This window comes from Glycine max, chromosome 6, assembly GCF_000004515.6.
Source record: "Glycine max cultivar Williams 82 chromosome 6, Glycine_max_v4.0, whole genome shotgun sequence".
Taxonomy (NCBI): Eukaryota; Viridiplantae; Streptophyta; class Magnoliopsida; order Fabales; family Fabaceae; genus Glycine; species Glycine max.
Window position 1 is genome coordinate 4,403,841 of NC_038242.2, and position 227,495 is coordinate 4,631,335.

The 227,495-nt window shown below is 32.8% G+C and overlaps 27 protein-coding genes, 2 long non-coding RNA genes and 3 pseudogenes across 40 annotated transcripts; 13 read left to right on the forward strand and 19 right to left on the reverse strand.

The window, feature by feature from the left end:
• Positions 1-2,388: 2,388 nt before the first annotated feature.
• On the reverse strand, positions 2,389-8,912 carry LOC100819869 (uncharacterized). Of its 3 annotated transcripts, none has more exons than XM_014777288.3 (3): positions 4,966-8,912; positions 3,522-4,832; positions 2,389-2,611 (listed from the first exon to the last, which is right to left on the reverse strand). In XM_014777288.3, exons 2-3 carry the CDS (start codon positions 4,637-4,639, stop codon positions 2,563-2,565), a joined length of 1,167 nt encoding a protein of 388 aa, XP_014632774.1. In that variant the 5' UTR covers positions 4,640-4,832; positions 4,966-8,912; the 3' UTR covers positions 2,389-2,562. The 3 variants fall into 3 exon arrangements, with proteins under 3 accessions (XP_014632774.1, XP_003526088.1, XP_014632773.1); XM_003526040.5 differs by having other exon boundaries at positions 3,522-4,879; XM_014777287.3 differs by having other exon boundaries at positions 3,522-8,912.
• A 5,524-nt stretch (positions 8,913-14,436) lies between these two features.
• Positions 14,437-16,296, forward strand: LOC106799201 (uncharacterized). Its single transcript, XR_001388983.3, has 2 exons — positions 14,437-14,771; positions 14,849-16,296. It is a non-coding gene; the product is annotated as an uncharacterized lncRNA (long non-coding RNA).
• Positions 16,297-20,021: 3,725 nt separating this feature from the next.
• LOC100777105 (F-box only protein 13) lies at positions 20,022-22,241 on the reverse strand. The gene is made up of 2 exons (XM_006581257.4): positions 21,938-22,241; positions 20,022-21,393 (listed from the first exon to the last, which is right to left on the reverse strand). The coding sequence occupies exon 2, from the start codon at positions 21,380-21,382 to the stop codon at positions 20,141-20,143; it is 1,242 nt and encodes a 413-aa protein (XP_006581320.1). The 5' UTR covers positions 21,383-21,393; positions 21,938-22,241; the 3' UTR covers positions 20,022-20,140.
• Positions 22,242-25,699: 3,458 nt separating this feature from the next.
• On the reverse strand, positions 25,700-31,400 carry LOC100817913 (ubiquitin carboxyl-terminal hydrolase 18). The gene is made up of 11 exons (XM_003527720.5): positions 30,811-31,400; positions 30,387-30,600; positions 29,944-30,032; positions 29,773-29,858; positions 29,527-29,689; positions 29,263-29,386; positions 28,624-28,781; positions 27,940-28,024; positions 27,465-27,677; positions 27,288-27,349; positions 25,700-26,637 (listed from the first exon to the last, which is right to left on the reverse strand). The coding sequence occupies exons 1-11, from the start codon at positions 31,038-31,040 to the stop codon at positions 25,857-25,859; spliced, it is 2,205 nt and encodes a 734-aa protein (XP_003527768.1). The 5' UTR covers positions 31,041-31,400; the 3' UTR covers positions 25,700-25,856.
• Positions 31,401-42,674: 11,274 nt separating this feature from the next.
• LOC100818453 (histidine kinase 5-like) lies at positions 42,675-50,142 on the forward strand. Its single transcript, XM_041016286.1, has 14 exons — positions 42,675-43,574; positions 43,748-43,810; positions 44,007-44,228; positions 44,418-44,511; positions 44,606-44,812; positions 44,999-45,129; positions 47,440-47,489; positions 47,669-47,751; positions 47,941-48,033; positions 48,182-48,285; positions 48,359-48,734; positions 48,786-49,141; positions 49,244-49,411; positions 50,035-50,142. The coding sequence occupies exons 1-14, from the start codon at positions 42,852-42,854 to the stop codon at positions 50,140-50,142; spliced, it is 2,778 nt and encodes a 925-aa protein (XP_040872220.1). The 5' UTR covers positions 42,675-42,851.
• A 1,508-nt stretch (positions 50,143-51,650) lies between these two features.
• LOC102664166 (ankyrin repeat-containing protein BDA1-like) lies at positions 51,651-55,827 on the reverse strand (annotated as a pseudogene).
• Positions 55,828-55,922: 95 nt separating this feature from the next.
• Positions 55,923-61,722, reverse strand: LOC100785124 (uncharacterized protein At1g32220, chloroplastic). 2 transcript variants are annotated; one of them, XM_041016287.1, is made up of 10 exons: positions 61,456-61,722; positions 60,970-61,063; positions 60,800-60,888; positions 60,603-60,661; positions 60,446-60,501; positions 59,805-59,865; positions 57,553-57,632; positions 57,111-57,153; positions 56,739-56,800; positions 55,923-56,258 (listed from the first exon to the last, which is right to left on the reverse strand). In XM_041016287.1, exons 1-10 carry the CDS (start codon positions 61,509-61,511, stop codon positions 56,082-56,084), a joined length of 777 nt encoding a protein of 258 aa, XP_040872221.1. In that variant the 5' UTR covers positions 61,512-61,722; the 3' UTR covers positions 55,923-56,081. The 2 variants fall into 2 exon arrangements, with proteins under 2 accessions (XP_040872221.1, XP_014632777.2); XM_014777291.3 differs by having other exon boundaries at positions 60,603-60,656; positions 60,798-60,888; positions 61,456-61,718.
• Positions 61,723-63,773: 2,051 nt separating this feature from the next.
• LOC102663913 (ankyrin repeat-containing protein BDA1) lies at positions 63,774-66,466 on the reverse strand. The gene is made up of 2 exons (XM_014777289.3): positions 65,100-66,466; positions 63,774-64,699 (listed from the first exon to the last, which is right to left on the reverse strand). The coding sequence occupies exons 1-2, from the start codon at positions 65,694-65,696 to the stop codon at positions 64,277-64,279; spliced, it is 1,020 nt and encodes a 339-aa protein (XP_014632775.1). The 5' UTR covers positions 65,697-66,466; the 3' UTR covers positions 63,774-64,276.
• A 146-nt stretch (positions 66,467-66,612) lies between these two features.
• LOC106794097 (uncharacterized protein At1g32220, chloroplastic) lies at positions 66,613-72,245 on the reverse strand. The gene is made up of 10 exons (XM_014777290.3): positions 71,887-72,245; positions 71,367-71,493; positions 71,197-71,285; positions 70,989-71,044; positions 70,835-70,890; positions 70,509-70,569; positions 68,230-68,309; positions 67,788-67,830; positions 67,416-67,477; positions 66,613-66,932 (listed from the first exon to the last, which is right to left on the reverse strand). Exons 1-10 carry the CDS (start codon positions 71,940-71,942, stop codon positions 66,771-66,773), a joined length of 792 nt encoding a protein of 263 aa, XP_014632776.1. The 5' UTR covers positions 71,943-72,245; the 3' UTR covers positions 66,613-66,770.
• A 13,042-nt stretch (positions 72,246-85,287) lies between these two features.
• Positions 85,288-86,079, forward strand: LOC100500572 (uncharacterized). The gene has a single exon (NM_001249337.2). It carries the CDS (start codon positions 85,369-85,371, stop codon positions 85,864-85,866), a length of 498 nt encoding a protein of 165 aa, NP_001236266.1. The 5' UTR covers positions 85,288-85,368; the 3' UTR covers positions 85,867-86,079.
• Positions 86,080-93,307: 7,228 nt separating this feature from the next.
• LOC100804201 (zinc finger protein CONSTANS-LIKE 4) lies at positions 93,308-94,822 on the forward strand. The gene is made up of 2 exons (XM_003526065.5): positions 93,308-94,208; positions 94,324-94,822. The coding sequence occupies exons 1-2, from the start codon at positions 93,579-93,581 to the stop codon at positions 94,624-94,626; spliced, it is 933 nt and encodes a 310-aa protein (XP_003526113.1). The 5' UTR covers positions 93,308-93,578; the 3' UTR covers positions 94,627-94,822.
• Positions 94,823-99,760: 4,938 nt separating this feature from the next.
• On the reverse strand, positions 99,761-104,452 carry LOC100807396 (probable protein phosphatase 2C 59-like). Of its 4 annotated transcripts, none has more exons than XM_006580972.4 (9): positions 104,081-104,452; positions 103,642-103,880; positions 102,992-103,119; positions 102,249-102,347; positions 101,985-102,143; positions 101,314-101,400; positions 101,115-101,206; positions 100,537-100,611; positions 99,761-100,327 (listed from the first exon to the last, which is right to left on the reverse strand). In XM_006580972.4, the coding sequence occupies exons 2-9, from the start codon at positions 103,722-103,724 to the stop codon at positions 100,106-100,108; spliced, it is 945 nt and encodes a 314-aa protein (XP_006581035.1). In that variant the 5' UTR covers positions 103,725-103,880; positions 104,081-104,452; the 3' UTR covers positions 99,761-100,105.
• Positions 104,453-106,524: 2,072 nt separating this feature from the next.
• On the reverse strand, positions 106,525-119,195 carry LOC100776761 (uncharacterized protein slr1919). Its single transcript, XM_006581260.4, has 14 exons — positions 118,852-119,195; positions 118,610-118,700; positions 118,266-118,512; positions 117,507-117,548; positions 116,839-116,910; positions 116,577-116,712; positions 116,267-116,424; positions 115,989-116,073; positions 115,349-115,512; positions 114,968-115,129; positions 108,813-108,962; positions 108,070-108,330; positions 107,084-107,359; positions 106,525-106,807 (listed from the first exon to the last, which is right to left on the reverse strand). Exons 1-14 carry the CDS (start codon positions 118,910-118,912, stop codon positions 106,577-106,579), a joined length of 2,136 nt encoding a protein of 711 aa, XP_006581323.1. The 5' UTR covers positions 118,913-119,195; the 3' UTR covers positions 106,525-106,576.
• Positions 119,196-120,680: 1,485 nt separating this feature from the next.
• On the forward strand, positions 120,681-121,432 carry LOC100810606 (uncharacterized). Its single transcript, XR_414584.3, has 2 exons — positions 120,681-120,950; positions 121,033-121,432. It is a non-coding gene; the product is annotated as an uncharacterized lncRNA (long non-coding RNA).
• A 5,554-nt stretch (positions 121,433-126,986) lies between these two features.
• LOC100813296 (protein ENHANCED DISEASE RESISTANCE 2-like) lies at positions 126,987-128,514 on the forward strand. The gene has a single exon (XM_003526073.5). The coding sequence runs from the start codon at positions 127,251-127,253 to the stop codon at positions 128,118-128,120; it is 870 nt and encodes a 289-aa protein (XP_003526121.1). The 5' UTR covers positions 126,987-127,250; the 3' UTR covers positions 128,121-128,514.
• A 3,240-nt stretch (positions 128,515-131,754) lies between these two features.
• LOC102664900 (peroxidase 18) lies at positions 131,755-134,022 on the reverse strand. Its single transcript, XM_006581261.4, has 4 exons — positions 133,737-134,022; positions 133,214-133,393; positions 132,948-133,113; positions 131,755-132,341 (listed from the first exon to the last, which is right to left on the reverse strand). Exons 1-4 carry the CDS (start codon positions 133,953-133,955, stop codon positions 131,926-131,928), a joined length of 981 nt encoding a protein of 326 aa, XP_006581324.1. The 5' UTR covers positions 133,956-134,022; the 3' UTR covers positions 131,755-131,925.
• Positions 134,023-138,876: 4,854 nt separating this feature from the next.
• Positions 138,877-142,123, reverse strand: LOC100777301 (lariat debranching enzyme-like; annotated as a pseudogene).
• Positions 142,124-143,157: 1,034 nt separating this feature from the next.
• Positions 143,158-146,379, forward strand: LOC100818625 (protein TIC 55, chloroplastic). Its single transcript, XM_003526076.5, has 3 exons — positions 143,158-144,122; positions 144,982-145,084; positions 145,189-146,379. The coding sequence occupies exons 1-3, from the start codon at positions 143,722-143,724 to the stop codon at positions 146,305-146,307; spliced, it is 1,623 nt and encodes a 540-aa protein (XP_003526124.1). The 5' UTR covers positions 143,158-143,721; the 3' UTR covers positions 146,308-146,379.
• A 744-nt stretch (positions 146,380-147,123) lies between these two features.
• On the reverse strand, positions 147,124-150,430 carry LOC100820231 (chaperone protein DnaJ). The gene is made up of 4 exons (XM_014777294.2): positions 150,335-150,430; positions 148,865-149,082; positions 147,585-147,734; positions 147,124-147,469 (listed from the first exon to the last, which is right to left on the reverse strand). The coding sequence occupies exons 2-4, from the start codon at positions 149,057-149,059 to the stop codon at positions 147,395-147,397; spliced, it is 420 nt and encodes a 139-aa protein (XP_014632780.1). The 5' UTR covers positions 149,060-149,082; positions 150,335-150,430; the 3' UTR covers positions 147,124-147,394.
• On the forward strand, positions 149,119-149,800 carry LOC100779765 (probable steroid-binding protein 3). The gene has a single exon (XM_003526083.5). The coding sequence runs from the start codon at positions 149,376-149,378 to the stop codon at positions 149,709-149,711; it is 336 nt and encodes a 111-aa protein (XP_003526131.1). The 5' UTR covers positions 149,119-149,375; the 3' UTR covers positions 149,712-149,800.
• Positions 150,431-155,248: 4,818 nt separating the features above from the next.
• On the forward strand, positions 155,249-160,912 carry LOC102665707 (L10-interacting MYB domain-containing protein-like; annotated as a pseudogene). Its single transcript, NR_163666.1, has 7 exons — positions 155,249-155,601; positions 156,666-157,003; positions 157,099-157,246; positions 158,228-158,568; positions 158,645-158,795; positions 159,355-159,698; positions 159,932-160,912. The product of NR_163666.1 is annotated as a L10-interacting MYB domain-containing protein-like (transcript).
• Positions 160,913-161,279: 367 nt separating this feature from the next.
• Positions 161,280-163,862, reverse strand: LOC100500313 (enhancer of rudimentary homolog). 2 transcript variants are annotated; one of them, XM_041016288.1, is made up of 4 exons: positions 163,557-163,862; positions 163,186-163,279; positions 162,060-162,180; positions 161,280-161,626 (listed from the first exon to the last, which is right to left on the reverse strand). In XM_041016288.1, exons 1-4 carry the CDS (start codon positions 163,557-163,559, stop codon positions 161,503-161,505), a joined length of 342 nt encoding a protein of 113 aa, XP_040872222.1. In that variant the 5' UTR covers positions 163,560-163,862; the 3' UTR covers positions 161,280-161,502. The 2 variants fall into 2 exon arrangements, with proteins under 2 accessions (XP_040872222.1, XP_003526136.2); XM_003526088.5 differs by having other exon boundaries at positions 161,280-161,593; positions 163,557-163,850.
• Positions 163,863-168,123: 4,261 nt separating this feature from the next.
• Positions 168,124-174,213, forward strand: LOC100787778 (probable protein phosphatase 2C 60). 2 transcript variants are annotated; one of them, XM_041015994.1, is made up of 11 exons: positions 168,124-168,298; positions 170,103-170,221; positions 170,347-170,410; positions 170,771-170,879; positions 171,439-171,592; positions 171,749-171,874; positions 172,165-172,288; positions 172,668-172,744; positions 172,890-172,942; positions 173,406-173,460; positions 173,838-174,213. In XM_041015994.1, exons 2-11 carry the CDS (start codon positions 170,105-170,107, stop codon positions 173,994-173,996), a joined length of 1,038 nt encoding a protein of 345 aa, XP_040871928.1. In that variant the 5' UTR covers positions 168,124-168,298; positions 170,103-170,104; the 3' UTR covers positions 173,997-174,213. The 2 variants fall into 2 exon arrangements, with proteins under 2 accessions (XP_040871928.1, NP_001356242.1); NM_001369313.1 differs by having other exon boundaries at positions 168,138-168,298; positions 170,099-170,221.
• Positions 174,214-175,252: 1,039 nt separating this feature from the next.
• On the reverse strand, positions 175,253-180,180 carry LOC100778358 (pentatricopeptide repeat-containing protein At4g31850, chloroplastic). The gene is made up of 3 exons (XM_003527725.5): positions 176,176-180,180; positions 175,571-175,759; positions 175,253-175,470 (listed from the first exon to the last, which is right to left on the reverse strand). Exon 1 carries the CDS (start codon positions 179,579-179,581, stop codon positions 176,240-176,242), a length of 3,342 nt encoding a protein of 1,113 aa, XP_003527773.1. The 5' UTR covers positions 179,582-180,180; the 3' UTR covers positions 175,253-175,470; positions 175,571-175,759; positions 176,176-176,239.
• A 1,684-nt stretch (positions 180,181-181,864) lies between these two features.
• Positions 181,865-187,691, forward strand: LOC100795174 (nuclear nucleic acid-binding protein C1D). The gene is made up of 6 exons (XM_003526099.5): positions 181,865-182,190; positions 182,286-182,341; positions 182,412-182,466; positions 182,908-182,988; positions 183,285-183,538; positions 187,439-187,691. Exons 1-5 carry the CDS (start codon positions 181,986-181,988, stop codon positions 183,521-183,523), a joined length of 636 nt encoding a protein of 211 aa, XP_003526147.1. The 5' UTR covers positions 181,865-181,985; the 3' UTR covers positions 183,524-183,538; positions 187,439-187,691.
• A 1,463-nt stretch (positions 187,692-189,154) lies between these two features.
• Positions 189,155-190,294, reverse strand: LOC100527928 (ENODL1-like domain-containing protein). Its single transcript, NM_001248835.2, has 2 exons — positions 190,043-190,294; positions 189,155-189,758 (listed from the first exon to the last, which is right to left on the reverse strand). Exons 1-2 carry the CDS (start codon positions 190,215-190,217, stop codon positions 189,406-189,408), a joined length of 528 nt encoding a protein of 175 aa, NP_001235764.2. The 5' UTR covers positions 190,218-190,294; the 3' UTR covers positions 189,155-189,405.
• Positions 190,295-192,226: 1,932 nt separating this feature from the next.
• On the reverse strand, positions 192,227-196,461 carry LOC100804029 (transmembrane 9 superfamily member 8). Its single transcript, XM_003526110.5, has 7 exons — positions 196,047-196,461; positions 194,928-195,092; positions 194,536-194,645; positions 194,333-194,438; positions 194,139-194,251; positions 193,838-193,991; positions 192,227-193,556 (listed from the first exon to the last, which is right to left on the reverse strand). The coding sequence occupies exons 1-7, from the start codon at positions 196,152-196,154 to the stop codon at positions 192,399-192,401; spliced, it is 1,914 nt and encodes a 637-aa protein (XP_003526158.1). The 5' UTR covers positions 196,155-196,461; the 3' UTR covers positions 192,227-192,398.
• A 3,428-nt stretch (positions 196,462-199,889) lies between these two features.
• Positions 199,890-204,582, forward strand: LOC100812575 (BTB/POZ domain-containing protein NPY1). Of its 2 annotated transcripts, none has more exons than XM_003526120.5 (4): positions 199,890-200,076; positions 201,662-201,731; positions 202,017-203,195; positions 203,824-204,582. In XM_003526120.5, the coding sequence occupies exons 1-4, from the start codon at positions 200,015-200,017 to the stop codon at positions 204,346-204,348; spliced, it is 1,836 nt and encodes a 611-aa protein (XP_003526168.1). In that variant the 5' UTR covers positions 199,890-200,014; the 3' UTR covers positions 204,349-204,582. The 2 variants fall into 2 exon arrangements, with proteins under 2 accessions (XP_003526168.1, XP_014632783.1); XM_014777297.3 differs by lacking the exon at positions 199,890-200,076 and adding an exon at positions 201,141-201,415.
• Positions 204,583-205,215: 633 nt separating this feature from the next.
• Positions 205,216-208,918, forward strand: LOC100778897 (phospholipase D Z). Its single transcript, XM_003527726.5, has 7 exons — positions 205,216-205,554; positions 205,819-206,023; positions 206,239-206,440; positions 206,683-206,876; positions 207,376-207,529; positions 207,906-208,070; positions 208,373-208,918. The coding sequence occupies exons 1-7, from the start codon at positions 205,374-205,376 to the stop codon at positions 208,832-208,834; spliced, it is 1,563 nt and encodes a 520-aa protein (XP_003527774.1). The 5' UTR covers positions 205,216-205,373; the 3' UTR covers positions 208,835-208,918.
• A 1,230-nt stretch (positions 208,919-210,148) lies between these two features.
• Positions 210,149-215,694, reverse strand: LOC100779425 (DNA-directed RNA polymerases IV and V subunit 2). Its single transcript, XM_003527727.5, has 7 exons — positions 214,976-215,694; positions 214,669-214,881; positions 213,479-214,362; positions 213,001-213,301; positions 211,496-212,452; positions 211,055-211,326; positions 210,149-210,778 (listed from the first exon to the last, which is right to left on the reverse strand). The coding sequence occupies exons 1-7, from the start codon at positions 215,462-215,464 to the stop codon at positions 210,277-210,279; spliced, it is 3,618 nt and encodes a 1,205-aa protein (XP_003527775.1). The 5' UTR covers positions 215,465-215,694; the 3' UTR covers positions 210,149-210,276.
• Positions 215,695-217,770: 2,076 nt separating this feature from the next.
• Positions 217,771-220,031, reverse strand: LOC100779968 (chorismate mutase 2). Its single transcript, XM_014777298.2, has 5 exons — positions 219,639-220,031; positions 219,112-219,198; positions 218,887-219,030; positions 218,598-218,690; positions 217,771-218,097 (listed from the first exon to the last, which is right to left on the reverse strand). Exons 1-5 carry the CDS (start codon positions 219,903-219,905, stop codon positions 217,867-217,869), a joined length of 822 nt encoding a protein of 273 aa, XP_014632784.2. The 5' UTR covers positions 219,906-220,031; the 3' UTR covers positions 217,771-217,866.
• Positions 220,032-222,555: 2,524 nt separating this feature from the next.
• On the reverse strand, positions 222,556-225,384 carry LOC102667044 (protein POLAR LOCALIZATION DURING ASYMMETRIC DIVISION AND REDISTRIBUTION). 2 transcript variants are annotated; one of them, XM_041016289.1, is made up of 3 exons: positions 224,860-225,384; positions 223,783-224,240; positions 222,556-223,222 (listed from the first exon to the last, which is right to left on the reverse strand). In XM_041016289.1, the coding sequence occupies exons 1-3, from the start codon at positions 225,176-225,178 to the stop codon at positions 222,884-222,886; spliced, it is 1,116 nt and encodes a 371-aa protein (XP_040872223.1). In that variant the 5' UTR covers positions 225,179-225,384; the 3' UTR covers positions 222,556-222,883. The 2 variants fall into 2 exon arrangements, with proteins under 2 accessions (XP_040872223.1, XP_006581329.1); XM_006581266.4 differs by having other exon boundaries at positions 223,783-224,243; positions 224,860-225,378.
• Between the last annotated feature and the right edge of the window lie 2,111 nt (positions 225,385-227,495).

Here is a 227,495-nt window from a genome sequence, read left to right on the forward strand (position 1 = left end):
TTAACCGTTCAAGAAGAGACTTTTTTAGTGATATAAATGAATGTTTGGACCTTCACCAATTCAACTCTCCGATCGCTATCCCAAATTGACCCAAATCAATTAATATTATCAATTACAAATCAGACTCCTTTTGTGGCATTGATATTATAAAAAAAATTCTGAGAATAGATAATAAGTGATTTCAAGATAATAAAGCCAAAATTCAGAGTTAAAAGAATAAGATAGAACTTCAATAGAAATATCTCATTGTATTGATTGATGTGATAAAATATGCAAATAGGAGTGTTTACATATTCTATTTATAAAACTCATTGAGAGCTTGTTAACAGCTGATAAACATTTCTAACAATCTAATTGTTTAATTAATAAATTTCAACTAATACAACTAACAGCTGGCCAGACCAATGAGACGGTTATTGCCAAGAGACCCCTTAGTACAGTGGGGCAAGTTGCTCTAGATGCCATTATTATCATAACCATAAGTGAGGTTATTAATTAATGCTAAACTAAGCCTTCATGGATTCTATACGGAAACATAAAAAGCTTAGGAAATGTCAAGGACAGACCTGGTGACGAAGTTCTTCAATGTGTGGGGGGCTTAACTGATGTCATGAGCAATGTTCTTGTTGAACTAAAAACGATGGAACAACTTCATTCTCTTGCAAGATGTTGATGGAACGATCAAAATCACTGCCCTCCGGTCCGTAATATATACAGAAAACATTGTGCTGTTGTGCTTACTAATAGTAATGACATGATATTTCTTATTGCTCAGTTGCAATTTGATGGGAAGGTTACATAGGAACCTTAAGTCACACTTAGTTTGAGTGTTTAGAAAATATTTTCAAAATCAAGTCACGTTTTTAACTTTTTTTAAAGAAGTGAAAATGCGATGGTATCTTAAAATATTTTTTTGATACATATTTTTTAAATCTTAGAAATTTAAAAATAAAAAATATTTTAAAAAAATAAACACTCAAATGAAGCATAAACTAAACTAGTGTGTATATGCATGAACTCAAGAACAGCATCGCACTTGCCGTTCTGTTGTCTACTATCTCGAATTATGCTTATAAATAAACAAACGATCGATCCCTTATTAGTTTGAAAATTGAATGAAATTATGGCTTTCTTTTTAGTTTTTAATTTCTTGATTTATTTGAAGGTCATCATCTTTTGTTTAAATTCCCGGACCTGGATTTCATAAGAATTTAAAAGGGAGATATTGACTTTAAAGAATAAAGGGAAGAATTATAACAATTTTGATTAAAAAATTATTGGTTAAAATTGTGATTAAATATAAACATTTCATTTCGTTCCAATCCATTCTGTCGCATTATGTCCTGATCCATCCTACTCTATTCTCTACCATCAATCCAAAAAAATGTCCGAAGTCACTGTTGTTTCTTTTAAAGGGGTACAAAATTAGCTTCATGTGATTTTCACACAATTTAAACTTCATACTTTATGAGTGCATCAATTCAACAATGACATATACCAACAATGACGAACATCACTTCTAATCACTAAGAAAAACAAAATTACATTTCAACCAGAAATCATAATTCGATTATTTTAACACTGTTGTTTTTCCTAAAGCCTATGTTTCCAATTAGTTTCATTTGATTTTTACATGATTTGGACTTCTTATTTCATATCAGATAAGTACAGCATTTCTTCGTTTTTAGAAGCAATTATGATAAGTCATGGGAAGGTGGAGTTGAAAATATCACATTCTCATGTTTATCACAAGTTTTATAAAAATATTTTCATGAATTGTTGATTTTCAAAAATATGAAATACACATGCTTCTGTTATTTCTTATGTCCATGCTAAGAGGTGACTATTTGCATTCAAATGGGAATATAAGTTATTTTCCTGCTAATATATCTCACCCTTTTTTTAGTATTAATAATTAATAATGACTACAAAATATTAATATCATATTATTATTGTACATTTATATTTACCAAAAATAAATGGAGCTGTTGGGTTTAAGAAACTTGTTAAATGACTTAAAACTTAAATTTTCAAGTTTCAACCATATGAACCGAGGTCATAAATTCCTTTGAATTAGCCTGTTTTTCCACAGCATTTGTCTCGGTTGCTCTTGCCTTTAGCTTTTCCTTTTTGTTATTTTCTTTACTTCCTTTTGGTTTGCTTTTGAAGATGGAGCGGAGTGGTCCTCGGGTAATAAAGCAAGTCCTACAATGACTAAAGAGATCTACCATGTCCACCGTTGTTTTCTTTTTTACTTTTTCTTCACTCGTAATTCAAAGAGAATTACAAATTGAATATTGTTCAATGTCGCAACATACATTGTGATAACAGGAGCAATGGGAGCAAAAATGTTCATCACTCATTGATGGGTTCTTGCCTCTACTGATATTTTGCAAGCCCTTATTTATTTATCCAAAAATAAATAAAGCAGTGAAATGGGGAGGGGGGTACTAAAATGATTACAATGATAGTGCCCGATAATCCCAATTACCGAAAGAAATATAAAAATGAGAGCAACATAGGAATTCACTTAAAGAAAACAATCTATCCTTGTAGTTGTTGTCACGCTAACCAATCGTCATCCATACTGTCAATATCTCCAATATCCATGCTGTTTGTAGCATTGTCAAGAAGAAGAAAAAAACGAGAAAAAGAAAATAGATTAGGCAGCATATATAGATTGAAAAGTCCAAAACCAAAAAAGTAAGCATTATTTGGATGTACGCCGCCACATTAACTATACTATTAGTCTATTACATGGTCCATGACATGCATCAAGAATCCACTGGACCAAGCCTCACAAATTGACTGTTCCACTAGGCCTACAAGAAGCCCAGGAAGAAGGAAACATATACAATAAACAGCATTCATATGACCAAGAACAAATCATACACCAACACAGACAGAAGATTGCCTTTTAAGGGGTACAATTATAAACCATTTGAAGGTTTCACATAGGGTTTTCAACCCACCCACCCCCAAGCTACCCGAGTTTGGCTAAAATGCGAAAAGAAAGAACTGTCTAAAAAAATCAATAGAGACTGAACAAAAAGAAAACTACTTGAATCTAAATCGTGCTCCATAACCAAGTTTAGCAAGTTCAACTTGAAACCGGAAACCGGCCAGGATAATTACTATTCAATTGCATTCCAATTGAACTCAATTTACAGATCAGCCTGAGCTGACTGGATCACATCACACTCCAAGTTTCACTAGGACTTGGGATACTGAATGACTCCGTAAGATCCAAAAGAAGAAAAGGCACAATAAACTTATATACAAAATTATCCCACCAAGAATTAAAATAACAGTAACGTAGATCTTCTAATTCTGTAGGAGGAGAAAAGATTGAATCTTTGTGTGTAAAAAAAGGTGAAACCTAATTAAATCTCCCCCGTTAAAAAAACACTCAAACAAACTGCAGACTGCCCTGTTCCTTTTCCTTAATAAGAGGTACAAACAAAAAGTACTTCATAAACAAAATTCATTTTCAAAAATTAGGAAACTTAAGTTCAACTTACCAAGGCAAGGAAGACTCTTGAAAATAATCCACCGAGCACTGCTCTAAGCAGCTCTCGTTCGCATTCAACCAAGCTGGAAACTCCAGAAGCTGGTCAAAATTATTGTATGCAACATCTACAGTGTTGGCTTCATGTGCCCTATGTTCCATGTTTTTCAAGTACTTGAACCAACAAGCTGATTTGACCAAATTCATGGTGTCATTCCATTCCATTTGATATTGCTCTCCTAATGATCTCATCTCTGCCATACCCTCATCGTCCATGGCTGTGTGTAAGCCTCCAGTGACCTGGGTTGCAGCATTGGATTCAATAGTATCCACCAATGAAGAAAACCCCTCTCCCTGTGATATTCCAACGGAAGGAAGTTCCTGTGGAGGAGAAGATGAGGTTGCAGATGAGTAAGAGGATGATGATGATGAGTTATTGAGGTGAAGGGTAGCATCTAAGTTGTTGAAATCTTGTAAATTGAGATTCAATCCTAAAGTCTGATTTGGAAGCACGAAATTGGGGTTTTCAGCCATAAGGGGTGGTGGAGTAATTGGGGAAGCAGCAGGCCAGGTGTAAGAATTTGGAACCAAAGGAGGAGGTTGGGATAAATCATCCATGTCCATGTAACTTGAAAATTTGGTTGTGCATGCTGGGTAAATTCTGGGATTTCTCCTAGACTTAAATTTTCCATCTTGGTCAAAACTTGGGAACTGGGATGGCTGGAGAGATACTGATGGCCTTTGCTGCTGTTCTTGGGCTTGTTGCTGCTTCTGTTCACTTGCTTCTTTCATTGCTGCTCTGTGAAATTTCAAGGCGGTGACAATCTCCCTCCGAGCCTCTGCCATATTCAAAAGCCTTTCCTGATAAGGCCTACTGGTGTGGAGTCTCCTTCTAACTTGTTTTTTTTGTTGTTGGGGTTGTGAGGACTGTTGTGCCTGACGAGTATCTGCGACTTTGCCATGTTTTGTTGAATTTTGACCATGGGAAACGCCACCGTTCACAACACAATTTTGGTATTTTGGGTTCATGAAGTCTTTTGTTCTAGAGGTGGTTAGTTGTTTCACTAGACCACGGATGCAAGCACCAGAGAGAGGAGGTTCTTCAAGCTTACTGAGCCTATCTAATTCCATTCCTTTTTTTCGCTTCTTACTTTAAATAGGATCGACCTCATCTATGTGTGGCTAGGTATCAACTTCCCTCTAAAAAGATTTCAGAAAGGTGATAAGTTGGTGGAATCAAATGGGTCTTCTCCTACAATTCTGAGGGACAAACAAAGTACACAATGCAGAGCCAGATAGTGATCAGAAGGAAGTCCTGGTCCTCCTGGATGGCCTCATGAGCGTTATAAATAGTTGGGGACAGCCTAGGGCCTTTAAAATATTTTGGACTTTAGTCTACAAAGAAATATTGGACTTTTCCTTGTTTTGGAAAACTACGTTTGTTACCAATTTATTACCTGCTTTAAATGAATTCGTCTGAGTGTTGGTCTCACCATGCCATATCTTCAATAGTAACACTAACTTGCTTCACTTTCGTGAATACCTACATAGCTTTTTTCTTCTACACCACAAGGTCTTTCTAATAGCTTTCTATAGCATATCAGCATAACAAATTGAGTTTTCACATTCCACTGGAAGATTTGTTAGAAAAATTGTATAGTACAAAGAAAATTTACAGCACGAGAAATATAAACAGAGAAATAACAACCATTTCCACAGAATATAACAATGTATGAGAACAAATAAAGGCTCTTAAAAATGTAAGCCTTCCTTTTAACGAGATGCACAAAAGAATAACATGAACATAATATTACCGTAGTTTTTAGCTTCATTATTCTCTCAGAAACTATTGAAAAATATCATGAAAAACTATCAAAATAGAAAGACACTAATATTTTCTAAAATCTTAAAATAAAACAAAACAATGTAAAAATGGAGATTCCTTATGTAACTTTTATTTTGAAAATATATACATAGGGGTGTCTCAAATAAAAATCCTTTTTATGGTTAAAAAAGAAAATTATAAGTTTGAGTCATATATCCATACATAAATGGTCAAAGTTAAAAGTTGGTAGTCATCTAACCACTTAAAAAAGTCATCCGTATTTTTCTTTTAATCTCTATCATTCAAATATTATCTAACAGTCTATATTTGTATTTCTCATTTCTCATAATAAGATTTCTCATTCGTTGCATTCCTCCTTGTGTGTTTAAGCAGGACCAAGTTAAATATTAATTACTAATTACATAAGGTAATGATATCCTTTAAAAAAAACACAAGTAATGGAGAAACCTTCCCCAAAATATATGAGAACCTATTTTTGAAAGAGCCTTGCACAAAAATCATGAGTTAGAAGCAATAAGTGTGTTACATTTGTGAATCAACAATGTGTTGATGATAGTAATCTTATGGAGCACCATTGTCCAAACGAAAGCTTTGACTATATTCGCTTCACATTTCCAAATATAATTTCAAGAAAGAACATCTCTTAATTTGGAAAATGTGTATGAAACAGAAAAAAAAAAAAACACTAAAACATGAATCAAGGCTCCAAACTCTTAGTGATTCACGGGATGATGAGTTAATATTGTAAAAGGAAAAATGATTTTAATTCATTTCTCTCGATATATTGTCTTATGGAGAAGGTTTGATTGGTTTTAGTCCCTATCTTTCAATTCATAAAGAAAGTGAAACTTTTAAGAAAGCTCAAACTTTTTGTGTAAATTTTTTTTGAGGAAAATAAATATATTTTTAATAGACCAACTCTTTTAAATGCTTATGTTAGTAAGTAAAACTCTTTTCAAGCACAATTTACTTTGTACTAAAATTTAGCATATTTGAAATAATAAGAATGGTAGGGTTTAGATCTGCTACTATAAAATATGCAATATTAGTATAGTAAACGAACGATTTATTGACAACACAAATTTCCTAATACAAACCTTAGCATGCCAAATTCAGCTTCCTTGCAGTTCTACATTATTGAACAAAATACTGCACATTTTTACTGCAGAAAAGACAAATTCAATGTGGATAGTTGCATGCTATGTAACTCTGTGGCCAATAGATCCTTTATAGCATCAAATATTAAAGATCAACCCTATAAAAAGCTTAAATGGTTAGGTGAAGAATCATGAATAAATTTATGATTTATATCTAACATATGGTATTTGTCGTATGAAATAGAAATATCATGCATTCATACCGAAAAGAAAATTATATACATGAACTAGCATGGAACAAGTTGGATTTGTGAATTATTCTTGCAAGTTATAGGCATGAATTATTCAATGTGACAACGTGTATCCTAAAAAACATGCCAAGGAATGAGAGAGATCTCCATCACAGCACAAGTGAACATAAGATCACATTCAATCCATAAAAACTTTAAGATATTAGATTTGTGGGTCCTTATTTATAAGTTGATCAACTTGCTCATTTCTACTCAACACTGGACTTTTTCTCAACACTTGTCACTTCAATAATTTGTCCCTTAAATGAGTCTCTTCTACATGATATGTTCTACCTCAAGGGAAAGTTTCATAAACACAAGAGAGGTCTCCATCAACAAGCCACAAGCAAGCCACACAAGTGAAGTTGACTTTACATCAAACCCAAAACCTTAAGACATTAGGTTTGTGAATCTCTCTCACTTAGAAGTTTTCAACTTGTCCATTTTTATCTGATGTGAAACTTCTTTACTAAAACTTCTCATCCAAGAATCTATCCCTTAAGTGAGTGTCTCTTCCACATGATTGTTCCTTCCTAAGGAAAAGTTTCATAAACACAAGGGACATCTCCATCAACAAACCACAAGAAAACCACACTAATAAATTTGACACCACAACTAACCCAAAATCTTAAGACATTAAATTTATAATCTCTCTCTCACTCTCACTTACAAGTCTCTCAGCATGCCTATTTATACCTAATATGAAACTTCTTCGGTCACACTTGTCATTCCAAAAAAATATCGACTCTCATAATCAAACGAAACAATCCTACCAAATATCTTTTTAAACCAATTTAACTTTAGTAAGAATCATTATAGACATAATAAAATTTATCATCGATCTAATTATTGTGACATTCCCATCTATATTAATATAAGTTTAAAAAAATAAATGAAAAATATAAAATACAGTTAGGAGTAATCAAATTATTGTGTCCGATACCGATAGATGTTCAACGCATACGGTTACTGTCTTAAAGCTACCGTTTTTCATAAAAAGTGAAATGGAAGAGGATAGGCAAAGGCAGAGGGAGTACTTATGGCGTTGAACAATTATTGATATTTTGGTACCTTGTCTGCAACTGCAAGTATTATGGGACCAAACTTCTAAAACGTCAGCAAGAGCCTAAGCAGAACAAGTGAAGAATCTTCATAATACTGTTACAACTTTGCCTTATATTTTCTACATATTGCATGCCAGGAGAGAAAGTCCAAATTTTCTGTTTAAACAAGTTGAATAGCATCTGTTTATTCAGGGAACAGAGTACTTGGACAAACGCATAGTTTATTAAAGACAAAAACACTCCATCCCCATTTCCCTCCTCCTTTCAACTGTATCTATGTGTACTCTTCTAGCTAACGTCAGCCTTCTCCTAGTAAGAATTTTCAGTTTCATTATTTTACCTAAAAATGGCAGTGGCTTCTACATTTTTTCATTATATCATTTGGCTAGTCAAAACGGATGTGAACAATCACTTTAAATGATAAAATAAATAACTTTAATTTTTGAAGAAAAAATTCAACTGTAAAATAGTAAATATTATGTGTAATACATACATAACAAATCATGCAAGTGTTAGATCTGTTAATTTTTTTTCTCTCAAACAATATTTAATCCTTACTCACTTTCAAGGAGGTAAATCCTACCAGAAAAAACCTAGGTAAGGAGAAATTATTAGATTTCCTCTCCATATACATGATCGAGTTTTTCAATCTACACAATGAGTTAATAAAATCTAATTATGTGTGATGCACTTGTCTGAGACTATGATACTAATCATGGTTATCAAACTCTCGAATTAACTCACTAACTCTTATGAGTTTACGATCTCACCTATCCTATGTGAGTTGACTCAAGTGTAAACTCTCTTTTTGGCAGACTCTGGATAAACTTGATAAACCCTAAGTAAACTCGATAAACTCTCAAGTTTACCATCGAATCAACGAGTCATCAAATCAAAAAAATTAGACTAAAATATAATACATTTTGGATTGTTTTATGTCTGTCTAGTGTTTAATATACCTTTCATTAGTGTGTTGTTCCCGAATAAAAAAAAATTCACTTTTAATAACATCAAACTTTTATTCTCTAATAACATCAAATCCTAAACCAGAATGATCTACCACTACTATAACATCTGCAACTTATTATCTAGTAGTGATGCATTATTAAATTTAATTATTTAAGTATTGTGAAACTTATGACTTATTATTTTGTTTTATTATATTGCTGAAATGCTTAATTGATATATTATTTATAGATATTTTGATATGAAGTAAACTTTTATGAATTTATGAGTTGAGTCCACGAGTCAGGTGTATAAAATTCTCACAAATCTACTTAATTTCTGCTGGGTAAAAGTTATAGCTTGTTACAAAGGACTATAATTTATTTCTTATAAATAGGAAAGAAGCTAATAGTAGATAAGCCTAAGCACCCGAACACATTTATCAAATTGGGATACTAGATTTTTAAACATTCTTATTCGAGTCCAGCACCGTGTAACTGAACTTTATGCTACACTAGACACTAGACCACACTCCCGTATTAATAGTTAAAACCCGTAATTGGTACAGAGAGGAGACATGCACCTGAGAGACTAGTTGAAAATTCTAATAATGCAATGCAACTTCTTAACTCCATCACAAGGAGGGGGCATGACATTTCACATAAAGACAATCATACAATACAATACAAGTTGCAACAACTTCAACGGCGCCATACATGATACATACATCCCACAAGATAACCTTCATATATAAATAATATTAATAATAACTTGCTGATGTAGGAAATTGTTATTAGGCAAAAATAAAAATTACCAATCCTAACACTCGCTTTATTAGAATAAAAAAGAGAAAGGGATAAGAGAAACAGGCCTGTTGTTGCGGTTTGGATAACAGCGAAAAATGGATGGCTGTGGGTGCGTGCGTTCTTCTTTTTTTTTTTTTTTTTTTTTGCAGTTGTGATCAGAGATAAAACCAAAGAAAGGAAAGGAAAGGCAAGTAGGCAAGTTCAGCCAATCCCAGCACACGACGCAGGTGCAGAGCAGATAGATAGATAAAAAAGCCTTTTTCACGAATCATACGCTCCCACTTTCCTTGCCTTCGATTCCATTCACATTTAATTTCACCTTCAGCCACCACACCACTCCCCTGTATTCCCGCTATTTCCCCCTTCGCCCCGACTCTTCTCTATTCTCATTTTTATTTGTTGCCCATAAAAACAGAACAAGCACTTACTTGTCAAGGCCCGTTTGGTGTTTCACATAAATCAATCTTTCAAGTGTTTTTTTTACACAAATATTTTTTTGTATAACAAGATATAGTAATAGTTTCTAATACTCTGATTTGACACCTTATTAATCTCTTTTTATTAGGTCGGCCTATTTGAAAATAAAGTGGTATGTCATTTGCGTTTACATATTAACTTGAGATTGAATCTCAAACATTAATTTAGAAACCCAAATGTTGAATCATGTGCCAATAACTTTTGATTTTACATAAAATATTATTAATCGATGAAAATTTAATAATTTTTTTAATGTTTTACTCTTTATAAAAAAAAATCATTGATTTTTATTCCTCATAAAATTTAAATTATTTTTTATCCATATCACACTCATTATTAGTTTATCGATTTTACTGTTTAATAGAAGGTCAAGTTATCATCTTAGGTAACTCCCACTAATTTTTATACTACAATGTCATCATGTAATACTTTATTTATTTATCTTAAAAAAAGTAAAGACCAAAAATAGTTATTTCAATTTTCAGATAAATTAATATATATATATATATATATATATATATATATATATATATATATATATTAATTATGTACTAAAATCAAAATTTGTTCATTTTATCTATACCAATAATAAAGGAAATATCTCTCATTTGGTATCTACATTTAATTAGATAATTTTACTGTTAAACTTTTTTAAGAAAATCTAACCTACATTCATTTTTCACTACTTCTATATTGTTGTTACTTTTTTTATTTTGTCACTCTTTTTTATTAGTTGTATTTAAATTTTTTATTTTTTATTTAAAAAATTAGAAGTCTCTTCTCCTGATAGATACTAAAGTCAATAATTTTAAATTTTTGGAGATACGAAAAAATAAAAAAATATATTTATAAGATCAAAATCAAAACATGTTCATTTTATAGGAATTAAAAATATATTATAAATGGATAAACAACTTATGAATTATGCATTTATTCATTAACAATGTAGTTTTTATATTTTTTAGACGATCAATGTAGTCTATACCAATAAAAGGGCAAATTAGTCTAATTGTTTTTTTAAGCTAGGTATGTTGTGAACTAATTTATCACAATATTTTCATATTTTTAAGTTTATTTTTTGAAAATGTTTTTATCGGAAATATATTTTACTTGAAATATGAATATTTTTTTTCAAAATGTTTTGTTTAAATCATAAAATAATTTTTTTAAAAAAATATAGAGAAAAACATTAATAACGTTATTTTTATTTGATTGAAGAAAAATGAAAAAAATAAAAAAAATTAATTTCAAATTCAATTTCATTTTTTATTTTCTTTCTATTATTCCAAACGCAGTTTTAATCCTTATTGTGTGTCTAATTTTGAAAACCACTTTCTTCTTCTTCTACTAGTTGCTATATTTTTCATTTGATGAAATTAAGTTCCAACTTCTAATGGCATATTAGTTTATTTATGTAGTTTTTAAATTTGAGAACCAGATAAAAAAGGACCAAATTTATGTAATTTTATCTCTGAAGCAATTAATGTGATATTTTTTGTGTACAAATTGCTACCTATGTAAGTAACTATTCTGAGAAAAAAATATATTTGAATATCTCAAATGTTATTCTACTTAGTGAGAATTTAAAGAAAAATGAAAAATATAGGTGTGATAAATATTTTAATATGATAGAAAGAGTGAATTAAAAAAATAAAAATAATAATAATATATTTAAATTAATGAAGGGTCCAAATATAATTCTTCTTATTCTTAACAGTTCTCAATAATCATAAAACAATTCCAAAACTCATTTTAAGTTCATAAAATTTGCACAATACAAAAAATACTATTAAAGTTCATTAATCTTAATTGTAGGGTTTAGAAATAAAAGTTAAATGAACAATTTCATCATGTCAACAGATATATTTCAAGAACATATTTAATACATTAATTTAATCTCTTATTTTACTTAAGAAATTTATTTTAGCTAAAATCATCGTTTTAACCTAAATTTATTTTAAAAAATTAGAAAACCCTATTTATAGTTTCTAATAATAAAAACCTTATTTAAAAACTTAAATTTTTATTATTTTATTTGTTTAATCTGTTCATTTTGTTTCTTTGTTTTTAAAATATTTAATTAGATCAGTTATTTTTTAAAATGAGTTTAATTGAATTAGACTAAAATTTATTTTAAATAAAATTAAGTTAAACCCATTTTAAAAGGTAAGATATATAATTAAAAATTCTGAAAATAAAATTATCTAGTTAAAAATTAAAAAATACAAAATTGAATCTAAGTGAAAAAAAGTAATTTAATATATTTTATAATTATGTTATTGTATTGAAGAAATATAAGGGCGCTGGCTGAATGAGGGTGCGTCCGGTGGGACCAAGTGCAGGTGGTGACAGAATTGATGTGACCGCTCAAATCCAAACCAAATCGCTAATTATCCTTTTCTTTTTATTTATTTTACTGAAAGTGATGCCACTGATTAATGCCACGTTGCCTCCGCCTCCAGACTCCAATCGGATTCAAGTTGCCACGTGGGAACGTCAGGAAAGGACTCACCAGAGGCCATGTCTTGAAGTCTCGTGTAAACACAATCATTCAACTATCACATATATTAAATTGATGCACAATTAAAATATTATTATTAAAGTTTATTATTTTTTAGTTCTTAAACTTATTAAAAAAAATTGTTTTTAGTTTTGAATTTTTTTTATCTGCTTTTAATCTTTTTGTTATTTTTTTCCCTCATTTTTAATTCCTTTCATTTTTTTTATCTTTAGTTTTTGTTCATTAAAATAATTAAAACTAACTATGAAAAAAACCTAACGACTAAGAATAAGAATGGAAAAAAAATTGGGGCCTAAAAGTATAAATAAAAAGTTTAAAGACTAAAAACATAAATTCAAAAAGGTTTAGGGACTAGAAAGATAATTTATCCTTATTATTATTAGTAGCAAAAACACATACTTGGACAAAAATTTACTTTTAGTTTAGGAGATTTATATACATTATATTTAATAATCAAAATACCAAAAAATTAATTTAATCAATGAAAACTTACCTTAATTATGATGATTCTTGAGTGAAAAAAATATGTTGAAGTATCAAATTGTAGTTGATATCTATTCAACATTAACTAAAGACAATGTTAAAATAAAATATATAAGTGAGGACTAATACTTATCTTAGAAGTCTATTTTGTAAGATTAAGTTAGGCTCCAAAACCATATTATAAAATGATATCATAGCTCATCTTGGATCCCATTGATAGAACTCATGTGTTTGTCACATTACAAGCGATTGTGATATGTAATTGTGGGCAAAGTGAAACATGATCACATCTTATATTGACAGAAGCTAATGTCGAAATAAAGTTCACCAACCTACATTCATAACTTAGGTTGATTGATTTTCATGAAATGAGAAATAAAGGAAGGGGAGGAAGGAAGGTGAAGAAAATAAAGGGAAAAGAAAAATAGATTTTTAAAATTTGCAAAAACCCGCATAATAAAAGAAGATTTACATATATATGACATGTTATATGAAAGAAATGAATCTTATATGAGAGTGAGAGAATTAAATCTGAATTATATAATTAAACATGAACGGTCAAGATTTAATATAATGTGATAACTTGAAAATTAAATCTTGATCCTTTATGGTATGATTATACGATTTGAATTTAATCATCTTACTCTCGTATAAGATATTTGATCTAATAAGGTATGTTCCTCTCTCTCTATCTCTCTCTCTCTATATATATAATAATTATTCTAAAATTGTTCCATCATCATTTATTTTTATAAGATCTAACGAATAAGATTGATGACTTATTATAATCATTATTAAATTTTAAAAACATGAATGACGATGATGAAAAATAACTTTAAAAGAATTAGTTACTTTGGTGTAATTTGATTTTTTTTTCTATAGATATAGTTTTTAAACAATTGTTTACAATATTTCTCTTCAGAAAATTACAACTTTTTAATTTAATGAATAATATTACATGGGCTAATTTCCTCCACTAAATTTCACTTTTCAGCAAGGCATCAAGCTCCATAAATTTGATACAAACAATAGAGACTTAACAGGGGGGAAATAACGTTAAAAAAAAAGGTTAATATAATGGGAGGGCAAAAATGAAAGGTCCCTTGAACTTGAGCTCTCATAAATAAAAAAGTGGTCTCCACTTGGGTTGGAGAAGGAGTAAATATACCAATTACTATAATTAATGGTGGTGTGAGTGATAGCTAGCAAAGATTAAATAATAGTCATTTATGAATTGGAATGCAGAGGCTCACACCATTTGTCTCCCTCAATTAACCGCCCAAATTGTTGGGTCACTTTCAACTATAAGCAGGCATGGCGGTGGGACCACTTAATTATGTGTTTTGTTTTAATCTGCAGCCACCTTTCCTTCTTCCAGCAGTATCCTCCTGCCGTGCAATGCCATTTGCTTTCATAATGATAATAAAAGGGAGTGGAGTCTCAATAGAGGAATGGTGTGAGAACAAGGTTCATTGACATTGATAGAGAGGTGTGACTGTGAGCTACGTACTAAGTTGAAACTCCCTTTTCATATTCTTAGGCCATGGTTTTCAAATTAAATGGCAAGTTGCAACCGATCAAACTCTAGAAAAAACCATCTTTATGTGAAATACAAACATTAAAGGTAACTTTTGCATTCTTGATAGCTATTGATTTGATTTTTGATACCCCATCCTCTCCACATAAGGATATATATATGATCGATAACAACATAGCAGCCGACTTTTTTTCGCGGTATGTATTCTGTTTCTGTGTTATGGTTCTATGTACCAACAAACAAACTAATGCGTAGTTGATCATTTACGTCACAGTTATATTCTGGAGGCAAAAAGGTGGATAATCTGTGAAAGGAAAATATTTTTTTCGACAATAAAAATAAACAACAAAATATTGTCTCTATTACCAAGTGGATGACAAGTGAGGTACGATTCAGTTACCATCATATTGGTTTTTGACTAAACTGTCACTTATAGATCGTTAGATATCACAATAATTGATTGTCATATGTTATATACGGTAGTATGTTACTTAGGTACGAGTATTAACTTTAACAAATGTTTTTTACAACAATACTGAGTTGATAGATAAATTGTACTTTTAGGAACTTTTTCAAAACTGTTTTTTAAATATTTTCAAAAACTCGAATGACAATGAATTATATTTTTAGGAATCAAAGTAGTGATTGTTTATCTTCTTATAAATATGCATTTTTCTTCCTCTTATATTCTATCAAATGAAACATGAGAAAAAAAAAACTTATACTTTTCTTCCTTTTTTTCACTTTCCCCACGTCAAACAACTAGAAAATTATTTCATTTTCTGCTCTTTTTATTTACTTTATATCTTTATTTCTTTCTGTTTTTCTTGATCAACCAAACATAGTGTTAAAGTTTAGAAATTTATTAAAAACTTTTATGTTGAAATGAGTACTCTTTTATTATATAGTTATCATCTCTAATTAATCCCCAAATCATTAGTGAGGAATTTATGGTTTTGAATAGATAATAATAAGTTGCTGTTAAAAAAATGTCAACTTCAATTTTTAACGTTGATTTTCAGCATCTAAAAATAATATTTTTTATTGAAAAGAAAAAGTATTTATATTTTTAAATATTTTTTTATTATCATATTATTGATATAATTAATATGTACTGATTTTGTCCATAGAAAGAACTGTGTGATGACCTAAAGTAAAGTTTTCTTAACAATTATACTTTCTTTTTTTTCATTCATAAGTTTAAACTGGAAACTCAATTTGTTTAAAGATGAATTATAGGGTGGGAAAGTTCATCAAACCCCACCATGAGAAACATATATGAAACTTTTACAATTAAGGACTAAGACAAGTGAAGAGCACCATGAAGACAAATGCGCTGAAATATTTATTAAAAATAAAAAATTCCCTTTAGTCTTCCCTTGGAAGTTCCAAGTCCCAACTCACCGGCCACCTCTCTGGATCGCCTTCTGCATCGACTTCGCCACCGCATTGACGGCCGCATCTGATCTGATCCATCCTTCACACCATGTAGTGCGTCACTGTCGACGCCGTAAGTATAGTGCTTTTAGGGTTGCCTTGCCTTGCCGTCGCACTAGTACTGTTCCGAGATGGAGAGCAGCGAAAATTTACAGCTTCATCCAAATGGTTCTGTTCTCCAATGGTGTAGACAAATTTATTGTTGTTTTTATTTTAATTAAAATTACAATTCTGTGCAGAACAAATAAGTGCCTTGATTGAGAGGAAAATAAAAATGTTTGTTTTCGACAGAGTAGAGTGATTGGGATCGGAGATGAAGGGGTTGAGGAAGGGGAAGAGGAAAAGCGTCTTTTCCTTCTTCTTCTTCTTCTTCTTCTTTTATAGATATTTCAGTGTATGCATTCCCATCGTAGTTTTATGTGTATTCACTTATCTAACGTCCCATATATGTGTTTGCCGTGGTGGGGGATTTGATGACCTTTCCAACCCTAGAATCCGTCTTGTTTAAAGAAATCAAATAGAGTTCCATTCAAATCAATTATATATTCATATAGTTTCAGATATTTAATAAAATGGTTAAACACATAATTTAGTCCTTATGCATATTGTGAATTCTGAATTTGATTACGAAAAAACTCAGTCAATTGATCCCTAAATGAGCAAATGCCATTTAGGCATTTTTAAACTAATCTTATGTTATATTTTCTTAATTTCATCCTTATAAATATAACACATTCTTAATTTGATTCTTACTTTTTATACATATGTAACACATTCTTAATTTTCATGGAAATAAAATTAAGAATGTACTAAATGTATAAAGGACTAATTTAAAAATATGCTACATGTATAAAAATGAAATGAAAAATACATAACTAGCGTCATGATTGGTACATATTAGAATGTTTATTTTGGTAAACTGGTAGAATATTTATTTTGGATAATTTTTATTGTGACTGACAAATTATGACTTATAATCAATATTATCGTTATTATTATGTTTATTTTAAATTATATTTGTCAATATATATTTTTTAAATGATTATTATAATGTTATGTTTATAACGATAAAAAATGACAAAAAATTATCCTAAAATTATATTTTACTCTTAAATGAAACAAAATTTTGAGTCTAACAAATTAGTCTAATAGAAACATATTGATATTTAGATAAAAAAAAATTAATGACATTTTCGTCTAATAATGATAACTTATTGACATTTTGATCCATCAGAACATAATGACATTTAGATCCGAAATAAATTATTGATATTTTTCTCCAATAAAAAATGATATCTTATTGACATTTATGTCAAAAAATGACATATTAGTGACATTTTCATCCAATCTAATCAACATAACCACGTTGTCAATTATTTCAGTGATAAATTCACCCCTTTGTGTCATATATGCTATTTTATTAACGGTGATGAATGAAAGTTAATAGTTAGATATATTTGTCACACTTCATATATTTTCAGAGATTAAATTTTATATTTTTATATTTCAAGAATACATTTATTATTAAATTACACATTTAGAAACCAAAATAACTATTTATTCTAATTAATATAGTAACCTAGTAAATAGTCACTCACTAAATCTATTAAAAACCTATAAGTGTATGGAGGACATGATGAATTGGCTAGAATCGAGCAGATTGATGGGTTGTCTCGTGACGAGGTTGCTGCTTTGTTGGGAGATGAATCAGCTAGCAAGGAAGACAAGGTGGTGGGTCTAGTTTGTTGTTGCTGTTAGATGGGTGCTTAATTGCATACTAGTATTGCTCATCATGTTTTTTATCTAGTTAATTGATTAATGATATTTAGTTATTGTTTGCTTTATCAATATTCGTCCCTAGCTAGCTAAGCTTTGCTGATTTAGAATGATATGGATTTGCACAAGATTATGTTATGTTCTGAGACACCATTTATATTATGGATATATAAGGTTAAATGTTTGATAGTATTAAAAAATACTAGTAAGATTTAATCGGAGTAAAAAAATAAACTAGAATAAATTTGTTCTTTCCTTGATTTTCTATTGTTTTAAATAAGGGAAAATTTCCCAAATTTCAAATTTCAGCACATCTTTTTAAAATTTTTCTATTAATCCGCACAATGAGGATTGTATTGCACTGTTGATTGACCCGCTGACCTCACTAATTTTCTTTTCCCATCTTTAGTTAACTTATAAAAACAGGAAATTAATTTAAATAACTAAATTATATGTTTAAATAACCTTGTTACCTTTATTAAACGTGTTTTTAAATATCTTAAAAATATTTTAGATTAAATTTAAAAACTTAAATTTAATTATTTTCCTAAATCATCGGTTTTCTACATTGGTTTTGTACTGGTTTTCACTGATTGGTTTTAAGATGTTGTAATCTAAGACTACGGCACTAGGGAAAAGATTACAACCGCTCATTTAAACCCACACATAGCAGCATAAAAAAAATATGCACACAATCGTTTGACAACAATGGGCAATTGAAAGGTTCCTTCCCTCGTCCTCCTATTCTTTTATATCGTTTTGTTGTTACCAGTAACGTTTGCTAGCTCTTGGAATTTTTTTTAAAATATTCTTTGAATATTTGAATGTCTTAAATTTCTTGCCCAACTAGTTCTCCAAGTTTTGTAAAGTAGAATTTGGACAAAATCTAAACGCTTGAATTGAAGAATTGTGAATTTTAACAGGATATAAGTTCTGGTATAGGATATGCCTTATCCCTACTGGAAATAGAATAGTTATTTAGATTTAGCTTTGAGAGCTTAAGACCAAATTATCTAACTTAGTTGAATTATTATAAATCTTTGATATCGTGTTTCCAGTAAATAAAAAAATTTCAATCATTGGCGAAACTGTGGGTTTTAGCGTTTTAGGCCCATTGGGTTTAAAATGAAAGCCTGCCTGCTAAGTTTCACAAAATGCTGCAAATATTAATATTAGAGAAATACTATTCCCACTACCAATAGTATTATTGGCACTACCAATATTGGTGAAATTCCTCTTTTACCCCCTCACAAAATTCTCACCCCCTCCCCTTCCCGTTGTCACCCTTGCCTTCCCACCCCCATCCAAAACCAAGTCTCGATGCCCCACCTCGCTCTGCCATCGAGTCTCAAGCAGCGTCGCCGTCGGCGCGCTTCTACCATCACCACCGCAACCCAAACACCATAACCCAGATCCGTGTGCGACCTCAACCCCTGATGCCCTCTGCACGTGCAATGTGGACGAGGGTAAGGGATGAAAAACTATCCAATTTGGGTGCTGTTACAAATACAATTATTACGACTTTAGCACCACCAAATGTTTATTTAAGTTTAAAGTAAATTTTAAGATTTTTAAATTAAGTAATTCATTAAGATTATTATGATTTTACAAAATAATTTATTAAATTATCTTCATCAATTTTTATTTAAAATTTTTTCAACAGGTAAAAGATTAATGAAAAAGAAGAAAAAAATTAATTAAAAACAAAAGCAATGCGGCGCACTGTATGGTAACAATACTATCAAGATAATGAAAAAGACAATAACACATACTGGTGAAAACTGGATTCCGGCCAACATTGTTTAGCAGAGACAGTGGAAATGATTTGGGTCGGGTGTGAAATTGTGAATGGCATAACTTCTTCCTATATAGTCGTAAATTGTTGAAGCACATTGAATGGTATCATTTAATATTTTTTCTCTCTTAAAATCCTACGACCTCTCCTTAACACAGGTAATCTATTGTTTTTTCCCTACGGATTTAGTCAACGTATGAAATTTGGTTCCGTCTGGTTGCAACTACACTTTTCTTTATCATTTTGAATCAACTCTTAAAATTCCAAACAATATATGCTACATATAGAGATCTAGCTGTTTTCCCATGTGAAGAAAAGCAGGTACCCCGTCAACTTCATTCACTCACATATGCTTCAAATCAGAGGTAAAGCCAAGAGAAATGAAAAGAATCATCAACATGGCAATGCTGTTAAGACATCACTGAAAACAATATACACCTAAATAATCAATGAAAATAAATATCTCAGTTAGCAATAACTATACAACCGACAGGAAAATTTGTCCTAAGGGAACGGAAAAGGGATGGTAATATCATCAAAGTCAAGGCCATTTTGTTGTCACACTGAAGCCTCTATCCGAGGCTCAAATGAAAAGGCAGACATAAAGTCTATGACTTGTCCATTTATGCAACAATTTGGCAATTCAACCCACTTGTTGGTCTCCAAATCACACATAACATAAGTGCATAGCTCAGTGGAGTTCAAGCATATGAAGATTTGGTTACCAGCACCAACACAGTTAATATCTGCTTTCTTCCCATACCACTCATGAGAATTTGCTGCAGGCATTGCTGCAATCTGATGCCACCCTCTATTAGCCTCATCATATTTCCACACCCTAAGGGTTGTGGTTTCCAAGAATTCTGATAGCAAAACAACTAGCATCTCCCCATTGCACTCCACAACATCAATGGAATACTCATTGTAAACAGGCAACAACCTGGGGTACTCAGAGAAGCACTTGCATGTCAAATTGCAAGCTACTACATTCCCTGAGTAACTAAGAAAATACACAATCTCTTGATCATTTTTATTAGTAATAACAGATGAAAATTGCTTGGAGGGGCTTCTCTGCATGTTGCTTGCCACAACAATTCCAGCCTTGCTGAGGAAGTACACAACATTGTCATCAGTGGAATCATATTCCATGGAATTGTCTTCAGTCTTTCTCCTCAATGCAGTCTCACCCTCCCAACAGTTAGAACCTGAATTGTACACTTTAAACAAGAGATTTGGAAGTTCACCAAAGACTAGCACAATTTTGAAGGAGATTTGGTCTTTGGAACTTGTGCTCATCACGATGGCATCGAGTGGTTGGTTTTGTGAGGCAAGTTGCAGTGGAGGGAGTTCTCTACAAGATCCAGTCACAGGGTTGGTTACAATGAAGTTTCCTGATGATTTACGGTAGCAAATCAAGCCCCCGGAAGCCGCAACTGGCATGCAATCTTGGTTAGATTCTTCTTGCAGAAGAGAGGGGTGATTTAGTCTCTTCCAAGTGCTTTCAGCAGAGTCAAAGATAACAGATTGGTTAAGGTTGGGAGCAACCATTAAAAACCAAGGTTCCCTTGAGGGAATGTGAGAGCAGGCAAGCTTGAAACTGGCAGAAGCAGCTACTGATTTCCATCTTTTGCACACAGAATTGAGGCGAAAGAATGTGGAAGTTTGGAGCCATGAAAGTATCCTTTCAAAGAGATCTTCATTAAGGTCATCCAGAGAAAAGGTGTTGAAGAGTACATGATCTCCATTTTCTGGTGATTTTCTCTTCAAGCTTACACTTACACGCTGATCATTACATTCCATTGATGAACAATCTGTGGAGAAACAACAAAGAAATAAGATGTTACCAAGCAATCAACTTTTCCATTTCCAAATCCTATATAGTAGTACTAAATCACTAATCTCAGAAGCCAAAAAAAGGGAATGAAGATTTCCAAATTGAACCATATATTAAAAAAAAAAAAAGTGGCCTTGAATTAGTTTAATAATCTAAAAGGAATCTGCTAGGCCAAAAAACAGGAACATCAGGAATTCAGGACCCTTTTGCTCCCCAACCTCCCCCACTCTAGCGACAGTAATTCAACATAACAATTGTTCAGCTTTGCTACCAAAAATTGTAACACTGCCGAGTTAGGAAACAGTTACATAAATGTATCAGCCAGTTAAAAAAGACCTTTTAAGCATGAAAACACCCCTTCAATCGGTATAATAGTAATACCCTCCTTCACACTGTCGTTTGAACTTAAAACAAAAAAGGCAATCATGGACCTTCACACCGGAACTAGAAGTAAATGACAGTCAATAGGACACAAACATACTGAAAGGATGAGCATAAGCAAGCAAGAAAGAGAAGGGTACCTTATATTGTAGAACTGAAAGTGGAGGTTTTGTATTGTAGAGAGTACTGTGGATGGGAAAACAACAGAGTGACGAAACGAAAGTGTTGCAGAATCAAGAGATAGAGATGGGGTTGGATTGGATTGATATTAATATGGGAGATGGGGGAATTGAAAAGGCTGAAACAGAAACAGTAGGAAGTAAGGTAGGAAGCTTCGTTCGTTGGAGTTGGATGGTTGACACTTAACACCGTTAGATGTGGATTGGATGACACACCACACCCATTCACACACAGGTCTCCTCAGCGTCAAATCTAATCTCTTGTGTTCTATGTACACACGTGTACATATAATATCAAATCCTTGACAAAATTTAGACGCATTTCTTCTGTATTTTAAACTTAGAATTTAAGTTTTTCTTTGGAAACTTGTGCAGTAAATTTACACCATTTTCAATCTAAAGAGTATTATTAGATGTTAAAAGTTCATTATCAATCATCACATTAATATCATCTAATAAATCATATTATTAGTCTATCTTTTATAAAAACAAAAATGTCACAATTAACTTGTAAATTTAACATCTTCAATTCACCTTTTGATTAAGTATTTATTATATAAATTATTAAAGTAAAACTCTATTCTCAATTAGAGAATAAAACCAAAAAAACATATCATCTTAAGATTTGTTTTTCTATGGTCATAAATATTTCATAAGTACTATTGATGTAATTTTTCGGTTAGAGTTAGAATTTCACTTTAATATAACTCACATAATTCTTTAAGGAATTAAAATGAGAAATTTTATTAAATTATAAAAAATGTATTTTTATACATTCTAATAATAATTTTTTGAATCAGTGTCCTAAATCAAATCATAAGTAGTTATTTCTTTTAATATTTCCTATAAGTATGGTATTATGTTATATGGATCTCAATATCAATAAAACATTTGGGAAGGGAAGTCGTTGACTCTACTCTCCAAGGAATCTAATTAGGCCTTGGATTCGGGGGGGTTGGAAAATGGAAACAGTGAGTAGAGTGCAAACATGGCATGACAGAGACATAAGAAAAAAACAAACAAAAAACTGGTGGCTACAGAGAGAAAGAGGGTCAGGCAATGCCTAAAAGAAAGAGAAAGGATGAGTGAGTAAGTGAAAATTGTCAAAGGAGGGTGGTGGGTTTTGTTTTGTCTGTGTGATTGGTTTTTCATTTTTCGGCTCCCAAAGCAAAAAAGAAAGTGGCGAGCGACCCTCTAACTATATTTCCGGCTCCTCCTCGTTAAGCGAATCTTTGTCTTCTTTTGCCTCTCATCGGACGGACCTGCAAGTCAATGCTCTTTCTCCTATGTAACCAGTTTCGATTATATTACATTAAATTCAAATTAGAGGATTCGAAATACTATAATAAAAGCCGTTAATTGGGATCTTTTTCTTTCTCTTTTGCACCTCGTGTGCTCACACGCCCAAAGCCTGCAATGCACTTGTCTCGATTCCTCACATGATGTATCCTCATTTGTCTATGGCCCCTTTCTTTTTTCACCCCAATCAACATTCAAATAAAAAAAATAATAAAGTTTTAATGAATCTAGAGTAACATTATAAAAATAAGTCTAGTTAGCAGTAGTTTTTGAGTTTAATGATATGCTATCGTTAATCTGCTTTATAAGATAATTTTATTAAAGTCAACAAATTTATTATAAATGATTTTTAATTAAAAAATAATGTAAAATCATTTATATTATTTCTTTGGATTTTATTTTGTAATTTTAAAATATTACTGTTGTGTAAAAAAGCTTTAACTTTTTTATATTATGTTGATAAATTGAAACAAAAGCCTTCTCACAATCGGAAACATGTTTCAGTTATTAGTCCCTTTCAATATCTTACAGAATTTATGTTCTTTGTCTTTTTCGAAGTAAACTGAAATAATAGTACAGTGTCTTTATCTTCTGTTTTATTTTGCAAATTATCTTTTGATGTAACCAGAAAGATAAACTTGTATATATAGACTTTTTTTATGCATAACTTTTATAGAAATTAGTCAGGTATTTGTCATTTTCATCCAGAAGAACGGGTAATAATCCATAAATGTCAAATATTTTATTAATTAATTCATGTATTTTTATATACTTCAAACATATATTATAAAATGAAACAGGGTTATATAAATTATATTAACTATTTATTTTTATAAAACATCATCAGTATTTTTTTTATAAAATTTGTTTTTTGTGAAACTGGGTTAATACAGATAATACGGATAATCCATACAGTGGACTTATAATAAGAAGAGTTCAGGAGCTTTTAGCAAAAAGGAAATTGCAGTTCCCCACAGTCTTAAAAAGAAATATTTACCTTAAATTTATTTTAAATTTAAGATGGACAAAATTTGTAGATATGGTTTTTCTCTCTCTGTAATTCTCAATATAATAATTAACAAGGGGGTAGATGTTATGTGGAAGGGAGGAAATTTTGTAACTGTTATACCAAATTCTATAGAATAACATTTCTGGAAGCACTCTTTATAGTAGCTGGATCCAAGGCAGAATTGGAGAGATGGTGGGTTATATATATGGTGTGCTGTTATATGGTCAGTGTGAAAACATGGAAACTCATGCATTTTCAAAGAAGGGGTATTCGATAGAAAAACTGTGATGCAAGAGATTGCCTTTGTGTCTTGGTTTTGGCTGAAAAGTAAGACACAATCATTTCAGTATTCTTATGCCCAGTGGATGGTCAACACGGGATCATGCTTGTTCGGTTCATGTTTTGGCTGATAATATCAAAGATTATAGGATGCATAATAATTTGGTGCAGCTTGTGGATGGAAAACTCGAGCTGGATGGTAAACTCGAGTCACACCTTTTAATCGCAGCTTTTGGGTGCACAATTCGTTCGTGTTTTGGTCTTGGTTTTTGGAGGACATATAGTAATATATTTTGTTTAGCTAGATTCTGGGGCATATTTTATTTTATACAGAAGGCTTACATTTTATAGTTTTGCATATGTTATTGGTTAGGAAAGTATACGAAATGGGTTAGAGGATTTAAGGGTATTGTTTTATGTTTGGGAGTTGTATGTAAAGGATGATGATGTTGTAAGGTTGGGTGCCTCTTTACCCTACATCATCTTTCTTAATGAATTTTCTTTTGTTGTTAAAAAAATTAACCGGAAGTTTTAAACCTTTGTAATAGATTTTTAATTTTAAAACTTTTAAAATATAATCATATATGTTGAACAAATTTCTAAACTCGTTACTAGGACTGTTTAAAACCTCCTATCTTTTAGTAATATAGAACCCTAAAATTGATAATAAATAATGAAGTCTTTTAGTAATGAAGAACCCTAACTTTTGGGTTAACAAAGGGTGAGTCATTATTTTTTAATATATAATATTATCATTATTTAACACATGTTTATATTTTTTAAAAAATTAAAATTGACTCATGATCATTGTTTCCCTTCACATTAAAACTCAAATGGTTCATCTATCAAAAAATAACATTTGTATAATTAAAAAATACAATTTAAATGCGCCTCAAGTCCAAAAAGCATAATTCACTTTTAAAATTAACAACTAATATATTCCGACAATCATTACCAATTGCCATATTTTGGGGGAGGTAGCATGGCGTGCGAAAAATTAGATTGGGATCCCAAATTGCAAATAGAGGTTAAAGAGAAACTAATAAATACTAACAAACTAAGGATAATTTTTTAAAGGGAAAACACTAAGAAAATTTTGATGAGTTGAGAGAAATCAGGAGTAAGAAGCTATATTCTTACTTGATAAAATTAGATAATCCACGTAGAAATGTCACGATAAGATCCAAGGTTCCAGCAAATAACGAAACCCCAGACAAATTTCCCACCTCACCGCTTTCTTTCGGATGATGGGATAATCAAATTGATATGAACAAATGACAAAAACAGCTGCACCTAAATTATTAACTTATTCGCTGATATTTCCACTTTCTTAACTCCATTTCCTTTGTCAACTTCAGAATTTTCAGAAGCCAATCTCTCCTTCAATTGATGCATTTTAGCTGAGGGTGTTTCAGTGGAAAAAGATCCATCACCATCTTCCACTGGGACATCATCATATTTATTTGCACTGCCATATCCATTGCTATAATTTGCAAAGCCATTTGATGTTAACTTGCATTTAGTCACATCTTTATGGCCTGAATCTTCCCTTGTATTTTGATAATCCACTGAAACAGAAGAATCCTTATCAAAGCAAGAAAAGCCATTTGGCAAATGTGGACAAGGACTGGACTTAGCCATATCATTATCATTATCATCTTGCTCTTCCATGCAGACTGAAATCTCTTCTAAAACAGATGAGCATGTATTTGATCCATCCGAATCTATATCCCCCAAATCTTTGACAGCTTCAGAATCATGCATATGAGATGTTTCAAAACCATTACAGAAAGACTCACTAGCAACATCAATAATGTCCACATCCTTAGACTGCTCTCTTTTAATTTCAGAGTTCATTTCAGTCACGCTTTCACAGCAAGAAACCTTCAACTCTGGACTACTGTCAGATGGAAAAGCCTCATATCCTCTACTGTAACTGTAAGTCTCGCTTTTCATATCTGAGAGGCATTCAGCTTGTTCAGTCCAGCCAGGCTGCACCTTTGATTTGATTGTTTGAACTTCTGCTGTCTCTGACAATTCAATACTTTGAAGTCCTGATGGTCGAGCATTAACCCTGTCCAGGAGCCAATGAGGTAACATGGGCGTTACACTCCATTAGAGAGTATTTGGCACAAACTATTGTGCACAAAAGCCAAATGTATTTGCCCTTGCTTTGACTATTGGAACCGTTCTTTATCAAACCTCAGACAAAGATGGTATAAATAATCTGACAAGGCATAGAGCTATGGAACTACTTTAAACAAGCTTCCAAGATTGAAGACAAAAATCATGTAACTTGTAAGCAAAGAAAATGTCCAATCTAGTAAAACTAAACTCATATGGGAATGCAAAAGTATACACACAATCTCAAATCATGTAAGCAAAGTAGTTAAAGCAGAATACATCACCAAAGCGGAGCGGACAGGTTTCCCATGTGAAATGCAAAACAAGCAATAAGCCTAAGACAGATTGCACTGAAAAATTAAGCCTAATACTAACCAAAAGAGAACTTAATTAAACCTAAAATGCTAAATGTCAAACAAAATAAACATCCAAAACAGATATTATTATATTGAAAGAAAATTTAAATGACAGAAATCAGGTTAGCCTAAGTTCAAAGGGTATCTCATCATTTAGGCACCCCATGAAAGATAGGAGAGCACATATATTTTGGAATAATAATGTCTGAGTGACTACCTATTTAACTCATGATTACAAGAATACCTGCTATACAACAACATGTATGCACCCTGGGAAAGCACCTCTTCTAATTCCACACTCGAGACCTGAGAAATATAATTCAACCCAAATAAGGATACTTAAACTTCAAGAACACCACAGAGACTTAAGTAAACAAAAAGGAAAGGGTTCAAAGCTACATGGAGACACAATGAGACTTACCTTCCAATCATCAATTCTATACCAGTTTCCACATAAATCTTTGATGAAGCATATGTAATGGCCAAAAAATGAAGCATTCAGCATATCAATATGTACTACAACAGCATATAGCTTATAAATATCAGATCCATCTCCAGCTTCACTCATGTAAGGGCTAAGATCTAAAGTCTCAGGGAAAGTTACTCTCTTGTTAAGTTTTCCAAACCTCCCACTCTGCATGTTCACAATGCCCCAGAAAAAGCATGAGAAAAGTTGACAAATTCAAAAACCATTCAAGCGTTTACAAGTACTAGTAGGAAAAAAATAACGTAATCATAAAGTATGGTGCATAGTTATGGTAAACTAACACCCATACAATTTACATGAGGCACATTAAGACAAGGGAAGTTACAACAAATCATACGAACTGATATTTATATTACTTAAAACATCTCTCAACAACTTGGCAAGATCATCTAGATCAAATTACTCAGACCTGAAATCTTTTCAACGCAATTGTGAGAATATTTGGAGCTCGTTTCACTGTGAGACGTTTCCATGCCTTCACATAACCCTTGCACCTGCAAACAGCATAACTTGGTTAAGAGAGAACCTGCCTGACTCAAAAGCACATTATCAAATGCAAATGTTTGAATTCTATATTCATGACATAGCAACTTTTTACCATACAAGTTCCCTATATAAATCCCTTCCCAAATTTAGTGCCTTGGTCACATAATACACACACCAAAATGAAGATAGATAAATAACTAAGACACATTTAAATAGGAAATAAATTGACTAAGAATTCTGGTATAACCTGGACAAAAGCAGCTGTTAAATTAATTTTTTAAGTATTTTTCAGTTAAAAAACACTAAGGTTAAATAAAGAAGTATCTGTTAGGCTACACATTTGTTCTGTCATTTATTGATTGATTTACAATCAACTAGAGCATAATCTCAGCAGACCAAAAACTAATCTCTAGCCTAATAGTTGATAATTGGTAATTCCAGTTTAATGAGCACAAATATGGATGATTGACTATATATTCTAACATTCATGTTAGTATTATAATTTACATGTTAATATTCTAACAACGATCAATTCCAGAGCAGTGTTTCTGTATAATATTAATAATTAATTTACAATATTTATACATATTTTTCCAAGCAAACTTACCCATCACATTTATACATATTATCCCCATGAAGCCACTCCTTGGCAGTAAATTGGTCTAGACATTCCTCCAAGGAAGCAGCATCTCCATGAATTTCAACGTTCAAGTCCATCATATTTTCATATTGATTTGAATTCTTTTCACATTCGGTGCAAATCACCTGTTTTTTTTTGAGAAGGAAAAAGAAGAACATGACAGATGGCAGTATGTTGCTATAATAATTGCCAATTGAGCAATGAGCTAAAAATTATCTTTTAAATTTGATAAAGGATGAGAAAAAGTGAATCTCTTGGACAATTTGTATGAGATGGACCAAACAAAGATAATAGAAAAAAGGTAAAAAGACAGCCTTCATTGGAAGAGCACAGTATGATTTAACTTACAGATACTGTATTTTCCATCCTGACTAAAGAAAGAGTTTTAAACCATTATTCTTAGGGACTCTTAGGATGGACTAACTTCTTCAGTTCATGAGATTGGAAGAGTAAACACATAAAGCATCATCTATTCATTTCATGCTAAGTTGCCAACAGTACCATTTTGTCACTATGTTTCATTATTATGTACAAAATGCCACAGACTAAAAAGGCGTCCATACTCAAACCAGAAAACTTCAATTTTAGTCTGATTAGTCATCTAACCTCAGATTGAAGGTGGCCACCAAAAATGTGTTGGATAAGGGTTGTTTCCTGATGCTTAGGAGGGACAACTTTTTCTCCACCAAATTCATCAAGGCAAACAGATTGCATAGCATCAATGGCAAACCTGCAACAGCATTAAAATATTGGAGGGGGAAGAAACCTTTAGTGTCATACCAAATTAAATATAAGATAGACACATTCCAAATAGTCAATGCAAATTTCACTATAGAAAGTCAGATAACATTGCTTCAACAACAAATAAACCTTATGAACTCATGAGCATCCTCTTGTCTTCCATAACCCAGTGTGCCACTGATGTTGGGCAAACGAGAGAGAATATTCATTGGAGAAAATGCCTGAGAACTTAGCCTTACTTTTTCAACATGGGTTTCAAATTCACACAGAAAGCACCAATCGCTATGGCAGCCTGAAAAGGCACATCTAACCAAGGTAAGTACAAGGAATAGCCAAGATCCAGCAAGAATTAAAAGGTCTAATTTGTGACATTACATTCTCCGTGATGACCCTTCTCCAATAGAAAGGCAATAAGTGGCCTTGTGAATGAGAGACATTGGAGAACCACATTCGCAAAGCAGCTGCACAAGTTTGCAATGTAAGTTAAATTTCACCCGAACCCTCTCATTGCAATCTATCAATGGTAGCATGCAATAAAAGGCAAACCTGTTTCCACAATTTTTGAGCCCACAAGGAGGAAATCCTGGCTTGTCCCAGTTAAACAATTTGACAAATTCATCATACGGATAAATAACCTGGAAAACCAAAAACGAATTATTTGGGCACAAAGGGAACTAAAATATATAAAGATTCAACTTGGTAGGGAATGTATCATGTAATTTTACCAATATAAAAAAAGGAGAGAAAAACTTCGGCCTTGTTTGTTTACTGTTTTAAATAACAGTTTTCTATTTTCTAAAATATAACTACAATCAGTCATCTCCTAACTAAGGCACTTAAAAGAAATCAGAAGAGGATGAGAAAACATCTCCCAATTGTTTCTGTATTTTGGATTATAAAATACTTGATTAGGAAAAAAAAAAATCACTACTTACAAATTTTTGAATGAAAAAATAATTTTTTTTAGTAGTAATCAAACAGGGTCTTACAGTTTTAGGCTGCTTGATAGTCCTGGATGTTCCGCGACCGCATTCAGGAATGAGGGCAATTGAAGATGTACTTGTATTCACAGCAGCAGAAGCTTTGAAAACACGATTAGTTACTTCAGTTTGATCCAAATTCATCACACTGGCGCTGCCCTGAAACTCCTTGCATCTCATCTTATGCTCGGATTTCCAGTGCGCCTGCTGACATGCTTGTGAACTGAAAAATAAAAATCAACCAAAAGTAAATTCTCCTTTCAATTCCCTTCAGCTCAAAGAAACACAAACACACTGAACAAAAAAACAACAGCATCAAATAATAATAATAATAATAAAAAGACAATATAAACCAAACCAGTCAACCCAATCGGTCAACCTCGAATAAAAAACCCGACAACAAACAAAAAGCAAATGAAACAAACATACGAACCAGTATCGAACGGATTTGCATCGCGAACATTTCTTGTTGGCGGGGTTGCGACAAACGGCGCAGAGAGAATGGTCGGTGAGAGGGCCAGGCATAGCGTGGAAAGTGGCTTCAATCTCGAAGTACTTGGAGGCGGTGTTCTTGAGCAGCGCGTGCAGTCCAATCGCCAAGACGAACGCGGAGAATACGAATTGGAGGAGCCATTTGAGATCCCACACTCCCAAGACAAGCATCTACGATGTTCCTTGCCGCGCTGATTCCACGCCTTTTCATTTTCATCTCATCTCATCTCTGCAGATTAGGGTTTTCAGCTTCTTCCTCCCTTCTTGTTAGTGTTAGTGTTGTGTGTATCAGTATTATTGTTCAGATTCTTTCTTCTTGTTTAGTTCCGAAACAGAACAAGTGGGGATTGAGTTGTTTTTTCGATATAAATAAGGTTGGATTGGGCTTTTTGTTTCTTTAAGTTTTCTTGGTCTTTTTATGTCGTTGTGAGTGACGTGCTTTGCGGTTTTCTGTTTTGTTTTGCCGGCTCTTTCAATCTTTCTTTTTTATTTCCCCTTTCTCCAAACACAAAATATTCGTTGCTTTCTGTTTAGATACTCGTTTTAAAGGATACTCCACGTTTTAACATAAGCTTTCAATCTTCAATTGTAGCTTTTGCGTACGCCGTTTAGCTTCTTAAGCTGATAATCTGTGTTAGGAATGTGTTTCCAAACACACTGTTGTAATGTTGGTTGCAATATACTGTATTTTACTCGTTAACATTTATCGTTGTAGAGGAGAAAAATTCTTATTTTAAATATTTAATATAATTATATATCTAAAATTTAACTCAAGAGATAAGCTAAAATAATCTCAATTTATCCGTTAGTTTGATTTAATTCAAACACTTGATGCTTATGATAATTATTTTAAATATTACATTTAAAATAAAATTTAATTATTCCACGATATAAGGTATCAAAAATAAACTTTTAAAAAAATAATCCATAAAAAACTACTGTATTAAGATTATAATTTAGTACATTTTGTAAAATATTATTAAATATGTTATTTTGTTAAATTTTGATATCCAAATATGTTCGAGGTGTTTTTATTTTGTTTAAATGACATAAATATCATATTGGAGACAATCATACTCGATAAATTGAATAAGATTAATATAATTATATATTTAAATATTTGATATAATTATATTTTCAGAATTTGAACCTGATACAATATTTCTTATTCGGCTCAAATAACTTTACACCACTTCATCTATGCATTTGGTAGCTGAGGTGTTTTAAACTCACGTCCCCTCTAATATTTAAATAAAATAGTTTCCTAACACATCCACTCAAGCACATATGAAAGAGGCGAAGTAAATTGTGTGTGCGTGGGTATGTGTATGGACTTATTCTAATGTGAAAATCGAAATACAGTAGCAAATATAAAATTTTGAATAATTAAAATTGAAAAATAACATATTATGAGAATAACAATTAAATAAAATATGAGAAAAATATTTTCTTAAGAATAAGTAATAGTACTATTCAAAAATAAATTTTTAAAACTAGTAAATAAATATGAAAAACAAAAGAAAAAAAATTGTACTCCTTGAAGATAACGGAGGTGGGAGGAAAGGAAGATATTCCAAGTTCCTACCCTAAAGATTTGGCGTATGGAATCGCTACACGTGAGTTTCCCACGTTCGCTTGTGATTATGAATTCATCATCCACACGCCTCTTCAAATCCTCGTGTCATATGTGTATATTGTTTATGTTGTCGTGGTAGCCTTTTCATAATTTTTTGGGCCTGAAGTTCTGTCTGTAACTAATCAATTAAACTGATTCGGAATATCACATTTTTTTTTTTGAAAAAATTATGTATTTTAGAATAATTTAAAATCACTGATGATTTTGAATCACTAAAAAATATGATTTTTTATAATTTATATTAAATGACGAAGTTGAATTCATTTAAAAAATTAAAAAATAAATTTAAATATAAAGAAATTAAAATAATTAATTGAATTAAAAATTAAATTAGAAGACTAAAAAATTAATTTTAGAAAAAGAGAATGATTGTAAATGAATACAAAGAGCAACTCGTTACTTGCTTTCAAGCTAAAAAAGTGACTGTATCATGTTTTCAATTTTCATTTATATATGTGAATGAAAAGAAGAGGAGGGATCAAATTTAATAAAATATCATATAATTAAAAATTACTGAATGATATAATAGTTGATTAAAATTATATTGGTGTAATTTGATTTTTTATTTTAAATATATATAGATAATTTTTAATTTTAAGTGATCATGTAACTATAAATTAATTTTTTATCTTAATCATTATTTTTTTTTGTAAAAAAAAAAGAGGGATCATTATTAACTTTTCATAGAAAAATTTACCATATTTAACATTTAGTAACAGCATTGCCTCTAGCTTTCAATAGTACTGCATGCATTTCAATAAATTTTAACTAATAAAAATAATATTAAATTGTGTTTGAAAATATGGTAATCGCAGGTGAATTGAATCGGACAAACCGATTGAATTTAATTTAGATTTGATTGGATTTGTTGAACTTTTAAACAAATGCAACCTAAAACAATTCAACCAAACTCAAGACCGATTAGATCTTTAATTTTCGTTTGCAAAATAATATTTATGAAAAATAAAATAACATTTAAGAAAGATTAAGTTCATATTATACATATATTTATATTTTTTCATTTTTAAAATATTAAAAATATAATAAAATGAACTAAAATATTTTGTCAATAGTTACACCAACGCCTGTTTGTGACTTGTGTGAGATAAACTAATTGATGTATTTAAAGACAGCATTTGTAGATGCATTAGAGAAGATATAATTCGGTGAGTTTGTAAAAGAAATAGAAGACAAGCATTTCAAAATAGTATTTTAGCTGATTTTTCAATCCATAATAATTAATAAGGTGGATGCTGAGGATGACATAGAAATTTATCTAAGCTTCAAATGGCAGGTATGGTTTTGAAAATTCCAACAAGCTGTTATCTTATGGGTGGACAGAAATAAAAAAAAAAATTAATAAGACAAACTATACTCTCCAACTACTTAGATATATAATTACTACCTAAATCTCGGATAGATTAGTTGTGATGATATCTACTTATTATTGAGAGAGGAAACAATCCAATGCCTAGGAGTGTTTATGAGGCAAGCAGTGCTTGTTTTTTATCCGGTCTAAATATTTGATTGAATTAGATTCACACTCGCCTCAAATAGATTTGAACCAAGATATTTTTGTAAATGAAATTAGACATTTTGTCAATTATTTTGCTTCAAATTTAAAATGAATGTTAATAATTAGCAATTTTAACATGGGGATATAAAATACTATTACGAAAGGTATTTACCAGCTTTTATAGGTTTCAATAATTTATTAGATTAAAATTCACAGCGTTAATGGCTTACTTTGAAGTATTGAATCTAACCATACAAGTAATGAAAAAAAATTATTCAGCGAAAAAAAAGAAGAGCAAAGGTAAGGAATAATGAAAAATTATTGGCGGCCTATTGTATATTTTGTGATAAAATGACGTAAGAGGATTATTTTTAATAATTTTTTCCTTAAAGTGGTATATTTGTAAAGAAATTCTTGAGGGCTTGTTTTTAAAAATGTCTCATCAGTGTCAATGACGAAATACCTTATTTTAACATGTGGAGTGTACATGTATTTCGCTAGTACCATTAGCAAAACATACTCCCTCCTATTTCCATGCATGCATGCCATGCATGCACCATGGTGCCCCCTTCCCTTTTTCCTTTCCAAGTATTTATTTTTTCCACCGTGCATGCATGCCCCTTTCATCTCCACCATGGGTGCTCCCTGGTTTTTAGCTTTTTTTAAATATAAATTTTGTATAATTAGTTTCATCATTTATAATAAATAAGATAATTTATGTGAGAATTAAATTCTTGATTAAATGTTTTATCTCATTAATTAACATAATAATTTTATATTAAATATAAACATCAATTTTGGAAATCAAGTTTCACTTTTAATTAAAAAGCAACACAAGAAAACACGATGTAGCAAGAAAGATATTTTTATGTATCTATGAATTACTTTTAATAATAATAATAAGTCACCAAACTAGTAAAAAATGCACATTCATAACATAAGCAAGCTAGCCTACAACCCGTAACAAATAAAAAAGAATAAAAATGTCAATTCTCCAGTTTTTATTTAATGAATGACTTTACTTTTTATATTACCTAGTTAAACACACCTACCTAATATGTTATCTATGATTTAACTGTTAAATTCAATTATATTTTATTTTAAACATAATTAATATCTAAAATAATTATGACAAATTAAACACAAATTAGTTAAACACACCTACCTAATATACTATCTATAATTTTTTATTAACAAATAACATTAATTTATTTTTACACTAGAAATAACTAAGAAAAATTAAACACACCTACCTAATATATTATCTATGATATAACATTAATTTATTTTTACACTAAAAATAACTACGAAAAATTAAACACACTTACCTAATATACTTAAATTCGAGACGAAAATATTTACATACAATATTGTTTAGAATAAACCTACTAATGCTTAGAATTTATAATCAAACACAAGTCTCATCTGTTGAATTCAGTTATATTTTATTTTAAACAGAATTAGTAACTAATATAACTATTCAATTATAAAATAATTATTAAACAAATTATTGTTGAGTAACAATAATATCAAAATTTAACTTATATTACCTGATTGAAGTCTTGGTCACCAGCGGTTTGAAGCTAGAAAATGTAGAACCCTTGAAGAGCTTTTCACCACCAAATACATTTTTTAAGTCTGTCTGTGTATCTTATTTATGTTGAATTGCACACTCATATAAAGGGGAGGGCACAGGCTACAGGCTGGAGACGAAATTTAAATTTTCCTCCACCCTCCCACGTTCAAAAGAAGTAAAGGACACTTATTGCATCTGAAAAGCTTCTGCAAAGGTTTTGAAAAGAAAAAACAATCGTGTTGTGCTTCAATTGTGCCCCTGCATGCAAAAAAGCAACTGTGCCGTGCTATGCTTCGACTGTGTCTCGCTAGTGGGACTGGCGGCACCCACATGACGCGTCTCGCCAGGGGTACTGGCAGCATCAACGCGTCTCGCCAGTCATGTTGGCGGCATCCACGTCCACATGGCGCGTCTCGCCAGTGGTGTTGGCGGCACTCACATGGCAACGCTGATGCATGTGCATGCATGCATGACATGCATGAATAAGGATGGCGCCCATGTGTTTCGCCAATGGGACTGGCGAAATCCACTGCACACGACGTGACAAGTTCGCTGATGGCAATGGCGAAATACATATGTCGTCGATGGAAATGACGAAATAACGTGTTTCGCCATTCCTGTTGGCGATAAACGTTTGCAAAACAGACCCCCCCCCCCCCCCCCCCGATGTGATCTTGACTAGGAGTGGATCGCTTGATACAGATTGCAGAGTTTTTGGATGATGCCACTTCCGGAGAGGGAAGATAAGTCAGGGTAGACGCCACTTCCGGTGAAGGAAGATAAGTCAGGGTAGACGTCACGAGTATTACCTTGATAAGTCTGAGATTGGTTCAACAAGGAACCCAGAGAGAAACTCTCACCAAATTTTATGAAAATGCTAAAAGTTTTCTTTATTGAAAACAAAAACCAATACTTATAGTGTATCTGAACAAAAAGATAAAAATAGAAATGAGACTTCTAAACAGTTTGGGCCAAAATTATAATAAATAAAAATTATAACATATTTGGTATGGGCCTTTAACAACAATTAATAGTCTTGGTAGTGCCTTTGTCTCTGGGCCTTTATCCTTATCCACTTAGACCTTTAGCCTGTATTTGGCCAGTTTCAGGATTCTCATCACCCCCATGAAATTGTTTGGAAACAGACCCCTTTGGGGAATATGTTTCTAAAAACAACCCTATAAGATCATTTTGCCACATTTTGTGAAGCAAAACCATATTCGGGAATTGCTTTGCACAATCATTAAATTAATGGTGCACTCATCACATTTTTCTAAAATTATCCCTGACAAATTTATGGATCCGTAATACGTATAGACCCATTATAGATTCACAATCCATATAGACCCATATAGATTTTTTTTTAATTTTAAAAAAATGTTTTACAAATTAATGAATCATGCAGGATTCAAACTTGTGATTTTAAGGTTATTAATACAACACTCTAACCAATTGACCTGCCAATTATTTATAAAATAATTAATCTCGCTATATATAACACTAAAATTTCTAATGTATGTTTAATGCACATATAAATTTATATAATAAATTTTGTAACAATTAATTCTAGTGCATTAACTTCTAATGTATATTTAATGCATATGTAAATTTACATAATAAATTTTCGTGACAATTAATTTTGGTACATTAAATATATTAGAAAAAAATTAATTGTCACAAAATTTATTATGTAAATTTACATGTACGTTAAATATACATTAGAAGTTTTAGTATTATATATAGCGATATTAATTATTGTATAACATAACTGACTTATTAACTCAGTTGGTTAGAGTGTTGTATTGATAACGTAAACATACAGATTGTCACAAAAATTATTATATAAGTTTACATGTGCATTAATTATAAATTAGAAATTTTAGTGTTATATATAGCGACATTAATTATTTTATAATATAATTGACCTATTAACTTAATTGATTAGAGCATCGTGTTAATAACTTGAAAGTCACAAGTTTTAAATCTTGCATGGATCATTAATTTTAAATTAATTCATAAAACATTTTTTTAATTAAAAAAAATCCATATGGGCATTGCCAATATGGATTGCGAATCCATAATGGGTCCATACGGATTATGGATCCGTAAATTTTCCGGGGTAATTTTGGAGAAACAGAAAAAGCGCTGGGTGCATCAGCAATTGCTGGGTTAGCAAAGCAATTCCCCTGATATTATTGGACTTCTTGGCCCAGATATTTCGGCATAAACAGAATGCACCTAAGGACCGCAAAAAGGATTCGGGAACTACTATCCTCACTTCGTGTTTTTTCTCTCTCCACCTCCTTTTTTGTTTAGTTTATGCAGTTTTAAAAAATAATGCTGATAGAAATGTAATTTTGATAATTAAAATACACAATGAAATTACGTTTCCATTGTGTTGAAACGAAATATAAAACAAAAAATATGATTATGTTGATTAAAATACACAACATGATCACGTTTCCATTGTGTATTGAATTTGCACCTTTTAACAAAAACGGAAATGCATTTTTGTTGATCAAAATAAATTAATTATATGCATATGAGTTAGTGAGTGTTGTTTCATATGAAGTAAAACAGTTACAATAAGAAATTTAAAATTAAAATGAATCAAAAAATTTATATATATATAAATTAAAATAAACTTGTATATCTTAACCATTAGTTTAGGGTCAAATTACTTTCCCTCGCGCAGGCCAGCTAGTGCGCCTGATTCCCAAAACAAAGTGAATTGGATTATTATTAAATCCAAATTGTTTTCACGTGTATGGACAATCTTTAGCTCCAAGTTGCTGTTATACGTGTATGGTATATATTGTGCCTTTTTAAGCATAGGACGAATAGAATTCACTGAGAATGATATTGGCATTATTTCCTATGTTTTGACAACGATAGACACAAGCCTGATAAATTATTTGCGTTTTCGTGCACAAAGGGAAAGTTGACTAGTTTATGCATGAAAAACCGGAATGGTGTTTTCCACTACGTATATGATATATCCATTAATTAGTTTCTTCTGCACCAAATTCTTCGTATTAAGTTGTTATGCATAGTTGAGCCCCTCCATCGGTACCAGATAGCTAACCATGACCACCTACACGCTCCTATTGCAAATAAACAGTTAATTAATTGAATTTGATTTAAAATATAGTTGAACTCCCTTATATATTTGAAAAGATTATACTTACATCCCCTTAAATCTTACACTTATATCCCTTACTGAAAAAACAAAAATAATGGTAAAAAAAGTGAGTGTTTGTGTAATTACACAAAACACTTTAGGATTCATTGGATTCGTCCAGATTATGGAGATTATGGTACTGTATATGACAAAAAGAATAATATTAGACAAAGACATAAGTTACAAGATAATTCTTTTATCTTATATATTGTTTAACAAATAATGGTAACACAAGTAAAATAATATAAAATTTATTAAAATATTTTTTTAATATTTTATCTTAATACATTTTGTATCAAAATCAATGTGTTTATCGAAATAAAAGTGAGAGAGAGAAATTTGAATTAAAAAATCTAGTGCTTTCTTTTTTAAATGATTATATAAGTTAGTTAATATTTTGTCAGTTATTAAATAGATAAAAATGGGAGATAAATGTCTTTTTTTAATATTTTTTTTATCTAAAACAATTCTAGTAAGAATGGGGTGCAATTCTAGTAATTCGGATGAAATTGATAAAAATAAGACACAAACTCTATCATAAAGTGATGTAAGCAGTATGGTTTAGATTTTGAATATCACTTTTAAGAGCAAATTGTATTGATTTTAGAATACGAGGCCACAGCTATGTGTATATTTTGATTTTGTCTGTAAACTGTTTTAGCCACAAATGCTTCCAAAGTTTGCACGATGGATGTAGGTTTTGTTCCCGGAATTTCTGGATTATGCCTGGTCAGTTTAGCAGTACTTTGGCCCCATATATTCCTTCATATTATCATTTGCCTGTCTCTATGACATTATCTAACACCCATTGGCCACATTCTAAACAAAAAATGAACAAATTGTTATTAAACTAGTGTTAATAAAGTGTTTGATTTGCAATAAATTCAATTGTTAATGGCAAAATTAAGAAAAGCCCGTTTCCACCTTTTTTTTATTTTAACTTTGAACTTAATAGGGATGACTAAAAAAATGTTTTATTTTTCATAATATGCGAAACACAAATAGTCATTCGGTTTACAGATTCATTTAATAATAAAATAAATTTATCATTTCATTTTCTTATTTAAATATTCTATAATAAAAATTATACTAGTATTCTATGATTTTATAGAGGGTCTTATTAAAAACATTAGTTAACAAATTAATAATATTTGTTATTAACAATACATTAAAATTTAATAAAAATATCTTTTTAATATTTTTTTAATTGTGTCTCGTTGAGACATTGGTTAACATTTTCTATTTATAAATTATATCCTATACACATGTTACTAGTTTTTTTGTTTTGACAAATGGAACCTAAGTCCCCAAGCAAGAAATTCTATTAAACAAAATTCCAGCAGAGTCGGCTAACAAGCATAAAGATTAAAAAATTTGGCAAAAATTCAAAAATTCTTAGAGTCAACACTAATGTTTAAGTTGTGCTTGGCTAGGGCATTTGTCACTTGGTTTGCTTTGTGATAAACATCAAAAAGTAAATGCTTGTTCTTGAGAAGCATACCCATCTAAAGTTACAGCAAAATTAGCACCCATGATAATCTCATTGGTATGATGACTAAGACACTGCTTCTTATGGTCATGTTTGAGCATTGTTTGGACAAAATTAGCACCCTTGGGGTCTTTTTTTTCTTAAAAAAAACAATTTATTACGAAGATTGCTTTTGTTTTCTTCCATTAGAATTCAGGCCAAGGTGGATATTATTAGAGTTGGTGACTCAAATTCTTGACTTGACCTGTAATGGTTGCAATGAGACCAATTTGGTGAAGAAATATTTTGAGGCATGGATGTTTACCGGTTTATGCTTTTGGTCTGGTTTTACATGTATGATAATATAATAATGACAATAATTATCTTAGTAGTTAGTTTTTATTTTTATGGTATTGATATGAAATAGTTTTCATTAAAATTGAAAACTGTCTTTATTATCATTTGTTGGTATGAATTAACTACAACTTATGTAGTTGTCAACTTGTGTCAGTATAGTAAACGAAACACTATAAAATACAAATTACTATATATTTTTCTTGTATCAATTTTCAATGTAATGAATTTTTCCTCCTCTACCTATAATTTTTTCACTAAAACTTTCTCACGTTAAATGTGCTCATCATTCTTTCTTTATCTCTCTTACACATCATGGAAAGGAAAGAAAGAAAAAAATTATGAAACCTATACTTTTCACCAACAAGAAATTGAATAAATAATCTATTTGATCTCTCAAATATTATCCTTTTTCCTAAGTAGTTTTAAATTAGAGTTTAATAATCAGTTCGTATGAAAATAATTTTACATTATCATTTAATCATAAATTATTGTTGATATATTTTAAAAAATAATTATCATAAAATTTAACAAACTTACTATAAATGATAATTATGATTAAATAATAATATAAATTATTTTAAATTATTAGTTTATAACCTATTTGATCTTTAAATTAATAAAATTGTATAGATAATTCTTCAAACATTAAATATTTATTAATTTAATTTCTATATTGATAATTTTATTATTTATTTTTCACTGATCTAAAAGATTTTTACACACGCTAGAAATTGAATATAAATTATTCCGTCCAAAAGGTCAATTTTAACTCAAATGAATACAACGAGATTTTGAGGGTTTCATACTTTTATTGTTCAAAATCTGATTTAAAATATTTAAATAATTAGAGGGCTTGAGAAATGTAACACGCATATGTATATACTTTAAATGGACAAAAACAATTCTAGTGACAGGCAAAGCGTTCAAAATAGTGAGTAAGATTCATAAAATTTTGTAATTCTCAATATTTTTAATTACTTCCTTCGATTCATATTAAGGTATGATTAACAAATTTGTTAAAATGAAAAATAGTTAATTTAATTGAAAATATTAAATTTGTCCTCAACTATTATTTTAAACTATTCTAAAAAAACTTTAAAAACATTAAAGAATTATGATTTTTTAACTGTCACATTATTTTAGAACTGACTCTAATTTAAAATATTTTTGAAAAAAAAATAATTAATAAAGGAAAAATTATGTTTAACCTTATAAAAAAATCAAGATATACATTTAATTTAAAACTTATTATATGGATATGAGGCAGAAATCCGCAATTGACATTTGGTGTAAGGTTTAATGAGAACGATCTATATTTAACGAGAGAACTGTACTCTGAAATTTTCTTAAATATGAGGCAGAATTAATAAAGAGTTTGAGGTCATGAAAAAAGTGTATCCAACATGTGAGTTGTTTCTGTAAAACCATAACGCGTGGGTCCACGCGCCGCAGCAGCATCACTCACATCACTTGGGAAAGGGCGGGGAACAGCAACGGCTTCGTCAGGATTTTAAAAAACTCCGTGTTGTGTCCCCATAGACATCCATTTTTTTGGGGAAAAAGAACAACAACATCATAAAATATTCTACTAGTATATGGTTGTTTAATTAACTAACACCTGAGATGAGACTTTGTTTTTTTTTTTTACATAGGAAAGAAAACTCTCTCCACCTTGTTAACATAACATAACATTGTTGCCTCACAAGACAGGAAATAAACACAACCACAGTTAAGAAAGCCAAAAATTTCTCCATCATTTTGCACATACCTCTCTGGGATTCCTTTTTTTATTAAAGATTGTTCCTTTGTACCTCACATATTTATAAACACATGCTGCCCTCTCCAACCTCCATATGCTAACTGCTTCTCTATATACAATAGAGAGTTTCTTCCAATTCCAAACTGAATTGAATTTCTGTAAATTAAAATCAATCTATGCACCACAGTTTTTGGAGAAGTTAGAAGAAAGAACTTCTATATAAGTTAAGCATATAATTTGATTTTAACTTACAAGAGAAGCTCAATTCAATTTAGCTTATGAGAGAAACTCAAGTCATTTTATCTTCTTTTCTTCTGTAATTAAGTGGTTATGAAGAAATTTATTCAACCAGGACTTCAGTATCAAACTTATGTGAGACAGATCTTCTCCTAACATATTGCAGTGCTTGGGCTTCCATCCGAGTGTGCTGTTTGGTGTCTCTTATGATGCAAAAGGCCAAAGAGATATTGAACTTGCAATAGTACTTTCATGCTCGGCGAGATGGAGAATGATTCTATAGAGGACATGGACATTGAAGCCCTTCCTTCAATGTGGCCTCAAGATATTGGAACCGAGGTTGGGAAGCAGTTTAATATAGAAAAGGCTGGAAGGGACCAAGACATGTTAGAGGAGGTTACAATCATAGAGGAGCCAACTATAGTTGATTTCAAGCGTCTCATCGAGCTTACAGATTTTACAGAAAAGGGCTCTTCTCAGTTGGCATATCTAATGAAGCAATGGGAGTACAAACAGGCCAATGTCGTGCGTCTTCTCAGAGAAGAACTTGACAACCTAAGCAAGCAAAGGCAGGATGCTGAGCTCAGGAAGTTGGAGATATTGGAAGAGCATCGATTCGAGGAAGAACAATATGGGGGAGATAAGCGTCCAGTTTCTATATTGGATGAAGTTTATGATGGTATATGGCAAGATATACCTTGCAGGAAAAGTGATGTTGTGGTTCAAAACAAGAGGAGTGAGATTGATGTTGAGTATGACACTGTCATGTACTGGAAACAGCGAGCGTTGCATTCAGAGAAGCAGCTGGAGGCAAGTATCCAAAGAGAAGAGATACTTGAAGAAAAGTTGCATGAAAGAATAGCAAACATTGAAAGGCAGTCCTCTCCTGTGGAAGAACTCTCCCAGATCCTGAAGAGAGCAGATAATTTCTTGCATTTTATACTCCAAAATGCACCTGTTGTTATTGGCCATCAGGTATATGATTGCGAGTATATTGAGTTTTTCTTATGGAATAATCTTAGCATATTTTATACGACTTGAATTTGATTAAGAGATTTTGAGTGCTCTTTTGAGTAGAGTAACAAGCATGAAGTTACTGCTTGCCATACTGAGGGCTCTTTTAATCCGCTTGATATTTTTTCTTCCAGGACAAAGAGTTGCGCTATTGCTTTATCTATAATCATTTTCCAAGTTTACACGAGGAGGTAATGATTGCTGTTGAAACTCTGGTTGCAAAGTTATATGGTTAACGTTGCATCAATTTGTTTTGTTCTAATTGTTTTCTATCAAAAACTGCTGAAAACTCAGAAGAAGCTTGTTTCCTCTCTTTTAGTTGTTTTGCAAGGGATTTTTAAGCATGCTGAAATATCTTAGCTCTTTTTAACTTACTCATCTTTTTCAGGATACATAGGAAAAACCGATGTTGAAATATTCACGGGAGCTGGTGTTAAGGAAGCTCAAGAATTTAAGAGAGAAGTTTTGGAAAAAGGACTACCTGCAAAAAGGGAAATCACTTTTGAGACAGAACTATTTGGGTCAAAGACATTTTTGATATATGTAGAGCCTGTGTTTAGCAAAGCAGGGGAGACAATTGGAATAAATTACATGGGAATGGATATAACAGATCAGGTAAATGTTGTTGTCGTTGTTGTTGTCTTTTTTTTTTGAATCAGTTTAACTTGCATTCTTTTTTTAAACCGAGTCAAATGGCATGTAATCGATGTAGCTAATCTCACCTAGTAGGTAAGGCTTTGTTGTTGTAGTAATTGCATTCTTGTTCTTATATAGAGAATATTTATATTTCTTAATAAAATGCAGGTGAGAAAAAGAGAAAGGATGGCAAAGATTCGGGAAGAGATTGCTGTTCAGAAAGCCAAGGAAACAGAACTGAATAAAACCATTCACATTACAGGTTTAATCATTCAGTAAAATCTCATTTATCAAATTTACTTCAATTTGTTCTTACTACAAGACAACTTATTATGTTCCCCTCCTCCTTTTAATAGAGGAGACTATGCGAGCAAAACAAATGTTGGCAACAATGTCTCATGAGATAAGATCTCCATTGTCTGGGGTTGTTAGCATGGCTGAAATTCTTTCTAACACAAAACTCGATTGGGAGCAAAGACAACTCCTGGATGTCATGCTATCTTCGGGAGATTTGGTTCTTCAAATTATAAATGACATACTTGATCTTTCCAAGGTCGAGTCAGGTTGCAAATCTATCCTTGTGAATTATATAAAGACTAATTTTAATTATTTGGAGAGCAACTTGGAAGTTGCTTATGATTAAGACAAAAAAGTTGCTACACATCCTCCAAAATCCTGTTTTTAAGTTTCATTTTAGGTGCTGATATTTTAAGTTTCTACACATCCTCCAAAATCCTGTTTTTATGTAGGAGTGATGAAATTGGAAGCTACAAAATTCCGGCCAAGAGAGGTAGTCAAGCATGTACTCCAGACCGCTGTGGTTTCATTGCAGAAAATATTAACCTTAGAAGGACATGTAGCAGATGATGTACCTATTGAGGTGGGGACTCGGTAATGGTTGCATTCTATGCTGTCACATATATAGAATTATTAATTGTCCTTAAATTTGTTGGTTAAATTTGAAAATCGAGATAATACTTGGATAAATCTGAAGTCGTGTATAACACTTTCAGATTGAATCAAATTTCGGGGTTCAACCAAAATTGTCCAATCGGATAAAATCAGAAGATTATAACTCAAGAGTTTTGTTTTGGTCTTGTATGTTTTGTCACATCGTTATGCTTTCTGAACCAGAATGATTATTTATAATCAAAGAACAGGTGGTTTTTGGCGGTTGATGGAAGTTTTTTTATTTTAAAAACTGCCGTTGATGGAAGTTTTAGTAACTTCCATGTAACTTCCAACCGTTGATGGAAGTTTTAGTAACTTCCATGTAACTTCCAACCTTTGCCTAAACCGAACATCTCGTTATTACATTAAAACAAGCGTGCACTCTTATTTTAACATAATAAAGAGATCAATTACACTAAAATGTCCAACAAACCTCCCCCATTTTAGTGTAATTACCGATCAAATCACCAAAGTCATAACATACCACAAACTACTGCATAGATGAAATATCGTGACGATTGAATTTCATCTTAGCAAATTATACGTTTCAAATATTCGAATATCAGGGTGTCACTAAGGATTGAACCCTTTCTATTCATAATGAATACATGAAGATAATCTGCACAATAGTTTATAACATTACTCTTGCTCGACACTAGTTTTACTAGCCTGTGTCCCTATCCTTCATAAGCATATCAAAGCCAAGTCCCAGCTTCTTGAAGCGGCTAAACTTCATGCTTATATAGGTAGTCCTTTTCTTTTTTTTTTTTTGCACCTGCAAATGCAATTTTTCAAAAGAACCATTAAGAAGTTATACTTCAACCTCCTTAACTTGCAGAACCGAACACATTCCTTTTGGGATACTTTCGATGATGTGTTCCAATCTCTACATGTTAAGCTTTCCACATTGAATTCAGCACCTAATGTCATATTAGATGGGAATTGGGTATCTTAACATAAGAGATTTCAGATGGACTTTAATCCTAATCCCACAGCCGACCTTTTCACGAGATCTCTACTTAACCCTTTGGTTAAATGATCGGCCAAATTATGCTGAGTTCTCACAGCCCTACATCCCCAAATTTTGAGATAACTCAAATTTGGTGTCTTTTTGTGCCAAAGTTCATATGGCGTAACCTTATTCCTTTTGTTAGGAATTCGGTTCAACAAGTAACAGACTGCCAACATAGCCTCACCCCAAAATCCTTCACTTGAACCTGAATAGGATAACATGAAATTCACCATTTCTTTCAAGGTTCTATTCTTCCTTTCGGCTACACCATTCTGTTGTGGTGCATAGGGAGTTGTAGTTTGATGTATTATTCCAGTAGATTGAAAATAAACTGGATCATAATACTCACCTCCCCGTTCAGAATGTGTCCACGACAAATGTAGTCGTCGTTCTCCCATTTCGAACGCTTCCTTGTTTGATCCAGAGTTTCGTCTTCCATATACACCGGCATCGGTGTACTCAGCACATACACCACATTCAATGTTGTCAAGAGAAAGTGCATCTTCTTCTGCCATCTTCTGAAATCCTGCCCTTCAAACTTGTCCAACTTCGCAAATTTGCTTGTCATCTTCGAACTATCGTTCGTCATCTCGAAATATTTGATTCAATCTTTTGTTGGTTAAATTTGAAAATCGAGATAATACTTGGATAAATCTGAAGTCGTGTATAACACTTTCAGATTGAATCAAATTTCGGGGTTCAACCAAAATTGTCCAATCGGATAAAATCAGAAGATTATAACTCAAGAGTTTTGTTTTGGTCTTGTATGTTTTGTCACATCGTTATGCTTTCTGAACCAGAATGATTATTTATAATCAAAGAACAGGTGGTTTTTGGCGGTTGATGGAAGTTTTTTTATTTTAAAAACTGCCGTTGATGGAAGTTTTAGTAACTTCCATGTAACTTCCAACCGTTGATGGAAGTTTTAGTAACTTCCATGTAACTTCCAACCTTTGCCTAAACCGAACATCTCGTTATTACATTAAAACAAGCGTGCACTCTTATTTTAACATAATAAAGAGATCAATTACACTAAAATGTCCAACAAAATGCTGGACTATTTCAACATAACTATTGTCACATATTTAGCATATTTACCTATCGAGGTGTATGAGTAGCAATGTAGCATAAAGATGTGTCACTCGAGACCATAACTTAATACAAAGCATGATTTCATCTGATTTGTGCTAACTGTTTGCACCTCATTTGCTTCTTGCATAATTGCAGGTCATTGGTGATGTTTTAAGGATGCGGCAAATTCTCACAAATTTAATTAGGTACTAAGCTTCACGTGATTAATTGGGTAGTCTTATTTCCAATTAGTTTGTCACGTAAATGATCCAAATTTTCATTTCCATTTATTCTTTTGATGCAAATAAAGTATAATAGGAAAAGAAAAAATCTATCATGAAAGTAGTTCTGTTGCTCTACATTCATTATTGCTAATATTTTGCAGCAATGCCATCAAGTTTACCCATGAAGGCAGAGTTGGAATAAACCTTTACGTTGTGTCAAAGCCTAATTTTGCAAAAGCAGAAGACATCCAAATGATGACTCCAAACCAATCAACTATGTCAGTGAATGGTGTAAAAGAAGAACAACATCTCTCAAAACCTCAAAGTGGCAATGATGGAAATCTTCTTGATGGTTGTCAAAAACATGACGACCATCCCAGTCAAAACCATGCATTCAATGACGAATGTGGATCTCCGGCCAAAAGTGAATGCTCAATGAATGGAGACACTGAGGAGCAACCTTATTCAGCTGAAACAACGGTGTGGATACGTTGTGATGTATATGACACAGGCATAGGAATACCAGGTATATTATACTATATGGTGAACCTCATCTTTTATTCATCACGAACCCTGATGTTTTAGAAATCTATTTTGCATTCACTAGTGTGATTTTTCTTACAGAAAAAAAGTACTCATCAGATGAATATTTTTTCCATGTTGTAGTGCGACAGAAGATGCTATACCAACCTTATTTAAAAGGTACATGCAAGTCAGTGCAGACCACACTCGAAAGTATGGTGGCACAGGGCTAGGACTAGCAATATGCAAACAACTGGTAAATTGAAAATCACATTTCATTTGTTTTCTTAACTAACTAAATTGCTAATGTTTCTTTGCACTTGGAATAGGTTGAGTTGATGGGGGGTCAACTAACAGTTTCTAGCAAAGAACACTATGGTTCTACTTTCACTTTCATTCTTCCATACAAGGTTTCAATCGCTTGTGATCATTCTGATGATCCGGATGAGCTTTCTGATTTGGAGAATAATGATGTCGCATCTGATGATACAATAGAGAGTTTCTTCCAATACCAACCACACACTTTGGGCTCTCTTTTCTCTTCTAATGGATCTAGCAGGACACAGAAGTTATTAACACACAAAATTGGCTACACCAGCTCACATAAACTTGGTGGATTTTCTGAGAGTTTATATTCAAAAGGGACATGTTCAGTTGATGATGCATCTTCTGTGGTTGATGCTCCGGAGACGTCTGAATTGGCTAGTTCATCTGGTCACAGCCTAGAAACAAAGAACAAAAGTTTGGTTAGAAGAGATAAACAGCATCAAGATAAGGCTCGTGCTTGGTCCTTTAATGGTTATGCAGATTCCTCTGAAGTTACTGTGTCAAACGGAGAAATGGCTGGAGCAACAAAGTCAAGTGAACCCCAACAAACATGTCAGGGTCAAGGGAAGGCAAACACAACTACTCAATGTGTTACAAGCAGCAGCACATCAGAAGTAACCAAATCCACAATAAAGCCTAAGATCCTTCTTGTTGAAGATAACAAGATTAATGTCATGGTGACACAGTCCATGATGAAGCAATTAGGCCATAGCATAGATGTTGTGAACAATGGAGTGGAAGCAGTACGTGCAGTTCAGCGCCACACTTATGACCTGATTCTGATGGTAATTTCTAGGGATCTCAGAATGCTATCTTGTAGCAATTTTGCCATACAAATCTGAGCTTGGTATAAGTTCTACTAATCATTTGGTACTTGCACTTCACAGGATGTCTGCATGCCAGTTATGGATGGTCTTCAGGAAACAAAACTGATTCGGACTTTTGAGGAAACAGGCAATTGTGATGCTGCAAGAAGTTCGGGAATTGAGGAAAGTCTACCAGATCCAGATTATGAATGTTATGTACCATTTACAAAGCGGGTCCCCATTGTTGCGGTAAGTACTTACTACTTTGTCTCCTGTAATTCCTTCAAGTGTGACTACTCTTTATCTAGACTATAACCCTGAACATGCACGTTAACTTCTATAAGTATATCAGCAAAAGGATGAGTAGCAACACATTTCTAACATACTCTTTTCTGTTGTTTCAAATTTATTGTAAACTACAAAATCATGAATTTGGCTCGTTAAATAAGAAAAGTAACCCACAAAATTATGATTTCCTATAGATTTCAGCCAATGATAAAAAGTATGTTCAAAAGAGTGTATTAGAGATTGTGTTCTTACTTGTTATTAGTATTTCTCATGTCAGCAAATAACTTTCATGTGTAAGTTGTATATTCAATTAATTATACAGGTATTATTAGACTATTACAAAAATATTTCCATCCTTAATAGTTTCTTCAGAAGCCTTGATTTTCCTGCTTGTTCAATTTTGCTAATAAGTTCCTATGGACTAATTCAAATTCTGCTAGTTACCAAATAGTTGCTTTTGGTCAAAACTAATGCTAAACAATCTTTTGGCTGGTTTCAATTTAATATTGGAATAAATTTCCTCTTCTACAAAAGTAATTTTGAGAAGTAAATGATAATTGTCTTCATATCTCATCTTAATGCAGATGACAGCAAATGCTTTGTCAGAGAGTGCTGAAGAGTGTTTTGCAAATGGTAATGGACTCATTTGTGTCAAAACCTGTGACTTTCCAAAAACTGAAAGAATGTATTGAACAATACCTTGTAAATTTCAGCTAGTGTATAAAAGACATATAAAATAAAAGCCTAGGAAAGTTTTGTAATGAATGCATGATGTTCTCCAACTTTGTTATTGCCTACCTTAGGTTGTATAGATCTACAATATTTTTTTCATCTCCTCAAATTTTTCAGTATATATTTATGAAGGGAGTGCAGGAATCTCCTCTAATAATTAATAACTAGTACCTAGGATTATATATAATGATTAGTTATTTGTATACTAATTACTAATCTCAGAGTGATACACTAAATTTAATTAGGAGACATTTTTAAAAGTTTCTAAAATGTTATTTCAACAACCTATTATATAAATCCACAAGTTAAAAATGACACCTATTTGGTTAATTAAGTGTATATATAAGAAGATTTAATCTTTTTTACGAATATTTTTAACTTATTATAATGAAACTTATCAAATTAATTGCAACAAACTTATTAATGATTAGTACTTACCATATAAGCTAAGTTCTTAAATACTTAATTATTTGTTCACACAAATTAAAACATTCATAGTATAAAAATAATATAGTTGATTCCAACTATTTTGAGTTTGAATTTTGAAATATAACTATGTTCAATAGTTGAAGATTATCATCTATAATAATTTTATTTAACTTGAGCATGATTTACTTCTATAAAAGATATATGTTTTTTTATTTTTATAATATACGTTTTAAAAAAATTATATCAAATTAAAGTAATATTTTCCTTTTTATAGTTATTAATTCAATGAAGTTTTTAATTTATCTCATTTTTTTATAACTGATAACTTAAATTTATTTAATCGACATTTATAATTTAATTTTAAATATTTATATTTTCTGATAAGTAAATATTTATAATTTTTAAATATTTAAATGTCTTTCGTCCGTCTCATCACCTCATTTAATTATGATTTTTAATTTAGCTCTTAATTTTTTTAATTTTCAAATTATATATAATTATTACCTTTTTATTGAAAATATAAATATATATGAAAATAAACATTTTCTTGTTTCATTATTTTAAAAATCAATGCAAAATGTAATAATAAGACATGTGTATTAACAACAATGCAACCGGTTAGATTATTCAAAATCATTTTATAATATCACAGTTAAACGTCCTAGTCTCTCATTTCTTTTATTTGTATGACAAGATGAGAATTATCCTATAGATGCCATATTCATGGTGGTTTAAAATGTAAATCATAGTATTCATTCATTCTTATGTAAAATGAGAATGAAAAATTAAAAATATTCTTTCTCGAAATATGGACAAATGAAAGTTGATTTCTAAAGTAATAGACTAATAGTCAATTGCAATAAATAATTATAATTATTATATACAAATTAAAGACAAGTGTTTCTTATCATAATCTAAGTTGACTCTCCCCACTACGGTCGTCACACATATTATTGTTAATTAATATCAATATTCAATAGCATCCCCGAACTTGTATCAATGCGTGTTAGAACAGTAACAACATTTAATTACGTCATTATTACCATCTATTTTCTCTGGAAAACTTCAACGCGTCTTTTTGTCTATGACCGTACATTTTAAGTTTTTTGGCTAACCTAATGTATATCGAACTTCCCCAACAGTAGAAGACGATAAATATGCATGGCATAACCACAGTGGCAGTGTTTAACCTGAGGCTGGGTGATATAACCATCATCGAGAACACGTAGCACCCAGAAAAGATAGAAAGTGGGAAAGTAACTATAAGGCGGATGCGCCCTCGTGGCATTAGCAAACATATCATCAAAATTGATAGATAAAAGGACCATGTATTGAAGGACCAAAACCAGAAGAACGTTTGCATTTTCATCACCACTTTCCCTACAATTTCTGGCGTTGCATAATCCCTCTGAAGCAATGATGCCCTAGTTTTCTTTGAGGTTGTGACACTACTAGCCTCACCTTGGTAAACTCCACCGGGGGGCTAAGTGCTGCTTCGTACGTGCTCGTTACGAAGAGAATAGCACCCATCAACAAAGCATTGCGTGTATCGTTTGATATTCGCTTTCTGAGGCGAGTAACATAGATTTCTATTCGCTCATTGAATGTGATTTTTGCTCTTAGCTCTTCTTCTAGGAGTGGAACATTGGCTAGTGAAAACTGTGACACCCTCTACCCCTCACATATATACTAACAAAGGAATAAACATTCAAATATTAATTAAAAGTATTTTTTAAAAAAAAATTTAAATACAAGCCTTTCAAAGGGATAAAAGTCTCACATTCACTTTCTTCTACATCATATAATAAAGTCATCTCGATTCAAACAAGACCGTCTAAGACTTCATACAATTAATATAAAATCTATATCCTAATGTCACATCCTATTAGAGCATTGTGTTCCCGTGTCCTCTAGCATGAGGTTCTTCATAATCATCCACCTATTCATCTGCTCCCCCGAACACAAGTTCAAGATCATCACAGGATCCAAACACAACAACACACAGGGAGTGAGTTATCACATTCCTAGCTAATAGAAAAACAAGACAATTAAATATACATATTATATAAATGAGATACCACTTGCTTAAACATAGCTCACATAATTTCATCACTTTGTCATTCAAAACTCACTTTTCAATCATCAATCACATTACACAAGAATCTCACACTCCGATCAAGATATAATAACACCTCAATTTCATAATAAACAATTAACAAGCATATGCAACAGTTATGCTAAGACTCAATCCTATATGCAATGTGGTACCATGTTAGTGAAAAACCACCCTGGGGCGCTTAGGAGTACATAACAAGACACACCACACAATGAGTTTGTCAGGTCACTCTCACTAAGTAAGATCAGAGGAAGACCAGTTAGGGTCACGATGTTTTGCGAGAGTGCTTCAACCATATGGGATCAACATAGGCTTAAAGGAGTACTCAAATCCAGTGACCCCAAGGCCTACACTCCGAAGAGTCCGTCAGGGCCTCTCCCTCCTGATTCGGGTCCAACCCCTAAAATAATTTTGCATACAGACACTGCTCATGAATTATACAATACCCACAATCTTACACTCGTGTTTTAAACACGTTCAACACAATTGCGCTACGATTTAACACTGGTTCCTAAATAGGAAACCTACATTTTCTCTTTAACACTGCGCATCAACGTTTTTCTCAAGATAACACTGGTCAGGTTATTGTACAATTCATAGCTTACAACACAAGTAATTTCACATCAAGTGTTAACTACACACTTATCCACAACTAAAATTCATTCACAATTTCACATCTCGTAGTATTACAATCCACCATCACATGTTTACACGTATCTCACAAATTAACACATGTTCAACTTTACACTTATACTCAATCTTAATAACAATATTATAATCTCAAAGCAACATGTTATTCCATAATTCATCACATATTCCATTTATAAACACTGATCATGAATTACACAATACCACGACCTCACACTCATGTTTCAAACACGTTTAACACATTGCGCTACAATTTAACACTGGTTCCTAACTAGGAACCTACACTTTCTCTTTAACACTGCGCATAAACACTGGTTGGGTTATTGTATAATTCATAGCTCACAATATAATTAATGTAACATCAAGTGTTAAACACATCCACTTATTCAAAATCGAATATCATGCCCACACTTTAACATCTCATAACATCACATCAACCATCTCATAACATTCCTAATGATATTCATAAGGTACAACATACACATGTTCATCAAATTTAACTATAATATTTTCAAACTCCAACACTGAATAATTTTTGGAATCATACTATAACAACTCTAAAATATTATTTACATAAATTATTAATATAAATAAATATATAACTACTTCTATATATATAAACTAGTATACATCATATTGAATCAAATTTCAAAGTAAGCTTTCAATGCACAAATTCTAAATAATTATATGAACACTTTGGTCAATTTCAATTATGATATTAATTTTAAATTATATATAAAAAACTAAAAAACAAGAAAAAGAGAAAATACAAAATCAATATCTCACTCTAAATTTCTCCTTACTTTATTTCATTAATTTATGTTAATTAGAAAAATGCTTGATTTATAGAGTTCACGCTCAACACAATATCATATCAATTTCATAACAATTGATTTGTCAAACATATATAATTCACAATTAAAACTATACGGATAGAATAAAAAATGACGGAAACACCCCACAACCCATTCCAATTGATACTCTAAGGATCCATATACATATTCTCACTAATCCCCAATTGTGAATAACTCATCCCTTACCTCTAAACGGACTCACGTGTCTTCAGCCAGCGATAGCAGCATCTCTAGCGATTCCTGAGATTTCTTCATTCTTTTCCTCTAACTGTTTCGATAGAGTTCCCAAACGTCAGAGAGACAGAAAAGGGATTAAAGCCTCCACTTGTACTGTCTTGGTGCGATTTCTTTTTCTCTCTCCGTGAATATTATCTCGCAAATCCCAACGGTGAAGGTGTGTCTAACTAAATCGCGAACCACATATCAAAATTTCATGAAAATTAACAAAACCGAGATCGTAGTTTTACTGAGACCGTATTTATTTTTATTATTTTATAAAAAGAAAATTTTAAAAAAATAATAAAATATTTTTTTTTTTTTTTTTTTTTTTTTTTTTTTTTTTTTATTTTATAAAAAAGAAACTATTTTATTCTCGATCAAATGAATAATAAAATACCTTTTTTATTTTCTCTCAAACCATTATTTTATTATAACTATTTTTCTTTATTTATTTACTTATAAAACATCATTATTCTCTAAAATTTTATTTACGAAAAATAAAATGGAATGTTACAAAAACCCACGTAAAAGCTCCTCATCTAACTAACTCATCTCTTATCAATGCACTGTGAGCCTGAGTTTGATTGATCTCCACTATGTCCAACGCAGCATATCAAAAGCACCATATTGAAATTAACCTATGATTTTTTTTTGGTTCATATTAACCCATGATTAAATAAACTAACCTAGAAATTATTAATCCAAGTGGAACTATGTTACGTCTCTTTAAATAAAATTTTAATTTGAGTCTTTTAAATAGAAAAAATATGATTAAAAAAAAAATCCTACTAAACAGTCAGATTCTCCAACGTAGATTAATTATCAGTAAAATCGGTGACATTTGACACCAATGTCATAATGAAAAAAAAATCTAAAACTTATAAAAAGGGTCATTAAAGCTAATTTTGTAAACCCAAATTAAATAAGCTCAGGTCTTTTAAAAAGATTCTTTTTTTCTTTGAAGTAAAATATAAGAATCGAAAGATATGCCTCATGACTGTGGGAAGCCTTTGAGAACTGAAAGATGGAGAGCGGTGTTGCCTACTTCATCTTGCCAATTTAAAACCCTTTTTCCCGGTCCTCAGCAAGTCTTTGGCAATTTCTCTGAAGCCATCCAACCAAGACCTCCAAGGCCTTAAACTGATCATATTTCACAGCAATGTGCAACGCAGTCTCACTTCGGACGGTCACATCTTCAATGGAACCAGGGCAAGCCGACAAGAACTTAGCCACAAGATCAGTTCTCCCAGTTTGAGTAGCAATATGCACTGTTGTGTTCATAATGCGGGTCTTCCAAAGACTGTTACTTGTAGTACAGTGCCCTAATTATGCCCCAATTCTAAACTAAGGTTACTCAATGGAGTAGTTGAATCAATGGACTCGGGGCTAAAAAAAAACTAACAAATTAACAACTAATAAAAAAAATTCTTGATGTATTGTGAAATTAAAAAAATTGGTAAGGTAGATCTATGGCTTACATGCACGCACGCACTTTCAGATTTTATTCTTTCAAGGATTTGGTATGGAGAAATATTCTCAGTTTAACAATAATAGTAAAACACGGATATTCAGAAGCAAATCGCCCCAAATTAGATTTACCCAGAAAACAAAAGAAAGATAATTCTAGTTTGATTTATTCTGACAGTAAACGTCGTATTCCATAGGCATCAATGATCCCCGGGGGAAATACAGGATCAGTAGCAGTAGCAGCTGTAACAGCAACTTTTGCCACCGCAGTAACACTGACAGGAGGTGTCAACGGAGGCCCAACAAGTGGGATATGGTTCGATTGTTTAGCAACTCGGAGAACCTACAACACTCAAGTGAATTACAGTAAAAAAAACATAGGAAACGACAAATTTGGGGCGATTTTTAAGCTGATATTAAGGACAAATATTTAGACATTCAAACAAAAAACTAATAAAAGTAAAATGAGCTATGCCATGAATGTATACCGCAAACAAACAAATACTCAAGAAAAGTCAGAACTTTGATTGCCGGGAAGAGAAATTCAAACTTCAATTTCAGGACACTTGCACCCAAAACCAATCAATCAACAGGTAAACAGTTTAGACAACCATAATTGAACAGGAAAATCCCTAATCCCCTCTATAAACTAATAATAAAAATGAAGAATGAAAAGATGGGAAAACATTACAGATACATATACTGGGCTCAGTCAGGTTATATACAAAAACTAATGTCAATTCATCAAAGGAGCTAAGTTATTTGCAAATCTGGATGGAAAAAACTAATGTCAACGTCATATTAGAGAGTCACATCAAATTACCATTTCCAATGGAACTGCAGCAATTCGAGTCTCATAAATTAATCCTGGCCTCAGAATTACTCCTGAAAAAGGTATGTGATAGTCCAATCATGTATGAGCATAATACTCCATAATTCCAAGAATGAGTTACTTCACTTTTTTTCTCCTTGTTAGATGGAAAACTTAACTTTCTTCATCCCTTGTACTATGGAAACATCTTTGCAATAGCTAGTAAAGAGAGATTAAAAAACAAGCGAAATGAACAGTATCACCTATTATCAACTAGGATAGCAAACACATTACAAGCCAAAAGATAAAATTTACCAACTTCTAAAACTAGCCTAGATTTAATTCAGACCTCCTAGGAATCAATGTAAGAGACTGAATATGTACCTCCAAATGGAAATCTGTTCAGAAGCTCTGTTTCAGCAGCTCTCTGCATCAATTAAGCCACTATATAAAAATTTCACGAGATTATAATAGAAAATATTTCAGTGTCAACTTTACAATTTTTTCTTTCATAGAAGTAGAAGCATGTATACATGATAAAGATTGCAGCTCAAAGAGAGAGAATTCAGAACATCACAAAGACAATAACTGATGACTGAAGAAGTTAATTATAACTATTAGCAGTGAGAAGAAGAAAACTGGCCAATCACATATTGAATACTGTAAATTTTAAATGATTAACAAGTCAAAACTATTGAAGAGTGAATGTACCCACAAGATGTTAAAAATTGATGATACTCCTCCATCACATATTTCCTGGCAAAGTTCATCAACTACTGATTCATTCCTCAAAATACCCTCATGATAAAAGAGTTGGACATATTACCTTTCCTATATTATAGCCCTGCAGTAAGTCATTTACTACACCACATTCAGCAGCAGAGATATAGACAAATCTTTTAACACCTGTGGGACCAAGGACAAATCATCCAACAATAAGTGCCAAAGAACTCTACAGGAGGAAACAATAACAAATACATCGCTGGACAACAAAATCAATTCCAGTTTTTTTATTTTTTTTTTTAAATCTTGTAAACTGATCAACAGAAAATAGTTTCCAATATATCAACTCACTGGCTAAATATCACCCCCAATAATTTAGAATAGGAGACAAAATAAATTCATGTTAGAATTCATTCAACCAAAACACCAGTTTCGGTCAATAGACTCGTTCCATTTTCCACAAAAAATAAATATATAGACATATTGGCAAAGGAAAAGCATAACAGAGACAAGACAACTGCCCTATTAGGTCTACAATTACATGAAATGAAGCAACATTCTATACACCTATCATGTCCCAAATTGGAAAACTATGCCAAAAAACATACAAGAATAGCATCTGAATATTGCACTATTTCTTTGCCAGAGAGACAGAAATTTATAACTGAAAAGCTCATACACATGATAATAAGTGCTAGAGGCTTCACAGAACAGAAAGCTTATAATTATGTTAAACTAATGGGACAACAATTTCTAGCATATTATCCTATTTCAATGCCTTGTATGGCTTGACAACAGTCTTCCTCATTTGACAAGTTAAAATTGACAAGTTAAAACCAAGTATAGCAAGTCCATAAACATATAAAAACTAAACCTGAAGTTGTGGCCTGAATTGCTACACCAACTCTTTCTTATAATAAGGTGGACAATTGTGACAGGCTGACAGCAACCTAAGAAAACTTCTTTTCCCCCACTGACAGTACCATCCATCCTTTTCCCATCATTCCTCTTAGCCACTGTTAGTTTATTTCTTATAATTTGTAGTAACTTTTGATTAAAGTTTTTAAAACCAGACCAGACCGACCAGTTCAACCGGTCCAGAGACTCTAAAAAACCGGAACATCTCTAAACCGGTATAGAAAACTAGGGTTGAACCGGTCTTTTTAAGATAAATACAAATACATTCCTAAATATTTCACATAAGTATCAAATATTTTCTCAATTATTATTATTTTTTATCTTATGAAACATATAATTTAATCATTTATACTAATTTATAATTTTTTAGATCCTAAATTTTTAATTATATATTACTTGATTACTTCAAATATTATATAATATTGAAAAATATAAAACCGGTTCAACCACAGTTTAACTACAGTCGAACCATCGAACCTTAAACCAATGCCTTCACCAGTTCAATCACTGGTTCAGTTTTAAAAACATTGCTTTTAATAGATTAATTGTCCTGTGTCAATCATTAGACAACAGGAGATATATTTTAGTTTAGGACAGCATTGACTCCTTTCATTACTTTTTCTCGGGGGTTCTCAAAATTATCCAGATAGAAGATTTGTGCTGTATTTGTACTTCTATGGCTATAACTACCTCATGACTGTATCTGGACAGGGGTGGCTAGAAATCTATCAGGGGAAAAACAGACTTGTTGCTCTGCAAGCTCTTACACTGCAATACTGACACAGATAAGGATATATTGAGCTGATATATTGACTCAGGTAAATAATAATCCCAAAAAATTAACAAGTTTTCAGTATGAGTTTACAATTTTGGCACTTCCATTTGAAAATTTTTGGGAGTATAGAATGCTTTTGGTAAGAAAATGTTTTCTCAAAGACAACTGTATGAATCTGTATCTGTGATTCCCCTAAAGTGGATTGAACAGTTAACCCCTGTCGCCTATACGTTTGTGGAAGACTAAATTATATTAATGCTGCATATAACAGTCTCCTAGACTGGTATTAGTGGAGAACTTGTGAATTCCAACACCATCAAGTATCAAGATGTTGTGATTTCAACAAGCCTAACATTAGCATGGAAATTTGTATTTTTTTTAATCTTTAAAAGGGATTATATATTTCAGTCAAAATTAAGCTGTCAGTCAATTGAACAATTTTTTTTCCAAATTTTTGTTAAGCCTAGTCTTATCATTTGATCTATTCAACAAATCCCACTTAGTGGAATAAGGCTCAGTTGCAGTTGTTATAAGCTCAAAAAGAAAGATTAGTATGGGCATTGCCCTGGCTACTCTAAGCAGTAGAACTAAAAAATAATGATGGTGACATTTGAAAAATTGGATTCAAAAGAATATGGATGAAATGTGAATTCCTCAATTACCTTGATCTGAAGCTGCTCTAATAGCTTTGATGTTGGAGCCAAAACCACCCATAAATGAGATCTTATAAAAGAAACACAAGTTAGCACCACAGGCATATCATCACAAGGGAACAAATATTTACATATAAAATTCTGTATCCTAAGCGACAAAATTCAGACACATTAGGTTAGTTAGTGCCATGCATGCAGCATGCTTACTAAAAATCTATAATACTTTCAACCCAAATTATCTCACAGTATCACAAACACTCACTTCCTTTTTCCCTTTCAATCTGTTAGCATCAAGACTATAAAACCAAACTAAATAATCATTCTCATCAACATTCTCTAAATTCACCAGTGATAGAGGCTAGGCTCGAACCACCTTTACCTAGCTGACCCCAAGATGGGACATAAAATTGTGAGATATATTGCCACAGAAAACTGATAAAAGAATGGACCCTCACCAAACAAGTTCTTTAAAATCTAAAGCAACATCTTGTAACTGCAAAAGAAACATAATAAAAAAAGAAGAAAGTAAAACCAACTTTGCTTTGGGCTTTCTCTTAGCTGCAAAATATTAACCGGGCATTTAACAAACTAAAGGGAAACTAGCAACTAAATTTTTACCAGGCAATATAACAAGAGAAGGGGAAACTTACAACAGCAGTGGCCCCATTCAGATGTTTTCTCAATGTAGCAGTTGAAAAGAGATTCCCTAATTTTTAGAAGACAGTTTAGATATATTAGACAATTATAATATCCTAGAAAGATTTAGTCTACAAGAAAATGCCAAAAAGAAAAAAAAAAAAGGCAGACCTTGATACCAAGCAAAATTCCTAGCCCAGGAATCATGCAGGGATGACCTACCATCATCCCTGTGAATGACAACGCAGATACATTACAAGAAGAAAAGTGTTAAATAATAAATATGAAAAGCAGGTAACAATGAAGTGTTTCCAATACATAAAGCATGATAGACAGAAAGTTGCACAAATACCAAAAAAAAAAAAAACCTGCTAGGACTCCCAGCAGACATGCCACGTTCTAGGGCTTCTCTAAAAAAGTGTGATCCAACAAACCAATCGCCTCCAAACAGAACAACCTTTAATAACATTCAACACAAGTTATAGGTTAGAAAACGCATATACAAAATGTTTCACATACGGTTATGTTGGTAGAAGACCTTTTCCGTTGGGGGTGGAGGCACATTAACTGCTTCTTCAACTTTAAAGCAGACATTTGGAAAGAAGAGATCTCTCCCGCGGATTGACACTGCACTGCAACATAAGAAAAAGAAAAAAGAGAAAACAGGATGCAATGACTTAATGAGTAATCTACAAATCATGAAGACAATCAACATAAAATTCAAATCACATTTGTACTGAACTTGACAGTGAGTTCCATAAATAAATAATTAAATATTAAACTCATGACACACTTAATTTGCACCGGCTATCCTCCACATAGCATATTATGCGCAACACTGTAGTTACCAAAAATCAAAAAATATATATATAAAAAGTCATAATATGAGTATATGAATATAAAATCAACATATTTAACAACAAGCACACGTCGAATTGAGCATAGAACAAAAAACTACACGCTAACGGAACATAACGGTTAAAAAGGAAAAAAGGGAATAAAAGTGAAAAGACAGAAAGCATACTTGATCCTGGAAATGGAAGGCGTGGAATGGATCAAGCGCGAAAGCACTGTCCTCATTTTCTTTACGAGACGAAGCTTGTAGGGTTAGGAACGGCGGAAAAGGAAAGATAGAGAGAGTCAAGTCACTGGAAAGTGGCTTTATTCTAGAAGCCGCGTGACATGAGCCTTCGCATTCGCCCAGAACACAGGACCAAACTTGGAATGGGCACCAGGCGCAACCAAGTAAGCCCAATTCTGTTCAAACATTCTAGTTCCGGGTGTTGCTAGGAGCACTTCTGCTGGGGCACCCAAACATAGTGAAAAAATAAAAATCTCAGTTAAATATTATTTTAAAATTAAATAGTTTATGCATGATAATGTAAAAATATTTCTACTTTCATTTAATTATAAACTTCTATAAGTATATCAGCAAAAGGATGAGTAGCAACACATTTCTAACATACTCTTTTCTGTTGTTTCAAATTTATTGTAAACTACAAAATCATGAATTTGGCTCGTTAAATAAGAAAAGTAACCCACAAAATTATGATTTCCTATAAATTTCAGCTAATGATAAAAAGTATGTTCAAAAGAGTGTATTAGAGATTGTGTTCTTACTTGTTATTAGTATTTCTCATGTCAGCAAATAACTTTCATGTGTAAGTTGTATATTCAATTAATTATACAGGTATTATTAGACTATTACAAAAATATTTCCATCCTTAATAGTTTCTTCAGAAGCCTTGATTTTCCTGCTTGTTCAATTTTGCTAATAAGTTCCTGTGTACTAATTCAAATTCTGCTAGTTACCAAATAGTTGCTTTTGGTCAAAACTAATGCTAAACCATCTTTTGGCTGATTTCAATTTAATATTGGAATAAATTTCCTCGAAAATGCTTTGTCAGAGAGTGCTGAAGAGTGTTTTGCAAATGGTATGGACTCATTTGTGTCAAAACCTGTGACTTTCCAAAAACTGAAAGAATGTATTGAACAATACCTTGTAAATTTCAGCTAGTGTATAAAAGAACATATAAAATAAAAGCCTAGGAAAGTTTTGTAATGAATGCATGATGTTCTCCAACTTTGTTATTCCCTACCTTAGGTTGTATAGATTTACAATATTTTTTTCATCTCCTCAAAATTTTCAGTATATATTTATGAAGGGAGTGCAGGAATCTCCTCTAATAATTAATAACTAGTACCTAGGATTATATATAATGATTAGTTATTTGTATACTAATTACTAATATCAGAGTGATACACAAAATTTAATTAGGAGACATTTTTAAAAGTTTCTACAATGTTATTTCAACAACCTATTATATAAATTCACAAGTTAAAAATGACACCTATTTGGTTAATTAAGTGTATATATAAGAAGATGTAATCTTTTTTACGAATATTTTTAACTTATTATAATGAAACTTATCAAATTAATTGCAACAAACATATTAATGATTAGTACTTACCATATAAGTTAAGTTCTTAAATACTTAATTATTTGTTCACACAAATTAAAACATTCATAGCATAAAAATAATATAGTTAATTCCAACTATTTTGAGTTTAAATTTTGAAATATAACTATGTTCAATTGTTGAAGATTATCATCTATAATAATCTTATTCAATTTGAGCATGATTTACTTCTATAAAAGATATATGTTTTTCATTTTTATAATACACGTTTTAAAAAAATTATATCAAATTAAAGTAATATTTTCCTTTTTATAGTTATCAATTCAATGAAGTTTTTAATTTATCTCATTTTTTTATAACTGATAACTTAAATTTATTTAATCGACATTTATAATTTAATTTTAAATATTTATATTTTCTGATAAGTAAATATTTATAATTTTTAAATATTTAAATGTCTTTCGTCTCATCACCTCATTTAATTATGATTTTTAATTTAGCTCTTAATTTTTTTAATTTTCAAATTATATATAATTATTACCTTTTTTATTGAAAATATAAATATATATGAAAATAAACATTTTCTTGTTTCATTATTTTAAAAATCAATGCAAAATGTAATAATAAGACGTGTATATTAACAACAATGCAACCGGTTAGATTATTCAAAATCATTTTATAATATCAGAGTTAAACGTCCTAGTCTCTCATTTATTTTATTTGTATGGCAAGATGAGAATTATCCTATAGATGCCATATTCATGGTGGTTTAAAATGTAAATCATAATATTCATTCATTCTTATGTAAAATGAGAATGAAAAATTAAAATTATTCTTTCTCGAAATATGGACAAATGAAAGTTGATTTCTAAAGTAATAGACTAATAGTCAATTGCAATAAATAATTATAATTATTATATACAAATTAAAGACAAGTGTTTCTTATCATAATCTAAGCTGACTCTCCCCACTACGGTCGTCGCACATATTATTGTTAATTAATATCAATATACAATAGCATCCCCGAACTTGAATCAATGCGTGTTAGAACAACAACAACATTTAATTACGTCATTATTACCATCTATTTCCTCTGGAAAACTTCAACGCGTCTTTTTGTCTATAACCGTACATTTTAAGTTTTTTGGCTAACCTAATGTATATCGAACTTCCCCAACTGTAGAAGACGATAAATATGCATGGCATAACCGCAGTGGCAGTGTTTAACTTGAGGCTGGGTGATATAACCATCTTGGAGAACACGTAGCACCCAAAAAAGATAGAAAGTGAGAAAGTAACTATAAGGCTGATGCGCCCTCGTGGCATTAACAAACATATCATCAAAATTGATAGATAAAAGGACCATGCATTGAAGGACCAAAACCAGAAGAACGTTTGCATTTTCATCACCACTTTCCCTACAATTTATGGTGTTGCATAATCCCTCTGATGCAATGATGCCCTAGTTTTCTTTGAGGTTGTGACACTACTAGCCTCACCTTGGTAAACTCCACCGGGGGGGCTAAGTGCTTCTTCGTACGTGCTCGTTACGAAGAGAATAGCAATCACCAACAAAGCATTGCGTGTATCGTTTGATATTCGCTTTCTGAGACGAGTAACATAGATTGGTATTCGCTCATTGAATGTGATTTTTGCTCTTAGCTCTTCTTCTAGGAGTGGAACATTGGCTAGTGAAAACCCACGTAAAGCTCCTCCTCTAACCAACTCATTTCTGATCAATGCACAGTGAGCCTGAGTTTGATTGATCTCCACTATGTCCAACGCTGTTGAGTCCTCAAAGTTCTTGACTTTTTTGTCTATGTTGCGGTCTATCAACAACCTAACTGCCTGTACAAAGCATATCAAAAGCACCATATTGAAATTAACCTATGATTTTTTTTTGGTTCATATTAAACCATGATTAAATAAACTAACCTAGAAATTGTTAATCCAAGTGGAACTAGGTTTCGTCTCTTTAAATAAAATTTTAAATTTGAGTCTTTTGAATAGAAAAAATATGATTAAAAAGAAAAATCCTACTAAACAGTCAGATTCTCCAACGGAGATAATTATCAGTAAAACCGGTGGTATTTGACACCAATGTCATAATGAAAAAAATAATCTAAAGCTTATAAAAAGGGTCATTAAAGCTAATTTTGTAAATCCAAATTAAATAAGCTCAGGTCTTTTGAAAACATTCTTTTTTTCTTTGAAGTAAAATATAAGAATCGAAAGATATGCCTCATGCCTGTGGGAAGCCTTTGAGAACTGAAAGATGGAGAGCGGTGTTGCCTGCTTCATCTTGCCAATTTAAAACCCTTTTTTCCCGGTCCTCAGCAAGTCTTTGGCAATTTCTCTGAAGCCATCCAACCAAGACCTCCAAGGCCTTAAACTGATCATATTTCACAGCAATGTGTAACGCAGTCTCACTTCGGACGGTCACATCTTCAATGGAACCAGGGCAAGCCGACAAGAACTTAGCCACAAGATCAGTTCTCCCAGTTTGAGTAGCAATATGCAAAGGAGTGAGACCTTCCCTCCCTTTGACTCTAACAAGGTCCTTGTTGATGTTCACAAAGCGACACACCATTCTGTAATGCTTGTTCTGCAAGGCAAGGTGCATGGGGCTAAGGCCACATTGATTCAGCTTCCATACAGATGAAGGCTTGAGTCTCATGATCTCAGTGGCGAAACTTGCATGCCCAGCTGCGGCTGCAACATGCAAAGGAGTATCAACAAATGGCATGAAATCTGTGTGCTCCAACACATATGGTTGCATCTGAATTAGTTTGTAGAGCAGGTCTATGTCACCGACTTTCGCAGCAGAAATTAATGAGTCAATCATGATGATAATTTAAGTGTAAAAGAAGGAAAAAGAGAGGATTGTTACGTATACAGGGAAAAGCTAGTGTTTTAATGGTCCTGTTATAGCAATTTGCGGCCTCCTTGGACCATATATGGTCAACATGTACACCAACCACATGATAGTTGTTTCTTGCTTTCGTACATAATTAATTACTTATTTACTCAGCGTGTTTCTAGAATTGTTTCTTTCTACTTTCAAGGTTATCAACTTACAATTCTTTACTATTTCCTTTCATTTTCCCGTACCTTAGTCAGCTGTGAAAGGGTGAATCTTTCTTCTTCTTCGCTTCCGATGATATACAAGGAAATTGGTTGTTAAACTGACCTTTTTTGTTTTTGTGGTAGTCAGAGTATCAACTAAAAATTGATGTATATTGTTCAATTTTCTAATAAATCAAAGTCAACATCAACTACTACTTAACTTAATTTTATTTTGTTAAAGTCCTTTACTTTGCTCCAGTCCAGCCATATGCACTGTTGTGTTCATATTGCGGGTCTTCCAAAGACTGTTACTTGTAGTACAGTGCCCTAATTATGCCCCAATTCTAAACTAAGGTTAAGTTTTTGGATGGAAAGAGTGAGATTAAGTCTTGATCATTTACTGATAGACTTGTTGAATCGATAGTTGACAGGAAGAGTTCTATTTGGAATTTGTCCAGTCTTGCTTTATATTTGTTCTTACTTTCAGGGTCCATGCTCTTCCAGTCAGATTTTATGAATTAGGAAACGCGGATCAATTTACTAATCAACTCCCAATCACTTTACCAAATGTAGTCTACCTTACTCAATGAAGTAGTTGAATCAATGGACTCGGGCTAAAAAAAACTAACAAATTAACAACTAATAAAAAAAATTCTTGATGTATTGTGAAATTAAAAAAATTGGAAAGGTAGATCTATGGCTACATGCACGCACGCACTTTCAGATTTTATTCTTTCAAGGATTTGGTATGGAGAAATATTCTCAGTTTAACAATAATAGTAAAACACGGATATTCAGAAGCAAATCGCCTCAAATTAGATTTACCCAGAAAACAAAAGAAAGATAATTCTAGTTAGATATATTCTGACAGTAAACGTTGTATTCCATAGGCATCAATGATCCCCGGGGGAAATACAGGATCAGTAGCAGTAGCAGCTGTAACAGCAACTTTTGCCACCGCAGTAACATTGACAGGAGCTGTCGTCATCAGAGGCCCAACAAGTGGTGGGAGAACCTACAACACTCAAGTGAATAACAGTAAAAAAAAACATAGGAAACGACAAATTTGGGGCGATTTTTAAGCTGATATTCAGGACAAATATTTAGACATTCAAACCAAAAACTAATAAAAGTAAAAAGAGCTATGCCATGAACGTATACCGCAAACAAACAAATACTCAAGAAAAGTCAGAACTTTGAGTGCCGGGAAGAGAAATTCAAACTTCAATTTCAGGACACTTGCACCCAAAACCAATCAATCAACTGGTAAACAGTTTAGACAACCATAATTGAACAGGAAAAACCCCTAATCCCCTCTATAAACTAATAATAAATATGAAGAATGAAAAGATGGGGAAAACATTACAGATACATATATTGGGCTTAGTCAGGTTATATACAAAAACTAATGTCAACTCATCAAAGGAGCTAAGTTATTTGCTAATCTGGATGGAAAAAACTAAAGTCAACGTCATATTAGAGAGTCACATCAAATTACCATTTCCAATGGAGATCCAACTCTTCGAGTCCCATAAAAAAATCCTGGCCTCAGAATTACTCCTGAAAAAGGTATGTGATAGTCCAATCATGTATGAGCATAATACTCCATAATTCCAAGAATGAGTTACTTCACTTTTTTTCTCCTTGTTAGATGGAAAACTTAACTTTCTTCATCCCTTGTACTATGGAAACATCTTTGCAATAGCTAGTAAAGAGAGATTAAAAAACAAGCGAAATGAACAGTGTCACCTATTATCAACTAGGATAGCAAACACATTACAAGCCAAAAGATAAAATTTACCAACTTCTAAAACTAGTCTAGATTTAATTCAGACCTCCTAGGAATCAATGTAAGAGACTGAATATGTACCTCCAAATGGAAATCTGTTCAGAAGCTCTGTTTCAGCAGCTCTCTGCATCAATTAAGCCACTATATAAAAATTTCACGAGATTATAATAGAAAATATTTCAGTGTCAACTTTACAATTTTTTCTTTCATAGAAGTAGAAGCATGTATACATGATAAAGATTGCAGCCCAAAGAGAGAGAATTCAGAACATCACAAAGACAATAACTGATGACTGAAGAAGTTAATTATAACTATTAGCAGTGACAAGAAGAAAACTGGCCAATCACATATTGAATACTGTAAATTTTAAATGATTAACAAGTCAAAACTATTGAAGAGTGAATGTACCCACAAGATGTTAAAAATTGATGATACTCCTCCATCACATATTTCCTGGCAAAGTTCATCAACTACTGATTCATTCCTCAAAATACCCTCACGATAAAAGAGTTGGACATATTACCTTTCCTATATTATAGCCCTGCAGTAAGTCATTTACTACACCAAAGTCAGCAGTAGAGATATAGACAAATCTTTTAACACCTGTGGGACCAAGGACAAATCATCCAACAATAAGTGCCAAAGAACTCTACAGGAGGAAACAATAACTAATACATCGCTGGACAACAAAATCAATTCCAAATTTTTTAAAAAAAAAAATCTTGTAAACTGATGAACAGAAAATAGTTTCCAATAAATCAACTCACTGGCTAAATATCACCCCCAATAATTTAGAATAGGAGACAAAATAAATTCATGTTAGAATTCATTCAACCAAAACACCAGTTTCTGTCATTAGACTCGTTCCATTTTCCACAACAAATAAATATATAGACATATTGGCAAAGGAAAAACATAACAGAGACAAGACAACTGCCCTATTAGGTCTACAATTACATGAAATGAAGCAACATTCTATACACCTATCATGTCCCAAATTGGAAAACTATGCCAAAAAACATACAAGAATAGTATCTGAATATTGCACTATTTCTTTGCCAGAGAGACAGAAATTTATAACTGAAAAGCTCATACACATGATAATAAGTGCTAGAGGCTTCACAGAACAGAAAGCTTATAATTATGTTATACTGATGGGACAACAATTTCTAGCATATTATCCTATTTCAATGCCTTGTATGGCTTGACAACAGTCTTCCTCATTTGACAAGTTAAAACCAAGTATAGCAATTCCTGGATTAAGTATCAAGTCCATAAACATATAAAAACTAAACCTGAAGTTGTGGCCCGAATTGCTACACCAACTCTTTCTTATAATAAGGTGGACAATTGTGACAGGCTGACAGCAGCCTAAGAAAACTTCTTTTCCCCCACTGACAGTACCATCCATCCTTTTCCCATCATTCCTCATAGCCACTGTTAGTTTATTTCTTATAATTTGTAGTAACTTTTAATCAAAGTTTTTAAAACCAGACCAGACCGACCGGTTCAACCGGTCCAGAGACTCTAAAAAACCGGAACATCTCTGAACCGGTATAGAAAACTAGGGTTGAACCGGTCTTTTTAAATTGTTTTTTTGTTTTTTTATTATTTTATCTAAAATATTTTAAGATAAATAAAAATACATTCTTAAATATTTTCTCAATTATTATTATTTTTTATCTTATGAAACATATAATTTAATCATTTATACTAATTTATAATTTTTTAGATCCTAAGTTTTTAATTAAATATTACTTGATTACTTAAAATATTATATAATATTGAAAAATATAAAACCGGTTCAACCACAGTTTAACTACAGTCGAACCATCGAACCTTAAACCAATGCCTTCACCAGTTCAATCACTGGTTCAGTTTTAAAAACATTGCTTTTAATAGATTAATAGTCCTGTGTCAATCATTAGACAACAGGAGATATGTTTTAGTTTAGGACAGCATTGACTCCTTTCATTACTTTTTCTCGGGGGTTCTCAAAATTATCCAGATAGAAGATTTGTGCTGTATTTGTACTTCTATGTCTATAACTACCTCATGACTGTATCTGGACAGGGGTGGCTAGAAATCTATCAGAGGGAAAACAGACTTGTTGCTGCTCCTGCAAGCTCTTGCACTGCAATACTGACACAGGTAAGGATATATTGAGCTGATATATTGACTCAGGTAAATAATAATCCCAAAAAATTAACAAGTTTTCAGTATGAGTTTACAATTTTGGCACTTCCATTTGAAATTTTTTGGGAGTATAATATTTTTGGTAAGAAAATGTTTTCTCAAAGACAACTGTATGAATCTGTATCTGTGATTCCCCTAAAGTGGATTAAACAGTTAACCCCTGTCGCCTATACGTTTGTGGAAGACTAAATTATTTTAATGCTGCATATAACAGTCTCCTAGACTCGTATTAGTGGAGAACTTGTGAATTGCAACACCATCAACTATCAAGATATTGTGATTTCAACAAGCCTAACATTAGCATGGAAATTTGTATTTTTTTTAATCTTTAAAAGGGATTATATATTTAAGTCAAAATTAAGCTGTCTGTCAATTGAACAATTTTTTTTTCCAAATTTTTGTTAAGCCTAGTCTTATCATTTGATCTATTCAACAAATCCCACTTAGTGGAATAAGGCTCAGTTGCAGTTGTTATAAGCTCAAAAAGAAAGATTAGTATGGGCATTGCCCTGGCTACTCTAAGCAGTAGAACTAAAAAATAATGATGGTGACATTTGAAAAATTGGATTCAAAAGAATATGGATGAAATGTGAATTCCTCAATTACCTTGATCTGAAGCTGCTCTAATAGCTTTGATGTTGGAGCCAAAACCACCCATAAATGAGATCTTATAAAAGAAACACAAGTTAGCACCACAGGCATATCATCACAAGGGAACAAATATTTACATATAAAATTCTGTATCCTAAGCGACAAAATCTAAAGCAACATCTTGTAACTGCAAAAGAAACATAATAAAAAAAAGAAGTAAAACCAACTTGGCTTTGGGCTTTCTCTTAGCTGCAAAATATTAACCGGGCATTTAACAAACTAAAGGGAAACTTGCAACTAAATTTTTACCAGGCAATATAAGAAGAGAAGGGGAAACTTACAACAGCAGTGGCCCCATTCAGAGCTTCTGTCAATGAATCAGTTGAAAAGAGATTCCCTAATTTTTAGAAGACAGTTTAGATATATTAGACAATTATAATATCCTAGAAAGATTTAGTCTACAAGAAAATGCCAAAAAGAAAAAAAAAGGCAGACCTTTATACCAATAAAAATTCCTAGCCCAGGAATCATGCAGGGATGACCTACCAGACCTGGGAGAAAAACACAGTGAATGACAACGCAGATACATTACAAGAAGAAAAGTGTTAAATAATAAATATGAAAAGCAGGTAACAATGAAGTGTTTCCAATACATAAAGCATGATAGACAGAAAGTTGCACAAATACCAAAAAAAAAAAAAACCTGGTAGGACACCCAGCAGACTCGCCACGATCTAGGGCTTCTCTAAAAATGTGTTTTGCAACAAACCGATTGCCTCCAAACACAACCAACTTTAATAACATTCAACACAAGTTATAAGTTAGAAAACGCATATACAAAATGCTTCACATACGGTTATGTTGGTAGAAGACCTTTTCCGTTGGGGGTGGAGGCCCATTTTCTTCAAATGTAAAGAAGAGATGTGGAGCCACATTTACAGTCTCTGCTTCTTCAACTTTAAAGAAGAGATTTCTCCCGCTGATTGACACTACCGTGGCACTGCAACATAAGAAAAAGAAAAAAGAGAAAACACGATGCAATGACCTAATGAGTAATCTACAAATCATGAAGACAATCAACATAAAATTCAAATCACATTTGTACTGAACTTGACACAGTGAGTTCCATAAATAAATAATTAAATATTAAACTCATGACACACTTAATTTGCACCGGCTATCCTCCACATAGCATATTATGCGCAACACTGTAGTTACCAAAAATCAAAAAATATATATATAAAAAGTCATAATATGTGTATATGAATATAAAATCAATATATTTAACAACAAGCACACGTCGAATCGAGCATAGAACGAAAAACGACACGCTAACGGAACATAACGGTTAAAAAGGAAAAAGGGAATAAAAGTGAAAAGACAGAAAGCATACTTGAGCCTGGAAATGGAAGGCGTGGAATGGATCAAGCGCGAAAGCACTGTCCTCATTTTCTCTGTTGAGCTTTGGAATTTTCTTTACGAGACGAAGCTTGTAGGGTTAGGAACGGCGGAAAAGGATAGAGAGAGAGAGTCAAGTCACTGTCCTCATTTGATAGTTCAATTGATTTTTCTCTGTTGAGCTTTGGAATTTTCTTTACGAGACGAAGCTTGTAGAGTTAGGAACGGCGAAAAAGGAAAGAGAGAGAGCGAGAGGCGAAAGCGTACACGTGGCACCTCTTCACGCTGACACCTCTTCCCCTATGTGGCTCTATTCCAACCTCAACCTCCCTCACTGCCCGGTAATAATAACTTACTTTATTCTAAAAGCCGCGTGACTTGAGCCTTCGCCCTTAGCCTAGAACACAGGACCAAACTTGGAATGGGCACCAGGCCCAACCAAGTAAGCCCAATTCTCTTCAAACATTCTCGTTCCCCGCCAACCTTTTATTAAGCAATTATTAAATTAAACTGTTTTGAATCATAAAAAAAAAATTAAAAGCTATTTTAAAATTAGCTTATTAATATATATATATATATATATATTATAACTAATACAAATATTATTTTAAAATTAAATAATTTATGCATGATAATGTAAAAAGATTTATACTTTCATTTAATCATAAACTATCATTCTTAATATTATATTTTATAATAATTATATTATAAGTCATATCAATTGATAATTTTAATTATTTGAAATTTTTCTTAAATCAGAATTTATATAGAATATTCACGACGAAGCCACAAATAAAGCGTAAAAGAATTAAATGTTGACCCCCTCTCCAAAGGCTAATAAGCTTATCGTGTTGATAAGTCTAATTATATGGTTCAAAATTTACAATAAGGTTCCAAGAGATTCATAGATCCTTATTTACATGCAGCATTGTTTATGGGAAGACGATGTCAGAAGAAAATTCACTCTGATAACTTGCAGATTTGCACATCTATATATATTCTAAACTTGATGCTTATGTCAAGTTGACGCCTATAGAAATTCCTAATTAATACATGTTCTTATCAAGTTCTTCACTCGTACAATTTGTCAAATGAGTGGTGGGACATCTGAAAAAGAACTAGATGATAAAGTAGTATCAGTGTGTTTATGGTGAAATGAATGTAACTTACCAGTTCCTCTTTCCTGTCCTTTGTCTTATAATGACCATGATTATCGAGCTGGTAACCGCCTCAATACCGTATACATACGATACAAAGTGGAATTTAGAGACTACATTGAGCGCATGAGATGCCAAAATAAAGTTGTTACAAGTTGGAAATTAAACGCGCATGATTGAAGAAAAGGAGAAGTTAAAGAGGACTATGTAAGTAGCAAAAAAATTAGATGCTGTGAAAAAAGCTTAGGACAGCTGACTCGTGATAGCAATAGCTCAGCGTGCATTGTGTCCAATATATACACGTATGTGTGTATATAACTCAAAGAAAAAAAAGTCTCAAGTTTAACGGTTTTAACTTTTTACATATGCATGAAGTATTGTGGAGTGATAATCATTTACTAGATAAAAGAGATTTTTTTTATCCATAAAAAAATATCATAAATTTATAATAATTCACATATTTTAATTAATTAATTAAGTCGAACCTCCTTAACAGATAATAAAAAATTTGAAGAAAAAGAAAAGGATCAAAAGTTAACTATAAATTTGTTGCAGCTAGCCGTTGTTTCAGTCATCCCCTGGTATTTAATATAAATAGTAATTCAATAAAAAAAATGCATGGACGAACCTCAATTTGAAGTGCTAGTTCCCTTTATCCATAACTATGGCTATATCAAAAATAATAACATGGGTGTTGTAAGTTGGTTCATTAACAACCATTAGTTAGTTCTCTTAGACTTTATCAACTTAGTATTTTTCTGTTTTCTATTATAGCATGTAACAGTTAATTAGTTGTAAGTTGGTTAGATTAGTTAGACTTGAAATAGTGCTTTTATTTCTTCTTCTTGTATAGCTTAGATCAAGAGAGTTTTTTCTGTAACTAGAGAGTTTTTGTAATCAGATAAAAACTGCAAATATTGAATAAGAATGGCTGCTGTGAGCACACAGTGCAGTTTTTTTTATTCATTTTCTTTTCTACATTTTGCTCATTCTTGTTCATACAAGAAACTCATTCTTTTGTGAATTAAAATCTGATCTTGGCACAACAAATTGGTGCGGTGAGCGTGGAGCGTTTTTTGAGTTCGATTCAAGAAATGGGCTCGACCAAGTATGAGGTTGAAAAATTCACAGGGCAAAATGATTTTAGGTTATGGCGATTGAAGATGAGAGCTCTTCTTGTTTAGCAGGGCCTGGTGGAAGCACTTGATGGAGAAGCCAAACTTGAAAAGATGATGGCTGATGGGGATAAGAAAGCACTACTGCAGAAGGCACACAGTGCAATTATTTTCAGTCTCGGAGACAAGGTGCTGAGGCAAATCTCTAAGGAAACAACTGCTGCTGGGGTTTGGTCAAAGCTTGAAGGTTTGTACATGACCAAATCTTTAGTTAATCGTCTTTACGTAAAGCAGTCTTTGTATTCGTTTAAAATGCATGAAGATAAATCAGTAGGAGAACAATTGGATTTGTTTAATAAACTGATTCTTGATCTTGAAAATATCGATGTCACTATTGATGATGAGGATCAAGCCTTGTTATTGTTGTGCTCTTTGCTTAAGAGTTACTCTCATTTCAAAGAGACTTTATTGTTTGGAAGAGACTCTGTTTCTCTTGATGAAGTGCAAGTTGCTCTGAATTCAAAGGAATTGAATGAAAGAAAGGAAAAGAAGTCTTCTATAAGTGGTGAAGGGCTGACAGCAAGAGACAAGACCTTCAAGAAAGATAGTAAATTTGATAAGAAGAAGCAAAAGCCAGAAAATCATAAGAATGGTGAAGGAAACATGTTCAAAATCAAATGTTATCACTGTAAAAAGGAGGGTCATACAAGGAAAGTTTGTCCTGAAAGGCAGAAAAATTGTAGCAGTAACAATAGGAAGAAGGACTCAGGAAATGCTGCAATTGTTCAAGATGATTCAGGGTGTTCATGGCATATGACACCAAACAGATCATGGTTTGAACAATTTTCTTATCAAGCAGATGGGTTAGTACTCCTTGGAGATAACAAGCCTTGCAAAATTGAAGGAATTGGATCTATAAGGTTCAAGTTTCATGATGGGGCTGAAAGAATTCTCACAGAAGTCAGATATGTACCTAAGTTGAAAATAAATTTAATTTCTCTTGGTGAATTTGATAAACGAGGGTATGTGTTCAAGGGTGAAAAAGGAATACTGGATGTAGTTAAAGACTCCATGGTTGTTATGAGAGGAATTATGGAGAATGGCCTCTATTTTGTAGATGGTGAAGTTGTAACTGGCTCTACAGCCATTGCAACCGGAAGAGTTTTTATCAAAAACTGAGTTATGACACATGAGGTTGGGCCATGTAAGTGAGAAGGGGTTGATTGAATTGGCAAAATAGGAGCTGCTATGTGGGGACAGAATGGAAAGATTAAAGTTATGTGAACATTGTGTCTATGGCAAAGCCTGCAGAGCCAAATTCAATGCTGGACAACAGAGAACAAAAGGTACTCTTGATTATGTTCATGCTGATCTTTGGGGTTCAACCAAGACTCCGTCTCATTCTAGAGCAAGGTATTTCTTGAGCATTGTGGATGACTACTCAAGGAAGTTGTGGATCTACATTCAGAAAACAAAAGATGAGGCTTTTGATAACTTCAAAAGCTGGAAAACACTTGTGGAAAACCAAACAGGCAGAAAGATCAAGAGGCTTCATACTGACAATGGTCTTGAGTTCTGCTCTGAACCTTTCAATGATTTCTGCAAAGAGAATGGCATTGCAAGGCACAGGACAGTTGCGGGCACTCCTCAACAAAATGGTTTAGCTGAAAGATTCAACGTGACCATTTTGGAAAGAGTAAGATGTATGTTGCTGAGTGCAGGATTACCGAAGATTTTTTGGGCTAAAGCAGCAATGACTGATGTATATCTCATCAACAAGTGTCCTTCAACAGCTCTAAATTTTAAAACCCCTGAGGAGATTTGGTCTGGCCATCCACCGAGTCTAAAATAGCTAAAGGTATTTGGCTGTGTTGCTTATGCTCACATCAAGCAAGACAAATTGGAACCTAGAGCTGTCAAGTGCATTTTCCTAGGATATCCTGAGGGAGTGAAAGGGTATAAGCTGTGGTGTTTGGAGGCTAGTTTTAAGAGGTGTTTGGTGAGTCGTGATGTTCTTTTCAATGAAGCTGAAATGACCTACAAGACCAAGCCCAACATGGTTCAGTCCAGCACTGATCAGAGTAAGGAAACTGATTCTAAAAAATTAAATTTTGAGGTGGAGACTGAGGATAAACATGCTGAGACACAAGCTGTTAATTGGCCTCTTGATGAAGAAAAATCTGAAGAAGAGGAACAAGAAAAAGCTGACTATGTGATGGCTCGAGATAGAATCAGAAGGGAAATCAAACAACCTAAGAGGTATGGATATGCTGATCTAATAGCATTTGCTCTGGTAGCTGCTAGTGAGGTTTTGGAGGAAGATCCAAAAACTGTTAAAGTTGTCTTAGCTAGTAAGGAGAAAGAAAAATGGCTAAGTGCCATGAATGAAGAGATTAAGTCTCTCCATGACAATCATACATGGGAATTGATTAAAAAACCACCTGGTTCTAGAGTGGTCAACTGCAAATGGATCTTCAAGAAAAAAGAAGGCATCCAAGGAGTTGAACCAAACAGATTTAAAGCTAGACTTGTTGCTCGGGGATTCACTCAAAAGGAAGGAATTGACTTCAATGAAGTTTTTTCTCCTGTAGTGAAACACAGGTCAATCAGAATTCTTATGGCTATGGTGGCAGAATTTGATTTTGTGCTAGAACAAATGGATGTGAAGACAACATTTTTGTATGGAAAGCTTGATGAGGTGATATTGATGAAACAACCCGAGGGGTTTGAAGTCAAAGGTAAAGAGGATTAAACAAATCCCTGTATGGTCTAAAGCAGTCCCCCAGGCAGTGGAATAGGAGATTTGATGAATTTATGGCTCACATACAGTTTCATAGATGTCACTATGATAACTGTGTTTATTTCAAATTTCCTTCTAAAGCTGAGTTTGTGATATTGCTATTATATGTTGATGATATTTTGATAGCAAGTAACAGCAAGAGTGAGGTTGAAAAATTGAAATATGAGTTGAGCAGGGAATTTGAAATGAAGGATTTGGGAGCAGCCAAGAGAATATTGGAAATAGAAATCAAACGAAACAGAAAAAGGAAATTGTTGTATTTGTCCCAGGAGTTATATCTCAGAAAAGTTCTTGAAAGGTTTAGAATGTCAAATTCTAAACCTGTAACTACTCTTATGTCACAGCAGTTTAAGCTCAGTACAAGTCAAGCACCTAAGACACATGATGATATAATTTACATGGAAGGTATTTCATATGCTAATGTTGTAGGGTCACTGATGTATGCTACGGTATGTACTCACCCTGACATAGCTCATGCAGTGAGCTTAGTAAGTAGGTTCATGGAAAATCCAAGTAAAGCACATTGGCAAGCCCTGAAATGGATACTCAGATATATCAGAGGATCACTTGGAAGAGTTTTGGTTTATGGTGGAGCTAGGAATAGCAGATGAACAGTTGCTATTGAAGGTTTTGTAGATTCTGATTATGCTAGCTGTTTAGATTCAAGGAAATCCCTCACAGGATTTGTGTTCACTGCTTTTGGCACTGCAATTAGTTGGAAAGCTAACCTTCAAAAGGTAGTGGCTTTATCAACCACTGAAGTTGAGTATATTACTCTTACAGAAGCTGTGAAAGAATCTATGTGGCTTGAAGGCATTGCAAAGGAGCTGAAGATACAAAATGAAGTGATCACAGTACACTGTGACAGCCAAAGTGTCATTGATTTATCCAGAAATTTTGTGCATCATGAGAGGACAAAGCACATTGATATTAAGCTCCATTTTGTCAGAGAAGTTATTGGTCAAGGATCAGTTATAGTCAAGAAGATTTCAACTGATCACAATCCTTCTGATATGATCACAAAGACTCTTCCAAGTAGCAAGTTTTTTCATTGTTTGGACTTAATTCAGCTGAAGGGTGATTAAATCCTGTTTCTGCAACAGTCACTGTTTTTGTTAATGTTTTGTTATTGAATTAAGGTGGAGAATTGTTGTAAGTTGGTTCGTTAACAACCATTAGTTAGTTCTCTTAGACTTTATCAACTTAGTATTTTTCTGTTTTCTGTTATAGCATGTAACAGTTAATTAGTTGTAAGTTGGTTGGGTTAGTTAGGCTTGAAATAGTGCTTCTATTTCTTCTTCTTGTATAGCCTAGATCAAGAGAGGTTTTTCTGTAACTAGAGAGTTTTTGTAATCAAAGAAAAATTACAGATATTGAATAAGAGTGGCTTCTGTGAGCACATAGTGCAATTTTTTTTAATTCATTTTCTTTTCTGCATTTTGCTCATTCTTGTTCATATAAGAAACTCATTCTTTTGTGAATTAAAATCTGATCTTAACACAACAATGGGATATATTAATTAGTGAAGATGTACGTCACACATCCACCCAAGTTGGGGATCTACTAGTATTCCCTTACTTTTGCAATCTTGCAACAGAAAATTCCTACAACAGATCTGAGTAATTATAATTAGATAGCTTTTGACGCTAACTCCGGATTAAAACATAAGATATCTCATCAAAACACTAGTGCTATATCCACTTTTGATGCCGGTATTAAAAATACAATGTTCTAAATATCTAAGTCTAATTAATTATCTCATAAGAATACTGTCATTATTAAATGAGGTCACCATAGTTATTAGATTACTACTGATCACGATCTGTTAATGATTGAGGTTGTGAATAGAAACGAAGATACTGACGTTTATGCCACTAGAGATAAACAAACAGTTTTGGTTCAATTAATATTACAAGCTAAAGGAATGTTTTCAGAAGGTTCATCTGATCTTATCTCTGTATCTGTCAATCTGTCATCATGCATATTGTTGGTTACAAAAAGAAAATGGCACAACTAATTAGGGAACTAATAACCATATATGAATGGTTACAATAAAAGATAAGTTTCTATAAATTAGAATTCTTTAGAAATGCTAGATGAGTTATTATTTCTAACTTTCTATACACTGATCAGTTTAACTATCTTCTATTTTACTTTTATCTATTTTATTTTCATTACATTATTTGTCAAAAATATCAATTTCTTTGTTTATCTCTGTGTTAGATAAAGAATGACCGAGATCATAAATAAATGATGACCCAAAATTATCTAAAATTTTTTTTGTAGGTTTAGTTTTTCCCATACTAGATAATGTGAAATAATACATGGCCGAATTCCCTTTCATATCACGATTATTGTTTGGAAATGAAGAAAAAAAATTCTTGTGAGGTTCATGCATTTTTTCTTCTCTTCAAATCAGGAAGAAAAGGAGAGAGAGGTGTATTGTTAAATTTAAAACTTAAAAGACAAAATTATCATTATTTTTATATGCCATCTTTAGTTTCATCTCAGTAATTAAAATCAGCATCTTGATAAGTGATGTTTTATATTGTTTGCCCAACTTTTATAGAAAAAAAAAATCAATACATATATTATTGTATCAAAATTTTGTGCTTGTTCTTTAAGTCAACAACAAAGCCAACATACATGCATGTATTAATTACTTGTAGTTGCATGCATGTTCCGCAAACATTTACAAGGTTGAAGAAGACGTATACCTCCTACCTAACTGATGCTACATGAAATGTGGTGCAGGGCTGCACGCGGCCACCAAGACATGTTTTGGTTTTGGGTTATCTTTGAGATTATTTTTTTAAAAAAAAAAATTTGTCTAAGGTCCATAAAAGAATAATCATTTATTTAAATCTAATTTTATGTAAGTTATTTTTAAAAAAATACTTATTTTAAACTTCAAAATAAGATAATTTTTGTACATGCATATGTCCTATAAGCAAATAAGGACATTGAGGCTGTTACGATACGTCCTTTGCATTCGTACGTTTGTTGTTGAGTTAGAGGAGGATGATGAAAGTGTGGGACAGATTAGATTATGCACTCACACACACACACACATATATATATATATATGTATCTGTGTGTGGGGATATGCATCCCGGCCATTAGACATCAACGGCTTGCACTTGCTCACGGGTAATCTGCTCTTTGTTAAAAAAAACCTTCAATCAGTTTCTTTCTGTCTTTTTTCTTCCCCATTTACAACATATATATAATGATTATATTAGTATTTTTTTTAATCAAGGGTGTCGTTTATTAAAAAATCAAAAATTAATCTCTCAAAGCACTAATCTATTTATAAATACCTCTTTCATATTTATGAACAGACTTAAAAATTATACCATTGATTAGAGATATTTATTGAAGTGTTATATTGTGACAAGTGATCGTGAATTAAAAAAAACTTAATAAATTACACATTTAATAAAATAATCTTAAAGTAAAATATATAAGTGAATAACAATCTAAACTTTAAACATTAGTTTTATAAGATTAAATTAAAGTTAAAATTCACATTCTAAAATTCATAACATCACTTTGTTAATTATTAATTACGACCATTGAAGAATATTTCTCCATGGTGCCACCAAGGCACAATTTAGATAGTTGAACGGGATGAAGGAAAATAGCTACAAGTAGACATGCTCACATCACAAATAAGAATATGCTAATTTCTATTCTCAGATCTAAGTTGGGCAAAGACAAAAATGCACACAAAATTCAAAACCCTCCTTAATTAGCCCGTTTAATTTGACTCACGATGTGACCCTGAAGATACCGTTAACCAAAATGAATTTACTTACATGTCCAATATCACGCCATCGCAACTGGACGAGAGTGAATGTGACTTCATTTTATCTATGCCGTGTCTAAGTACAAAGAATAGTGGGACTTCATATACACAGCCTAGACAAGAAGATTAAAGTTTCGCACTTATATCCTATGTATGGAGTTATATAAAGTAACAAACTATTTATTTGATATTTTTGTCTCGTGATCTTTTATAGCCAAAAGGATATACCTAGCAAAAAATATTCAGACAAAAGAAAAGAAAAAATTGACAAATATGAAATTTAGTCTAAACAAAGACAAATACAAGGGCTTACAGACATGATGGCTGATTGTTCAATGAGTGCATTAGTGCACAATTTGGGTCCATGGCACCACTATGATATTATCTCTAACCCATGATTGCAATTAGGACTACAGCACCTGACGCATTTACAAATATTCCCACTAATAATAGAGACATACAAAATTAAACCGCAGCGGGCACAAAATTGTGATGGCCTTTTTTTCAGTTCCTAATTTTATATGGGTTTTTTACTTTTAATTCCTTAAAAATAGTTTTATCAGTTTTGGTCCCCCATAAATTTATTGGTTCTGTTTTAATTTTTGTTGCTAACTTGAACCATTAAATGATAATGTAGGCATGTAACGTGACATGCCACAAAAACCACTGTTGTTGAATCACGTGATATATTTTTTTCCAGGCTTTAAAATTGCCAAAGTTTTGTTTTTAATTTCCGTTTTAATTCCTAAAAAATATTTCACAATTTTTAGCCGTTAAAAAAATCTGACCATCTTTTAAGTTTAATGGTCTAAATCAATGGCAGAGACTAAAAAGCACAAGATTTGTTTTTTGAGGAAATAACTTAAAAGACGTAATTGTGTGTTGGAAGAAAATAATTTAATTTTTATCTGGGCTTAATTTATTTTGATAATGAGATATTGATTTTATTTTATTTTTATCTTCTTAACATTAAACTTGAGCCTCCCTTTTATGGAGAGCATGGGAAGAACTAAATCTGCCTCATTCGGAGTATTGCGGTGTTGTGATTGACTTCAACAACCAATGACCAACTGAATTCACGAGTGAAGAGTGAGAGCCGCTCCATGGGAAAGCTTTTGAACTAGTCAGTCACAGCTTTGTACGATGGCGATATTTGACTTAATTTAAAATCAAATTAAGGGGAGGAGAAATTCTTTCAAAAGAAATATGAAAATGGGGAATATAAATAATATTTTATCTTTATTGTAGGGCATTATTATGTTAACCGAATGAGGCCGTCTACATGAAATTTAATTTCTTTCTTTCCTCTACGTGAAACTTTGTCATGATCGAGCCAGATATACAAAACTTTTTCTTCTATTTAAACAAACATTTAAACTGGCGAACCAACTTATGACAGTTAGAAAAAATGAATGTAAGGACTAAGGAAAAACTTTGATGCATAAAGACGCAAATGCATCTGCATTGTTGCAACTGTTGCATATTTGACTTGGATATATTCTCGTGCATCTGTCTCATCAGGCATACCCGAGCGATCGCATATCAAAAACCAATGGGGATTTTGCAATGGAGCAATGTGCTATGTAGAGTGTCGAACCATGCATCAATTCGGTGTTAATACATCACATGGATGGGATAATTCATACGAATATACTCCTCATGTACATTCGTATGTGCACATGGGGTGTAAAAAAATGGGTTCAGATCAAATCAAAATTAAACTAATTTTTATTCATATTAATTTAAGAAGAAAAGAAACATAAAGATTTTATAAATCAATTCGGTTAATTAAATTATTTTTACAAGATTAACCGGATTTTGTTTGAATATTTTTTATTTATTTGAAAAAATAATTTAGAAATCAGTTTGAAATTGATTCGGCTTTTAAAATTAATTTAAAATTAATTAAAAAATAATTTGATTCTAAATTGATTTTCAAATCAATTTAATTATTAAAATATAAGATCAAACTGATTAAAACAATTTAAAATTAATTTTACTCGATTTTTTTCCGAATTAAGTTTTACACATTCCTGCACACGCACAAAAGGACATCACAACCAATTGCACCTAGTCCTAAATTTCATCGTTACACCGAAACAAAGAGTGAATAATCAATAGTAACATGGGTGCTTTCCTGTGCTCAACAGTTAGAGCAGTGGTGATAATTGATAAAGACCCCTAAATTCATCATACAAAAAGATCAAATCAGAAATGCAAAATGATGAAACTAAAGGAAAACCGCAGCAGCTTTGTTTCCACTTTGCCCACATTGCTTATTCTCTTTTATCCCTCGTTGATGAGTGTGGCTACTTTCATTATACCAACATCTCATCATACAGCACATAGTGCGCTTTCACTGTGGCCTTAGATGGGAACCCAAAAGCCAAAAAAACCCCACAATGGAGGGTGGCTCTCCTCAAATGGATAAGAGTTTTTTTTTTTTTTTTACCTTCTATTTTTATCTTAGATAAAACTTGAAAAATATTACATCATCCCGCTTGAGATATGCCATTCTAGATGCATTATTTGTGGTCTAGTGGAGGAGATTAAATACTACCACAGTATCTATAAAGCAATATCATCAATTACTGTAGCTAATTATTCTTTTTAAACCCCACAATTTTAAAAATTAAAAAAGTGCAAATCGTACTCTCCAAATGACATCATGCGGCTCCATCTAGCACAAACATGTGTTGTAATGCATGTTCTCCCTCCTCTCTCTCTCTCTCTGCATAGATAATTCTAAGTTACAGTAACTAATAGAGCTTCAACAGAAATAGAATGTTCATCATATGTTAAATACGGTACCGGACAATTTTTTTTTCCAATTAATTAATGAGTTCATTCATAGTCGTAACTCGTTAACTATCAAACGCCTAGTTCATTCATATTCTGAGTTTGAATTATGAATATACACTTGTGTTAAACAAAGAGTTTTACCGTATATAATAATTATACCTGATTTGATTAGGATTATTTTCAATGATATATGTAGTGTAAAAGAAATACCTGTAACTCATTAACACATAAGTTATTAACTAATTAATACTCGAAAATGAAATTCTTTTTCTTCCACCTCTCATTTCGTACAGGTTATATATTATTCAATTATTACTATGTATGACCTTTACTGTCATGAGAAAACAACGACATTGATTCTGTGAGCAGAAAGTCTACGACGACAATCAACAGAGGACCATCCTAATTTTATATTGTAGCTTATAATATAGGAACCGAAGTCGACAATTTGAATGGTTCGGTTGAAGGGTTTAGTTAGTTTTCCATCAAAGTGAACAAGTTAAAATATGCAAAGTAATCGATTTAAGTTAATGATAGATTACGGTAAGCATGGTATTTACATTATGACAACGATCAATAGGTGAAGGAATCGATTGGCCTAATGGAACGAAGGTGTCAAAGTGAGTCATTTGAATTAGCATGTCTTAAGGAGGAAAAAGCAAACTCAACCAGGCTCATTCTTTTGAGGGAAAAAAAGTTTTCTAAAATGAACCTTAAATTTAATTGAAATTAAGTTTTCTTAAAAAAAATAAGATTTCATCATAAGAACTTGCACAATTTAAAGTCAATAATAAATACTAAAATGAACCTTCACATTTAATTGAAAAGTAGTATCAAAATCATCAAAAAATTATACCAGTACTTGAGTTTTCTTTCCATTGTCCTTCCGTTCTCAATTGTTGGGGGACGAAAGAATCAGTCCCGACATAGGGGCTGTAGTATTTTGTTTTTTTGTTATTCATAAAAATTAAACACATGAATTTACAATACTCATATTCTATTTAATTAATTAAATTAGACTCTCTTGATGTTCATAATAGCATTTAAGTATAAATTCTACGCAAAGCAGAAAAAAATCTCATGAACAAAACCATGTCTAATACAGACAAATTATTACATGATCGAATGATCCCTCATGGCATACTATTTTTTAGTAGGTTAAATTAGTTTTTTAATCGTTTAGTTTATTTTTTAGATTTAATATTTTTAATTTAGTTCTATAATTTTTTAAATATATTCAATTTTATCATTCTATCTAAATTATAAGAAATAATATTTTGTCACGATTCAAAATAATCACCAAGTAATATTAAATCACCATAAAATATATATTTTGAAAAAAGAGTTTACATATAAGTTAATTCGTATGCACTATATTTAATGGGTTTACATAATACCAAATTATTATTATGTTTATTTATGATTTCAATTAATTTTTATATAATCATATAATTGAAATTTTCAATTTGTAAGAAGAGTTTTTCTTATAAAAAAAATGAATAAAAAGAGAGTTAATAACACGATGTATTAGATAGAAATTGGTCAATACCATAAAGAGTACTAAAGGGGCACCCTAGCACAGTACCACCTTACCCTGCAAGTTATATGTTGCAACAACAAAACAGGGCCAAGTCCGTGACACAAAACTTTAATTTCTCTTCATTTCCATCTTCCCCGCTTTATAAATACCCCGCCAACCCACTTCTTCCCTTACAAGCTAAACCTTATTTCTCTCTACCCCCAACACCAAAAAACTCACACAAACACACTGTTCAACTTTCTAACCTAAAACAAAATGAGAACCATCCCCACAACAACCTCAACTACAATAGCACCCACAGCCACCACGTCATCATTAACAACAAGTCCTTCTCAGCACTCCTCCACATGGCACTCTCCGGTTCCGTACCTGTTTGGAGGACTGGCTGCGATGCTCGGTCTCATAGCCTTTGCGCTTTTGATCTTAGCCTGCTCCTACTGGAAACTTTCTGGTCAGTTACAGAACGAGGAAAACGCCGAAAGGGACTTGGAAAGTGTTGTTGGTGGTGAGAAACAGGGTGACTCTGCAAACAAGGAATCAGTTACGGTGTACGAGGAGAAGATTCTCGTCATTATGGCCGGAGATGAGAAACCCACATTCTTGGCCACCCCGAAAGCCTCCTCCTTTGTCCCTCATGGTGTCCCCAACCATTTTGAGGAAAACCTCGAAAACCATGTGACTTCTGAGAAATCAGAGAAAAACCATGTTCAACAACCTACGTCTCCGCAACAACAGAGCCAGCCACGACAATAAGATGTCATTTGGTTTGTAATTCTATGATTCTATATCGTAGGATAGATTTGAGAAACAGGGGAGCATCTTTCTCTGTTTCCAAGCATTACCTTTCCCTCTTCTTTCTTCTTCTTTTCCTTGGTTTTCGATCTTGTTGGTTTGTATTCTATTGGTGTTCGGAAATTGTAAATTTAAACGAGATGAATTAGAACTGAGATGAGGGGATTGCGTTTCAATCCAAGGGAAGCCAGATTTTGCAGAGTCTTATATGGCAGTCACTGCTACATTTTTTTTTTTCGTTAATGCATCAGGCTGCGAATGGATCCCACAATTACAATGTTGTTTCCAATCCTACAGTTCATTTCAAAACTTTGCAGGATATGTGTAGTTTCCCATCGCACAGTTACAATGTTTAGGTTATTTTATATTTTTATAAAATAAAATATTATATTAAAAATTACATTTTTATTTGTTATAAATAATTAATTAATTATTTTCTATATATAACTCATTTATTTCTTTTTACTCTCTCTTATATTCATCCAAACAAGTAGAGAGTAATTTCTCCACTTCATTCCTTCTCATTTTTATTTATCTAAACATTTTTTTCTCTCATTTTTATTTATTTTCTCACTATTTCTTTCTTAATAGACACAGAACAGTAAGGAACTTACAACCATCAAGATGATAACATGTGTTCTGAGATATAAGAAGAAAAAAACAAATTTTATTAACCTTAAATATAATTTTTTTAATTAATTTTATCTTAATTAATATTATTATCTTTAAAATATTATTTATTTAATTGAGGTATTAGTTTCAATAATTTTTTCTTATTCTTGATATCAAATTCCAATGAAAAAAATAAGTTAGAAAAAATACATTTTAATTAAAATTGGTATAATTAAATGTGATTAATTAATTTTTTTAATTAATGTGTTTTTTTTCTTATACTTAAGATAAGAGAGAGTATAATGTAGTAAGAAAGGAAAAAGGAAAAATAAAAATATTAATAAAGTGTATGAATATATATAAAAAAGTGTGAACATAAGTTTATATCTTTTAAATGAGTGCTCGGATGAATTTGGCAAAATTGATTTTGAAATTATATAATTTTATAATTTGTTTAAATTTTTATTATAAAAGTAAATTATGAGAAAATTTTAGTTTTTTTTACATGATGCAAAAGCTAATAAAATTAGTTTAACTTAAAATTAATTCCAAATAATCTTATCCAACATAAAAAAATATATGAAAATATATTTAAAATCAATTTTAAACTTAAAATTAATTTTTTAACATGAAACCAGAGACTGAAGCAGCATTTAGATACAATACAACTATATATTATTGCATGTTGGAGTTCACATTATATAAACCGAAGATTATATACATTTATTTTGAAACATTTTACAAAAATGACACTATTTTTGTCACGGCACCTCACAGTAATTAAGTCACATGTTCAATTGGTCATATTACAATTTTTTTTTTTAAAAAAAAAATCTGCGTAGATAACGTTGGTTTACGTGGTGACTTCTTTTTAAAATATCAAACTAATCCTTTTCTCTTAAAAAAATTAAGCTAAATAAATGAAATATAGACATAAATAAATATTTTTATATATTATTTTTATGCTATTTTTTGTATTATTTACTTATGGTACTATTTCAAAAATTCAAAAAATAAATAAAAGACAAATTTAAATAAAAAATAAAATACATAAATAAGTCTTTGAGATAAAAACAATAAGTGAATAAAAAAACAGATGAATAACTTGGACCCAAACGGCAAAGTAACCCACGATTAAATTTTGCTAGCTTTGATCAAAGTTCGAACCCCAAAATGCAACATTTGAGAAAAAAAATAGTTTTGTATAATTAGCATGTAATGTTATCGTAATTACAAGCGATTATATATGATAAAAAAATTACTTTTATAATAATAATAATTATTATATAATCATATTAACGATGATGTATAATTTATCGACAAATTACCTTAGTATATAAAAATTAAATTCTAGAAATATTTGTTCTTTCATTTTTGCTTTTGTCATCACAGGGACTGTTATCTGTAACCACCTGGCAAGAAATATAAACGTATGTATATTCATTAATTATCATGATAAGATTGAATGAAGTTATGCTGAAAAGAGATTTTAGCCCTTTGAGGGGAAAATAAACTTATTCAACCTTATATAAGAAGTGTAAATATATGCCTTCTATCCACCTTTCATTTCACTTTTAATAGGATAAGTAAAAGTTGTCCAATAAATATATAAGTTATATCTTAAAGACTTTTTAATAATGTACCTTTCTAAAGATAAATGGAAAAAGAAAGAAATACTGCAACAGACCAAGCTTCTAATCCGTGGCTTTGGCTAGCCTTTTCGACAACTTTTTTTTTTCAATTTCCCATTATTGCCTAATACTAGACCTCTTCTTTGGGCTGTGTCTATGCGTGCAGGAAGAAAACAAGGATTAATTATAAAGATGGGATATATGGAGAATATAAACTGCTATAGGAATATGCTAGCTGGAGCATTGCACTTACTCTGGTAATATATATGCTGTTGCCTTAATATAATAATATGACTATATGAAATGAAGGTAGGCGACATAAATGGCCATGGAATTAATAAAAGTATAGAGTATACTGTGGACATGACTTATAAACAACGGAAACCACGTTTTTATGCTTGAATTGTACCATGGTCACTAACAATATTACTGAATAGATTCGATACTACTGTCATTTGTCTCAAACAAAAGGCACGAGTACACTCGGCTGCTAAATTCCACCTAACCAGGCTATTCGTATTTTATAGGATTAGGGCATATAAAATTGTTTGCACTCTTGTTTATTATTTTTCGAAAACAAAATAGTTTAAATCAGTTTACCCTTATTATAATAATTATACATGTATAATGCTTACATTGCAAAATTGTTACTTGGTGATGCATTCATGTCGTATAGCATTTTGGTTAGGATAAATTACATGTTTCCACTTCGTATGGTTTGAATTATAGTTAACTTCAATGTTTTTCTTTCCTTTGGAATTTGTCACGTTTTGGGTTCTTGTTTTGGTTTTAGGAGATTCGTGTGCTTTAGAGCAATAAGTATGTCTTAAAAATCAAAGGGAGCTTGGATGCAAGGAATTAAAATAAAGTAACTAAAAAATAATTTTTTGTGACAAGACAAGAAGGTTTACGATCAGCCTTTAAATTCTCAGCTGCTCGTGAATCAATATGCAATGCTTCTTTATACAAGATAGCAAAGATTATATAGTGAATTTCCTGTTATCCGTAAATCATTTTGTAACTTGTCCAAATATTAGACAACAAAATTATAGACAGTCCATAAAACAAAGTTTATCTGTGAAATGTCTCTTGTGGCAATTTTTGTCATTTTTTATGTTTTTATTTTGTTGGGATCTAAACTTACATTAGCCGGTATTGTTTACATAAGACTTTTATGTAGTGTCTAGGGAGATTGAACCTTATAGGGGTGACAACTCATTGGGATTAAGGACAATTCTTCTCTTTTTCTTCTTCCTCCTATATTTGGATGTTTTTGTCTTATCTCTTTGGTTTTGTTTTCTATATGCTTTAATGTTTTCTTTAGTTTTAAAGATTGGTGGCTTAACCCTTGATTAGATAATGGATGTTTAATTGAATAATATTGGTGTTCTACTGAGTTATCATATTCATTCTCTCTTTGTCGATTTTCTTTATGTGATGCAATTGACAATCAATTTTCATAATCTTGGATGCTTAAGAAAAAACAAAACAATAAACCTAATCGTTGGAATTATGTGAAAGAAACTTTGGCTTTAAATCATGAAAATATGTTAATCCTTTAGAGATAATGAATTGACAAATAATGTAATGATCTAATTGAACATGACTACCATAAAAATAAGGATCAAATCAATTAAATGCATCTTTATATCTTGAAAGGAAATGGAAGTTATCTTGAATTTTTTATATTCAAAGTGAACTAGTTAGAGAACTTATGTACAAAAAATAATCTATTAGGAAATCATTGTGTGAATCCCAATTCATGAAATTACCTTTTTTATTTTCTTTTTACCAATATTCTTGCATTTTTGTTTGTTATTGTTGACGGTGGGAAAAGAAGAAAACAATAAAAATGGCACCACTGTTGGAAATCGCTTTTGACGACGTCGCACAACAAAGACCAGCAGGCAGCAGTTGTGATCACCTGTGGAGTGTCTAGCTATTATAAAAATATACAGCCTAGATTAATCTGAAGGGTATAAAAAATGGTGCACCATAGACCATATTAGGCAATGGTGCACCCTAGAAGCCGTCAGAAAACTACAAGTGGGAAGAAAATGATACTTAAGTTTGGGTCGAGTCGATCCCATTGGGTTGAGAGTATACGATATATGGATTGCAAAGTAAGTGTTGTTAAGTGCACCCAATATTATCCTGAAAAGACAAAAATACCCTTTACGGATCAAGTTGATCCATAAATTAATTTTTAAGACTTACGGATCAACTTGATCCGTAAGTCTTTTACGAATCAAGTTGATCCGTAAGTTGATTTTTAAGACTTACGGATCAAGTTGATCCGTAAGTTTTTGACAAATCAAGTTGATCCATAAGTATTTGTAAGGAAAGAAATTAACAGGATAATTTTACTATTTTTAAAGAATACTGGGTGCACCAGCAATAATGCTGGGTGCACCTATCAACACTCTTGCAAAGTTCAAAGAAAATGGAGCAAACAAAAAATGAGGCCCATATGACTTTCGGTCACTATCAGCTTTAGTCCAAACTCGAGCCTTGTTAGAATTTCAACTAGTTTATTAAACTAGTTGAGATTCTAGTTGACAAAAATAAAAAATAAAAAATCATGAGCCTATAGTTTACTTTCCCGAATTTTCTGGACATTGTCTAAAAATGAAGGAGACCAAAAGTTCTGAAACAGCTTTCATTAAGCCCATCTCCAGGCTTTATAATTCTTAAGTTTTGTTTTAAGTTTGTATTATAAAAAATAAATAAAAGGCTATGGGTAAGTTTAGGGGAAAAATAACTTTTGTGCGAAGTTTTTATATTTTTTTATCTTTTGAAGAAATATTTCTTGTTCTATTTTTCTTAAATTATTTTTTTTTGAAAAATCCATTATTTTCTTTGAAAGGTTAACAGAATATATATAATTTGAAAATTGAGTAAAATACTGATTTTTTTACAAGCAAATATATGAGATAAATGAGTCTAATACATCATATATATAAAGTATTTTTTTGCATGTGTGCTGTTTATGTTTCATTTTGACATCCCCCACCCCTTCAAATTTTATTTAGCTAGCAATTATTCCAAACATTATAATTGTATTTTTTAATTTAAATAAAAATATAATAATTCAAATTTAAGAGGAAATGGCAAATATTGAAAAAAAAACTGAAAAAGTAATTTACATTTTAAATGACCAATAAATAAATTTTAAAAGATGAAAATAGAAGTAATCAAAATTGAGATATGAAAATTCAAAATTTTAATATTATAAATTTCAACAAAAAAAAATTGAAAATAAATAAATAATTTGTACGTCTTTGTAAATATCAAACAAGAGGAAAATAATAATAAAGTCTTGTAAAAAGAAAAAAGATGCAATAAGATGTTTTAATAATCAAGAATGAAACGATAATATAAAAGTTGATCATTAATGATAACATGTAAACATAATTTAATTCATATTTCATAATATTTTACTAAATTATTAAAAATATTCTTACCAGTACAACTATTAACTTTATAACACCAAAGAAATAAAATGTTGCTTTTGTGATTCATGATATAAGGATAATTATGTAAACACTTCAATATCATTATATCACATATACTCTCTATTTAATACGTGTTATTTTCTTTATATCTTTTATGTTATTGTATTATATTATCTACTATGATCTCTCTTTCTCTTCTTTTATGACAAGTAACATAATGGTGTCCATACATCATTTTTCCTGATAAAATCATAATTTTGATATAAAAAGAATTATTCAACGTTTGATTTAAAAAAATGATCGAGGGACAGTACAAAATAAAGAATGATGAACTCAACAAATAACCAAAAACTTATAACTCATTAAATTCGGTACAATTTTTTGTCCAGTATCTAACAAAAGTAAAAATACAATCTTATCTCTATTTTTTGACTTCGCCATGGATCTCTTAGACCGCTTCTCCCTCTCCATTCTCGTCGTTACCAACAACCACCTTTCTTCACCGACGTCTTTCGTTACCATGTCCTTCTCCAGTTCCTCTCTTGGTCTGACCTCCCCACCCCCCCTCCTCGGCAAGCTCTTCACCGCACTCCTTCGAACCATCGACCGCACCACCAACAACTTTGGCTCTGTGAACCTCACTTGTAACTCCCAATTCGACATCATCTCGACCGCTTCCCCACACTATACCGCCCTTCCAACGCCATCATCCTCTCCTTCATAAAGAAGTGCAACGACGTCCAAAAACCACTGAGCGCCACCGAGCTGTGACTAATCACACTGAACTTTCTTCTTGCCTACAGGGACACGTCGTTGGTGGTACTAAGCTGGTTCTTCTGGCTCGTCATGAACCACCCCGCCATGGAAGAGAAGATCCTCATGGAGCTAATGGTAGTGCTTACTTCCACTTGCGGTAGTGTTGGACAGAGGAGGCAGTGAACTTCGAAGAAACAGAAAAACTTGTTTGCTTAAAAGTAGCGTTAGTCAAAATGATGCGTGATAATAAATTTTATGTTAAATAATAAAATAATTTAAAAAGTTTCAAAATCTTGTTTGGTATCTTTTTCTAATACAAATCAAACATTGTACAATATAAAAGTTATTATAGTAAAATTTACATTATATTGTCCTTTCTATAAGCACATCAAGCAAGATAAACATAAAATTATTTATATTGTGAATCGATCACTAAAGTATAATACAAAATAATATTATGAGATTCAGCTACTTATTGAGTGTTGTTGTGTCTTTTTTTTTTTTTTTTACAAATCAAATGTGTCCTTAGTTTTGATTTTATAGGTGGGAAAAGTAAACCGTTTTTTAAACATACCGTGAAAGGTGACGCAAAATCAATGCACAGTACCAAAACCATTTTCTTTTTTAGTAGATACCCCATCAAATCGAAGGGAGCATTTGTACATTCGTAATCGTAATCGTAATAATAGACGAGGGATACTCCTACGCCGATCGTGGCATCTCACAGTTAGTCCGTATATACGAAAATAAATGGTATATTTAATTTGTTGTAGGCCGAAATAAATACTCCAAAAATGTTTATAGAAAAAAAAAAAAGTAAGAGGGAATAATAATTTTTACAATAATATAAAGATGCCAAAAAGCTGTGAAGGAGGTGGCACGATAAGTGTGTCAGCCCCAGCCACAGGACATAAAGTGGGGTCCACGTTGACAAGGACGATGCGTGGAAGGCGATGGAATATGGCATGGGCACCGCACGGTCGAAAGTCCAAACCCAAAAAGGCTCCATTACTGCCCCTTGGCCTTCTTGGAGTTGGATTGTATTCGGCTAAGCCTCATCCACGTGCCACTCTTCCATTAGTTCCTCTTCAGATCTCCCTTGCCCCACTAGATAGACTTGGACTCACTCCACTCGACATGTTTCACATAATCACGCTTCTTTCTTTCATCACACCCCATTCTCCCAAACTAACAAACAAATCCCAGGGAGCCACCAACCATGGCTTCCAAGCTCTGCGACTCATGCAAATCAGCCACTGCTACCTTGTACTGCCGCCCCGACGCGGCCTTCCTCTGCGGCGCCTGTGACTCTAAGGTTCATGCCGCCAACAAGCTCGCATCGCGCCACCCGCGCGTCGTGCTCTGCGAGGTGTGCGAGCAGGCGCCCGCGCATGTGACCTGTAAAGCCGACGCCGCCGCGCTCTGCCTTGCCTGCGATCGCGATATCCACTCCGCCAACCCCCTCGCCAGCCGCCACGAGCGCATCCCCGTCACGCCGTTCTTCGAGTCCGTACATTCAGTCAAGGCCTCCTCGCCGATCAACTTCCACCACCGCTTCTTCTCCGACGCCGACGCTGATGCTGACGTCAGCACCGAGGAGGCCGAGGCCGCGTCATGGCTGCTACCTAATCCAAAGACAGATCTAAATTCGTCTCAGTACTTGTTCTCCGAAACCGAACCGGTTCCTTACATAGATCTGGATTACGCGGCCATGGATCCGAAGACGGAGCAGAAAAGTTCCGCCACCGCCGACGGCGTCGTTCCGGTGCAGAGCAACTTCGAGCCGTTCACCTACGGTTACAAGTACAACACTACTCTCTCACAGTCACAGTCTCATATGAGCCAGAGTGTAAGTCTAATAAGAAGATCTCTCACTGTTGTTTACTTGCTTACGTTTTTATTTTTAAGGAATCGGCTTAACCTAAATTTGCTTGTTGGATTTTATTTATTTTTTATTTTTTCAGGTATCTTCTCCGTCGTCGATGGAAGTTGGAGTTGTGCCGGACGGGAACACGATGTCGGAGATATCGAACTGCAGCTACAGCAAAGTGGCACCGGTGACGGTGACGGCGCAGTTCTCGGCGGCGGATAGGGAGGCTAGAGTGTTGAGGTACAGGGAGAAGAGGAAGAACCGAAAGTTCGAGAAGACCATTCGTTACGCATCGAGAAAAGCGTATGCCGAAACGAGGCCAAGAATCAAAGGAAGGTTCGCGAAACGCACTGATGCGGACCCTCTGGCTGGATACGGCGTCGTTCCGTCGTGTTGATGATTATCATATATATCATATATGAATATGAATGCTTACTTTTTTGTTTTCTTATGTTTGCTTTTGCTGCTGTATATATGGACTACGCCTTCTTTTGTTTGAATTATGCAATGTAAAGTTGCAAAAAACTCTTGCTGTGTATCGATTTTGTAGTTTGTTGATTGTTTTTGGATGAATTTTGACAGCTTTTTGTTAACATGAGGGAACCATGATGGTAATTAGCACTTCGATTTCGTGTTCGGCTATGACTGCCGTGCATATTTGACGTATCAGAAACTGGAATGCTATTGGTACTTAACGTGTGATTAAGAATTTTTTAATCATAAATTATATTTTAATCTTATCTTTGATCTTTTTAAAAAGTTATTTTTATAGTGTCTCCGTGTTGGGTTGTCTTTCAAGTGACTAAATGCAGACGAGTGTGTTTTCGAGAATGATATCATCTCGTAAAGTTTTTTTTAATAATATTTTATAAGTTTAGACTATTTAAATACGTAGGTTTTGGTCACCAAAAAATAAATACGTGAGTAATATTTTATGATATCATTATGTAAATAATTTTTTAAGCTACTTTTTACCTAACAAATTCTAAAATTATATTAAAAATCACATGTTACGCTATATTAGGGTTCTTTTTTAATCTGGCCGCTATATTGTATGCTTATTTATCCTTTAGTGAATCATTCAATTGTCAACAGAAAACAATAAATTCTTAACTTTCTTTGACGAAATTTCTTATTTTGCCCTAATATGTTCTTCACAAGTGTTCTTGAAAGCTATATTACCTACGGTCATTTTTATAGGAATCTTATAAGAAAAATGTTTTTCATATTATTTTAATAAGAGTTTTTCTAAATTATCTATTGTATTTTTTCTTTAAGAAAATAATCTTTTAAGTATAAATGTATTAATTAATTAAATAAAAAGAAATTAAGAGAACACCATTAATTAAAAATCTTTTTTTTTTGTAAAATGATTAAAAAGGTTCTTGAGGTAGCATTTGTGTGTTCCACTTCTTATCTAATGAGTTTTTTTATATATACTTTTGTAATAAAGAGTATAAAAAAATATGTTAGAAAATATATGCACTTTTCTTTGCACTTATACTAACTATTGCTCTTAAAAGTAAAGAAATATACAATTTTTACTGAATGACATGATATATTTTTCATTTACAAAATTATTTCTAATTCTCTAACCACTGTTCTGATTAAATTTATTAAGGAAGAAGATAAAAGATAATTTCTGTATAAAATCAAAATGAAAAGTTAAGTATTAATTGATAATTATCTTCTCACAAGTCCATCTAATTTTACTATAATTAATGTAATTTTAACAGCTTAATGTTTCACCGGTTCAACTTTTTTTTAAAGCTTACAGGATCACTCTTGTTTCTTTATTAAGCTATATCTTTTTTATCAGGTCTAACATTTTTTTTTCAAGTTATACTTGATAACTGATTAATTTGAACTTGTTTATTGGTGTACATAGATGTCCTTCATGTTTGAGAACATACCCCAAGGAGTTATGAGACCCAAAAAATCTCATCAAGTTCTATTATGTGTTATATCTAACATTATAGTGGCTATCAAGCTTATTTATGTTATGTGTCCTCTAATAATTATAAAGATATATCTGATGAGAGATTTTATTTTAAATTCTTAATCATTTTTTTGTGTGGATCATGTGGTATTACATTATTTTTTTAAATCTCTTAATTTTTTTATTCCAATAATATATCTTATTTTGAGATTTTAAATTATTTTTTTAGATCTCACAAGAGACTCACCTTTTATATTTATAAATTATTTCAAAATAATGAAAAAATTAATTTTATATCTTTTAATTTTAAAAAAATAAAATTATAACAGGTTTCGGTTATGTAGTGAGATTTTATTGTGCATGATACAGCTCACTATATTTTATGGTGCACAACCGCTACATTTTTAAAGTGAAGATCTTTAAAGTTATTCTACAAGAAACAAATCTCCAACATGCAAATCTCAAGGGAATTTCCACTACCTGAATCTTGAAAAAACAAATCTTCACCTTAAGATCCCTCACTAAGACCCTGATAGGAGATGCCCTAACCAAGTAACCATTTGATTGTTGTTTTGATTCACAGTCCCCACATTTCCGATTTCCAACAACAGAAAGTAAACAGACTCACTTATTCTCCTCACTTACTCACAGACACTCTTTTGGATGCACCATCACCAAATTTTAACAACACACACATACGTATTAATGAACACGTCACTGTTTTTGCCTCACTAAGTAACACATGCAGTAGTACCATTTTGTCCTCTCTTGCTCTCAATCACTCACGCGCACCCACACGTTTCAGCACTCAAAATTTGGCACCCATAATATAAGAAACTTTTTCCATTCTTGTTCTTCCTGTCCTTCAACAAAACACACACGCACACTATCGTGACTTCATTGTCTCATTTACACCAACAACCACCTCATGTTGCACCAAGGGCTAGGTCCCTCTGCCACACCACCAACAAAGGTGGCTCCAAGTAGAAAAACTCCTCAAGAAGAATGCCCAAAGAAAAGAAAGATAAAGACAAGAGTTTCATAATTTGCAACAAATGCAAAAAGCCTGGACACTTCAAATCTGAATTTCCAAAACTTGAGAAAGGCCACAATAAGAAATACTTTAAGACCAAAGAAAACATGGGTCTTATGAGTACCTGCGAAAATTTGGACGACACCTTGTCTGATGAAAATGGTGAAGAAGCCAACATATGGCAGATACAACTTTTGATGAATCTGAATCAAATCAGGAAGGTGAGGTAAATTTCGATGACCCAGAGGTTCTTAGAAAATCGAAAGGAGAGGAGGAGAAAAGCTACAAGAATTTGCAACTTCCGACGGCTAATTGCATTGATGCAGGCCTATGTTTGATAATTGAATCGCTTCGCTGGGATCATATATTCACATTTCAAAGATAAAAGGTTTCTATGAGACAGAGTAACTACTTAATTTTCAAACTGATAAGGAGATAGCACGATTATCTACCGGTGACTTGAACAAAAATTTATCAATTTGAAAAGGATGGGTAGCATGACATCCACAGTTTAATCTAGGATCCTGATTGCTGCAGTAGGAAATTTAACACATTTACTTAGTCAACTAATTATGACAGTTGGATCAACATCTTGTAAATCAAATTTAAGATACATATAAAATTCAAACATCCAACTATATAAGCTACGCAAAGGCTTTTGCTTCCTACACCCTAAATGGACAAAAATACCCCTCGCCTTGCCCCTCCCTACAGGGATGAGATTGTTGGCAATGTTAAGCACCCTGAGGTGGTGGAGTCGGCCGAGATAGATCTAGAGAAGTGTTTTTCTCATAAGGTCGATGAATTGATGCAGAGAAATGGTGGGATCTCGCTGAACATTCCCTTCCAATCGACAATTGACAATGATGAGGCTCGAGAAATGCGTGAGCTTGAAGATCGCCAACCAAGGTTAGCGTTGGCGACATGATATTTTTGAAAATTATATTCTGGAATATGGATACGTACTCTTTAGGAATGGCCATTACGTAATAGGGGTGCCTCGGCAGGGGTATTTTTTAGTTGGAGTCTTTTTGGAGGTGCAGGAAACAAAAATAGAGAAACAGAAAGTAAAGGCCCTACACAAAGCATACTTATGGGCTATGAAAATAAAAGCCCATTTTTCATGTGGACCCGCTCAATCCGCTAACTTTGCGATCAACGCATATTGGGCCTAGTCAAATTCGGTTGACCCGCATATTCACCTCTACTTGAGCAAAATATAAACGAAGAAAAACTAAAGTTATTAAATGGTGAAAAGTGGATACAACTGTACAATAAATTAATAATAGTTTGGATGAAAAAAAACAAATCCAATGGAACAAACGAGACTACGAGAGTCAACAAAGTAATTAATAACTTAGCAAACTAGCTAATCAATTTTAATGAAGTTAATTAACCACGTATAATAATTGACAATCAATATGTATAGCATACAAATTTGGCCAATTGTGTATGAAATTTGAAGTTTCGAATTGAAATGGGTCCTTAGATTTGTTATAAAAAAATTTAAAAGTTCTTTTAGAATTGGAATCACAATTCTAATTTCAAATTTCCTAAAATTGCAATATAACCAAAAATAACATTTTCTAATCTCTACCCTTTAAATCACAACTTCTTACCTCACTATATATGACCATTTTTAAAAAAAATGATCCATTTTGTCTAAATGTCATTTATTTGGAACGGGAATAAAAACAAATTTTATTTATTTTTCATTTGAGTTGTTTATTAAATGTTTATGCCAAACAAAATTATTTAGAAGTATGGTTTACGTAAGCACACTCATTTTAATAGGTAACTAAGTATTCAAAATGCTAAAAAGAAAAAGATTGGATAATTGTTACGCATTTTAAATGGTACGTATACGCGTTCTTAATTTTTTTCCAACAAAAAAATGTTTTGAAAATTAGTCAGGAATACTCGCGGATTGTATCCTAGTATTAATATAAAAAGTCAACGATATAAATAAATGAATTTAGATAATAATATTAATAATTTATGCTTACTACCTAGCTTATTAAGTTGACTTCAAATTTATAATGTTTTTTCAGCTATTCATAAAGTAATATGAAAATCATGATCTAATAATATTCACTTTCTTGGCTAGTACATCACTTGAAAAGCAAGGCATGAATACATGATACATTTTATATAGTATACATGCAAGTTGGCAAGCCAATTTATTCCTATCACAATTGCAAGTATTAGACCAAAAAAGATAGAAAATTAATGTATATACTTGTAATTGTAATAGGAATAAATTGGTTTAATACATATATGTTCACCTTTCTTTTCCCTTCCCCAACACAAAGAAGAACATTTTTCTCTTATTTTTTTTCTTGTTTGTTGAATTTTATTTTCGTTTGCATTAGTGTAATTTCTGATTCTCCCCGTCGTTGACTTGTTTTGTAAGTTAGTACGTCTTTGCTATCATAATCATTATAATTTTTTTTTCATGACTACATTACAAATCGTATATAATATTTTTCACGACCATCCAAATTCTAAAGTTGGTTTAAACATCACAAGCGGATAAACACAATTACACAATGCTACAAGTGGGGAAAAATAATCAGTGTTCCTTATTTTATATATAATATATATTACACTTAATACAAGCCACAATTCACAATAGACAAATAGTATTGGAGTAACTAACCCTAAGGAAATAAATTAAATGGACTAATAAAAGAACCATGTTTACATGCAGCATGTGCAATGAGAACTCTGGCCACACTCCTTACACATATTTCCTAGCTACCAAATTAACGAATAGCTTTTTTATGTAAGAGGACCACAAATTCTTGCATGATGTAGTACAACACAACTACTAAGATTGCTTATCACGGAACCAAACTATAAACCGATTTTTTACCAAGTCTCAGCATCTTTTGGATCCACAACTCACCTATCACACAAACCTTCTACTGAAGGATTCCTACTGGCAGAGCTACTATTATGAGGAGGAGCTACTACCTCTTTGTCTTTGGATCCACCTTGGTTCATCAAGAAACGAACGACAACACATGTGATATTGTCAGCACTACCTCTCTGATATGCTTCTTGCATCAGCCTCTTTGCTGCCTCCTCAGCATCCTCAATTGATTTAATCATAGCAACAGCTTCCTGAAGAAAGTTAAAAACTTAGGTGATGAGTAGGAAAAAATAAGACTTCTTAGCATTTGACTCTATTTGTTTGGTAACCTAAGTATTTTACAGATATATGAGTTTTGGTTTTGGTTTATCTTTTTTGCTCCATTTTCCTCTTACTTTTAGTGACTATGAGATGAGGATGCATTTTAGTCATCAATGAGAAGAAATGAACATCAGTGCACCTCATTTGTGACAACATCCCATAGCCCGTCACTGGCCAGAATAAGAAACTCAAGGGAGCTGTCAATTTTTTCTTCCTGCAAAATGACAAACATGCAACTTAAACATACAAAAAGAAAGAGAAAAGACAAATAAGATTTAAGGGCACATCACATCAATAAGAGTAGAGAAGAAATTGTCTTTTCTCTTATTTGTTATAGTACACATTGATCATGCGCGCCTTTGTGATTTTTTGCGCACATTGGTCTATCAGTGTTTGAAAATGCTACAACCTATGTCAGTGAAACAGTATGATGAGGCAATGACTGCTCATATTACAGAAAATTGAAAGGTTCCAGAAACAGTGACAATCACAAACTCACTGTAGGAAGCTCAGTCTATATTGTCTACAATATTCATTTCTTAAGTAAAATATGCCTTTGGCTCACTTTTAATCAACATTTAAATATAAATCAGATTGCTTAATATCATCTTGTAAGCACAAATGTGAACCGTGCACCCTATATGAGCACAGGTTGAGATGAATCCATAACTATATAACATATTCAAGAATGGATGTAACTAACCATTGTAGACATACCTGAATTTCTGGATCAGCAACAACATACTGCTTCAGGAGTCTATCACCAAACGCACGAGAAACAGCAAGAACACCTCCAACTCTCCAAGTTCCTGTATATGCGATGTTATCAATAGTGATAAGCATTATATATATATTTTTTGAATTAAGTAAATAAAACTAAAGCTGACTATATGTTAATGATGAGTGATGACATTACCAGCCCACATAACAAAGCCTCCTGCTTCTTCAATCCTTTGCCTCTCATCAGTTTGGTCAGGCTTGTGATCTCGAGAAACAGCAATGGCTAGAGGAAACCACAATTGGAAGAATAATATTCAGCAAATATTCAACATAGAAAGGTTAAAACAACTATCTCACAGTAGATGCACAAGAACATGCCATACATGCATACATGCATGCCATTTTTATACTAGCATTAATTACACACTTAAAAACAAATGAATTCCCTTCATATTTTATCAATAATAAATGATATTGAGATAGCCATTTACCAAAGACTCAAAAGGATAGACAAGAATTCTCAATAGCGGTTTAAAAAAAAAGGCTTAATTGCACCTTTGGTCCCCAAGTATCACCAATTTTAATCTCTAGATTTTATTTGTGCCAATTTTAATCTCTTAGAAACTGAAATTGCACAATGTCAATAGCCTAAAAAATTCATATTATATAAGCTCATTCACACATATAAACTATGACTGTATAATAATATGTATAATTATAAGTCACAGTTAATTGAATTGTAAATTATACAATAAAAACTGTCAATAGTCAAATTAAACAACAACACAGTTAATAATTAACTACACATGTCTAAAGATAAATAGATAGATGTATACATGCATGTGTGTATAAAGCTAACACCCTTACCATTACCACCCCTGCATATAACAGCTCTGGAATCCCCAACATTTGCAACAAGCAAGCGGTCACCAACTAAAATAGCAGTGGAAGCAGTTGATCCAGCATCTCTATTATGGCTATTTTCTGATTTCAGCAACTCAGAATCGGTATGATTATATGCATCAGCTGTGGAAAGAAAAATTTGGCAGGAAAAAAGTTATTCTTTGGATTTAGCAAATTGGAGAACATCAGATATAAGGACCTGGAACTGACAGGTAGGAGACAACATACTTATTGCTGATTTGGTGTCAGAAATGAATTTTGGGTGACTGATTAAATTACTAAACAGGTTTTTCTTGACATACTCAGCAGCACGAGCACCACCATGACCTGGAAAGAGTTATAAATAAGAAACTTGCAATTACTTCTATTTATCAAGCATAGGTTTAACCAATAGGAAATAATTCCTATTAAGAATAATTTTTTATGGGGAAAAATATCTGATGGCAAACAAAAAATTACTCTTTGCTTATAATTGTTCACATAGAGGAATATATGAAGGTTCTAAAATCACAAACGAGAATACTACAAAGAGAAATTTGGGTTCAAGAGGAGGTTGAAGAATCTGGAAATTACACCCGAAGGATTGTATATCATAAACCTTCAAAGAGATTTCCTTCATGGTGTGCAGAAAATAACACTACAGCCAAACAGACTAATCAAACAGTCCAAACAATCAGATTAACATGGAGTCAAAGGTGAGATGAAACCTCAACTGTAAACAAATCTAAAAGTTCCTCTTCATGTATTTATTTATATTTGAGAAAACAGAAGAACAAAAGCTGGTAAGACTGAAAATGCAGAACAAAAATGCACAAACTAGCAATGTATTGTATAATATAAGTGCACAGGTACACAAGCATCTATATATTAACAGAAGAACACATAGCATGAGTTCTACGTACAATATTTTGGCATATTTTCCAATCAGTGTACAACCAGGAGATGAAGAAGAGAGGAAGATAAAAATATACCATCAAAAACTCCGAAAAGGCCAACGACTTCACCATCAACACCATCAATTCTTGTCTCATAAAAATCTTCCATTGAAGATCTCTTGCCAGGAGAGCTAGCATACCCATAGCTGAATTTTCTATTGTGACTATAAATACAATTCAAAACAAACTGTGTCACAATCATCTCATGCAGCTTCATTGTTTAGTTTTTTTCTTTCTTTTTTTTTTTAAAGGAAATGCCAGAGAAATGGGGTGGGGGTGGGAAGTACCATCGTATTTTTCTAATCAATTAATGAATCAGATCAGTAATATATAAATCCTACACAGCTCATATGATAACACTTATAAAATGGGAAAAAAATCAAGCAGAGACATGCATACTGAGACATATGTCCCAGTTGTGACACAGATATGATAACACGAGAAAAAAATCATAATGTCTAGTCTAGGCCATACTAGTTTAACAAAGGTCTAGTAAAAGAATTTTGTTGTGCAACGAAAACATCACAATTCCAACACGAGTTTCATGAATCACAAATACAAAATCTATATGAATACAAGAATAAAAAATAACAGAATTATGAATATGAAAATGAACACTACGACCACCAAGTCTGAATAAAACTAACCAATACCAATAAATAATGGAAATGTGAGAAAGGATTTACCTTAGCCCCCCACCACTCGCAATTGCATCACCTGCAGCATGAACCTCGCTTGAAGATGACAAAACTGAATTGAGATAACCCATCTTAAAACTACAATATCCTGGGTACCCAGATACTATTTCTTTGACCAAAATGAACAAACAACACCACTATTGCGTATTCTTTTTTGCCAACGCTTCCAACTGATCATAACCTTAGTTGTTGGGTCATTCAAAAATCACAAAGTTCCAAGTTTTAACCTGCATAAATACAGAACACCCCAAGAAAGTTTATTAATTTCACGAGACTAAAGCAGAATTTGCACAAAAAGACATAAACTTTGTACATAAATATTGCTATTGATAATACAGCTAAAGGCATAAAGATGCTGAATCCATGGTTGAACAAGATTGGAATTCGGGAAGAATTATATTACAAAAAAGAGAGAGAGAGAAAGAACCTACGAAAGGGAAGAGAAGAGAAATGCCATGACAAAGAGGAAGAGAGAGAGAGAGAGGGTATTGTATTCTGTTTGATTTTAGTTCAAGAAACTCACATACACGGTTGGTTTGTGCAACAATTTTAGATTTTAGATGTGTAACTATAATAATAATGTCATAGTCTTCACAAATTGATTGCATATTTTACTTTGAATATTGGGTCAACAAGAATTAACGAGAGAATGAAAAGTCAATTAGAAAAAAGGGGAAATTATTTATTAATTATTATTTACATTTTGAGTGATTCCTTGGAAGATCAAAGGTTGTTTTGTTTGGTGATTGCATGAAATGAATGATTGATTGTTTGTACTAAGATTAGCGTTGCATACGCGTGGCCGAAGGATGAGCGAAGCTTTCGGTGGGACCTAGTCAGATGCTAAAAAAAACACTGTTTTCTTTCATCATGCACTCTACTCGTCCATGTTCTGACACGTGTCACCTATGTGCCATGCATGCACAACCAAACACATCTCTTGGCCTTGTTCCTTGGGCAGGGCGTTAAGTCCATTATTAATTTGGTGAGATGGATCGAAATTTTGCTTAATTTGTCAGCCTGTCAGGTCAAAGACGGGACGGATTGGCTTGTTAGTATGCAATATTAGTTATTTTTTATAAATAATAATTATATTAATATATGAGACTATTATAATTTTTTAAAAAAAAGATAAGAAGAGTTTTTAATTTGATTTATGTTTAATTATTTTGTATTGTTTAAAACTAGCTTTAAAGTTTGACTTTCTGTTGTAATTTAGTTACTTCATAGAGTTATTATTACTTATTATTACTTTGTGTGATTTAAAATTTTAAAATTAGTTTATTATTTTAAATATTTTATATTGTCAATTATTTTTTAAAAGGGCGAACCGATATGATAAACCTATTAAGTCTAAGTGGATCTGTTTTTTTATCCTTATTTTAGGTTGAGTTATTTTTTCTTTTCTCTCTAATAAAAGCATAAAAACTAAGGTTTTCTAAAAATCAAACTAAAACATTTCAAACCACCAAATTGATCTTCAAACTAAAAGATTAAAAAAAATCGATTAAATAAAAAATAAAAATATTTTTTATTATAATTTAATTTAAATTTCAGTTCTTATTGTAAGAAATAAAAATTAAACCATACCAAATCACATATTATAATTTTTTTATCCAAATATAAAATCGCATTATCATAAATCATATCTCAATTTTGTTGATGATAGTATGTCAATTCATATATATTAGACATTTTTTAATTAATTTAAATTATAAAATAACGAATAAAAGTAATGTATTTTTTTATAAGAAGTTTATAATTTAGTTGTCATGATGTTTGATCGTTTGTAACTATTTTTATAATTACGTAAATTTTATTATTTTTAATTTTTTATTTCTCAATTAATAATTAAATTTTACCTTCTTTCAATTTATTTCATTAGTTGTCAAATTACAAATAATTTTAAAAATTAACAAACGGTTAGATCAATTCAAACTAAAATGTAAAACGTTGATTTGCTTTAATTTGAATTTGATATTATATTTAAATTCAACCACTTTATTTTTATGTTTGATTTAAATTTTTTTCCCCAAAGATTTAATCAAATGGTACTGTGAACACCTCTAGAAATAATTTTAATTTTTTTTCTCATGTTTGTTTAGGCAATTGAATTCTTGAAAAAAAAAAGGGGATTTCCAATCCTCCACGTATGCTTGTCTAGTTTAACCCTTTTTATTGGACACTTTTTTATATTACATTACAGGGTCAATCAAACCGATAAACTAATGAAAGATACTATTATGTCAAATTCTTCATTGTTATTAATATGAAGTATTTGTTTTCCAGCAAAAAAAAATACAATTTTTTTGTTACATTATTGTATGTCCTAAACTGTATTTTATTTACATTAACATACATTTCACATTAAGAATATATAATCAATTTAACTCATTTATCAATTATCAATTGAACTATGACTTACTATTATTTATCTCAAAATCTATAATGAAATTTTTATGCTAATTCATAATTTTATCCAGCTTTTTTTATATTATTCTATAACAAAATAGATCATATCATATAATAGTAAAAGAAATAATTACTATCAATTAAATCACAATTCATCCCCGATCGCTTTGTTTCGCAAAAACAATCTCATTTTTTATATGAAAATTATAAACAATTTATTAATGCGTCATTTTTACAGTAATTGATCATATAATTTAAATAAATGTGGTAATCGTGGCGTAGCGATTCAAAATAACCAAATTGCCGCAATTTCCCCACTTTGTTCAATAAAAAAAATGCATTGGGCAAAAAACGTCAACAACGCAAAATTACATCAAAATTTCTTCATGAACCTTTGAAAAAGTCTGAAAGATGTAAAATTCGAGATGTAAAAAATGGAATCTTCATGATAAGAATATGTAGAGGAAACCATTAACCCATATCTAATTCACTAGTGTCAACGGCTATATTTCTACCTCAATTTCAATTTGTGAAGAAGTCTCGACAAATAGAGCCAAGAAGCTACCTGTAATTTGTGACTAGAATGCAAAGCTAAAGCTGATATAATGTCTAAAGCAAATTTATGAACCTCGGGCTTCACTGCCATCCGAATAAGCATTGCTGTCCACTCCCCTGGAGCCAACTTCACCACTTCACAAAAGTATTCAAAGCCTTTTCCAATTCTACCAAGGATAGCACGCTCCTGCAACGTACATGAATATCAAAAACTCAAGACAGAACAATAATCTATTTTTAGTTATTCGGTACAGAATTCATGCGAAAACTACATATTAACACAGCACTACTCAAATTCAAATACTACACGTGCATTTTACTTAATTTCTGTTATTAAATGAAAATAGATGATGGGTTTTGTTGTCCAACTAAATGTGTGAAGGATGCAAACCTCCATGGAAAGTGTACTTATTCACTAGAGATGTGCATACGCATATAGAGTATTTTTAACAAAAGAAAATACCTCAAATAGTAATGTCCTCTGGCCTTGAGGATTCTCATTTAATGCGCAATCAATCACTTCATCTTGCAGAAACACATCAGCTGCTTCTACTATATCCCGAAGAAGGAAAAGACGCACTCTAAGACCCTTGTCTGATAATATGAATAAAAAAAGATCTTCAGTGGAATCAACAACTGCATGCATGTCAAATAATTTCCAAACAGAAGAACTTGAAAACTTTTCAGAACTAGGGTCGTCTCCAGTTATCTCAGAAGCTTGTTCAGATATTGCTGCTACCTGAAACAAGAATGACATCCATATCCATATTACACACAGTCCAAAGTTGTATAATTATTTTATCCACAAGAGTATTCAAATTTGAGGGCAGAAATGAATAGGATCTGCATTTGCATTTCTAAAAAGAAATACTTGAAAGGAGTACGCATTTGAATTCTAATAATGCACATTTACTTCTAAGGAGAAACATAATTCCATCCATCAATTAATAGAGAAATGCTAGCAACTTACATATTTCTATTATTGGATGAAACACAAATGGCATGAGCTAAATGATGTGTCTACTCCCTATTTAGTAAGTTCCACTCCCAGTTTAATGGGTTCCACTTGTATTTCACCCATTAATCCATTAAAATAAAGAGGGTATTGGAAAGAGTGTGATGGAGTGTGTTGCTAGTTGCTACTTGCTAGCATTTCTCAAACTAATAGTGTAATTATCCCTAGGCAGAACCTGTGAATCGATTCATAGGGACATAGGGTTCCAAACTTTCAAGAGCAAATACACAAATAAAGTAGTCTATAAAGTTATATCAAAATGTTAAATAGCAATTCTGTTTAATTGGAGAAGTTACAATCCAAATGATGCAGTTACCATCTGGTAACCAACCTTGTGAATAACTTGTCAGCTTATTTCAAGCAATACTGGAATGAACATATTCCCATCACAATTATATTGTATGGCCGAGTAGGAAAGCCAAGATAGATCATACCAGGCGTTCTAGCCGGTTCCACCTTATGGATCCATTGTTACGAATGAGAAGTTCCCTCAGAATTCTTCTCATATCAGGGCTTGGGTCTGCTATAAGTCTCCCAATGACAAAAGGATATGCACTCTGAATGACTTTAAAATCAGGATCCAGAGCTTTAGCTGTGCCTTCTAGTGATCCCAATGCTCTTATCACAAGAGCATAGTCTGGCGGAAGGGAGAAGTTAAATTCATACATGACATCATATAGTTGGTTCATAATTCCCTGAAATCCAAAGCAAGATTGAACTTTGAGATACAAAGTGCCATTATACCCAGTAATTGTGCTTCAGATAGTTATAAAAAGCATATACCTTGTTGTAGAAGACATTAGCAGAAAATGGATCCATGAAATATTAACTTAAAAAATAACTTGAAGCTTTGAAGCCCAACACCAAACAAAAAAACTAGAATAAAACAAGCCAGAAAAAGGATGAAATGAGGATAAGAAACTTAATCCCAAAGATTTATCCTTGATTAGGCATTCCCATCTGACAACAAGCACCAAAACGGTGCATAAATTGTGTATGCCAGTGTTTCCCTCTGCAGTCACCCCCTCCCTCTAATTGACATATTTGAAATTGCTCAAAACTCTGCTTTGGGATACTAAGGCTGTTGACCAAAATATATTTTCAACACCAGTTACAGCTATTATACAGCAAAAATTGATCCCTAGAAGTTAGAAGCAGTATAAAATGCAAAACAAACCTGAAAATCTTGAGATTCAGTGGTCCGATCAGCAAATGATGCTTGCAGCGCATCAGAAACTGAATGTGTGTCAATCCCTTCAGGAATAAATCCCAAAGAAAGATAGTCATTTGCCAAGCTCAGAGAATCACGATTAACAAAGTGCACAATCTGAAAGAGAGAAAAACTTAGTACTAGACAAAGGAAATTATGTATCTACACCAGAAAGTGTAATATAATGAAGAGGAGAAACTTTAAAAGAAAAAAAAAATTATACAGACAATTCATGTACAGGAACATTTCATCCAAGAGAAGCAGATATAACAGATGTCTGAATCCAATGAATGAAAGAATTTCTTATATTTCAGGATATCATATATATTAGCATCATAAAAAACGTTCCCACTAAATATGCAATGCATAATAACTACATGAATACCTTAGATTCAGAAAAGCATGACTCTAGAGTTAAGTCAGATCTAATGAGAGATCATGAGTAAGTGATTTGCAAATAAAAAAAAACTTCGTACCCCATTGTCCAGAGGCTCTTCGCTATGCGAAGGTATGGGAGAGGGATATTGTACGCAGCCTTACCCTTGCATATGCAAAGAGGCTGTTTCCGGATTCGAACCCATGACCAACAAGTCACCAAGGCACAACTTTACCGCTGCACCAGGGCTCGCCCTCAAGTGATTTGCAAATAAAAGCAGTCAAAATCTAACACACCCTTTTGAGTTTTGACTCTTATCCAGCAATAAAACAAATAGGAAGCTCATTCACCAAGTTGGCATAAAGCATGCATATTAGATGTAAACCCTATAAGTGTAATACATCTTATGACGAGAAAGAAATAAAATAATGTGAGTCAAGCGCCAATTATTTCATTGATGGGCCGTTGACCCACGTATATGAGAGAGGAAGCGAACATAAAAAAAATCGGCTCAACAGAAGCAAAGGCCTGTTGGTGCATGAGAGAAGAGGAAAAAAATGCACAAGATTGGAAAATTGATGAAAGGGAGTGGAGGATGTTAGTATAGAGCAATAAAAGAAGAGAAAGAAATAAAGGGAAGAAAGAAAAAGACACACAGTTTAACGTGGTTCAGCACACAATGTATGTGCCTACGTCCACGGCTACACTAGGAGAACTTTTTATTACTTGCACATAAAAGCTTACAAGGTGTCTCTATATATAACACTAGTGAGACACAAGTTTTTACAAACCAAGCGATGTGGGACTAAGCCCACACAAGTTTTACAGACCAAGCGATGTGGGACAAAGGAACTAAGACCACAAACTCTAACAATTCTCCCACTTGGGGTCTAAGTTCCAAACTCTAGCAGCTCCTTGTAAGCAACGAGTTCATCGACTCTTTACCTAGTGTAGCGCCTTCATCTTCAATTATCCTTGAAGGCCAACTGAGGCAATGCAAAGCCTCAGTTTGTCAGTTGTAACAGCTTTAGTCAACATATCTGCTGGATTCTCTGATCCTAAGATCTTCAATAAAGATAAGTCTCCATCATTTATCAACTCCCTGATAAAATGGTATCTTAATTGAATATGCTTGCATCTAGAATGGAAGACTGGATTCTTAGCAAGACTTATAGCACTTTGACTGTCACTAAACATAGGAGCATCATCTTGTTCTTTCCCCAATTCATTGAGAAAATTCTTTAGCCAAATCATCTCCTTAGCTGCTTCTGAGATAGCTATGTACTCGGCTTCCGTGGTTGAGAGAGCAACTCTATCTTGAAGTTTAGACTTCCAACTCACAGCAATACCTCCCAAGGTAAAAATGTAGCCTGTGGTGCTCTTCTTGGTATCAAAATCTCCTCCCAAGTCTGCATCTGAAAATCCCTGTAAAGTGAGATTGCCTTTTCTGAAGCACAAACACATCTCTGAAGTACCCTTCAAATATCTGAGTATCCACTTTACTCCTTCCCAATGCTCCTTTGCTGGATTTGATAGGAACCTACTGACAACTCCCACTGCATGTGCTATGTCAGGTCTGGTACACACCATAGCATACATCAAACTCCCAACTGCTGATGCATATGGTACTCTTGACATGTAACATTTTTCTTCATCTGTCTGCAAAGATTGCTTCTTTGAAAACTTCAAATGAGATCCCAAAGGGGTATTCCTGGTCTTAGAATCTCCAAGGTAAAACCTGTCAAGCAACTTGTGTATATATTTCTCCTGAGACAGCTTCAAAATTCCTTCTGATATGTTTCTGAGAATTCTCATACCAAGGATTTGTTTAGCTGGACCAAGATCCTTCATTTCAAAGTTTTCTGCCAACTGCTGCTTCAACCTGTTAATTTCTGCCATACTAGATCCTGCAATCAACATGTCATCAACATACACAACAAGGATAACATAACTATTAGTATATTTTTTAACATAGCAGCAATGGTCCATGTCACATCTTTTGAATCCTGAGTTGCTCATAAACTCATTAAACTTCTTGTACCACTGCCTCGGTGCTTGTTTCAAGCCATACAAACTTTTGTGAAGCTTGCATACAAGATTCTCCTTGCCTGGCACTTCAAAACCTTCTGGTTGGGTCATATAGATGTCTTCCTCTAAATCCCCATGCAAGAATGCAGTTTTAACATCTAACTGCTCCAAGTGAAGATTCTCTGCAGCTACTATGCTCAGAATAACTCTGATGGTAGTCATCTTTACAACTGGAGAGAAGATCTCTGTGAAATCAATTCCTTGTTTCTGCTGAAACCCTTTCACCACAAGTCTCGCCTTGTATCTTCTTCTACCGTCAGATTCTTCCTTTAGCCTATAGACCCACCTATTCTGTAATGCCTTCTTTCCTTCTGGCAATTTAGTTAAAGACCACGTCTTATTCTTCTGAAGGGATGTCATCTCATCTTTCATCGCTAGCTCCCACTCAATAGTGTCATTCCCCTGTGTAGCCTCATTGAAACATTCTGGCTCACCAGCATCAGTTAACAACAAATAATGCAATGAAGGGGAATACCTATCTGGTGGTACTGAAATTCTGCTAGATTTTCTTGGAGGAGTTGATGGTTCTGGTTCTGACTCAACCTCTACGCCTGTACTCTGGTTTCTGTTGGCTACATCACTTTCTGAGATTTCTTCAAGTGTTGCTTTCTCAGAAATTTCTGACAGTTTACCTGCACATGTAGATTCTGCAGAAAATTTGTCCTTATAAAATAAGTTCTCATTAAAAGTAACAATTTTGCTTCTGATAACTTTCTTGGTTTGGTCATCCCAAAACCTGTAGCCATACATGTCAGATCCATAACCAATAAAATAACACTTCCTTGCCTTCGGATCCAATTTATCTCTACTATTAGAGTCTGTCAGTATATATGAAACACAACCAAAAATTCTCAAATGTGAAAGTTTTACCTCATTTCCAGACCATACTTCTTCAGACAACTGATAATTCAAAGGAACTGATGGTCCTCTATTGATGAGATATGCTGCTGTGTTTATTGCTTCTGCCCAGAATGCTTTAGGCAAGCCAGATTGGATCCGCATACACCTTGCTCTCTCATTCAAGGTTCTATTCATCCTTTCTGCAACACCGTTTTGCTCAGGTGTTCCTGGTATTGTCTTGATCATTCTGATCCCATGTTCTGAACAGAAGTCTTTAAACTCCTGACTATCATACTCCCCACCATTGTCAGATTTCAGACTTCTAACCTTTAGACCTGTCTGATTTTCAACTTCTGTCTTCCACCTTTTAAACACAGAAAACACATCAGATTTATTTTTAAGAAAATAAACCCATACCTTTCTGGTAGAGTCGTCGATAAAGGTGACATAATAGCATGAGTTTCCAACAGATTTCACTGGGGCTGGCCCCCAAACATCTGTGTGCACCAATTCTAGCTTTTCAGCTTTCAGAGTCTTCCCTGTCCTTGAGAAACTGACCTTTTTCTGCTTTCCAAGGATACAATGTTCACAAGCACCAACATCAACATGCTTGAGGCTTGATAGCTTACCCTTTGCCGCCATAAGCTTCATTCTTTTTTCACTCATATGTCCAAGTCTTTGATGCCACATGGTTGAATTATTGACAGCGTCAGTAACTACTACCATATCCTCATCTGCAATCATGTAAAGAGATCCTCGCTTCTTTCCACGAGCCACAATGAGATTGCCTTTTATTACCTTCCAAGCTCCATCTCCAAAAGTGGTGTGATGTCCCTCATCATCCAACTGCCCTATAGATATTAAATTTCTCTTTAAGGCAGGAATATGTCTGACATTGTGCAATGTCCATAGGGATCCACTGGAGGTCTTGATGTTGATATCACCTCTTCCGACAATGTCAAGAGATTTTCCATCTGCAAGGTAAACTTTTCCAAATCTTCCAGAAACATAGTTAGACAATAAATCTTTAGAGGGAGTAGTGTGGAACGACGCACCTGAGTCCATGATCCATGAATCAACAGGACTATCCAAACTTCAAATTAATGCATCATCAAGTTCATCAGTTGCTGCATTTGCAGATTCATCATCATCGCACTTCTTGTTTTTGTGCGACTTGTTCTTCTTTGGTGCCTTGCACTGATTGCTAAAGTGACCTCTCTTGTCACAATTCCAACAAGTACCGTCACTTTGAAATTTTCTCTGACCTTTCCCTCTTGACTTTGATCTGCCTCGACCATTCTGACCCTTCTGGGTAGTCCTTCCCCTGCCTTTAGTGTTCAATGCTGAATTGGAAACATGACTGGAAGATTCTCCTGAATCTCTCTTGCGAACATCTTCGCTCAAGATCAAGTCACGGATGTCACTAAGCTTTAATGTGTTCTCCCTTGTAGAACTACTAACTGCAGTAACAGTTGCAGCCCAACTATCCGGTAGTGATGACAATAGAATCAATGCCTTCACCTCATCCTCAAATTTAATCTGCACAGATTCCAATTGGGCAAGAATAGTATTAAACTCATTAATATGATCAGTTACAGAGATACCTTCTCCCATCTTGAGGTTGAACAACCGGCGCATCAAGTATACTTTGTTGGCTGCTGACGGCTTCTCGTACATATCTGATAATGCCTTCATTAAGCCTGCAGTAGTCTTCTCGTTCACGATGTTGAACGCGACGTTCTTGGCTAATGTCAATCTGATCACGCCAAGAACCTGTCGATCTAGCAAGTTCCATTCTTCTTGCTTCATGTCTTCTGGCTTAACCCCTGATAAGGGCTGATACAGCTTCTTCTGATATAGATAATCCTCTATCTGCATCTTCCAAAAGCTGAAATCTCTGCCATCGAACTTCTCGATCTTCACCTTCCCCTCTTCTAATGCCATTGCTCCCACTGCCTCCTCTAAACTGAGAAGACTCCCACTAATTCCTTTAAACTAAGGAAATCCCGTGGAGTAACCAAAAGCTCTTGATACCAGTTGTTAGTATAGAGCAATAAAAGAAGAGAAAGAAATAAAGGGAAGAAAGAAAAAGACACACAGTTTAACGTGGTTCAGCACACAATGTATGTGCCTACGTCCACGGCTACACTAGGAGAACTTTTTATTACTTGCACATAGAAGCTTACAAGGTGTCTCTATATATAACACTAGTGAGACACAAGTTTTTACAAACCAAGCGATGTGGGACTAAGCCCACACAAGTTTTACAGACCAAGCGATGTGGGACAAAGGAACTAAGACCACAAACTCTAACAGAGGAATCAGTTGGGAGAGGGAAATGCACAACGGATGGGACAGCAGCTGCCAAGAGGAGACTGGGGGGAGAGAATTGGAGAATGATAAGTGTAATGACTAGGAAAATCATATATGGAAGGGGGTGGAACATGAGGGGGTATCTGAGAATTGAGGTAGTGAAGGTGGTCTTGGACAGGGGAGGAGCGAGTACTATTGTGTAGTGTCCATCTTTTTCTTCCAGCTTTTTTCTAGTTTTCTCTTCTGATGTTTTCTCTGTTTTGGCTGTCATTTTTCTGGTTTATCCGAGTATCTTCTCTTTTGGGACATGTAAGGAGCTGAGCTTCATTCCTTTTGCTGAATATTATCCAGAATTTAGTTTCTGTCTGTTAAACATCTTTAATGTAATTTGAGCTTTTCAAACATATTTTTGGAATTAAGGCATTGCCATAAAATGTAGTGGAAATTATAACTAATCAATTTAAGTTACATCCATAAAAATGAGTAATATCTAAGCATTTCTCACCATTTGAATAAGCCCAATCCGGTAATGCCTTGGAATATCCCCCATCATTCCAAAGTCAAAATATGCAAGAGATCCATCATTTATTGCAACAAGGTTTCCTGGATGAGGATCGGCATGGAAATAACCAACCTCAAGCATTTGCCTCAAAGAGCAGTATAATCCCTACAAAGCCATAAGAAAGAGGCAAGGGGCATCAATTGACAGTGCTTAGCATCTCAAGTAATCATGCACTTACTATGCAGACAAAAGATAACATAAATGAGCATATAATACTATTACAAAAACATGAAAGCATACTAAGACACACAATGGCATAAAAGAGATATATCATACACATAAACAGTCGAAGCTTGTGACCAACAGAACTTGTGTACTTTATACCTGGTCAATGAGTTCCCTTCTGTTCAAAGAAGCTTTATTCAAACCTGCTTCATCTGTAAGCTTAATTCCATCTATCCACTCCATAGTTAGCACAGTGGAGCATGTATAATCCCAATATATTTTTGGAGCTTTGACGGAATTTGTTCTTTTTTGTTTAACCCCACCTGCATATTTGTTGCTCTATTCATTACCACCTCTTGAAAAGAGTCACCAATTTAAATTGCATGCTAAAAAACTAAGCATTATTTAACCAATTTAACAGACAAAAGTTTACAAGTTAAGACATTACACACTGCCCTCTCATTTGAGGAACAATTATCAGCTCTGAACAAAAGTGAAATTTTATAATTCCAGGGGAAATGCCTTAAGTGACAACATACAATTGTTAAAAATAATGCTTGAATGAAGGACATGTGTACTTACAACACTTAAATATGTGTACTGCTGTGATGTGTAAGAACACATAGTATTCATCATATGTCTCTCATTTTCTCTCTTTTAACATCATCAGATCAAAGCATTGAGCATTATCTAAAATTTGAATTCGGGATTAACAATCATGGTTGAATTATGGACATGCCAAAATTATATCATCAAAGAAAATAGCAACTAATGTTTTTGGTCCAGATGTTGAACTTACTTGTAGACCAACAGTAAAGAGAAGCAAAGCGCTCAGCATTCTTTCCCTCTAGGACATAATCAATTTCATCAAACATGTGCCTGACCTGTTGCATAAATCTACAATGACTAACACATAAAGCAATTGTAATGTAAACTCAAAACTGAAATATAACAGTCCCTAATAGTCAGCTAGTATAATGGTCATACACAAGTAAAATACTATATTTCTGAAAATGTTGGGTTAAATATATGTCACAAAGCAGACAAGATCTCTGCTCTCTGTATCAAGGAACTTACCATTTCATTTACTGCCACCAAAAGATCTTTTCGAGCCTTGGCAAACCGCTTTAATTGGCCCCCAATCATATTGAATAACAAAGCATCCAGGGTCAATGAAAGTGACATACCAGGCCTCTGTACTTTTACAGCTACAAGCTCTCCAGAATGCAGGTGAGCTGCAACACTTGAGGCAAAAAAAGTAAACACTTCAATCTTCCTCAAACATGTAAATATTATTCTAAAATTCCAAATTTAAGAACAAGGAACCAAGTGAAAGTGAAATATTCAAATCAGAATAAAACTTAAGCTATTACTGTTGGCAACTCACCTTTATATACCTGCCCTAAGGATGCTGCTGCAATAGGTGCTGGGCTGATGTCCTTAAAAATTTCATTAATAGGAACACCCAAATGGTTCTCAATAGATTTGATTGCAACATCAGTAGGAAACGGAGGTATTTGATCCTAGCATGGATAACAATATTATAAGGCTTTATCAATACAATTTGACAGGAGACAAGAGCATAGCAATAGTCAGTAGATGCACCTGCAGTATTTGATTACATAGTATAATGGAAGACGTCACTGTACCTGTAACTTGGCGAGTTCTTGGCAATATACTGTTGGTAATATGTCGGGCCGGGTGCTCAATGCCTGCCCAAGCTGTAAACATGAATGGATTAAGTCAAATATAAGAACTGTACTGATGATATATTTAATATATGTTATATTAATTATTGCTCCAACTAGTATACATAAGGTCATAATGACGATGCTGGAAACGAAAAAAAGAGAGAGAAAGAAAAAAAAAACTTCTTATCTATATTTAAGTGCTTTCACGAAAGAAAAGATGAAACCTTCAAAAGTAAAAAAATAAAAAATCTAACAACATAAAACACAAGTTACCTAGAGTAAGAGCATGAGAATTGGAAGCACGACTATTGCATTTCTATGGTAAAGGCAAAAGTGAATATAGGAAACAATAAATCTCCAATTAAAACAAATAATGGGCAAAATAAAAATTATGATCCAGGAAACGTATCAAAAGCCCTTGAAACAGTCATCAAGCTATTTCGCAACAGAAACCATAAAAAAAAATATTTTAAAGTAAGAGCAGAAGTTTGAATGACTGTATGAGAAACAAAAAATAATGCTAACATAACGTGCATATCTTAAACTAACCTCTGCATAAAGCATATATAGTATAAAGAGAGTAACAAAGCGAAACCAATAGGAAATAACCTGTGAGAAAAACTTGCCTTAATGTAGAAAGGACCCAAGCGTATTAGAATTTCACGAAACTGCAAAAAATTGCATAGATATCATTGTTCATTCAAGCAGTTTTCCCTAACAATTATAACAAAACGAATCCACATTTTCTACTGCCGGAAGAACTGTTTAATGGAAGAAATATAAGTGTTTTGGTATTTCTTATGATGCTCAAATACACAGTTCATGTTTGAAAGAACTTTACAAACAAAATGAGTAAAAATACTTCTTTTATATTGCCAATCCCTTCATCAGAATGAAATTACACATGGCTACAATTTTCATTTAAAAAATTGCAACAACGGTCAAATTGATACTTTGTTTTCAATGAAATCCATCAGGCATCAAAGGAACAAAAGGTCAGACAGTTAACGGTAAAGCAAAAATCTTTAATCTCAAAATGACCCACTATCTAAACATTAAATTATCAAAGGCTTAAATATGTTTTTGGTCCCTATAAATTGCACCTTTTCAATTTGAGTCCTTTAAGACTTCAATTTTTCATTTTTAGTCCCTGTAAGTTCAGGCTTACCCGGACCAAAATTGAAAAAACCCTTCAACGCTCCTTCCCAACCACCAAACCAACCTTATAGCTCCTGAAATTTTATCTTCAGTGATTAACTCTTTATCAAATAAATGATAAATTAAACGGATTAACCTAACACCCCAAACCAAAAAGTAATGCGTGTTCACTCCCTAAGTTATCTGCAAAAGAATATGAAAAGCATTGACAAAAGATAATATGTTACCTTAACTGCTCGTTTTTCCGTGTCTTGAACGAACAATTGCCATATCATTAGCCTTAACACATGAAATGAAATAATTGTTGCCCTGTACAAAGCCAAAAAGGGGCCAAATCCGTAGATAGCATTGAAACTCTTAGAGCTATAAGTTCCAAGAGCATGCCCGAATTTACTTTCCAGTGATTCCCTCCTCATCCTCGCATACTCAGCAGAGGGCGTTTCGCCATGCACGCTGGTGAAACCAGTTGAATACCTGCACCACCAGCATCCACGAAGAACAAAAAATTGAATATCATAAAACATGAAAAGGACCAAATTTCGATTTCATATTAATCGGATCATCAACTCACGAATTACGGTGCCATAAGCAAGACGAGGAACGGTAATCCAGCGGCACGCATTTTCGTAAGATGACTTCAGTGAAACTCTCGCGATGTAAATCTGCAAGAAGAAGAAGAAGAAGAAAAACTCTAACTACAATAATAGTAACAATAACCCAACTGCCATTCAATTCTAAAGTAAAATCGAATAGAAAACAAGCAATAGAAATGGGAAATTTTCTAGGGTGTGGAGTGATCAGGGGAAACAGTACGTGTGGACTTAAGAATGGCAGCGCGATGAAGGTAGAGAGCGGCGAAGGCATTCCTCGTCATTGATATGTAGGGCAGGCAAGTTCAGTGGAAAGCATGGGAAAACGGTGAACACCAAATGTTTGAGGAAATGCATAGTAGCTGCGACCAATAAGTCATGGGTTTGATTGGATGAGTAGCAGCGGTGAGTATGTGTGTGTGACTTTGTTGCGAAGCTGAATGCAGAGGAAGGAAAGTGCCACGTCTGGTGTAAGGACGCAAGGCACTTGACAGTTGGCACCGAATTTGGAGAACGCGAACCGCCCTCTCGGGTTTGGGCAGTTTGTTCGTTTTCAGGGCCCTAATGCCAAATTCATCCCTCAGTTACTTTATGCAAAAGTGTCTGTTGAATAAATTCCTTCTTTACACTTTAGTTCATGTTATTTGTTTATTTTTACTATATGACTAGTTCATATACTTTTTATTAAATAATACCATCCTAAGTTTTTACAATATTATTTAATTATATATTGTTATTTATAATAAATTTATTGAATTTTATAATAAAAATTGTGTTCAAAATCATTTTTCTGAATAAAATTTGTATACCGACCATGTATGTAGTACTGTTGAACTCTTTTTGTTCTAAAAAAAGTATTTTTCATATAATTTTTGGGAAAAAAATAGTATTAAAATTTAAGATAGAAAAGGTTCTAAATTTATAAGAAAAAAAGTTTGAAACTTGAATAAAGAAAATAATGATTTGCAATTGCAATTCTTTAGCAGAAATAGTGTTAATAATGTATTTTTTCATATTCTTTTTTCAATACATTTATTGAAAAAATTGCGGTTTCACTAGTTTGGAATTAAATACAATTGATAAAAAAAATGAAATTCATATATTTAGTTATAGTTATATTTTTCATTTTCATAACATGTATGTGTCTCTAATTCAGTCATAAAAGTTAACTGAGTAAAGATTGTTTCCAATATACTCGATAATCTTAACTATAAGGAAAAAAATAATTATGACACGCTACTAAGAAATCTAATTAGTTTTCTTAAAAATAATTATGATTACATCAATTTTAATAAAAAAAATTCAACTTATTCTTTATTAAAACTTAGTATATCATGAATAATAAAAAGTCATTAAAATTTGAAACTAACAACTCAATTAAATGAAAAATATTTTAAAAATAGTAACATTAAATAAAGTAAAATTAACTAAAAATTTATTATATTTGAGACCTAGAAAAAAAAAACATATTTTTTTCATATTTAAGACCAAAGAAAATATATATCTTATGTTGACATTATCTCTATATAATGTAAAATTAGATTTTTTTCTATTATATTCACTCTAAGATCAACACTTAAATTATGTGTGGATAATATGATGAGTCATTTACTGAATCTAAAATAATTTATAATATTATCTTAAATTTCTTCATAAAATCATTAGCTTAAATTAAATTATCCAATAAATATATAAGTTATATTTTATGAGTTATATTTTATGAGCTGAGACAAATGATATGACACTTTTTAATATCTCCCCTCCAAAAGAATAGGTGAGCAGACTAAATTAGACGTTTTATCAAAATAGATTATAACCTACTAAAAAATAAATAAATATATAATAAATTAAAAATTAGACCAAAATTATTTTCTAAGATAAATGAAACAAATTTATCTATTTTGAAATTGAGAAAAATTACGAATTTGAAAAAATAACCTGAAAAAATTTGTAAATAAGTCTTACTTTTTAAATAATAATTATTATTTTACTTTATTATATTCTAAAATGTGCCGTACCTATGTAAAATCAAATCCCTAATTATTAGTATATCCTTGTACTTCCAAGGGGAACTCATCTGATTATGTTTGTTGGCTGGCAAGCGGATTTCCGTGATTGGAAAAGAAGAGAATGGGAAAACACTATTTGGTGCAAACTGTGTTTTTTTAAAGTAAAAACGAAACCCTCACTGTTTCGCTTCGTTGCGTTTTGCAATTTCAGTGCGGAATGGCGCGCGAACAACACACGCCGACACGTCCATGGATCCAGGATGCAGTGCCTTTGTTAGTGGTTCTTCTAATAGCAGCTCATGTCCTCGCCATGGTGACTTTTTTCTCAATTTCAAACAACAAAAATCCCCTTATCTCTATCTCTAATCACTCTATGTTCATTCGATTCACTGCAGATATATTGGATTTATAGACTAGCCATCCAGAAACAGGTGCAGCATAGGACGAAGGCTCATTGAATAAGAAGAAGGTTCGTGATTGGCGAACCCTAATTTACTTCCTACGAAATACAATGTCCTCAATCTTGGTTTTATAGGCGCTGTTCGATAATCATTGACATTTTGAATTAGTGGAAATGGACTAAATTCATACCGCAGCATCTTAGTGTTAATTTACACTTGTTTATATTGTTGCCATTTTAATTTATGGTGCCTTTTAGTTGTAGAGCATGCTTTTTAGCACATTTATTCTAAAATTTTCCTCGCACGCTTCCTGTGTGATGTATTATACCTCTGCCTTCTGATTTCTCATAAACAACTAAATTAATAAAAACTAGTATTTAAGTTTAGTCTTGAAGAAGATTTGTTTGGATACTTTTTTTTTTAAGTTTGCATGAATGTGTGTATTGTATTCAAGTAATTATCTGGTTCCTGAATCAGCCGCTGGTTGTATTGTTTTTTCGATACAAAGCTTGCGTGATAGAATGGGAGTTCCCAGACTATAGGCAGGGTATAGTTATACTATTACTCGATTAGATGATATGAACAAGTTTGAAATGGGATTCAATGTTGTTTACAAGAGTTGCAACTATAGTTCAGTGTGACTCAAGTATGTTTTAGGCCTTTTGGGTATGCAAAACATTTCTCTGATAAAAGAGGAAAAAATTATTGGAGAGATTAACGAAAGAGTGAGTACATTTGTTGAGGATGGGCATTATCGATCTTTCTCTTGTCAAAGTACTGAAGGTTCCTTATTTGCTTTATTCCCTGCAATTTGTGTGCACCCTGAACTTTAAGCATGCGATTTTTGCAAGTGTTTCAATTCCAGTACCGTTAGAGGTTGTACGCCTATATGTGTGATTCCAAAGTAATGGTTTCTATTTTGATTTGATCTGGTCTGTCTCAAGTGACTGAAGTGAGGATGAGCACTTTAGTTCCATAGAGTGCACTATTTTTCAATGTTCTCAACTGAACCGGTTTTAATAAAAAATAACAATATTTTAATATAATATCTTAGTAATATTGAAAAAAATAGCATAATATGCATAAATTGATAATAATAAAAAGTAAACTTTAAAAGTGTTATAAGTTATAATATTTAAAAAAAAAAAAACAAAACAATGTCATTTTGATTTTTTTAAAAAGGTTGTAAGCGAAATCAATTAACTCATCATGTTTCATCGTTTTCAATCGATTCAACAATTTTAAATTGGTTTAAGAATGTGCTGATTTTTAAGAAGTGTTTGATTGGATACATGATTGATTTCTGATTCCCTGATTTTTAAGAAGTGTTTGATTGGATACATGATTGGTTTTCGATTCACTCCACATGGTTTTCAAAACAGTGCTATTTTTGAAGTGAGGCACTAGCACCAGCAGTTTATTTAAATAAAAAAAATTCTAAAGTGCACATCTTCACTTTAGAGGAACCAAAATCCTCAAAGGAAGTAATCAACGTTGAACACGGTCAAGCTGCAACTTAGCTGAGGATTTATTAGAGAAATGTATCCTCAAAATAACTAGGCGATTAACTTGCCCTCAATCTACAGTAAAGCGTTTAAATTTTTCAAGGAAAGGAACCTACTTTTGAAAGGAAGACAAAATCAAAACGCAACTAGTTCTAGTAAAAGGACCTGTTATTGGATTTGTTATTGCCCAACATCAACATGCACAGGTTGCATATCTTCTCCCTTTCAGTCCCAGTTATCGCCTGAAGATTCGCTTTGAATTATTGTGTATAACCAATAACAAATGACTAAAAATTATTAAGCTGTACAAGATTATCACGCTATCACTTAAAACCAAGATTAACGATAAATATAAAAAAGTAAGAGTTTGGAAATGTTAAATAATAAAATAAAAAATTATATTTGTAGATAATAAATTTATATATATATATATATATATATATATATATAAACATATTTAAGTCTTAAAAAATACTTCTTTTATTTCTATTTATAAGACTCAAATACTTAATTCATTAATATTAAGAAAAATAATTAATTTAACTTATATTAATAAATTTGTTTTTATATTTATATATATTTTTAAAACAATAATTGTTATTAATATTTTTTTCTTCTAATTGTTTGTGTGTCAATACAATATTTATCTTATTTTAATTAGAAATATTTTTTATTTAAAAATAATTAATGTAAAGAATATTATAAAAAAAAAGAAAAATATTATTTTAAATTTAAATGTTAAAAATAAAAATGAAGGGAGCAGAGTAAATATAAGTTATGATGAATGATGTTGCATGAAAAAGAAACAAAAAGAAGCATGGACAAATAAAGTTTCCGAAATGACGTGATGCTTAGCTGGTTGGTTTGTCCATGGAAGATGGGATGGGGGAGTCAGGGGTGGATGGCGGTGCGAATGAAGTGCCAATGAGTGTCACGTGGTCTGATCAACGGTTGGGCTTATGTACTCTCGTCCTTTCTCTTCATACCTGTCGCTATCTTAGTCATTCACACACACAATCAAAACCCTCCCATACAATTTAAATTACTTTGTTATCCATGGACTTGTCATCAAACTATGGCAACAACCCCACGCCAAAACAAGGGATATCAAAAATTTAATTAAGAGAATTTTTTTTTTCTCCCTTTATTCTCCTTTCATTTCCTCCTAAAAATTGAATCAAATAACAAAAGTGAAAAAAAAATCTCTTTCCTCTTTTTCATTTTCCTCCAACTAAACATTGTGTAAAAGACTATTATTCCATCCATACCTTTTTATTGTCGAATTTTTAGATTTTTTTAAAGAATAAAATAACAAACTCTACAACTACTTTGTTAGGATCAGTTTTTTCCTTGTATTTTTTAGTTTTTACGTATAAACTTTTAAAAATAAATAAAAAGGAAGGGAGTTAGTATTTTAAAATGGAAGGAGTGATTTTTTTACAAAATACACTGTAACAAACTGACCTATGCTGTAATGAATGCCCCAATTAACTAAGATATCATAAAGCTTTTATTATTAAGTTATTATTAAAGGCACAAAGTCAAATTTATTTGTGTAAAAAAAGTCAAACTTATCAAAGATCAAAGTTTTTTTAGGTTGAACTTGTTAGTTTGATGAGTATTTTTATTTTTTATTTTATTTTACGAAGAGGATCTAATTTAATTAATTGAATAATATATTGAATATTATAAATATCTTAATAGTGTATTTAATTCCTATGGATAATATATATATATATATATATATAATTTTTTAGCAAATTATATTAAATAAACATTAAAATATTTATATTTTAGCCACATTTCAAAATATTAATATATTTTTCACTAAGTGGAGATACAATGACAAGTAAGAAAATTTCAATTAATCATTCAATTGTAATGTCATTAATTAACTATTGGAATTTGGAAAAAAATCAAATTTATAACTTAAATGTATAAAAAAATGTCTTGCTGATAAAAAAATGGTATCAAAACAATTATTATAGAGAAAAAAGAAGAAGCAATACTGAATTGCTGAATGTTAGTAAAATATATGCATGAACAATCTCAAAATCGCTACATGTGGCTTTTCGCATTTCACCCGTCGATACCGTTGACTTCCACGACTGAAAGAACCGATGAACCTGGTGCATGAATGAGAATCGAACTGCTCTATCGTTGGTTAAGTTACAGTAGCTTGGAACAAGTGTTTTTTTTTTATAAAAAAATAGTTATTTTTATTCTGAGTAAAGCATTGACAAATTCAAATGTTAAATTGTAAAGGTGAAAAAATGTAACAAATTTATCTATTTGTTACTTCAACTTCAATTCATTGCCGTTGATAAAAAAGTCTATATGACATATATACAGATAAATTTGTCGGCACTCTATACGTGAATTAAAAATGATTATTTATATAAAATATAATTTAATCTTTATTTTCTTTCTTTTTTAATCAAACATAACATTACACTAAATACTTTGAAAGATAAGAAAATTTCCATGACACAAATGCGACAATGATGATTTGGAAATTTTATGCAAAACTAGTCATGCATGTGGACATTCAAGTGTCAAAAATTTTTTTGGTCATGTGATGTTAGGGCTCATAATTCATTTTCTCTATTTTAGTCAACCCAGTATTTCTAAAATAGGTTCTTTTATCAATTTGTGCATTCATCCAAGTCTATTTTGGGTGTTCGGAAAAACTTTCACAGCATCAAATTAATAATGTTTTGTGGAGTAATATTTTTTTAGGGAAATAATGGAGTAATTTTTTTAGAAAGGACGTCAAGTGGATTATAACTTCAATAACCTGATGAGTGATTTAATTAAAAATGTTTGATAAAATTAATTTATAATTGATTCATAATTATGTGTAGGATTTAGTTAATAAAATGGAGAATTTTGTTTTTTATAAATCAAATTGATAGAATAAAAATCATGCAAATATTCAAATTAGGTCATATAATTTTAGAAAAAAATATAGAATAATTTACCAAATAATTTCAAAGTTTATATGATTAAAAGAAATTAACCTTGAGAAATAATATAGTGATATAATTGATGAGTTAATTGTGATATGTGTCGTGTTTATATAAAAGCATAAAAGTAGATAGAGTTTCCTTAGACAACAAACAAAAAGATAAGAAAATTTTTAAATTAAAATAAAAGAGTAACATGAAATTTCAAATAAAATAATAAATATAAAATTGAAAAAAAGAAAAAAAGTTATAACTTACAAGCTAATTTATTTTTCCCAAGTAATTTATGAAAAATAAGTTAATAAAATATGTTTGTGTACCAGATAAGTTTATTTTAATAAAAGAAGCTTATAAGCTAATGAAACGAATTTATAAAGTCCTCTAAGGCTTTACCAAACATATCATTAATTAGATTTGTTAAAAAAATCCAAAACCATAAAAAAAGGAATTTGTACTTTTATTGTTTTCCTAAAAAAATTGATCATCACAGAAAGGAAATATTGAGATTTATGGATAGAAATTAAATTAAAGATTTTTTCTTTAAAATTCTAAATATTGAAATTTCATTATGAATATATAATACATGTTGCATACTCTCATAGAAAGTAAAACGAATGCATAAATAATTAATAATATTAAAACTCTTCTAAAAATATTAATACATGTCACACACTCTCATAATAATTAATAATATTAATACATGTCACACACTCTCATAATAATTAACAATATTAATATCATTATCATGTTGAAATAATTAATTATTTTGATTATAATTATTTTATTTATGTTTAGTACTAGTCAAAATTCAAAACATCAACGGAACACAAATATCTTTAATGAAAAATGAAAAAATATTAAAATAACTTTTTTTAAACTAAATATATCAAAATAACATAAAAAATCAAAATATTTTTTTAAAACTTAATGTATTAAAATTAAAAAATACTAAAACATAATGACAAAATGTAAAGTGACATTTAATCTATGTAAAACATATATTGAAAATCACTCAATATATACCAAAAAATGAAAATCCACTTTGATCAAGTAAATACATCCAAGGAATGTAATTTTTTTTGGATAAAATTGTAATTTTGGTCTCTCAATTTAGGATTAAGGGATCAAAATTACGTGATTGGATAAAATAAGAGTGTAAAATTTATAAATAATTGTAAAGGAAGACCAAAATTAAAATTGGAGACAAAATGGGGATAAAAAATACAATTTTATCAAAAATTTTATAGAAGAAATAAGAAGAAGAAGGAAACAAGTCCTTCTTTTCAGGTTTAGGATTTTAAATCTAACAATTAAGAATCTATTAACAGGAAATCTTTAATAAAAATATTTAAGAATAATATATTTTAAAATAAAAATATGGCAAGAATATTATATTTATGATAATTTTGATTGTGCATGATATGAATTTCTTTTCAGAAGTTGAAAACGTCACTTATATAAAGAGTGGTGAATGATATAGTCTGATGGATATCAACGTGTGAGGGGGAGAGAGAGAGAGAGTAAAAAGGAAAAAAGCATCGCGTTTGGTCCGTGTGGTCTTTCTGGTAGATTCGACGAAACGCGAGGCTATTTCGGTATTTCCCAATTTCCTATCTCCTTAATCCTCAAACACCAAACAACAAACAAATGGAGCAAGCAACACTAGCATTGTGTTCTGCTCACTGAAACTAAAACCAAAATCACAATCCCCAAAGCAAAAACCCAAATCCCAAATGAGATTATGACAACAACACATGAGCGCGTGCATCCAATCCCAAACCTAGCTATGTCTCCCACCACTTCCTCCTCCACCGCCCACTGGACCTCCGACGCCATACACGGCGGATCCCTCCGCCGCGTCGACCTCGACTCCGGCACCAACGGCTGGGCCTCTCCTCCCGGCGACCTTTTCCTCCTCCGCTCTTCCAATTACTTCACAAAACGCCAAAAATCCCCCGCCGGCGACTACCTCCTCTCCCCGGCCGGCATGGACTGGCTGAAATCCCAATCCAAGCTCGAGAACGTGCTCTCCCGGGCCGACAACCGCGTGGGCCAGGCCCTTCGCCAGGCCCAAGCACAAGGAAAATCCCTGAAAAGCTTCATCTTCGCAGTCAACCTCCAAGTCCCTGGAAAAGAACACCACAGCGCGGTCTTCTACTTTTCAACCGACGAACCCATCCCCTCCGGTTCGCTCCTCTCCCGGTTCATCGAGGGCGACGACGCCTTTCGGAACCAGCGGTTCAAGCTCGTGAACCGGATCGTGAAGGGTCCATGGATAGTTAAAAAAGCGGTGGGGAATTACAGCGCGTGCTTATTGGGGAAGGCGCTGACGTGTAACTATCACAGGGGAAGGAACTACTTCGAGATTGACGTGGACATTGGGAGCAGCGCCATCGCCAACGCTATCCTGCGCCTCGCGCTGGGCTATGTCACCAGCGTCACCATCGATATGGGGTTTCTTGTGGAGGCGCAAGACGAGGAGGAGCTGCCGGAGAGGCTCGTCGGAGCGGTTAGGGTTTGCCAGATGGAGATGTCCGCCGCCACAGTCGTCGATGCACCCAACGCGCCGCGCGGTAACAAGGTCAATCACCTTAGTGGTAACGACGAGTAACAAATTAAAATAACAATGTATTTTTTTGTTGTTTTTTTATTATATAAAAATTAGTATTTATATTATTTAATTTGATTTCACCAACTGCTTGGTCCTCGTTCTGGGTGTAATTGTAGGCTCTTTTTCCGGGGTATAATAAATATTCACCTCAAATTAGTATGTTTATGTGTTTAGTTTTTCTTAACCAATGCATAACGGCGAAAAAGGTTGTTGCATTGTGATTGTGCACGTTGGTGTTTATGGCATTTATTTTAGAGGGATAGGTTTGGTCGGTGAATCTTTTGGGTTGGATGTGAATGGAGCCGCACATGGTCTGGAAAAGTTGCATTAAAGGGCAACACTTTCTTGCTTGCTTGCAAGACTTGAAATCAAAACCGCAATGCATGTTGTTGGACATTCTCTAGTTGACAAATTGCTGGCAAGATACACTCTTTTTTAATACATTTTTGTTTTATTGGTTAAGGTTTAGGATAAATAAGTGTGAGACTCTTATAAAAATTGCTCTCAAAACAAGAAAATTTCAAATTAAGTTTTTGAATGTGTAAAAAAGAAGATAAATTAGTTTTAGAAATAATTTAATATAAAATTGATTCCTAAATTTTATAATTTAATGTTAAATTAATTTTTAAAAAATATAATTTATTATCAAATTATTTCTTAACATTATAACTTAATAATAACTTGATCTTAAAAATTTATTGATAAAATTAATTTGTCATATTTTTTCATATTTAAAGACTAAATTTAGGTTTTTTATTTTTTAGGAACCAATTTATCATCACTTCATATTTTTAAAACAAATTTCATTATTTATTCTAAATTATGTTAAAAATTACTACTAGTAATATTTTGTGAGACTAGTACACTATCTTATTGATGGACCAAAAAAAGATTAATATCTTACATAATACAGTACTATTTTTTTTATATAAAAAGAAATGTGCAATGGAGTGTGACTAGACCGGCTTTTTTACACAAAAGAGATATTTTTTTTATATTTTTCATATGGGTTGATTTTGAATTAATTAGATTTTTTAGTTAGAAGTGATGACACTTGTTACAACTTTAATTTCTTTTTTTATTAACTAAACTCCTAAAATTTTAATCTCATTATGTAGAGTAGTAATTAACCTTCTTGATATCTAAATTTTAAATAAAACAATATTTAAAAATATAATATATTTTAAATAATAAAAAATTATATTAAATAAAATTAATAACAAGTAAATTAAATAAAATTAATAACAAGTAAATTAAACAAATAATTTTTTTTACAATTTAAAAAAATTTGAAAACAAAATAAAATAAAAAATTACTGTAATTTTTTTTAAAACTTTTACTAAAAAAATAGTACAACTTTGAAGTCATAATACTAAGAAAGAAAAAAAAAAGCTTAAAAGTCGTAAAAGAAAAAAAAGAATTACAACTTTGAAGTTGTAAAAAAAAATTATACTAAAATCATAAAATTATTTACTATTGAAAAAAAGTAAAATTGTATAACTTTAAACTCAGAAGTAATAATTACGACTTACCCCGTCCGGTAAGTAATTCAAACCGACTCCATAAGAAAAATACTGAAAAAGATATCCCTTCTGAGTAAAAAAAAAACCGACTAGACCAGCTAATAAATAGTATCAAAATTTGATTGAAGAAAATTGTGGTTCTGTATTGATCAATAGAAATACAATGGAGCGGGCGATTTGGTTTTATTATGATTCCTGATTCCTCCAAAGTCCAAATTATTGATAAAACAAAGGTTGTTAATTTTGAGAATGGTACAGCAAATAGAACGTACCTTTTGCGTCGTGTTAAGATACTTGTATTCTATTGGGCGATAACATTGAGAGATGCTACGGTGATTACTATTTTATTCTACCTCCACTGTCTTCTTGTTCAGAATATAGCTTTATTATTACAGCTTTTGGTTTTTAATCTGAAGTGAATGAAAAGCCGGATGTGAAATTCGGTCACAGAATATTAATTAATATAAAAATCTGTTAAGAAGCTTGGTTTCGTTTGGTTATAGTAGCTTTAATCAGGATTATCTTCCGTGTGCCTTTCATTCATTTTTGTTGTTGTTGTATTTTTCCTATTTAATAATGTCTACGCCTATGATCAAGATCAATAATGACTGTTTGTGTCTTTATCTTCCGTTTTTCAGTGTCCAAGATGTTTTTATTTTATTTTTTTGTCACTGTCCAAAATGTTTTCAAATAAGCTCTTCTGTGAATCAGGCGAATCCCTTGCCGTTGACATGGTTCAAAGGACCTTAGGCAGAAAAGGTTGTAGAAAATGAAGAGCACAAGATTAAAAAAGAAAAATAAAATAGTACGAGTTTAACTTATTTTGGGGGAAAAAAATTTCGGTTCATTATAGAAAAATATTTCTTTTTCCAACGTAGGTTGAAATCAACATGTTGTTAGAGTATAAGTTCATTTTCTCGTAACTTTTTATAGCTAGCAAGCTATATCCAAGAGTGATACCTGGTTGCGTAACACATGGTTAGACTCAGCCAATCTGATTTTTCTGAAACTCCCAAACAGCTATTCAATTACACTTTTTCTTCTTAGGGGGGAAAAACTAGAGTAACGCTTATTTCTCCCGAATAAATTCTCCTATATTTTTCAATTACTTTAGGAAAAATTAAATAAAAATAGCAACAGAATATATTCTTGTAAACTAGAAACCAATCAATACTGTATCTTCTTAATTGCCTCAGGTTCAGGACTTTGGGTTAAATATCTTCTACAGTATGTTCTAACTATATTTCACATTTGTTAATGTTTTTGGTGCATAATTGTCTTACAAACAAATAATTTTTTTTATCATCACTTGTTACATATTTTGCCGGCGAACGGGTATTACAATATATGATGGAAAAGCGATGTGTACAATGAAATGATGCTAATAATTCACTCACTCATTCCTGACATCAATCACTTTTTCAGTTTCAATTTCCATTCTTCTTGCTGGACTGCTCTATTTGTTACTGCTTCAACTCACAAGCTCTCTCTTTTTATTTTTCAAATATTATTTTTGAACCCCTAATTCTACTTTTCGTTTCAGTATTTATAGCCATTTATTTGTGTGAAGTGGGTTCAAGTAGCCTAATTCTTTTCAATTAGATTTTGTCTGATGGGATCAAAGGCGGCAATTTGGTTTTTCTTCAATTGAGAATTCTGATTAAAATAAAAGATAGACAAAATTGAGTGTTTACAAGCTTCTATAGGAGACGCTGCCTCTGTTAATAATTTATGCCAGCTACCCTAATGGTTGGTTACTTAGACTATAAATAACATTGTTATAACAGTGTATCTTCATCTCCGAATCCTCATTTTTCTCCTAGAATTGATGCAAGAAGGATAGTTAAGAAAGATAAAAAGAGCACCGAAATATTTTTGTGTAAATCTAGCGTATTTTGACTGCACTAAAACTTTTTGACTTAATGCATCCAAGTTGAACATACTATGTTTCCACAATAATTTCTCCCAACTACAAAAGGCGAGATGCTTTCCACCTTTGTATATTGCACCATGCTGTAGTGAAGGGGAACTCGTTGTAACCTTTTCCTCCGATTATAATGTTACATGATTAATTCAATTAGGATTCAACTGTCTGAAATCCTCTTTAAAAGAAAGTTAATAAAATATAATAAGTATGTCATAACATGTTAATTTTAGTCAAACTAGACAGTTTCTGAAAAACAGAATCAGAGGACACAAAGAATGGAGAAAGAAGTAGAACACGACAAATAAAATCATTTAGAAACATTATTGTTACTTAGGATGACACCATATTTTTTTCCTTATGCATTAGTCGATGCACAAGAAATTCGAATTTCACCCTTATCACCAGTTTTTACTCCAACACTAGTGAGCTTCAAGAAAGACTGATCCCAATTTTCAAAAAAAAGCTCTTGATCATTTGCAAAATCCACCACTAACTTCCTTGTGCTATCATTGCTTATCAAAACAGAATCTGATTGGAATAGCCCTTTGTGGGCCAGAAGATTTTGGTAGTACATGTTGTCAAAGGCCATAGATGTTTCAGGATCATTGTTCACTGTTACAGATGGTTGGACACCTGCTGGACACTGTTTTATTAGCTCATTAGCATAGTCACTGTTAAGGGTTTTGTCAATGAGCCTAAGCTTTCCCTTTGAATCTTCTTGAAAACGATCCCTGAATGAGCTGCAATGTGCTGTCCCTATGGTATGAGCTCCTGAAAAGCTTAAAAAATACTAAATAAGTATGTACTAGCATGATATCAAAGCAAACAGTGTGAAAGGTTAACATGTGTAATGGTTGACAATAAATTACATTATCAGATACTAATTTCAAACACCTTGGTTTGAATATATCCAAAATTTAGAAAAGATAAACAGTCCAAAAATGTTTATAGAACACCAAATGCTCAAAGCTCTAGTAAATTGTGGAATGTGAATAGTATAGATCTCAACTCATAGTATTAGGAGGCTAAAAATCAAAGGAAAGGTGATTGTTAAAATAAGCAAACCAAACACTAATAAAGCAAATTACATTTACACCTCGTGAGATTGCACACCATAATCCTACCTTTTTAACTCTCATGGTAACTGATCTCCTTAATTGTTAGAAATACATTACAATCATATTCTTTGATATCCAATAAGCACATTATTACACTATGTACTATTGTAAAGGGGTTACTGTAAAGGTTAAAAAGACATAGGTATTGTGCACGATCTCAAGAAATTACAGGCGTGTCAGTGTAATTTGCTTTAGATAAAACCATTCTCTTGAAAGTTACATGTAACAACTATTTGTGCTTTGGACACAGAATATGCACCTGAAAGGATGACAAGATCAAGTAAGGACAGTCCTTTAGAAGCAAAGAGTTTAACCATCTCATCCATTGAAAAACTGGTGTCCACAATGTTAGGTCTGACATTTGAAGCAACTGAAACCATCCCGTCTCTCCTACCTGTAGGAATCATAGTCCTTGGTCCACCAGCCTGTTCTCACGTGCCCTTCAGTTAATAACCGTACCAAAAGAGATGTCATGTCTATATATACCATTGAACAATATCAGCCATGCATTGAGGTAGAACTTACTATTTCAACAGCATCTCTAGCGGCTAGAGCTATTATGTCTGCACAAGAAACAGTTCCAGGGCAGAATTTCTCAAGGATCCTTTTTGCTGAATCTATAACTGTAAATCCTCCAACAGACCTATTTCCTGGATCACTTTGTTCTGTATTGTTCCCTTGTAGCATCAAAGAAGCATCACATCCCTGCATATAATAAAGTGATCCATTTCATCAAGGAAATAATTCACTGCAAGCTACAAAGAATTGTAAATACATGCAAACTCACTGTAAGCAACAATTGCAAATGCATGCAACCTCTTTGGTCATCTTCACTTCAATCACATTTGAATTTTCCATTACACAATTGGTTTTGTATTTGTTGAATGTTTAATTGGGAGACAAGTTACTTAGGAAAAGGTTATAATAAAACAAAGTAAACAGAAAATGTGATCTCCAAAAAAGGGGTGCATTATAATATATTGGTAGCTAAATTAAGTACATTACAAGCAGAAGAAAAGCACATTTCATGAAGAAGTTGAACGCTAACCTCCACAAAGCAATCATGGAAAACCAAGCGAAGAAGCTTTCCAGGAATAGTAGGATCAGTAGAAGAGGATGAGCTGACTATGTTTCTTATGATAGACTCTGCTGATGGACATGAAGCTGCATAGAAGTTGAAAGAGAGGCTACCCTTTACAAGGGAAACAAAAGAAAACATAACAAGAGAACAAACTGTTATGGAAAGAGTTCCTGTTCTTGTCTCCATAGAACCAAACTTTTTTAGTGGTTTTGGGACAGTGTTTTCAGTGTGTTGAGTCTTCCACTTGATAATGATACATACATATCATAAAAGGAGTAGAAGTAACCAGGAAAACGTACATATTTAAAACTACATTAATGTGGTTGGGTGAAGTCAGTAGGTAGATAGAGGGTTTGGTTATGCACTTCCCCATTACCAATTACTAGATGACTTCTCTCACCAGGCATTTAAAGTTGCTTCCAGGTAACTCTTATTCAGTTATAGGAACAAGTGTTGTGCTTCTGTACCGGGTTACTAATTAAAGGTGCTAAAATTAGTGAAATGCTAAAGAATTGATTTGGTGCTCTCATTAGTCATTACCCCCGATCAACTTTAAAGTCATTTTGTATTTGATTAAACGCTTTGTCAACTACATGAATAAAAAAGCTCCTGATGGATCAATGAAAAATAAATAAAAAATCAGATTAGGCATGCTATTATTTACAGAACTTTGTCGTATCCTTCACTTTTCCTTCTTACCTCGTGTTCTAAGTTTTACTAGAAAAGGAGGCTAGAAATACATTTTTTTTATTGATTAGAATTTATTAAAAATAAAAAATCAGGAAAAGGTTTAATATGATATGAGCCTAAAATATTGTAATTGTTCATAAATTTCATTTAATAAAAAGTAATATCTTCAAAAGAATTTGTCAGCGAGTGTTTCTAAAATTTCTCATAACCAGAATGTTGATAGTGCGCTCACACTCTTACGTTTATCTGGAGTGTATTGTTAAATAATTTCTCGGTTTTAATTTATCCATCTGTCTTTTGACAGTAGTTATTTGTTTTAAAATACCTTTTATTAAAAAAAATGCTAACAAATAATTTCTAAGTAATCATTAAAATTTAAGAATGAAAGTTTTTTAAAGAAAATGTTACCATAGTATTTGTTAATATATCACTGAAATGATTTAATTATTTTACAATTATACTCGAATTATTTGAATGATGATGTTTTGGTTGAAGAAAAACCATATTATTCCGATAATTAGTTTAGTGTAAGTAGTATGTGTTAGTTCTACGTCCATGATCTATCAAAAGCAGGGTTAGTTATGGTTTTTCTTAAGATGTTTATCACCTTTGTAGACGTGTAATCTGAAACGAAGAGAGTACTTATTTACTGTGAACGTGTGGCGTGTATGCTGCATCACGATTTATGTTCATGTGTGCCACATTTATGGCTGTAGTTACTAAGACACGGCACAGCAGAGCAAGCAAAATAAATTAAAACCATTAGAAGGGAGAGAGTGACGTTAAACGGCTAAATTGAGTGGAAAACCTGGGCAAACCCATTTTAAACACAGATAAATAATTATTACTACTTTTTTTACAGACTATCTATTATTTTTATTATTGTACAACCATTCATCATAATAGTGACTATACCTTGTCATATTTTCAATATAGCCTATCCTATTCTCATTTAACTTTTCCCAGAGAATAACTTAAAGTGGGATGGAAGTTGAGTTTTAACGTCATTTGATTGGCAGTCAGCTATTTTGATTGGAGACCTAGCGACCAAAAGATATGGATGATGATTGAATAAATATGGATATCCGCATCTAATTCCTAACAAGTTGAACTTTTCGTTTCATTTGTATTTATGTGTTTTTTTTTCATCTCACTTTTCATTTGCACCTCCTCAATTCAAATTAAATAAAAATATGGAGACAAAATTTTAGAAATATACTTATACTTTTATAAAAGTTAGGAGATATATTTGCATCTCCTCAATTCAGAATATATAAAAATACGGAGATAAAGTACAAAATTCTAAATATATAATTATACTTTGATATTCAATGTCGATCCGTCACCCCTACACTTTCCAAATACTACTAGGTGAGGTGAGAACATTCTGCACTAATTAACCGCAAGAACTTGTTTGGATAAACTTCTCTTTAAATACTTATAGGAGAAAAAAATAAGAAAAAAATGAAATAAGTTTTTTCATTATCTAACAATTAATTAAATTGTAGATGTTCTTTCATCTTTTAGAAAAATTATATGAGAGAATTTCTACAAATTAACTAATAGAAAACTCATTTTAATTTAAGGAGAATCTCCTCTCATTCAAATTAGCTAATAATGACATGCAGGTGGCACAATCGTTCGCCACCTTTTCTTTTGTGTGTGGGCGGCATGAACTGAGATTAGAGACATCAGATATTTGATGATGGAGATTGGAAATCTACAACTCTAATTGCTATGAACTTTTCTTTTTTATTTTAAAAAAATGGTTAGTTGATATACATGAAACTTAACTACAACATTAGAGGGTAAGAAAATCCAAAATCTAGGGAATGCCCATCATGAGTCACTCGTTTGTAAGCACTAGGCATAAAATGTTAGCTGCAGATCATTACCAATTCAGTATGTTAATTTGCAACAACGATTCACAAATTTGAAGTCTCAGTTTCAACGTTATCAACTTTTGGGAGCTCTTCATCATCATCCTCAGCCACATCATCAATGGGAATGTCCTCGCTAACATAAGCAGTGCCTAGAAATATATACGAAATAGTGCTGCAAGTCATCATAATGAAAAAGATCAAATATATACTGACAATACGAGAGTAATGCTATTAACAAAAAATTTGCAATCACAATTGCAAACCAGTTAAAACGTTTTTAGCCATGTGTATGGTTATTGGTTGCCAACAGTGTAGTTAAGCAAGCTATATATTCTACATAAATAAAATGAGCATTGAAAAGTAAATAAATCTTTCAAAGGACCCGGTTTAGGCAAATTAGCAAGATAAGTCATCCAACTTGTGTTGATAGAAGCCTATGAATGAAGGAAGCCAGGGGAAAGATGTTAGGCAGAGCATAAAGACCGGCTTCGAGGGCCAGGACCTCCAGAAGTATAAGGAAGAAGGGAATTCAAGAGTAAAAGACAATATATTTTTCCATGCTTGATTGATTATTTACATAGATATTTATAGCATTTTCTTGATAACAGAATTATACCATTTTGCCTACAGGAATATTCTACTAATAGAATTTGTTATGCTTGTCTGTCCTAGGGAGACAAACATCAACCAAGCCAGATCGTGCTGATGCTGCTTTCTAATTGTCTAAACTGCCCTTAAGCGTAATCCTTCATATATGATGGCCTTGTGACTTTCCTTTTGGACTTTTCTGCTTTCTGCACCCTTAGTTCCTCACTGGTTGCTGTTATGCCTTCTGTTTCTGGTGCTATGTCCTTGACTTTTGGTATCCTATCAAAAGACATACTAAGAAGCCGTCCTTAAGTTGACAGGAGAAATAAATGTCACAACGGAGGTGAGCAAGCAATACCAAAAAACTTCCCCTTTGGCATTGATTCGCTCTTTAATAAAAGCACTACAAAGGGCGACATCAGTTAAGGACAGCACTAAGCTAAGACAGACCAATTAACATAGGGGCCCAGCCCATAGCTATGGGCTTTAATTCCACATGTATCTTTTATTTCTGTTTTGTTATAATTATTATCATTAAAAAAAACAAAAGTGCAAGCTGGGACACAGTGTAGCGATATTAGCTTATATTAGTAGATCAAGGACTGTGATTATAATAAGAAAAGCTGCCAGCCCACTAGGGTCTTCTCCACAAGAATACTAAAATAATCTCCAAACCTCCAATTTATTCAGAGCAAAGTTAGATATCAAATTTTCACTATAGGCATGACATACTTCTATCTTATCAAGATACTGTAATTTCATAACACCACAACATCAAGAGATAGCTCAAATTAAAAGAAGAAATCAACTATGAGAGAGAGAGCAATTTGAAGGATGAAGTGATAAAAAATGTTGACCACGAAGTTCACTCGTATGCCAAAATGATTTAATGTTTGTTAACTCGTTGACAAGTGTACCAAATCGTCACAAGTAATAAAGTTCTCGGAAGTCCGAGTGTCGAATCCACATGGACTTTGTTTGTTTGTACTTATATTAATGCAAACCCAATTTAAAAGCAAGAGATAAGAATTTAAAATAAAAGATAAAGAAAGATAGAAGATTAGGTAAAGAAAAGATAAGATATTTAAAGATTAAATTAGAAGATAAAAGAAAAGATAAGATATTTAAAGATAAAATTAGAAGATAAAAGATTGAAAGATCAAAATAGAAGATAAAATATTTAAATTGAGATATGATAAAGATAAGAATAACTACTTCTAAGAAAACCCAATAGTAAAATAAGGAATAACTACTTCTAAGAAAAGCCAACAATAAAATAAGGAATAAAATTTATATATTAAAATTGCTAAAACCTAACAAGTCTAATCAGCCTAGATATATGGATTCAGGATTTGTCTGTTATCAATACCAGTGAACTAATTTTGCCCCACATCTATTCATCTACTTGCCCCTGATGCCTCATGATGACAAACCTACCTTAATTACCTATCTTCCAAATACCCTTTGCGAAGACTTAATAACTAAGATGCATTAAGATTACATTCTAGATGTTTGCTAAAGCATGGACATTGGGTCAATGTGAGCCCTATGATTTCTTTCTTTTATTGTTCTATTAAGCGTTACCCTCTCCTGAGTGGCTTAACCCTTAAAACCGATTCACGCATTCATTCCTTATCCCTAATTAGGCTTTACCTTCTCACGAGTGAACTAAAGACTAACAGAAAATAAAGTCCGAGATGCAGAATAAATAAGAAAGAAAAGCAGATAAAAGAACCTAGAAGGAAAACCCTCTAAATGATAACCCGATAATTTCTTCCTTTTAGTGTTCTATTAAGCGTTACCCTCTCCCGAGTGGACTAACCCTTAAAACAGATTCAAGTATTCATTCCTTACCCCTAATTAGGCTTTACCCTCTCCCGAGTGGACTAAACCCTAACAGAAAATAAGGTCCGAGATACAGGATGAAAAAGAAAGAACAATAAATAAAAGAACCTGGAAGGAACTCCTCTTTTTATTGATAACTCTTGAAATGCTTCATACATCATTGACTTTTTAGGTCTGTCAGGCCCTAGCTAGGGGGTTTAGCCACTCATAGTCATGAGTCGTGAGGGTTTACAATGAGAAGGGGGTGAAAGAAAGGAAGTAAATGAAACCCCTAGGAGAGGGGGTTCTGTGGCGGTATTTCTGTCCCTTGGACTGGCTCTCTATTTATAACTGCTGAAGTGGGCTTTGGACCTTCGTAGGCGCGCTTAGCGCGTGTACTTCCTGGCCCGCTTAGCCCGTGACGCGCGCTGAGCGCGCGTATTGGGCTGAGGCTTCAAATTTTCTTCTTTTCTTCAATTTTTCTGCCCTTTTTGCTTGTTACACCTCCAATTTTTATATCTGCAACCAAAAATTCAATTTAATTAATTTTCTAACTTTTAATCACAAATAACTGCTAAATAATTAATTTCAGGCCAATATTTGACTAATTTTCTACTATCAAAATACAATTATTTAGCAGTTATCAATGTCCCCAAAGTATTCTCCAGATTTCTCCCCAACCTGTTCCATTTTATGTAAAAAATGGACTGGCTTTCCATCTATGACCATTAAAAGGGCTAAACTTAACCTTTTTAAATTGAAGGAGAAGGATAAGGTGACAAGTCCTTTGCTTCAGGATTCCTATCAAGAAGATATGGAAGTTCCAGAAGCCGCAAAAAAGATTCTGTCTGAGGATTTTGAGGATTCACTGCAAAAAAATAGGAGATGAAAATTAAATAATTAACGCTTATAGAATTACGTTTTAAACTAGGACATGACAGCATGGGCATTGCACAATGAAATCATGGCTAACATCATTATATGAGAACTGTCTTCTATTTTTTTTTCTTTCCTACAAGCTAAAACTATACTATTAGAAAGGTCAGAAAAATCAATTAGTAAAAGGGGTAGACGTTCCCATCATAGAAGCGACTTTAAATTGTGACTAATTTAGGATTTAGGAAGTGATTGACAATTTGACATTCAATTGAAAGGAATATTTTATTGTTTGAAATAGGGTGCATTTACTGTATTACTACAACACAAAATACAAAAATCAAACTTTTTTAATTGACATATGTACAAGTTATGGGAAAACACAATAATCAACACTGCCTAATCATAACATGCATATAAGATGTACATGCATGGGAGCTCACACAAAGTACACAGAAGATTAGACAGCTACAAATTAGCCCAAAGACTTATGTGATCATGATTAGAATATCTTTATCCAGAGAACAAGCTGGACAAATTTTAATTAGTGATTTACAATGTATACTTTGTAATGGAAAACAAAAGAAATAGAAATACCAGCAAAAGCACCACCAAAATTGGATCATGAAGGGTCATAACATGGAGCTGATCTAACAAATTCAAAAGGTTTGCACCCCCTCTCTTGTAGCCTGCTTCTAACCCATTCAAGACAATCTTCCATCTCAAGATTTATCCCTCTGTCAGCAAGTGCATATAGCATTATTATTATTATTTGAAGGGGAAGAGGAAAGGGAAGGACAAAAAAGATTTTATTTGACAACTCAAATCCTAAATGTTAATTAAGGTGCTTTCACATGCATATACACACCTGAAGTCTGCACCTTTGTAAGTCAAAGGGAATATATGGTTGAACTTCCGTGTTATTGCTAACCATTCTTCATCGCACTGAATCTCATAAGGTCCTGCATCTGATTCAATTTCCACAATCTAAAGGCACAGAACATGCCATGATTGTAATCACTAACTCAAACAACTATCATGAGGATTAACCCTGAAAATTAGAGTGCAATGCCTATACCTGTAAGAAATCACACCCAGCAATACATTTATCCAGTACAAGAAATTTTGTCAGTGGACCTCCTTCCCCATGTTGAACAAGAGTAGCAAATTTGCAGTGTAAGTGAGCTGAAAACCAATAATGTGGTTTCAATTTTTCTAGAAGTTCAGCAGCAGGTTTACTACCTAGTCTTTTTTCCTCTATCTGGCAAAAATATATCAGGTACAGAAATAAGAAACTGTGTTGTGATATAAAGTGTAATTAAAAACCAATATCTATATGACTGCTCTAGAAATGATTATGATGGCTTCACATTTCCCTCAAACAAAAAAAAGCAAATTAACATCCAGCATACACAACACACAGAATGATTATCACAAAAACCTTGCAATTTCAATAACTTAAAAATTATAACTATAACAAATCTCACCTCTTGCAAAAAATAAGGCTTGCGTCAAACAAGCTCCCTCCAATCCCCATGATCAGTGATTCTCACGGGCCAATCATGCGAAAGAAAAACATCAATTAGCTCCTTGACTTGCATCAGTTTGCGAACATCATATTCGCAAACATGATACACAGACTTAATGGTATTATGATCATAGGGAGGCCTCTCAAAGTGTCCTACATCAAACAAAAACCCCATTCAGATTCAACAAAATTCAGAAACCCACGATTCACAAACAAAAAAAACAACCTAATTTATAGTCGAAAGATTTATAAATCCCAGAGAGGCCACCAATTCGAAAATTCCCAAACCTCACCACCCCAGCAGCTCTCAAGATGTATATATTAGGAGCAGCCCATCCTCCATAGTACCTACAACAAACACATAATCAAACACTTATCAAAACCCTAAATCACATTGCAACGGCCAATGTTTTTTTTAAAAAAAAAACAGTCTGCAACAGTAATTTTGGCTGCATAAGCCGCATTTGTCCATAATTTCCCACAATATAAATAAACGCAGCGAAACCTCAACCTAGACCCAAAATCCTAAACCCTAAATATTTTAAAAGCATGGAAAGAGTTATCAGAGTGTGAACTGACAGTTCCCAGAGATAATTGGAAGCTTCGTGGTTGCCGCCAATGAAGATGGTGGGTAGGGGGCGACCTCGGCGCCGGAACAGTACTTCCAGAAGGAGTTCGTGGAGCGGAATTTGAGAGGGACGTTCAAGCTCTTCAAGTCATGCTCGTTCCTCACGGCTTGGAAATCGCCTCAGCAGAGGAGGAGGTCGATTTTCGTGTTTTCGAATTTCTCCAACTGTTGAAGGGTTCTGTACACATTGTCCAGGTCACCGTGCATGCACCTTTCCACCACTATCTTCATCCTCCTCGCCCCGTTTGATGATCGGAAACCCAGTCAAAACCCTAATCACAACTTCGCTGGACAGCCATACCCGCCATTGGTTTTTCTAATTTCAGTTATTTCGTACTTCCTCTCTTTTTTTTCAAATTTCAAATATAAGAAAAAAAATCATATAAAATGAATTAATCGCATTTACTAATTTTAATTAAAAAAATATTTTTTAATTTATTCTTTATTTAAATTTGGTTTTTATTTTTATGTGCAACACTTGGTATTTGTTAGAAATAAAAAATAGTTATTAAAATTAAAACATCAATTAAATAAAATATATTTTAGAGATAATAACATTAAATAAGATAAATTAGTTGAAATTTTTATATACTATTTTAGATAAGAAAAATGTATTTTTTTTATATCTGAGACAAAGGTAGTATTTCTTAAATAATTATTTAGTATGAGTTTTATTTATATTCTAAGTCAATGTAAATTTTAAACAAATTTCGTTTTATCAAGTTATATTTTTTTTCATTTTTTTCAGAAATAATCATAAGTATTACGTGATAAATAAGGTATTAAATGTTTATATACAAATTAAGTTTAATTTTTATATATTATTAGTATAAAAATATTATATTAAGCAAGAAATAATCATCAAAAAATTATAATTGATAGAGTTTTTTAAATAATTATTACTTCTTCCGATCTTATTTAGAAGACTTAATTACCTAATTGATTAAAAAATAATTAATAGTAATGAATATGTCCTAAGAACTACCGTATAACCCTGTACAAAAAAAAAAAAGAATTGCCACTTAACATTAACTCGTGCCAAAGATTTTTTTTTAGAGGAATATTTGATATGATATAATAGATAAAATATTTTTAAACTACGGTTAGCAATTCTTGCCATTTATTTATTTATTTATTCTTTAAAAAGAAGAAGTTTGAAGGTCAAAACGTGTAAGTCATGTGTGTTGGCAGTGTTTAACCTAACTTTCTTCCAATTTTGTTTTCTTCTAAGAAAAAGAAGTTGAACCAATCTTAGTATGTACAGGTATGAATATCTTTCTCTTCGTCCAAGCAGATCTGAAGTATTTGCCTTATTGGGTCGAATGCCTTCTGCCTTGGGTTATTAACCCACTCTTAGTCTTGAAATGGGTTCTTTACAAGAAAGAATCACTTCTACCAAAGAGAAGAGGGATCTATAACTTCTATTCAAGCAGTTTATGTTGCAATTTTCTATGATATTTGAATATATATTGTCTTTACCTTAATACATGTAAAGGTGTATTACGATTTACGACCACTTCTTAAATATTGAATAATTATAATTTTTTTATTTTTTACAAAATGAAGATCAAATTTAAATTTTCGCATACTAGCCAAATTCCATCATTAGGTGAATCCTAAACATGTACTAGTAATTAATAATATTTAAACAATAAAAAATTTGTAATCAATAAATATTTAAGGAATATCTCATTTTACGAATCTACATAGTTGATGAGTTTTTCGAATAATAAATGAAATCAATGTTACAGATCTCATCCACAGTATTTATCATTTTAATTACATGTCCATAAATAGTGAGTACAGTAATATTGACCATTATTATATGGCCAGGAACGACACACGAAACGTGCAAGTCTCTCTTGTCCTCTGTTTCTTGCTCGTTTTAGTTTGTGTTTGTGCTACCTTCTTCGCTCTTCACTTTTGTTGTCTAACATGGCGTTGGTGAATCCGTTTCTGTCTCCCCCTCGAACTCCCCTCTCTCTGCGAGTTTCAGCTCCGCCAAACCAAGCACTACTACGTTGGACTCTCTGCTCCCAATATTCATTCAAACCATCATCACTAAGATCGAAGCACGCCATGTGTGGCGCCACTGCCGACATCAAGGCTGCACCTTTAGCTGATGGAGAAGCAGATCACGCGGTTCTTGTGGGCCCCGCCAGCGAGGACGAGAGAAAAGGAGACTATGACTGGACACAGGAATGGTACCCTTTGTATCTCACTCTGAATGTGCCCGAAGATGCACCTTTGGGTCTTAGAGTGTTTGATAAACAGCTCGTCTTGTTCAAAGATGGCAATGGCCAGTTTCGCTGTTACGAAGATCGCTGCCCCCACAGGTCACTCACTGCTTATCATTCTAGTTGAGGGTCGAGTTTTTTATTTTATTATTTTTTTATCGGCATACGTTAATTGTTAGTTTTTATTAGAAGAAGGATCAAATTCGCCACCTTTCTCTCATTCTCTTCTTTCTTAACCACCCAACCAATCTTCTAGTTACATCTCCTCAGTTTGTTTATTTTCATTGTGTCATCTTTGATCACACCGGGAATTCATCATGCAATTTGTGGACAGTACTTAGATACAGTTACTTATGTGTTTTTGGAGATCAGAGTTAGAGTTTTGCTTCGATAAATAACCATTAAATTTGACGACATTACTCGGATGTAGTTACATATGTGTGTTTAAAGTTGTTCAATCAGAATTAGAATTTTACTTCAATCGTGCAAATTTTTATTAAGCGGATTATTGAAGTGAAATTCCAATTCCAATGGAGGACTGTACCAAAGTACCTAAAGAAACTGATTTAAGTGTTCTCTTTTGACTAAATGCAAATAGCATAATTACGTGCTTAGCTTTTCTCAATTAGTGAATTTTGTAGCTTCACTGGTTGATGTTTGTCATGTTTGTCACGGTAAAACATACACGAAGTTTCTCAAGTGCTTTTATTGTTGTTCTCTAATAAGAATTAGTTATTTTTTATTATGTAAAATATCAAAGTGAAACTTAAATTGTAATTAGAGAAAAAATATCAAAAACACACTTACAGTACTGTATTGTAGTCTAAGTTTTATGCTTTCAGTGATTGCAAATAGCATAATAAAGCTAGGTGCGTAGCTTTTCTCAATATTGTTGCTTGACTGGTTGATGGTTGTCATGTTTATCAAGTGCTGGACCTTATCCTTTTGTACAATTCAGGTTAGCAAAATTATCCGAGGGGCAGTTGATTGATGGAAGGCTTGAGTGTTTGTACCATGGATGGCAATTTGAAGGGGAGGGCAAATGTGTGAAGATACCCCAGGTTGGTTACACAGCTACAGTTATCCTCAGCTAAACCAAAATTCTAATGGAGTTGCTTCCAGATTAAGGCCGTGATGTTGACGATTCTTTTTCTGTTTTCAACAGCTTCCAGCTGATGCCAAAATCCCTCAGGCAGCTTGTGTTAAAACATATGAAGTGAGGGACTCTCAAGGTGTTATTTGGGTGTGGATGTCCCTCAAGACACCTCCAAATGTTAGTAAACTACCTTGGTTTGAGAACTTCGCAAGGCCGGAGTTTCAAGATATTTCCACAATTCATGAACTCCCTTATGATCACTCTATTCTTCTGGAGAACCTGATGGATCCTGCTCATATCCCAATCTCACATGACAGAACAGATTGGACTGCAAAAAGGGAGGATGCTCAGCCGCTGTGTTTTGAGGTGACCGAACGAACCCATAGAGGGTTTGCAGGTTGGTGGGGCAGAGAGAAAGACGGATCCATGCCTAACTTCTTGCGGTTTGAGGCTCCTTGTGTTCTACAAAACAACAGGGAAATTGTTGATAAGAATGGTGAAATAAACTACTTCAGTGGTCTGTTCCTTTGCAGACCAACCGGGCAAGGGAAATCCATGCTAATAGTGAGATTTGGAGGAACAAAAAGATCACCACTAGCAAAAGTGTTTCCTAAGTGGTACCTCCACCAGAATGCAAGCAAGGTGTTTGAGCAAGACATGGGATTCTTGTCATCACAAAATGAAATTCTTCTGAAAGAAAAGGTTTCAACAAAGGAACTATACCTGAATCTGAAATCATCAGACACATGGGTTGCTGAATACAGGAAGTGGATGGACAAAGCGGGGCATGGAATGCCATATCATTTTGGTCACAGCACTATCTCTTTGCCTAAAGAGCCTGCTGTGGTTGAACATGCTCCTGCGGGACTCGTCGCGGGACAATCAGCTTCTTCACCTACCAAGGGGGGCATTGGTACAATGCATGCCCCAAATTTCGCCAACAGATATTTTAGGCATGTGATTCATTGCAAAGGATGTAGAACCGTTGTCAAAGCTTTCGAAGCTTGGAAAAATGCCCTTTCAGCTGTGGCAGTTGCATTAGTTGCTCTGGCAATTCTGGTATCTGGGAGACAATGGAAAGCCCTTCTCTTGGCATCTGCAGCTCTGTGCTCCGTTGGAGTCTATGCTTGCTCAATCGCCATTGCGATGAATACAACAAATTTTATTAGGACACATAGGAGATTGTGAGTGACTAGTTGTAAAAATAGTTGTTCAAATGAATACTAAACAGTTTGTCTTACGACTAAATGAGTTATTACAGAGTGGTTGTGTCTGGCATAACACTTATAAAGTTTTTGAGTAATTTTGATTTTGCAAAATTAAAATTAAATTTAAGGTAAAGTGATTTATATTTGAAAGATTTTACTTCAAAAACATGTTTGTGATAAAATTTCGTATTAACTTTCAAAATGAGCACAAGTTATAATTTTCACTTCTAGTATTGGTTTTTTTGGTACAAACTTATAGTAGTATTGTGCTTTAATGGTAAACTTGATTTTAGTTTACGGTACCTAAACAAGGCAAAAATAATGCTAAATCACGTTTGTCCGAGACGTTTAAACACGCTAACAGTTGGATGTCATCTAACATGACTAATTATCTTATCGTTCTCTGTTATTCAAACCAGACAAGGAAAAGAAGATAAATGTTCTTCCTATTGATAAATTTAACGAAGAGATCCGACGGGGGGGGAATATGCTTTGGCAGAAAACCATCGATATATTATTATTCCAGTTTTTTTCTTAACATGAATTTGCAGCATTTTGGGCTGCAAATTGGTCAAGAGGGATTCATACATTGATAATGTTAGAAAGACAAGAGAGAAAAAACAATTAGCGCACAAGATTGTTATATTACAGGTGGAGTCTATGATTATTTTTTCACAAAATTAACCTCAACCGAACAGTCCCCTTAAAATTCAAACCGATCATGAATGACTTCATATAATGCGCTCTGTTAGGGGACTTAAGCTTTTACGTGTTGAAACAGAATAACCTGTATCTTGATGGTTTCAAAACTCCTACATATTTCATTTAGTAAAACAATGGCATTTATACAAGTTGATGATTATATACTGCTTCTAATAACATGCCAAATTGTCAATGTTAAAAACTGAATAACAAGACAATACTGATCAATGCAAAATTAATCTGCAAGCTAGAGGTTGTTTGCATCTGTCAGACACATGTAAAACGAGGTACTGTATAATAATATAACTACATTTTTCACCGCTTCCAATCCATGATGCTCTACCATTTGAGTAGTAGCTTTGGTACTAGGAAGAAGGAGGTTCTCCCAACCACTTTGCACGAAAGCCTGTTCCTTGACAATCAGAACAGCACATCGATCCCTGAATAATTAACAAATTATTAAATTAAAGACCAAAATAAGTCCCTTGTAAACTGTTATGCCAAGAGTATACAGGTGAAGAGAGTTCGCATTAATCTTTTGCCACAGAGATATACCTTTCCAGTGCAAATAATGCAGGTAGTGTTTCTGGATGGGACTTCACAAAGCATGTTATCACCAAGAATAAAAAAACCAGTACCCGCACACCATTTACATTCAATATGCCCTTTTGAGTCGCAAGACGAACACACGATTGGCCTTGGTTGCTGTAAGCATCATAAATATATGAGACCAGCTTAGAAATATCAAAATGAATGTTTGAGTTAGACCACTCTATGAGGTACTCTCCTACACAGCAGGAGTAAGATAAATTTTAAATTTGGTATACTACCAAAAATTGTCTTTCCGTACAAAATCTCTCTCCTATTCCTTTCCATTGCAATGATTATGCAAGAACAACCTAATAATCCCAGTGTTAATAATGATGTCCTTTAATAAATATGTTCTATTTAGCATTGAATTTGATTGGAATTGAAAGACTCTCAACTAATCTTGAATTGTCGTATTATTGAGATTAATACAACAACAAAGCCTTATACCACTAGGTGAGGTTGGCTACATGGATCACATGATGTCATTCGACACGGTCAAAAACCAAAGTTTCAGAAATATTATTAATTCTAAGATCTTCCTTGATGATGTCCTCCAACATCCTTCTTGGTCTCCCTTTTCTCCTTTTCCAAGAGCTAAAAATCACGCAATCTACTATTTCGATTAATAATAGCTACTTTAAAAATCATATCTGGGTATTATTTAATTGGTTGATAATGTAAAGACTGTTACCCAGTGACTGTATAAAAATTAAACTCACTTAAAGCTGTCCCTAGAAAGGATTCAAAGTCATACAAGATGCAAACTACACAGTACAGACTAATTTAAAGTGGAAAATCATGTAAACAACCATGGACAAGTGACAACCCAATGACTATAATCGGTCAAAACTTTCCACAAACACATTAAAACGGGAACCTTGAAAGGATAATTGATCAGCATAGGCATAGCCATAAGGCTTGATAAACACTAACTACCTTAACACAAAGAAGGTCTAACTCGGCTGGTTGACCAGGTGCGAATGAGTTGTTGTAAACCCCTTGGTAACCTATCTTCTGACGAATAAAAAAAAAACTACCATAGCAACGCACATAATTCAGTGTTTCAACGGAACATGGCATCTATAAGATCAATTAATATAATTCGAACATTTAAAATAAAGTGAACGCGCATATGATATTCAAATTTCTAAAAAAGGAAGTAAATTTATGAAAATGGAAAACCCCAAAGCATCATAGAAATTGGGGATAGAGTCCCGATAGAGAGAGAGAGAGAGAGATTGAACCTTAGAAATTGACCAAGCTCGTTCGATGCGTCTGGTGAAATCAGCGGAGGAAGAGTCCACCATAGAAACCTGAACACGCAAGCCACAACTTCTATTGTTGCCCCTCACCTTTAATGCATTATGAATTGGTGATATCAACAAATTCTTATTGTGAATCAGCGCAGACCCGCTACCACAAGATACACACCTACTCATTTTCTCTTTCGTTGCATTCTCTACTATAATCACAATAGCGATGGAAGATTAATCAATGAATGATTTTTGTTCTTGCCGTATAAGGAAAACACTCTCCATAAGCATATTATTATTATTACTACAAAAATATTTAATATTGCTTGGACTGGACCCACTGCTCCATGTAAACGTGTATATTGTTCTCTTTTGATTTTTCCAAAAACCAAAAAAAAAAAAAAAGGAATGATTGGAGAGAGAGAGAGAGAGAAGAGTAGGTGAAGGTGGGGTGGAAGAATAAGGATAAGTTATTGAAAGAAAGGTGAAAGAATCCATTGGTATGTGCGATCGATCATCTCCTCTGCGAAATACAATGGAGCTGACAGCCCAGCAGCTGAGCCAATACAACGGCACTGACCCATCGAAGCCGATCTACGTGGCGGTGAAAGGCCGAGTCTACGACGTTACCTCCGGAAAATCCTTCTACGGCCCCGGCGGCCCCTACGCCATGTTCGCCGGCAAAGACGCCAGCAGGGCCCTCGCCAAGATGAGCAAGAACGACGAAGACATCTCCCCCTCCCTCGACGGCCTCTCCGACAAGGAGATCGGCGTTCTCAACGACTGGGAGAACAAATTCCAAGCTAAGTACCCTGTCGTTGCTCGTCTTCTCAATTAATTGTATTCTATCTATCATATGACATCATCTCACCCTAATAACTAATAATAAAATTCCTCTGTCCAAATTCTTGATAGAGGATTCTTGCATCTCATCTCGCTCCTCTAATTGATTATATTTAAACATTGTTTTAGTTTACTTAAGAAAGGGATTTTCGTTGCATTTCGAATTTGGGTATCTTATCTTAATTGAGTACAAGCCCCTATCAAGGACAAGTTAAGAAAAAATTGTTCTTCTAAATATATAAATCCCTGAAATAGATGAATAAATCAAAGTCAAGATCAAGGGCCAAGGGCAACTCATATCCATGCTGCATATACCAACAGATCGATTCTGGTGGAATGAGCTAGTTTCTTACAACATAGTTTAAACATCTGTTAGGACAAATATTCACATTTAGTGTCTCGAATAATATGATTGTCTTCGAAGAAGAAGGAGGACACACGTGAGAAACCAAAAATAATATCCATGCTGCATATCATTGAAAGATGAGCTGCTATAGTGTGTAACTATTGTTGCATGTGCAAGTGATTATGGCTGACGAAAAAAAAATTGATCCTGGAACATTAGCAGGGTTTTCACCATGTAGACAAATAAGCAAAAACATTTATCAGTTTAATTACCTCGTCATGATGGGGCAATGAATCAATGTGAAGCACTATTCCAACCATACCATTCAATCTTAAAGCACGCCCACAGTATTTTCATGTCTGCGTATATTACACACACTGTTATAGGTCTGTTTAAAATTTTCAAACAGATTTAACTATTTGCACATCTTGAACTTGACTGATATTATTATTATTACAAGTACTTACATATCTTATCAGTTAAAATCAGTTTTTTAAGAGAAACTATATGACTTTTAGATTATTTATATAACTTTTTTATTATAATATATTTTATTAATCTATAATTTTTTAATATTATTTATTTAATTTAATTTTTAAAAAATGATAATATATTTTAATTTATATGTCAATTAATTATGTGTGTTGATGGGAATGGGATTCTCACCCCCGGGAGAGGAATCTATTATCTATATATCTAATTATTTTCTAATCCAACTCTGGGAAGATATCTTGTTAAGTTGAATGTATGCATCTCAAATTTATATATCCAATTGTGAGTATTATGCATGTAAGTGAAATATGTTAAATAAGATATTTTAGTTAATTTTTAATATTTTTTTATTAGCTGGAAAGTTTTTTTTATTATTAGTTTTTAGTGTTTTTTAAATACTATTTGAAGTAATATTTTTAAAACGTTAATTTTTAGCTTTTAATTATATATATATATATATATACTTTTAATTATATATATATATATATATGAAATATTTATCAAAAAATTTACTTATCATTTTTAAATAAATCATATTATTATTTTTAATTATTTTATATTTTTTAGTTATTTTAATAGTTAATTTTACCAAATAATTATAATTTAATAAGCTATTTTTTTACCTATGAAATTCGAATTAACTTTTCAGCTAAAATCAATATTTAATTATTTTTTAATCCAACTCTTTTAGGTGTGCCTCTATATGTTCATGTAACTCCATATGTTAGGTGTGTCGAGATATCCAGTTCTTTCCTAATCTAACCCCCGTTTATTTTTATTTTTTTTTTATGAAGAGGGGAAATTCTAACCCCCATTTATGTGTGTATGTTAGACGTGTCAAATTAGTTATATTCAGTTATTTCTTATTAGTTCTTAATCCAACTTGAATAAATAAAAATAAAAAATGTTGATCCAACAAGTTATGATAAGTAATAAGATAAAATAAATATATCTTATAGATGCACCAAACAATTTGTTAAAAAATAATATCTAATTTATTCCATTGAATTCTATCATGGACTCCAAACCTACAACTATTGATTACAAAATATATGTTTCTTGCTGTAAAAAAAAAAAAAAGCATATATTTCTTAGAGTGAATAATGAACAACCATTTTGAGTTGTAAAGATTTCAAATATGTTTTTACGCTTCCACTCAACTTGTTTTTTTGTTTTAAACTCAACCAAACATATCTTATTGATCTATTTGAAACTCATGATTTTGAGTGTGTTTTTTTCGGAAAAATAATAAATTTGGTTTATCTTTATATTTTTTTATTAAAGGGATGGGCGTCTAAAATTTTATAAAAGAAAGTCTTTTTAAGTGGTGACTAACGAGCCAATAAAAACAAGGCTTTTAATAATTCAATAATTAACTTTTTCATAAAAAAACATCACATAACTTTTGATTTGGTCCAATAGTGAGTATGCTTAAAGTAATTTTTTTAGATTTTTTTACTTGAAATAAGAAAGATATATGTTGGACTTTTTTGTTAATATATATGACTTTTTTGTTTTATAAAAATTAATAATAAATCTTTTTTATCAGCAGTCCTAAAACTTGAGTTTTAGTAGTCTTTCTCTTGAGGCGGTCTTAGATAACCTAATTTGTTCATTCAACTAGATAATTGTTTTCTCACTGATATGTTATGACAAGATTGTAATAATAAAAAATTGAGATTAAATTTAAATAAAAAAATTATTTAATAATTAAAACTCCGCACTAATCTTAATAAAATATAAGCAATTAAAAAACGCTTTATTCCCATTAGATATGTGGATTTCATGCGACAGAATTCTTAGCTAATTTGGGCTTAAGACCATTATGAATATAGACAATTGTAAATGTATTTATGTATTATCAAATACAGTTTTTTTTTTAATAACTAGCCTGTGCGTATCCACGGATAGCGGATGTTAATAACTTGCCTATGCGTATCTACTGTTGTTTCGCTGCGCTGTGTTATATTTGGGTTTTTTTTTTTAAAGTAATAGAATTATACTTAGATTCTAATTTTCCAATCTAAGATAAATTAATAGACTTATAGTTGGCAGTAATTTGAACGCATGATATGTTATTGTTAAACTTAATAAGGTATTAGTTGTTAGATATATGTTGTTTTTATGTTGTTTATAAAAGAATCAACTATAAAGTAAAAATTATTTATAATAAATATATTGAATAACAATTGTAAGATTAATTTGGAACGTTTGACAATGTCATATAATAAATGAGTTGATATAAACATCTTTGATAAATGTCATATTTTTATATATAATTATTTTTAGAAAATGTATAAATGATGGTCATGAAAAATATCTAGGGAGAACAAATAATTTTTTGTATTTGAATTAGATGATAATATTTTTTCGCTTGAGTTATAATTTTACAAGAATTTTTACCAAAAATTAAAGAAGTACCTCAAATGCTTTTTTCTACCTAGCAACAACACATGATTTAACTAACAAATTTAAATTCCTTGATGTTAAATTTAAGTATAATAAATAATATAAATTTTAAATAACTTTTCTATTATTAACGGATGTTAAAATAATTAAATAATATTGAATTTAATAGTATACTTAAATTAAATTTTTTTATTAAACCATCTTGTAATAATTATATATTATTTCTTTCAGTAAGTTACTAAATTAATGTTATTTTTATCTATTTTTGTTTTTTTATCATAAATATCATATTCCTATTTGCATACATCCACTTCGTTTTTTTCAATCGCATACAACCACTCTATTAAATACATATATATAATATGACCAATATTATATATTATTTATGTTTTTTCATTTTAGCATTTTTTTGTGCAGTTATTCATTATAAAAATTGATTTAAGAAATACAACTAAATAAAAAATAAAATAGGTTAATTTATTTGCTAAAGAATATATTGAATAAGATAATATGTTTTTAATTAAATTAAATATGAATTTTATTTTAAATTATTGTTTCTTTCGTATACAACTACACATTATTTAATAAATTTTGAATATATCAAATTATAGATATCATAAAAAAAATATTACATTTTAATTTAAATATGTTGATCAAATTTAATTTGAATTTTTTTTTCACACCTGATATCAATTCTACCAAGTAGATATTAAATAGTCGAATTTTTATTTGCAAACTTTCAATAACAACACTTTATAATAGAAGTTTGATGTAATAAAATTTATTTTTTATTTCTATTTGATTTTTTACTACAGTAATGTAGATATATTTCTATACACGAAAATAAACTATTGATATATTTCTATATACGAAAATAAACTTGAGCTAAAACATCATGTTAGATTTGATTTAAATTAAATGAAGTTACAAGAAAACATACGTATAAATTGAACTTTATGCCTTGATTGGATCAAGAAAGAAAGTTTCAAAATGAATAAAAAAGAGGGAGGGAGATAAGAAGCTTGGTGTATCCAGTTGATGCTTAAAAATAAGAGTATATCATTTAAAATTACAAAATCCTCTTTAATTACATTTTAAGGGCTAAAGCAAATCAAGTTTAAAAAATGAATGGACACATAATTATAGTTCAAGAGCATGTTTAACTTACTTGGAGGGATCCACTAAGTCTTTGTAAAGCCTCGGTCTGCTGCTGTGAGCAAAAAACACATGAAGTAGTTTATACTATAGTTCACAGTAGATTAATACAACTAAATTCACATTTGGAACAAAAGATGATGTGCGTTGCATCATAGCAACTGCCCGAATAAATAACTGAATAACTTGTGTGTATATACTACATAGAACTACATAATGAAATAGTAGCTGACCAGGTAAATTCAATTTATTTATTGGTGATAATATTAATATAAAAAATATAGTTGCAATTATATCATACTACAACTAAATCATGACATCATTGTTCCTAGATAACAATCACTAACTCTACTAAAAACAAAATAAGTAAGTTCATCCTTGTCACAGGTTACACTGTAGTTCTAGTAATAGAATACAATCAAGTCCATTTAGGCCTAAATGAATTTTCAAAAGAAATTAAGATGTAAGGACAACCATCACAAACCTGATCAAATTGAGTTATAACTAAGCAAATGAACCAATTTAACAGCATTAAATTGCGCAGATCAAATGTTGAGTGACTTAACAGTTTCCGCACATTCTCAACATTACCAGAAATGTCAGACATTGTTTGAAGAGCAAACCATTTGTTCACCACCTGGAAGGGAAGGAGAAGTATAAAGTTGTAGGTAGGAAGAACTTCTAAAATTAAACTGAACAAATGCACACATATAGGTGAGACAAACATGAGAAATTTAATAGCCATCAGCCTGGCCAAAATAGAAAAGATTAAGCAAGGTTAGAGTAGGTATCAAAAGGAAGCATGCTCATTGGAGAAATTGTTATCAAATGGCATCATCAATTTAATCCAGGCTCACCATCAACATATGGCGTAAAGTTTATAACACGAGATACATTGACAAAGAATGAATATGGAGACATGCCCAATATCAAAAGAATAATTCCAAGAATGGATATGGAGACAAGACATTGTGATAATTATACATTAAAATAAGATAAATTGTAGCAATAATAATAATACCCTCACTCACCTCTTCTTCCAACCCTGAAAACAAAAAAAAAAAAAATGAATTGAGAAAATGAGAAGGCAGCATGAGGTATTGTTCACAGACCCCCCTTCCCAAAAAAATGACAGACATGCTTACCTCGTTCAATGCTGACTTTGGTTCTCAGTACGACAAAGATGTCTTGAAAACACGCTACACCAATCTGTGGAAGCAGTTCAATGATGTCAAGAGCCTTCTTTCTCACTTTGGTTTTTCCTGGGATGCTTCCCGTCAAATGGTTGTGGCTGCTGCTGACGATGATTCTGTTTGCGATGCTTATTTGAAATCTCACCCTGATGCTAGATGCTACAGAACTAAGCCAGTGCTGAATTTTGATGATTTGTGTGTTATATATGGCCACACTGTTGCTGATGGAAGATATAGTTTATCTAGTCATGATGTAAACCTTGATGATCAAGTGCAAGGACAACACTTGGGTGAGTATTGCTTTCACCTTATGCATATAATGTGCATTGCAGTTGAAACTAAATTACAATAGAGATTAATTTTTAGAGTCAAGTAAAAAGTTCGCATTGTCAACCTATCAGAAGCATTGTTTTTTCTGGTGATTAGTGTTGGAAAATAAAACAAAAAATGAAAAAAAAAATTAATATGAAGAAGATGCACAGTCTTGAATTAAATAACGAAATAGCAGTAGCAAATTAAATTTAATTGACAACGCACGAATAATTCATTATAACATACAACAAGCACAAGAAAGAAAAATTAAGGGAAGAAAGATATAGCCTGGGTTGAAGCGCGTAAACGCTATCCTTAGAGAGAAAACGCCCCCACTGCACGGGTAAGAAATTCTGATTGCGCTCCTCTCCTAAGATACGACAACCCGTTGGTTCCGATCGTGTGCAGCGAAAGGATCCCCGATCCCCGAACCTTATGAACACCAATGCTCTTGCTCTCACAAAAATTAAGTTTTGTATAGGAAAAGAAAGAGATAAATTGTTGGCAGAAAGAAACCAGAGCTCTCAGTCTATATCTCTAGAAAAGAGGAAAGATATATATATATATAGGCATTTTGCAACAACAAAATATGACCGTTGGAAAACCAACCTACAGTTGTCAAAACAAATCTAACAAACTAGTTTGACTCATTAAAACAAAATCTTAAAAAAATCTAAAATAAATATTTTATTTTATAAAATAGAATTAATATATATTTATAAATTTTAAATTAAAACACAAATATTTATCAACTGTTGCTGATGGAAGATATAGTTTATCTAGTCATGATGTAAACCTTGATGATCAAGTGCAAGGACAACACTTGGGTGAGTATTGCTTTCACCTTATGCATATAATGTGCATTGCAGTTGAAACTAAATTACAATAGAGATTAATTTTTAGAGTCAAGTAAAAAGTTCGCATTGTCAACCTATCAGAAGCATTGTTTTTTCTGGTGATTAGTGCATCATGTGCAAGGAAACTAACTAATTGTACAATAGTGATGGGAACTAATGTTAATTATGTATTCTGTGACTTGTAGGTGATGGAATGGGAAGCATTGCTGTACCGAGTAGTGAGCGTGCCAGGACAGATTGGACTGCTTCTATGGAGCAGTTTTTTATAGAGCTTTTGCTGGATCAGTTGGGTAGGGGAAATCAAGTGGATAATGGATTCAATAAAAATGCGTGGACAGATATGCTAGCCATCTTTAATGCTAAGTTTGGATGTCAACATGGTAGAAGGGTTTTAAAGAATCGGTTCAAGAAACGGTTGAAACATTACTGTGATATAACAAATCTTATAAAACAAGGCTTTTTGTGGGATGAACAACAACTAATGCTTTTGGCTGATGATGATGTCTGGAATGCTTATGTCAAGGTATTTATGTGATCAAGAAGACTGGGTGTGTGAAGTGATTGAGGAGTATATAATGTACAAGATTCCTGGCTCTGACTGACTTAAAATTCTTGTAGGCACATCTGCACGCAGGAACATATAGATCAAAAACTTTGCCAAACTATCGTGATTTAGAATTAATATTCAGAAACATGGCTGAAAATGAGATCAGTAATTTGCAACAGGAGAAAAATCATGAAGATGTCATATCAGAAACAAAGGCTGGTGAGTAGCAATGAAAAGCTTTTATCAGCCTGTTCAATTTATTATGTTATTATCTTGCTTCTTTCTTCTTCTTTTTTATGAAAATTAACAATTTGTTCTATAATGCTCATGACTAACTCATGGAAAATCAACCAATATATTATACTTGTATGGAGCCATAACTGAACACAGAAATATTGAATAAATGAAATATCTTCCTTCATCCTCCTTATAAATATTTCCTGAATCTTTTTGTGCTAAAAGAGTCAAAGACTATAAGAATGCGTTTGGAACATGAGGGTTTTAAATTCTCAACTCCCAGGGGAATTTCAGATCCCCTTGTTGCAATTGTCACTTCACGTGTTTATTGCATGGGAATACCTAGGGCATGTTTGTTATGTATATATTATAATTTTTTAACTACTTAGAAACTTATATTTATGAATCTAATTATGAGAAGTGTAAATGTTTGAACGACCTACATAACTAGCATGGGTAGATTGTGTTTGCACTTGCCATTTCTTGATTATGTTGTAATTTGTAATGGAGGAAATTAATGAAGGCAAGAATGGGAGGAATTTAGTAGCAGAGGAACACAAATGCAAGAGATAGTTAGGAAATATCTTCCATTAAAATAAGAAATCACGGTTTACAGCCACCAAAAGAAAAAAAACAGTAACCGCGCCACAAAGGAACAGAATGCTAGAAAGAAGAAGGAAGATCCAGAGAGAGAATGGGATCACACGATAATTCTTCCACACCCACTCTGCTATAACTGCCTAATATAAATACTACTCCTTATGCCAATAGAAATCCTTCAATTTGGAATTTGGTATTTTGGGCCGGCCCCTCTCCTTAATTCCCTTGCTTCTTCCACACGATACTCTTCCTTGTCCAATGTCCTTTCTGCCCTTCCTTTCATTGTTACATAATTCATATTTTAGGCCTTAAGATTTTTGGAGAACTGATAAGTTACCTCTGTGGTCGTGTATCTTTCTGAAGGTGAAGCAAAAGGAAGTCGCAACCCAAGTGGCACTGATCGTACTAGAACATATTGGACACCCCCAATGGACCGATGCCTCATTGACTTGTTATTGGAGCAGGTCAAACATGGAAATAGACTTGGGCAGACATTCATTTCCCAAGCTTGGAATGACATGATTACAACTTTCAATGAATGATTCAAATCTCAATACGACAAAGATGTTCTGAAGAATCGTTACAAACATTTCAGGAAACAGTTCAATGATGTAGACCATCTTCTTCAGCAGGGTGGGTTTTCATGGGATGATACAATAGAAATGATTGATGCAGAGGATCATGTTTGGGATGCTTATACAAAGGTGACCTATTTTCCACTCTGATCATGTGTCTTTTGACTCATTGTTCTATAATTAAGTTAACGTATAATTTATGCAGGCACACCCTGAAGCTCCACCACTTAGAGTTAAAACGTTGCCAGACTATTGGAAATGGAGTGTTATATTTGCAGCAGAAAGTTCTGATACAAGATACGTCCATTTAGCACATAATGAAGATCACAGTAGTGAATTACCAATGTATATAACAGGTTTGTTTTTCACATTACTTGCAACACTAAGGCATTATCTTGGATAACACAGGCCGGTAGTTATGCAACATTGTAAAGGGTAATAATAAATGTGGCATGATTGTATTTATTATTACCCTTTAGGGCATTTCACAAATTAAACCTAAATTTTAAATATTGAAGCAATAAACGAGTGTCGTATTATTTTCTTTAACCTCCACTGGCAACCATGTATTCCTTCCTTCCTTCCTTAGCTCTTTTCTTTTGTTCCTGGCCAATGGTATGTCCATTGATTCTGTCCTGTGAACATGGAATGTATCATTTTCTTTAGCCTCATATCCTGCCCCTCCCCTCAAATGAACCAAATATTAATAGAATAGAACCCCATGTCTTGTTGTATCCCATTCTAAGTTCTAACACATTCCAAAACACACTATTACACTTTATAGGAAGGCGAGCAATGCTAGATATTGAATATATCTTGTTTATCACATTGTTACTGCTAACCTTGTGAAATGTCCAATATGGTCAATTGCATTGCCATTTTTTGCGAATTCTTATGGATATTTCTAATTTGAAGGTGAACAGAAGAATGGCATTTGTTCAAATGTTTACGATGCTGGTTCTACAATAGAGTGGACAGAATCAATGGAATGCTATTTTGTTGACATTATGATTGAGCAAGTTAATAGAGGAAATAGGATTGAAAATTTATACAATGAGGAAGCTTGGATGCACATGGTCCAAGCATTTAACGCTAGATGGGGACTCCAATCTGATAAGCAGGTTCTAATGGATCAATATTTCTGCTTAATGAAAAAACATGATGACATCAGCAATATTCTGAGTCACAGTGAATTTGCATGGAATGAAACCCTACAAACGATAAATGCTGAGGATGATGTATGGGATGCATACATCAAGGTTTGGTCCTCTCTCCTTTGACAGACTTCTTTGTTTGATATCTTCTATCTTGCAGTTATCTATATTTTTTACTTCTGTTAGTTCTCTAATACTCCTGATCCTCCCCACTCCAAGTATCTCATTTTCTTGATCAGATGTGTCTGCTTGCATAGGGGCCTATGGTGGAATAGGTTGCTACTACTATTTCTTCCAAATCTTTATGATTGCAACTTATTTCTGAATGATATTTGCAGGATCACCCAGATGCCATCTCATATAAAAACAATTGTTTGTATCGTTTCTGTGATTTATGCAAGATTTTCGGAAACAAATTAATGGAAGTACCAGATGTAAGAGTGAGTGATCTGGAGCAGCTTCACTTGATGGAAGCAAATGATTTTACTATAGAAATGGATATGGATGAAGCAAATGAAAATTTGCTTAATATTAGCAGTGTTGACATATCAGACCAGAATCCGGGCAGGACAAGGGAAATGGATACGGATGGATCATTTGCGAATTTGGGTGTGACTAGTAGCAGTGCAACATCAGGAAACTTAGATGTGACTAGTAGCAATGCAACATCAAACCAAAATACAGAAAGGCCGAGGGAAATGGATATGGATATGACATCTGGTAATTTGGATGTGACTGGCGACGCTCAAATATTATCTCAAGATGAACAAAGCCACGACGAAATGGTTACAAATGGAACGTGTGGGAATTTGGAATTGAGTGGCAACACTAAAATGACACAGCATTTCAGAAAAAGGCCTAATATGATGTCACAAGACTCCAGACCTCCCAAAAAGAAGCTGGGAATGAAAGAAGCTTTGTCTGAGATGGCTAGTGCTGTTAAGGCACTGATGAATGATAAAGAGAACAACGATACATCATTTGACGATGCTTTAAGTGCACTTCGAGCTATGCCGGACGTAGATGATGAGTTAGTAATGGATGCGTGTGATCTGTTGGAAGATGAGAGAAAGGCAAATATATTTTTAGCTTTGGATATCTCTTTGCGAAAGAAGTGGTTGCTTAGAAAGCTACGTCAGGAAAAGTCACATGACTCAAACTGTATATAGCTTATGAAGTTTTTGAACTTTTCCTTGTCCAGATTTTACTTTTCATCACTAGGAAAATCTTAGAAACAACCCACATCGTAGTGTGGCTGTGTACAGTGCAACATAAAGCTTAAGCCATATTTCCTCTAAGTATATGTTTTTTTGTGTCTATGTGTTTTTTTTCTTGAGGGCTCTAAGTTAATAACTACTCTGTTAATCAGTGGCAAAATTCTTCTAGTATGCGATAGTGACTATGCTTTTTTGTTGTATCACGCTTAGGCCGCAAACTACAAAGTTTGGTTGATTAAATTTGAACGCTTCTTGACTTCAATTTCTTCGGTGGAACTTGGCCTTCATATTTATTTGTGTGGATGCAACTTTGTTATATTGCTTAGTAGCGTTTAAGTTAATAACAGTACCTATTTTAATCGATAAGATGTGCATCTCTATATTAAATGAAAAATGATTCTTTCTGTATCATTTAAAATTACTTTATTTATTTCTTTATACCATATTTAAGTTCAAGAATCAAGATTGGTTTTGAAAGTAACTTGTGGCAGCCATAGATGTAACTGAGTACAATTTAGAAGGCATATCTTCCATTTGTCCAATTCAAGAGCAAGTACAATTGTCATGCTAAAAAAACATAGAGACTAGAGCATATCCCGCATAATAACATCATATAAACATGTTCTACACTTATTGATTATCTTTACAATAAATCGCTTGCAATTGGATTATTGAAGGATACCACATCTCAATCAACGTGCCAGTTTCTTCAAATGTTGAAATGTTCGTTGCTTAATCCACTGTCGATCATGTGGCACGTAAGCATGACTTGAATGATCATAACTGCAAGTAGAAACCAAACAGCCATGGTAGTCACTGTCACGGCAAACACATAGACACAAAAAAACATATACTTGAGTTTAGGTATTATAAGAGAAGAGGGGAGAGGGGAGGGGGTGGAGGAGATTACTAAGCTCTTCAATCATAATTCATTTTACTTTTCTTAGAACTCATGCATTTCAATCTGAATGTCACAAGGAACACAACCTTTAACAGATTAAGCTTCTAGCTCAGGATCAAAGCTAGGTGAAATGAGCAATTTACTACTGAGCAGTAAAACCTTGACTAGAATTGTAAAATGTACAAAGCAATCGGTATATTCTCTCACTTTTTCTATTTTTCCTTTTTTTCTATAAAGTCTCAAAATCATAAATACAGATAAGTACTAACTAATCTGTCAGGGTATAATGCATGGTTATTGCTCAAGAATCATGACTTGAGAGAGAGAGAGAGAGAGAGAGAGAGAGACACTAGAGCACTCATGTCAGCAAGACCATCTATGAAGTTGTAGAGATCCACAATATCATAAGAGAGATTTCTGATGGCCGGATTTAACTCTTTCAATTTCCTTTCATACAATGCACATATGCCTGCATAAACACAAGATTGAAGTTTCTACTAATCTAACAAGTGATCCATGTAAAACCATTGGCAATGACAAAGAGTAACAAAATCACCAGTATAAGTCAACCATCTATTCATATCCATTTTTTTTCAGGTTTGCCACAGTGGCATACCCCTTCATGCATGCACCCACGCACAAACAAGCTATACGGCAATACCTTGACTTGACATAATGGTTGAATTGTTATCATGAGACCCAGTTTGAGTTGTGGAATCAGCCTCTTTTTAATATAACTACTTCAACTGCCTTAACATATTGAATTGTTAACAACATGAGACCCAGATGTCACAGTCACAGGTTTGAGATGTGGATTCAGCTTCTTGCTAATACGACTACTTCCAACAGTTCAACTGCTGTTTGATGGTTTATATCAGCTTATGAACTACTAATCTGCAGAATTTTGCTCTCCACTATTAGTGTGTTATCCTCTATTTTCAATGCATTTTAATCATAATTATTCAGATTACCAGGACCGTGTTCCTTCTCCAATCTAACATTGTAATTTTATATTGATGTACATTATGTCAAGAAACTTCAATTGGTGCTTATTTCCTGCTAACAAGAATGTGTACACTACATGAAGCCAAATTTGCAAGGCTAGTAAGCACTTTCGTTTGGACCAGTGATTTCCAACAAAAGAGAATTTACAAATTTTAAAACGTTGAGCATTTGGACCTGTCATGTGTTTGGATTAGATTCTCTGAGAAATAATCAATTATTTTCTTAGGCTTAAGGTAAAATAGCAAATAAGGTTGGTTGGATAGTTAAGATATAAGAAAAGGAAAGAAAAATCACCAATTCTATTCTTCCTGCTAACAAAAATTAACAATTAATATTTACCAATAAAAAAAAAAACTGAGTAGCAAGTAAGGTTGCACAAAGTATTTATACTTCAAGTCTTATACGCATGTTTTGGAGTTCATTTTGAAAAAAAAAATTGCAAAAAAATTGAGCAAGCTAAGGTATATACCACCCATGGCCTGAGTAATTGATTCAAAATCCATAAATGTCCTAGTTGCTCGGTTCGGAGAGGCCTGCATCAGAATAATTGTGTGGCGATTTGCCTACATATTTGCAAACAAAATACACAATATATAAAATTACATTCGGTAAATGTAAATAAGAGAAAAATATATAGAAATATATAATCATAAGAGCATGGAATGGAAACACGGAATAATCAGTGAATAATTTGAAGATTTTCACGGAATATGATGGAAATTAAAAAGAAGTAATGATAAGACTTAGACATGATGGAAAAATCGAAAACTTAAGTAACATGAAAAATAATGATTGTGTCGGAAAGCAAAGAAAGAAATTAGTTGGTTGAAGAAGTGGCACCATGTTGGTTAGTTACGGAAGCAAAGCAAGAAGATCGCAACAAGAACTGAGTGAGAGTGAGGATTACGATTTTGATCAACTCCCTTCGTCGCAACTACGCAAGGTACCACGCTCCAATTCCCCAACACCCACTCCAGTACTGCCACGTGGACTCTTCACCTGCTACTTTTCCTTTTTCAATAATAGTTTCTTTTCCTACCAAAATCATAAGCTATTACATTTTGGAGTTTAATTATAGGACCCGAAAAAATAAATTGAAAACTTTAATATTGAAATAAAATCTTATTGAAGTTCTTAAATTCGATAGGACATTTTAAGATCTATATAAAAAAATAGGAACTCTTTTAAAAAAATCCATGCATTAGATTGCTCTAAGAGTCCTTATAGCTCGGTGCACAATTTTTCCACTAAAATGTATACATAAATGAATAAAATAGTGTTCCTTCACAAATGTCTCCCGTGAGATGCCAAAGAAAATCTCATGTAGCATCAAGAAGTAGAAGATTCCCACTCTCTCAGTCGTGTAGTTTATAAATATGACAATTATATACAATGAAAAAAAAATGATAATCATATCCGCGAATAAGAACTTGTGATATTTATTTTAAAAATAAAAAAAACCGGTGATTTTCAACAACAGCATCTGCATTATTGAGAAATGAGAATTAATTGAACCGGTACATATTATTTTTGCCCAAAAGAAACCGTAAAAAAAAAAAATCAACGTTAACACCTATGAGAAAATTGGAAAAGAAAAAAAAACGAAATCTTCTACACGTAGTGGGATATCATATATAATTTATGTATCATGGTAACAATGTATCATACACACTATATTAGGTGATACGTATCTTATACGATGGTTGACGGCCACGAATATGGCCTTAAGAGACAGGTCAACATGTTGAGCAACCAACACAGCCAGATAGAGCATCTTTTATTATAACGAAAAAGGGTTGAGCATGAGCTTAGAGATTTTTATAAAGATTATGTGCATTAAGATATTTAATTTCTTCCGTACGTAAGATTTGATTCAATGTATAATAGTGATTTTTCTAATCCCCATGTCTTACGCGTTTAACACAACTTACGCGAAATGGGAGTGCAGTATTGTACGTTGGCCTTGCAACTTGCAATTAATGGCATGTGATGTGAATATTTTTAACCTTTTATTATTATTACAACAAAAGAATATCCTGGTTCAAATTACAAGGTAGATCTTATACCCTTTAGTCAAAATTCTTTAAACTTAAAAAAACCTTACCTTACTAATTATAGAAGTGGATTGATCATTTAAAGTAATTTATTAATTTGACTATGTGTTCTCTCGAGCCAGAAAAAAGGGCTTCCTACACGTTAGAGAAGGTTAATTTAGTTATCTTCCAGTTGCTTGAACTTGCCCACACAATCAAAATTCAAAACTGTTGCGGGAAAAAGGTGAAGATTCCCGATAAAGTGGTGGCACAAAGCATGAAAGCAATTATAATATATCACTTTGTATTTAATTGTATTTTTAATTAACTTATTTAAACTAGGTGTGATCTTATTTTTTAAGTAAAATAAATTCCTTTTGTTTTTTTTAAATTAAGTAAATTTATTTTATTTGTCATTTTTTTCATAAACTATGTTTTTTTTTTCTCAAATTAAATTGTTTTAGGGTTCCTCTCCGCAAAACTCAAGTACCAAGTGAGCTTTCAAAAAATCAGATTTCAAATAAATTGGGTGAAGTAGTTGGATAACTTAAATAGGTGAGTTTTGCAAATTTGATCAAGTGGTTGGTCTCAATACAATGTTGCTTGAGCGTAATACTTTTTACAGCAATTGTAACTTTTACAAAATATTTTTGTAATTTAAATGTATTATATACCATCATATAGGAGGCGTAACCCATAACCATTCAAGAGAGAAAATGTAATATGAGGATGTCCAAGTCAAGTGTTAAGTTATACATTCAATCACATTCAATTGGGTCATTATATTTTAGGCATAATTTTTTTGTAATCGATGTAATCATTATTGTGAAATTTTCAATGTGCATCCTAAATAATTACACTAATAACATTAACGTGACCTTGAGATAAAGTCGAGGTCGATCAACATATTGATAAAAGTTTGATAAGTGGCCTAATATTTATGATTAAGACACCACTCGATTGATATATGATTGTTATTTGTTTCACTTTTTTTGTCATGTTTATAATATTAATAAATCATATTTGGTTCATTTGTTTCAGCAAATCTAGTTGCAAGTAAAACTTATTGCAAAAAATTAGTTTGTATGAAATAGTTGTGATTCAAACTATTATAATAAATCTCGTTGAAAAATATTTTGTTTTAATTTGTATTAGTTTATTTTAGAATATTATGTTTGATGGTATTAAATGAACCAATTTTACTACTTTCTGATATTTGATAATATTGTGTTAATTGTATTGCATATTTGGATGAATCATTATATAAAAATAACAATTCTAAGGAAAAAAAATCAATTTTAAATAGACATTATGTTGACCTAAATCAAATCAAATTTTATTGGATTGGATCTTAAATTTGATCAAAACCAATTTGAACCGATCCATCAACACTTTTATTCGAGAGGTTATTTAACTACCGTTGAACTTCATGTTATTCAATGGTCCCATAGTTGAATCAATACAAATTTGTCAAGATATGTTTTTTATTATATTATTGTTAGAAATATCTCAATTTTATTGATAACTAATTTTTATAAAAAAAAATTGATTGATATTTTTAATAAAACAAATTCTTTCATCTATTTTTTATATCTATAATACTTAAATTTAATATTTTTTTAAAGAAATTCAATACTTTATTTAAAGAGATGAAATTCAATGTTATTTGGATCATTGATTTATTGACAAGATACCTTAATTTGATTAAATGCATCCACGCAAGACAGTAGAGTATAAAAAAATCCGAGGTTCACATAAACGTTTGTGCCGGATCAGTATAAGCTGAGGTTGCGACATTTGTTTCATTTTTTCGTGCCATTTGCTAACTTCCCAACTATTGATTCTTAGCTAGGCAGACATGTATAGTCGTTAACTCGTTATCACTGTCTGTTATTAAAACCTAAGGAAAAAGAAAAAGAAAAAATCTTCACCATTATTATTGACGCAATACCTAAACAGAGCAAAAAGTATAACAGGAGGGTACGTGTAACTTGGCTGCCTTTAATTTGGATGCAAAGACGAGTCACGTTGTGAGTTGAGTGTAAAATTTCGTGGATATAGAAAGATCAAAAATACTTTTTTTTCCTTTTTACAATATTGGATAATTAGAAATTATTTTAAATGTAACTTTAAAAACCTTTAAATATTTTACCCTGTAAAGAAACTATCTTCTTACACTATATTGTTTGGTAATAGGATGATATCTTTCTATATCCTCTCCTAACATTTTTTTCTTGATTATCTCACAATTTAATTAAAATATTAAATAAAAATAAATACATTCTTAAAAATATAAATTACTCGATGTTTTTTTTCCATTAACTGTAAAAAATTGTTTAAATTTTTTATTTGTATGAATTTAATGGATGTACTGTAAACAAGTTGTTCACTTTCAATCAATAAAAAGTAATTATTAGTACTTAATATAACTTTTAAGATAATTAATATAAAGTTATTAACTTTTAAAGATAATTAATATAAAATTATTAACTTATGATACATTAAATATGAGTGTGAAAACTTTTATATATTATTAGTATACAAATTATTAATTTTTCTACATTATAAATTATTAGTATAATCTTGACGTGGAAAGTAAGATTCTTATTATTCCACTCTTTCAATTCAACACCATACATTTTACACATTATTTTTGTTACTAGTTAAAAAAAGTCTCTTAATTATTTTAAACTACATTACAATTATTCAGGAACAACCCAATAATCAGTTATGCTTACAAAAAAATTTTGAGATTTTTTTTACACTTTTAAACAAAAGAGCTATCGATTGAGTTTTTTTTTTTAAAAAAAATATTTTTGACTCTTTTACTTTATAAAACTAATAGTAAATAATTTTACTTGAGTCAATCCTGCTTTTGTTTTTACTTGTGTATTTAGTTTTCTTAACGGATTATAATTTTTAATTTATCTTCTTTTATTTATATATTTAAATTAAATTAAATATTTTCATAAAAATGATTAATAGTTAAAAATAATTTGAATTGTTTATTACAAATTTAAAATGTAATTTATACGATATTTTTTAAAATTATAATATAATTCATATATATTTAAAAATATAGATTTATTATAAATAATTAATTTCATATAATAACATTTATTGCATATTGTGATATTAAAATACTAATACAAGAGAATTTGAGAATATTGGTACAATACTACATTATTAGATAAGGAATGACGTCATATAGGAATAATGAATTTGATTGTTTAAGAAAAAAGATCAGATCGAATCGGAAGGCTGGTGTGAAATCCAGGGCAGGGATAGGCTTCAACGCTACGATTGATTCATAAGTAAAATCCTCTGAATTATTAATTTATTATTTGAGAAACTAGTATTTATTTATTTCCATAATAAGGGTGAAAGCAAGAGAAACAACAAGAAAGAGATGAGAACAAACAAGAATCAAGAGAGAGAGGTGTTACTACGTTAGTCTATGAACAGTCACCCCGAGAGACTGAAATTTCCAGACCCTCAAATCAAACTCTTCTATTCTCTCATCAATCAATCAATCCAGTTCCCTCTCGGGTATCTATATATCTATCTATCTATCTCTTCTTCTTCTTTTTCTAAGAAAGGAATAAGAATTCGTTTTACTGCTTTCATTTTCATTCATTATTGTTTGATTCTGCTGCTATCTTGTTTCTTTTTCGCATTTTCTTGTCATTATTATCATTTTGGTTATGATTGCTTCCCAGATTCTAATAACTCCTGGATTTAATCACAAATTCCTTTGCCGAATCAACATATAATTACGCTATTTTTCTTCTGTAAAGTTGTTGGCTTGTTGCCCCATGCTTGAATCCACTAATCTTAATCATCTTCTTTTTTTTTTTTTTAATTTTCGTTTGTTTCTTATTGTTTACCTTTTACTCTCTTTAGTTGTCGGCTCATGTATCCCTCCTCAAAAGTCAAATCCGGGTCTTCTGTTTGTCGTCCAATTTCTCTAAAGTCATGCTTCTCTTAATTGAACTTTCATGACACTTTTCATTTTTTTTATTGCAAACAATTAGTTCCTTCCTACAGTTGAATAATGAAATTTCTGGAAAAGTGCTCGAGTGAAGAGGCATTCAGCAGCATCTCAATTTATAATCGTTTCAGGTTAAATTACATTTAAGAGCAATAATCAGAAATGTAACTTCATTGAATAATAATAAGCCACTGATCATGAATTCTAGACACATATATTTTTCATTTCTCCTGTATCAGTATCAATGCTAGTTTTCTTGAATCTTTTGACTGAAGGAAGACAAAAGTGTAAGTTTAGATGGCTCTTTTGGTAGCTGGAGTCTTCTTTCCAGTTTCAGACTTGAAAAGCATTTCCCCATCAACATCGTTTTTCCAAACTATAATTGGAATGCAGCATTACCAAAGTTTTTCCATGCATTTCTCTCCCTTCCAGTTTCTTTGCTATCTTGAACATTTTCACTTAACTTCTCATAATTAAGTTGCTTTAGTTATGTTATCTGTGGCACTGTGATGAAAGCAATAAATTAGAAACTTCAAACTAGACCAGACCAGCTAGAAGCTTGTTCAACCAGGTAGTTAAAGGCAGAAAGCATCCTGCCAAAATATAGAGCCTTACGCTGCATACTGCCAAGGGTCCCAAAGTTCAACGATTAGTTATTCTTCTAACATTTTGACTATTTTACCCCGTTTGGCATCACAGTTGGCAAATTAGGTTGTTATTCCTTCAGGGATTATTTAATGTTAATACAGAGGCATTTTCCAAGTGGTGCTGACCACTTCTAGTGCCTCAGTGTCTTTTTTTTTTTTTTTGGAAGGCAAAAATATATATGTATTATTATAGACAAAAACAGTACAAGGGATACTGGATAAAGGAAATACAATGCACCAGTGGTGCTGCCCTCCAAAAAACCCAAACTAACCCAACTAAAAAGGTTATCCCAGTGGATAAAGGAAATACAATGCCTCAGTGTCTTTTATTAGTGCCTTTGACGGCATTGTATTAGAACCCAAACTTTTGGTTTTCAAAACATTGGATGCTAATATCCGTTCCAACACACTGTTTTTGTGTGTGTGTGTGCTTTCAATGCAATTACTTCTATTTTTTTATTTGCTGTGTTTATTACATGGAATATCCATTTGGTATGAAGTCTGCACTTTATATTTGCGTTTGTTTCTTAAAAACAGGTAGATTTATTTGTTTGCTTCTTGTATTACTATTCTTTATTTATGCAGCATTTGCAGTATAGGAATATTATCAATGACATACTTATTTTTGCTATCTATTATTTCTTTTGGTTTAAGTCTTCTTTTATTTCCCTGCTTTAAAATTAAAGTTATTGTGTGCTTGTTTTAATTCAGATAGGAATGGGAATATATCTCAGCACTCCAAAAACTGAAAAGTTTTCTGAAGATGGTGAAAATGACTGTCTTAGATATGGTTTATCATCCATGCAAGGGTGGCGTGCAACAATGGAAGATGCTGTGAGTAATCATAGTAAAAACTGCTAGTTTTATAAATCAATTGTTTTTTTCTTATAAATCCAGAATTTTAAAGTGAATATATTGTTAATATGCTGTTGATTTTTTGTTCTCTTCTCTTTTGTTAGCATGCTGCATATACTGATCTGGATGAGTCCACTTCATTTTTTGGTGTCTATGATGGCCATGGAGGTAAGGTTTGAAAAGTTTAACTACTTGGATTGATGGCAGAATGCAATTACACATGTTGTTTTTACCATGCTAGGATGATTTATTTTACTTTTTTCCATTTTGTCTCTCTTTTGGAGAGCATCTCACACTCCTAGTCCTACTTCCTCCTTCTAATAAGTAGAGCATTTTTCTGGTACAAAAGTCAAGGTCCATTTATGCTTATGCTCCCTCTACTACTTGGGATTTTACCATGAAAGCCATATATTTTGACTTGAGCTACAAAATATTCCCCAACAGAACAAGAGGAATATACTGCATAAATTATGTATAGTTTGAAATCAATGCTGTGTTATGGATGCTCACATAATCCCAAAATTTCAGGTAAGGTGGTTGCAAAGTTTTGTGCCAAGTTTCTTCATCAACAGTTGTTCAAAAGTGAGACATACTTAACTGGAGATATAGGAGCCTCCCTTCAGAAAGCCTTTTTGAGGTTAGATGTAAAAAGATGACCGCTTCTATTGTACTTAACGGCAGTTCCTCTGCCTGAATTCTGCAATTAAATGATAAACTGGTTTCAGTGTTTCATGCTTGTGAGGAGTTGAATTTTTGTACTATTTAAGACCTTCAATTTGGATCATCAGCTAAGATCTCAGTTTTGTAGATTTTATCATCAATCATTTTTTTATCTTTAATACACAAAGAAGTGTAGTTGACAACGGTCTCTTGCTGTCTCTCAAAGTTTCTTAGATATGTTTTATGCACTTAAATAATTGGAAGAGTATGGAGAATTATCTTTTTTCATGACAAGTTGTAGCCCACTTATTTGTTGCCCGATTATTGTGTTTCATATTCATTAATTTACTGCATCCCCTAAAGCTTACATCTTGTGGAGCGCACATGAAGTATGGTACTAAATATCTTCTCTTTCCTGGTCTAATTGAGAAAGAATAAAAAGTAACTACATTGATTACATATACATCTCACCTCACACCCTAAAACAAAAATCCAATTATAAAAAGTTATAAACTGGTATTTTCAATATAATGCAGAATGGATGAAATGATGCGTGGTCAAAGGGGATGGAGGGAATTATCAATATTGGGGGATAAGATAAACAAGTTTACTGGGATGATAGAAGGGTTGATTTGGTCTCCACGAAGCAGTGATGGGAATTGCCATGTTGATGATTGGGCTTTTGAGGAGGTAGGTATGACATTTGAAGAAGGATATCTTAAATAATTCTCTTCAGTTCACTGCTTCATTGGATATGCTTGGTAATTTGGTGCATGGTGTATTGCTTTAAGTAGAAATAAGCTTTTTTCTGTATCTCCCTAATTTGAATTTACTTGTTGCAATCAGGGGCCTCATTCTGATTTTGCTGGACCAACTTCAGGAAGCACTGCCTGTGTTGCAGTTATTAGAAACAACCAACTTGTTGTTGCAAATGCTGGTGATTCGCGTTGTGTGATATCCAGGAAGGGCCAGGTAAACTTATAGAATGGAAATTCTTGGAACATTAAGTATGCCTATTGTCCACAAATATATACTTGAGTACAAATGAACATAAAATGGTGCTTCATATGTCTAAACACTGTGTACATTGGGAAATGTCTGTCTCTTAATTTGGCTGTCAAAGGTGTTGGGGGGGGGGGGGGGGACTTTTGAAGGCATAGAGTATGGATTGTCTCTTTTTTGTAGACTAAATATTTTCAGTCTCTATTAGTTGCAAATCCTGTAGATAACTTGCATTGTTTTACTATGTCTGTTTTCTACAGGCATACAATTTGTCTAGAGACCACAAACCTGATCTTGAGATTGAGAAGGAAAGAATCTTAAAAGCTGGTGGTTTCATTCACGTAGGACGAGTCAATGGAAGTTTAAATCTTGCAAGAGCTATTGGTAACGTTTTTAAACGAATATTTAAACTTTTTTTTTTTCATTTATAATGTGAGCGAACAGCCTGGGCTGGGCTCCTGCATCTTTTGCTGAGGAGGATCCATGAATTTATGTACTTGATGAATATAAAATCACACATGAACAACTTTCTACTTGTTGTATTTTGTATGTTTTATTTTGGTTCTTTACAAGAGAAGAAAATTGGTATGCTCGTATAATTGAACTATTGAAGATTTCAAATTTGTATATCTTTCTGTTCATTGTGCTGATTTCTTTGTGAAGAGGCAGATTCCTTTTGGGATTTAGAGGGGTGGGGTGGGGTGGGGTGGAACGGAATGGATTATAAAGTTTAAATTCTTTAATATGTTTCAATTTACTGCAGGTGACATGGAATTTAAACAGAATAAGTTTCTTTCTGCTGAAAAACAAATTGTAACTGCCAATCCAGACATCAACACTGTAAGTTGGTTACTTTAATTCAATTCAGCTAGCTGCTTCAGTGATAGGATCCATAATAAAATGCATCTGTTGGGCTAACAACTACTTTAACCTATTCAACTGTTATAACTGATAAATTATTTGTTGACTTGATATTTTATTATAGGTTGAGCTTTGTGACGAAGATGAGTTTGTGGTGTTAGCTTGTGATGGCATATGGTATTCTACTTATGCTTCCACGTCTCTGTTTGATTCTGAATGTTATAATGTATTTGGATGATGTCATTTACATTATTAAAGATTTAAAATGTAATAACGCCAATGGTTTTTCATTCTAGGCACACTAGGTAGATAATGTTTATGCCAGTCTTCTGTGGGCGGGATAAGTTACAAGTTTTATGCCTATAAATGAGTAAATTAAACCAATCTCCTTTTAAAATTACACACTGATACAAACACCTAGTTTCAGAAATTACACAGAGCTGCCCTATTTTCAGTTTCCATCAAACAAATGCCTTCATTTACTTTTCTTAGATGGATGTAAATTGAGGCCTTAGCATGCCAATGCCATCTACCAAAAGATTGTTGACACCGAGTGTGATTCTGAAAATTGTAATTTGCTTGCATATTCTCCTTCAGATGGCCCTTTTGAAAATAATAATTTGTTTCTCATTATTGTCAGGGATTGCATGTCAAGTCAACAACTGGTTGATTTTGTTCATGAACAATTGCACTCGGTGAGTTCTTAGCTGTCACCCTTTTCTAAGGAGATGGTAATGTATTTAACTCAATTAAGAAGTAGCTGTCATACTTGTGTTCCCAAATTATGGTTATTGATGATATTTTTTAATGCATTACTTAGTACTTTGACGGATAAGAACTGTGCCATTTATGCTTGTAGTAGTTTGGGAGCATTACTAAAGGATGCTACTGAGTAATATATCATGTTTCTTATGGTGGACAGAGTCACACTGTGTTGCTCTTTCTCACTTAATGCACTTCTCTACAATAGCCATTGTCTTTTACTATACTCAATCATCTCTATTTCCGATCAAATCAGAAAATGTGTGTTGTGCCCGAATTGTCTATGAAGTGATTATATTATCTGTGGTAGGAAACAAAACTTTCTGCCGTGTGTGAAAGAGTACTTGATCGGTGTTTGGCACCATCAACTGCCAGTGGTGAAGGATGTGACAACATGACCATGATTGTGGTGCAGTTCAAAAGACCTGCTCAGTCCAGTGTACCAGCAGAAGAGTCCTCTTCAAACTGACAAGCTGAACCTGAAACAAAACTAGAGAGAAGTGAGAGTTAGCATTATTCCTCAGTGACAGTTCAAATATTGTATCATATATATATATATAATATATATGTGTGTGTTTAGTGTGCAACAGTGATTAGAATGCGTCCGCATGGTCATCTTCCTTTCATCCCACATTATACACAACTGCTATTCCAATTACCGTAAAGAATAGTACCAGTTTTTCTCCCGTTTCTTCTCTCTCGTGTCTACTTTTCACTCTAAAAAGTCTGTTCTGTATATTCAATGCGGCTCCAAATATCAGTAATTGTAGTTATAATCAACAATATGCAAGAATGCTACTAGCTCGGGTTTAAGCTAAAGAGAAACATAACCTAAAATGGGTGATGTCTTCTTGACATAGACAAATATTTCCTTTTGATACACTGCTTTCAATATACTTTCTGTGATTAATCATTGACAAGTATATAAAAAAGAGACTATTATTGGCATTCGTTCACACAGTGACACGTGTCTATGATGCTCTTCTAGTGTCCAGCTAAGGAGGATTGGGTCCACATGAGTCATCCATTGAGTACATGTGATCTCTGGCATACAATGACACGCTTCCAATCGATCTGTGAAATAAATGAGATCTTAATTGAAGGAAAATGAGGGTAGTTATTCTCGGTTTTTACGGGCTAGAGTTTTATACATTGTTTTCTTGGTAAAGCTGTGCAGATTTCGGTTATACAATAAATCATTTATGATTTATCTCTTAATTGAAAGAGAAACTAAATGCTTACTGAACTTAAATGATATAATCACTATTAAGAGGGAGAACAAAAATTCTTATTTAAGCATCTTTATGTGATTTGGATTATTATTATTTCGATTTTTATTTAGTTTATTTTTGAGGACCAACTTTTATTTGTTGATCAACAAACAAATGAAATGCCATTAACTAGAGTGATATTAGCCCCAAAAACATTCAAGTGACTTATTTTTCAATTTTGAAACAACACTTAATAAATCAAAAGTTAAAATACATAAACAAAAAAATATTGTTCAAAGTATTAAATTTCATCGTAAGTCAACATAATCTAAAGTTTATTTTAAAAAATACAAAAAGTAATATAAACTTAATATGCTAACAATTCGGTTTGATTCAATTCAATGTTGAACATAAGATCTGAAAATCAATTCAAACTGAATAAAAGGACAACTTTTATGTTCTCAGTTTATTCAGTATTCAATTTGTTGAATTACTTTGACGATTTGAAACAGTTTGACGATTTAAATATCTTCGATTTGGCACCAGTGGGCTCTAAAAATTGAAAGGTTTTTATACAAATTGTAAGGTAGCATTATGTATTTATACATTTCATCATTGGTTTACAGATTGATGTGATGTGAACACATCTCAATTCCCTTATTTCCCTCTTTTCCCAGCAACATACACTTCCAACTCTCTATCATCAGCCCCGAAAGCCTCAACTACATATGCCTGCAATTCAGAAAAAAGAAAAATTGTATGAGCTTAAGTAATCCCAAGCATATAATTTAGTATAGGAAACATGAATATATTTATAGGCCGAAATACTCACAATCTAATATACAAAATTGGTCCTCAAAAGTTATTGCAAGTACAAGGAGACTTTTTTTATACACAATTGTCAGCATTAATCAGCAGGAATTTCCAGAATGATACAAATAATTTGCATACCAATCAATCATTAACTGAAAGACTGGTATGCAATTCCAATCTCCAAGACCATTTCCAAGACAAAGTGACCCTAGAGAAACAACAATGATAAAAAAGGGGTTAATAAAATAAAATGAATAAATAATACATATACTGATAATATGAAAGTCTTTCACACTGTAACTGACTTAAAAAGTCATATCTAAGATGATTTTTAGTTATTTGACATTGTAAAAACTTTTACACTAACAATGCATATTAAGCTCAAATAAAAATAAAATCATATATGCACTAACAATGCTATTATCTAATCACAAACCGCTATGCACATGATACTATATTTTTATAATAATTATCTTAAAAGTCATATTAATAAAGATTTCTTATTAATGACAGCGTAATTTTTTTTACAGTTATATTACATACCTATTAAGCTCCAAATAAAATATCATGTAAAATCAAATTACGTTTACATAAACTCATTCTTAGTAAAACATCATCAGTTACCTTCATGCCTCCATTTTGGGATCGGGAACATAAGAAAAGGTCCCCGTGAGATAACTCAATAAAATCAACATTTATTAGGCAATTGAGCAAATGTTCCTGCATTGGGGCTACACCCCACAATCATCATCTTCTTGAAGACAGAAAAGGCTCGATCTTTGTTTCCTGACTTACTATGCCCACGGATGAGAGCATTATAAGTGAAGACATTTGGTTCAAGACCCATAAATTGCAGTTCCTCGAACATCTTTCCGGCTTGGTCCACCATTCCAGCATTTCCAAAATGAAGAATCAATGCATTGTAAGTATAAAGTTCAGGAGAAATTCCCCTATTCTTCATTTCACTAAAAAGAGAAAGAGCTTCCTCCAACCTACGTGATTTTCCGAGGCCATTGATCATAAGATTGTAAGAAACAGTATCAGGATCGAGGCCAGTTAACTTTAGTTCCTCAAAGTAGTGCACAGCATCATCAACTCTACCAGTCATGAACAGACATTCTACAAGAATGGTATAAGACTTCAAGTCTGGCCTTATCCCTTCTTTAATCATCCTTTTGAACAAATCACAAGCAATATTGACGTTGCCTGCTTTCCCAAATCCATTGATGAGAATATTATAAATAGCACAATTGGGCTTGCATTGATAGTCTGGCATCTCCTCAAAAATCTTCATTGCTTCCTCTGATCTTCCAGCCTTTAAAAGGCCGCCTATAAGAGGGCCGTATGTACAAGGAGTGGGAGAGAAATCACCACTTATGATTTCATAATATAAATCTAATGCCTTGTTTATGCTATTAGATTTCACAAGGGCCGAGATGATAATATTATGGGTTATAATATTGGGCTTGCATCCCCTACAAAGCATCTCATTGTACAGTTCAAAAAGTTCATCAATCCTCTTAGATTTGCCATGAGCATCAAGCAACAAGTTGTAGGTAAAAATATTTGGACAACAACCTGCATTCTTCATCTCAACGAAAAGTTTCAAAGCTGCTTCAGTGATATTACATCCAAGAAGCCCATCCATCAAGCAGTTATATGATTCTGGGGTTGGGTGAGTTCCCAAACTTTTGGTGAATTTATCAAACAATTTTTTAGCATCTAAAGCCTTCTTCTGCTTACACAGGACTCTAATAAGAGGTAATATCAAATTATCATCCTGGCAAATAGAATTGCATACCAATCCTTCAGCAAATGAAATGGCCTCTTCTATTTCTGCTTCAATCAAAATACATTCCATTAATTCTCCCCAGACTTGATTGCTTGTCTGTAAACCTGACTGATGTACAAATTCCATGACAATCTTGATCGCATCCTCAACCCTTCCATCCTTTACAACACCAGGAAGGAGGGTGTACAAAGTTACATGATCAGGGGAGAGAAATTTCTTCATTTGATGGTAAAACCAGAATGCATAACCAGCTCTACCTTCTTTAATCAAGCCATAGATGATAGTGTTATACGTCAGAACATCAGGACTACAGTTCATAATTGTCATTCTACAGAACATTTTCAAGGCCAAATCAACTGCATCATTCTTGCAAAGACAATCGAGGAGTGCGTTAAAAGTCACCGTGTTTGGAGGGCATCCAGACTCTTTCATACTCCCAAACAAATCAAGGGCCTTTAAGAGTTTTCCCTCTTTCCCTAAACCAGTAATTAAAATGTTGTATGTCACAACTGTAGGAGCTAGCTTCAAATCCTTCAGTCTCCCAAACATTTGCCATGCCTCATCAACTCGGCCAGCCTTGTAAAGTGTGTCAATTAAAGAATTAACTACAATTATATCTGGTTCACACCCTTCGCTTAACATCTCAGTCAAAAGTTTTGTGGCTTTGTCTATTTGCCCTGCTTTGCTGTAGCACTTCATCATCATGTTATAGGTTACTGAGTCCGGTGAAAGCCCACAATTGTGAATATCATTGAATATATCTTTTGCTTCTCTGATCCTACCCATTTCAGCAAGACTATATAAAGATGCATTACATGCTGCTATACTTGGCATAATGCCTCTCTTTTTCATCTTTTCAAAGGTGTCAAGAGCTTTTTCAGGATCCCCCAACTTTCCATAATAGTCAATGAAAAGAACGTATGAATAAGCAGTAGGTGCAACACCCAAAGATTCCATATTATTGAAAAGCTCTAATGCCTCATCTAATCTTCTCAAGTTCAAAAGTCCAGAGATCAACGTGTTGTAAGTATGGAGATTTGGAACAATTCCTCTCACTCTCATCACATCTAACATATCAAATGCCTGATCAACTTTTCCAGATTTGCATAAAGCCTCAACTAGTATAGTGTAGGTAACCACGTCAGGAGCATAACCATCAGCCTCCATCTCACTCCAGAATCTTTTCACTGTTTCCAAGTCACCGTAGTTACCAAACTTGCTCATTAAAGTAATGTAAGTTACCAGATCTGGTTTGTGACTGCTAGCTCTCATCTTTGTATATAATTCCTTGGCCTTATCTAGTTTCCCTGCAGCACAAAGCGCATCAATTAGAACTGTATAAGTGACAACATCAGGCCCACATCCTTCATCCTCCATTGTCTTTAAAATCCCATATGCATCATCAATTCTCCCCGCCCTCCCAAGCACTCTAATGCATATGGTATATGTGTAGATATTTGGCCTCAAGCCCAAAGTTTCCATCTCTTCCAATAAATCCATAATGGTTCCAGTGTCCCTTCTCCTCCCCAATGCTACCATCAATGCTGAGTAGGTCTTCATGCTAGGCTTCAACCCTTCCGAGATCATTCTTTTGTAAACCTTCAAAGCCTCTTTACAAAAGCCAGGTTGGAGCAGGAAATAAATCAATCCATTATATGAATATGCATTCAAGACAAACCCAGCTTGCCTCATCTTTCCAAGTGCAAATGGTGCTTGTCGAATCCCACCTTTAATCGAAAGAGCCTTAAAAATAGTCAGGTATGTATTTGGATTCCGGTTAATTACTTGCTTCTGCATCAAATCAAAGACAAAAGCCATATCCTCAACCCTCCCATGAACCCTCAAGAACTCAAGCATGTAATTGCATGTTTCAGGGGTATGCACAATATTGGGCAACTGGGAAACCATCTTAAAGTACGAAAGAGCAGAATTTGGATCCGAAATAGACTTGAGAGCGCCAATAACTTCTTCAGAAGACACACTACTTTTGCTCTTACCATTCACCACAACTACCTCATGGGCACATCTGGTCTCAAACACACGAAGACCCAATTGTCTCTTTCCATGTTTCTTCCAAATTACCGAAGACCCATTTGGAAAAGATTTCATTTTGAAAAATGGGGTCTCTCCAAAGAACCCATTATTGCTCATAACATAAACATTGGTGCCACTAAAAGCACAACAAGAGGACAAACTGCTACTACATATGGTTGAAGAACAGAGCACTAAGACAGCCATGGAAACGCAAAAATCTAATAATAATCAACGAAAGGAGAGACTGAAATTCAGAACAAGCACATTGAAGATTAGATGATAGCTAACCAAAACTGTATGAACCTGTCACCGGAATCAGGTATGCAAAGTGAGCAGAGCAGAGCAGATAGCAATCGTTAATCAGAGACACAGCCAAAGCGCATAATTAGCTCTGCTGTTCGTAAGTATTCCATCAAATTTCAGTTTTGGATATTTTTGCCACCAAAATATCAGCATGTTCCGGGTAAGGTTTACCTTTGTGATTGTGAAGGTGACAGGTGAGGATAGAAATATCAGTGAAACTTTATATATCAGATAAAATGTCTGTGTTTATTAGATAAATGCTAATCACCACATTAAAATGTTTTCCAAAGTGAGTGAACCACTGGTTCCGCCCCAGGGATGATGAGGCTGTCTTTTTTTTTTTTTTTTTAAGCAATGAGGTGTTAGTATCTACAAAGTTATAAATTCTAACTTTATTGTTCCTTTAAAAAAATATTTAAAAATGATTTTTTTATTAATGGTTTTTTAAAAGGCAAACTCTGAATCTCAATAATTTAATTGATTAACTTTGCTATTTTTTTTAGTAAACTATGCTAATTAAATGATATTAATCAAGTTGCATGTACTAGTTTTACCTTTAGTCTCTAAAGTAGTGTTTTAATTGTACAATTTTGATCCTTGAGCCACATTAGTATTTGGCTCACAAAACCTTATGAATATTGATTAAATTTGGTTTTGATTGTTCTCTACTTTTATTTTTTTTAAGAAATGATTTTTCTCTACTGTTTGCACAACAAATGATAATGATGACTGGGTTATCAATGCCAGCTACGCTTAGGAATTTTTTTTATTGAACCGAATTCCTTTTACGTGGTATTTGGATGAAAAATTTTAGAATTACAAAAAAAGTTAAACTTTAAGAATTTCAATTGAAATTCCTTCAATTTTTTTTAATTTCTTGATTGAATATTATTTTTATTTTTAAAATTTCTTATTTTGATAAAATAACAAAATTTATTCATTTTTAAATTTTATATTTGAATAAAACAATTAAGTTTATTTCATTTATAAAATACCTTATTTGAAATTAGATAATTTTTTCATAATTACTTTATTTTGAAATGGAAGACAAAGTGTACAAGCTTAAGAAGACATTGTATGGCCTAAAGCAAGCTCCCATGGAATAAAAGAATTGACACATTTCTAATTAATAGTGGATTCAAGAAATGTTCAGTTGAATATGATGTTTATGTGAAGAAGGAGACAAGTGTGATTTTAATTTTTGTTTATAGGTAGATGATCTACGAACAATAGATAGTGGTTTAAAGGGTATTGAGTTCTTTAAGACACAAGTGATACAAGAATTTGAGATAACAGATATTGATACTCTAGCTTATTTCCTTTGTTAGAATTTGTAACTACCTTTAAGGAATTCTACTTCACCAGCACAAGTATGCTACTGCTATATTGAAAAGATTAGATTTAGTATGGTATATTGCAATCCTGCAAATACTACAGAAGGAGTGAATCCAATCATGTATAAGCAACTAGTTGACTCCTATATCTAACCTCTCCTTTGCGGTTGGTTTAATTAGTAGGTTCATGAATAATCCAAAGAAGTCTCATCTAACGACTGCCAAAAGAATTTTGAGGTATGCGAAGGAAACATTAAAATTGATGTTTTGTTTCCTAAGAAGATAGACCGCAGAAGCATTATAAGATACTTATTCAAGTTTCTAGGTACTCCAATATATCTTATTTTATGTTTTAATTATATAATTTATCTCTTAAATATATTTTAAATTTTAATTTAATTTTTTAATTATTAAAAATTTTAATTTCATCTTTTAATTTTTAAATCGATCTCTTAACAATTCTTTTTATACTGATTTTTAAACAATCAATTAAAGAAAACATAATAGTTTACATGATCAATAAAAAGAAGTATCATTTTTTGTTAGATAATTAACAAATGTGACAAATTGAGTATAGTTGTTTTATGTTAAAGAATCCACATAAATCAAATTAAAAATTAAAATATAATTAAACAATAATTATATAATCAAGGTTTTTTTATTTTATAAAATTATTTTATATTATAATAATAATTTAATATTTTGCCTATTTTTTTTTTTTGCAATGCTTATTTTTATTATTATTTTGGATTTTTCTTTTACTGCTACTATTTTAGATTTTAAACCTTATTATATTGTTATCATAATAAAAATTTTATTTTTCTTAAGATTATAGTATTAATTTCGCGGTTTGAGGTTAAAAGACGAACTAAGGAGTGGCTGCTGGGCGAACCCAACCAGTCTCTGTATTCTTCCACTCTTTTGTAATTGTGGCTGTGGTATCCCTTTCTCTCCAACCTCTGAATTTGAAAATGGTGAAAGGAAGTGAGAGCGGTGCAGTTCCCGAACCGGTTATGGATTCAGTCAACACCACTCTCTCCAACCTTCAACAACTCCGAACGCACTTTAACGAGTTTTTGTCTCTCTCCGACCCTCAAACCCTCTCCCAAATGCCCCCTCTTCAACGGGCTCATTCCCTCTTCATCCTCGCCAAAGTCACATCTACCCTTCTTGCATGTAATCTCAAAAACGCATCTGTTTTTGTAATCACTGTTTTAATTTTGAGTTTGAGTTTCGCCTTACTTACCCTTTTGTTCTTTCATTCTCTTCAGTGAACCTAAGGTGTACCGGGGTCCACCCAGATGATCATCCCATCAAATCAGAGCTTGTGAGTGTCTGATAATTCTACTTTTCTAACCTTAATAATCTCTAAAAGTGTTTGATTTTCGTGTTCCCAGGATAGGGTAAGCTTGTACGAGGACAAACTGGAACGTTTGCTTGATTTGAGTAAAGGTACAGGCTTCCTTCTTTTCTCAAAATGTTTTTATGTTTTTTTATACTAATTATAAGATGTTTTTCATAAAATTGTTTGTTCTTTTTTATAGACCCTTTTCTAATTTCTAATTTCAAATGTATTAATTATTTTTTCCGTACATATCCTTATATAATTATTTTCTCTCCAAACATTATTGAGAAACAATTAAGTGGTTTGAGAGATAAGAAAATGGTAATTTTAGAATGATAGTATAAATAATTGATAAATTTAATGTGATTAACTAAATTAATTACTTTTCTTAAATGGCTTGAATTAGTTGAAAGTGTCTTATAATTACGGATAAAGGAAGTACATTTGTTGAATGCTCGTGTTAAAAATTGAACATGATGGGTATTAGGAAATGTGTTTTTAAGTTTGAATTATCTGCATTGAAGTGTTTTTTCGTTTTGTTTGTGAAGCTCCATTGCGACCTTCTACTACCTTGAATTATCAGGCAGCTACACGCTTCATAGAACACTCTCTGCCTGACCTAACAACAGGTGAGTGGTGAATTATTTTATGAACAAAACTTGGGTGCGGTTATTTAGGTGTTTTTGGTGTTGTTCTCCAATTAGAATTAGAGTTTCACCTTGGTAATTTGCATAATAAAGGTTTATGTTAAAGATGGTATAGGTTAACGATGTGAAATTCCAATTCTGATTAGAAAATAACACTAAAAGTACCTAAGGAATTGTATCTTAGTTTTGTCCTTATTTTATTCCTTTCAAGGGTCATCTATTGTGTCTCTTCCAATTTTATCTCGTGTATATAAAGAGAAGTGGTTTATTTTGTGCAGAGCAGAGGGAAAATATGAGGAACATTAGTAGAGGGGAGAGACCAAAGACAAACCGTCTGGGTCAAGCAGGTCAAAAGAGGAAGTATCAATCGTCCGAAAAACCATCTGTTCAAGCGGCTGCCAAGGAGTTTCTTCAGAAAGCAGCCCGGGAGCTTCTGGGTGATAACAGTGGCGGTATTAAGGGACCGTTACAAGTTGACATTTTGGATAATGATGATGATGAACTGCCTTTGCCCTGATTTTCCTGAAATTTGGTAGAGTTTCTCATGATGTTCTTGTTTACTTTGAGTTTAATATCCCAACTCCCATGATATATGTCTTTTGCTATAGTAACTGTGGTGCGGATGTGATCTATAATTTAGGAATTTTCTCTTATCTGCATTAGAATGAAATTTGAAAAAGAAAAAAAAAACATTTTAGGAATTTTCTCTTATCTGAATTTGACTACTTTTACAGCGAACTTTTATTTAATTATTAAATAGTTGACACTGAATATTTGTCTTTCAAGATCGATCTGATTTTCAACATGTGCTGCCTATCTGTTTAGTGTAACCGTAAGTTGTCATCAGTAAGCCTTTTTAATTTAATAAAAGAATTGGTAATATCAATTTCAAAATTCTTGCCATTCAGAGAGTTGTTGGATAACTTATTAGTTGTAATACATGTAAATCGTGATTGAATTTAACTGTTGACTGTATGGTATTGCACATGAAACGTGTGCAATTTTCATTTTAGAAATTGAATTCATTGTGTCATACCATTACCAGCTCAGCTTGCACTGTAGGAGCTTAGTACTTATGGTCATCTACAATGGAAAAACATGGCGGCTAGATGATCATACTGCCTCTTAATGTAAAACCAACTATTGTCAAAGAATAATTCTATTCCCACAAATATCTCACAACATCTTTTACAACAAGGAGGATATAAAAAAGAAGTGTGGGTTAAGATGGGTGATGTGATGGAGAGAGACACAAAAAAATCAGCTGTGAATAACTGTCATGGGGAAGTGTTGTGGGAATAGCATCATTACTCTGACATACTAGTAAGTTGCTGGCTTTTCAACAACATGTGATAGTGATAGTGATAGTGATGCAATAGTGCCGTCGTGGTGTGGACTGTGGAGTGGCCCTAGCCGCTACAATGTTACAGCCACTTTCCCTTTGGATATAGTGTGGATCATGGTAGCATAGCACTGCACCATTAAGATTCCAAAAAATCCCTCCTTAGAGCTTAGGGTTTCTCTGGGGCGTATTTTAGGGATTCTTTGACCTGCTGCCGCCTGCGAAAAAACCCCTAGGGCTTTTTCTGTGAATATTTTAGGGATTTTTCTCTAAACTCCCTTATCTAAATTTCTTCTCTCTCCAGCGATGAGACCTGCTGCCTACATGTCTTCAGCTCCCGACAAGACCTGCGCCCTCTTAAATGTCATAGCTTTTGAGTAATTTATATAATTTTTGAGAATTTATATGTATACAGTATATATTATATAAGCTGTATAAAAAGTTTCAGAATAGCGGTCATCCCACTATAGCGTTTTAGGGGTTGGCTGCTATGTGTCATTGTCTGGGATTGAAAACATTGGTAATTTGAAAAGTTGCTAACTTCCACTTCAGTGAACATAAACAAAGTTTGAGACTAGAAAATACAAGGTGAAAAGAATGATACTTTTGCCTTTTCCTTCAATAATGGTTTTTCCAATCTGAACATTGAAGAGAGTGGATTGCTATCTTTATGTGTTGCTTAGTGACACAGTAGGGAATGAATACAATAAATTATGTTAAAGTGAACAAAAATTAATTGGCATACAAGTTGTGAGCTGGACCTTTTGTTTATATTTTGTGGCATGACAGACATATTGTTGACTCAGAAATATAAATGGATAAAAATAGCTGAGATAGAGTACTCGTCTTATGGGCAGAGCACCAATTAAAAGTTTGAAGTAAAGAGAATAAAACATAGTGTCAACTATGAAACCTATTTTCTGTCCATCAGTCTGGTTACCCAAATGGAGTCACATACCTCTTTACTGCTGATGGAAGCATATTTTGGTGTCATGTTGCTAGAACTTAACCATTGAAGCTTGATTTTCCATGATCATTTTCCTCATAAATTGAATCATGTTTTGCTGGACTTCCAACCAAGAAATTTTATCTATCTCCAGCAACCCATCTAGCAGCTTTTTTTTTTACTTCTCTCTTGCTCTCATTCTCAGTTTTTGCTTTTACTTTTTTGTTTTCTGCAGTTTTCTCTTGTAATCTTTTCCTCATTGTTCTCACCAATCTCTGTTTTTTTAAATTTGTTTCCTCTGTTTTTGTCTCTCTACTCCAAGTTCTTTTTTTTTTCTCTTGTTCTCTTTGTTTCATTTGTTTATTTTTGTTCATCAATCTCCCAAAACCCCAACTCAATCAGTCTTTTTTTCTCCATCTCTTTGTTTAGCCATGGGGCATCCTTTGTTACTATTTACTTGGATGTTTGCTCAAGAGCCTAAGACCTATAACTTTTTATTGTTAATTATGAACATCTCAAGATTTTTGAGTATCTTTTAAATGTTTTTAACATTTGTGTATTTAGTATGAATTATATAAACTGTATAAAATTTTTCAAAATGGCAGTCATCATCCCACTATGCAGTATACCACTATACTGTTTTGGGGTTAGTTGCTACATGCCACTATTCGGGATTAATATATGACTGAAGATGGAATGTTTCTTTGGCTTTATATACAAAGACACTTCATCCTCTAGCCTGTTTTGAATTAAATTGAGTCAATCAGTCACTTTTAAGTTCTCCATTCCTCCTTGTTGGAAACGGTATTTTAGGTGGCATTTAAAGTCTAGGATACATATATGATTGTTCAGATTCATGCATCAATTAGAAAATTATATTTACTGCTCTTTATTACTCTCAAATGTAATTTTCTCTTAAATCAGTATAAATATGGCCTGCTGAGTGCTTTTTCACTCGAGTATTTCATCAAAATATTCAATCTTCAACTATCAGAGCAGGTTTGATCCCACTCTGCTTTCTCTCTTCCGGTCATGTTTCTAGCACCATCCACTGCTCTGTTCAGACTGGCAAGACAAAACCCTAAATTTTTTGAGGCAGAAACCTCCACACATGCCACTGCAAATCAGTGGCCCTTTCAAGTGCGTGAAAACCATGTACCTGACAGGGCCGCTGATTTGTGGCAGCGCATGACAGACATCTTGAGAAAATCTCTAAGGGGTCCACAAATTCACTATATTTGTTCTAAGCTTGGAGCATTTAATTTATGTGTTCTAGCTTGAGGGAAAGTGTTTGAAATGGGTTGTATAATTGGTATTTAAGCTCTAGCATACATGGTTGTTCATATCCAGGTATCAGTTAAGGAATTATATTTACTGCTCTTTATTTTTCTTAAATATAATTGTCTTTTGAATCAATATAAATATATCTAGCCTGCTGAGTGCTTTTTCACTCGAGCAATCCATTAAAACATTCAGTCGCCAACTCTCCTGTTGGAGCTCATTCTGTGGTAGACTACATATAAATATATTAGTTTCTTATTAGGAAATGGAAAGTTTGAACATAATTGATTTAGGGTTAGGGTTAGCGTTTAGACTAAAAAGTTTGAACCTAATTTGTGACTTATGTGTTATCTACATCTTAATTTGATCATAGGGCTTTTAATGCAAAAATCAATAAGTGAATCTGCTGCTAAGGGAAGTTTTTTGCAATTCATCCATTCAGCCGCTCTTCTCTAGGTGATAAATAACAACTCATTGGGAAAATTGAAATTAAAGAGAAATTTACACGTTACTTGCCGTAGATTTCCAGGGAAGTTTATCTGTATAATTTTTAAATAATGTGAAAATATCTCTGACTCTTTCTTCATTGTGATCATGGGATGCATGCCTAAAGTGGATTGGCCTTTTGGGGAAAAGCTTGAACAAGTTGGTTTGTGCTCCTAATATAATATTGGATGAAATCAATTTAATATAATTTGTAGGCTTTCCTTGTATGCTCATAAATCTGCTCAAACGGAAGAGAATCCAAGTGAAAGCCAGGAACCTGAGATTCCACTCTTAGACCGCAACATGAAAGTCTGAGATTTTATTGTTCATTCCTTTTATCTGTCTGAGATTTTATTCTTTTGGAATTTTATTTTCAGCGTGCGTGAACAAGATGGAGCTGTGTCCATAGAAGGGAATATCACCATAGCATTATTGCTTTGCCATGCTTTTGGGGATGGCTTCTATTCTTTTCTTGGCGACACAAAAACTCAATACTGTTTTATCCATTTTAGTTGGCAACTGGATGCCTTAAAGATGCTGACATGTTTTTCTAGTATCCAAAATTTCAGTTTTGCTTAACAGCTATCCGGTTAATATCGAAGTTTTCAATCGAGAAATGCTTGTGATTAACTATGTTTTTATTTTTTTGTTTTAAGTTTTGATTTGCAGTTCAACAATGTATATGGCTCAATTAATCCCGAGACTTTTTTTCTAAAGTAAGAATAAGAAGATTGTTAAGTTTATAAGTATAGGGTATATTTGGATAAATTTTTCTAAAAGTACTTTTAGGAAAAGAAAATAAGAAAAAAAAATTGAAATGAATTTTTCATGAGGTAAAATCAAGGTTAAATTATAATTTTGATATTTCTAATTTTTTTAAAAATTCATGATTTTGGTTCCTTGATTTTTAAGTGTAATATTTGGTTTTCTTAGTTTATAAATTGATGATTTTGGTCGGTCTGGTAGATTATTATTAATAATTATGATTATTAGATATATTAAATTAATTATAAATAAAATAAAATTTATTAATCATTAAAAATTAATAAAAGACAATTAATCCTAATGTGATGTTGCAGTTGGTGGAGTCGTGTGCGACAAAGGAGGTGAGAGTTGGATCATATAGCATTGTGGAGAATTAAGATTAATAATTTTTTATTAATTTTTTTTGTAATTAATGATTTTACTTGATTTATAATTAATTTAATAACTCAATTAATTAGAATTATTTGTTAATAATCTAATAGAAAGATTAAAATCATTGATTTATAAAACTAAGAAATTAAAATTGTACAATTAAAATTCATAGGGAATTACATTTATAATTTACCCTAAAATAAACATTGTATGATAAGTTCTTTCATGTAACTTTTTTAGAAGATGGTTTTAACTTATGCTTAAGTTAGTTTTACTTTTTAAGAAAAAAAATAATTTTCTTATCTGATAAATGTTTCTGAATAAGTTTTATTAAACTCTTACAGTATCTTCAATGAGAGTTGCTTACAAAGTTCTTAAACTTAAGAATCAATTCTTTATGGTGATAATTGTTGGGGTAATTGTGAAACGATTACAGGGACCTATTTAAGTTCTTAAGAATTGCACCTACGGTAGGTTTCTACTAAAAGTTTATGAAACAAATTTAAGTACAAGTTTTATTTGACTACTCAATTTTATTTATGAAATAAAATCCTTATTTTTTCAAAATGAATGTCTTCAAATTCGTGAAGCATGATAGTGAATCGATTTTTTTTTAAAATACAACATTTTTTTAATAAAAAGGGGTTTTGAATGTAGGAATTTAAATTTTAACATATTCAGTACTTTTTTAGGGGGAAAACACAATAAAATCTTAAACAAAACACAATAAGACTACTATTTTCCCTTATCTTCTTGATGCTGTTGAAAACCCAGAGAGAGATAACTCGTTACTCTAACTCACTTTCTAATGGCAGAATGATTCCGTTGGGAAAAGTGCTGCTGTCTATCAATTAATTAATTAGACGAAGTTATAAAAAGAAATGTAGAAGAAAAAAGAGCTGAATAATTCATTTTACTCATCTTAGATTTTTTCACTCGTTGAAAAAAACTTATGAGCAGCCTTTTTAACAAGGCAATTGTGGATGTTATTTTCGTTTTTTTAGCTCCGAAAATGAAAAGGAAGGGGCTTTCTCATACTTTGATTTATATATTTTTTTTGAAAAAATATTATATATTCACTACAAAAAGAATAAGGTCCACAAATCATGAGAACTTCACCATGAGATGGGGGTAACTCTCATTCACATGAGAAAACCCACATACAAACCTAATAATAGACCCCCCAAAACGCAAAGGTGAGTCTCATTTACTTGAGAAAAACCACATACATGGCCAAAACTCCAAGAGCAGTGAGTAGGCCAACTTGAAACGTTGTGGCACTGCTAGTAGGAGCTACAGCGGGACCCTCAAAGTGGAACTCTGTTGGAGAAGGTGCTGGAGAAATAATGTGCCTTGGAGACATAACCACCACAATCAACTTTTGTCCCTTCTCACAGTGCCCCTTTGCTCCACTTATGAAGTAGAATGGACCAGCATGCTCTAGCTTCACCTTTGTGTTTCCATCATTGTACTCTTTGATGGGCTTGGATGTGCTGCAATTGGCATAATCTTCCCTTGTTACTTCCAACACTGAGTCCTTCCCATTCTCATATTTCCACACTGCCAAATAAAGAAAGGTGTTACTGATCAAAGATAATAACAAAATGTGTTACTACTTATTAGTCCTTACATTTTTTTAAACATAACTTTGGTTCTCTTATTTTGTAAGATCAGTAAATTTCGTCTTTCTATATTGCAAGAAAGGACAATTTTTGCCAATTATAAAGATACCTTGAACAACATCATATTATAAAAGGATTAAGATTTAAATTTAACCAAAAATTCAAGTAAACAACACATTTAAAAAAGGTTGTTAAGTTTTGGAATTGAAATTGGGAAGTTACCAAGATGATCGCCGACTCTGAAACGAGACCTTTCAGCCCATTGATTGAGGGAATCTGATTCAGAAGATGGAATCTTCCAAGCATCTATTTTGCCTCCAACCAATAGTTCCTTAGCTGCGGAGAATCCAAAGAGAAAGAAAAGGAGCAAAAGAGAAGTTCTTGAGCAAGCAGCCATGGCTACTTTTCTTGGTGTGTGAAAGCTTTTACCTTTCTTGCACACAGAAAGAAGCACAAAATGGTGGGTGGGTTTGCATTACTGGGGTGTTTGGAGTGTTGTATTTATGGTGTGATGAAGAAGAGAAACTAGCCGTTAAGACTCAGAAGACAGCACAGCATGTGGGGGCGGCTACTGAATGTTCTGGATACTGGTGTGGTGGACCCTGTGTCATTTGTAACGGCTAAAACAACGGTAAAAAAAAACCTTGTATTAATGGACGATGATAAATGGAACTTGGAATGCACTCAATCCTGAAACTGACACTGCAAGAGACAAATGCAAAGTTGCAAACTCAAAAGAAACCGTCCACTATGTCAATTTAATCTAAAAAATGGAAAGTGTTGAAGTGGTTCCTTTTGTTTTCACCATAAATGTTATCTGTAAAGATTTTTAACATTAAATAATTTGGGTTAGAAAATTTGTGTTTGGGAAGTGTAAAATGGAAAGGGTAAAACACCACACACTCTGTTGAAAATGAAATGGTCCACCCCCTCCCCCCCTTTTTTTTATCATAGATATTATTTGCAAAGATTTTTCACATTAGACAAGTTTAGGTTACGAAATGTGTTTGAATCACCATTTGATCAGGGAGAGGATATGTATTTTCTTTTCTCCACCCATCAAGTTGGCTCATGTAAAGTAATATTTCTAGTCAAAATACTATTTCTAAGTAGGAAATGATGTTAAACATGCAGTGAAAAATGAGATTAGGATAGAATAAACAAGCTCTAAGTATGTATTTATTTTAGGGAGTTTACATTTTTCAATGCTCATCGATTTCCCATTCAACATACTAAAAAAAAATATGAATATGTGCTTCTAATATCGAATTCACTTATTCTGCACTTTTACATATATAAAAAATAAATATATAATTATATAGTTAAGAGATATTTTGATTTTTTTTATTGAGTTGTGTAATTGCTATTTATATTTTTTGTTTTAATAATTTTTATAATTAATCTTATTTTTAAAGTATTATTAGTGTCATGTTAATTTAAAAACTGCATTAAAAAACAGAAGCATATTCTATTTAATTCAAACAAGTAATGAGTTTGAATTTATATCTATGTACATAGATATCAAAAATACCTTATCACCCTAGCAAGTACCAAATCTTACTAACTGTCATCATGAATTCCTTTTTTTTTGTACGTTTGTTATATCCTAATAAAAAATAGAAAGCTTCGGATGTAAGTTGAGTTCAAAAAATAATTAACCGCTTATATTTAATATAATAGCTTAATTATTTATTCATCACATTAAGAAATTCTTATACTATAATTAAAAATTGATCTTTACACATCGAGGAAGGATTATTCTCATGATTTTCGGTCATGAGAAGAATACTTGTTTCTAGAAGAAAAAAAATATTACACTTAAAAATATATACAGGATTCTTGTGTCTCGTTATTTATTTTATTTGCATTTTAAAATAAATACTTATTTTATAAAAGTCAATTAACACAATTCTGTGTACTTCTATATAGACATTCCATTATAATTTTATTTCAAGATAAAAATGATACTATCTTAAGAATTTAGAAAATTGTTTCTTAGGTGATTAGGACACAAGCAAAAAAAAATATAATTGAAAATAATTGATTTTTTATTTCGCTGAATTTCGGAGAATGAGAACTCTCTCCTGCCATTATAACAATCTTGATCCAGATTTGATTTCTTGGTAACACTAAGTTGCCGAGTGTGGGAGAGTAATTCATAGTAAGCACTCCCAAGAAGAATAGGATAAGATTTAGATAGGGATACTGGAACGGGTTCTAATAATTTCATCATCACATGTTCACTTTCATTCCTCAAACATAGCTTCAACGTTTATGAAATTTGATTTGTATTGAGATAACGGCTCTAATAATATAACATCTTCCAGAGGAAACGACTGAATTGGCAGAGTAGAACCAACCTAAAATCTCCGTATTCAAACGAGAATCCTACTTCAACAAAGACAATTAAAATAAAATGATACTGAAACAAAAGAATAAACTGTCGTCACGGTTCAAAATTGTATAGAATAGGTTACATTTGAACATGCTAGTACCTTAATATCAAAATCCTTACACAAACTTTCTTCAACCTTTAAGAAGTATATAGTAGATTGGCCCAAATCGCTGACTGCTATATCTAATCAATTTTGACCGAGGAGTAGATGAGCCTAGTGAACCAAAAGCATGCATAAAATCCAATGGTACCGGTTACCACAAAAAATGCATAAGACGCTATAAGCATGTACCCAAAGTAAAATATCGCAGATACCAACTTTGTGATTTCAAGCTTGGTGAAGAAGTAGAAAGTTGCATAAAGAAAGAGGTACAGTGCAGAGGAACCAGAGGTAAGGTACGACCGCCACCACCACAAGTAATCCTCACTGCACAGCTGGAAGTAGCAGAGCACAACGGTTATTTCAGCACAAGTGACAATGAGGATGATGAAGACCAAAAAGAGGAATCCGAAGATGTAGTAAAACTGATTCAACCAGATTGAGGTGAGGATGAAGAAAAGCTCAATGAAAACAGCTCCAAATGGGAGTATTCCACCAATCAGAACTGAGAACACTGGGTTCATGTACCATGCCTGCTCCGGGATCTGTCTTGGGATCTTGTTCGTTTTCACAGGATTCTCAATTGCAGGCTTCTTGAATCCAACATAGCTACCCACAAAAACAAGTGGAACCGAGATCCCAAACCATAAAAAGATCAGAGCAAACATTGTGCCAAATGGCACAGCTCCTGATGATTTTTGGCCCCATATGAGAGCATTTAAAACAAAGAAAATGGCAGAGACAACTGCAGGGAACATGGTTGCAGTCCTGAGGGCAACTCTTTTCCACTCCGACCCTTTGAACATTTTGTACAAGCGAGTTGATGAGTACCCAGCAAAGATTCCCATGAAAACCCAAAGCAAGAGCATGGCTGTCATCAGCCCACCTCGGTTTGAAGGAGAAAGGAACCCAAGGACAGCAAATATCATGGTTACAAGTATCATGCCAAAAAACTGAACACCAGTTCCAACATAAACACACAGCAAATCTGAGTTGTTGGGGGGCCTAAATACATCACCATGGACAAGCTTCCAACCAGTCTCCTCTTGGGCTTCTTCTTGGGTCTCAAGCTCATTGTACTTTGCAATGTCACGGTACAGTGTCCTCAGCATAATCATTGCCACCATGCCAGAAAGGAAGAGAACAATCATTAATGAGTTAACAATAGAGAACCAGTGGATTTGATCATCATTCATTAGCAAATAAGCATCCCATCTTGAAGCCCACTTCACGTCACTCTCCTGAAGGTACCAGACAAAGGCAAAATAGCAGATAATAAGAAATACAGCCCATAATCACATTTTATCATAACAACAAAAAAAAAAGATGAGGATGTTAGTTCTCTGATACAAAAAAAATATATAAACATGCCCATTAGTGCAGGAGGATTTTTAATGTTTTATCTCATCTCCCTAGCCATAAACCAGGTTCTCTGCTCAAACCATATGCCTTAACTTCTTGGCTCATATGCCAATAACCATTCCAAAGTATGAAGTACAATTTATCATCTCCATAAACTCACCTGGAATTCAACATCATATGTGAAGATAATTTCCTTGCCCTCTTCAACCTCTTGGGGACTGTTGGAGTTGACAACTGTGTGCTTAGCATGAGGGTCACAGGTTGTCAAACGAGTCGTTCTTACATCAAATTTACCTTCGTATTCATGTTTAACACTGCAGATCAACATTCAGATTTGAAAAATCACTACTAAATATCACAAAAAGATGAACCAATTAAAAGGGTAACCCAATGCATGAGATTCCTACAATTTGTGGAAAATTCAATGGAATAAATTAATATGACAAAACAAAAATAATGACCTGAATGGCGTAACCTCAAAGCCCACAATTCTAGCAGATTCAGTTAGCATGTCTTTATGGTACTTGACAGTAAATGCCAAATGGTTGTAAATAAAATATTTCTCCTCCTTGCTCTGCGTATTCAGACAAAATAAGCAAAAATACTAATTGGCATTCATAACAATAGCCATAGTGCTATACAATAAAGACCATACCCCACTATACTGCCCTTTGAGTCCAACAAGGAAACCAAGCTGATAGACAGTTGAATCCTGATCAGTCCGTTTCAAGGGAAAAACTAGAGGAAGGTTATCTAGGATCCTGTGCATGAAAGGTAGAGCTATTATAAGATACAAGCCTACCATGATTGTACTAGAATACTGTTGAAAATGATAGATCAATTATTGGCATAACATACATGTTCACCCGATACTCATCACTGATCTTCTCTTTGAACTCCTTAGCAGTTTTAGCATCAAGTTTAAGATTACACAGAATATTGCACATTTGTGGCTCGCGCATTTTAAACTGCAAAATATCACTGAGTCAGAAATCAGTTCATAACCATGACAAAATTAAGGGAACTCAAAAGTTTAAAAAGAATGGAATAAAAAGCTTGGAAACAAAATAACCAGTTAACCACTCACATAGTTAATTAAGTCAATAAATTATCACTCATTAACTAATATTTGAACATGGTTAGCAAATTCAGCAGTTAATTGTTCCTAAACTGAAAATATATCATCAAGAATTCCTTTCTTGTCATTGCCACAAAAATTAAACTGACAAGAGTAAACAAGTAAGACTGACCACATAGAGAGAATTCTCAATGCGGTCACCACGAAGTACTTCCCCAAGATTTTCTGCACTATCCTGTATTTTTGATGGGGCACAGTAGGGAAGTGAATAATATGAATATGGAAGCTGGGTCTTTGTTGATGTTAATTTATTTACTTTCACTTGCAATTGATCTCCCTGCAGCAAAGAAATAAGTAAAAAGTCAGTTAAGGACTTACGAAGTAGATCCATAATGAATTCAGAATATTCCTCATTTTGTCCAGCTTACAAGCAGGACAAAAAGACAGGCACAGACAATTCTTTAGAAGGGGATGCACAACAGTAGTCAAATAGATTTTTCCATCGTTTATAAGTGTCATTGTAGTTGCTACTTGCTAACAAGATTGCAAACTGATAGTATGCAAGAATTTCAACTGCGCAAAATAATCTGATGACATATCCTTTATAATTAGAAACAACTAACAGTTCATATACTAGAAAGACAGAAGAAAAAATCCAAGAGACAAAAGTTAGTATTTTTTTTTTCTTTTCTGTAAAGCTTTAACCAACTACATCAATTTCTCAATACAAATAAGTGCAATAAAAGGTACTGCAGCTACACACACCTCTACAAAGGAGTCCAATTCTCTAACATTTTTTAAAGTTTCCACATAAATATACATCAACAACTATTTCTAGTTAGCTCTAGGGAATCAAAGCATCCATCATAAGATTGATTCATCCATAAAAATAAACAATGCAATGTTAACCAAACTGCAACCGATAAAAGGCAAAACAAGTAATATAAATCAAAAGTTTGACTTCGCAATCTCTCAGGAAGCAATAGATACACAAACAGAAATAAACAAACAACAAAATACGAAAAAGGCATCAACTCTTTCGGCCTCACGAAGTGAACGTTTCTTCGTCGAAGAGATCTAATAAAACTAAAACTCAACATTCCATATAACCCACCATTTCCAGCTCCTCTATCGAGTTTAAACAAAGTAGAAACAACTTAATAATGAAAAAAGAAACCTAGTATCGATCCATTCCAATCCAACTCAGATCTCACTTCTTCAGATTCAAACACGGATCGAGAAACGAGAAAATAATCAATGAACGTGTTAGGGTGAAATTCAAGGGTTATACCTTCAGGAAGTCCTGTGGAGCGACGCCGGGGAGGTAGAAGCAGTGAGCGCCATGGATGAGAAGCAGAAGAGCCGCAGAGAACGCTACGAGAGATCTCCAAAACGCCATGGCGTTCGAGATCCAGATCCAGAAGGTCTTTTTTCACGCGCCTCGAGTTTCGAAGAAGCGTAGTCGCGGCGACCACAGAGAGAAGAGGACTCGGTGCTTGATTTTTCTCCGGTTATTACAATTTGGTACAGTTACTGCCTTCTGTTTATGTATCACCCAAAGCGTTTTGATTTTTTTTGGGACTCGAGGGCATAATGGGAATTAGGAAGGAATTAATTAAGCTGGCTTCTTCATTTATACGTAAAGACTACAAATCAGATCTGAGAAATTGCAAGAAAATTAATGACTTAATAATTGTTTGACAGTCAGATCATTCATGTCTGATGTCTCCTTAACTTTTATAATGACTATTGAGATTTGAATTTTCAATTGCAGTATAATTTTCTAAAATTTCATTATCTGAGACCGTGTTTGGTTTCATGTTTTTGTTTATTAAATTTGAGTTTTAATTTTATCAAACATGTGTATATTTAGATTAAAGTAAAGAGGCAAGCATCAAAAGATTAAAGTAAAGAGATGTCAAAAATACTTTTATTTTTGAAATAATATTTTTTTTTTATTTTATACATTAAAATTTATTTTATTGTTGTAGTGTATCTAATAAAAAAATTATTTAAAATTATTTATCTGACGTGAGAGCAATCAAACTAACACATGACTATTTGAAGATTTTTCATATCAAGTAGCGAGTAGCACGGAAAATACCTTCAGTAACTTCTGCAAAGACATGAATTTATTTTCTCCAAAGACAATTCCAAACATTGAAATCACCCATTTATTCAAAATCAATTTCATAAATGTTTATCTAAATATGCACTAACTTGATTTTAATGGATTTTTATTTTTCCTTCGGGATGTAACGGCGAGCAATGTGGTGAATAATTTTAATGCGACTTTTTTTAAAAAAAATGCGACTTGGTTGTGTTATAATTTTGATATCAAAATTAAGTATGTGAATAATGACGAGATCATTCAGTAAAAAAAATAAAATAATGACGAGATCATTAGAATCAAACGGAAGAAAAAAAAAGGGGGGAGGGGATTAGTTTGATTTCTTCTTAAGCAGAACAGAAGGATGACATGATTAAATGAAATTACTTTCTTAAAGTGGATCGTTAACTTAAAGTAGTATTATATACTTATCGTCAAGTTTTAAAAATGCTCGAGTGCTGAGGGTGGATTGTCACTTTTGAAAATGAAGTTTTACATCTAAAATTTTGATGAGTTTAATGATCGGTCTGGTAAAATAATTTTATATTATATCAAATTATAAATTATAAATTATAAATCTTTATTAATATCACTTTTAATTTAGTTATCATAAAAAGTCAATAATTTGATGATAGTTTAAAAAATATTTTACACCCCGTGTATATTTTATTTTCTCGAAATTAAATTTGTGAGTTTTTAAATATTTTATATTATAAATTTCATTTCTTATTTTAAAAATTAAAGTTTTTTATTTTATATTTATTGATTGTTTTCATTTTTCTAAATATTTAGATTTTGATTTTAACATTCAAAATATTATTAATCTTTTAAAACTGAGTAAACGTGTCTTGCAATATTAAAGAATTCTGGTCAGTTTATAATTGCTTTTTTATTCCCCTTTGCATATTTTAAAAAAAGTCAAATTTCAATCTCTAAAAATACTTTTTTTTTCTGTTTGATTCCTTATTATTTTAAGAAGGAGAATGTTTAATGGAACATAATTTATTAATACAAATCTTATGAGTTAGTTAGTGGGTGTTTGAAATCACCTTTTCAAAGTGAAGAATGCGTGTCAAAACATAAGCTATATACCATAACTTATGCATTAATGTGAAAATGATGTGGTTCCAAACATGTCCTTAATGTAACATTATGGTATATAATTTGTCTTTTTTGTAAAACTACTTTCATACGATTTGTTATTTGAAATTCATTACATTTTTGCTCCTTTTTTCTTCTTCTTGTATAGTGTTGTATAGTATTGTTCCTGAAGTGAACTATTTTAACCTTTAATATTAATTAAGAGACTTTTTTAAATAGTGAGCTTGTTAATTGTGATACAAAGCATTGTTATCACTTATGCAAGCCATTGGCTTAGTGACAAAGACATTTAGTAGTAGTCTTATATAAAGTTTTATAGATTCAAATCTTATTGTTACTATTTTATATATATATATATATATAAATTAATCATACAACTTACTCCATTCAAACTAAAATATAAGCACACACAAAAAAATATTCACACTGATTCAAAAATTAGTTAACATCGATTTTTTTTTACTCTTGTTACTCCTCACCAACATCATCTTTGGTGCCCCACCCATTGTTTACTATGTTCCATTCTCTTATTATTGCATCTCGTTTCATTTTTTTCCTATATGTCTATTCATTCTTTGTGTTCCCATCACCAATTTCTCTTATCTTACTGCCTTCATAAGTAATGTTACATGGGTAATTATTAGTACTTAAAAAGTCTTAAAAAATCCTAAAAGTCGTCAAAAAAGGGTAAAACTAATATGGCAAAATTTTCATGTTATAATGAAATAAGTTGTTTATTACTAATAGCCACAATACTTAAAAAGCATGGTATAATAGACAGTAGAGGAGGCATGTAATAAGACAAAAAATATATATAATGGAGCATGTTTGAGAATTTTTTATAAAATTAAGTTGGAGGTAAAAATAGTTTTTTCAAGGATCAAGACTCTTGTTTTTTTAAGTTTATTTTATTCTTATTTGTTGGATTTGTATTGAAATATGTGACAACATTTTTAATTACAAACTAAATATTTAATTATGTCCGTAAAATAGTGAAAAGAAAAGGAAGGGGGTGGCCTTAAAACTAGAGATGATAGTGACATTTTACATGGATTAAATCAAACATATATTTTCAAAAACTAAAATCAAAATTTTATATGATTACAAAGAAAAAAACATTTAGGTAATGATGCGACAATAACTATAATATAGTAATAATATTAAGAATATTTGCCATTAGCCAACTCAACATTTAACTGATAAAAATTCATTCGCTCTAAAAAAAAGAGAGACTTGATCCTTGAAAAAACATCACAAATTTTGCTTTAGAAAGAAAAAAACTATTATATATGACATTTGCTCCCTTCATATCTTTTAAGCTTCCAGAACATTTAATCTAAAATTGCATTTCAAAAAGGTCTTTTGAGAATGTAATTTTCCGAAATAGATGCAGGAAACAATTTTCTTACATACGATGTAAGTCATGATAATGATACCCCATTTTATAAGAAAGTTTTTCGGCCCAAAGAGATATTACACAAAATATTTTTTTTTGAAGGGAACACAGAATAATTGGATACTAGAAAATATAATTTTAGTATATAAAATACTACTATTAATTAAGAGTAGTTTAATGTAATTTTTTTTATTAATCTTATGAAATATACTGTTTTTGCATTATTGTTGAAGTGTTGGAGAAGCATGTTATTTTTGGCTGGGGCTGGTTGTTGTGATTGCAAGTGTAACATAATAGAGTCAAGAGAAGGTGGAAGAAAGAATTACGTTATTACGTCAGCAGAGAATTGGAAAACAGCACGTGTGACGACACAGATAGCATCATCCTCCAATGTAAAGAGACAAAGGATGGATTGTACTAAGGATAAAGCAGATAAAAAGAATAAAAGCAGGGACAAAAGGGTCCAACCACACCTGAGGATGAGCCAGTTGCCACCCTGTCTGCCTCTCTTTTCTCTTTCTTTTTTTACCTTATTTCCTGCAATGCAAACTTGACTTGAGATTTCAATTTTTTTTCAAGTTCATTTGTGCACTGTATTTGTCTCAAACACTTTTGGTTTGGTTTTGCTTTGAACGAGAGAGCAAAAATAGCAATGAAGTTTATGAAGTTGGGTTCCAAGCCTAATGCTCTTCAAGCTGATGGAAACTCTATCAGGTCAGTGCCATTAATTAGTCATCATATTCATCTCACAGCCTCACACCTTCTCTCTTTCTTTGCTTTGTTTTCCTTTCATTGTTGATTAGATTAGATCCTGCATGCATTTTGCACCCCTCTTCACCATTCAACTTTAATATCACTGTCACTTCATCATACATGCATTTAAGTTTAGTCAGCCACTATAACTCAAGAAACTTGTTGACTTCTAATTAAAACCAAGATTTTGTTCACACACTCCATTGTTACAAGAGTTTATAATTTCTATATTAATGTAAAAAAATAAAAATTACACAATCAACCAATCAGAAATCATGGTTGATATGATATGACTTTTAAGGTAATTATTGTAAAAGTCAACAAATTTGTTGTTAACATTGTGAGTGTGTAGACTAATTTTCTCATACAAGAAATAATGTTAACATTCTAATTTTGTTGCTGGGAACTAAAAAGGGTGTGGGAGGGAGAAAGAGATCGTGGTCCATCCTTTGAACTGTGATATGTTTCACGAGCTTGTGGTCCAACTATGGTAAAGTGATGTTGAGTACCCATCATCTTCAATTATGATTGGAGACAAGCCTCTTTTTTGTTTTTAATAAAACAATATTAATATACTTACCGTATCTGTTTTCTTTACCTCACTAGTTTTTGTATGCGATGTTACTGGGGTGGGACACTCATTATTGTTTTGTTGCCTTGTGTACGTGGATGTGGACATTCTCGTGTGAAAAACAATAAAAGGTAGTTGCAAAAAATCTTAAATAAGGTCCTAGTGGACCCTGAGAAAATTTACAAGGGTGGAATTCATGCAAAAAGGACTCATTCCCCGATGATAATAAGGTTAAAGAGTTTCACTTGAGGATGGAATGTTTTAAAGAGGTGACTTAACCTGGTTTGGTGCCTTTTTCTGCCTGTTCTAAAGCATGCTTGACAATGAAATGTCACCTTTAATGCATGTGGTATATGTTTGTGTGCAACTAGGAGACAACTTTGGTTAATCAATGCTAATTTGGAAGTGCATCCAATTAATTATTATCTGGGATTAAATTGTTTTGCATTTATTTCTCTTCTCTGCAAGTTGAGGTTTCTTCCTATGAGGATGTGAAGGACAATTGTTTTTCTTCCTAGAGATTGTTTTCAGGGAAATAGTTTTTTTTGTCCAAAGTTCTCTTAGGAGGTTGGAATGCAAAACAATTATTTCTTCAAAATAAGCTACCCAAACATGCAAACTTTGGTTGTGTCAGTATAATATGTAAAAAATGATTATTTTTCGCTTCAGGCATGCAATCAGGTTTTGGCCTTGGGAGCTCTTTGATTGCTGCTAAGATGAAAACAGTGTGTAAGAATGGGATGGATAGCATGTATCCTAATTGAAATATTTTGGCCAAAAAACCTGATTTCCTTGCATAATTTTAATCACTTGTTCACTCATAAGTTGGCACTTGGCATGAAGCTTACAAACATTGCATGTGGTTAATCACACACGCACGCCCCCCCACACACACACAGACACGCATTTATTTAGTTTGCCCTATAAAAATCTTCCCTTTATAAGCTTATCATACCAAGTTGAATTCTCATGCAGGTATGTCTCATCTGAATTGGCTACAGATGTTGCCGTTAATGTTGGTGATATTAAGTTTTACCTTCACAAGGTACATACTTTTTTGACATTTTAACTTGTGTCCTGTAGAGTACACAAATTCATATTATTGTATTCAATTTAGGTGGTAGTCATTTTGGGAATATTCATCATTCAATAATACTAGCTTATACAATCAAAGATTTAGTGTTTTTAGCATGATGGATCAAGTTTGCATCCTATTATGTGCGTCTAGTGTGCACTTTCCCCCCTTCTAATTTATGGTTTTTAGGTGACACAACTTGCTTTTAGCTTCCTCTTTTGTTGTTTACTAATGTTGAGCTTTTAAGAGTTGCAGTTTCCTCTACTGTCAAAGAGCAACCGACTACAAAAACTGGTATCAAAAGCTAATGAAGAGAATTCTGATGATATTTACTTGGATGATTTCCCTGGAGGACCAAAGACCTTTGAAATATGTGCAAAATTCTGTTATGGAATGACTGTTACTCTTAATGCTTACAATGTTGTAGCTGCTCGTTGTGCAGCTGAGTTCCTTGAGATGACTGAGGATGTTGACAGAGGAAACCTGGTTTCAAAGATTGAGGTGTTTCTTAACTCGAGTATCTTTCGTCGCTGGAAGGATTCTATAATTGTTCTCCAAACTTCTAAATCTCTTCTGCCATGGTCCGAGGATCTAAAGATCGTTGGAAGATGCATAGATTCCATAGCTTCTAAAACTAGTGTGGACCCAGCATACATCACTTGGTCTTACACTTGTAATAGGAAATTAACCGAACCTGATAAAATTGTAGAGGACAAGATGACATTTCTAGAGAAAATTGAGTCTGTTCCTAAGGATTGGTGGGTTGAAGACATATGTGAGCTGGACATTGATCTTTACAAACGAGTAATGGTTGCTGTGAGATCAAAGGGGAGAATGGATGGTGTTGTTATTGGGGAGGCACTAAAAACCTACGCATTAAGATGGATACCTGATTCGGTTGATACATTGGTTTCTGATGCCAACACCTCAAGGACCAAATCTGTGGTAGAAACAATTGTCTGTTTACTGCCATATGATAATGGCATCAGTTGTTCGTGTAGTTTCTTGCTGAAGCTATTGAGAGTGGCCATATTAGTCGGAGTAAATGAGTCATCAAGAGAGGAATTGATGAAGAGCATTAGCCTCAAATTGCATGAAGCTTGTGTCAAGGATTTACTGATTCCAGCAAGGTCTCCCCAGACTACCACATATGATGTTCATTTGGTACAAGGTATTTTAAATCATCATATGAATCACGAAAAGGGAATCTGCGGTATGGAGGTTGCTGAGGAGAAACATGGAGGAGAAGATAAATATACTTTAGCACGTAGGTCTTTATTGAATGTTGGCAAGTTGGTGGATGGTTATCTTGGAGAAATTGCACATGATCCTAATCTTGGTCTCTCTAGTTTTGTTGATTTGTCACAATCCATTCCAGATTTTGCTAGACCAGATCATGATGGTCTGTACAGAGCAATAGACATCTACTTGAAGGTAGGATTTTGTTTATCCTTCATGATTTTGTTGACTATTCCTGTGTAGTTCTTAACTTCTGATTATTGTGTGTCTCATACTTATGGGTTAGAAGTAAATATAAAGCATACTCTCTGACCATAATCAACATCAACTGACTGACGCTCAATTTCTGTATTGTTGCTATCTTTATTGCTCTGAAGAAAATGTTTTGTTTTATTTGATTGGTTCCTATTTTAACTGACTGCATATTTTGTTAACTTCACAGTCTGGTGCCTTTGTGATGTCCTGTCATTGTGATTTATTAATTTACCTTTAAATTTCACTTTCTCATATGAATATTTTTACAATGTTCAGAATTCCTCAGCAGTTTTCTACCGGCACACTAATCTGTTATTCTGTTACTGCTTAATGGTGTGTATATATATATTTTATATATATAATGAGGAAATACCTTTCCCCTAAATGGGAGGTTCCTGAGTTCAAATTCACTCTGAGGCATTTACTGATATGATGAAAAAACAGACAATATATAAGTGCAAACTAAAAAAATATGCTTCTGATTGCTCATGTTGCACTGTTGCACGTTCCGCCTTATCTAATTGATGACATTGAGTTTACTAATTAGCTCTGTTCTTTTTGTTGTTAGCAACACTTGAATTTGACAAAAGCTGAAAGGAAGAAGCTATGTGGACTGATGGATGTCCGGAAATTGACAGCAGGTGCTTCTGTACACGCAGCACAGAACGAACGCCTTCCTCTTCGACTTGTAGTGCAGGTTCTCTTCTTTGATCAGGTCAGGTCTTCTATCAGCTTTCGAACACCCGGCAGCAATAGCACACGTGACCCTTTATGCTCTCCACTGTACCGAGATGAGGGATGTGTGACAACAGCAGGAGATAGCTGTCAACCCCTCAAGAATCAGATGAGTCATTTGAGGATCAAGGATGAAGAGTTAGGCAAGAAGAATAGAAAAAACAGCAAAAGTGGCATTCAGTTGCTGCCATCACGGTCGTGGAGAATCTTTGACAAGTTATGGAGTATGAGAAAAAGGCATGGAGAGAATAGGAGCTCAGAGACTTCAGGGAGTTGTAGTAGCCCAACTTCTATAGGCCAGGGAGATACCAAATCATATGGCTTATCTTTGAGACACCATAGGCATTCTATCTCTTAGGAAGTTAGTAGATTATTGCTGTTTAAGTGTAGAGTGGTAGGATGTTATAGCATTGCATTAAAATGTAATGTAGTATTGTAGTTTATCTTCCTCTCAAGTGTAAGACCTTCCATCGTACACAATGCTCACTGGGTTAGGGATACGTAGCATTGCTTCTAGCTTGAATGTTTAAATATATTTTTGGTCTTTTTATAAATATGCTAACATTTTATTTTAGTTTGAGTTTAATTTTGATATACTGTACATATTTTTACACTATTATTAATTAATAAAATAACACTTTATGTATGACTTTTAAAATAAATATCATAAAATTCAATGATTATAAATGATATGGAACACACTACTAATGTATTCTAATTATTTATTTATTTTTTAAAAAAAGTTAAGCTTTGATATGTGGTTCTTGTTTTTCAAAGTAAAATATTTTGATTCTTATCGTTACTATAAATTTGTTTAAATATTTACACGTTAAATTTATTTTCACATGTGAATAATTAGTAAAGGACAAAACGTAAATGTATTTTTTTTAGTATATTTTTTGTGGTGTTCTTCACTATTCATAAGTGAAAACCGCCAGAATTTAACATAAAGATCTAATTGCGTAAAAAACATAAAAGACCTAATTAAAGCATTTTTTTAAAATTAGAGAATCTGATTGGAGCTTTTGAAAATTTAGGAATCAAATTAAGTTATTTTAAACAATTTAGGGACCAAATTAGTAACAGTCTAAAATTAAGGATAAATACTATAAAGTATAAACATATATAACCCTGGCTAGTAACAACATCCAACTCTTCTAAAAAAAAGTAACAACATCCAAAGTCAACCGGGATAGTACTTTTTTTTTGTTGTCTTAACCCTTCTCTTCATGGGAAAAAAAGATCATATAATATCTGATTTGTCAGGAGGAAGAGACCGTGCTAGTATCTTATTGCACTAAACAAGTTAATTTAGCAAATCAAATTCTAACACAAGTTTTCCTTTTTGTTTGCCGTATGTTATCTCAGCCACTATAGATAACCATGAGACACACTCCGAAGATTGGTGTTCACGGTGTCTTTGTGTGTTATAATATATTGGTATTGTTGTTGAGCAGTTTTCATGAATCAACATCATCCTCTTCCCACTGTAAAGCATGGTTAGTGCAATCCATTCCCACCGATATGCCCCACTTATCCCATGTTCCAGGCACCCTCTCTACTGGTATGTAGCAGTAATTATTATTATTAGTACTAGTAGTAGTAGAAATAGGTGTGCTATCAATCACTCACTGACAGAGAAATTATAATTATGTGGTCCTTGTCTCAGACTATTTTGATCACAATTAATCTCCATATGACTGGCACTTAGTCAAGTTCAAGTAGAAATTGGTTGGGACAATGAATACATGGTGATCTTCACCTATCTAATAATTTGATATGGACATGATATTGTTACCTCTCTGTGACTCATAACTGGGTTGTGTAGGGGATGTACTTCGGTGGCTGGCTGCAAACTCCACCACGAGGCTTCACATAATTGCTCAGTACTGGCAGCTGTTACCTTCTCCCAACGATCCTCGCTCTGGGGACTATGGTTACACTCAGCATCAGATGCATGAATTTGGTGCCGATCAGGGTGTTTCCCTTTATCAAGCATTAGATGCTGCTGCTGACCGCAATGTTAGCATCAGGTGCTTTTCAATTTGGCTTACCATGCGCATGTTTAAGGGTTGTTAAACTTGAATTGAATAGTGAACGCTACCAGTTTGACAATCATATCATATATCGATTAACTTTGAAATGGGGTTTGTTGATGATGGATGCAGGTTTGTGCTTATTAATTAACTCTATATAGACAAGGTAATCTCAATCTTATGCTGTATGTTTCAAATGGATATTGAGGTAGGTTACTGTCCCACTCTGGAGTGTATCCAACTTTTGCCTCAGAACCATCCAAACTTGCTTTCGGAAGGCCTAATGTTGAGAACGTGACATTGCTACTTGAGGATTGGTGGGGCTCCGGCATTGTCCATGCCAAAGTTTGGATATCTGATAGTAGGGATGTGTATATTGGATCTGCAAACAATGACTGGAAATCTCTTACACAGGTAATTTTATTACATGTGCAGTGTTGAATTTGTTTATGTCAATAAGCCTCCACAAAAATAGATTATGAAGCATCAATGTATTCTCTTGCTTGATACATCTCTCCACAGATTATTAATGTTACCCTGTTATTTTTTTCAAAGATATTTTTGTGTTAATATAATTCCTCTTTTGTTCATTGTAGACATCTGTTATCTGTCAACCCATGATACTTGTTTCATTGCTTAGTACTTCCTTGCTGTAGGTCAAGGAACTGGGAATTTATTTTGCTGATTGTCCTGAAATAGCTAAAAGGGTTGAGGTCTACTTTGACAATTTATGGACACTAGCATCTCTTAATTCTTCAGCTTACACAAAAACAGTGTTTGATCAAGACTGGCAAGTTGAGAGAAAGGTTCCTTGCTGGTCGCATTTCATTAATCATAGAGAGAGGTGCAAGTAAGTCAGGACCTGACGATAGAAATATGTTTACTTAAGAGTTTTGCTTCACTTAAATGCTACTTGTGTGATTTTTTACCTTAATGTCATTTTTTATTGTTTATTATTGAAATTTCTTAACAAAGTTATCAAGGCTTATATTCTACAAATTACCTTCCTTCACTGGAATTTTGCTGTTCTGAGAAGACAGAATGGTTCACGAGTGTGTGTGAGTAAATGCTAGAATAATGTTAACTGTAGGTTTTTATGTGGCGAGGCTAAAGGTTGGTCAGGGTTTTAACTTAAAATAAAATGTATTTTTAAGCATGATCATAAACACAAGACAATTACATGAGAGGCAGGACCAACTTAGTGAATGATGTAGCAAACTTCAGAAGCACATGGAACTTTTTAAGTTTACATCTGCTGGCAAATGAGAATAGATGACAGTAAACTAAGTACGAGGAAAGAAAATTCTTTCACCTTTTAATTCATTACTGTATCTAATTATTTATCACAGGTCGCCTCTCCCACAATATCTGGAGACACCTCATATTGCAGGATATCCTATTCTGTCTGAGCCTTATATGTTTAAGGTTCCATTTCAAACTCCTGGGAGTAACTATTCAACAAAGCACCCCCAAGGCAGCTATCTATCATTTGCACCCCCAGAGGTAACGTTTACTTTAACACGTCCTTGAATCTAGACATCAGCATTGGGTTGACTTACAGTTTTATGGCAGCACAAACATTCAATATAACTAATTTTCTAGTTGTGCTACTATCACATGACAATGAGTGCAAAATCAATCTTACCTGATATAGAGGCGAGTGGTTTATACTGCTGGTTTGTTGTCTGCATGAATGTGATAATTTAAATTGTAAATACTGACTTGGAAATTCATTCATGCCCCTATTGCATTAGCTAAATATTTTTGCTTATATTTTTTTTCAAAGAAATAAAATTCCTGTTGTAAGATTGTACTCTGATATTGAACCAGTTAAATTGCCAATCTTCATTGGATCATCTTAGTATTTTGGTGGCTGCAGCTATTATTTGGCAAATATCAGGCTGATGAGCATGCATGGATTGATACAATCAAGTCTGTTGGAAAGAAAGAAACAGTTAGAATCAGTACCATGGACTGGCTAGGTCAGTCAGAATTTATAGACCAAACAATTTACTGGTCATCCTTATCCTCTGCAACATCACAGGTAACTTCAAGTGTTCTGGCTTTCTGTAATTTGCTCTTTGTTTTTACTCCTCCCTGAATTTTTTACCTTTTGGCAAGGCATCCTAAATATAATAGAAGACAGCATCATTATTCATGAAATTTTACAATGTTGTTTGGTGCCATTTTGAGTGGCATGTGCCATACTCTATTCTCACTGGTTATCACTGACACCCTAGTACCCTACAGTCCTACACATCTAAAGTTGTTAGAGTTTTCAAATTTCATTTCTATCAAAATTTCCCATTATAGTGTTGCCTTTTCTAACGAAGTTCCACCAAACAGGTGGTGTTTTCCAAGAATGCAACAGTGCAGATATTGGTAGCATATTGGTCACACTCCATCAGTAACACAGATTCGTACCTGAATTCTCTCCTCTACACCAACAATCTCTGCTCTTCCTCAAAATACAACACATGCTCAGGGAAAGTTGAGATAAAATATTATGTGGTTCCAGGTTTCAACATGACAGGACCTGCCATTAAGGGTGGAAATAGAACAGGTAACATATACCCTGATTTTACCAGAGTGAATCATGGAAAATATGCAGTTAGTGATGTAAGAGCACACATTGGAACTAGCAATCTTGTATGGGACTACTTCTACACAACAGCAGGTGTCAGCCTTGGGACACACAACACTGCCATCATCTCTCAACTTAGGGAAATTTTTAATGCTGATTGGAACTCACCCTATGCTGTTCCATTTGAAGAGATGGAGAACGTTCATACAAGAAGTTCAATCTAATTATTATTTTATTTTATGATGATATCAAAAAATGAATAAAGCCAATGTGTTATGTGTTGCAATGAAAAGGAAAAATTTATGTTATTTTGCAAAATTGCCGTATAGTTTTTTTAGTTAAAAAACTACGTGCGGTTACCAGCAAGGTTTTATTTTATCTAACAATGCACCATGTAATAGCAGCAAAAGTGAATTGGAGGTAGACAAAGATAGGTTCTCTGTTGAGGTTTCGACAGTGTCATTGTCATACAATAATCATAATGTTGGCTTTCTGTTCATTGCTAATTGTTTGAAGAGAATTTGATGGATTAGTCCCACAAAGATTAAAGGAAACCAAAATAACAAGCAATGACCACGGCATGAACACTAGTGGCTTTTGTTTCAATGTATATCACAATAGTATATGATTAGGAACGGGTAAATTTAAAAAATTTGGTTAAATTTTAGCATTCTTTTAAATATTTTTTAAAACTTAAATGATAATAAAAAAGAATGAAAGTAATTTTTTTAAAAAATAACTAATGATTGGGTTACAAAAAGTAATTTTATTTTCTTATTCTCATGGGAAAGCATTATATTCACCTTTTTATTGGAATAAAAATAAAGTAAAACATACTAATTTCACTACTTTGTTTTTAAAAAAACAATTTCTAAGAATATTTTTAAAAACGTGTACCAAATTATATTTTCATGTTGACTTTCTCGTTAATGATGTTTATGAACCTTGAAATAAATACATTCTATTATGTTAATTAAACTAGAAAGCATTCCATATACTGAACGGGTATTTTCTATAATGAAAGTAAATTTTAAATTAAAAAGGAAAATATTTAAATTTTAAGAGAAATATAAATTTAATTTAAATAAATAAATAAATTTAAAAGAACAATTTTAAAAACGAAAAAAAATTAAAATATAACTAACTGATATTTGAAACGAAAAAAAAAAGTAATAGATTTGATATATGATTTTTTTAAAACTAATAAGATAAAGAGAAAATTTAAAAGTAATTGATTGGTAGTTTTTTTTATAAAAAAAAAATATAAAATCAAGTCTTAAATAATTGCAAAGTCATATGTGAAGAAAGAGTATAAAAAATGCCATTCCATCTAAGAATAAAAACTCAACTTTATAATAAAACAGTATGTTAGAAGGGTGAACTTGCTATTTATCCTGAAATTAGTCACTGAGACGCAAACTTTTAAGAACTATACTATAGGGTGTTTTGATGTTAATAATCATTTTTAAATTTCTTGTCTTCAACTTTTCACAAGGATACACTAACTAGCCCGTAAATAATAGAGAAACATGCATCAGTAACAAGATAAAAGAGATCCAGTACTTCTAATTGCCAGGCATTCAAAGAAACATCGGCGAACGAAAGTAATATCTACACTGAAATTCATTTAAGGGAGAAATGAACAAAAGAGACCATTAGTGTTTGTCTAGCAAAGTTGGGTTTCAAATTTAAGATTTATGCCCATGCTAAAGAGCTCCTGGCATAATAACTTTGCTCCATACGGGACATGAGCCACCACAATGTCATCCGCAGATTCACAGTGGCGGCAATAAGGTCCTCGTATTTTCCGGCCACCAGAGACAGGCCGCAAGATCACATTTGCAACATTTTTGCATTTGCTGCAGATATGAATCTGAGAGGAGTCACTGAGTGTAAACAGGCGTTCATACAGGTTGGCTGATGCACCATGAGCTATTAGGCAATCACGCTCCATCTCACCGAACTTGATACCTCCAAATCGTTTTCTGTCAGCTACAGGCTGTCGGGTCAACGGGTGAACTGGACCAGTGTTCCGGAATTTCACTTTGTCTTCAGACATATGGTGCAGACGTTGGTAAAATGTTGGTCCCATAAAAATGAGTGATCGAACCATCTCACCAGTCCTTCCATTGTATACCCTCTCATTTCCCCATCTTGAAAACCCAGCTCTGCCATATTCTCAAAAGGAACGTGGGTGAGGGTTCAGTAAAACAAGAACAAGTTACACGATAACTTTAAAAGTGAAGTTAGGCAAAGTAATTCTTAATTTTAAAGCGAGACTAGAGAAAAGACAAGAAACCGTCTACAACTTTGAAGACACAGGCAAATAAAAAACATTAGTAATACAGTAAGCAAGGGTAGAAGCTGAAATGCAAGTTCCTCTTTGAAAGAATGGCTCACATAATGCAAGACACAGTAAACTGAATGGTGTGATCAAACTGTACCTGTGAAGCTGTTCAGTAATGGCATCAACAGAAGGTGTGGAGAAAGGCGTAGCTTGTCTCAGTATGCCACCACAAGCAATCCCCTTTCCTAAAGCAGCCTCTAGGAGTTGCCCAGGAGTTTGTCGTGAGGGAAATGCATGTGGATTTATGACAATATCAGGAACAATGCCTTGTCTTGTGAAAGGAAAATTTTCCTGAGACTCCAGAAATCCCAAAACTCCCTTTTGTCCATGCATACTGGAGAACTTGTCTCCAAGAACGGGACTTCGAACCTGCAACATTATTAAATAACAGATTTATCCAGTGATCAAATTAAAGGTAGCTTTCAGTTGTGAATGTAGATGGGCATTAAAATGTACTAATTTGTGACAGTAAGTTATGTACGTTACAGTAATTCCTAAAAGTTCATGCACAAGCAAAATTTAGGGATTCACCAGTTACCTGTCTTAATGAAACCACAGCAAAATTTTTCCCTTCGTCATTTGAAGACAGCACAACCTTTTGCACATAACCCCTTTCAGTGTGCTTTAACTTTACACTATTGTCTGCACCAGATTCAGCACCCTTCCCAATAATAATATCACCGCTCTGCAAATTAGCACCAACATATGGAAAGCCATCATCATCAAGGCTATCAACTCGGCCAATTTTACTTTGTAGCTTTGCAAAATTTACAATGTCTTCAGGTTTTCGCTTCTTATCTGAAGATTCCTTATTATCGATTTCAGATTTGTAACTCCTTATGTGCTCAGACCTGAACATACCACGCTGCAGTGAAGCACGGTTCATCACAAGGGAATCCTCTTGATTGTATCCCAGATGTACATTAACAGCCACAATTGCATTCTGCCCATTATAGAATTCTGCCTTTGGAGGTATTTTACTTATTTTATTTTGACCAAGTGAATTGTCTGGTTTTCCAAGACAATCTGAAGCCATTGTTCGAAAAAGGGGCTTTTGGGGATAGTGTAACTGGTGAGACAAAGTATCAACTCTAATGTTCGGGTTTGTTGTAGAAAAGCCAATTGCCTGTGAGGAGTGCTTCTGAGACTGGTAGAGTACCCTCCTCGCATGGTCATGATTAGCAAATGGTACAAGTGAACAGCTTAAACCCAATAAGAATGACATATCAAGTTCACAATGAGTGTACTTTACAGATCGTTTTCCTTCTTTTCCAAATAAATACTCAACACCCCAGGCTGTACAACAGTCTTCCTCTTCTTCCGGTCCAATCAGCTCAATCACACCTTTATCCAATAGAGACTGGAAAGAGTTACAGTCTGATTTAAATCCTTTAATCTTGAGTAGATTACCAACCACCAAAAGAGGACGTAGAATCCTTCCTGCATCCGAGTATATGCGCACTTCATGTTGAGATTGGTCTCTCTTGATTTCCACCTACAATGGAAAATAGTTATCACCAGGTTCAAAAGAAACAGGATCACCAGTCCTCACAAAGACATAAATTAAGCCATAAAATTATTAGCTAATTTAGACTTAAGTTTCCAAATGCTTAAACAGTAACTATATCATTTGTTAATATATCATCTACCCTGCAAAGGGACACAAAAACGACAAATTGATTCAGAGGCAGGGTGTCAGGAAACAATAACATCATTCACAGAAAAAAGGAAGTCCAAACAGTTAATCCAATCATGTGAAGCAGGTTAAGCATTTACAAAATGTCAGTCATTGGCAATCACAGTCCTCAAAAAGACATAAACTAAGCTATAAAATTATTAGCTAATATAGACAAAAGTTTCCAAATGCTACTAACTAGATTTGACAGTTTATGGCTCAAATTAAAAACATACAACAATAACAAAAGCCTTTTCCCACAAGGTGAGATCCACTACATGGGTCAAATTAAAAGAATGTTTTACAATATTAAAATATGACTAGTAGAGCCAACAAAACCACTTTAAAATGGGATATTAAAAGTAAACCTGATGAGGCAGTTCATTTCTACGTCTTCTGCTTCGTAGCTCTGCCACAAATGAACTGGAATCAGGACACACTCCAACCCAATCGCCATTTAGGAGAACTTTGTCCTTGTTCCCAAGATGAGTGGAAGTATCATCAACAAGTTCTTCCATTCCACAATCCAGCAATTTAGGCAGTATATATTCAGATACTGCCGATACATCAGTACTTACTAATCCTGTGACAGCCAAATTTTTTACTAGTCCACAATTTTCACCATCTGGGGTAGAGAGGAAACAAACCTTGCCCCAGTGAGAAGGATGCCTGTAACCACAAACTTTTGTTGTAACAAATAAAAGCAAAAAGAAAAGGAAAAAATAGCTGTATAGAACTAACAACTATTTTAGTTGTCTAACACACTTCTCACTGCACAACAGCAGAAAGAAAACAACAATAATAATAAAAAAATAACTAAAATAGACAAATCTTATAGTGACTCACGGATATCTAGCATCCCCAACTTTTCCTGTGTACTGGACCTGCTGCCTCGCTCTTCTTAACTCAGCCATGGTTTGTAAGGGATTAGTGCGCCCAACATTTGCAACCACACCTGAGATCCTTTCCATCCTCTTGTATGGATGAGACCACGCTCCTGTTGAAAATGCCCTTTGCAAGCCATTTGTAATTATGGACGCGTCGAGATAATGCTCAATTGGGCGTACATCCCTATCTCCATAAAGGTCTCTCTGCAAAGCTTTTGCCATTCGCTTCCGGGCATGTGCAATGTGCACTTTCAACTCACGGTCAAGAAGCTCACTGGCCAATTCAAGCCTCTTATTTCGAAAATCATCCCTGTTGTCGCATTTTCGGCGGCCAGTATAAGCCAGCAAGAGACCTTTCACCATATATGCAAGGAAGCGCGCCTTTCTATTCAAACCACTAATTCCAGGGAAGACATACATTTCAAGGCACTCCTGCATAGACTCCGAAGGTGGAAATTGAACACTTTTTACACATTTTTCTAAATATTGAACTGCATGCCTACCTCTTCGAAATGCTCCACATTTCTCATCAGCATCCCGAACAGATGCAAAGAGAATATTCTGAATTCTGACATCATCATTGCCACAACCAATGAGATCTACAATCTCTTTGTCAGATGAGACACCGAGAGCGAAAAACAGTACCCACACAGGAACCTCAACAGACAAAAAATATACAGCAAGAGACATGTCCCCATTCTCCACTTCTTCACCCCTGGAATTTCCTACCAGTTTAATAACCATCCTGTTTCTCTTCATCTGTGACTTGTAGGCAATCATCCAACCTGGACTATTCATAACCCATAGCCTCTTTAAATACAGTTGCTCCTGTGCAATAAAAGTCTGCAACAATTTTCCACACAAAACAAACTCGTATCATTAACATACTATAAACATATACATTAAATAAATATATCATGAAGACACAAGAAAGATTAAGAGAATAATTTCCATGCACCGTCAGTTTTTACAATGTCAATCAATCAGAAAAACTATGCTAAACATGACCTTAAAAGTAGTTATTGTAAAATCCATCATACATGGTTATTTCTGATGGGTTAACAGTTAACACTGTAAAAACCCTTTACAAACCTATACAAATTAAACACAAGAATACAAATTGAAATACAAAAAACAGATAAGACGAACCTTCTCTGCACCCTTAACGATAAAATAACCTCCATGGTCAAATTCATCATCCTCCTTCTCCGCCTCTTTCATCCAGCATAAATCAGACTTGACCATGACTGGCAATCTCCCAATGATGATTTCCCTCTCGTCTTCCTTCATAACCTCCCTGTCAAGGAATTCCGCTTTCCCAGTCTTGAACTTATCACTCCGTACCTTCTTCGGAACATACACCTACAAAATCCACACACATCACAAATTCAATTACTCCAACAAAGAAACAAAAACCAACATTACACAGCATTACTCACTCCATTTTGCCCGATACCTGAACTTTAACTTGGATTTTGACTTTGGAAGCGTAGGTCATCCTCTGGATTCTCGCGTGTCTGGGAAGCATCTTAAACTCCTGCGCGTTCCCTTCACCGCCCCAGAACATAGGTTTATCGAGCTTCACATTGCCGAACTTAACGGAGGCGTAACGGAAGTGTTCGTTTTCTCCCTTCTTGGAAGGGTCGAACCCGGGCGTTACGACTAGGTCTCCGAAGGATTCGAAGGTTTTTTGGAGGCCTGTGTGGATGAAGTGGTTAAAGGAGTTGATCTGGTGGCTGATCAGACCGTACTCGTTGAAGAAGAGCATCGACGCTTTCTTGCACCAGTATTTCACAATGTCTTCACCGAGCTCTTCGAGGATTTCGGCGTTGGTCGGGTCGAGATCGACGTCGCCGAGGTCGATGTCTTCGTCGTCGTCGATGCCCATCGCGGCGGCGGAAGGCCCAGCCTCGGTGCCGTCCTTGCTGGAACCTACGTGACCCATGCAGATCGATCAATGCCTTTGCTTGCTGCAATGGAATTTTAGGGTTTTAGTTTAGGGTTCTCTCTCTCTAATCTTCTATACAATGGTGTGAGTGTGAGTGTGAGTGAGAGAGTGTGAGAGTGAGAGTGTGACTGTGAACAACGCGAGCCGTTTCGATTTGCTGGAAGAGAAATGAAATGTTTCTGGCGTGATAGGGAGGGGTATATGGGGTAAAGAACCAACTCTTGACTTCCTCACTTGTCCCAACTCCCAAGTGAAGTGAAATACTTTCTCGTAACGGAAAGACGCATGTGTCCTCGCCCAAGGACAATTGGACCCGTACCCATTTTTTTATTATTATATTGTGACTTATAAATTGGATAAATATTTATTTTGATATTTTTTTATACCATGATAATGATGTTGGAAATTAATCTCCACTTGGTGAACCTCATTAATCATCCTTAATGAGTCTTCCCTCTCACTTACTGTCCATAAGGCTTGAACGTGAAGCTTTAGTCAAGTGAATTGAGTCTAAGATTATTTGGATCAATAACTTGTTGATATATTTTATTTTGGTATTTAAAAGTGAGAGATGATGATTGATTAAAAAATTAAATTTAGTATCCAAATGAAAAAATCATCCATTTGAAGACTAACAAATTAGTTGATAGATAATACCGTTGATAAATTAGTCTTGATGATTATGCAACAAACATAACATTCACTCTCATAACATTTGAGTTTGAAGGTGCTATATAGGCAAGAGTCACAATGAATAAAAGTTAATGACATGATTAATTTGTCACATTTTTTTCATATTTAAATATCAAATTTAAATCTTTCATCTTTTAAGAACCAATCTCACACTTTTCATTTTCATAAATCAAAATGGGTATTTACCCATTTAACTAAACCAATTATCAAGGATTTACCAGAGGAGGGTGCATGGATTGGTATCCAAAGATAAATATTTTTTGGACAATCTTGAGTTGTCTGTTACCTTGATGAAAAAATGAAGAAAAAAATAAGTAATTAATTTGATTGATGATATAATGTGATAGAAAAGAAAAGATAAAAAAAAGAATTATTGGTGGAATGCTTAAAATTTTGAGCCATCAAAATATTTTTGATCACCATAGCATTATTGTGGAGTATCCACCTGTTTTACTAATAATTAATCCCCGTTAAAAAATTTAATTGGTCACCTCTAGTGAAGTTCTTTTTTTCTCCTTATCTTGTTTTTTTTTTTCATCCACAAAATTCAAACTCAAAATCTTATTTTAAAGGACCAATTAAGGACCACTTAAACCAATAACTTATTGATGAGTTGTCAAAATATAATTGCTCTTATTAAAATTCATTTTAAGGTATTTAGTTTTGTTAACTTTGGTTTAATACGTCTATAGGTAAATATACTTATTACTTTATTTCTTTTCTATTTTATTCTTTCTATAAAAATTAGAAAAATGTTTGATAGACTCATGCTATCCTCCACCTACACAGAGAAAGAACAAAAAATATAATAGAATTTATAATGTATAAAAAAATAAGAAAAAATAAAAAAAATATTGATGAAATATTTAAAACAAATTATTTTTAATTTTTAAATTTCTTTTCTCTTCTTCCACATTTCTAGGTTCTTTATCGAAAGCTTGTTAATTTTGTCGCCTCAATCATTGTTCGAGTAAGCCTGTTATATATCTTGAAAAACGTAACATAACACGGAGAGTCCATAAGTATAGTCTCACTACACGTCTCATGCTAATTTTCTTTATGATTAATTGGACTCCGTGAGTTAGAGAACGGGTCGAAGTTAATTTGTGACCTTTCAAATTTGTAAATTCATGACTCACCTTGTTTCGTAATCATGGACAGCTATCCAACGAAGAAATGGTTTGCAAGAATCAAATTTTCAATACTTTGCATAATATATTGGGAACCATACATTTTATCCAACCACATGTAAAGCTTTCTCAGGTTATACAATATCATATTATCTGAACTGACATCCATAAGAAATCAGCAATAAACAGCCACATAAGAAATGATCTTTTACCTTAAATTAACAATGACACCATATTCTTTTCTTTAGATGGTAAGAATTAATGTTTCATGTGAAAGATATGTGACTTATACAGAGACTAATAAGTAAATAATTAATGATTAAGGGTTAAATTATAATTGAATTTAATAGGAGAAGTTTTTAAAATTAACTGCTACTTAATGATAATAGTAATTATAAAAAAGACTTAATATCCATTAATATGAAATAAGGTCCTTTTCTGACTAGAAAAACAAACGGAGAAAGGCAGTAAAAAAATGACTAAAAAAGTGAAATCTTATTTTTCTCATGTTTTCTATAATTGATAGTCTCGGAAATCCTTAGATATTTCACATAGATTGATAGCATTGAAATGACTTCAGTCTAAGCGGCTTAATAAGTATTCGACTTCAACGTTTTTTGTGAGGGGTATTAACCATTTCTGGTACAAGAAAGAAACTACTGATGGATCAACCTTGTATTTTATTCCCTTGACATTACGATCAAGGCTCACTTCCTGCCCTAACACCATGGCCTTCTTTTTAACCCTCTTCACCACCATCTCTTCAACGCTCTCAATTGTCAATAATTTCATCAATGCTTCTTTGTCCTGCAAATACCAAACATTAATTTACTGTTTCAACTTTTACATGTACGTGCAATAGCATAAAGTCAAAAACCAACAAAAGTATTATAGTGCTTGAATATGATCATAGCGTAGAAACTGAGAGATGGTACCATTACTCAACAAGCGGCACCTGTTATCTTATAAAAATAATGTAATGACCAAGGTTTTAAAAAGCAGGTCTGCTTGCAATTACGACAAAATCAAAGTTTTAGAGGATTCTGCAACCGCAATACGATCGCATAAGCCATGTTTTCTGCACAATTTACTGCAATATTGAAAATTGGGATGAATGAAACTGTGGATCACAATTTAAAAAACCTTAGTAATGATCGATTGTCTAATCTTTCACGGGAAATTAAGGTCGTTATTCACTAGCCTGGCTCCTTGTTGATCCCAAAAGATGAAGCAATACCTAACTAGCAAGCTCTCTCCATTCACTAGCTAGCCACTACTATTGTTAAGATAAAACATTACATATATACCTTAGCACGAATTAAAGGCTCATAGCCTTTAGGAGATTCTCTGAATTTGGCCTCGGCAATAAACTTTCCGTAATGAATCCTTCTAGAGATTGCCTGCAGATATTTTATGGAATAAAGTCACTTTAGTTTAGGCCATCGCTGTAGTTAATTATCTCATTGAGTGAGACAAAAAGGACTTCACCAAAATGAAATTTGAGACTGCTTTGACTGGCAAATGATTACAAACATAGTTCTGCATAACTTCATCAATTTAACATACTCATAAAAGAACTTGCACAGGAAATCTTACCTGCAACAATGAAAGATCGGTAGCAGCAGTTTGTGCATAGTTTCCATCATCACCAGAAGCAACAAATATTGGAAGCAGCTCATCAATGTACAGTTTCCAAATGACATTGTTTATGTTGATCATAGCGGCTGAAGGATGCAAAAACTGCAAACAAAAACGTTAAGAAATACTCTTCTCACCAATTATGTAGAGTGGCAAATCATGGAATAATTTTTGCCGAATTACCTGTGAGAAGGGGTAATGTGGCTCAACCGAAGGTGGTAAATTTTCTGGGAAGAAAGGATTTTCTTCAAGGTTAGTGTATCTTCCAGCCTGCAACATACCATATATCGTCAATTCAAAACAAAAAAAGGTAGATCTCCATAGCTAGATATTGATAATTATTTTGCCAAACTTTAAAAAATCATATGCAACTACAATTGCAGCAGTAACTTTAAGGTTAAGGTTTTAGAGATCTCCATAGTCACATCAGCTTCTGCTAGGGTTTTTGAGATTTCCATGACCACACTTGTGGCCATATCAGCCTCACTTGTCTACAATATACTACATAAAACCGCAACCACAAATTTAAAATTTGGATGATTCTAGCTAGTCCAGTTTCAAGCCTATAGTAATAATAATGATAATGAAACTTAAAAGCTGAGTAAAGTACTACTACACCCATTGACATGATTTCACAGTCAGTTGATAAATTGGAGTGCCAAGAAAAACACAATACATGAAGAAAATTGAGAAGGCGAAGTAAAAAGTACCTTAGCTTGAATGACCTCCGTGTCACGAACGAGAAAATCGAGCAATGTGCCACGAAATTGAGGAATGGAAGCGTAACTTTGATTGTAGGTTGGAGAATTTAAGGGGAACCTGGCTCTCTCAATCAAACCAAAAATGATGGTGTCCTCTTGTCTAACCAAAGACGCTCTCGCCGAATCAACCGTATAGTTATACTCTGCTTTCGCCATTTTGTTACTCTCCCTACAACTTGCCAACGTAAGAAGCAGCACTAGGAATCGAAGCATCATGTTATTGTTTCAGGACTACACAACACAACAGTTAAAAAGGATAACAATGTCTTCTTATAATGTGTATGAAGCGCCAAGGTCAATTCATCGGTCAACGCTACCCAAATCTTTGACACTATTTGTTCGGCAAGTAATACCATTATGTCTTTATTAGTTTGACACTCATAAATGAAAAGATATTGTAGATTTGTAGTATTAATGGTATGCATCAACATGGAATAAAAAAGTCAAATTTTGCTTTATGTCTTTATTAAGGGTCATTACTGATTAAGAAATTAAAAGAGAAAATAATTTATTAGTAATGTTTCAACCACAACAATGCGTCTGGACTGGGTCCCACACGAAACAAGAAAGCCTCCTATATCCTCCATTTGTTCCATTCTCCTTTTCAGTTTTCACGTGAATATAAACGTTTCACTAATAGCCACAGGATAATAATATACTATGGATTTTATTTTATTTTTTAACGGAAAAGTCGGCAGAGATTGTCAATGCATGGAATGTTTATAAGTACTTTTCAAAAGCTGGATAGTTTTTTTAAGGATGAAAACTGGATTTTATTCCAAAAGAGAATCAGAAATAAAAACATCACCAGTGAGAAAATGTTCCACTTGAATCTTGATAGAGAATTTCCTAATTCCAGTACTTTTCACGAAAAAGAAAAGCAAGAAGATAATTTACGGGCAATTCTATTGCCCAATCTTCTAGTAAAACTGACTGAAATCCCGTGCTCAAACCATAGCAATCTTCAATAATCCTATGAAATTAGCTTCGATCTTTATTATTGTTATTCTTCCAATGTAGGAGTAACTGGTACCGGTAACAATCAAGAACGACTTTTAAAACCATATATTGAAACTACATTATAAATGTGGGTTCAGAGATATTGAAACAAGTACGATTCCATTGTTTTATTATAAAATACAAAAGGACAAAGAATAGAAATGGGTTACTGAGGTTAAAGTAAAGAATATATATATATATATATATATATATATATATATATATATATATATATATATATATATATATATATAGAATGACTCATGTGAAAACATTATTTTATATGTGTGAACATGAAAACAAACAATATCAATCATCAGTGAGGATTAGAACTCCATTTTAAAAAAGGCACGTGACAACAAGTAATTCCCAAAGTCTTTCAATTCTCACGTCGCATTCCGTTTCATGTTAGAGCAATCACGTTTTCTTCCACCATTTCGTGCAACTTGAACCTAATTCCTAAGTTCTTTCCCACGCCGCATCTCGTTATTGTTCTCACAGAACGACTCTGGTTCACATCAGAGAATTCATGTCCTCTTCTTCCTCGCGCTTCATCTCGTTGTGGTTCTCAAAGCACGACTCTAGTTCACGTTCTCTCCCACTCACGTCACATTTCGTTCTCACAACAGACTCTGGTTCACGTTAGAGAATTCACGTTCTCTTTCATCATTGCAGCTTGTTATTACTAGTTCTACTGTTCTACAGCCTTCCAAATATTGGCTGGTAAATAATTCGGTAACCTTTCTAATTGTGATTGTTACTATTTTTTTTTTTTATCGTGATCGTTACATGATCATTAGGTTTCTGACTGTGATCGTTATTTTAAAATTGCCCTAGCTTTGGTACCCATAGTCACTGACACCGTGAGCAGCAATCATTGCCTGAATTGGAGTATTTTTCACATTGAGGAAACAGCAACATGAATTGTATAAATTACTCCAGCATCAACACCATGTTTCAACCTCTAGCATATCTAGCTACAATTATACACAATGATTATTTTTAACCCACTCAAAATCAATAGCTAAAAAGAGTTGGAAGTAAGCTGCAGCAATGTATAGGTAATATTTGATCAATTAAGGGAGATCGAGAAGAAGGGATATGCCTTTCTATTGAAGAAATTGACTCTAAGAATGCAGTGCCGGGGTTAAATCATGTGATTAAGGATAAGGATTGAAAACTGTTCCATCACGTGCAAGGGGAAGAATTACACCATCACGTGCATTTGAGCAAATTGTCTTCACGAATTAGATGGAAAAAGGTGCCACAGAGGGAGAGAACTAGAGTGCGATCGATTGAAGGAGAAGCTAGAGTCTCGGTCACGTGAGAGAAGGAAGCAAGGAGCGAAACTAAATCTAAGGGGGTTTTGAAGGTTTCGTTTGCTTTTCCCGTAGGACTGAGTTACAACAATAGACCATGTGCTGATCCAAAAAAAAAAAAAAACCCAGCGATAGACGAAGAGAAGGAGAACGTAAAATACCTGCCACATGCCTTTTTTTAATTGGGTTATAATCCTGTTTATTAGATTTAACCTCATGATTATTATTATTTGTTCTCATCTTCTCACATATATTAAGAAATATTATAATATAAAGTTTTGCTAATGGAAACTGGAATTCTGCCACATGTAATCAAGACATAAAGCATGCTTATTTTTGGTTCATAAGCACACAAAAAAGAGATATAAACTTATTACAGTACTGCCTCAAGTATCTTAGAATATTTTAATATAAAATAAACTTTTACAATTAAATGACAAATTTCATAACTGCGTTCCAATGCTTATGGTGAAAGAAAATTATACTGTCTTTGAACAAGATAAGGATCTTACAAGCTAATATAGATGCGATTGTCTATAAATAGCTGCAGGGAGTCAAATGCTTGAGTTTTGTTGCATCCAACAAATTTCACTGCAGTAGCTTACTACAGTCACCCAACTCCAATCTTAACATAAGAATAAATCTCAAAAGACTCCAACATTTTCAGTTTTTACACATCTTGTGTATTGCTCTACAATGGAAAACAATTTTGACTCCCTTCAATTTCTGTTCTCTCATTTAAAATCATCCTCCAAACCACTATTTACTCCAGAGGACTAAACCAAAATTTTGAAGAACAAGAAACAACAGGTCATGAAACTGTACTGCTGATAACAATATTTTGATGGCTTAATCAACATCACTCTTTCATAAAAACTATCCTACAAGTTGACTCAACTTCAAAGAAATATCAGGATCAAGTGGAAAAGTGAACCGAGAAGTTTCTGGAACATGTTGTGAGATAAGTTGTGCAGTGTCTTTCCACCAAGTAACCTCTATCTCTTTCTTAATAAGCTTTTGCGTCTTACATTCTAATGCAGACTCCAGCTCTGATATCCGTTCTTCCAGTCTTGCTTCAAGCAGTTCATGCAACCTTCTCTCCAATTCAATTGGAGGAACTCCAAAAGATACATCATAAGTTGCTCCTTGAGGTTCCATTATTATTTCACCAAAACTTGAACTATGGCTTTTTGAACTAGAATCCTCAAGAGTTACCTGCAAATTCCTGTTTTCAGCAATTCTGGAATATAAAGTGAAGTAAAAGCTAAAAAGTAGCACAAGCGTAGTCAAATCATTTCAATAACAACCTATCTAAAAGGGGCAGCTTAAAATCAATAGCACTGGAAAAGGAAATGCAGCATAGGGCCACAAAAATCGTATAAAGTTCATAATTCTAGAAGCAGTATTTGGTAGTATAAGGACTTTTCAGTGAAGCTTCATCTAGATGTTGACTTTCAACTGATTGAAGAGACTATTCTCAAATTGATATTTGAAAGATTCATGTATCTATCAGTATCTGCACAAAAGTATTAAAAGAATAGCAACCCATAATCATACCAAGTTGTACTAACAATGTAATAGTTTCCTGACCATGTGTTGGTTGACACATCCCTCAAAGAAACAAATAACAGAAGAAAATGACTTAATTGAGATCTAACTGATGTAAATTGATACCCTCGGTTGATTAATCATCAATCAAAATGAAACAAAGTTGTCCATTGCTATCAGCATCAGGAAAAGGTAATTAGGAGGAATCAAACTATGAAACAATCTACCTTGACTCCCTCTTGTTGTGCATCATCAAATCCAGCTTCTCCATCCAAATACAACTGCAAGCGCTGCAACTCAATTTCAAATTCTGCCCGGAGCTCATTTATCTCTTCTGCACATTCATCTTGTTCGCTAGTGTTATATTCCAGAAACCGATTAGGAACCGTATCGCTTTTTGACTCTGGTTGAACATATTGTATATTCGAATGAATAGAAAGATGACTACTAGAGCTGGAAACTTCTTGAATATCAGTTATGGAAAGGGCAAGTGTGTCACTTTGTTTCAATGGCTTAAGAAGTGAATCTTTACTTTGCAGTTCCCCTTTCGCATTTTGAAGGAGCATTTCCATTTCTTTCTGCAGCTCAATCATCTTGCTGAGCTCATTTTTACTTGCTGCAATCAGATATAGCAAACCACAACCAACCCCTAGCTTAAAAGATGTATCACTCTCATGTAACTGTCCTGCTGCAGATCATCAACAAAATCATTTAGTTAACTACAAAAACTGAGGGTGAAGAAAAAGAGAAGCTGTGGAAGTATGGAGAGAAAGAAAGGAACAAGTCGATGAAAGAGTAAAAGTGTAAAGCATTTTTGCCTTTTTCATCCCTAAAAGAAAAGCAAACATTAGTTTCTCGTATATCTGATTATCTGTAGAATTCATATTCCAAAAACAAAAAAGTCAGAAAAGAATTTCAGTAGTAAAAGGAAAATCATAAATAACTATGGAAAGAATTCTATTGCCATACACATACAAACTTAGTAATCGCTGAACCTGATAATATACATAAGTGATGTCTGAATATAATATAACATTATTTGGAAGAGAACAACAGGTTTCAAACTTTAAATAAACATAAATACTTGTGTTCACATGAAACATTTGAGACAATACACGAATCACATAGCACTCCATAAAGATACAATCTATAATATTAACCACTTTCCATAATTAGGAAATCAAACCTGATAAAGACACTAGAAACTATACGCACACGCAGTGACAGTTAGGTATCTTTTGAGGTTAAGATTATTAAATTACTCAATAAACAAAATTAAATCGCAAATAGACACAGGTTCTTACTCGATTCGTCGCTCCCTTTAAGTTCGTTCGTCGGCGACGACGGCGACGGCGCCTCCAAATCACCGGTCTCGTTCTGGCGCCGTTGCTGGAGTCGGAGACCCTTGGTCGGCCTCAGCGGTGCGAGCAGCGAAGCAACGAGCCTCCGAGGCGAAAAGCATTTGGTCGACGGTGTTTCTCGGACGGCGTCGCCGTCGTGATCTTCGTCTGAGAGAGGAATATCTGCGACGCGTAAACGGCGATGGACGGAGTGGGAGTGAGAGAAGGGACAGAAATTAAGATTTGGGGATTTAAAGAAGGCGTGTTTCTGTTTCATTGACATTAAATTCGTTGGTGATAACGATCGATTCAACTTCGAAGGTCACTCTGAGGAGCCTATTTTTGGATTTTGGAGGGAAAACTTGAGTTTCTGTTCTTCTCCTTCAATTCCATTCCCGTATTAATTATTAATAACTATCAAGACAAAGATGATGATTATACTAGTATTCACTATTCAGTTCATTAGTCATCTTATTCTATACTCTGCTATTTTTCTCTTTTATTGTATTAAAAGTTTTTTTTTTTAACCAAACACAATTTGTTTGATCAGATTAATTTTTAAGTTCATCAAATAAGTAAAATTGATTTTAAAATCTTGTTAAACACAGCTAAAATAGTATTTTAGAAAATAATATAAATTAATGAAATAAACTTATTTTTTAAGCAGACTTGTGAATGGATGTCGTAAGAAACCATTAAGAAAAAAACTTGATTGATCAAGAGCAAAGTGTTTCATGCAAAAATGTTGACAAAGCAAACCAAAAAAAGGAAAATAAAATATATGAATTAAATAAATAAAAAATATCTAACAGAAGCTCCTCTTCTGAAAAAAAGACTTCCATGATTTGTAGTTAATATTTAGATTTAATGACAATCACCCAAAAAAAAATATTTAGATTTAATGTACTGTTTATTGTTCATTCAACAACTTGATTAGTGGTTATCAGAATTCAGAAGGCTCAATAATTTTAGTGCATATTCTACCTACCATCCAAGATGTTCCTGGTATGCTGTATATAAAGGGGGAGGATGTTGGTTTAGGTATTATTAGAGGTTTCGTTAAAAAAAATATATTGTATTGGTGATTTTGATTAGCTAGTACCAGTAATGTAGTGTATAGTATAGTATTGATAAATAAATCAAAGCGAGGACCCTTATCTTGTGAAACAAACATTTCTATGCCATTTCTATTTGTGTTAGCTGATAAACTCTTTTAAACAATATTATAAATATAATAATAATATCATAAACCTCTTTACAATACGTGTTTTCATGACGTCATAGCCATTACAAACATTCAAAATGGCAAAGCATAATTGTATTAAAAAAACAAGTGAACGAAATATAAAATAGCCGAATGAAAATATGTTAAACCAATTATTATGAGGCAATTTGCTTGATTCGTGGTTTTATCGGTGTTTCATAGCTGTTGGAATGTAGTGGTTTTATTTTATTTATAATTTATTAATTATTAATTTATAAAGAACATTACATTATTAGAATAATATATAGTGAGGGTTATTGGAGCAAACCAGAACATTGGGTCATAGCCCAATGCCTACGAACTCCAAATGGGCCAGGTTCGATTATTGACCCGGGATCTGGACTAAAGCATTACCAATATGTTGAAGTTTGACTCTAGCCTATATATGACTGGCATGGCAAAAAAAAGGACTCTAGCCAAGGTTTATCTTTCTAAGACAGTTGTTTTTATTTATTTATTTTTCCTCTTCATTTTAGGTTAAACACTAGGTTTTTTTAAAAAGTTTAAACACTAATTTTATTCTATTTAAAAAATAGATTAAATTATAATTTTGGATGCTTATGTGAAAAAATTAAATAAAATAAAAAATAAAAAATATCTTAATAATAATTGAACTCATGATTCTTTATTTATTCATAAAAAAAGCAATAAACTACTAACACACTTGTTTTGTAGCTAACTACATTAATATTATTTTCTATGGATCATTAATTAATATTATTTTCTATGGATCATTAATCAAGAGTTATTAATTTTTTTCGAATTATCAAAATTTATAAATTAAAAAATATTTAATATATAAATATTTTTAAATATTTAACATTCAGAATAATATTAAATATTTAAAAAATTAAATAAATATAAAATGATATAAAATAAAATAAAAAGATTTATATATTAAATATTTTTATAATTTATAAATTTTGATAATTTTTAAAAAATAATAAAATCTTAATTAACGATACATATAAAATAATATTAATGTTATTAACTAAATAAAATAAATATCTTAATAATTTATTACTTTGTCTATAAATAAAAAATAGAAATAAAGATACAAAATTTGAAATTTGAAATGATGGGAAGAGCAAAATTATAATTTAACCTAAAAAGAATAATTATTATTATAAAATTCTGCCCAATTCACCAGCCGTGAGTAATTAATATTCCCGTGACTATTATTTATTGTTGGGTGCAAATATGTGCGCTGGTAAAATCCAAACAAAACTAATGATTGCTCTTTGCTTGTGCTGTTGGTCTACGTGGACAACTTAGTATAATTGCAGATAATGATCATATGGTCTTTCAAAAGTTCAAAACATCTAAGATCGATTTT

Excerpts from the sequence above, each read along its gene's own strand:
- LOC100500313 (XM_041016288.1), bottom strand. Across the intron at positions 162,181-163,185 it reads AATTACTCAGGCCATGGGTG|GCATATGTGCATTGTATGAA; the intron begins GTATATACCTTA and ends GTGTTTATGCAG. Across the intron at positions 161,627-162,059 it reads GCTGACATGAGTGCTCTAGT|TGACTACCATGGCTGTTTGG; the intron begins GTCTCTCTCTCT and ends TTGCCGTGACAG.
- LOC100778897 (XM_003527726.5), top strand. The coding sequence starts at position 205,374 with ATGAGACACACTCCGAAGATTGGTGTTCACGGTGTCTTTGTGTGTTAT. Across the intron at positions 206,441-206,682 it reads ACTGGAAATCTCTTACACAG|GTCAAGGAACTGGGAATTTA; the intron begins GTAATTTTATTA and ends TCCTTGCTGTAG. Across the intron at positions 208,071-208,372 it reads TATCCTCTGCAACATCACAG|GTGGTGTTTTCCAAGAATGC; the intron begins GTAACTTCAAGT and ends TCCACCAAACAG.
- LOC102664900 (XM_006581261.4), bottom strand. The coding sequence starts at position 133,955 with ATGGAGACAAGAACAGGAACTCTTTCCATAACAGTTTGTTCTCTTGTT. Across the intron at positions 133,394-133,736 it reads TCCATGATTGCTTTGTGGAG|GGATGTGATGCTTCTTTGAT; the intron begins GTTAGCGTTCAA and ends TATTATATGCAG. Across the intron at positions 132,342-132,947 it reads TGATCTTGTCATCCTTTCAG|GAGCTCATACCATAGGGACA; the intron begins GTGCATATTCTG and ends TAAGCTTTTCAG.
- LOC100779765 (XM_003526083.5), top strand. The coding sequence starts at position 149,376 with ATGTGCGATCGATCATCTCCTCTGCGAAATACAATGGAGCTGACAGCC.
- LOC100804029 (XM_003526110.5), bottom strand. The coding sequence starts at position 196,154 with ATGGCGTTTTGGAGATCTCTCGTAGCGTTCTCTGCGGCTCTTCTGCTT. Across the intron at positions 195,093-196,046 it reads CTCCACAGGACTTCCTGAAG|GGAGATCAATTGCAAGTGAA; the intron begins GTATAACCCTTG and ends TCTTTGCTGCAG. Across the intron at positions 194,439-194,535 it reads GATGAGTATCGGGTGAACAT|GATCCTAGATAACCTTCCTC; the intron begins GTATGTTATGCC and ends TTTCATGCACAG.
- LOC100818453 (XM_041016286.1), top strand. The coding sequence starts at position 42,852 with ATGCTCGGCGAGATGGAGAATGATTCTATAGAGGACATGGACATTGAA. Across the intron at positions 43,575-43,747 it reads CTGTTGTTATTGGCCATCAG|GACAAAGAGTTGCGCTATTG; the intron begins GTATATGATTGC and ends TTTTTCTTCCAG. Across the intron at positions 48,735-48,785 it reads GGAGACGTCTGAATTGGCTA|ATAAACAGCATCAAGATAAG; the intron begins GTTCATCTGGTC and ends TGGTTAGAAGAG.
- LOC102667044 (XM_006581266.4), bottom strand. The coding sequence starts at position 225,178 with ATGTCAATGAAACAGAAACACGCCTTCTTTAAATCCCCAAATCTTAAT. Across the intron at positions 224,244-224,859 it reads TAAAGGGAGCGACGAATCGA|CAGGACAGTTACATGAGAGT; the intron begins GTAAGAACCTGT and ends GATGATCTGCAG. Across the intron at positions 223,223-223,782 it reads CACAACAAGAGGGAGTCAAG|GTAACTCTTGAGGATTCTAG; the intron begins GTAGATTGTTTC and ends AGGAATTTGCAG.
- LOC100813296 (XM_003526073.5), top strand. The coding sequence starts at position 127,251 with ATGACAACAACACATGAGCGCGTGCATCCAATCCCAAACCTAGCTATG.
- LOC100777105 (XM_006581257.4), bottom strand. The coding sequence starts at position 21,382 with ATGGAATGTAATGATCAGCGTGTAAGTGTAAGCTTGAAGAGAAAATCA.
- LOC106794097 (XM_014777290.3), bottom strand. The coding sequence starts at position 71,942 with ATGAGGACAGTGCTTTCGCGCTTGATCCATTCCACGCCTTCCATTTCC. Across the intron at positions 71,494-71,886 it reads CCTTCCATTTCCAGGCTCAA|TGCCACGGTAGTGTCAATCA; the intron begins GTATGCTTTCTG and ends CTTATGTTGCAG. Across the intron at positions 71,286-71,366 it reads CTCCACCCCCAACGGAAAAG|TTGGTTGTGTTTGGAGGCAA; the intron begins GTCTTCTACCAA and ends ATGTTATTAAAG.
- LOC100812575 (XM_003526120.5), top strand. The coding sequence starts at position 200,015 with ATGAAGTTTATGAAGTTGGGTTCCAAGCCTAATGCTCTTCAAGCTGAT. Across the intron at positions 200,077-201,661 it reads GCTGATGGAAACTCTATCAG|GTATGTCTCATCTGAATTGG; the intron begins GTCAGTGCCATT and ends ATTCTCATGCAG. Across the intron at positions 203,196-203,823 it reads CAATAGACATCTACTTGAAG|CAACACTTGAATTTGACAAA; the intron begins GTAGGATTTTGT and ends TTTTGTTGTTAG.
- LOC100817913 (XM_003527720.5), bottom strand. The coding sequence starts at position 31,040 with ATGCTTGTCTTGGGAGTGTGGGATCTCAAATGGCTCCTCCAATTCGTA. Across the intron at positions 29,387-29,526 it reads GATGCTCATGAGTTCATAAG|GTTTGCCATTGATGCTATGC; the intron begins GTTTATTTGTTG and ends ATGCTGTTGCAG. Across the intron at positions 26,638-27,287 it reads TACATGTTGTTGTATAGCAG|GGTTAATGCTCGACCATCAG; the intron begins GTATTCTTGTAA and ends GCTCCTGGACAG.
- LOC100779968 (XM_014777298.2), bottom strand. The coding sequence starts at position 219,905 with ATGATGCTTCGATTCCTAGTGCTGCTTCTTACGTTGGCAAGTTGTAGG. Across the intron at positions 218,691-218,886 it reads CCGATCTTTCATTGTTGCAG|GCAATCTCTAGAAGGATTCA; the intron begins GTAAGATTTCCT and ends AAATATCTGCAG. Across the intron at positions 218,098-218,597 it reads AGCCTTTAATTCGTGCTAAG|GACAAAGAAGCATTGATGAA; the intron begins GTATATATGTAA and ends TGGTATTTGCAG.
- LOC100779425 (XM_003527727.5), bottom strand. The coding sequence starts at position 215,464 with ATGGGTCACGTAGGTTCCAGCAAGGACGGCACCGAGGCTGGGCCTTCC. Across the intron at positions 214,882-214,975 it reads AAATCCAAGTTAAAGTTCAG|GTGTATGTTCCGAAGAAGGT; the intron begins GTATCGGGCAAA and ends TGGATTTTGTAG. Across the intron at positions 210,779-211,054 it reads ATTACTGAACAGCTTCACAG|AGCTGGGTTTTCAAGATGGG; the intron begins GTACAGTTTGAT and ends AGAATATGGCAG.
- LOC100795174 (XM_003526099.5), top strand. The coding sequence starts at position 181,986 with ATGGTGAAAGGAAGTGAGAGCGGTGCAGTTCCCGAACCGGTTATGGAT. Across the intron at positions 182,191-182,285 it reads CACATCTACCCTTCTTGCAT|TGAACCTAAGGTGTACCGGG; the intron begins GTAATCTCAAAA and ends CATTCTCTTCAG. Across the intron at positions 182,989-183,284 it reads TCTGCCTGACCTAACAACAG|AGCAGAGGGAAAATATGAGG; the intron begins GTGAGTGGTGAA and ends TATTTTGTGCAG.
- LOC100776761 (XM_006581260.4), bottom strand. The coding sequence starts at position 118,912 with ATGACGAGGAATGCCTTCGCCGCTCTCTACCTTCATCGCGCTGCCATT. Across the intron at positions 107,360-108,069 it reads GGAACCGGCTAGAACGCCTG|GTAGCAGCAATATCTGAACA; the intron begins GTATGATCTATC and ends TTCTTGTTTCAG. Across the intron at positions 106,808-107,083 it reads AGAGGACATTACTATTTGAG|GAGCGTGCTATCCTTGGTAG; the intron begins GTATTTTCTTTT and ends TGTACGTTGCAG.
- LOC100818625 (XM_003526076.5), top strand. The coding sequence starts at position 143,722 with ATGGCGTTGGTGAATCCGTTTCTGTCTCCCCCTCGAACTCCCCTCTCT. Across the intron at positions 144,123-144,981 it reads GAAGATCGCTGCCCCCACAG|GTTAGCAAAATTATCCGAGG; the intron begins GTCACTCACTGC and ends TGTACAATTCAG. Across the intron at positions 145,085-145,188 it reads AATGTGTGAAGATACCCCAG|CTTCCAGCTGATGCCAAAAT; the intron begins GTTGGTTACACA and ends TGTTTTCAACAG.
- LOC102663913 (XM_014777289.3), bottom strand. The coding sequence starts at position 65,696 with ATGATTGACTCATTAATTTCTGCTGCGAAAGTCGGTGACATAGACCTG. Across the intron at positions 64,700-65,099 it reads TTCTCAAAGGCTTCCCACAG|GCAGTTAGGTTGTTGATAGA; the intron begins GCATGAGGCATA and ends TGCTTTGTACAG.
- LOC100778358 (XM_003527725.5), bottom strand. The coding sequence starts at position 179,581 with ATGGCTGTCTTAGTGCTCTGTTCTTCAACCATATGTAGTAGCAGTTTG.
- LOC100819869 (XM_014777288.3), bottom strand. The coding sequence starts at position 4,639 with ATGGAATTAGATAGGCTCAGTAAGCTTGAAGAACCTCCTCTCTCTGGT. Across the intron at positions 2,612-3,521 it reads CAAGAGTCTTCCTTGCCTTG|CATGGATATTGGAGATATTG; the intron begins GTAAGTTGAACT and ends TGCTACAAACAG.
- LOC100804201 (XM_003526065.5), top strand. The coding sequence starts at position 93,579 with ATGGCTTCCAAGCTCTGCGACTCATGCAAATCAGCCACTGCTACCTTG. Across the intron at positions 94,209-94,323 it reads AGTCTCATATGAGCCAGAGT|GTATCTTCTCCGTCGTCGAT; the intron begins GTAAGTCTAATA and ends TTATTTTTTCAG.
- LOC100807396 (XM_006580972.4), bottom strand. The coding sequence starts at position 103,724 with ATGGGTTATCTCAATTCAGTTTTGTCATCTTCAAGCGAGGTTCATGCT. Across the intron at positions 101,207-101,313 it reads AGGCTTTGTTATGTGGGCTG|GAACTTGGAGAGTTGGAGGT; the intron begins GTAATGTCATCA and ends TCGCATATACAG. Across the intron at positions 100,612-101,114 it reads TTGCTGATCCAGAAATTCAG|GAAGAAAAAATTGACAGCTC; the intron begins GTATGTCTACAA and ends GTCATTTTGCAG.
- LOC100820231 (XM_014777294.2), bottom strand. The coding sequence starts at position 149,059 with ATGAGTAGGTGTGTATCTTGTGGTAGCGGGTCTGCGCTGATTCACAAT. Across the intron at positions 147,735-148,864 it reads GAGCTTGGTCAATTTCTAAG|CAACCAAGGCCAATCGTGTG; the intron begins GTTCAATCTCTC and ends TGATGCTTACAG. Across the intron at positions 147,470-147,584 it reads GCATTATTTGCACTGGAAAG|GGATCGATGTGCTGTTCTGA; the intron begins GTATATCTCTGT and ends TTAATTATTCAG.
- LOC100527928 (NM_001248835.2), bottom strand. The coding sequence starts at position 190,217 with ATGGCTGCTTGCTCAAGAACTTCTCTTTTGCTCCTTTTCTTTCTCTTT. Across the intron at positions 189,759-190,042 it reads CAGAGTCGGCGATCATCTTG|TGTGGAAATATGAGAATGGG; the intron begins GTAACTTCCCAA and ends TTTATTTGGCAG.
- LOC100787778 (XM_041015994.1), top strand. The coding sequence starts at position 170,105 with ATGGGAATATATCTCAGCACTCCAAAAACTGAAAAGTTTTCTGAAGAT. Across the intron at positions 170,222-170,346 it reads GTGCAACAATGGAAGATGCT|CATGCTGCATATACTGATCT; the intron begins GTGAGTAATCAT and ends CTCTTTTGTTAG. Across the intron at positions 172,745-172,889 it reads CCAATCCAGACATCAACACT|GTTGAGCTTTGTGACGAAGA; the intron begins GTAAGTTGGTTA and ends ATTTTATTATAG.
- LOC100785124 (XM_041016287.1), bottom strand. The coding sequence starts at position 61,511 with ATGAGGACAGTGCTTTCGCGCTTGATCCATTCCACGCCTTCCATTTCC. Across the intron at positions 60,889-60,969 it reads CTCCACCCCCAACGGAAAAG|GTTGTTCTGTTTGGAGGCGA; the intron begins GTCTTCTACCAA and ends ATGTTATTAAAG. Across the intron at positions 60,502-60,602 it reads GAATTTTGCTTGGTATCAAG|GGAATCTCTTTTCAACTGCT; the intron begins GTCTGCCTTTTT and ends TCTAAAAATTAG.
- LOC100500572 (NM_001249337.2), top strand. The coding sequence starts at position 85,369 with ATGAGAACCATCCCCACAACAACCTCAACTACAATAGCACCCACAGCC.